The sequence below is a fragment of the Miniopterus natalensis genome, chromosome 18 (genome assembly GCF_054644295.1).
Source record: "Miniopterus natalensis isolate mMinNat1 chromosome 18, mMinNat1.hap1, whole genome shotgun sequence".
In the NCBI taxonomy this organism is placed as follows: Eukaryota; Metazoa; Chordata; class Mammalia; order Chiroptera; family Miniopteridae; genus Miniopterus; species Miniopterus natalensis.
Window position 1 is genome coordinate 27,654,930 of NC_142098.1, and position 241,081 is coordinate 27,896,010.

Sequence of the window (241,081 nt, forward strand, 5' to 3'; positions counted from 1 at the left end):
TCGTTTGATACTTCTGTGCCTGCTCACAACCCCTATGATGAGGCTTGCCATAGGGGACACAAGAACTGCCCTTGAGCAGCTCCAGTCTACAACTGAAGAAAGTTAGTTGCTGAAGTCAGCACAGGGTGCTGAGAAGTCAGGGTCAGCACTTTGTCCTCAAATGCTAGGCTAAGGAGTTTGGACTTGATTCAAAGGGCAGTGAAGAGCCATGGAAGAGTTCTGAGCAAGAGTGACACCTGGAAGGAACTAAGAGTGCAGGACTGCAGGGGTAAGAGGTTCCCCATTTATCTGCACAAAGTCCAGACTTCTTGCTGTGGTCTTTGGAAGACCTGCCACCTTCTCTAGCCTTACTCATCCCTCCCTCTCATATATCAAAACCATTTGTCCCCAAAATGTGATGAGCTAAGAGGAAGTCCTCAGGCAAGATGGCTGGAATTGATAGATAAGTGTTATAGCCACTACCCCAGAGAGGGGTTTGGGTGTCTAAGTGGCCTTAGTTTAAGGTAGGCATGGTGAGAACAGTGGATGGAGCTTTCAGACCTGACTGGGTCCTCCATTCAGTCCCAGGTCTTAGGTAGGTCACTCGGAGACCAGGGTGGGCATCACTGAGGAGTGCAAAAGTGAAAAAGTGAGACCATTTATGGGCCAACATATTCAACCAGGATTTTTGTCAGACACCCTTAGTCATGGAACATGCACCTACCTACCTACTCCCCTGTGAATGACCCTCTCCCCAGTACTTCTCCTGGGCCCTCAGAGTCCCCACACTTCAGCCTCTGTCTTAGTAGCTGGCCTCTACCCATCTCTCGCCATTGCCCAGAAATGAACCTGACCCTGTCAGAGAAGGGGTTTCCCCAGGAAACCACAATGGTAGGCAAAGAGGCTGGAGAACAAAGCCTAACCCCACAGGGGCAGTGGGTCTTAAGACTGAATACCTAGCCCACAGGGTGGTCCTATAAGCTCTGACTGGCTCAGGATGCCTGGGGGGGGGGGGTTGGTCCACTGGGGCCTCTCTGACAGCCCTGTTCCAGTCAGGGTATAAGGAAAGGCAACTGGGACATTTTTATTGAGACCGTTTTTTGTAAGAAAAATCAGAAATTGTACCTAAAGCTTGATGGCTGCGACCAGACTAAGCCTCAGTCTGTCTCCTGGTGGGGTCCCTTTTCTGGGAGCACTGGTCTGGGTGGGTAGTTAGGGCAGGCTCAGAGTGAAGTGACCCCATTAGCTGCATAGTGCTGTACATCACAGGGCTAGCCTACTTATCCTCCAGCCAGCCTCAAGCAGACAGCAAACGGCTGATCGCACTCTTAGAGGTGGGCTCTTGGCCCCAGAGAGGACTAGAAATGACTTGCCCAAAGTCAGATAGCCATGGACTCTTGGAGGCCATTGGTAGTGTGGTATCTTTATCTGTACACAGAAAAGCAGTGTCGGTGCACGGAGGGGTGGCTCCGGGACTGAGGCCTCACAGGCCCAACTCCTAACTCAGGCTAAAAGGACTAGGGGCTGCTGTCTGGCACAGGGTCCTGACCCTGGGGAGATGAGAGGCGCATGGCCTTGGCCCAGAGGGGAATCCCCCCCTTCCCACAGCGCTTAGAAAAGGGGAGGAGAATCAGCATGTTTACAGCTAAGGAAGCAGGAGTGGCACTGGGCAGGGACCTTTGGTCAGAATGCCCCTCCCAGTAAGCGGGGGTGGCCCCACAAGTTGAGTTGTGGTAGCCTTTTGTTTGCTTCTCACACTGCCAGGAGGAAATTAAAGAGAATCTGCCACTTCCTTCCGGCCCAAACGGGATGGTGGGGGTGGGGGGCGGGGCAGTGGCGTGGGCGGGCAATCACAAGGGCCCAATATTGTTGTCATCAGCAGTCTCCGATGTCCTCTGCCCAGAGCAGGGATCTCATAGGTGTGAGCTCCAGACAGCTGGGGCTCAGACCAGCATTCCCAACTTGCCTGAGCAGGTCCAGATGACCCTAATCATTACCCCAGCTTCTATATATCTTCTCTCATCAGGAAAGCCAACCGATGGCCACTGCCTCAGGTTTACCACCAGTAGAATGGTCTTCTTGGGCCTTCCTGGTTCAGCTCAAGTCCATTGAGCACTAAAGGTGATACCCTGTCCCCACCTCCACCCAGACTCATACGGACAAGTAGGAGATAAGCTTTTTACGAAGCTCCAGCTCTTCATAGAGGGTGGAAACAGAATAATTATGCCAGTTCATCCATGTATGAAGATGCCCAAGGCTGAAGCAGCCAGCCGTGGGTAAGGGTAGAGGGTGTCTTTATTGCACTATACCAATATCAGGTTAGGGAGGTGCCACCTGAAAATGCCACTGTTTTCAAAGAAAATACTGAGGTCACTACGAACTTGGTCCTGCTATTCAGACCTACCAAGAGAGATGGGAACTCTGGGCACCCCTTGGCCCATGCTCCAGGCTTATGACCCAGACGAGAGCCTCTTAACATCTGTCAGGCAGGAACAGCAAATTGTCCAATAGCATCTGGTTCATGCTCTGTACCCATAATCATCTTGGGGCCAGGCCCATGATGGGGGCAGGGTGACCAGAGTAGAGACAGTGGTCACCAGCCTTCCAGGGGACTCTCTTTACCACCTCCCAAGGTTACAAAGGGCTTCTTGCACAGCTCCCCAGGTATTGCTGGCTCCTGAGCTCTGGGGCCCCCAGGGTCTTGGTCGGGTGCCTCCCTCTTACGCTTGTGCAAAGAAGGGCTCTCCTCACCCAGCCGACCCTCAGGGAGGCCCTGGCTCCGCAGACAGACGATGGCTGCAGCCTGCTCCGCCAGTTTCTTGGACTTGTCCCTGGGCAGATGAGGCATGGGGCAATAAGGCAGGTAGGCAGGCACACTGGTGGTAGGACTAGAGGCTGGGAGGCCTGACTCTCAATACTCTTGTCACAGATTCTGACAAAACTGAGGAACAGGTCATCACCCAGGGATGCTACTACCCAGGTATACCATCCGCCCTCCCTCCCAGGTCAATGCTACGATCAAGCCCTCCACCCCAAGCCTCATGCCCACTGGTGAGGAAACTCACCACAAGGTGGACTGGTACTTCTGCTCAGCAACAGTGACAACAGAGCAGAAGAGGCGATCCAGGGGGCGTTGAACCTGGTGCAGAGAGAACAGAGGAAACAGGGATAGCTGCATGAGGGCAAGAGGAACCAGCCCTGGAGGCCCACCTGCTGGGGTCGAAGGCAGAGAAAAAAAAGGAAGTCCTTCCCACCTAAGTCAAATGAAAGCTACGTGTTCAACATGCTCCTCCCCAGCAAAAGTGTCTGATGCATCTTCCAGGGAAGAAAGGTGGAAGAAAGGTGGACACACAAACAGACAATGACACTACAGTGTGTTGGAGTTCTGTCATGAACCTAAGCAAAGGGCCATCAGAGCCCTTAGCTGTGCGTGACTATAGAGTCTCCTCCGACTGACATCTGGATGGACCAGGTCCCCAAAATAAGTAGTTCACCAGATGGCAAAGGGGTAAAAGGGGACAAGGACTGGGGCAAAAAAGATCCATCTGGCAGAGAGACCAGGTGATATGGCAGGACAGAAAGCTGAGTGGGTAAGACCTGAAGCAGAAAGGCATGTGTGTGGGGGGGGTTCTCGTGCTCTGAATTGATGAGAACTTGAGCAAGGGAAATAGAGCTCAGGTTTGCTTTGGAAATGTCACTCTGGCAGAGGAGGACACAAAGCCCAGAAGGCACAAACTTAGAGATCAGAAGTCCAGTCCAGAAGAAACTGAGCCACCTAAATAAGACACGGTTATAGGAACCAAAGGAAGTGAAGCAATACTGGCTCAAAGTTTTCACTGAGGGGCCCCATTAGCTGAGGCCTGGTCCAAAAACGCGTCTAACTTTCAGGCTTGAGCATCCTTCCTAAGCCAACTTGGCCCTTTCCAGAGACATCTCCTCTCCCTAAGCAATACCACTGGCAAGGACTGGCCCAAGAAACCCCTTAAGTTTCTAGTTCAGTTTCTAGTCCAGAACTTAGACAATAGACCCACTGTCAAAGGGAAGGCATTATCAGCAACTGGCCCAACCACCAGTAACCACTGTGTGCCTACAGAGGGCAAAGCCAGGCTCCAGCCAAGCAGGAGTCCAGGGTACAAGCTGTGGGTATGCTGGGGGTGATGGCAACAGCTGTGGGAATGCTGTAGGCCTATATGCAGGGCAGGCCACAGCCAGAAACTCACCGTTTCATATGTGGGTTGTGCCAACTTCTCCCTCCGGCACCATTCCAGCAGGTACATCTTGGGGGTGATCTGGGGTGAGTATGCTCTCCTGGGGAAAGGAGGGGAAGGAGTCAGGGCCCACCCACCATCACCACTCCATTTCTCAGCAGGGACCCTACTCAGTTCCTGGTAGGAGCTGTAGGAACTGAGACATAAAGCTGCTGCCTTCAAGACTCCTATACCTATTCCCTGACCTATTTCTGTCCCACCAGCAACTAGGGACCTGCGTTCTGCCTAAAGGGAAGATGGGCTTCAGCACGCTTAGGGAATTGGGGTAGGAAGTGAACTACCATCACTCTGAGCTCCAGTCTGGAAAACATCCTTTGACAGCCAAGAAGGAAGGTCCGGTTTGCCTCTCAAGACAAGATCCGGAGGGAGTGGGAGTGGGAAATGAAGGTGGCCATACAAAGGTCTCAGGGATCTAGCTTAATACACCCTAATTATGTCTGTTGAGTGTCAAAATGATCCGCTGCTGCTTTAGACACAGTGGACTCTGGTTTCAGAGTCAGTCTGCACTATGTTCCAACTTCCTACCAGGAGCTCTCCATGGATGTGACTGCCCAACAGCTGTTCCTATGCCCCTTCTCCCAAGCCCTTGCCAGACAAGACTGGCTCCTGGTCTGGGCCTGGGGACCTGAGAAAAGCTTAGATACCACATTGCAGAGGACAAGGATGAGGGATCCAATCAAAGCTGAGCCAGCCTGAGGCAATAATGGCCTGAGGCTACTTCTGTCTAGAGAGGACACCGAGGGCTGGTGAGGGGCAGTGGGTATGGGCAGGAATTGCTGTTGCTATTGGGGAGCTCCTTGTAGGCAGCTAGTTCCTTGGGGCTAGGGAAAAAGCACAGGCTTTCAGGAATAGTAGGAGACAAGTCCTCTCACCTGAGTTGTGGAAGAGGGTGGGACAGGGAAAATGTGGACGTTAAGTCACCCTTGGAACAATATACACAAACCTGACAGTGCTGCCTGGGCTTTCAGGGACTATGTTCAACAAAGTGCTTTCTTTGGGTGGCTGAAAATTGGTAAGTGTCCAAATCAAAGAGACCTGTGGTCCCCAAGCTTGTTCCTAACTATGTACAGCCTCCAGTTTGCCAGCCGGGTCAGCCCAAGGGCACTGGCCCTGGTCCAGGCTGAGGCCAAATGGAGACCTACCGGTCAAACTTGACAGCCATCTTAATGATACCAGAGGTGTCTTCAGCCAGCTCCCCTGCCTCCTCTGGGGTCCTGGCCAAGAGCTCTGCCCGCCGGGAGTCCAGTTCTCGTGTGGTCTCTTCATAGAAGGCACCAAGGCCAAAGGCCTCACTATGGGAAGACAAGTCAAGTGGGGCAAGCCCCTTAGTGGAGCCAGCATCCAGGGAACTACTGCAGAATCCCAGGGCCCTACTACTGAAATATGCCCCTCCATAAACACCAAAACACCTCCAGGACCTGGCCATCAGAAGGTAGCTTTTACCTACCCCTGAGATCAGTATGGACTAGCAGAAGGACCATGAATATGGGCTCCTGAAAGTGGACACGGGAAGGCACGCAGGGCTGGTGGAAAAGTTCTAAAGGTCACCTCCATCATCTAAGCCCAGCTTCTCTTCCAACGAAGAACATACAGGCAGGTGTCCCCAGCCAGCAGTGAGTAAGCTGACCTACACAGATCAAGCACCAGAGGCATGCAGAGCCTCAGCCTCATGTGGGCCCACGGGAGGAAGAGACGGAGGCCTGACCACTGAGTGGTTCCCTACTTCCTGCCCCAGCCACAAGCAGTTAGGCCTCACCTAAATTGAGGTATCACCCAGAGCTACAGAGTTATACTTGAAAATTATACTCTTGAGCTCACAAGACACCTGGGTCAAGCTGGTTAAGCATAGGGACAGAAGCAACACCACAAGCCCAGGATGAGGAGGGTTTTGGCAAGGCTTTTCTTTCCTAGGAAGCATCTTGAGGGCTGGAGGACACTCACAAAGATGGATTTCTGGGGGTGAGAGTGGTTCAGAAGGGCTGCTTTAGAGGAGGGAGAATACAGACAGCCAACTTGAGGGGAAGAGAGTATTCAGGCCAAAGGTCTAGTACGAACACAGATGTGGAGGTGGGAAAAAGGGTAAATGGGGTCCTAGCCGATTTGATTCAGTGGTTAGAGTGTCAGCCCGCAGAATGAAGGGTCCCAGGCTCAATTCCAGGCAAGGACATGTACCTCGGTTGCAGGCTTGATCCCAGCCCTGGTTGGGGCATGTATGGGAGGCAACCAGTCAGTGTGTCTCTCTCAAATCCATGTTTCTCTCTCTCTTCCCCCCTCCCTTCCTCTCTCTATGGAAAGCAATGGAAAAAATATCCTCAGGTGAGGATTTTTTTAAAAAAGAGTAAATAGGGAGCACACACTAGGGCAAGTTATGATGGGCCCCAAATGTCAACCACCTGAGTAGAAGAGTGAAGGGTGGCCTCTCAGACTGCAGAGTGATGGGTGTGGGTGCAGGGTCAGGCCAGGGGTTCCATTCTGCAACCCCAACTCTTCTGACAATTGGGTCTTGGTGGCATGGTATGTGATAGATCTGTTACCAAGAAAACCCCTTTCTCCCTAGGAATTCCCAAGCTCAGCCCTTACATTCCTCCATCCTACTAGTGCCGTAGTACCCGAGATCAGTCCAGGGACGGAAGGTTCCAAAGCTTTGAAAGTATCCCCTTCTGTGAGGCAAAGCTGCAGCACAACCCCACTCCTGCCTATCCACCTCAAGCTGTGTCCATGGTCCCCTGGTAGAGTCAGCTTAGGGCTCATGGTCAAGCCTGGGCAATGTCTGCAAGGACAGATGGACAGCCCAGTGCCACTCTCACCAAATTTCCCGGGAAGACTGGGCGGCATGGAGCAACTTTCCCTGGGGCGACTCCAGCTGTTCTCGTAGCATCTGGCACAAGCAGTACTTGGTGTTGGTGTAGTGATTGTCATACTGCACAGCCTGGAAGAAGAACCAACATGAGCCCATCTGCTGCCTAGGTGGGCTCTGAGGCCTGAGCTTTGCTCTGATGCAGGAAAAGGGGATCCCAGGGGGCACCAGAGGTGCACAGGATGACACTCAACCAACGGAGCCACTCCAGCCAGGCAGGACAACAAACACTCTTGAAGATCTGCCACAGGTCAGGCTGAGCAGGAATGATAACAGCACCTTTCACTGGTGAGCAAGCTCAGCACAGTTGAACATGTCTCCTCTGCTACAGACTAGCCAGCTGGTCAAAACAGCTAGACAGCTGACCCGGGCCAAAGCAAGCCCCCTTTGCCTTTGGCTAACTCAGGCCACTGGAGAGTATGGTGGTCACCAACCTGCCCAAAAGGATACCCAGAACCAAGGGGATGACAGCTGTAGCAACGAGCAAGGGAAGCTCTAGGACAGAGGCTGCCCAGCTCTGGACACGGGCCTCAGGGCCTCCTATCATCTCCAGTTTCCAGAGCCCTGAGGACATCACCAAGCCATGGCAGCCACAACTGCCCAGGCACTGCCATGGCTTGAAGAAAACATAGGCAGTCTGAGGATCTGAGACAATCCTGACCCTTCCAGGAGGGTGTAAGCCCCAGGATTGAAGAGGAGGGTAGAAGTCTGCTCTGGGTGAGGGCTTAGGCCCACTCACTGAAGAATCTGAGGACCATTCACCATCTCCACCTGTAGACACGCATAGCTGATCAGAGTCCCACAGAGTTCCAGAGTTGTGCCAAAGAAACAGGGCTGGCGGACTTGTCAAAAAAATTCCTTTACAGTGAAATGCCCCTGGCACTACCATCAAGCTCCCAGTGAGAAGAAAAAGCTATTCCCTAAGGAGAGGGTTAATATTCGGCTATTCTCTAAGGAGTTAAAGCATTCTGGGAATTAGCAAGGGAAGAGGTTTTGTTGGATTGGTTTTTGTTGGGTTGGTTTTTGTTGTTTTTTAGTCCTCACCGGAGGATATTTTTTAATTGCTTTTCAGAGAGAAAGAGAGAGAGAGAAACATCGATGTGAGAAAGACACATTGATTGGTTGCCTCCTGCATGCCCTTGGCCAGAATCGAACCTGGGACCCTTCAGTCCACGGGCCGACGCTCTAACCACTGAGCCAAACCAGCTAGGGCAAGAGAAGGGTTTTGAGTGATTCTGACTGATGACAAGGTGAGAAGTCTCTATGGAGATAATCTGTCCTCAGCAACTATAATGGCTTTTCCTGGCTGTGGCTTCTCTGGTGCCAGCCCATTGGCATGGGTGTCTTCAGTGACACAGACCCCATTGTCACTGTGCATGCAAGTGTTTGTATGGGGGTTGAAAAAGAGAAAGAGGCCCCAGAAGCACCCTGGATCCAGAGGTCCTTGCTGTGACCCCACAACTTGGAAGCTTTAGAAGGAGGGAGGTGGTATGCCTCCCCATATTGCAGCCTGGGAGGCCCAGTGCTTCCCAGTGCATGACCACAACTGAAAAGAAAAGGGGCGGGACGAGGGCTGCCGGCAGCTGTGGCTGGGGGCTCACCCAAAGCACTCTCTGCAGGAATGTGGCAGGCAGGGAGAAGTGTTTGTTTCAGAAAAGTACAGAGACGTACGTATCGGATGTACTTCTGCATAACCTCCTCCAGGGGCCGCAGACCCTCCTTGAGGAAGATGGATGGGTTCCACATGGCAGCCCTGGCCACCATCACTGAAGAGGCTGCTGTAGTTTGTCGAAAGTCCTCGATGTCCAAATAATCTTGGATGTGGTCGTGAGATCCTCCACTGAAAGACAACAGGGATGAGGGGGTGTCCCCATCCTTATCCCAGCACTTTCAGAAAAAGGCAACTCCCAGGTCTGTCTCCCATTAACTGTGTGGCTTTGGCTAAGTCCTTCAGTTGTGAGCACTTGTGGAGCCTGGAGATTCTCACACCCCCACCACTGAGGGGTCAGGAGCACCAAGGGAGATAATATAAGAAAGCAGCCTGAAGCATGCCTGGCACTTCTTAGGTATCCCTGAGATTTGACCTTCCTTCCAATTCATCCTAAGCAGTGGCTAAAGCCAGCCCACATTTGAAGACATGGGTCTGTACGTGGATACTGAGATTACAGGAATCCCCTGCCAGGCTGACGCACCTATATGCCCACTAAGGGCTGGGTCAAAACCCTAGAGAGGGAGCAGACATAGTGGTGATTGTGAGAGGAAGGAAGGAGGCCCAGTTTAGTTGCAATTTCCTTTCCTGCCACCATGTAGCCTCAAGGGCCCCCTTGTAAAGTGCTCTGCCTGGGGAAGGCCAGGCCTGGCTACCAGCCCCACCTTCAGCTCTCTCCCTCCCTCCTACCAGTCAGGCATACCTTTTGTCAGGGCTTCAGGGCTTTGGAACTTCCCTGTTCCCATCCTGCCATCAGGTTCTGTGCCATCCTAAGGTGCAGGGCTGATCTGGATTTCCCAATGGCTTACACAGGCCAGCTCCCCAGGAGCAACTGGACACTGACTACTAAGGCTTTGGGCTGGTCATTGGTACCTCACACCTGCCAGTCTAGGTTCCAGGTCCCGTAGCTGCCCAGAATTCCTGTCTGGACTTTGGACTGTGACTGACCTTATGACTCCTGAGCCATACAGGGATGGGCAAAAGTAGGTATACAGTTATTTGTACGGAAAATAATACAATAATTAATAAATAATACAAGAATAAACTCTTTGTTTTGTGTATTTACAGATGTAAACCTACTTTTGCCCACTTTAGCTCTATGTGCTCTGGCTTGGGCCTCCTCACCCTACACTGTGCACACCTAACTCTGGTGTGACAACACCTTCCCCTGGGCCTGCTTCAGTGGCCAACTTCTTGCTCTCCCTGTGCCCTGAATGCCCTGGGCCCCCGCCTACTACACACCTACATCAGCTACTCACCAGAGGCGAAGAAACACAATAGGCACTTGTCTGCCTCATTACCAACTTCATTTTTCATTCCACCCTTTCTTTCTTTTCCCTTAAGGTCAATTTTTAATGCTATCTCATTCCATTTTTATATATGCCCGCTCAAATCCCTTCTGAGGAAAGTGGAACATACAAAAGTCAATGATGAGGAAGGGAGGCTTACTTGGCTATGACAGGAATGGAGATGGTTTCAGCAATGGCTTTGATGGTTTCACAGCTGACAGGGTGTTGAGGTCGCTCCTCCCGCTTCCTTGGAGATAAACAAAAAAGATGAGGCTGAGTGCTGAGTGCCAAAGGCCATGTCACAGTTCACACTGGGTTAATTTGCACTTCATGAAGGTCATGTGGCCATCAAGGACAGGGGTCTAGGTTGTAGTGGATGGCTCTCTATGAGCTATGCTGTGAGGGGCAGGAGCAGCATAGGTCTGTGCTGAGAAGGCAAGTCCAGCTCTTGAAGGCCTGCTGATGAGGCATGGCTGCAGGGGGTTGATATGGGTGGCCTGACTTCCAAGGTCACGCCGCCTTTCCCTGGCTTCTCCTCACCTCAGCCAGAGATGAGAGACGGTGCCATAAGAATGCTACCCCTACTGTCCTGGTTCTGCCCTCCCCAAGGGACTAGGAACAGCTGCTGCTGCTCAGACTGGCCACTCCCACACAGCTGCCTATGCTGAGGCCAAGTCAGGCAGCTGATCCTGGGGAGAGGCACCTGGCACAGGGTAGACCCAGCAGACAGGGCAGGCCACACAGACTATGGTTGTCACAATGAGTCGCAGGAGAGGCAGCACCATAACTTAGGTCCCCTCCTTCCAAGGTCAACTGCAAGTTCTTGTGAATGAGACTGAATCTTAGGGATGCTGAGGTGAGCCCTGTCCTGAGCTATGCTCAGGAACAAGCAAGAGAGGTGATTGACCTTTACCCAGGTCTTGTCTGGGTGTGTCCTCTCTGCTCTACTCCTCAAAAAAAGGGTCAGGGGCCAACCAGCCTCCACTTTCACCTCCCCACACTGCCAGCAGCCAATTCTAGCTATTCTCAATAGCTTTGATGGCCAGAAGTCCCTCCTTAAACTCGCTGAAATCTGCCCTCCTAGTGTTTCCAACTACTGGTAGAAAGGATTTCTACTAGTAATCCTGGAAATTACAGAATGTGGTGCTCAGAGAGGTTAAATATTTTGTCCAATGATACACATCCAACAAGCTGAAGAGATGGGATTTGAAACCAAGCAGTCTGAGCCCAGAGCCTGTTGCCTCAGGGTATAAAATGGGTGTGGCCTTTCACCTTCCCCTACTGGCTTCCATCAATACAGCTCTGCTTTCCTATTTTATATGTTGGAGTTCTGGGTTCCCTTTTCTGAAAATGCTATAAGAGGCATAAGTAGCAAAAAAAAATGGGCTGTTCCTACAAGACTCCTGAATCCAAAAGGAACATCACTCAGAGAAGAGACCACAAAGTCTACTGACCTGGGATTCCATACAAAAGCACAGCCTGGACATAGGAAGTCAGTTTGACTGGGAAACCCAGGGTAGCTTTCAGCAACACCTCAGCTCTGAGCAAAGTGTGCATCAGCTACAGGTACAACGACTGTTTAAAGCAGTAGTGATTGCGTTAGCTGGCAATCCAACAGGGGCAAACCAAAGAGGCAGTGCCTTTAAAAGAACAGCAATCTGTCTGGGCTCATTCGAGGCAGATGCTATTGCTCAACGTAGTGGAAAGAAGATGAGATTCAGAGTCAGAGTTCTAATTCCACCACTTCCTGGCTGCATGATGCAATTTTGAGCAAATCACTCCATCTCTACCATTTATACATCCTGAGGGTAGGGGCGTTGTTTCTTCCTCCTCAGTCTCTGTCTCTAAAGCTCAGTGCAGTGCCCACCGCCAGCAGATGCTCAATGAATGAAATTTTAAAAAAATGCAAGCCCATAAAGGGTTTGACTGCCCCCAGGATGTCAAAGAGCTAGGGAGAGGTAGGCTGCATATGTAGAAGAGAACTTAGTTGTCACCTGGGATCTGGTGAAGGGTCATAAAGATGGCTGAGGACATCCCTGCAAGTCAGTCACTAGTAAGGCAACCACTCACCTCCCATGAACTGCAATGGCGGCAATGCCGGTCCTCTCTATCCGCTTCACAAGGCTCAGGGTATCTTCCAGCTGAGGAAGAGGACCACACAGGTGGTTACTGAAGCCATGGAGGGAGCAGCTGCCAGCTCCTAAAGTGGACTCAGCTCTACCCCCTCCTCCAAACCTAATTCAGCTCCTCAAAAATTACTGACACCCCAAATAAACATCCCCAAAGAAAATGGACCTTCAAATGTAACACACCATCCTTACCGATGGTAGGATGCGAATCTTGCAGGTCACAGGTCTGCGTGTCCCTTTAACAAGAGTGCTGAGGATCTGCAGAGAAAACACAAGAGCACCTGCCTCTTCTGGAACAAACAACCACAATGGCTTGTACTAATTACTTCTGCTAAAGACCTGTGTATCTCAGTGGAAGGGGCATGTCTATGTCCACGTATGTTTCCACATGAATGTCTGTTGCACACATACATATGTAAGCTCCATGAAGGAAGGAACTCACCTTTTTACTACACTAGCCCCTTGCCTGGCACATAGTAGTGTACATATATTTGGTAAATGAATGAACGATGAAACTGTGTATAGAATACAGTGATCCTTTGCCAGGGCAAATATCTGAGCGCTTTAAGAAATACAGAATCCTAGATTCCATCTCATATTTTCCTGAATGAGTCTATAGGAGCAGGGCTTAGGAATATGTGTTTTTAAAGGTTCTGTTCAACACACTCTCTCCTCAATAGGATGCTGAGGCCTAGCCCTGGTTGAGAACACATGGCTCACAGCTTCTTTCCTGCTTGAAGGCAATGCTCCCTCGGTGCTGCTCCGAGATCTGCAGAGTGAGGGAGCAGGAAGGCTTTATAGGTCTTGGGCCCCATCCTCATGTACCCTACTCTTTAGAGGAGTCAGATATACAGGAATGAAACTGGCAAAGGGAAAGACAACATAGTCAACATATTTTAAAATGTTTCTTTTGCATAGTAATTGTAAAAACTTCAAGGAAAGACCAAGAAAGTCATACAGGAAAGCGTCAGGGGGGTAGCAAGACCAGACTCCCTAAGAGTCAGAGATCAAGAGAGATGCAGGTGACAATGCATGTCTGTGGCACTGCTATCTCATTCCCTCACCAGAAATTTAAGGCCAGGCAAGTTGGAGGGAAGGTGATCCCAAGAGCCCTCTTCAAGAACTGGGCTGCTGTCAAGCAGAGCAAAGGGAACATGCAGGCGGCTGCTGCCAGTCTTGGTTCTAGACAGGTGAGGGCAGCAGAGAGCCAGGCTGCAAGAACCAATGGAGGCCTTTTTCTCAGGGAAAGGATGAGGCAGGCCCCTCAAAAGACATCAGACTAAGAAGCTGGGCTGACAGGCTGGAGGACAGATAATGGGTAAAACAAGGCCCGCTGGCCCAAGCAAAACTGCCAGGAAAGAACAGGCCTCGTGTGCTGCCCCGGGAGGCAGACTGGGCCCGAGCACCTACCCTTTAACGGGGGACTGCCAGACCCACTGAGATACACAACAGAAGTTTTCACTCTAGTCCTTTCCCTCAAGCTGACAGCACTCTCTGGAAGGTTCCTTTGCAAGTGCTGTTATGTTTGGTGATTTAAGTAACATCAGCTGGTTTAATCCAATTCTGTTTTGCAGAGCTCCCTTTTGGTGTATTTTATCCAAATAACTCTAAGCACCTTCTTTAGTATTTCTGTTTATTTCATGTGCATGTTCAGGACCAGGAAGGATATTAGTAACCAAAAGCCCTAGCCTCTTGCAAGGGTCACACTGAGAGGAAAGGGCAACTGGAGCCTCTAGCATGAAACTCTCTTCAACCCAGCTCTCCCAGGTCCAAATGATTCCACGTCTCTGTGATGTGAATGTAGGGAAAAGATCCTGCAACAGACCCACATCTGAGCAGATTACAGCACATCTACCCACAGGCGGGCTTGTCTTACAGGACCCACAGGGTGACTCAGGAAAAGCTCCCTTGGTTATTGGAAAGGGGTTAGGGAGAATGGGAGAGCTTAGACTTGGTAATCAATGAAAAGTAAGTTCAAGTCCTGGCCCTGCCAGTTGTTAGCCATGGTCCAAGTACAGTGTGCACAAGGGGGATGCCCTGGGCAGCAGGAGAGGGGGTGCCCAGGGAATCCTGAGAGAGAGAATATTACTGAATTAGAGTCTAAAACTGAGGTTCTTAATCCAGGGAGGATCCACCAGAGTTATCTAGGAAGCTTGTCAAAATACTGATATCCTCTCCCTGCCCCTATCCACCTCAAGGACAGAAAGAATTCTCAACAGATAGCATCCTATCTATTTCCAAAATTGCTCATCACTCCAAACAAGCATCCTTATTTTGAAAAAATTTCTGCCGGTGGCCCTGAGATGTTCCCACAGAGGGAACCATGGGCCTAAAACACCAAGCCTGAGAGGACCCACAAAGCTCTCAGCCCAGTAGCCCAGTTTGAGCCTGAATATACTCCAGCCCACTATTCCCAGGTCCTATTTGGCTTCACTGTGGAAGCCTGGATCCTCCCCTCCCTGAGGCAAACCCCATGCACAGTCCACCCTGGCCCATCTGACCACCCCACCAAAAAGAGAAAGGGCGGAATGAATTGAGCTTCAGAGGTGGGGTGGAACTCTGCTGCCTCACATGTGGAAAGTGCCCAAAGAGGGGCAGTGGAGAGGGCAGAGCCAACAGCATGCGTGGGAGAAGCTGGATGGCGGGAGGGTAACAAAAACACCTGTGTCCACACTTTGTGAAGCGAACACCCCCACTGGGGCCCCTCCCCCAAGGACTGTGATGAGTTTGCCACCCACAGTTGTCCACATCCACTCCATCCTGCAGAGCAGTGTCTGACTACAGGTTCCTAAGTCCAGGTGTCTACTGACCTGTGGCTACACACTTACAAACTATGCCCGACACCTTTAACCTAAGATGCCATCGAGAGGGGATGCTGATGCTGGGGTAGAGGTCATAAGACCATGGCTCTAGACTCAGCTCTGCCTGCTTATTCGCCACATGATCTTGAGCAAATTATTTCTCTCTCTCTGTGCTTTAGTTTTTTTATTCTTGATCAAATGGAGATAACAAATGTCATCCCTGTCTACTTCAAGGGATTTGGAGACCAAATGGAATAAATGCTAGAATAAATGTTGGAAAGTACAATCTGTGAGGATACATTATAGGCACATTATAGATACAGTATATGTACCTGTCTGCACATGGGAAAAATGAAAAGGTAGCTCATAAACACGCTGACCTTCCTATATCCCAGAGACGGTGGGGCTGGAAGAATATACGGGAGACTGCTGACATAGCAGCCAGCACAGATAGTGCCAGCTTTTATTGGTGGGGCTTTATCCCAAGTTGCTATAGCCTGCAGGAGGCACTAGGAGGCTTAAAGCCCAGACAGGGAAGTGCAGATGGAGAATGAAAAGAAGTCAAAGGAGCTAAGATGAGCAACAAGAAGAGAGCTGGTGAACTGAGAGAGGAAAGTAAAAGGTGTATATGGTGTGGCAGAAAATGTCATCCCCACATGCCCTGGCAGCTGACAACACTGGGTGGCAATCGCCAACCTGCCCACAGAGCCCCATAAACCTGGTCACCAGAATCAATGAAGGAAGGGGATCAGAGGAGACTAATTTCAACTTGCCTCGTATGACCCCGCCTGACCTGTTCTCAAAGGCTGGTGGTGGCCTCTATCAGTATTCAGGGGACTCGTACTCATCAAGTCCCTGGGAGGCCAATCCTCCCTCACCCACCCCCACAGCCACTGAGCCTGTCCACAACCCACAGGTAGCCTGGCCTATGCTCTCATGATCTTCTCAGAAGGGAGAGAGGCAATATAGAAGGGGCTCCAAGTGAATCCTCAGCCTCCCACCAACCCCAGCTCTCAGTTGACATATCCCTAGCCCTGGGCTTCTAAGGAACTCCAAGGCTGATGTAAGCTGGCTCAGGGGTGCCTGAACGTGGCAGCATGTCAAAACCACTGGGAAGCCTTTTACACATTTTCCAGACTGCAAGTGGAGTGATGGATTCACTAAATCTGGGGGAGGGGAGTGGGAAGTGTTCCATGTTTAAGGACCTCTGCTTTCACTCATGCAGGACTTACCTTCTCGATCTTGTCAGGATCTGATAGCAGAGCAGCTCCCATTCCTCCCTAAGGAAAAGCACACAAAGGGGCTTCTTACAGCCAGAGGAAGAGGGTGGCCCCTCCCTGTGATAAGGCAATATGATGTACAACTGGTCAGCACCTCAGCACTTGCTCCCAAGCTCTACTGGGGATCAGCAGTTCTCCTAAGCAAGTAGGAAAGCAGCAGTATCCATGTCCACAATACCAGGGATCAGAATCTGATGAATTCTAAGAGTCATCACTCTGATCCCTTAGCAAAAGCCACAGATCTATCTAGAAGTAGGTTCTACAAAAATAACGTTTCCCTACCCAAGACTATTCCCTGCCCAGGGCCTCAGTGTCTTAATAAACTAAACCCCACCATCTGCCAAGCCCTTAAAAAAAAAACAATGAATCATTCTTCCTTTGAAATGAAAGCAAATGCACCTTCTTCCTATCCTACCATCACTTGCAAGCCACTCAGAGGCATGCAACCTGCTCACTTTGTCCAGGCTGTTCTCCTCTGCCAGCATCAATGGCCAATTCTGAGTACCCGGACCAACGTCAAACTCTAAAAAGCCCCAGCTGATGGACACCAACAACCTGTGGAGCCACGTAAATCTTAACATTAGCGACAGCGGGTGTCTCTTGAAGGTGGGCTTACTGGTGATTTTCCTACCCTTTTTTGATCAGGGTTTGATTCCCAATCAGGGCACATGCCCGGGTTGCGGGCTCAATCCCCAGTCGGGGGCGTGCAGGAGGCAGCCGAACAATGACTCTCTCATCATTGATGTTTCTATCTCTCTCCCTCTCCTTTCCTCTCTATGAAATCGATAAAGATATATTTTTTAAAAAATCTGAATCCATTAAGAGTGAGGTGAAGGGGAGAAAAACAAATTCAATAAAATATATGCTGTCAGTAGAGACTGCGTACTAACGAATGCCCACAGTCTGTGCTCATATCTAAGGTCAGTGATTACATGTGTTAAAGGGTGACAGATTAGAAGCAGGGAAAACTGACCCACCACAGACTTGGCCAGCCCGAGCCTGCATGTCAGAGGAAAATGGGAAGGGCAGAAGAGGACTAGCCCTGGCCTACCTTGGCCACATATACAAACCTTAGAGGCTTTAAGGAAGCCCTGGCCACACACCCTGCAATAAGGTTCCCAGGGGCAGCCCTGCAGGAGTCCCTCTGGTGTCTCACACACACCCAACCCCAAGCTGTCCTTGTTATCTGCTCCAAACATGCTTTTCCTCTAGCAGTCCTGTTGACACAGAAGACCAACTGTCCTCCTGGCTGCCAGTCTTTCCTTCCTCTACCCCCACCACGAACACCACTTCCCCACACCCAACCCAATCATTTCCCAGCCAAGTCCTGTCCAATTCTGCTCCAGCTGGGCTTCTCCTCTCTCTATCCTTGGTCTCTCCTGTGGACCCATGACATTCATCTCCTACATCTATATCCCCACCTCTAGCCTTGTTCCACTTCAATCCACAAGACACATGGCTCCCAGATCAGTATTTCTACTCATAGAATGTACTTGGAAGGACACACAAGAAACCAGTAACACTGGTTTCCCCTGGAGAAAGAAACGAAGTTTCTGATCACATGCCTTTCTGTTCACAAAAGGGATATTGAAAAATCCAAGTCCAGCTACTCTAGTCCCAAACAAGATTTTCAATCCTGTTTCCTCTTCATCTCCCACTCTCCAATCCTCTGGTCAAATCAAGGTTCTCTGCCTCTACCTCACGTTGGCATCTAAGCCCCTGCTGTGCCACCCCTTCTGCCTGCAGGGTTCCAAACTTCCTCACCAAGGAGCACATTTCCCTCTAAAATCCCAAGTTTAAGTGCTGCCTGTCCACTCCTTTCTGAGCTATCCTAGCACTCTGGTCTGATCTTCTATTACAAGAGGGAAAAATGTGCATCTCTTATTTTTTTAAAAATGTATGGCTTGGTGTTATTTATGAAAAGACAAAGCCCCGTTCACGTCATTTTTTCTTTTAACACATCATTTAAGACAAATGGGTATAGCCCTAGCCAGTTTTGCTCAGTGGTTAGAGCATCAGCCTGTGGACTGAAGGGTCCCAGTTCGATTCCAGCCAAGGGCACGTACCTCAGTTACAGGCTCAATCCCCGGCCCCGGTTGGCGTGTGTGAGGGAGGCAACCAATCAATGTGTCTCTCTCACATCAATGTTTCTTCCTCTCTCTCTCTCTCTCCCGTCCACTCTCTCTGAAAAGCAATGGAAAAAATATCCTCGGCTGAGGATGAAAAAAATTCAAATTAAAATTAAATTAAAAATAGAACAAATGGACATAAGTGATCTATGTGTGTGTTTAAGTGTATATGTGTATGTATATATGTATACGTATGTGTATATAAAATTTTTGCTGAACCATTTGAGGGTCAAATCACATATATCATAGCCCTTGACCCCTAAATATTTTGCTCTGTATTTTATAATAGGGATATTCTTACAAAACCAAAGAGTTGTTAACTTTATAAACTTTATAAATTTAGTTAATCTACCATGGTCCATATTCCAATTTTGCCCACTGACCTAATAATATCCTCTTGAGCATTTTCCCACCTAGTACGGGATCTAGTCCAGAGTCAGGTACTGTGCTTAGTTGTCATGTCTCATTAGTCCTCTTTAATCTGTACCCTGTATTTTTGAAGAGTATAAAGAACTCAGTTTACCTTGGTGGAATACTCTTTTGGACAGCCCATGTTGACGTCAATACCAGCCACATCGTTTTCTCTGGAAAAAAGAGAAACAGTAGTAAATATTCAACTTGAGGAATGAAGTAGCCCAGCTGGCGTGGCTCAGTGGTTAAGCATTGACCTAGGATCCGGGAGATCGAGGTTCAATTCCTCGTCAGGGCACATGCCCAGGTTGTGGGTTCGATCCCCAGCAGGGGGTGTGCAGGAGGCAGCAGATTAATGACCATTTCTCATCATTGATGTTTCTTTCTCTCTCTCTCTCCCTCTCCCTTCCTCTCTGAAATCAATAAAAAAAATAAAATTTAAATTTAAAAAAAGGTAGAGTCAAAAGCATGGGTCTGTGCTCATGAATTCCTTACCATGTCCCAGGCCCTGAAACATGCCAACCCTCAGAATCAGAAGCTGACAAAAACCTCTCTCTAAAATGTGCAACTGCCTCTCCCAAGCAGAGCTCAAGAGGCATGGCATAATGCGTTCACACTTTTACAAAGAGCTAGTTGTGGAGGACTTTGCTACTTTGGAGTTATATTAGATAACTCAAATTTCAAGTGACAGTCACACAGAACTCGATCCCAGAGTTCCAGTTTTGACTGGGATAGTGAAAGCCACTTGTCCACGCACAAAAGTGACATGAGTGTAAGAGCCCTTGCCCAGAGCACTGATTCTGGTGGAAGTTAGAGCACTGCCTTTGATGGCTGGGTAATGCAATTAGCTCATCTTCTGGTATGTACACGGTTAACAGGCTGTGACTCAGCAGCAACTATTATGTGAGTTGCCTTCTCACCCTTACTATAATTCGTAACAATAGCTAATATTTACTAAAACTTACTACGTGCTACACACTGCAAAGATATTTACGTGCATTATTTCATTTTTCTTTCCTTATAATGCCAGAGGTAGGTAATACTATTGGTCTCACTTTATTGGTCTCAATACTATTGGTTTCCTCGCTTTAGATGAGGAAACTAAGTTCTCAGCAAGGTTACCTAAGGTCACACAGCAAGCAGCAGAGCTAGAATTCCAATCCAGGTCCATCTAACTCCTTAACCACAACATTCTCCTGCCTCTGTTATTAGGAAGCAATAAGTATAACCTATACTTCATGAAACTTAAAACCTCAGGGCTCATACTCATAAGAGTCCTTGGAAAGGGAGCCTCAGGAATAAGCACTAAAAAACAGGCGCCTACACAGAGGTTATTGGGGATCTGGACACAGTGGGTACACGTGAGTCCCAGGCCAGCCCTCAAATGCCACAAACAGAGAAGGAAACCAGATGCAACATAGAAGGCAGTAAACTAGAAGGCAGAAGGGTAGTCACCTCCAACATCACCAGGAACACCGAGGCCTCACAGCCCACAGGAGAGGCAAAGATAGTTCCAAAGAAGGAAGAACTTACACAAGTCTGGCCACAGCAAGGGCTCGCTCTGCATCTGAAGTCCCCTGGGAACACAAAGAGGCTCTATCAACCACCACCCTGACACAGGTACACACACACAGGCAAACACACTCATGCACGACACGCACACACACGTCAGTAAGTGGAGTCCAGCTGGTATCTCTTAAACAACCAGTCCACTAGGCTAGCTCACTGTCAAAGGCCATTTGGACCTAGAGGGCCTAGATAATGTCATCAATGATTACTTTCAAACATACAAAAAAACCTGAAAAAATTGTATAGTGAACAATCATATACCCACCACTTAGATTCTATAATTAACATTTTGCTATATTTGCTTTATCATATGTCTGCCTATTGTTGTCAATTTTTTAAAAATCTAAATCAGGAAATAAAAAGCACTAAGAGCCCGGCCGAGCGTGGCTCAGCGGTTGAGCGTCGACCTGGGATCCAGGCGATCGGGGTTCGATTCCCCGTCAGGGCACATGCGCAGGTTGCGGGCTCAATCAATGAATCTCTCGTCATTGATGTTTCTCTCTCTCTCTCTCCCTCTCCCCTCCTCTCTGAAATCAATAAAGATATACTAAAAAAAAAAAAAAAAGCACTAAGAGATGCCCAAAGTGAGAGAAAAGAGCTACAGAGTCATTATAACCCTAACATAAATATTAACTAATCTTGAGCAAACCTAATTTCTTTCTATAGGAAATATATACACAAAAACAAAGACCATGATCTGAATAACTAATGCTAAGGATTAAAAATATATAGTCATGCCAAACAGATAATTCCTATAATTAAGGAAATTAAATCTGAGACTAGAGATATGTAACAGACTGCTATAGCTTGATTTCCATAAACTATCTTCAAAGTGTAATCATTCATGAGCAGATCTTTGAAAAAGGTTTAATGGGGTCTTCAGGAAGCCGTCACTGTGCATTGAAGCCCAGGCATTGAACAGTGGCCCAGCTCAGGGCATGAGATGGCAATTGCAGGCGATAGGTGAGGCCTGGGATCTCATACCATCTGGAAGACGACCCTGCTCTGTTCTCTTTTGCAGGTGCGGAAGACTACTCGGTCATCGGGGGCGACAAAGTCCACCGTACTGAGCACTTCTGCAAGAAAACACAAACACACAGGCCCACCCACTGAAGAAGCAAGCTCAACCTAGCCTAATCCCTGCAAGAAAACACAGCAAAAGTGTCAGCTTAAAGGGAAAAGGAATGCTAGAAGTATATCATTCTTAGAAGAAATCAGTGTGCACATGGGAGACTTCTGAGGGGCTAATGATGTTCTATTTCCTGACCTGGGTGATGGTTAGTTAGATGGTTGTTTGTTTTACAGCTATTTGTTAAACTGCATGCTTGTGTATTATGCACTTTCTCTCTATGGTTGTTACATTTTGCAATTTTAAAACATTAAAAAAATAATGTGCATGTAGAGCATCTTGTCTGAGCTTCAGATTTTAACTCAATTTTCCAAGACCATGTCACTATGAGCTTTAGCAAAGTTGCTGTTTCTTAGTTACTTATCAAGTGCCAGATGCTGTGAGTGGAGATTTACTATATTACAGTCGATTCTCATTATTTGCAGTTGTGTATTTACAAATATGCCTGCTTGCTAAGATTTCTTTGTAACACAAAATCAATACTCATGGCGCTTTCATTGTCATTCTCAGACATGCATAGAACTACAGAAAATGTCAGTTACCCGATGTACACACGTTCCCGGCTGAGGTCAAACAAGGCAACACTCTTCTTGTTTCAGCTCTATTACTGTAAACAAGTGTATATATGGTGGTATATTTAATGCCACATTTTTGAATTTTTGTTGGTAATCTCACTGTTTTAAATGGCCCCAAGCAGAGAGAAGTGCTGTCTAGTGTCCTACACACAAGAAGGCTGTGATGTGCCTTATGGAGAAAATACATGTGATAGACAAGTTATGTTCAGACATGAAATTATAGTCCTGTTGGCTGTGAGTTCAATGTTAATAAATCAACAGAATATATTAAATTATATGTTTTTAAACAGAAGCACACATAAAACAAGATCATGTATTGATCTGTTAATGAAAATGTGTGCCCAGAGATGTGCAAGAACCTAAACCTACACAGACATACCTCGGAGATATTGCAGGTTCAGTTCCAGACCACAAAAAGTAAACATCGCAATAAGGCAAGTCACACAAATTTTTTGGTTTCCCAGTGCATAAGAAAATTATGTTTACACTATAGTCTGTTTAGTATACAATGGCATTATGTCTAAAAAAATGTAGATATCTTAATTAAAAAACATTTTGTTGCTCAAAAAATTGCTAACCATAATCTGAACTGGTAGAAAAATGGAGCCAATAGATTTACTTGACACAGGGTTGCCATAAACCTTCATTTGTAAAAAACACAATATCTGCAAAGTGCAATAAAATGAGGTATACCTTTATTTCCTCTAGGAGCAATGGTTCAGTATTCACAAACTTGATGTTTGCAGCAACTTTATAGAACATAACAACTGCAAATAATACTCTCATATGACCTTCAGAGCAAAGCTCTACAACAGGTATTACCATAATTAGCTTTCTTTTTTCCCCCCCTCCCCATAATTAGCTTTCAAAGATGACTAACAGCACATGAAAGAGGTCCAAGTGGCAGATGGGAGAATATGTCTACCTCAAGCATTTATTTTGAGAAATAAATGAGATCTTTAATGCAAGTAAAGCACTTCCATAAACAGAAGCTATTATTATCATGGCAGCACTGAACAGATTAGAAGATTAAAAAGATGGAGTAAAGGCAGTGATGTGTTGGGCAAGGTAATCAATACAATCTCCAGCAGCAGACACAGCTCGTGATTGGCCAAGCAAGAAGTCTGAGAGAAGAACCACAAAAACTTAGTGTGGGCCCTGGCCAGGTGGCTCAGTTGGTTGCAGCGTTGTCCTGTACAGCAAAAGGGTTGAGGGTTCGATTCCTCGTCAGGGCACACACCCAGGTTGCAGGTTCAATCCCCGGTCAGGGCGCATACAAGAGGCAACCGATCAATGTTTCTCTCTCACATCAATGTTTCTTTCTCACATCAATGTTTCTCTCTCTCCCTCCTCTTTCCTTTCTCTCTAAAATCAGTTCAGAAAAAAACAAAGCCTCGGGATTAAAAAAATTTTTAACAACAAGAAAAACTTAGTGTGTTCATACTAGAGCTCTATTTATTTATAACAGCAAAATACTGACCCCCCTGTTAAAGCACTGGTGAAATCAATTCTGACATAGCTATCTGTAAGTACTGACATGCGAAAATGTCCTAGTAGAAAAGTAAGCAGCAAAACATGTGTAGCATGATACCAAGGGGCAGAACGGGAGGTACACAAACATGTTATATTTTCATATACATGTTTCACTAAATGTGTAAAAAAATGTATACATTATTCTTCTTTGTGATCACTTTTTCAAGTATGAGATTATGGGGGATTTTCATTTTCTAGGTTATACAGATCTGTAACATTGAATTTTTCATAGCACAAGGAAAATATAAATCTAAAACAAAGACAAAATTGAGTCACAACTTCTAGTGAACTTCTCTTAGGATCTGATGAATATGTAAAACCTCAAAACCATTTCAAAAACCTCAGACAATACCACAACTCTAAACAAAGCAGAATCAGCCTCATCAATAAAATATAAGCAAAACCACAATTCAGCACAACCATTTTCATTTGTAAAGTACTTACATGTACCTTATCTTATTTGATCCTCACTCCAATCCTATGATTTAAGTAAAGCAGGGATTACGATTTTTATTTTACAGGTAAAGAAACTGAGGCAGAGAGGTCATGTGACTTGCCCAAGGTCACACAGCTAGCAAGTAGCACAGCCAGGACCAGTGCCAAAGCCATCCCAACCCCAAGGCTTCTAGGGTCCTTCCTGTACTGTGAAACCTGGCAATTTCTATGCCAGCAAGCCTATGGGTGGAAGGCATTCTTAACCTGTTTCATATCTGGTTTTTGTCAGGGTCTCCGGAGAGCAGAGGATGTTCTCAAGGAAACACATGATCCACAAAATTATACAGCCAGGCCAGAACCCTGGAATGACCCTGCCACCATAGGCTTGGGCCTGACTGGTGACCAGAGCTGCACTCACCATTGACAACTCTCTTGCACTGGAGCATCTTGAGGTCAATCAGCTCCTATGGAGAAATCAGAGGGCACTTGTCAGTCCAGGGAATGTAGACCCTGGGCACCGAGGGAGGACCTTCATTGCACACCTGATGGGGGCCGCTTGGCCTGTCACCCTACTATCAACAACAAATCATGGCTTTGGGGACATATAGTACTGTCCTCCCTGCCCAAGCATGGCAAGCAGGGGCCTGAATGAGCTTCCCTCAAGCTGTTCTTCCCAAAGGCCTTGGAGATATTTGAGGCCTAGAAAGGGTGAGCAGCTCAGAGAGCCAGAGAGAAGATAACAGCCCAGAATCTGGACACGTGGGCCTATTAAGAACATTGCCTTCTCCCTTGATCTTATTTATTAAAAGGTATAGGTCAAACAGGTAAGTGTCCCCTCACAGTTTGAGCCACTGAAGTACCATTGTTCTTATAAAAAGGAATAGAAACACAACATCTGAGGAACTCCTGTGGATGGGGCAGACCTTGGTGGGGGATCAGTCTTACTGCTCCCTCGACTTTTGCTGAGCTGGTTCATCCTTTCTTCACTTCCAGCTACTGAGGGCTTTCCAGGGCTTTTAAGGAGGTGCCTGCATGCCTGGTATGCCCTAAATCCTATACGCAATCCTGTGAGGTGGGTGGTGTGGTTTGACTCTCTAATCCCACAGATGGGCAAACTCATGTGAACCCAATTAAGATCAGGTAGGCAGCTAGCTAAAACAGTATTAATAATCCTGGCCTGCAGAGCAACTCTAAATCCACCAGGGGGCACCAGGCATCACACTGTGTTATGCCCAGTGCTTAGGGAACAGCCAACCACCCGCACCAAACAGCAGCCAGCCTGCCTGCCTGCTGGTCTCCTGCTTCTACTCTGCACAGGGGCTAGGTCTGGGTGGAGGGCCTAGGTCTCCTCCAGCAGAAGCCCCCTTTGTTAATAAACCATATGGACTCTTCCAGAGTATGAGCACATCAGACATTCCAAAGAGTTTTAATCAGTATTCCTCTTCTCCTAACTGGAGCAAAGCCCTAGAGGAAAGAATTGGTCATACATATTAGGAAAAACAAGTTTTGAATAATTAGGAGTGGCCTGGAGATAAGGAAGGCAGAATTCTGAAGCCATCAGATAAATCTTGTACCCATGACTTCCAAAGTACTTGAAAACAACCCTAAGAAATCCAAAGTAGTAGCTGATGAAAGTTCTGGAACCTGGCAGGTCACCTGTTTCCAGCGGTAGCACCGCTCCCACTGCCCAGCTTCCATCACACAGACCAATTTCCCCAGGGCCATAAACACAGAGCGGCTGTCTGACACAGGCCCTGTGCTACAGTGCACTCACTCACTTCTGTCCTGGTGTTTCATTCCACACATCTCCAAGTGAGTAATACAACCCCACTTTCTAGAATCCCAGAAAAATGTTGCCCGCACAGGAAAAGTGAAAGCCAAGGGGTAACATCTTACAAAACTATAGTATAGTATCACAACCGGAATATTGACATTGAGATAGCTAAGACAAAGTATAGTTTCATCACCACAAAGATTCCTTGTGTTGCCCTTTATAGCCACAGTCCCTACCCCACTCTACCCTACCCCAGTGGCTTTTATTTATTTATTTTTTACTTGTTTTGTGTGTTTTTTTAAAATGCAGGCTGTAATTCAGTACATCTGGGGTGGAGCCCGAGAGTCTGTATTTTTTTTTTAATATATCTTTATTGATGTCAGAGAGAGGAAGGGAAAGGGAGAGAGAGAGATAGAAACGTCAATGATGAGAGAGAGTCATCAATGGGCTGCCTCCTGCACGCCCCCCACTGGGGATCAAGCCCACAACCCGGGCATGTGCCCTGACCGGGAACCGAACCGCAATCTCCTGGATCCTAGGTCAGTGCTCAACCACTGAGCCATGCCCGGCTGGGCCCTGGTGGCTTTTAAACATGGAAATATCAGCCTTGGCCAGTGTTGCTCAGTGGTTAGAGCATCAGCCCATGCACTGAAGGATCTCAGGTTAGATTCCTGGTCAAGGGCACATACCTGGGTTGCAGGTTCGATCCCTGGCGCCAGATGGGACGTGTGCGGGAGGCAACCAGTTGATGTGTCTCTCTCACATTGATATTTCTCTCTTCCTTCCTCCCTCCCTCCTTTCTACTTTACCTAAAATCAATAGAAAAATATCGTTGGGTGAGGATTAACTACAAAAAAAAATGGAAATATCAGAAGCATTTGGGCAACCTCTTCTTAAACTTCTCATATCCACTAGGGGGATATATCAGGATTGAGGATTGGGGAGAAGCTGCCTAGACAATTCTGATACATGCCCAATTGAGAACCACTGTTCATACTCCCTCATAATTCAGTATCCTGTAATTCTATTTTTTCTAACAGATGCTTTCTAAACCTGGGTCTGAAGCCCTAATATTCTCCCGAGCAGTCAGCAAGTAGCTGGCCCACTAGCTACCACCACCAGAAAATCCTATGGCTCCCCAAACCAATATCATCCGGCTTCCCTGGCCTGAATCTGGGCCTCTTCCTCCTCTTCCTAACCTTAAGTTCATTCATTCACGTACTGAACGTATATTAAATCCTGTAGGGGCCAGAGCAGTAACCCGACACAATGCTCATCTATTCACCTGGCCCAGGTAACCCGCAATGCCTCCATGTTGCCCAGGCTGATGGCCCTTAGCAGGGCTCACAGAACTCGGAAATGTCATGCATCCTTGTCCATTACCTTCAGTGAGCACCTGTGAAGTCAGTGCCCATTCTGCCAAGCCCCCATACTCCCCACTCCTGACCACTTCCACCCACAGATGGGGAAACAGTGTTTGCAACAAATCTCTCTGGGAAAATCAATAGCCCCTTACCTCACAGTACACAATGTCCGCTCCATAGTCCAGGGCCAGCAGCCTCATTGGAAGAGTCCCTACCCGAACCATGGGGGCTAAGATGAGTTTGTTGTGGTAGCACAGTGAGAGGCTGTTAACAATCATTCCTCCTCTGCTTACCCTGAAGAAAGCGAAAAGTCAGAAATTCAAGTGGAGAAAATCTCCTCTATTATCCAGGGCTGCCTTTCCTTCTTCCTTCCAACACATAGTACCTTGTTTTCCTTTTCTCTGATCATAAAATAGCACATGCTCATTCATCCAAAAATATTTATTAAGTCCCTAGTCTGTGTCAGTCACTATCCTAGTCTTTAGGGATACATGAGAAAATAAGACAGACAATTCCTGCTCTGGTAGAGCTTTCAATCAGATCAGGGAACACAGGCAAAAAAGCAATAAGCATAACAAATAAATGAATTAGTATGTTGGAAATTTGGTACAGTTGGCTCTCTGTACTGCAGGTTTCACACCCATGGATTTAACCAACCAGACTGAAAATAAGCAGGGGGGAGGGGGAGGAGAAAAATCCCAGAAAGTTCCACAACATAAAACTTGAATTTTCCACATGCTGAGCACTATGCTGAATCTACATGAAGTATTGTGTTGACATGCCCTGCTGTAGCCTATATGCAAATATAGGTTATATATAAATACAGTGTTATTTTATATTAGGGACAAGGATTTTGGTATCCATGGGGGTCCTGGAACCAATATCCCACATTTCCCAGATCTAATTCATCATTAACTCCTGCTGAAGTAACCTTCAAAATATAACTTCCACCCATCTGCTTTGCTCCATTCCATTGTCACCACTGCACACCAAGTCAGCCTCCTAAAAGGTTTCCCCAAATCTACTCTTGTCTACTCCGACCCACCGACCCACCATCGTGGCATCTTAAAAAGGCAATTCTGACAATGTCATTTCCCTATTTCTACCCTTCAATGGCTTCCCACTGAGTTTAGGATAAACCCCAAATCATTCTAAAGGCCCATAAAGCCTTGCATGACTGGTCCCTGCCCACTTCTCCAGCCTTACCTTGAGCCCCTCCCCCTCACTCCCTTCTCTGGCAACCCTGGTCTTCTTTTAAAGTCTCCCAACCAAGCTTTCTGTTGCTCTGGGGCCCACGCACTTGCAGTTCTCTGTCTGGAACACTCTCCCTGACTACGGTCCTCTTGAATACCCCCTTTTTGTATATGCTTCCCTACCGGATGATCTAACTTCAGGTCCCTGGTCACATGTTCTCATAATACCTTGAATTTCCTATAGCTCAGTTACAATCCATGTGTCTGTCCATACTTAGTCCTGTGGTCTCTCATTCAGCTCCCAGCTCTTCCTCTAGACCACCAGAAATACAAGCTCCACAAAGATAGGAGCATGGATGCTTAGTTCACCACCAGGTTTCTAGCACTGAGCCAAGTTCCTGGCCCTTAGCAGCTGCTTTAGAAGGTATTACAGAACACTCACCTCCGTGGTGGCTGAGCAGACACCCTCTTATAGGGTGGCTGGTCTGCAAACTCCCTCTGGCACACTGGAAGAGGTGCCTGATAGGCCTTCTTCCAAAAAGGCTCCTCTTAGAGAAGCTAGGCAGCTCCTACCTTTTCCCAGTTACACCCAGTGCTGAGGTGACACCCAAATCATTTTAGTCGCACATTCTCAATCTCTTTGTACCATTCCTTTAAGGGCTGGTGTCCTCTATCACATTTTGATTACTCCCAATTTCTTCCTCAGTAACCTTAACTTCATTTCAGTTGTGTGGATACAACATCCCTCTGGAAGCAGACACCCCACTGCATAGTTCATCGCTTTTCCATCTGGCACATTTCCCAAATACATGAGGACAGTTTTGCTCTCCCTAAACTTTTCTTCTACAGCTTTACCTTCTTGAATCACTCCTTCCTATGTTTATGATTTTCAGGGGCCCCCATGGTTCCTGATCCTAAGGGCATTACAAGCATGGCATCAGTGTACCTGCTACAGATTCTGGGAAAGGGCCAGGGCCAAAGCAAGAGGTAGGCAAATGAGCCTACCTGAAGTGAGAGTATATGTGGTAACCTCAGCCTCTCTTCAGTCTTCATCCTGTAGGCAGGGTTTCTCAACAGCAAACTTGACATTTTGGGCCAGATAATTCTTTTTTGTGGGGGACTATCCTGTGCATTGCATGATGTTTAGCGGCCTCTATCCACTGGACAGATGCCAGCAGCACCTTCCCAGATGTGACAACTAAAAATGTCCTCAGTGTCAAATGGGGGATGAGGGGGTGACAGAAGTAAAATTAATAATGACTGTTCACTGTCACTACTAAAAACTCTCCTCCACTGATTTAACAGTTAATTCTCCAGGAAGTCTACTCATGTATCAAAATGGTATTTGAAATTTTAAAAGTACTTATCTTTTTAATGGTATTTAACGAAACTAAAACACTTTCTCCAGATGTTAAGAACCTCCCAGGAATTAATCCACATTTACCTTATCTCCCACCCCAGGCACTGGGGACTATAGAAAAGATGACACCCATTTTCCATATCTAGTCAAGAAGTATGACTAGTATAAGGTCTTTTGGCAACCTGGACATCTGAATTCAAGTAAAATATTCTGCCTGACCAGGGCTATGTGAGACAGGCCACATACCTGATCACTCCGTAGGGTAGCAGGGCCCTCTTCACTGCTATTCACGTAATTTGAGTATCTGACCAGCAGAGATTAGCGGACCGCAAAAGTGGTGGGTTCAGGATAAGGTGGATGGGGTGACAATGGAGTGGAGTGTGAACCTCAGCTGAAAAGAGAAAACGTGTGAAGGGATGAATCCGCTTGAAATAAAGCCTGAAGACCTTCACGGAGACCAAAAAGGTGAAGGCTACCAGCATGCTCTCTGGGATCTCAGCTGGGCTGGGAAGGTTCAGCCTAGACCTACCAGCCCTGGCCCTTGTGTCTCGGTCCCCGGGCCTGGCCATTCATTTAGACTCTCAATAAACACTTATTACCAAACCTCGAGCGGGGACCACATCTAGAAAAACATTGCCGCACCCTCGGAGTTTATAGGGGGAGACCAGCACTGGAGAAGCCATCACCGGGGTGGTGAGGGCGACAATGGAGAATTGCAGGGATCGGACACCCAATCACCAGAAGTCCTCCGCCCTCCAGGTCCGTAAAGCCAGGGCCCCGTCGCCGCGATTCGTCGGACCCCCAGTCCTGCCTCCATAGCGCGCCCTTCCCCAAGGTTGGTCTAGGTGTGGACGTCGCCAACCCCTGTTCCTACCTACAGACCTCGCTGCTGATGAACTCTACAGATCCTCCCTCCTTCCTCAAGGTTCTCCAATTCCGCGTGCCTTCCTGAGCCCAGCCGGCCACCGTCTGCGAGACCTCGGCGCGCCAGTGACGTCAGTGCCGCGCGCCTCTCCAGCACCAAGGAAAAATGGCTCTAGCGCGGCCGCCGCAGCTTTGGTTGCTCGCAGCTCGGTTGTTTCTGGCGCCTCGACGGAACCTGGCGGTTAGTGGGACCGACGAGCCCCTTCCAGTGGTGCGCATCCCACGGGCTCTACAGCGGCTGCAGGAACGGCGGCAGAGCGGGCGGCGGAGCTCCTCGCGGCCTGTACTGGTGCGACCTGGCCGGTTGCTGATCTCGGCGCGGCGGCCGGAGTTCAACCAGCCGGCGCGCCTCACGCTGGCTCGTTGGGAGAGCGCGCCACTCGCTTCTCGTGGCTGGAAGAACCGACGCGCCCGCTGGGACCACTTCTCCATCGAGCGCGCACAACGCGAGACACCAGCATTGCGGAACTTCTCGTCCGAAGGCACCTTCGCCGATCTAGGCCTGGAGCCACGCGTACTGCGCGCACTGCAGGAGGTTGCTCCCGAAGTCGTTCGGCCCACTACGGTGCAGTCGAGTACCATCCCCTCATTACTTAGCGGCCGCCACATCCTTTGCGCAGCAGAAACTGGCAGTGGCAAGACTCTCAGCTACCTGCTACCCCTGCTTCAACAGCTCTTGGGCCGGCCAGGCCGGGACCCCGGCAGTATCCCTGCTCCCCGAGGTCTGGTCCTTGTGCCTTCGCGAGAATTAGCCGAACAGGTGCGGGCCGTGGCCCAGCCCTTAGGCAGATCCTTGGGACTCCAGGTGCAGGAGTTAGGGGGAGGGCATGGCATGAGTAGGATTAGGCAACAACTGTCCAAACTACCTCCAGCCGATGTACTGGTGGCCACTCCAGGGGCTCTGTGGAAGGCTCTGAAACGTCATCTGATCAACTTGGAGCAGCTCTCCTTCTTGGTACTGGATGAGGCAGACACACTATTGGATGAAAGTTTCCTGGAACTGGTGGACTACATCTTGGAGAAGAGCAATATAGCAGAAGGCCCAGATGACTTAAAAGACCCCTTCAATCCCAAAGCTCAGTTGGTGCTGGTAGGGGCCACATTTCCCAAAGGTGTAGGCCAGCTGCTGAGTAAAGTCTCCAACTCAGACTCTCTAACCACCATCACCAGCTCCAAGCTCCATTGTATTATGCCTCATGTCAAACAGACATTTATGAGGCTGAAGGGAGCAGAGAAGGTATCTGAGTTGGTGCAGATCCTAAAGCAGCGTGACAGAGCAGATAGGACTGGCTCCTCAGGAACTGTTCTGGTGTTCTGTAATAGTTCCAGCACTGTGAACTGGCTAGGATATATTCTGGATGACCACAAAATCCAACACCTAAGGCTGCAGGGACAAATGCCAGCCTCAATGAGGGCAGGTATCTTCCAGAGCTTCCAGAAGGGGTCCCGAGACATACTTCTCTGCACAGACATAGCCTCTCGGGGCCTGGACAGTACCCATGTGGAGCTAGTTGTCAATTATGATTTCCCCCTCACCCTGCAGGACTACATACACAGAGCAGGAAGGGTGGGCCGAGTAGGGAGTGAGGTGCCAGGCACCGTCATCAGCTTCGTTACCCATCCCTGGGATGTGAGCCTCGTTCAGAAGATTGAGCTGGCAGCTCGCCGGAAGAGAAGCCTTCCAGGACTAGGGTCCTCAGAGAACCTTTGCCCCAGTTGACATGAATGTGGTGCCATAACAGATCTTTCCCTATGTGCTGGATGGGTGAGCACACTTGTCAGTAGGACACTCCCGGCTGCCTAATCACCTCCCTGAAGGTCCAGTGAGCTGCTGGCCAGCATTGGAAGGTGAGCTACTGAGCATGGCTCACTGTAGTCTTTCACATGAATTGTGAAAAATAAAGTAGATTTTGGCTTTATATTGTGTCATGATTTCTAACAAAATATGTTTTTATGGGTTCCCTTAATAATAGTTGTCATGGGAACATCATTCATTCGATTGAAAACACACTCCAAAACACACAACAGAGACATTTTAGTTTGTAAACATAGATTTTATTCTCTGCCCCCAAAACATCCTTTAAGCCCCCATGAGAAGAGAAAGGGGATGTGACTAGTAGTAGAGAGAAATTATCTTCCAACAATAATGCCCATGGAATGCTTGTGCACTCAGTGAACTGTCTCTGGGAAGTACTGGCAGAAGAATAAAACACAGACTGAGCCCTAGCCAGTCTTGCTCAGTTGTTAGAGCTTCAGCCCATGGACTGCAGGGTCCCAGGTTTGATTCTCGCCAAGGGCACATACCTCAGTTGCAGGCTCTATCTCAGCCCTTGTCCGGGCTCGTGCAGGAGGCAATCGATTTGTCTCTCTCACATCTTTGTTTCTCTCTCTCCTACTCTCTCTGAAAAGCAATGAAAAAATATCCTCGGGTAAGGATTAAAAAAAAAGCAGACTGGCACAGAAGTATTGCATGGTGAACATTTCCATGCTCTGCCTTCTTTCCCATCTCCTGATGACGGAAGATGAGATAGGATTAAACTATTTCACCAATCTGGCAAAATAAGCATATAGCATCTCTCTGGTTCCAGACTCTGCAACATTATATAAACTTTGCCTGACGTAATGCTCCATAAAACAATTTAAAAATACTTGCACACTGTGCAGCTGGCATGGCTCAGTGGTTGAGGGTTAACCTATAAACCAGGGGTCACTGTTCGATTCCCGGCCCAGGTTGCATAACTGATAAATGACTCTCTTATCATTGATGTTTCTGTCTCTCTCCCTCTCCCTTCCTCTCTCTGAAATCAGTAAAAACTTTAAAAAAAAAAAAAAGCCACCCAGTTTAGATAATACCTTGGTAACTATCCATGGACCACTGTGTCAGAACTGCCCAGGAAGTTTGATAAAAGTGCAGGTGCCTGAGCCTCACTCCAGATCTGGATGCTTTCTGAGGGTTGGCCCAAGAATTCACTTACAGGTATTTTTTTTTTATTGTTTTGTGGAATCTACAGGTGACTCTCAAGCCCTCTTAAGCTGATAAATCATTTGTCTGTGCTATTCTGCCTTTCCCAGAGGCCCAACCATGTCCTGAGAACATATCGGTACCCCCAGTAGATCAGAGGAATGCTCCCAGATGAGTAATCTCTCTGAAACCTTGGAGAATCTGAGTGATCTCATGCTGCCCCGCCTGCCAAGACACCTTCTCCAGAGCCCTTCCCCTCATAATTTACCTCCTACCACTCCCCAAAGGCAGTCATCTTTAATTAGTCCTGACTTAGTCCTAACATGCACCATGCTAACTGAAGCAATTTAGGAGTGAGAGAAGGGGCTATGTTCTCAACCAAGGTTACTCAACTTCTACAATGGTAGCCTAGGCAGTCTACCTCCTGGGCATATTCCCTCTGCAACAACCCACCAAAAAAATGTCCAATCTTTTGCTTATTAACAGTCAGCAACAGGGATCCCCCTCCTAAGGAAGGTTATCTCTCATTGCTAAGAAGTTCTGGGCCACACTGTCAAAAGGTGACCCAAATACAGGCCCGATCATGCTAAGGGCAGGGTTGTCTTATCTCCTCCTCTGAGTAACACCAAATCATCTTTAGTCCTGAAATCTTTAAAGATTTTTTTATTGATTTTTAGAGAGGAAAAGAGAGAAACATCAGTGTGAAAGCGAAACATCAACCAACTGCCTCCTGCATCCCTCCTACCAGGGATCTAGCCTGCAACCCTGGCACTTGCCCTGACCAGGAATCAAACTGGCAATCTTTTGGTGCACAGGACAATGCCCTAGCAACTGAGCCACACCAGCCAGGGCCAAATCCTCTTTTAATAACACCTCTTCACAGTGTTGATCCTGTTTTCCACCTGGGCTGCTTCTGTGCCCATCTCTTGTTCATTTACGGTGGTGGCATTGTCATCATTTTCCTTTTAGAGGGCTAGAGGAGTGTACTGATTGGGTCGTCACTTTGTATTACGTCATTTTCTCATGACGTTGTTTTCAATTTTGTATTAAAATAGGTCCATCACCCTGGCCGGTGTGGCTCAGTTGGTTGAGCATCATCCCATGCACAGAAATGTCACTGGTTTGATTCCCAGTCAGGGCACATACCCAGGTTGCAGGTCTGATCTCCAGCTGGGGTGCATGCAGGAGGCAACCAATCAATGTTTCTCTCTCACACCGATGTTTCTCTCTCTCTCTCTCTCCCCCTTTCTCTCTAAAATCAATAAAAACATGTTTTAAAAATAAAATGGGCCCATCATTCCCACTCTGTGAAGTCATTCGGGGCCCTCACTTTGTCTTGGAATACCATGAACATCTCTCCCAGTGTCACTTTGAAATGTGATGAGCTTGTCCTTACATTTCTATCAGCTATAAATCCAGAGCCCCAACATGAAGCCCTACCATTGGGCAGAACACCTCTCTACCGCCTCTGTAACCTCCTGGTTTTTGGGTCCTCATTTCTAAAAATGTGAGGGTTTTATGAATTAACATTTGAGGCAGGACAAGGTCAAGAGGAGCCTGTCTTTGCTTTTACTCTTCCCAACTGAAATGTCTTCCCTATTCTTTCCACGGGTCCCAATCTCTTGTCCTTCAGGCCCACCACCAAGGAGCCTTCCTTGATTCCCCAGTCCATACAAATCTCTGCATCTCCAGCTGTTGGATACTTAAGGTCAGTGCCGTAAACCTAGCTATTTTAGGTTCATCTTGCTTCTCAAGCTAATTTCAGAATGGAGTTTCTCTTGCCTTCCTGTGGTCCCTAGGGCTGTGCCAGTCCACAGGTATGCTCCACATGGAGTGGCTACTTGACTATGCATGCATGGGGAGGGCCAGGAATGAGGGCACAGGCAGGGCACCCTGGATAGTGATGCCTCACAGTTTCCATGGCAGGGTAACTACAGAAATGTGGTATTCCAGGGAAACCTTTCCTACCAGTACTCTACCAGACACCAATCTGTTTGGTTGCCTGAGAGAGGATTTGCCAGCTCTTATACATTCAGTGTAACTTATCCTGTCCTCTGGGAGTGCAGCACAGCAGGTAGGCCTGGGCTGGGCATCTGCATGGGACGCCCCGGTGTACACGCAACCTCACCTGGCTGCCACATGATCTTTTTAGGCTTGTCCATCACACCTGAGAACTACCCTAGCTATATGTAACACCAGTGGCCTAGGGCCCCCTCAGAGACCCACAGTGTTCCTGATCACTGCTGAGGACAAGTGCAACATCATTCCTGGGCAAGTGTTCAGAAAGGTTATCATCATCAATGTAACCTTTCCCTTTGGGCCACAAGATACTTCCATTTAGGCCCTTTACTGGTGGGTCTCTAAGCAAAAGTCGTTGTCTGGCCGGTGTGTCTCAGTGGTTGACCAGTGTCCTGACAGGACAGTGTACAGCACAAGGTGACTGACCAGCAGCACTGGCTCCCACCTTTCCTCCTACACATGGTCACTACCATGTCACCTACTGAAGGTGGGGAGAAACCCAGATGGTCTGGCATGGGGAGACATACTGCCTGGTTGGTGGCTATTGGGCCTATAAGTATGCTCCTTTGGCCACCCAGCAAAGGTGGAGGCAGAGAAGCCACTCCCCAGATGACTACTCAGGAGACGTCGACCTCTGGAAGAGTTGGACGAAGATTTCACTTGCTCCAGCCCCAAAATTTGGCAATTGGAGCATGGTGGCAAGAAGCTGATGCTCTCCTGGCCAAATCAGACAGGGATTCCTTGGACTTCTCCACTTCCAGCTTCTGCCTCTCTCACCAGGAGAGGCCTTGAATCACCTACATTCATCCATTTTTCCAGATATCCTTTACTGATCACCCACCGGTGCTGACACTTTGCTGGGGTGTGCAGTAAGGGGGCTCGACAAATCTTCAGTTACCTATCACACATGCTGACATAAGCACACAGAAGGGGGAGCAAAGCTTGAATCCCAGGGACTCCCTGGAGGGCCTTCGTGGAACAAGCTCCTGTACCTCAGGGCCCTCTAGCCTGCCCCCAATTGATGGGCAAGGGACAGCATGCAAACCAACCTCAGAACAACAGCCCCAAGCCCTGCGGGCTTAACACCAAAGTCACCAGAACATCTAGTCTCCAGAAGCAGCCCAGTCAGACATGTCAAATCCGTCAGACACCACTTGCAACTCTGTTCTGGGGACCTTGTGTGCTGGTCCTCTGTACTGCCTGAGATCAAGCAGAGCCTGACTGCAAGAGGACCCGATCATCATCCATCTCCATCAAAAAGCAGCCTTGGGAGTTTGGGTGGAGATGCTGGCAAGGATATTAAAGAGAAGGGTGGGGATTAGGGGGAAGGCTGAGTGAAAATGAGACGGCTTCATGGTTATGCACTTCTAGCAAGAGCAATGATTGCAGCCTTTTGAGGAAGGAAAATCTGCAAACTGTTTGCCACTTCAGGAAGGGTAGCCTCAGCTTTGTGATTGGAGGATGTATTCCTATGGGGGAAGAAGTTGTTGTTTCTTGAGAATCTGACTATGTCAGTCACCATGGGAGCAGAACCAGAGCAATATCGAGAAAGCAGCAGGGGTACATGAATCTCCAGGATCAAGGAGCCCTGCATGTGGAAGACCATCACCTAGGCAACACTGGACGTTGAGGAAGCCCCTATCTCCACCCCACCCCTGCATTCTGAACACGTGAGGTAGCTCGTGTGGCTGTCACTTAGGCTGGCTTCTCCCTCCCCTGCATATTCTTACCATACGCTGAAGATTAGTGGGGGTGGGCTGGCTCTGCCCCCAGAGTCAGCTTGGTCTCAGGAGAGGCCTGTTTCTACCACCGTCTCCTTCCTCTTCGGATGTTGGCTTCCCTGCCACTTCTGTCCACTGTCAGCGCCTGGGTAACTTTTGTCATAGTCTCTGCCCCTAAATTGTCCCTGTGTCCAAGTCTGTCCACTGACACTAGAAGCTCCTAGAGGACAAGGCTTGACTAGTGTGTGCTTGTTTCCCCCTACACAGGTCAGGGCACAGAGATGTCCTCGGTGAGGTTAAGGGGAGGACAGGCAACCCTGTTGGCTAAAATCTGCTCGCCACACGGGTGAGTGTGCTCACATGCCCCTGAGTATAAAAGGGCTGGGTGTATGTTCACCTCAAGACCATGGCCAGCAGAGCCAGCCTTCCTAAGGACTGAACTTGAATGTTATAGAAAATCTGGTGCCTGGCTAATCTTCAAAGATGGTGCCCACCTCCTCTGGTTCAACACAGTCTCTCTCTGTTGGATTAGAGTTTCCCCCGAGTCCTGGGATGTTAGACATTTGGTCCCTGAAGGAAAACTAAAAACCCTCAAAAAGCTAAATTCTCCCTTCTCATTCCTTTATCAGCAGCTGCTATTTGTCTGAATCTCCTGCCCTCCTCTTCCCCATTCTTTACAGCCCCCAGCTATCAAGAATGGAACATGTCCTGGCCGGTTTGGCTCAGTGGTTAGAGAGTCAGCCCTCGGACTGAAGGGTCCCAGGTTCAATTCCAGCCAAAGGCACGAGGTATCTACCTCAGCTGCAGGCTCGAACCCCAGCCCCGGTTGGGGCACATGTGGGAGGCAGCCAATCGATGTGTCTCTCTCACATCTATGTCTCTCTCTCTCTCCTTCCACTCTCTCTGAAAAGCAATGGAAATGCCCTCGGGTGAGGATTAAAAAAAAGAAAAAAAAGAGTGGAACAGAGAAGCTATTTTCCCCCAAAACTCACATTTTTGGCGTGGAGAACAGCAGATCCAAGAGTTTCTCCCCCATTCAGTTGCAAGAGTGGGTGTGGGGGCTGCTGACCAGCAATAAGTTGGGGGAGGGAAGGGAGCCCGGTCTGAGTTTGGGTGCACAAGTCACCTAGGGCAGAGCCTTAGGGGACTCACATTTTACAGTGGAGCTGCCTAGAGAAGCCTCAAGCTGTGGTAGGCAGGGAGTAGACTCACCTCCAGTACAGCACCTTTGGTTTGCCCTTCCTCCTGGCCAACAGGCACTGGGAGATATCAAGTGCACAATCCCTCAATTATACCCAAGCTAGGAACCCTTCTCCACCTGGATAGCCCAGGACCTCTAATCCCTCTGGAAGAGTTTTACTCACTTCATTTTTGTGGAGGTTTCTAGGGTCTCCTGTCCTCAGACTTAGGTCACTATCCCTGCACAGGTCACTCCTATCACCCAGGAAAGGTTACAAACATGGAGCAACTCCAGGGGGTGCCAAGGTTCAGAGTAGAAACTTTAGAGATGGAATGAAGGAGTTTGGGCACAGACCCAGAAGCCTCTCAGCTTTTGTGATAACGCACATCCCCTGTGTATGTGTGTGTGAGGGTGTGGGTATGTGGGTGAGGGTTCTTGGAAGAGACAGCTAAGATGAGGGCTTGAGGCTAGGAATGGGGTGGGGCCTGCTGAGCAAAGACTGGAACTTAGCTATCAATGTTTCTGGGAGAGTTAGAGCCAGAACAGCCACAGGATAAAGAGGTTGTAGCCACAAAAAACAAGTGCCAGGCCTTTCCTTAGGACCCATACTTCTGACTTCAACAAGACAGGAGCTTCCACACTGAGGTAGGAGGGGTTCTGGCCAGCAGGTCAGCCTGCAGCTCTGGGAGAAATGTTGCCGGGAATGGGGGCTTTGCTGCTCTGGAAATGACTCATTTCCTTCCAGTCAAATAGCCAACTATCTGCGTTTCTGCTCTGTTGAGTAAATGCTCCCCGACTCTCTCCAGATGGTTGCCCCGTTTACATCCCCAAAGTCCCTCCTTTCACACCCTAGGCAGGTGTAGCAAATCCTAAGGAGAGAGCTCTTTCCTGAGGCTGACTGGGGAAAATGGGACAGGGGGTCTCCTGACAGTTCGTAATTCCTGGCTGGAGTTCCTGGGGGTGGACAGGTAGGCTGGGGAGTAAGGTAGGGAAGGAAAAGGTCAGGGGCAGGGGGCCCCTACCTGAATCCAGAGTCCATAAAGTTAATCCCTCATTTCCAAAGACTATCTCCTCCCCCACACTCAACCCACTGGCCCAGCACAGGAAAACTGGGAGCCCAGAACACTGTGACCGTAAGGACACCTGCGTGTGGTCCAAGGGATGTCCAGGACAGACAGGATATGATATGGTTGGGAGAGGTCACAGGGCCGAGGGCCACTCTCTGGCAGAAGCACTCCAGGCCTTTTCTCTTGAGAGCAAGGCCCGGGTCAGGAGGAAAGAAACTTGGCTCGTCCTGTTGGAGCAGTGGGTGTGGGGAGAGGGGCAGGGAGGGGAGCCTGCCCTGGGAGGCTAGAGGACGCGCCCTGGGGAGGCCAGCCCAGCCAACGGAGGCACCCTCGGTGCTGGAGGCGGGAGGACGGTGCCGCCCCCTGGCGGCAGCACTCCGGCATCGCAGCTCTCTGCTCACCCGTGGCAAGGTCCTGTGACTTCATCCCCGTCTCGCGAGGCCGCGCTGCTGAGTCGCTAGAGTCGACGGTTGGGACCCCACCGTCGCCCTCTGCCTCTCTCAGGCTCTCGAGACCGGACCCTGCCCGCCTGCCCGGACCTGCGCAGCATGTGGCCCGCGGGCCTCGAGTGTCCCCGCATGCTTCCTCGGCAGCCTCTGCTGCGTCTGCTGCTCCTGCTGCTGCTGCTGCTGCTGCCACAGCCGGTAACCCGTGCCCAGACCACGCCAGCCACCCCCAGCGCCCCGACAGCGCTGGGCACCCCCAGCGCCCTTCCCACATCCGGCACCCCCAGTGCCACGACTAGGCCGGAAGCCCCTAGCGACTCTATTGCGCCAGGCACATCTAGTGCCCCCATCTCACCTGGAACCCCCAGCGCCCAGAATCTGCAGAAGCTTGCTCGGTCCCTGATGCAGGACTTCCCACTCGTGGACGGGTGCGTAGGTGCGGTGGGGGTTGGGGGGCAGTGGGGGCTGAGCTCACCCCTAGGCTGGGGAGGGGCTCCTGAGCATGCAGGGCTAGTGAGGAGGTTCCCTCACACCACCCCTGGACGTCCTTTCCCATCATTCATGGAAGCCCTTTCCCCTCCTCTGTCACCCCTACCTGTTGGGGATGCCCTAGCCCAGGCTTCAGAGGGTCCTAGTATACAGTCTGTGACAGTGTGGGGCGGGGAATGCCTGGGCTGGCCCAGGCCTGGCAACAAGTCCTGCCTGATCCTCAGTCCTAAAGGAGTCCACCCATTTGCCCCTCACCTGACCCCATCTTCCAGCCACAACGACATGCCTCTGGTCCTGAGACTGTTTTACTACAACCGGCTACAGGATGTTAACCTGCACAACTTCAGTCATGGCCAGACCAACCTGGACAGGCTTAGAGACGGTCTCGTGGGTGCACAGGTACCACAGGCACACTCAAGGTGCCACTGGCTGCTGGGGAATGTGGGAGAATATGGGGCCCTAGAGATCACAATAAGTTAGTTGCATGGGAACTCAGTTACCTTAGTGACCCAAAAAGTGCCATAATATGGATGCTGGGGGCTGCAGGTGCCATGGTGAACCAGCTTGGTGGGCATCCAAGTACCATGGAACAAGCAGTTTTTTCATTACATGTGATCTCTGGGCCCACCGGGTGCTGTGTGGGCTGTGGAGGCTATGAAAGGAGGCACCCGAAAGCAGCCCCTGCCGAAGCCAATCCCTGGCTTTCTCCCAGTTCTGGTCAGCCTACGTCCCATGCCAGACCCAGGAACGGGATGCCCTGCGCCTCACCCTGGAGCAAATTGACCTCATCCACCGTATGTGTACCTCCTATTCTGAGCTGGAGCTTGTGACCTCGGTTAAAGGTAGGAAGGCTGGTGGGGGTGGTGTTAGGGACTTGAATGAGCTACCCCAGCCCCTGAAAGTGATCCCCTGACCTACCTGCCCCCAGCTCTGAACAGTACCCGGAAGTTGGCCTGCCTCATTGGTGTGGAGGGCGGCCACTCACTGGACAGTAGCCTCTCCGTCTTGCGTACCTTCTATATGCTGGGTGTGCGCTACTTGACACTCACCCACACCTGCAACACACCCTGGTGAGCACAGTGCGGATGGTATGGGCCCACTGAGGCAGAGATCTGGCCCAAGATCCCACTGGGACTCAGACCACACTTTACCCCTGGGATCTGGCACTGTCCCTGGAGTGGGGAGGGGAGCTGGGTTCACAGAGCAAAACTGGACCCCCAGCAGGGTCTTCCTACCGCCAGGGACAGCCCAGCTTGGGTTCCTGCTCTTGCTCTAGAGGGGGGTGTAAGGATAGAGGGTTCAGTAGGGCCTCTAGGCTCTAGTGGCCAAATTATGGCCACCAGTTAGACTGCTTCCTGGCCATCCTACAGGGCAGAGAGCTCAGCTAAGGGCATCCACCCTTTCTACAACAATGTCAGCGGGCTGACCAGCTTTGGTGAGGTGAGAACCCTGATTCCATACTCTGCCCCACATGCATATACACACCCCACCTGTTCCCTACAAATAAATGTACATACATGCCTTCTCCCCAACCTTTCCCTGCAGAAAGTGGTGATGGAAATGAACCGCCTGGGCATGATGGTAGACTTGTCCCATGTCTCAGATGCTGTGGCACGACGGGCCCTGGAAGTGTCACAAGCACCTGTGATCTTCTCCCACTCAGCTGCCCGGGGTGTGTGCAATAATGAACGGAATGTTCCTGATGATATCCTGCAGCTTCTGGTGAGTGACTGCCCTGGCCCTTGAACCTAAAAGCAAGAGGTTCGAACCAGGAGCCCTTGAACCTGAGCCCCAGCTCCCTCAACTTCCTCAAACCCCAGGCTGAACATCGGCCCCACAAACTCAGCCCTGAACTCCTGAACCCATCATAGGTTTCTAGGTGGTAAACACTCCTCTAAATCTTCAAACCCAGTGCCAAGACACCACCCAAACCAGGGCTGAGACTCATCCATTCACACAAACCAGAGAGATGAAGTCTCCTCTGACCTCAAAGCCAGGGCTGAACACCTACTTCAAAGGGGCCCAGTGCGTGAACAGGCAGATCTTTGCGCTGGGTGCGGGGGGGAGGGGGGCAAGCTGAGTGTCCCTTTGTCCACTCATGCAGAAGAAGAATGGTGGCATCGTGATGGTGTCCTTGTCCATGGGGGTGCTGCAGTGCAACCTGCTAGCCAATGTGTCCACTGTGGCAGGTAAGCCCCACCCTGAGCTCTCTAAACAGCTCTGATTTGGACCTGAAGCTTTGTTGGGGAACCCAGAACAGCCAACACATTTGACCCACCCATTGGCATTAGGCATAGCCCCCCAAAACCCTCAAATGGACAGTACACAGCACCTTGGTGCCATGTAGAACTAGAGCCACAGAGTGGATAGTGTGATACTGATGAGTATAAGGGAGGCAGTCAGACATAAAGGGGCTCCCAAAGCACCCTGCCCCTGGCTCTGGCCAAGGGACTGGGCAGGCCCTTAGGTCTCTGTAGTCTTTGTCAGTTATACTCTTTGTCCCTCTTTCATCTTTCACACACATGGAAAGGAGCACCCTTGGGTTCTCAAGGAGACTTGAGGCAGGATGAATCCTGATGTGAAATGGCCCAAACTGGTCACTCTGGGATCTACTCCAAATCTGAAGTACAATCTAGAGACAGCTGAAATTACATCAGGTCAAAACTCAGGGCTCTCAAGTTGGCACACTAGGTGCCAAGACATGAAGTAATTGGCCCCCATGGCCTATAGGCTGCAAGAAGGGGAATCAGCAGAGTCCATTTCTCCACCCCCTTGTCCTGGAAGCCCCACATTTGCTGACTTTCCATCCCCCAGATCACTTTGACCACATCAGGGCAGTCATTGGATCCAGCTTTATCGGCATTGGTGGAGATTATGATGGGACCAACCGGTGAGTACTTCCCTGTGGCTTGTGAGGGACTAGCTGCGCAGCAGTGGGGCCTTCACAGTCTCTATGCCAACCATAGCATGGTCCTCATGGCCTTTAGGCCTTGACCACAACCTCAGGTCTGCTGGCCCATCTGGCATCTCCCCTCCCTGGGTCTGTTTCCTGGACTTTCCTTTCTGTATGTGGCCCACTGGCCCCACTCTAGATCATCATATTTGGCTAAGCCATCAGACAGAGCTCATCTTGCCCAGCATGTGCACCCACCCCCAGTGCCAGCAGACCCACTGCCTCTGAGCAGACTTTTAGCAAGGTCTGGTACTGGTTGACCATCTTTTCTACTTGCAGCTGGGTCTGTGCATGCAGGTGTTCAACCCAGTTCCTAAAAAGCTTTTCTTCTTTTTATATATAGAGGAAAAATTGCATTCAGTGAAAAGCATATATCTTAATAGAAATCAAAGGAGTTTTGACGAATATTCAAGGAAGTTTTGGTTCTGAAAGACGAAGAGTAGGAGTGAATCATTTACCCTCTCCCAGTCTCCATTTCCTGTATCTGACCAGGGCTAGGGTTTAGTAGACCCTAGGCCTATGGTTCTGAGTCAGGACCAAGGAACAGGTCTGGGGCCCAACAGTTGGTTGCCTGGCGGCCATACAGTTTCCCTCAGGGGCTGGAAGATGTATCCACATACCCAGTACTGATAGAGGAGTTGCTGAGTCGTGGCTGGAATGAGGAAGAGCTCCAGGGTGTCCTTCGAGGAAACCTGTTGCGAGTCTTCAGACAGGTGGAACAGGTACGCTGGGCTGGGCAAAAGAGTAGTTCGGGAGTCTGAGCAGGTGTGTTGGGGGAAGCTGGGGGAGCTGCTGACCGCCAACTGCTGCCTCCAGGTACGGGAGGAAAACAAGGGGCAAAGGCCCTTAGAGGATGAGTTCCCGGAGGAGCAGCTGCACAGCTCTTGCCGCTCCTTCCTCCCTCGGCTGCATCATACAGAGTATCTCGCTCCAGACCAGAAACGAACCGAGGCTCCTATGCATTGGACAACCAAGTTGTCACTTAAGAAGTCATTCTCAAAATCATCCCCCCCCATGGCCCCAAGCCTCGCAATTATTTCTGCCTTCCCAGTCGTCCTCCTGTGGCTCTGGTGACCCAGTTCATCCTGTCCAATGTCACTTTGGCAGCTATGGACACTCCACAAAGTTTCCCCTTTGTGCAGGCACAAACATTTCCTGAAAATAAATATTTTTGACTGGAACCAGGTATGAGTGTCCTCTGTGGTGGGTCTGATGGCGGAGGCTCCCAATGCTGGTGGTTGGTAAGGGACCCTGCAGTTCAGCCACCACTTACTCAAGTAAGACCTGCTGATAGCGGCCTGAGGAAACCCAAGTGATCAGGATCAGCACTGGAAAAGGCAGTGGGTGGCTCTGGCTGCATGAGGGTGGACCCTACTCTGGATTCCCTCTGGGTAGCTTACCTCAATTGCCATCCTGACCCACTGACCACTACCTGAGAATCTTTCAGAGAATTTTAGTTCACATTCCCAAGTAGGGAACCTGCCTGGATCACAAATGACCTTTGTTCCTATTTGGACAGAACCCAGAATGTCAGGCCACATAAAGGGCATGGGCCACCAATGGCTGGACTGCCCTGGATATGGGACCACCATCCCCTGTCCCCCAGGGGCATGCTCTCTAAGAGGCACAGGCTACTTAAAGAGAAACATCCATCTTACCCCCAGGCCATTAATAGTAATAGCAACTGCACTAATAATAGGCAAATTAAGAGTTACTACATTAAGAGTTAATAATCACAGCTAATAATAAACATGATAATAAATAATGGCTAATAAAAAAATTAATACTGCCCGGTTGGGCGTGGCTCAGCGGTTGAGCGTCTACCTAAGATCCAGGCTATCAGGGTTCGTATTCCCAGTCAGGGCACATGCCTGGGTTGTGGGTTTGATCTCCAGTCAGGGTTGTGCAGGAGACAGCTGATCGATGACTCTCTTATCATTGATGTTTCTCTCTCTCTCTCTCCCTCTCCTTTCCTCTCTCTGAAATCAATAAAGATATATTTATAAAAAAAATAATAATAATAATTAATACTAATAATCTACGCATATCCCATGACAGAGCAATTTTACCCCATGCTTTCTAGGGTCTTCCATTTCCTCCCCCACAGCATAGTCATCCTGCCCAAACCATAGTCATCCTAGGCCACTGGCCAACCTGGGATGCCCTCTCCACTCCCCTAGCCTGATCCAGGCCCCATCCTTTCAAAGCTCAGCCACTGCTGTGGTGCTTCCACTAATGCCTTACCACCCTGAACAGCCCTCACCAGCACTACCCTCAGTCAGGATAATTATATTATGAAAAAAGATAATATATAATTGACCATGGAGTTGGTAAACTCCTTCCCAAGATGACTACTATTAACTGCCCTTTAATACATATACTCTTCTGGAGTTTTTTGTGCATATTGTTAACATATGTACAGAAGCAAATTTCAGTATTAGATGCTAAAACGAAATGGTCTCCCACAAATTTTTATTGATTTCAGAGAGAGGAACGGAGAGGGAAAGAGAGAGAAACATCAATGATGAGAGTCATTGATCAGCTGCCACCTGCACACCCCCAACTGGGGATTGAGCCCACATCCCGGGCATGTGCCCTGACTGGGAATTGAACCACAGTCTCCTAGATCATAGATCAATGTTCAACTGCTGAGCCATGCTGGCTGGGCTTAAATTCCATTTTTATTACGTATATACAGGGAATCATTTCTCTGTCAGTCAAAACAGATCTAATTCACTATTCTGAGTGGGGACTTAAGAATTTCATGGAATAGTTGACGTGTTGGAGGGTGAGGCACATCCCTGCAACTAAAACCTCACAGGAACCTGCGACTTGTCTGACTAGGTGTGAGATTAGGAACATTCCTGGCCCCTCGCAGTTCCCCAACTGGCCCACTCCCTTAGTCTGTTGGTCACCGCCAGGACCCGCAATAGAGGGATCCGGGGAGGAGGGAGCCCAAGATACGTCGCCAGAGGGCGCCCGCGTCAGAGGCCTGCCTGGCCCATTGGGGTGCTCTCCCAGTTCGGGGTGGGAGGGCCGTGCCGCCCCCTAGCGACCGCGCAGCCCGACGGCATTACGTACTCCTGGGCGTCTTCCTAAGGTCTTGACTCCACCTCACGAGGCCGGGCTGTTGGGTCACCCAAGTCGACGGTTGGGACCCCATCGTCGCCCTCTGCCTCTCTCAGGCTCTCGAGACCAGCCCCTGCCCGCCTGCCCGGACCTGTGCAGCATGCGGATCAGGGGCCTCGAGTGTCCTCGTGTGCTTGGCCAGCGGCCTCTGCTGCGTCTGCTGCTCTTGCTGTTGCTGCTGCTGCAGCCAATAACCTGCACCCAGACCATGACGGGAACCCCCAGCGCCCCAACATCGCAGGGAAGTACCAGCGCCACAACCGTGCCTAGTTTGCCAAGTGCCCTGACAACGCCAGGCAGCCCCAGAGCCCGGAGACTGCGGGAGCGGGCGCAGGCGTTGATGCGGGACTTCCCGCTGGTGGATGGGTGTGTAGATGCGGTGTGGGGGCCGGTGGGGCCCCAACTCATCGCTAGGCAGGGAGCGGGTCCTGAGCATGCAGGGCTAGTGAGGAGGCTCCCTCACACCACCCTTGGATACACTCTCCACCATCACTCATGGGCCCCCTTCTCCCTATTATCCCATTTCTGGTGGAATTCCCCACCCCCAAGCTGAGCTTCTGGAGGTCTCCCATTGTTTGTGTGAGGTGGGAAGGTGGTGTGGGACAGGACAGGCCCTGGCATGATGACATGTTCTGCCTGACCTGGAGGCCATATCTCTACTCTAACCTTTGTCTTGACACCCCCAGCCACAACCATCTGCCCCTGCTCCTGAGACACCTTTTCCACAACAGGCTACAAGATGTTAACCTGCATAACTTCAGTCGTGGCCAGACCAGCCTGGACAAACTTATGGATGGCCTTGTGGGTGCCCAGGTACCACAGGGACACACAGGGTGTCACAGCATGGCTGCTGGGGAATGTGGAGGCCACAGAAACCTGGGTAGGCAGTCCACTGTATGACTGGGTATCAGAGGACATGTGTCATCATGTGGCTCCTGGGGAGTGTGGGGACATTGGAGACTAAGACAGGCTGGCCACGTGGGTTCCTAGGTTCTGTGGAGACACATAGAAAGTGACCAGAAAATCCCTGGTGATTGTGGGATGTTCTGGGACCACCAAAGGACATGATGGATTGGCCTTTGGGCATTCACATAACACATGGACATACAGTATGAAAGGATGATGTTTCATGAGTCCACAGTTTGTCTGCTGGCAGCAAGCTGAATAGTTATCAAGGTGCCATGGGGTCATGTAGTGCCTCACTTGGGCCACTGACTCCAATGAGTACCTTGGGGCTGAGAAGGAGTGGCAGGCCAAGGCCTGGTCTCATTATGGACCCCTGGGCCTACCCCTAGTTCTGGTCAACGCACACCCCTTGCCAGACCCAGGAGCAGGATGCCGTGCGCCTCACACTGGAGCAGATTGACCTTATTCGTCGCATGTGTGCTTCCTACGCTGAACTGGAGCTTGTGACCTCAGCCAAAGGTGGGCTGTGGAATGGGGGCATAATCAGGGGCTTACTCTGGTGCTTCTGGCCCTGGTCCCTGACCATTTTATTATCCACCCTCTTTTAGGGCTGAACAGCACTCAAAAGCTAGCCTGCCTCATTGGCGTGGAGGGTGGCCACTCACTGGACAGCAGCCTCTCTGTACTGCGTAGTTTCTATCTGCTGGGAGTGCGCTACCTGACACTCACCTCCACCTGTAGCACGCCCTGGTGAGTGCAGTGAAATGTAGACCACATGGCAGGGAAACTGCCAGAGAGGTGAAGATCGAGGTGTCCAGAGAGGGAGGCTGGACTGCCAGCAGGTCTCTCTCGCTCCCAGGTAGCAGCTGGTATAAGTCCCTACCCTGTTCTAGAGGTGGGATGGGTGAACAAAGAGAGGGACTGCAGAGTCCCCAGCCTCCGATGGCCAAGGTGTGGCCCACTAGATTGCCCTCCCCTGGCTGTTCTGCAGGGCAGAGAGTTCCACCAAGTTTAAGCACCACTTCTACACCAATGTCAGTGGGTTGACAAGTTTCGGTGAGGTGAGGACTCCTGTTCCCTATCCTAACCCACTCATTCCCTACGAACATGTGCATCCTTCACACACACGCACACAAATAAAAATACTGTCCCTGCAGAAGGTGGTAAGGGAAATGAACCGCCTGGGCATGATGGTGGACTTATCCCATGCGTCATATGCCTTGGTGCAACAAGTGCTGAACGTATCGAAGTCTCCTGTGATCTTCTCCCACTCAGCTGCCAGAGCTGTGTGCGACAATTTGCTGAATGTTCCAGATGACATCCTGCAACTTCTTGTGAGTGGTTACCCCAGCCCTCAAACCCAGGGCTAAGTGTGCTTCATACAAAGATTCTTTTTTTTTAAATCCTCACCCAAGGATATTTTTTTCCATTGATTTTTAGAGAGAGGAAGGGAGGGAGAGAAAGACTCACACATCCATTGGTTGCCTAATTAATGCATGCACCCCAACTGGGGCTGGGGACGGAACCTGTAACCCAGGTACGTGCCCTTGACTGGAAATAGAACCCAAAACCCTTCAGTGCACAGGCTGATGCTATAATCACTGAGCCACACCAGCCAGGGCCATACAAAGCTTTTTGACCCTGAACAAAGCTACCAGCCCAGGCCTCACTTTTGGAGCTAAGGCTGGTTAACCCTCCTGCTCTCTGAAACTGAAGTCGAAATCAGGTCCACCAGGGACCCATAAACCCAGAGGAGACAAAGTGTTTTCCAATCCCTGAAGCCAGGATGGAGCACTTTCCTACCGGGGCCCTCCAGGGCACAGGAGGCAGGCCATCAGGCCAGAAGGGCCAAGCTGAGTATCCATTTGTTTATCCCTGTAGAAAAAGAATGGTGGCATTGTGATGGTGACGCTGTCCATGGGGATTTTACAGTGCAATCTGTTTGCTAATGTGTCCACTGTTGCAGGTGAGCCCCATCTCAACTTCATGTGCAGTTCTAGCTTGGGCTTGTGGCCACCAGGGTTGAGCAATGGGCAGGCCTCCCAACAACCCAAGGGAGTAGATTCAGCCCTTCACTGCCACCCAGATCTGGGCCCAAAATCAATGTTGATGGGTTTGGTCAGGCACCTGCCTCTGCTTCTGAGTCTCACTTTTACTCCCATGTCTCTGGAAAGGACAGGCAGGCAGAGCCCCGACCAGGCTTTCAAAGAACCCAGAGGCAGGGTGGTTCCTGGGCAGGAAAAGGTCCAAAGGGGTGGCTCTAAGGTTCACTCTAGGTCCAGTGTGCAGCCTGTAACCACTTTAAAACTCATAATTGGCCAGGAGCTCCGTGGAGTCAGCTGCCATGGCCTGGAGTACTACGGGCAGAGGAATTGGCCAGGGATGAGCTTCACCAGACCAGGGCTGGTCCAGGGGTCTAACTCCAGCCCAGTGCTTCCACCACTAATCTCCACCCTCTAGATCACTTTGACCACATCAGGGCAGTTATTGGACCTGAGTTCATTGGGATTGGCGGAAATTATGACGGGTCTGGCAGGTGAGTGTTTCCCTGGCGTTTTTCTTGGGCTGGGGTATAGCAAGGAGTTATAGTTCCCCATCCTGTGGTCCTCCCATCTTTCAAGCCTCAATGACAGGCTCTTGTTTTCCAGCCAATCTGACATTTCCCCACTCCCAGGGTCTGTTTCCTGGTCTTTCCCTGTCCCTTCTGTGTGGCCCACTGGACCCACTGCCACTCCAAATCATCACCTTCGTTAAGTACTCCCCTCCCCCATGCAGAGCTCATCTGCCCTGCCAAGCTTCACTCCCAACCCAGCTGGTCTGTTGTGGGCTGATCATCTGCTCAGTGGGTAGGTGCTGCAGAAGCCCAGTCTTCAAGGAATTTCAAAAGTTGCATTTAGTAGCCTGAAGAACATGACCTTCAATTTCCCATATGTGAATGGGGCTCTTGGAACAGTGGACCTAGCTTAGGATCAGGGCCGTGGTCCCACATGTGGCTGGCTGGTGTCTACACAGGTTCCCTCAGGAGCTGGAGAATGTATCCACATACCCCGTTCTGATAGAAGAGTTACTGAGGCATGGCTGGAGTGAGGAAGAGCTTCAGGGTGTCCTTCGTGGAAATCTGCTACGGGTCTTCAGACAAGTGGAACAGGTATTATGCTGGGTTGGGAAAAAGGATGGTTTGCAGGTGAGGGGTGTGCTGGGAGAGTCGCTGACTCCTGACTCCCACCCCCAGGTGAGAGATGAAAACAATGGTCAGAACCCTGCAGAGGATGAGTTTCCAGACAGGCAGGTGGGCAGGTCTTGCCACTCCCACCTACTGTCTCAGCCTCAGCGTGAACACCTGGCCACACATCTGAACATGACCAAGTGGCTAAGCAGTCATATTCTCCAGAATCCCCCCAAAGCCTCCCCACACCTTGTTCTAGGCTTCATGGCTACTGCCACCTTCTCAACCCTCATCCTGTGGCTCTGGTGACCCGGTCAGTTCCCCAGGGGCACCTATCAAAGTCTCACAAAGTCCCCCTCCTAGTCATCCAGGCACCAGCATGTGCTAATAAATATTTTGGGCATGGAACCAGGTGTGAGTGTCCTTCCTCTTTCACATGGGAGGGAGTGAGGGATGGGATCCAGGAGGCTCTTGGGTGGTAAAGGGGTCTCTTGGTCTAGCTCCAGCTGCTCAAGGTGAGTAGTCCCCGTTGGCCTCCAGCTTTGTCTCATCTCAGGAAGACAGAGGCACCTTACCATATTCTATGCTAAAAGCCCACAGAACACAAAGGCATCGAGTTCAGAGTTAACCCCAGCATGGAGTGTGACGGTGGTTATGTTCCCAATCTCTCTTTGAAAGGTTTAAATTTGTTTTTTCAAGAGGCTGATGCCATTTATAGGATAAATAGTAACTTGTTTGGAAATATTGAGAGAAAGCGTATAAAGATTTTTCAGATAAGGTCTTCTGATTTTTGTTGTCATTGTTGTTAAACTAATTTTTTAGTGGAAGGGGAAAATCAAGTCTTAAAAAGAATTTTAAAAACCTTAAAAACAACAAAAAGGAAACTAGTGCCAACTGCTTGGCTTACTACAGACCCTCCATCTTTGGCACTTTCCTCTCCCGATCCATGAGGGTGGGCCAGAGCCAGATCTAAGTACCTTCCATGGGAACTTGAAATTGGGAGAAAGAGAGACTATAGTGCCCCCTATGTTATAAATCGTGTCCATATATGTGTGGGTCTATTTTCAAATTCTGTTCCATTTATTTGGACTATTTGTTTATCATAGTATCGATACCACAATGTCTCAGTTACAGCAACTTTAAAACAAGTCTCAATATCTGGTAGAGTGAGTCTTCCACTTTAAGAGTATTGTATCAGTCAGCATTTGATCAAACAAGCAGATCCATTATGAATAATATAAAATGAGAAATTTATGATAGGGATTAGTCCTTATGCATATGTAGAAACCAGTGGGGAAAAAAATCTATGCAAAGCTGTTTGTTACCTGTGCATCTGGGGTTGGGTCTTAAGTCTGTAGGTCAACCCAGCCAGTAGTTAGGAATGAGAGACGGATGTGAGGCAAAGAGAACAAAGATGAGCTTATAAAGGCTAACTGGGACAACTGGGTATCCATTTAGGGGGAGAGAGAAAAAGAGTATTGACCCTTAGCTCACGCCACACAGAAAACAACACACAAAAGTAAATTGAATATGTTATTGATCCAAACACAAAAGGCAAAATAATAAAACTCCTAGAAGGTAGTGTAGGAAAATAGTATTTGTGACCTCAACATAGGGACACTGGACATAAAAAGCATTAACAACAAAGGACAAGATTGAGAAGTTAAATTACATTGAAATTAATAACTTAGGCTTATCATAATTTACTGCGAAGCAGAGTGAAAAGGCAAGCCACGGGGTGGGAGAAATGTCTAACCCTTGACCAAGGGTTTGTGTGCAGAGACCGACACCCTAAAATAAAAGTGTGCAAGACATTCGAATAGAAACTTTGCAAGAAAGGACGTGCAAAGGGCCAATAAGAATATGAGAAGACAGTCAACCTTATTAGTCACTAAGGAAATGCAAAATAAAACTCATAGTGAAGATAACTAAAATGTAACAGATGAACAATACCAAGTGGTAGCAAAGATGTGGAACAACAGGCATCCTCACACCCTGCTGGTGACAATATAAACAGAAAAACTACTTTGGAAAACGGTTTGACATTATTTACTAAAAAGTTGAACACAAATATCCAAGGACTTAGCAGTTCTTTCCCTAAAGACTCAGCAGAAATGTCTGCGGGAAAAAACATGAATGAACAACCATGTTCAAAGAAGCACTATTTTTAATAATTCCAAACTGAAAATAACCCAACAGTACAGAAACCAACTGTGCTCTATTAACTCCATGGGCTAGCAAATAGCAATGAAAAAGAACAAACTGTAGTTACACACAAAAACTTGCAAGAATCTCACAAAATCATGCTGAGTGAAAGAAGCCAGGCACAAAATAATACATATCATATTCTTCCATTTATAAAAGTACGAATACAGGTAAAACTGATTTCTGCTGTTAAAGTCAGTTTAGGATTATCCCTGGGGGAGGTGATGCCTGGAAGGGGGGCTTAAGGAAGGGCTTCTGGCTGCTGGTAAAGTGCTGTATCTTGATCTGGGTGCTGGGTAGATGGGTGTGCTCATTTTGTGCATGTTCAGCATGTTCTATACACCTACAGTATATAAACTTTTTTGTATGAGTTCTTCGATAAAAAGGTTTTTTTATTTCAGAGAGAGGAAAGGAGAGGGAGAGAGAGAAACATCAGTGATGAGAATCACTGATTGGCTGCCTCCTGCATGACGTTGCTGGGGATCGAGCCCACAGCCTGGGCATGTGCCCTGACCAGGAATCGAACCGTGATCTCCTGGATCATAGGTTGATGCTCAACCACTGAGCCACACCGGATGGGCTGATAAAAAATTTCAAAAACAACAACAGAAAAGATTAAACTTAATATTCAGAGATGCATGCTCAGGTTGTGCCTTTATATAGGAAAATACAGTGATTAATCAACATCAAGGCGTTTAGGGTGGCAAGTGGAGGAGTCATGAAGGAGCTTTGGGGCCTGACAATGTCCATACCTTGACTCAGGTGATGGTTACTTAGATGTTTACTTTGTGATAATACATTGAGCTGTAAAATAGTATGAACCCCCCCCATGCCTCCCCCTTTGCCGTCCTCACTCTCCCCACTCTCCCAGCAACGACTTGAAACACTTTCACTGTTAGTATTTACTGGCATTTCCCCTGTTTCTAAATAATATAGTACATAACTGTCAGCTCTTTAGTTATAAATTTCATGTATTATTTATTGAATCAGACATTTGAAAATTGAGGATTTTTAGCTCTTACTCCCTCCTTTTCCTCCTACCATCCTCTAAACATTAAATTATTTGGTTAATTACATAATGGTTTTTTTTGTTTTTTTTAAAACAGCTTTATTGAGATATAATTCATATACCATACAATTCACCCATTTAAAGTATATAGTGCAGTGGTTATTGTATATTACATTATTTTTAAATTGTCATAAAAATATATAACATAAATTTGCCATTTTAACCATTTTTAATTATACAAATCAGTGGCACTTATTTCATTCACAAATGCTGTACAAACATCACCAGAAGCCCTGGCCAGTTTGCTCAGTGGTTAGCATGTCGGCCCACAGACTGAAGGGTCTCAGGTTCAATTCCAGTCAAGGGCATGTCCCTCAGTTGAAGGCTCAATCCCCAGGCCGGTTGGGGTGCATTGGAGAAGCAACCAATTGAGGTGTCTCTCTCACATCAATGTTTTCCTCTCTCTGTCTCTCCCCCTCCCTTCCACTCTCTCTAAAAAATCAATGGGAAAAATATCCTCAGGTGAGGACTAAGAAAAACCCACAAAAACAAAAAAACGCATCACCACAAAATTTTGTCATTACTCCAAACAAAAAATTTATATTCATTAAGCATAACTATCCATTTGCCCTCGACTCAGCCCCTGATAACCTCTATCCTATTTCAGTCTCTATGAATTTGTCTATTCCAGATAACTTATATAAGGGAAATTTTACATTTGTCCTTTTGCACCTAGCTTACTTCATTTAACATAATGTCTTTAAGGTTCATCCTTGTAGCATATATCAGACTTCATCCCTTTTTATGGATGAATAATAGTCCCTGGTACATATAGATCACAGTTTGTGTTCATAGATCCATTCATTTGTTGATGGAAACTTGGGTTGCTTCCACCTTTTGGCTATACAATGAACACTGGCATACAGTTATCTGTTTGAGTCCCTGCTTTCAATTCCTTTGGGTATATGCTTAGGATGGAATTGCTGGATCATATGCCAATTCTAGGTGTAGCTTTTTGTAAAACCAACAAACTGTTTTCAATAGCAGCTGTACCATTTTACATCCCTGCCCAGCAAAGTACAAGGATTTCAATTTCTCCACAATCTCCCCAGCACTTATCTTCCATTTTTTGTGATAATAGCTGATCTAAAGGGTATGAAATGATATCTCACCACCAATGTCACATTTTGGTTTTGGTTTGCATTTATCTAATGACTAATGATGTTGAGCATCTTTTCCTGTGCTTATTGGCAATTTATTTGTATAACCATAAGCTTCAAGTCAGTGTCCTTTCTCAAATCTCTGAAGTCATTTTCAGACTGGCTTGGGAGGTCATCCTTCTCCCCAGAAAGCCTCATTATGTGAGTAATAACATTTCCATATCCTCTTGGAGTGCATGTAGCCTAATCAGTCATGACATCTGAACCAAATTTTGGGGAGGATGTGTGTATCCTGCTTCTACAGGGTGACCTCAATGCTTTGTCAGGACAACTGTTATTTCATCTAGAGCTAATTTAGCCTGATTTACTAAAGCAATGCCCCATATATGAAAAAGTCCTTCACTCTAGCTGGCAGGAACACAAACTATGTGTGCTCCAGGAATTATTTAGCCAACATCTTTCCAGTGGTTCTTTCTCTGGTCTTATATAAACTTCCTCTTATGTGTGTACAGATCAATCCTCTGGATGACTCAAGAGGCCCTCTGTAGATCTCCAGGCTTCTTTGTATAGCTTCTTCCTTGATGGTATTCTGCCCTGCAAATTCTAGCTGCTTTGGCCTTCCCAAATGCAGGGTTTATTTTTCTCCTCAATTCAGCAAGACCATGACATTCGGAGTTGAAGTTCCCCACCCCTCCTCCCACTCCCACACTATGGCATGGAACTTATCTCTAGGCAATAAGTTAGTAAAATCATAGGGTTCACATCATTTATTTCTCTTTCATCTGTGATCACAGTCCTGTATCACCTATTGTCTAATGTCTGAAAACCATTGTTTTATACAGTTCTATTTAATTTACAAGAAAAGGTAAATTTGGCCCCCATTATGCCATCATGGCTGGAAGCAGAAGTTCTACTGAGGTATTCCTCACAACCAATAATCAATTTTTGTAAATGTCCCAAGTATACTTGACAAAAATATGGAATTTTCCAATTGTTGGATATAGAACTATATACATGTCCATTAGGTCAAGTTCATTAATTGTGTTGTTAAAATTTTTTTATTTCCTAGCTGTGTGTTTTTTCTTGGCCTATTTGTAACCATGACAGTTGTGTTGAAATCTTCTACTGTGATGGTGTATTTATCAGTTTCTCCCTATAGTTCCAGCAATGTCTTTTTTACTGAAGTGAACATACCATAAAATGAATCATTTTAAAATGAATGATTCAGTGGCATTTAGTACATTGACAATGTTGTGCAACCTCTATCTAGTTCCAAAACATTTTAATCACCCTAAAAGGAAATCCTATACCCATTAAGCAGTTACTCACCATCCTCTTGTTCCCCCTAATCACCAATCTGCTTTTTCTCTGTGGATTTACCTATTCTGGGTATTTCTTACAAATGGAATCATACAATATGTGACCTTTTGTGTCTGGCTTCTTACACTTAGTGTAATGTTTTCAAGGTTCATTCATGTGGTACTTTTTCTCCATTTTTATTTTACTCTTTTTCTGGAATTCCTATTACGCTGATATTAGATTTTCTATTTCTATCCTCTATATCTCTTTTCTATCTTTTCTTCCTTTGTTTTTTCTTTCTTCTTTTGGGAAGATTCCTTAATTTGGCCTTTCCAATTTTCTAATTCATCCTCAATTGTAACTTTCTGCTATTAGATCACCTATTGTGTTTTTTGTTTCAAATATTATTGCAGTAACTTTTATACCTGGTCCCATATTTCTTTGATACTTCTCCCATCCAGAGATGGGTTATGTGCCTTCATACTGCCTCTTGAATCTGGGCTTTGTAACTGCTTGACTAGTAAAATACACAGAAGTGATGTTGTGCCTGTTTCCAGGCCTAGGCCTAAAGAAACTGTCAGCGTCTACTCCCTGCTTCTTGGGATGCTTACCCATGGACTGCTGCCACTATGCCATGAGGAAGCCATGCAGCCCATGGACAGGTCCACATACCGAGGACCCAGTGCTCTGAGGGTCCACAGCCCACTGAGTTCTTCGCCTACAGCCAATAACAACTTGCTATTTATGTGAGTGAGTCATTTGGAAGTAAATCCTCTGTCCCCAACTGATGCCATGTAGAGACAAGCTTTACTCAACTTAAAGATTTGTGAGCAAATTAATGTTTTTGTTGATCATTGTTTTAAGCCACTATGTTTGGGGATAATTTATGTATTAATAGATCACTAGAACAATTATATTTTTCATATCTTATATTTCTGTTTATTCTTTTTTATATTTTTTGTTTCATATTGCTAATATTCTCCCTTATCTTTTGTAATATGTTTCTTAGGCTAATCTTGAATTGTTGGTCAGTGTATTCTAATAATTTTCCTGATGGATGTTTTCTTTTGAAATGTCTGTGCTTTTCAAATGTCTTTCTTTTTGCCTGTGAGGTTATTTTTGCTTGTGAGTACCCTGATGGTGCAGGCTACTTGGTCAGTCAATGAATGGATTAGAAGTTGTATCCTAGCCACAGAGTTCCTCAGAGCTAAGGTTGTCAGTTGGGCTTTAGTGACCTATCTCTCCCACACAGCACCTGACCCCACCCCTTGAGGAGAGAGGCAATATCTGATGGCAGGGTAGGAGCAGTGTGAACACTGCTGAGAACATGCATCTGGCCATATTACAAACCCAAAATTACAAATTAACACTCTTGTCTTGTTAAAGGCTTGTACTGCACCTTGGTATGCACCCTGGGGCCAGGGCCTGAGGATAACAAAGTGACAAGACCAAAAAGATCTTGCCCTTGTGAAATCCACAATCTAGTGGGCACAAAAAACATTAATGATTTTTTTACAGAGAGGGGAAGGGAGAGGGAGAAACAGATAGAAACATTGATGAGAAACATCAACATTGATTTGCTGCCTCCTGCATGCCCTACTGGGGATCGAGCCCACAACTAGGGCACGTGCCCTGACCAGGAATCGAACCAGTGACCTCTTGGTGCATGGGTCGATGCTCAACCACTAAGCCACACCAGCTGGGCTGAAAAACATTAATCAAAGATCCCCGCAACGCATTTCTCCCTGCAGTGGATACTACGATGGGAAAGTGCCCCCAGGGGAACACAATCCAGGGAGAGTGAGGTGGGGTGTCAGGATCTGTGTGAGAAGTTTTCTGGGGAAGAGGTGGTGCTCCAGGCTGAGACCTCCATATAGAGGAGTTTGGTAAGTGAGGGTGGGGGCAGAGTCGAAAGGCATTCTGTCAGAGTGAACAACAAATGATTTGCAGAAACTCCCTGAGTTTAAGGAAGTGAAAAACCCAGAAGGGCTGAGGCTGGGCTGGAGGATGGCGAGAGGTGCAGCTAAAGAGGCTGGAGGGGCCAGATGGAGCAGGGTCTTGTGGGCCAAGAGAGAGCTTGGGCTTTCTCTTCAGAAGAAGTGGCTCTACCTTGAGCAAGGAGTCCATTTGGAAGGCTGCTACTGTGGGCAGCTGAAGGCAGCATGAGGGACAGGAAGTCAAGTGGACAAGCCCTGGCTGGGGTGACTGTGGGGTAGGGACCAGAATGGGGGTCAGCTCAGAGCTCCTTCTGCAAGGCCCAGGGACTGATTACCGATTCTACCCTAGAGCTGGAGGCTGGGAAGAGGAGGCATTCAGGGCGCAGTCAGAAGTTGGTTGGGAAGATACCACTGATTCTCATGTTCTAAAGCCCTGTGAACCATAAAGGCGAGAAAAATGGACAAGTAAGACGGGCTCTGGGGTTTTCTGAAAGAGAAATAGCTGAAAGGATGCCTGGAAAGATAAAGATGTTAAAGTCAACTGTATATATAAGTTATCTGAAGCTATATAGTAGAAAGTGAAAGAAAAGTTAAGAATAAGTAAACTATTTGGGTAAAGAATCCCCAGGAAGTGAGACAGCAAAAGACTGTGGCTAAAGAACCGAAAGTAGCCTCCCAAAGGCGCAAAGGGGACAGGGCTAGGGGGATGTGTCTCCTTCCTCTGGAGGAGGCAGTAGGCTCTGGGGAAGGGACCGGAATCCCCAGATGCCTCCACCAGGGAGAGACTGTAGTGAGGTCATGCAGGGAAGGGATGGACCTTCACAGGGATTGGGTTTGCAGGGATTGGGTTTCCAAGGACTGGGAGGAGAGGTGGGAGGCAGAGGATGAGGAAATGGATAGGGGGTACTGAGGAATGGTGGGAGTCCCTGGGCAGGACTGGGAGGACCTCTGCGATCCTGGATCCGTCCTGCCAATTCTTCCCCGTCTCTGAGTAACAGAAATGTCGCTGAGAGTTTACTAGGCACAAAGCGCAGAGGCAGTGCACCCCGCGCCCCACCTCACATTGCCCTCAGGCATCCCCCAGGGGTGGAAGCGCACTTCCTCTTTTGACAAGTACCGCACCGGGGCTCAGAGAGGGCGGTTCCTCACTCAAGGTCACACAGCAATCAGGCCCTCCCCAGGGCTTGAAGCTACTAGAAATCCTGTCTCCAGAGGGGCTTCACTCCTCAGGGGCCCCCTAGGGGAGGAGCTGGCCCAGCACCTCCAGCTCCCCGCCCCCGAGGGGCGGCCCGGGGGACGGGCGGAGGAAGTGAGCGCAGCGGGGAGGAATGTGAGCGGGCGGGGTGCGCGGGCCTGGAGCGGCGGGGACAGCTGGGCAGGCAGCCGGGGCAGCGGGTGAGGCAAGGCCGAAGGCGTGCGATGCCTCACTTCACCGTGGTGCCGGTGGACGGGCAGCGGCGCGGCGACTATGACAACCTCGAGGGGCTCAGTTGGGTGGACTACGGGGAGCGCGCCGAGCGGGATGACTCTGACGGTGAGGGCGCACCCGGATGGGGCCTCGGCGGGGACAAGGGAGGGGAGTGGAGTGGACCACGCGAGGCCCGCGCTCACGCAGACACCTGGCCGGATCACGCACACGTCGATGCGGGCCTAACTTTTCTTAGTTTGCGCGGCAGCCACCAGTCCCTAGCTCCGCGAGCGCAGACACTATTTTCCTGGGCCCCGGCGCGCCCTCCCCACCCGAGCTCCTCCCTAGTCAGCCGCGGGCGGGGGCTGCAGACGTGGCGGACTAAAGAGGCTAGGCCTTCGGGGCCTCTAGGCGCGGGAATAGCGGCGAGCCTCCATCTCTGGCCCTTCCCGGTTGGGAGCATAGCCGCTGCCCGGACCCCAACCCTTTCACCTGTGAACCGCCTCCAGGCTCTTCTCGCTTCGCCTACCCATTTGTTCTTTAGCGCTTCTGACACTAAGACTCCCCTCCCTTCCCCCATCCCTGTGCCTCCCTGAATTTCAGCCTGCAGGAGTGTGTGCCTGCTGAGGGAGTCTGTTCATATCTGCCTGTGAGCGCACTGGGGTCGATCCCTGCTTAGACCTGTAGGTACAGGGGCATCTGAGGAGCACTCACACGGAACCAGTCTTTTCTAGGGTGCTTTATGTGAATTAACTCGCTTAATGCAACCAATTTCCCCCTTGGGATAGGTCCTGTTACTCACACTTAAGAGGGAGTGACAGACGGAGCAGTTATATAATTTGCACCGGGGATTCAAACCCAGAGTTGGAGACTCCAGCACCCTCTTAGCCTAGGTATCAGAACTGGGCCTGAAGGAGAGCCTCTCCTCCCTTCTCCCAGGCGCCCGCCTCTCCCCATGCCCCTTTCTCCATTTCCTTCCAGGAGGCCCCCTTGGAGTATAAACACTGCTGAGAACACGTGTTTGCATGTATAGTGACATATGCATGTTTGCAGGCGTGTAGCTGTGTGATATCACAGGGTGAAGGTGGTGTCAGGGTAGCACATTCTCAGGGCCACTTTCCTGCAGGGATGCCAGTGATGAGAATGGTGATATCACTGATAGCAAATACCTGTGTCTGTGATTGACCATGATGGAGACATGCAGAGAACATGTGTGTTGGTGACATGTCAGGTGATGTGATTTATTTTTTTTTAATCCTCAGAGAGGATATTTTTTTCATTGCTTTTCAAAAGGAGGGGAGAAAAAAACATAGATGTGAGGGACATCGATTGGTTGCCTTCCCCACTGCCCCTAAACCGGGGCTGGGATGGAGCTTGCAACCGAGGTACTCGCTCTGGGCCGGAATCAAATCCGAGACCCTTAAGTCTGAGGGCTGATGCACTAACCACTGAGCCAAACCGACTAGGGCAGGTGATGTGATCTTCACCTAGCTCTGATCTGTCTGTGATGGTGACATGACTGAGGTGATCTGTACCTGATGTGGGTGGTGGCTATATGTGAGCCACCTGATTGTTGTGTGGGAAGATGGCACAGAGCAGTGGCATGAGCTGCTGGACATCATGGGATGTTATAGGCTTGACAACCATGTTCATGCACACACCCCAGCCCCTAGTCTTGTTCCAGTGGTCAGAGCAGGAGCCAGCATCCCTGTCCCCTTTAGCTCTGGGAGGCTTTCTCTCCCAAAGACTGGGCTGGGCTGCATGTCTGGGATCAGCCTGGACCAGTGGGCAGACAAAGCTGAGCCTAGCCTCTGGCCCCGCCTTGGCCTCTCACATGGTGACTGGAGGGACCTGGAGCCACATTGGCTGAGTCCTGCCAGGTCCCTCTAGGCTGCGCCAGCTCCTCCCACATCAGCCCTCCTCCTCTTACTCCTTTTCAGCCAGACCTTGGCTGTGTCTGCGGTATGGGGGACACTTTGCGCCCTGGTGAGTGATTATGACCCCTCTTGGTGGGGACTACAAAGGGTTGGGGGCACGAAAACAGTGAGCCTCAGGTCCATCTCATGGGGTACCTCCAGCCTGGTACTTGAATCTCTTAAGGGCCATACCTCTGCTCCAAGGAGTATGTGTAGAGGTTATAGTACCCCTGGCAAATGCCTGTGAACAGAGGGATCAGGAGTATCACCTGGATACCCAACTGCAGCTGGTGCATTCACAGCTGCAGCTAGGAATACACATATATGTGTACTTCACAGGCAGCCCCCAGGCCCAGGCCATGCTCTGGTTCACCCAGGATTCCAGGTGGTATCTGAGCAGCTTCAGCCTGGCGGGCATGCCCAGACCTGCCGTGGAATTTTTGGAATAGCTGAGGGCAGTACAGACACCCAGACACTGCTTAGAGCACCCCCTGACATACACATACACACATATTCCCACAGTCCCATGGGAGCTGTCCTTAAATGAGGCTTTGGGGAACTCCAAGAAATGCCTGCTGGGTGTCTAGCACCAGATGTCCTTTTTCTGATGCACCTGGGCAGTTAGAAGAGTGGGTGTTACTATTTCTACTTAATAGAAGAGGAAGCCAAATCAGCACAGAGAGGGTAAGCAAGTTGCCCTGGGTCACAGAGAGGGAGGGTCAGTAATCCAAGCCAGCCTGCCAGCCATCTGAGCACCAGGAGCCCTGGGTATGTGCACCCTGGCCAAACTGCAAACCCCAGACACTCTTCTCTAGTTAAAAGCTTGTACTCCACCTTGGAGTGCATCCTGGGATGAACCGGGGCCTAGCATAGGATTAGGGAACCTGCAGCTCAGCTCCTACCGGACTCTGGTGGATCCTGGGACCCAAGTTTAGCCCTTCTTACTGGGTGACTTGCCTCTGAATCTCTGAGCCTTATTTTCCTTGCTTCTAAAAGGGAATAAATGATATCTACTGGAGGGTTGCTGTGAGGACTAGAGGCAACCCTTGGAAGGACTCTGAGGCACCCTGGAGTCATGGCTGAAGGGACAATGGATCTGCTGGGTCTTGGAGGACCATCCATAGCCAGTTTTGGGGAACTGCTTTGTGCCCATCTCTGTGTTTTCTGGATACTAGATCTGTCTCCTCAGAGAAACAAGGCAACAATGGTAGGGCAGACTGTAGTGAGTGGTTAGAATAATTTATAATTTATTTCAAACCTACCTCATAAAAGGATAAGAGGTATGTCATGCCCTCCTTGCAGGCTTTGCCCCTTGGTGTCTTCCCAAAGGACTTACCCTCAGAAAAACCATGCAGAGGAATGGGGTAAGGACTCTTGGATGACACAGTTGGTGACTGCATCTAAAGAATAGATTTAGCTTGGATATTCCTGGCAGCCAAAGCAGAAAGGGAAAAAAGATGAGCTCTATAGCTGCCATATTTTGACAAAATTAAGCATCTGACTTATTCAGGGGAGACACTTTTTGTCACAAAACTCCAACAGTATTTTTCAGAGGTTTCTCACAGAAGGACCATCAGTGTAATAGGCAATGTTACTGGGTTTTCAGATTTTTCTTGTGGTTCCTTATCCTGATTCTGAACAAGCATCAAATATCATAGGGTGTCTAAGGAGCTATGTGACCCCAGAAGGTTTTAACATGGCTTGGTGGGCTGGTTTGACCTCCTGCTGCCTTGGTCAATTGTGCCATTGGCATTGGCCTACACACGGCCTTGTAGCTTGTGGGACTGAACTGCTTGGCTCACTTAGATAATCCAGGTTCCTAGATGAGGTGATGTACTGCTTTCACATTCTGTTAGAAGGAAGAGTGGACTTTGCCCCCAAAATTGCCATCAGCTTTACCTGTCAGTCTTCTTGAGTAATAAAGAATCCACAGTGCAGTGCCTGCTGAGTAATTGTTGGCTTAGAGAAGGCAAGTTAAGTCTCATACCAATGGATGTATCAGATGGCGGAGGGTGCATCATTCAGCACTCTTAGCTGTAAACAAGAGAAGTGAAATTATAGGCTATTTAACCAGAAAAGGTTGGCAGGTAGCCCTTACAAAACCAGGGATCGCCAGTGAATGGCCCAAATACCCCACCAGTCTGGGTCAGTGACGACACTTCCGTTGCCGCCCCCATCACCAGACACCAGGCCAGCACTGCTGCCAGTCATTGCAACAACAACCTGGCTTCTTTGAACCAAGATGTCAGCTTCCCATTTGCTGTGAGGCCTCCAGCTACTGTCGCAGCTACCAGACTGTCTGGAGGGAGAGAAACAAACAAAAACAACCACTTAGCAACCAGAAAAGGAATACTGGGTGCCTTCTGCCTGCTTGATGGGAAGTTGGGCACGTCACCTACCGTGACTCACAAGGGACAGTTTGGAAAACAGGGAAAAGTGCTAATACTGGGTGGCCAGAAAAATCAGCCAAACTTTGAGAGTTGAGGCAGGCTTATTTTAAAAAAGTGCATCTGGTTCTTTCCTGCGAGGTTTCCTTGGAGCTGAGGCACTGTCTCACCAGCCTGGGGGAAGGTGGACTGGAGGCCACGCACCTGGTCTGGGCAAGCAGCCGGGATCTGGGGGCAAGGAGGCCAACAAGCGGCTCCTGCCAGCGGTCCCTTCTCAGTCCAACACCCACCCAGCGCCGCTTTCCAATGCGACCCTCGGCAGCATCTTGAGCCACTTCCGCTCTCTGGACAGCCTCCTGCTTGCCCCTCCTCCCAGCATGCCCCTGGCTACCCGCGCGGTGCATGGTGGGGCAGCTAGCTGGAGGTCTCTGACGATGGCGGCCGAAGGTGCCCTGTGTGGCTTCATCTACCTGGAGGGCAGCACTTGGGCGGGCCCTGAGGACACCGAGGCCCTGGCGCCCGCCTCACTGGGTATTCCAATGGGAGTGGGGGGTTTGAGGGCGAGCAAATGCCGGACCACGCCCCTTGCAGAGGCTCCGCCCCTCGGTGTTAGCACGTGCGACAGCTAGTGCGTCTGGGGCCTTCACACAGGTTCCCTATGCCAAAGGAAGCGACGCGCTGCAATTTGGTCATTGGCCACTCTGCCAATACTGGTTCTTCAAGGAGACTGGTGGGATTTGATGGGGAAACTGAGGCCCAACCTGCTAACACTGACTCCCGAAGTGCTCCACAGAAATGATGTTTTGTGGGCTGGCCTGCTGGGGAGCGAGCAGTGCTGGCTGAGGACTCAGGAGGCGGCCCTGACTGGGATTCTCTCCTCTCTCCACAGGACATGGCAACCACAGAGAGAGCAGCCCTTTCCTTTGTCCCTTGGACGCTTCCAGAGGAAACGAATACTATGACAGGAACCTGGCACTGTTTGAGGTAGCTGAGGAGCCATTCTGGGCCACAGGCGTGGTAGGCAGATGGGTGGGCAGGGGTCTATAGGAAGCCAAGCCTTCGCTAAGCGGGCAGGTTGGACACTTGTGCCTCTTTGTTATGTCTTGGCTCCTCCTCCAGTCTCCTCTTGTCTGCCTCGTCTTCTTGGCAACCAGGCTGTGATTCCCTTGGCCCTTTGAAATGAAACTGCTTTCCTGGAGGCCACTCACAACCCCACCTCGTTACCACCTCCAGGGTTATCCACCTTTGACTTCCATGCAGCCCTAGACACCTCTCAAGATTTCTCACCTCAGGATTTCCTTTCTTCCCTTCACTCTAAGACTTCTCACAGTCCATGATTCTTTTCTCTCCTGTGAACTCTTCCTCGTCCTTGGTTGGCTCTTCCAGCCCTGTGCCCCTCAAGTTCACTGAAGCCTGGCCCTTCTCACTGAATCTACCCTCTTCACATCTACGCCTCAGTGGACACCTCTCCGGAAACTCCCAATTTTGTGCTTCTGAATTTGAATTTTATCCTTTTCAGACCCAAACTCAGAAGTTGGATCTGGATCCAGGGCATGGTTTAGGCCCCTAAACTCTGACCCACACATTCAGCTGCCCCCATGGAAGTTTCATAGATGCCTTAATCTCCACATGCCTCAAAAGACCTGTATCTTCACTTCTCACTCCAAACCAGTTTCTCCTTGTGCATAGGGTCAGAAGGGAGCTGGCAGACAGGGAAAGACTAAATGTGGGCATAGGTAGGTGGAGGCATGGTGTGGAGAAGCTACAGGAGCAGGGAAAGCCTACACCCAGTTGGAGGTTGTGACCTCTGGGAAGCCTCCTGATTTAGAAAGGCAGCAAGTTTCTGCAACAAAGACCTTGACCTGGCCCCGCCTGAGAATGGGCTAGGGGACCAGGATCCCACCTTGGGGAATGAAAGGGTTGGGGGGAGATGGACCATCTAGAAGGATCAGAGTGTGAGCAAATAAGAGACTCTGCTTGTCCCAGACATCCCTCTTTTGACTTCCTTAGAGTAGCTTTTTATGGGAGAATTGAGGGCAGATGTGAGTCCCAGAGGCCCACTCATAGCTGGGAGGTGGCCAGGCAGAACAGGCAGGATGAAGTGTACCATTCGCCTGTCTGCCAGCCATGCCTTGCCCTGCCTTCTCCCCTGAGGCAGGTAGATTTCACAAATGGGTTGGTAGTGACTGTAGCCAAGTTGGGGCAGAGAGAAGCAGCTGCCGGGCTGAGCCTTTGAGTGTTGAATGCTGGGGTGTGGCGCCCACACCTGCCCAGTTGGCTGGCTTGGGCTTCCCCAGGCAAGAGCTGGGATCAGGCCCAGGCCTGCCTCAGGGCTTGGCAAGGGGCCAGAGGCCAGGCTGCTGGCTACACATTGGTAGCCTGGTGCCAGCTGGGCCCATTGCCAGACTGCGCTGTGGCTCTGTTTACAGGAAGAGCTGGACATCCGCCCAAAGGTATCATCTCTTCTGGGCAAGCTCGTCAGCTACACCAACCTCACACAGGGTGCCAAGGAGCATGAGGAGGCTGAAAGTGGGGAGGGTACTCGCCGGAGAACAGCCAAGGTAAGCTAGTCAAGGACAGCAGAGGTGCCTCTCCTGGGAAGACAGGCTCAATGTCACGGAATTGGCAAATTCCCCACATGGTTGTGAGCATCCCAGGGAAAGTGGGTGCCAGGTGTGGTGAGCATGGAGGATGGACACTGAGTGCCTTGGATTTAAGGAGGCTTCAAGGGGTGGGCTAAGGAGGTAGAGGGACAGGGGGGCCCTCACAAATGACAGCGAGAGTGACAGCTGCCTTTATTCAGCCCTTTCTGTGTGAGGCATCATGCCAAGCAGTGCGCCTGGGTTCTTGTAGATCATCTCACAGCAAAGCTGTGAAGCAGGTCCTATTATATCCCCATTTTACAGATTAAAAAATGAGTGTCAGGAGTATGAAGTAACTTTCCTAAGATGACTGAGCTAGACAAGATCAGTGTAACACTGGGAGACACATTTATGGATTTATTGTGAGATATGTGACTATTAAAAGGTCAGATCACTGGCATCCCATCAAGATGGATAAGGGTGTTACCTTTGGAACCAGGAACATGGTTGTCCCTTGGGGCTGTGTGACCTAGAACAAGTAACCAGACCTTTCTGCCCCTCACTATGTGGCTTCATTGGCACACCACTCCAGCAGCCCTTGGGTTCCTTGAGCACCTGGGTGGGGAGTGATAGGAGCATAAAACTGCCTCTTGGGGCTCCCTGTTCCCCTTCCTGGTCCATATCCAGGCCTGTGTCCTTTCAGCTCTTCTTTCTCCTCAGGATGACTTTGCATATCTTTGCTTAGCTCCCTTGTATGAGGAGGCTCAGTCTAACTGAGGGCTGGGGGTAAGGAGCCCTCCCTTTCCACCTACTGATTCCCTGAGGTTTGGGAAGTGGCTGTGGTTTGGAAGGAGCTTGGCACTAGCTGTAGTATTCTTGCTGGAGGTCAGCACAAGCAGAAAGAGCTCTTGGTTGGGATAAGCCCGGTCCCCAGCCTCAGACTTGCTTGAGTTTTGGGCCTTGTTGGAGTGGGCCAAGGAGAGATGGTAGACCAGGCTGATATGCACCCCTCACCTTGCCTCTCTGGGAGGAAAATCAGCCCACACTTCAGAGAGGTCAGCTGAGATATTGAGGTCACACAGACCTGACCCCCACTGTATCCTGCTTGTTGTGATTTTGTTGGCATTTCTGGACTGCAGATAGCAGAGAACCCTGTCTCTGGCTCTCCCTATTCGGCCCTGCATAGAGTTCTCAGCTTCTGAGGGTTGCCTGCAGTGGGTAATAGGATCCTTGGGTTAGTGCCTCTTCCCTGTCCCTTAAGGCCAAGTCCAGGGAGCTGGCGGTTGGCAGTAAAAAGGTCCCTAAGAAAGGCTAGTGCATATCTCAACAAGTGTCAGAAGGAAGCCTGGAAGCAGGGCCATAGTTCCTTGGCCTTATGAGGAGCCTGTGAGGATGCTGGGGTCCAGCCTTAGCTTACCTACCCAGCTCACCTGGCCCTAGTTAAGGATATGAGAGGATGCCTCTGTGTCCCAGTTCCAAGTTTTTCCATGGAGGAAAGAGGAACCTGGCCAAGTCTACAGTGAATTAGTAGGAAGCTAAGGAGCTGGGGCCACTAAGCTATGATCCTTACCCAGGGTGGGTCTGAGCGGGGCCTTAGAAAAGTAAGGCTTACAGCAGGAAGGGCGGGCCTCTAATCAGACCATGCCAAGATCCTAGGAAGCCTCTCCATAGCAGCCACTCCACTCTGGCTCCGGCCTTGTGACCTTCTGAGGCTGCCAGAGGTTATTTGGAGATGCAGAAAGCATTTCTGGCCCTGCCCTTTCCCACACTGCTTTTTCCAGAGTGACTCAGCCTAGAATTGGGGTGGGGCTAGGAGCTGCCACTATTGCAGTGGGTGGTCCAGGGCCTCTGAAAAGGGCTGTCAGAGCCCAGGTGAGGTGTATCTGTCACCTACAGGATAATTTTTTAAATTTTTTTAGAGGAGGTGGGGAGAGAGGGGTAGAGTTGGGTGGAGAGACATAGATGTGAGATGTCTCCCGTACACTTCCCCCCACAGGGATCAAACCCTTGACCTTCCCGTGCATGGGACAGTGCTCCAACCAACTGACCCACATTGGCCAGGGCTGTGCAGGACAATTTTGGGAACTATTTATTCTTATTTGGGCCCTCCTGAGGTCCTTTAGGCTGCACATAGATCCTGCCCCAGACCTGGACCCTTCAGAAGAATTCCTGAGGACACATAGTTCTCTTTCCCACTCTAGCTCTAGGACAGCAGGCTTTGCTGGGGCTCTGGTGGAAGCTCTTAAGGCCCCACTACCCTGGGCTGCACTCATAAGGACTCAGTTCTTCAAGAAGGCACCTGCCCTGCCTCTGTGCTTCAGCCTCTGCCCTGGCCCCCTGGCTGGCCCCTACTCTGCCCTTAGTTGAGGAATCCTGCCTACATATGCCCATTAGACTTTCTTCACCTGCCCTTCAACTTTGAGACTTAACTCTATGCAGGATTTTCCCAACACATTATCCTAGGGGCCTTCCAAGGCACCACTTACTAGGCACCACTTACCTTTTGGGTACCTGCAGGGCCTACTGGTGATACAATAAACTGACAAAAAGGGATGGGGTTTACCTTGTGTTCCAAGCCAAGAAGTGTGGCCCACTGGTGGATTATAGGATAGATGGTGCAGAGGATTTTTGGCAGGGATGATGAGACTGGACTTGGTTTCCTGAGACCTGCCCTGGCAGCAGAGTGGGCTGGAGTGTGGAGAGGTTGATAGGCACAGGAGAGCACTATCCAGGTGCCCCAAGTGTAGTGCCTTTAGGCTGCACATAGTCCCTGTTAAAGGGACTAAGGCTGAGGCAAGGCAGGTTGATCTAGGCGCAGCTTGAGAGGCAGACTGGATAGGACTTAGTGTCCACCTGGACTGGAGTTGGGGGCGGGAGAGAGGGAGGCCAGGGGCAACTTCTTAGATTCTGGCTTGGGTGACATGGGGCCTGGGTGAGAAGGTAGGGGTCCAAGACAGACCTCTCGTTCCAGAAGTTTAACAGAAGAGAGGAAGGGAAGGGGCAGTACCTTGAGGGGGGGTGAAGCTCAAAAGCTCACACATGGCGTTTTAAAAAGAATCAGGTTTTATATCTTCCCAGTCCCAAACTGTCTTTATATATAAAAGCCAACATAGATATCCTAGCTGTCACCCCACCCCTGTGCTCCCCAGAACTCCACTCAGGATGCCCCTGTCCAACTTGTTCTCTATAAAACACCCTGGGGACTGCTGAGTGATTGGGGTTGGCCTTCCATGGTGCATCTGGGCCTCTCTGATGCTCTATGGCTCCCCCTCCCCTCTTGCTCCATAGGCGCCCAGCATGGGCACTCTCATGGGGGTGTACCTACCCTGTCTGCAGAATATCTTCGGGGTGATCCTCTTCCTGCGGCTGACTTGGATGGTGGGCACGGCCGGTGTGCTACAGGCCCTCCTCATTGTGCTCATCTGCTGCTGCTGTGTGAGTATCCTAGCTGGGGCAGAGGCCATGGCTGCCCACAGAGCCTGCCTAGCTGAACTGCTCATCTAGGCCCTCCTTCCTACAGACCTTGCTGACGGCCATCTCCATGAGCGCCATCGCCACCAATGGAGTGGTTCCAGGTGGGTGAGCACCCCACCCTTGGCCTGTTGGGGGTAATGGGTCCAGAATCCACCTTGACATACCGGAAACCTTCATTGTTCCCGTTCCCAAAGCAGTTCTTTGGTGGGATCTGAATCCATGACAGTTGCATCATTTAGGAGCATCCTTCGCAGAGTTTGAGATACGTTGTGTTTTGTTTGTTTGTTTGTTTGTTTGTTTGTTTTTAAATGGGTCTGGGGGTGAAGACTAAAGGGTCCTGGGTTTGATTCTGGCCAATGGCACCTACCTCAGTTACAGGCTGGATCCCTGGCCATGGTCGGGACGTGTTTGGGAGGCAACCAATCAATGTGTCTCTCTCACTTTGATGTTTCTCTCTCTCTCTTCCTTCCTTCCACTCTCTCCAAAAAGCAATGAAAAAAAATATCCTCGGGGGAGGATTAAAAAAAATAAAATAAAAGGGGCTGGGACTGACAAAGAAGGTGATGGCATGCACCTGGTGGCCCACGCCACGGATTACAGGGTAGACAGTGCAGAGGGCTTTCAGCAGGGATGATGAAATTGGACTTGGTTTTCAGAGACCCTGTTTATTTATTTAATCAATCATCTATTTATATCAGTATGGACTCCGGATAGTTATTTTATTCTTTGGATCATAATCCAGTACTTCATTATTTTGTTTCTCAAACTATTCCACTTTGGGTGTTTAGCCACTCAGGTTGGCTTCTGTGTCTGTGTCTGGATCCTTTTTTTTTTTTAATCCTCAACCAAGGATATGTTTTTTAAATTGATTTTAGAGAAAGAGGAAAGGAGAGAGAGAGAAAAGAACATCAGTTGCTTCTCATACACAGCCTGAGCAGGGATTGAACCTGCAACCTAGGTATGTGCCCTGCTGGGGAATCAAACCCGCAACCTTTTGGTGTATGGAACAACGCTCCAAACAACTGAGCCACCTAGCCAGGGCTATGTCTGGATCCTTTTTTTTTTTTTTTTTTTTAAATAACAGTTTTATTAGTATTAGGATAAAATGGGGGCGCAATATATGTTTACCCCTAAAAGGGTTTGAAAGTGCATAAGAATGTAGAAAGGAAAATTGAAAGTACCCATAATCCCACCATCCTGAACTCATAACTATTAGCCTTTTGGTGCATGGTCTTAGAGTCTTGTAAAGTATTGATATATTGTTTTCCCCATACTGTGTGTGTGTGTATGTGTGTATTTCCCAAATGTTGGGGAAAGTTTGTTTTAGTAGGAGTTATAGGATGTTATCTAATTTATGTGATTATTTTCCTATTCTTGGGTTCTACCTTTCCACTGTTGTATTATTGTGAACAGCCTTGCACACAAATCTCTGTTCACACCCCTGGCAGTTCCCTTAAGAGAGGGTCCTGAAGGTGGAATTACAGCATGAAAGGGATTAACCTTTTAAAGTTTCTTGATTCCTGTTTCCAAGTTATTCACCAGAGATCTTTTATCGGGAGCAAATTCAACTAGCAACATGAGATCACTCTTGTCCCCCGTACCCTTGCTGGCCCTGGGGCCCAGTGTTGACTCTGCCAGTCTTGTCAAGGGTGTTAGACTCTGATGGAAACACAGACTTAGGGCAGGAGGGTCAGCCATGGGCACTTACTCAATGGCAGGCCCTGTGCTTGGCCCTAAGGACAAAGAACTAGACAAGACACTGTCCCTGCCACAGTCTCGAGGGGTCAGACTAACAGACACAGCCCTCAGGAGGGGTGAGGTGTGCTGAGATAGGACACACCCAGCCAGAGGAGGCTGTGGGGACTGGCCTAAGTATAGGGAGTTGGGGGACAGTGGGCCACTTAGGCACTGCTGAACCTATAACTGCCCTAGCAAAATAGCCATTTCACTGTTCTGTGCTGGGTGTTGGAGTCACAGGGCAGGATCCAACTTCAGCCTGGCCACTTACTAACCCTGAAGCCTTAGGCAAATCTCCCAGCCCTTCTGCTCATCTGTAAATGGTAAAATTCATTCCTGTCCCTCTGGGTGGTTGTGAGGGGTGGTCGGGAAGGAGACCCCTTGAAGAAGAACCAGCCTTGACCTATGTACACTTTCTTTGTTGTAGCTGGGGGCTCCTATTTCATGATCTCCCGCTCACTGGGGCCAGAATTTGGAGGTGCTGTGGGCCTGTGCTTCTACCTGGGAACAACATTTGCTGCGGCCATGTACATCCTGGGAGCCATTGAGATCTTGCTGGTGAGTCATGCTAAGCCCTGGCCAACTCTGATCTTGTCTTAACAGCCCCTTTCCCATAGGCTCAGGCTGCCCCTGCTCCCTCACCTCTGGCGAGGGTCTGGGGCTTATAATATGGGAGCCTCCTTGAGGGAAGAAGATCTTTGCTCAAGCCAGTCTTCCCTTCAACCCCTTGCCGTTTGGGCTAGGCAGGGAAGGGGCCTGGCCTGGCTCCCTTCACCTTGGCCCTGGATGTTCCATCCACCAGGGCCCCATTTCAGCAGTGGCAGGTGATCTGTAAACTATTGCATTTAACTCAGTGACAGATCTTGGTGATGTAGAGCCTGCTGCCTGGACATGTGTGGGCTCTGGCCAGGTCTGTCTCCCCCAGGTCTCTGTGCCAAGGCCCTTCAGATCTACCTTATCCTTGTCCTTAAATCAGGGTAAGCAGCCACAGAACCCTGTCTGGAGGTCAGTGCCCCCTCCATGAGCCCCAAGTATGTTCCCCACTCCCCATTGAACTTGCCCTAGCTTGTGGGAGAAGAGGTAGAGGGGCCATGGCAATCACAGGGCAACAAATGCCCACCCCTGGGAATCCAGACAGTAGGAGATATTTAGAGGAACTGCCTGGCAATTCCCATCTCCAGGTCCTCTGCCTGTAGTGTGGACCCAGCTCATAAACCTTTTGGGGTTTTTTGTTGTTGTTATTTTATATATATTTCCCACATTCCTACATTTATTATTTGAGTTCTTTCTGTAACGAAAATTTGTCCTTTTCCCCATTTATTTATTTATTCTATCATGTATTTATATCACTTTGGACTCCTGGATATTTATTTTATTCTTGGCTCATGATCCAGTACTATCATTATTTATTTTGTTGCTCAAACTTCACTTCGGCTGTTTAGCTATTCGAGTTGATGCCTGTGTCTGGGTCCTTTTTAAATAACAGCTTTAATTAAGATATAATTCACATGCTATACAATTCACTAGCCATTTAAAGTATAAATTTTAAAGGTTTTTAGTATAGTCACAGAACTGTGCAACCATCACCAATCAATTTTAGAACATTTCATCACTCCAGAAAACCAATACTTAGTAGTAGTCACTCTCTATTCCCCCCCAGCCCTAGAGAATCATGAATCTGTTTTCTGTCTTTAATCAGATTTACCTATTCTGGACATTTCATGTAAATGGAATTATACAATATGTGATCTTTTGTAACTGGCTTTTTCTGGATACTTTTTAACAACAACAAAAAAAACAAAATGATGTGATTCACTCTCCAAATAGGAAAACTGAACCTTCTATATCTGTCTCTTGTTTCAGACCTACATTGCCCCACCAGCTGCAATTTTTTACCCAACGGGCACTCATGACTCATCAAGTGCCACCTTGAACAACATGCGAGTGTATGGGACAATTTTTTTAACCTTCATGACCCTGGTGGTGTTTGTTGGAGTCAAGTATGTGAACAAATTTGCCTCACTCTTCCTGGCCTGTGTGATCATCTCCATCCTCTCCATCTATGCTGGGGGCATCAAGTCTATTTTTGACCCCCCTGTGTTTCCGTAAGTAATCTGGGAATATATCTAGGCATTGCACTGACACTTCTCCCAAGTAGATGGCCTTTGATGCCCTGAGTCCTAGAGTCTGCAGGGTGGAAACAGGTTGGGACCTCCAACTGAGCTGGTGATGATTCTTCCCCCTCCCCGCAGAGTGTGCATGCTGGGCAACAGGACCCTGTCCCGGGACCAGTTTGACATCTGTGCCAAGACGGCCATGATGGATAATGAGACAGTGGCCACTCGGCTTTGGAGCCTCTTCTGCCACAGCTCCAACCTTACCACTGACTCTTGTGACCCCTACTTCCTGCTCAACAATGTGACCGAGATCCCTGGCATCCCAGGTGCAGCTGCCGGCTTGCTCCAGGGTGCGTCCTCACTCCTGTCCTCCTGCTCCTGACCCACAGGCCGAGCTGGGGGCAGGGAATGAGCATGGAAGGAAAGTGGATCACAGAGCCATCCTTGTGTGGCCAGCTGAGGAATGGGGGGCAGGTCTGGCTGCCTTCCAGGCCCAGCAGTGTCCTCTCAGCCTGGCTCCTGGCAGCTAGGTTTCGGGTGAACAGAGCCTGTTTGGCCAGTGTCCCAGGCCTGCAGCAGCCCCCAGAAAGTTCTGGCAGCCCCTCTCTCCCCAGCCACAGCCCTGACACTGCCTGGATTATTCTCCCAGGAGCCATAAAGGGCTTCTGTCTAGGAGGCAGGCAGTGACAAGGCTCTGGCTTCAGCACCCTTTGCCTGTCAGACTTCTAGCCAGACAGCCCCTTCCCTGTAGCTGATGCTGCCCTGAACCCCCAGAGCCTCTCACATCTGCAGCCTCTGGTTGGGCTGCCCTAAACTGCCCCTGGGAAGTAGGTGAGGCTGCTGTGGTGATGCTACTGCCCCTGCAGAGAACCTGTGGAGCACCTACCTAGAGAAGGGTGAGGTCGTGGAGAAGCATGGGCTGCCCTCCACAGATGCCCTTGGCCTGAAGGAGAACCTGGCCCTGTACGTGGTGGCTGACATTGCCACATCCTTCACCGTGCTGGTCGGCATCTTCTTCCCCTCTGTGACAGGTAAGCCCTTCTTCCCCACCCTCCCAGCCCTGCCCTCTCTCCTTGGGAGCCCCTGAGGGAATCTCATTGTTTTTGAAGGCATCATGGCTGGCTCAAATCGTTCTGGTGACCTCCGAGATGCCCAGAAGTCCATCCCAGTGGGGACCATTCTGGCCATTGTTACCACCTCTCTTGTGTGTATCCTTTCCCAGGCCTGGGGCAGGCAAGGGGAAGGGGGGCAAGAGGCACTTGCCTTCGTATATCACCAGCTGGCATGCACAGACCATCACACGTGCATGCGTACTTACATACCTTCCCCCTCACACACATCACACACTCGAGTGTGTGCACAGCATGAAACCCTCAGCTGTAGGTGCTCAGCTGAGTCTCCTGGCTAAGGTTAGGGCAAGGGGCACATGGGTCCTATGTGAGAATGAGTGGGGGCAGCAGTGTCAGTGGAGGCCCAGCTTTCCTTGACGCAACCGCAGACTTCAGCAGTGTGGTTCTCTTTGGCGCCTGCATCGAGGGCGTGGTTCTCCGGGACAAGTGAGTGAGCTGGGTCCCTCCCCATGGCAGTGGGCTTAGCTCTTGTCTACTTTGACACCAGCCCCCCTCAAACACATGGTCCCACACATGTCCTCAGGCTGCTGGTTGCCAATGGTAGTGTGTGCCACTAGGTAGGTTAGGCCCCACGAGGACTTTTGCTTCTTAGAGAATGGTGACATGGGATCAGGGCTGGGACGAGGAGAAAGGACAGGGGCTGGTGGACTGGACTTCAGTGCTGAGGGGCCAGAGTTCTGCCCACAGTAGCCATCCTTCCTGACCCCTGACATCCCTCACTCTGGGCAGCCCCATCCAGGGTTTGGGGGGCTCCTTGCATGTAGTATGGCCTAAGCCTGGCCCCTGCAGGTATGGTGATGGTGTCAGCAGAAACCTGGTGGTGGGCACATTGGCCTGGCCTTCGCCCTGGGTCATTGTCATTGGCTCCTTCTTCTCAACTTGTGGCGCCGGCCTGCAGAGCCTCACTGGGGCACCACGCCTGTTGCAGGCCATCGCCAAGGACAACATCATCCCCTTCCTCCGGGTGAGCCCTTTTGCACTCCCCCACAGCGGGGTTCTCCTGGCTCCTCACACTGGTGGAGGGCAGGGTATACAGATGCATTATATCCCGCTGGGGCCCATAGTGACCCAAGGCCACAAAGTCATCATGAAGAATTGCTGAGAGCTGCCCTGGCTCTGGCTCTGCCCTGCTGCTCGCAGAGTGGCTTGAACCCAGAATCCTCATGGCCAATCTATAGCTCATTCAGAGCAGAGAGGCCTGGAGAGGTAGTGGGCAGAGAAACTTGTGGAACTTACTGGGAAAAGCATGGGTGTGGCCTGAGGATGCTAGAGGCCAGGCTGTGGCTTGTTACTCAAGGTGTAGAATGGGGATAATGGGACCAGCTTCTTCCCTTGCTGATTCCACTGACCCTGGTGTGTGCAGGTATTTGGCCATGGGAAGGCAAATGGTGAACCAACATGGGCACTCCTCCTGACGGCACTCATCGCTGAGCTGGGCATCCTCATTGCCTCCCTCGACATGGTGGCCCCCATTCTATCCATGTGAGCTGGGGTCCAGGGCAGGGCAAGGGGCTGGTCTTGGGAAAGGTTCCTTGAACCCTTCAGCACCCCTGAACCAGGGGCCCCAGCAGCTCCCTGTGACCTTGTCTGGCGTTGAGGGTACAGCTGGACACGTTGGGTTGTATGGGCAGATGTTTGCCCGGCCAGAGCTCAGCCTACCCCTGCATTCAAGAGTGAGCCTGACGCTTCTGCAGAAGAGACCAATGGGTCCTACACCCTCTGTGGGAGCCTCCCAGAGAAGGCAAATGGCTACCTTCCACTCCTGGACTGGGCATGCACCCAGTCCCTGGCACCTTGATTAAGCCACCACTGCCCCATCCATGGGTTTTCAAAGTTGTTTGCTTTTAAAGTTTTGTAATCAACTGGGCATTTGAGTCTGCCAGTGCCCTACAGGAGGTGGTCAGCATGTGGCAATTTCCAGGGGTCCCTGAGGCAGAGTTCACGTGGTTGCCTTGTTTACTACTGCCATTGTTGGGGCTCGCACTTTCTCTCCTCAATATCTTGTTCCGCTGCCAATGCCCCCTCTTGCTTGTTTGCTTATGATGGGACTACCCTTCACTGCCCCACTCAGCCTGTAGGTCTACCAGGTCCCCTTTCCCTCTGAAGCAGCCACACCCACACCCCCACCCCGGCGACAGGCCATAATGATCTTTTGCTCCTCCCCACCCACTTCAACATACCTCCACCCAGTACTGCCCAGCTCCACCCACACATAGTGCACACCTGAATCTGATCTTCCCACAGTTGTCTTGGGTGGTGACCCCTCACTACCTAAACCAGAGGATATATCTCAGCCTTTATCATGTGGCTCTTCCTGGCAGCCCTGATGGGACTGACCACTCCCACTCATAGGGAGTCCCTGCTCCTTGACATGCCCTCTCTGGTAAGTCCTGAGTTTTTGTCTGCGCTTCTCCAGCCAGCTGGAGAAGGTAGAGGTTGGTGCCCCTCCCCTCAGCCCTCTGCTCCTCAGCTGTCTTCCTGGAGGGTTCACACAGTAGACCTCGCCCATGTCCCAGTCTCCTACATCTACACAGTATCCCTCAAGTGTCTCTAACTCAGTGTCTTCAAAATGGCACTTTTCCCTACCTTCTCTTCCCCACATTCATGACAGCCCCTAATCCAACTGGTCACCCAGGCCAGGGGCCTGATGTTGTCTAGCTGTCTCCAGACACTGAGCACTCCTTGGCACTGTCCTTTTTCATAGCTCTGCACTCGCCTTTCCCCCTGCCTGCTTCCCCTTTCCCACCTCCTCTGCCTGTGAACAGTTGCCCATCCTCTAAGCCCTGGCTCTGAGGACACCTATGCAGTAGTCCCATCTGCCTCAGGCATAGGAATGGGTGCTATGAGGCTGTAAAGACCTGGCTAGCCCATGCACCGCAGGGATATCAGGTACCTGGCTGCCAAGGAGGCTGTTCTGTACCAACCAGCCCCTGTGACGCAGGTTCTTTCTGATGTGCTACCTGTTTGTGAACCTGGCCTGTGCTGTGCAAACGCTCCTGAGGACCCCCAACTGGCGACCCCGGTTCAAGTACTATCATTGGTGAGCACCACCTGGATCCCTGAACCAAGTCTTCTGACGTAAGAGCTCTGGGGAAGCCAGGAGACCCATTCAGGATGGGGTTTGAGTTCCCTGGGCTTCACTTATTGGTGAGAAATTGAGGGGCTGGGGAGCTTGGTCTGGGGCCATATTGGTCTTTCCCTGATTCTGACCCTTTCCCATTCTCTGGTGCAGGGCACTGTCTTTCCTGGGCATGAGCCTCTGCCTGGCCCTTATGTTTGTCTCCTCCTGGTACTATGCCCTGGTCGCCATGCTCATTGCGGGCATGATCTACAAGTACATTGAGTACCAAGGGTGAGTGAGGGGATGCCACCTGGTTGGGAAGAGTGGGGTGATCTGTATGTTGCATTGTGGGAAGCTGAGCTATCCTTTGCTAGGCACCATAGGTATTGGGGCTGGGGGGCTGAAACTCAGGGCCTGGCACCCCTCCATCTCACATACACCTGGACAGAATCCCCTGGGTGGGACCAGGGGCTCACCAGCTTATGGTGGCCTCTGTAGGGCTGAGAAGGAATGGGGTGACGGGATCCGAGGTCTGTCCCTGAGTGCTGCCCGCTATGCACTGTTGCGGCTAGAGGAGGGGCCTCCTCACACCAAGAACTGGCGGTGAGTTCACACCCAGACTGGCAAAGGCCATTCTAGGTTCTCGGGGTGCTGTGAGGGTGGGACAGTCAAGAGGTGCTGGCTCCCCCTCCCTGGTCCATGTTCCCCATCCTGGGGTTGCTAGGGGTGCTATCCTGCTTATTGAGCCCTTGGATCTCTGCTCCCCAAACCTGCGGGAGCCTGTGAGCTGAGAAGGGAAGAAGAAAAGGGGTTTCTTGGAAACTTCTGGCCCTGGTCTCAGGCTGCCTCCCCGCCTGGCTACTGCAGGCCTCAGCTGCTAGTGCTACTAAAGCTAGACGAGGACCTTCACGTGAAGTACCCACGGCTCCTCACCTTCGCCTCCCAGCTGAAGGCCGGCAAGGGCCTGACCATCGTTGGTTCTGTCATCCAGGGAAGCTTCTTGGAGAGCTTTGGCGAGGCCCAGGCCGCTGAGCAGGTGCCTGCTACAGGGGGCAGGGAGCTGAGCCAGACTACAGGTGTCTGGACTGCAGCTGGCACATAGGGGAGGGGACCAATTCTGGACAGCCAGGTGGACAGTAGTGCTGCCACCTATAAGCAAGGGTGGGTATGGCTGTCCCATCCTGAAAACATGGCCTCTGGGTGGGCAGCTTGCCTCCTCCCCTTCCCTGCCCCCAGCAGAGGGGATGCTGATGGCCTTGGCTTCTGAGCCTCATGTGTTCCCCACAGACAATCAAGAACATGATGGAGATTGAGAAAGTAAAGGGTTTCTGCCAGGTGGTGGTAGCCAACAAGGTTCGTGAGGGACTGGCCCACCTCATCCAGTCTTGTGGCCTGGGTGGCATGAGGCATAACTCCGTGGTGCTGGGCTGGCCCTATGGCTGGCGACAGAGTGAGGACCCACGCGCCTGGAAGACCTTCATTGGTGCGTGAGGGGCCAGGGCCTGGGCTCAGCCACAAGGGATGGGGGTCGAGGCTCAAGTGAGAACAGGGCTGCAGGCTGGCAGTCAGCAGTGTCCCTCCTCCCCAGACACCGTGCGCTGCACCACAGCTGCCCACCTGGCCCTACTTGTGCCCAAGAACATCGCCTTCTACCCCAGCAACCATGAGCGCTACCTGGAGGGCCACATTGACGTGTGGTGGATTGTGCACGATGGCGGCATGCTTATGCTTTTACCCTTCCTGCTGCGCCAGCACAAGGTGGGCCAGGGGGTGGGCCTAGGTGAGAGGGGCTGGGCCCTTGGATAGGTGGGGAGTAACTGAAACACCCAACTACTACATTGCCATAGGTTTGGAGAAAGTGCCGGATGCGCATCTTCACAGTGGCCCAGATGGATGACAATAGCATCCAGATGAAGAAGGATCTGGCCGTCTTCCTGTACCACCTGCGCCTTGAGGCAGAGGTGGAGGTGGTGGAGATGGTGAGCCATCCACCCCAATGTGGCTCTGTGGATAGCCTGCCCCTCAACAGCCCAGTCCTCACAGCCTACCCTTTCCCCAGCACAATAGCGACATCTCTGCATATACGTATGAGCGGACACTGATGATGGAGCAGCGGTCCCAGATGCTGCGGCAGATGAGGCTGACCAAGACTGAGCGGGAGCGAGAAGTCAGTGGCGTTGGTTCAGGGCATGGGCAGGTGGCAGGGTCAGGCCTTTGGAGACACCATCAGATGGGGCATCAGAATGACTTACCCCAGCCCCACTCATGTCAGTGCCCATGTCCCTGCAGCCAGGTGGTCATGTTGAGCCAGCGAGGTCCTCTTTTCCCATGACATTGAGGCTGCCTCCTCTGATTTTCTTCAGGCTCAGCTGGTCAAGGACCGGCACTCAGTCCTAAGGCTGGAGAGCCTGTACTCAGATGAGGAGGATGAGTCTGCAGCTGGGGCTGACAAGATCCAGATGACATGGACACGAGATAAGTACACGGCAGCTGAGCCCTGGGACCCCAGCCACACCCCTGACAACTTCCGAGAACTGGTGCATATTAAGCCGTGAGTACAACAAAAACAGACCCAGCCACATTGGGGCCAGTGGATGGAGGGTGGATAAGATCTGTGGATGGGCCAGGGGTGGGGCCCATGATCAACTCCATTACCTGCAGGGATCAGTCCAATGTGCGGCGCATGCACACTGCCGTGAAGCTCAATGAAGTCATTGTCACACGCTCCCATGATGCGCGCCTGGTCCTACTGAACATGCCTGGCCCACCCAAGAACAGTGAGGGTGATGAGAACTGTATCCTTTTGTGGAGAGGCTGGCAGCGGGGAGGTGGACAACATGTGAGGTTACTCTGGGTGCCAGGTTATACCGGTTCTGATTGATGGCACACTTCCCTGGGTACCCCTTGGTCCTGGTGCTGCTTCTTTAACCTGATGACCTATAGACATGGAGTTCCTGGAGGTGCTGACCGAGGGTCTCGAGCGGGTGCTGTTGGTTCGTGGCGGTGGCCGTGAAGTCATCACCATCTACTCCTGAGCCTGATACAGACTTGTGGCCTACAGTGGAGGTGTTCAGGGTAACACCCCCTCCAGCACCACCCATCTGCCAGTCCTGCTTTGCCTGGCCCAACCCTGGACCCAGCTTTGGAGATTGGGCCTGGGCCTGGCAATGGAGATGGATCCAGGGTCCTATAGGACCCTGAGAGGTTTGGGGACTTTCTCCCTTTCAGCACCCCGGGAGGCCTGGAGAAGACTGGTAGGGCTGACATTGGATTTGGAGACAGCCAGCCCAGGAATGCTATTTATTGAATATTTATTGTTGGGATGTCACCATCAGAGAGAAGGGGAAGGGTGACAAAGGAGGGGGTCCTATCCAGCTCGCCTGCAGGAAGACCTGGCTCAGACTACTGTGGGCAGGGACCCCCACCAAGCCGAGCCTAATGGAGCCAGCCAGCTGAGTCCTAACTTTTTTCAATAAAACATTGTGTACTTCTGGGCCTCCTGCTGCCCAGGCTCTGTTTCCCCTGGCGCCAAGGGAAGAAGGCGGAACTGAACCCAGGCCCAGAGCCGGCTCCAGCTCTAAGGCTGTGCCCCTTTCCCCACAGTTTCTGGCCATTGCCATTGGCCAGACTGTCCCTCCCACTAGCCCAGGGGCCCCTCCCACCCCCACTCCAGATAAGGCCAGCCCAAGATTGCTTCACTGGGCAATAGGCACTAGGGCTGGAATGGGGCTGCCCGGCTCCCCATGGCAGTGGGTGCTGCTGCTGCTGGGGCTGCTGCTCCCCCCTGCTGCCCCTTTCTGGCTCCTCAATGTGCTGTTCCCCCCGCAAACCACGCCCAAGGCTGAGCTCAGTAACCACACACGGCCCGTCATCCTCGGTAAGCCCCCGCCAGGCCCCTGATGCACCAGGCAAGACCTTGGGGAGCCTAGGCCTCAGCCCCAGGTAGTAAACCCTGCCAAGGCCCTTCTGCCCCTGCATTAGCTCTGATACCTGCCTCAGTGTTCGGAGGGGCCAAAGGCTTGTCCTGCAGAGAAGTCAACCCCTTCCCCCCACTACACTGTTCCAGTGTCTCCTGAGTTATCTACCTCAGGTGGGTGGAGTGGGGGGCGGGGGTGTGCCTGAGGGCTTGGCCAGGGCATTACAAGCCCTGCCGCTCCTTCCTCAGCCCCCACTCCAATGAGGACAAGATGCTGTACTCAGGAGAGCAGGAGAGGCCCATCAAGGCCTGCCTCCTATTCCTAGGCCCAGCCCCCACCGCCCCATACCTGTTTGTTCTCACCTTGGACTTTGGTGGTAATGGAAAGCCAGGCTAGGTGTTTGCATTGCGAGGGCAGAGGTTAGTGGCCCTGGCCTCTGCACTTTTCCTGCCTGAGGGGAGCCTGGGCTTTGCACTGCTCAGGGGACAGGGTGGGTATGGGGACGTGATTAGAAAGAGTGTGTCCTTAATCTCTGGGAGTTGCGGGGGGATGAAGGCTGGTTACTGCAGGGTATGTGTGTGGGGGGGGGTTGTTAGGCTGGGGTGGGGATCATGGGGGAAATCCAAGGAATCTAGAGTGAAGGCTAGTGCCCGCAGTGCCTGGCTGCATGGGGAATCAGCTGGAAGCCAAGCTGGATAAACCAGATGTGGTGAACTGGATGTGCTACCGCAAGACAGAGGACTTCTTCACCATCTGGCTGGATCTCAATATGTTCCTACCCCTTGGAGTAGACTGCTGGATCGATAACACCAGGTATCTGCCATCCCTTCTGCTCCAGCTCCCTCACCCTGCCCCTTGGTTGCTGACCTGCTGAATGGCTCATTGCCCCCAGGGTTGTCTACAACCGCAGCTCTGGGCGTGTGTCCAATGCCCCTGGTGTACAGATCCGTGTCCCCGGCTTTGGGAGGACCTACTCTGTTGAGTACTTGGACAAAAACAAGCTGGCAGGTGTGTGTACTGGGGGAAAGGGTGGGACTCCAGGCTGTGGTGGGCCTGCAGGAGCCATGGCCAGAGCCCCAGTGTTGCTGCCTCCCCAACAGGTTACATGAACACCCTGGTGCAGAATCTGGTCAACAATGGCTATGTGAGGGATGAGACGGTGCGGGCCGCCCCCTATGACTGGCGGCTGGAACCCAGTAGGTGTCTCTAAAGATGATGGGCTCATGGTAGGGCAGGTGGCCCCTAACCCCCAGTGCCCTGTCTCCATTCACACCCTTCTCCCTCCACAGGCCAGCAGGAGGAGTACCACCAGAAGCTCTCTGGGCTGGTAGAAGAGATGCATGCTATTTATGGAAAGCCTGTCTTCCTCATTGGGCACAGCCTTGGCTGCCTGCAGCTGCTCTATTTCTTGCTGCGCCAACCCCAGTCTTGGAAGGATCGCTTCATTGATGGCTTTATCTCTCTTGGGGCTCCCTGGGGTGGCTCCGTCAAGCCCATGCTGGTCTTGGCCTCAGGTGAGAGGGCCTCTGGTCACCTGCATCCTTTGGGGGGATGGAGGGGTGGAATGAAGCTGACCGTGGACCTGCCCTCACTCCTGCTTCTGCTCACAATGCCAGGCTAAGGATATTGTCTACAACCCTGGGGCATGGCCCTGGTCATTGGCCCCCCCAAGAGCAGTGATCCTGCCTGGAAATTAGAGTGGCCTCTGCCAGAAACTTAGTGTTGACAAAGGGAAAGTTTAACAGAAAATGAACCCAAGCAATCTGACTCACTGTCACAGGTTTGTTCCTGTGGCCTCAGGTCCTGCCCACCTAGTTTTCAGCTGCCTTCTGCTTCCAGGAACCCCTTTGCCCAGGGATCTGCCCTACTGAAGACAGATTTGCTAAAGCCAGGGCCGGACCCTAGGAGCCCCTCCTGGAGGAGTGGCACAGCTACCACCTGTTGAGCACACACAGTCTGCTGGGCCCAGCCAAACTTGGTCTTCCCTGTAGGGGCTCACAGTCAGGTGAGGGAGACCGTCCTCAGACTACATCAGTTAGTATCAAATACAGACAGGGTCTCATTTCAGCCTTCTCAGAACACAGTTCTGACCCCTGTGCAGCATAGACTACAGGGCCAGCAGAAATGCCTGAGAACTGCCAGCATCATCCCTACCTCCACCTTTCGCACATACACATCCATCATCAGGAAAACCCTCTCTGCCCTCCTTTGAGCCCTACAGCTCTCAGAGGTATCAGGGCTTCTCATTTAATAAGCATACATTAAGCACCTCCTGAATGCTGCTAGGCTTGTTCTGGACTAACTTGGACTCTAGTCTGGCTTGGCGTCAATGTTTGGATTTCGGTGGGACAAAATTGAGCATCCAGCTGAGCTTGGGCTGGGAAGCAAGTTGTGGGCCAGGGGCAGCCAGGCCTGGCTCCCTGCCTACTTTGCTCCATGTCCACAGGTGACAACCAGGGCATCCCAATCATGTCCAGCATCAGGCTAAAACAGAAGCAGCGCACAACAACAACGTCCCCCTGGATGTTTCCCGCCAACCGGGTATGGCCTGAGGACCATGTGTTCATTTCCACACCCAGCTTCAACTACACAGGCCGTGACTTTCAGCGCTTCTTTGCAGACCTATACTTTGAGGAAGGCTGGTACATGTGGCTACAGTCGCGTGACCTGCTGGCAGGACTCCCAGCACCTGGTGTAGAAGTATACTGTCTATATGGCGTGGGTCTGCCCACACCCCACACCTACATCTTTGACCATGGCTTCCCCTATACAGACCCTGTGGGTGTGCTCTCTGAGGACGGCGATGACACTGTGGCCACACGCAGCAGTGAGCTCTGTGCCCAATGGAAAGGCCTCCAGCCACAGCCTGTGCACCTGCTGCCTCTGCACAGGATAGAGCACCTCAACATGGTCTTCAGCAACCAGACACTGGAGCACATCAATGCCATCCTGCTGGGTACCTACCGAAGTAGCACCTCTGTACCCACAGCTGCCAGCCCAGGGCCCCTGCCCCCTGAATAAAGATCACCCTTTGCTGCTATAAGCCTTGATATGTGTGTAGTGGGTTGAGGGGGAGGTATTAGAGTTTATACACCAGGATTCATTCAGCAGCAGCTGCAGGCCCGGTGCTTTGTGGAGAATAGGGCAAGAGGGGCTTTGCTAAAACCTAGGATTGAACTAGCCACCCACCTTGAGATGTACAGCTTCCTAGTCTCCTGCATGAACTATTAAGGCAGCCTGTCTTTGTGCCTGCCTCTCTGGGCGTGGGAACTGGGGGCAGTTGCACACACAGCTGTCGGATGGGGGCACATGGAGCCAAGGGTTTGGGATGGGTAAGATCTGAGCTGTTCCAGCTTTCAAAAGGGCAGGCTAGACCCCACCTCTAGCTAGGGCCTTTTGGATGCAGGTGGGTGACAGAAGTACAAGAGATTAGAATCTGGGGGAGTGACAGCCACTAATCAATCATTTCACTAATGATGGTTTAAATAGTGAAATTATTTCTCTAATGAAGGTAAGTAGTCTGAGATAAAAGTTTAGGGAGCACAGGGGGCTGAGGACTGTAGGCTTCCTAGAGGAGGCATTGCCTCTGCTGAGACAAGAGGGATGAGAAGGGTGAAGCGAGCCACTATAAAGACGAGTTTGAGCCTAAGAGCAGTGTGCAGGTGCTGAAGGGTTTAATTAGGAGTGTACCAGATTTCATCTCCGAAAGGTAGAGCTGTAGTGAAGGTGGGCCAGGAAGTATGGGGAAGGCAGGGAGGACAGTGTAGTAGCCAGAAGAGGATGCTAGCTGAGACTAAGGCAGTAGTTAGGTGAAAGATGTGGATAAAGGGTCGTTTGGGAGGTGAATTAAGGCTTGGCCATGGGTAGAGCCCAGCGTACCTCCAGGCCACTAGATGGGCAGCCACCGGGCCCCTCTTGAGAGAGGAAAAAGAACCGCCTGAGATAGGGAAGATGAAAGGACCAGCAGTGTCGCCATCACCATGCAGAGGATTGAGCCTCTGTGTTGAGGTTTCTGGGTAGAAAGCGAATGAAAGACAAGCAGGAGGTAAAGGGACAAAAAACAGGCAGAAGTTGGGTGAAGGAGAGTGACAAAGGACAAAAACGTCATGCCTGATGCTGTTGGGAGGACTGTAATAATGCAGACTGAGACCTGGCAAAAAGGTCCAACAGCCTTAGTATGTTGGGACTTGAGGTTAGAGATGGGATCAGAGGCAGAAAGAGGAGCTCAGACTGGAAGGGGGAGGAGGAGCTTAACAATGGCCAGAAGGAAGGAATTTGTCCCTTTGTGCAGAAAACCTAGGAGCAGCCTGGAGAGCTAGGCTAGGTACTTCACCCTCTTCCCAAACTGCTTAGGACCAGAGGTGAAAGTGAAAGAGGAGATGCAAAACAGGCCAGCGTCCTCTAAAGGTGAAAGCGAAAGCAGGAAGCATTAGACTTGGAGCCCTGCAGAGAATAGGCTTCCGCTTTTCTAGCTCTGCTGGTCCCACTCCTCTAGCCATTGACCCCCAATCCCTGGACTCCCCTGTCCCAAGATGCTGCAAACAAAGCTAGAGCCCCGAGGGGGCTTCTCCTTCGAGAACTGCCAGAGGTGAGGTGGGGCGTGGTTGGTCCCAAGCTGCCCATGCTCCCTGTAAGGCGTTCCGGGAGCGGGAGTCCCAAGGGCCTTTATTGCTGGTGGCGGAGGGCGAGACAGGGGCGGCCGGAGATTGCCTGTCGTGGGCGACTTGGGTTCCCAGGTTTACTCCGGGAGGTGAGGGAGACTGGGACGGAATTGGGGAATGTGAAGGGGGTCCCAGAAGAACCGAAGCATGGGCCACTCCCTTCCGTTTCCAGAAACGCATCCTTGGAACGCGCCCTCCCGGGGCTCCGGGTCCCTCATGCACGCAAGACCGGGACCACCATCGCGGGCCTTGTGTTCCGAGTGAGCATGGGGTTGGGACTGGGAGGCTTAGAGAGGCAGCTGGGGATCTGGGAGGCACTAAGCCAACAGCCCCTTTCCTCCCTCCTCAGGACGGGGTCATCCTGGGCGCAGATAAGCGGGCCACTAATGATTCAGTTGTGGCAGACAAGAACTGCGACAAGATCCACTTCATCGCGCCCAAAATCTAGTGAGAATTCCCGGCCCCGTTCTCCCCTCGTTCCCATCCCCCGTCCCCACACATCCTAACCCTGTCCACACCAACCCTCCCTTCGCCCTCAGCTGCTGTGGGGCTGGAGTAGCCGCGGACACCCAGATGACCACGCAGATGGCGGCGTCCAACATGGAGCTACACGCGCTGTCCACTGGCCGCGAGCCCCGCGTGGCCACTGTCACCCGCATTCTGCGCCAGACGCTCTTCCGGTGCTGGGGCAAGGCTAAGGCGACCCTGGGGAGGGGCCATTGCGAGGTGGGCGGGGTTGAGGAGGTGGGCGGGGGGGGTAATGGGCGGGGCTGCAAGGTCCCAGGATACGGAAGAGGCTGGCCTGTGGAGTCAGGCAAAAGGATGGAGCGAAGTCAGTCCAGAGGCTCCGCATCAAGGGAAGGGGCGGGGCTCGGATCCTGGAGCAGCTTTGTGGGCAGTGGGGCCTGGGTCCCGGTGTGTGGGAATAACCGCGCGCGCACTCCTTGCTAAGGTACCGGGGCCACGTCGGTGCGTCGCTGGTCGTGGGCGGCATAGACCCAACAGGACCGCAGCTCTACAGTGTGCACCCTCACGGCTCCTACAGTCGTCTGCTTTTCACGGCCCTGGGTGAGCGGCTCTGCCGGGTCCTCACGAACCCCACCCCTGCGACCCTGGCCTCACGTTTGCCGCCCTGGTTTACCTTAGATGCCCCTTCTGCCCGCAGGCTCTGGCCAGGACGCGGCCCTGGCGGTGCTGGAGGACCGGTTTCAGCCAAACATGACGGTGAGCGACACCTGACCCCCACTACGCGGTCGTTGGTGGGAAGTGCACCCGGGAGCTAGGGGAGCGCAGAGGGACCCTGGCCTGGTCTGGAGGTCGGGGAAGGCTTCTCAGAGGTGACGACTGAGTGGAGACAATAGGGACCAGTGAGGGTAGAGGAGTGCTATTTTCCAAAAGACCACCTTCAGTGCCAAAGTTTTGGACTGCCAGGAGAAGTCAAAGCTCAGAGAGGACCGTTTGGAGCTGAGGGAGGAAACAGCAGGTGGGGTTTGGAGTCTGGATTTTGTTTGGGTTGGGATGGAAGTAGATGACGTATGTTTCAGGTGCCTAAGACCCTGAAAGAGAAAGGCAGTAACCTGGTGGATTAGGGGCCAAGACCACATTGGTTGGGTGGATAGGCCACTGGAATCAGAGCCATGTGTGAAAGTGACCCAGAGAAGTTTGTGAAAGTGACTCAGTGGGCAGTGGAAACAATGCGGTCTCTGGAGACAGAGGCAGACACCAGGGAAGGGGAGCTTGGGGTGGAGATATGGGTGCAGGGGGAGAGAGGAGTTTGGGTGTGAGCAAATGGTTAAGTCATCTGAGCTTAAAGATTAATAAAGTCCCCAGGCTGTATCCCAAGTGTGATACCAGAACAGTCTCTCAGACCTCATACACACATCACCACAGCTGGAGGCCGCACAGGAGCTGCTGGTGGAAGCCATCACTGCAGGAATCCTGGGTGACTTAGGCTCCGGGGGCAGTGTTGATGCATGTGTGATCACAGCGACCGGCGCCAAGATGCTTCGAAAACTGAGCTCGCCCACAAAGCCCATCGAGAGGTGGGAGCAAGGGAGAAGGGGGACCACAGGGAGGATGGGCTGTAGCAGGGAAGGTTGGGGGCTGTAAGAGAACAGGCCACATGATGGGCCCATATTGAGAAGCCATTTTTCCTCCATCCCAGGCCCAGCCAGTACCTCTATGCCCCTGGGACTACAGCTGTCCTGTCAGAGACAGTGGTGCCACTGTCCCTGGAACTGGTGGAGGAAACCGTGCAGACCATGGAGATGGAGTGAAGTAGGCTGAGGCTTAGAGCTTGGAACAATGGGGAATAAACACAGAAAATACAAACACCTGAACAGATGGCTATGTTGTTCTTGGGTAGAGGATGTGAGCAGCTAGCAGGGCTCTGTGGCTAAGGTATCCCTGCAGAGGCCACTCCCTCCTACGGCTCCAGTGTCTGATCTAAGAGGTGCCCTTCACCCATCACCATAGGCATCTACCGCCCTCCAGAACCTCAGCCCTGGCAAGCACTGAAGGCTCAAGGTGGAAAGCCCCCTCCCGACTCTACACCATAGAGGTCCCCCTACCACACCTTGCTCTTGCCCTCTAGTCCACTGGGGACTGTTGTAAAACCTGAAAGGCCCCAGGTACTGCCCCCACTTAGAGCCTTTGCCTCACTCATCAGTAGCCCAGGACAAAGCCCGTATCTCTCAGTCAAGCCCCCTTCCCCACCAGATGCCACTGAGGGCTGACAGAGGAGCTGCTCCCCGATTCCAATGGCAAGTTCTCAGAGCACTCAATTCCTGTTACACCTTTAGCTGTGAAACCCCTCCAATAACCAGGCAAACCTGAGGTGCTAACATGAAGCTGGGCTGTGAGTAGGGGGATTCACTCCCAAGTTTTCTGGGCTGACAGGGGTTACATGTGGGGACATGACACATTTATCCAACAAATCTTTGCTGGGCTCTTACTGAGTGCCAAGCCCAGGTGCTGGTAGCAGCATCCTGCCCTCAGAATGGCTGAGCTCCACTGGAGCTTTGCAACTGCCCAACCTCTGAGGAGGGTCTACTCTAGGCTGGAAATCTCTGGGCCCCTGATTATGCTTTTCTCCCAAAGCATTTTATTAGGAGTATTTTAAAACGTAAAACTTGAAGAATTGTACACTAACACCTATTATCCACCCCAGACTTTACAATTAGTATTTTGTTAGATCTGCTTTATCACATATCTATTCATCCCTCTACTCAACCATTAACTCGTTTTTTTTAACTGATGTGTTCTTGAAGTAATTAAAACCCGCACACCCCTAGGAGGCCAGCCAACTTACCCATTGCGACTTTGCACACAGGACCTCTTCTCTCCCTTGATTCAAGCTCGACAGCACAGAGGCAGTAGACACCAGGGGCTTGCCTACATGATCCCCAAGGCGTGGAGGTTAGAGATTCGATGACTGTCACCCTTCTACTAGCATCCTCTGTACAAGGTTGGGCAGTCACTGAGGGGGCATACGTTGCCCTCCTGTGCACCAGTCCCCTCCCAGGCATAATGTCATTAGAGTGCAGTCATCAGAGCCAGACAGATGAAGGTCTGGGTCCAACCACACCATGTGCTGTTGGGAGAGGCACCATCTGTGTGAGCAAACTGTGACTCCTAAAATGAGGAATCATTAAAATAATACCTATTAGGATTCACAACCTGCTAGAACTGTCCTGGCCACATCACCCTGGCCCTCCACAGTAGAACTGGTACAGTTGGACATTCCCTCCACCAGTCAGGAACACCCCTGGGTACTGAGCAGGCTTCTCTAAGTCTGGTGGCCTTGAAAGGCCTGGGAGACTTCCCTGATCCAGGCCACCAGGCGGTCACCATAGACCTAATTTAACCATAAGTCCTTAGGACCCAGTGCTCAGCACTTGAGATGTAAAGTGGTTCAGGTAGTCAATCAGAGGCCAGGTTTTAGGGGGTGGAGGAGCTGAGAAGCTCACAGCTGGGCTCTTTCTGATAGTCCAGGCTTGTATTGAGGACCTTGGCCTAGAGAGACCCTGTTCTAGAATAGAGCGTGGGACAGGGCTGTGCCCATACAGCTGGCCTGGCCTCATGCCTGGGACTTTAGCCCAAGGACAAGGAGACCCATAAAGCCAGGCCCAGTTCTCAGCCTCATGCCTGCCACAATGATGCTGCTCAGCCTGACCCTTACCCTGATCCTGCTCGGCTCCTCCTGGGGTGAGTAAACCTGGACCTGCCCCGGCTCCAGCCCAGGCTTCCTGCCCAAGGGCTCAGGGAGAGGGCCAGGCAGGCTGGAAGGGAAGCAGGTGGACAGAGTGGATAAAGGAAAAAGGATGTTCCAAGGCTGTGATGAAGCAAGAGGTGGACAGGAGCTTGGGGCAGGCCCAGGAGCCAGGGAAGGTTTAGAAACCTGAGAAGTGAAAATTGGACATGTAGTTTAGGAAGAGCCTTCTGGCTGCATGAAGGACCATGGAGAGGGTAGAGAGGCCAACAGATTATCCCAGGAGTCAGGAAGACAAGTGGCCTGGACTGGAGGATGGGGATGGAGTTGAGGAACAGTGGGGAATAGATTGGAGATGGAGAGCGAACATTTGGGGGCTGGTTAGATGGGAATAACCAAAAATGTACAGGGGCCCAGGAGCTCAGGGTAAGAAGGGGTAGTGATGGGCCCTCTCGATTTAGACCCCTCTGGGGTGCAGAGCTGGAGGCATCTGGAAGGAGGAGGGGGAAAGAGGTTGGCTGGGGTGTGGGAAGCAGGTCCTCACTAGCCCAATGGCCAGGCTGCGGCATTCCTGCCATCAAACCCGCACTGAGCTTCAACCAGAGAATTGTCAACGGGGAGAATGCAGTGCCAGGCTCCTGGCCCTGGCAGGTGTCCCTGCAGGTACATGCACCCTGGGGGTGGGGGCAGGGTCCCAGGTGCTTCATGCCTAGGCAAACCCTGAGTTCCCCCTCCCACTTCTGACCCCTGAACCCAGGACAAGAGCGGCTTCCACTTCTGCGGTGGTTCCCTCATCAGCCCATCCTGGGTGGTAACTGCTGCGCACTGCAATGTCGTGTGAGTGCTTCCACTCCACCTGCCCCATCCCAACCCTCCTCTCCCCACTTCCTTTCTCTAGACGCCCCTCTCTTGTTGCTCTGCCCTCCCTGTGGCTGTTTAACCCCATTCTCATTGCAGCCCTGGCCGTCACTTTGTCATCCTGGGCGAGTATGACCGATCATCCAGCTCTGAGCCTTTGCAAGTTATGTCCATCTCACGGGTTAGTACCTGAGCTGCAGACATAAGAAAGAAGAGTGGGCAGTACCAGTGGGTGGGCTCTTGGGGTGGGGAGTTAAGGGTATGCCCTGGCTTAGCCCTCTCAGCACCTATGAACCTTGGGGACCTGTGCTCACCTCTTCTACATGGCCCTGCTTGGCTCCACAGGCCATCACACATCCATACTGGAACCCCACCACCTTCAACAATGACTTGACACTACTGAAGCTTGCCTCTCCAGCCAAGTACACAACACGCATCTCACCAGTTTGCCTGGCTTCCCCAAATGAAGTGTTGCCTACAGGCCTCACGTGTGTCACCACTGGCTGGGGCCGCCTCAGTGGCACAAGTAGGAACTTGGGCCAAAGATCTAGGTGGGAGAACTAGGGTGGGGACAAGTCATCTGGGACCTAACCACCCCCTTCTGGCACAGGCAATGTGACCCCAGCACGCCTGCAGCAGGTGGCCCTGCCCCTGGTCACTGTGAGACAGTGCCAGCAGTATTGGGGCTCACGTATCACCGACTCCATGATCTGTGCAGGTGGCTCAGGGGCCTCCTCGTGTCAGGTGAGCACCAACACCCTGTCCTGTCCTCTGGTACCCTGCCCCCATGCCCCTATACTGACTTCTCCCCTCTCCTTCCCTCAGGGTGACTCCGGAGGCCCTCTTGTCTGCCAGAAGGGGAACACGTGGGTGCTTACAGGCATTGTCTCCTGGGGCACCAGCAACTGCAATGTGCGTGCACCTGCCATGTACACTCGGGTGAGCAAGTTCAGCACCTGGATCAACCAGGTCATAGCCCAAAGCTGAGCCTACCCACAAGCCACTCCCCTCTTAATCCAATAAAGACCCCGGACTCTGTCCTCTTGTGTCATCTTGTCTGTCCTCCTGGCTCAGGGGGTGTCTATCCCTACATGGACTTTGTCTTCTGGCATGGCAGGTGTTCAGGAGTCAGGATCTCCCTAGAGTAGCCATGCCCAGGCTGTGCCCCCCCACCCCTCCTCCTCCTGGGTGACCCCTTGGTGCACAGCAAGGAGCCTGGGCTGTCAGAATGGGCAGCCTTCCCTGAGGAGGGCAGCCTGTTTATTGAGTACAGAGGATACATTTACAAACTGAGTACACAAAATAAATAACTGCACATTCTCCACCCACGGTCCATGGCATGAAGGCCCAGGTGGGCCTGTCAAAGACCCAAGTCTGCAAACTCCCTCTGTCCTATCTTCAGGACCAGGCCTATCCTGGGCAAGAGAGGAAATAATTTCCTAGGGCTTCAGGCCCCCAGGGGCACTTGGGAAAGTCCGGGGAGTTCTGAGGCCATAGGGCTTGGACTCGCATCTGCCTTATGCCAGGGGCACTGGGGGCAGAAAGAGGGGTTGTATAAGGCACAATTGACTTGGCCCAGAGTGATCTCTTTGGCTTGGTATCCCACTAGAGGTGGCACGTGCAGAAAGAGGAGGGCCTGGCCCAAGGCTACCACTGGGAGGAACTGAGTGAGGGCCAAACCCTCCCTGCTGGCAGGAGCCCTGCAGTCTAGCTAAGGCTAAAGCTGGGCCCTGGCTCTTCCTACCCAGATAGCAGCTGTGGATTGAGGGGGCTTGGGTTCCAGCCCAGTTTGTGGTGGGGGAAGGCACCATGACTAACACGGAGATGGTCTGGCTCAGACCTCTGGGAAAGCAGCCACCTAATTCCACTCACCTTCCACAGGAGCTCCCTCCAGCCTGAGATTCAGTGGGGACCAGACTGGAAGGGTAATGCTGTGAAAGGAAGTGGGGACAGGCTAGACTGGGCAAGGCCAGCTGTGAGGCCAGTGCCGCAGGTGCTCAGGGTTCGGAGGCAGATCACACAGTTTGGCTAAGTTCCAGGGGAAGCTACACAGAAGCTCGGCAGAAGGGGAGAGTAGAGCAGACCGGAAACCTTCCCTCAATGCAACAGCTCCTTCCCACTTCCTCCTGGAGGATGAAGGGTGAGCACTGTGGTCATTCCTAGGATGTCTATGCTCATGCCAGACACTAGATGGCACCTTCCTGCAGCTGCAGAGGAGGGAGCAGCGGAGCCTGAAGGGAAAGGACAATGGGAAGTGCCAAGCGTAGAACCAGGGCTGGCACAGGGACTCTCCCTGGGAAGCCCCTGCCCTTTGCCTTGGCCCAGGTGCCTCCATCCCCCAGGTAGCAGCAGTGGGGCTCCCTTTAATGCCCCACAGTTGGGAAGGAGGCACCTGGAGAATAGAATAAGCATCCAAGGGGGAGAGAGAGGGGATGGTAGGCTCTGCAAAGGAGGCACTGAGAGCAGTGGGCTGGTGGTGGGCAAGAACTCTCTCACAGTCAGAGAGAGGCTGAAGCCTGGAGCAAGCCTGCTACCAATAGGGCCACACAGTCCAGAAGGACCAAGCCATGGCCCTACCACAAGAGATCCTGGCATGTCCTAGGGCCAGGAATGGTCCTTGGAGTCTCCATGAAGGAAGACAGATCTTGACTGAGAGGTGGGGGGATGTTTAGATTTAGCCAGGGACTGAGAGTCCACCCAAGGCACAAGCTTTGTGCGTACCTGGGACTCTCACTGGAGCATAATCATGAGGATCAGGATGCCATGGAATGTGGGGGGCCAGGCAGGAAGGTTTGGTGGAGGAAAGGGGGCGGTTCCAGAAATAACTGTCCCAAAGAGTCCTGGAACCACAGGACACCCTCTACCTGGGACTGCAAGCCCCTTTGGTCTGGCCAAGAGCCAAGGGCAAGGAGTGAAGGAAACTGAAAGCCAGGTCCTACGCTTTCCCCAACTTGTACCAGAGCAATTACCCACCAAAAGGAACATCAGTGTCAGGCCAGGCTCCCAGTTCAGGGGGCTCCCTCCATTCTGTTACACCAGGCCCAAGGTGAGGATGAGGGCTTCTGAAGGGACAGAGAAGGGGCCAGGGCCATTCACCTACCACTGACCATACAGGCCTATCTCCAGAGAGGGCATTGGGCCCTAATGGCACAGCAGTGTGTGACAGGCTGGGACCATGCCATGTTTCTACCACTGCCAGGCAGCTCAGCCATTGTACTGCTGCTGGTAGCGCAGGTTGAGCTCCCGCAGCTCCCGCTCCCGCACTCGGCGTGACTTGTTGGAGCGTGTAGAGCGGCTGGAACGTGTAGATTGGGCAGATTTGGTGCTCTGGCAGCGTGAGGAGGCGCGTTTGAGGAGGTTCTGGGAGATGGAGCGGTGCAGATTCTTCATGGACGAAGAAGCTGCCATGCTCACCACCCATGGGTGCCTCAGGGCCTGCAGTGCAGTCATACGGGCGCCAGGGTCCACTGTCAGCAGGCGGTCAATGAAGTCCTTGGCCAGGTTGGATACACTGGGCCAGGGCTAGAGGCCAAGGACAAGCATTAGAGTGAGAACACTCAACACAGCTTTCCCCATCCCAACAATGCCACCACTACAGCACTTAGACTTGTCCAGCGTATGCACTCTCCCCTCTTTATCTGGCTCCTCCCATGTAGAACATTCTGGGCCTCCCTTCCCTAAGGAGAAGGACCTGCCCTGCTCCCTAAGGAGCAAACTTCTAAGGTTCCCTGGACTCAAAGCCTGACTCAGGGAAGTGGGCCCTGTGAAGACCCCTGCATTACCCCTGGACCACTATAACTCAGAGGGATTTAAAGAGAATGACCCAAACCTTCCTCCCTATCCTGAGCCAGACTTTTTTATTTTTTTCAAGAAAGCAAGTCCACTTTTATTTATTTATTTTTCAATAAGTTTAAATTCTTGAGGGGTACAGCATTACACAGATTCTGTGTCCAACTCCCTTAGCTGGAAGGTCGCTTTGGAATTTGGCATGAACAGTGCCACTGTTTCCATGAGCATGAGTTACCTTTCCCCAGATTACTCTGGTTTTGTTTGGTTTGCCACCAGGAGTCACTGTGTTCTTTGTCTTGTACACATAGCACATCTCTTGCCTAGAGAGAATTCAGTTTCTTCTTGAATATAAACACCTTTAATTTTAAAAAGAGCTGTGTGTTCCCCCTTGTTTCAAAGACCCTGATTATAGCCAGCAAAAGTGGCCTTGGACCACAGCCTTCCGAACAAGTTTTTCATTTTAGAAGTCCCGTTCCCAGCAGGTCTTGACAGGCTCTAAAAGCCACACTTAAGTTCTAATCCCTGGATGCCCACACCAGGGCACTTAGAGGCAAACTTCCTAGTCCTTAAAGAGAGAGTCCACCCTCCCTCCAACTGGCAAAGTGGTGGTGGGCTACCATAACAGGCCCTGCACCAAACATCATTTTCCCAGCCATGGGGAGAAAAGGAAACAATTCAAGACAATTATATTTCTCCATCTGCTGGGAGGAGAGGGAGTTCCTGCAGGGAGAGTCTGGACACCCTGGGCCCTCAAGTCCCTGTGCTGGAGGGTAGATACAACACTGCTCCAAGTCCCAGCATCTCCAGGGGCACTTTGGCATAGGCTCTGATGCTCCCCAAAGGGTGGGAAGCTAGGACCTTTGCTGAGCCTGTGGCAGATGGCCATCACCCTCCTTCCTGCCAGGTGAGATCTGCCTATTCCAACAATGCCCTTCCCCTTGGAGAACCCCTGAACATACTCTCTAGGGGGTACAGGAAAATCTGGGAACCCACATTTGAGGCAGCTCCATGCCCATTCAGCAGACTCAATTAAACAGTGACTATCTCTGCCCCCAGCTGGGCTCCCTTGACTTCCAACTCCTCCCCCATGCCCTTCTCCACTACTGTACAGGAGTGGGGCAGGGAGAACACTTATCCAGAGTCCTGAAGAAGGAGTGGGGCTACTTGCAGTTACTACCTTTATTTGCCCTTTGGAAGGCAAATCTCAACCTTTACTGAGCTTAAAGGAAGAAAGCAAGACAGAGAGACCACATTTCTAAACAGCCACCTAACAGAGTCCTCCTCAACAATGGGCCAGCTCCCAGAGTTTCCTGGGAGATAGATACTGGCCCTCAGGAGAAGGGTGAGCAGTCAGGGCCTCAGGAACATGCAGCCCAGGGAGGCCCATAAATACCTTGCTGTCTGAGAGCAGCGAGAGGGTGCAGGAAGCAATGGCCCTCCTGCACAGGCAGCCTAGTCCACATTTCCCTATAGGCCTCCAATACTGAGGCCAACATGAAGGGTGACTGGACTGTACAGTTGTTGCCACAGTAGCTTTTGGCTCATACTTCAAGAAAGCCCCCCATGACTTGCTGTTGCCACCTAAACACAAGGAGCCAATGTGAGGGACCAGCCAATCCAAACTGGAGACACTCACTGCAGCCCGTCACTCATTTAAGCGATACAAAGAAACAGGCACAATATGGTCACTGATGGACAAAGCAAATCTAGAGCTGAACAGGTTGGGTCATGGGAATACCAGTGCTACTCAGCCATCTTTCATGGTCTCCAAGAAAAGGAGAAATCACTGGGGAACACAATGTAGCTCAACTTAGCCTGTTGGTGGGACAGCCCAAGATACAGCTGGCAACCTAGGCTAGCCAAACAGAGCTAGCACATGGATTCTGCGCCTGCCCCTTGGTCCAGCCAAGAGAGAAGAGGGTCAACTCCTCTGCCGATGAGAGAATAAATAGCTGCAAAGCTGGACTCAAAAGCCAAGAACTTGAACATGGATTGGAGACCGCTCCACTTTACATCTACACCCAGCCAAAGCAAGGCCCCCTGCAGCTCCAAAGCAGTCGATGCAATCTCAGCCACCCTGTGGGCTTAAGCATCTCCATCTCCAGAGTGGCACAGGCACATGCCAGGCATCAACCCCTGCTGCTCGTCATGTGGCCAGCCGTTAGTGCCAAAGTGAGTCAGATTGATCCTACTCCCCCAAACACTCGCCTCTCCAATTACTTGTGTACATGAGGCTATGTGCAGAATGCTGATGGACTCATCTGAGGGTCAGCCCAGCCCTCTCTGGCAGGACCCAGAGTTCCCCATTTTTGAGGAATTGTGAGCAGCTGGGCCAGGTGGGTCCCCTGAGCCAATAGGACTCAAGTCATGCTAACCTGAGAACAAGGCTGTGCCAATGGCACCCAGCCTAACCCTCACACACTGAGGAACTTGCAGTGGAAAGTCAGGCAAGTGGAACACAGGAAGGTGGTCCTCACCCAGCCCACTGACAGCAGGGTAGGGCTCAGGCTTACTTGTAGATAGGGGCACCTGGGAGCCCTGCTGAAGTCTCCAACAGGGCTCCGAAAGGAAAACCAAAGCTTTCCACACTCCATGGCCATTCTTCCAGCCCTAAGTCCAATTCAGCACCTCCTAAGAAAGTGTTCAACACCTACAGACCAACTCACCTCCTTCCTCAACATGTCTGGGCCCTGGAAACACATGAGTATGTCTGTCAGCCTATGACTGACTGGCTGGGAAGTATTCTGGGCATATGAAAAGAAAAATTATTTAACAGTCATACCCTTGGGTTTCCACAGCTCTGTTGGCTCTGGGTAAAGAACAGAACTCTCACCTAGTATACTTGAGCCCAGATCAGGGACACACATGAGCCTCAGGTGGCTGACAGAAGGGATAGGTACTACCTAGTCAGTCTCCCAGAGGCTTCCACCCATTTCTGGGCTGACATGGAGCACGGAGCATGGAAGAAAATGTTAAAATGTCAGTCTGCCTTGCCTCCAGACACTCAGGTCTCCCTCTGCTGTGGGATCAGAGGACAGCTGTAACACCCAGGATGATAGCCGACACCCTCCTTTCCACAAGTCTCTCATCATGAGCTGTGTGGGTAGAGGATGGGCTGTCCTGAGGATAAAGAGAGGCTGTGGGAGGAAGGGCATGACATCCACCCTGGCTCTGACCGTCAAGTTAGCTGCCCTTCTTCCTTGTCCATAGCCTCCAGAGTCCTTGACCCCTTGCAGTTAGGGTAGCTACTACTGATACTGTCAAGGCAGAGAAGCTAATGGGCTAGAGGAGGGACCTCTCCCGTGGGCACTTCCTTACCGTTACCTTCCTTATCCCCCTGTTCTTGCTGGAGTCCAACTCTCCCTTCAGAGGGAGGCATCAAATCACACAGGACTTTCCACTCCAGCTCTACTCCCCAGCCCTTTTAACCTGCTCTACCTTTCATGTCACAAGGGCGTGGCAAGAACATTACCCAAGCCACTACCAGTGGTCTCACCTGGCGCTCAAGGGCTAAGGGAACAAAGAATGGAGCCAGCTTCCTGGCCTTGGCTGTAGAGAAAGAAGGAAGCTGCTTCTTTCCAGCAGCAAACCCAGCTCACAGGGATTGCCCTAGATACCCTCTGGCAGGCAGGTCTGACCACTCCCGAGTTAGGGGTGAAAAACATCTGGTGTCTCATCCAGATGGCATCTGGGTGACAGATTAAAGTGTTAGGCTGCAAGCCCAGCAACATGGGTTCTAGTTCTGCCTTTTCTATGTGACCTTAGAGAAATCACAGCCTCCTAGCTTTTAATATGAAGGAGCTGAATGCAAAGAATTCTAAGTCTCATCTAGTTTCTAAAGTCCTGGATTTTAAGAAGATGGACCCCCATCTTTTTCCTCACTTGGCTGTGTGTGAGGAAAAGAAGCATGGCATCTAACATTTAAGCCGATTTGACCTCTTGACCTGTATGGGTTCCTTTCCAGCCCATGATGACTCTGGGGAAGGTTCCCTGGCAGAGAAGGCAGCCCCACCAAAGGGCTGCTAGAAGAAGGAAGGGAAGAAAGAAGACTGGGCTTTGCTCCCATGACTAAGATCTTCCCTCAGCTTTTCTCAAAATGTATTTTCAGACCCAGCATTCGCACCCTCAGAGGCCTCCTTCCTGTACTTACGTGGGTCTAAATGAGAGCAGAGAAAAGGGCACAGAGAAAATTCTGGGAAATGGAGCTTCAGGTTTACTCAGGAGAACAGAACTATTAGTATGAACAAGAACAGCACACACTGATGTTGCCCACGAAGAAGTGTTGGGAAAACTTCAGTAGAATTAGGCACTCTCTAGTAGCGGAGCCAGCATCCTCTCCTCTGGTCAAGACACTCACCATCCTGGTACCTGGGCTTCCAGACCAGACAGAATCCACCCCCCTGGGACCCAGCAGGGAGTGGGTGGGGGCCAAGCAGCAGAAAAGAGAAGGACGTTGGGGAAGAGAGCCTGAGAGGAGAAAAAAAGGGGCAATAATAGAGTTTTAAAAAGAGGCAGAGACTGAAGATATAGCCTCCACCTGCCCAGAGTCCAAGAAGTGAAGGACAGGGACAGAAAGGGGACAAAGTACAACTCAAGAGTCAGGAAAGGTGCTGTGTGCTCGATGTGGAATCAGAGGGATGCTGGCAACCTGTGCCAGCAACCGAGTAATGACTGCTTTTAACAATGTCCTGGAACAGCCCTGGAAGGTTCTAGATTTCAGAGACAGCTGCACCGTGGTTTCTTCTATCTCCACCCATGGGTTCTTCTGAGGGAGGTGGTTTCTAGGACCCAATCAGGCTTTTTTTTTTTTAACTTCTAATTCTAATTTAATTAGAATTCTAATTTCTGAGACAATTTGAAAACCTGATGGCTGTTAGCAAAGGAGTCACATTGTGGCCTCTGTCCCCAGAAGTCTGTGTCCCTGGAACGCTGGTAGACTGAATTGGGCTCAGGGCAGACACTTGGTCAGTACAGGGTAGATGAGTGAAGAGATAAAAGTGCCAGCTTTCTGGCCAGACCACAATGGCCAGGCCACACTGGAGTGATGCTCAAGTCTAGGCCAGGCCACACTGGAGTGGTGCTCAAGTCTAGGCCAGGCCACACTGGAGTGGTGCTCAAGTCTAGGCCAGGCCACACTGGAGTGGTGCTCAAGTCTAGGCACCACACTTGCACCAGGAGACAGACACTCTGAGGTCAGGCATGCATGCATGAGGAGAGTGACCTTGTGGCTGAGGATGGAGAGCCTGGAGAGGTACAGCTAGTGGGGGGTGGTTGGACCAGTGGCTTCCACCTCAGTGGGGGCAAGAGGGGAATGAATATTGGAGGCGATCAGCAAATTTGAAGAGGTCAGAATGTGGGAAGGACAACAGCCCCAGCAGCTCCCAGAGGAACACGAGGGCCTAGAAGTAACAGGGCCTTTGAGAGGGCAGAGCTATCCAGGTGGAAACAGACAATAAGAGAGAGAGAGGGAGGGGACAGATGGTATACCAGTAACCACTCTGAACACAACCCACAATACATCCCTTTTGTTGAAAAGGCCTCGGTGGGGGCCAGGGGAGGGAAACAGCAGTGATGAAAAGCAGCTCTGACCCTGGGTTAATGAGATGCTATAGGTGGTCAAAGCAAGGTGTTTTAGTAGGAATGGCTGAATGCAGCAATATAGAGAGATGGGCACCTATTTCTACCACAACAGAAGTTGTACTACTCTCTGGGGCGGTGCAACCAGGGCAATAGAGGCAGAGGGGTGCCTAGAAGACAGGGCTCCAGGGAGCCAAGTGGTGGTCCAGAGATGGCACATGAGGGGGATGCTGCCCCTCTTCACTCAAAGCCTGTCTCCTGCCCCCACTAGGACAGAGCTGTTCCTGCCTTCCTCCAAGAAGTCTCAAACAAAGAGGAGGTCTTCAACCACAGTGACCAATGAGGGTCCATGGCCCACACCCAGTAACCAAACCATGCCACCTCCCAGTAACCAGAAAGGAATCTGGAGCTTTGGTGAGGTATGGATGGCCCTTGTCGAGGAATCCTTTCTAAACAGGTATGGGGGCACTGCTCATCCTCTTGGGACCCTTGCATAGAGCCAGCTTCAGTATCCAGTACTTGATACCCAGTAACCACCAACAAGCGGGCAGGAAATAAGGGCTTAGTGATGACTCTGAGCAACAAATTCTAAATCAATCTGTAATTTTCTGTACTGTCAGCTATTCAGACACAAGAAAGCTATCCTCTGACTCTGGGAGCAGGGGGCAGTGAGAAAAGAATGGGGAGCTGATGGTCAATCACAGCCCCATATATACTGGAAGTGGGAACATGAGGCAATTATGGGCATCCAGAAAAATCCAACCATGAGCCAGGAAACATGCCACCTGCCTCCCTGCATTCTGTCTGCTACCTAAACACACATCCAGTCTCTGCTTTCCCACGTCCCCCAGCAGTCCTCCCCTTGGCTCTGGGGCAAGGTCCTATCCCCTTACCCAGGTGTTCCCTGTCAGAGCATGTGAACCAGGCCTCACAACCAGCCCCACACGCACTGAACCCCTTCACCTAAAGGGCACCAACACATGCCACATCCTCTCCACTTCATTTTATCTTCAACACCCCAGAGCAGTCACTTTAAGAAGTGGGGAAGAACTGAGATGGGAACATAAATGTCAACTCTAGCTCTGGGCACCCATCCTCCTGCAGGGCTATCAGAATTATGAGATGGCTCAACTAACTGCCCTTGGACCCCAAGTAGACGGTCAGCCCATTGCCAAGAAACCCACCCCTGTGAAGCCACCTCCCACTAACACTTATCCCCCAGGTAGTGGCAGATCAGACCTGCAAGTGGGTTTCCTCTCCCACTATGATTCTGTCCTCTGCCGGGCAGCACTCGCTCTCCTGAATGAAGCTCTGTGAAAACCTTAGCACTCACTCTCCTGAATGAAGCTTTGTGAAAATCTTTGCCCAGTCCCATCTATTCCTGGTGTAGTCACCCGGGCTCGCCTACAGCTCAGAAACTGCCCAAGCAGAGGAGGGTGACAATTAAAGGTTGCTAAACACAGGGAGGCAGCAAAGCTGCTGATGGCATCTCTCTGCCATCAATCCTCCAAGAGCCTCTTCATCTGTCCTTGCTCTAGGAATAGAACTCTTGACAAAAGCAATAACATTAGACCATAAGCATCACATTTCATGTCAAGTGAATCACAGAATACAAACAGAACGGTAACAGTCCTATCATATGGATGTAGAGATGATGACTCACTTTCTCTGTCACTCCTTTACAAACAGCTGCTCCAGTCCCTCTAGGGCCTTCCATTACAGGAAGCTCGCTCTCGCAAGGTGGCTCTTTGTGTCTTCAGACTGATCACACAGTCACACAGGGCTTCTTCACATCTGACCATTGTGTCTACCCATCACTTCCATTGTGACTCAAACTTGGCCCTCTCCACTCCAGCTCCTCCAGTCACCGGGTAAGTATTCAAATTTCTCCTCTCAAAATCATCTGTCATAGCCTTCTCCTTCCCAGCACTCCCTCCTCTTCCAAGAATCCTTTGTTTGCCTCTAAGTAGGTCTGGCCAGCACCCTCCTAAGCACATCGCCAGCAGACTCCCCAGTTCTTCCTGGAGTCCAGCCCCCAGAAGAGAGAACTCCCAGCCACCATGGGCAGCCTGATCTGCCTGCCAGCCAGTAACTTTTGGGTCCCTTCTGAGGCATCACCAACAACCACTGGTACTTCCCTCAAAGGAGCCAGGAGAAAGTATTGAGAGCATATGTACTGTTACACACACTATCCTCAAGGGCCTCATAAGCCAGGGAGGAGAGAGATGTCCACAGACAACAGCCTGAGAAAGTACAGAGACAGACAACCTGCGGAGGCATGTGTCAGGGACAGAAGACTGCAGGGATGGGAAAGCTAAGACCTCTGAAACCAAGATGGCCTGGATTTAAACCCTAGGCCTGACACCCTCTAACTGGGAGAGCATGGACAAGGTACTTACCCTTACTAGCCTCAATTTCCTCATCTATAAAATGGGGAAATGGGGGGATTAAACTGTCTGTTGTAGAGATTAGAGATGTTGGGTGTAGGGTCCTCAGCCCTGTGCCTGGTACTTAGCATGCACTACATGATGGCAGTGGTCAGCATTATTTGGAAATGAAGCAATGTTTGAATTGGACCTCTTCTAAGGCTGACATTGGGAGCAGAGGGGAAAGCATGAGCAAAAGCTTAGTGTAGGGAGTGAGTGCCTTGGGTCTATGATGTACAGGGAATAGGGTGAGAGATGAGGCCAGAGTTGGGGCTAGAGTATCTAGACTGTCAGGATCATGGTGGGTAGGGTACTGAAGAGGGCCGACTTGGTGTGCTTCCCTCTGCTACTGGGCCCCACCTAGTGATGTCAAGGTAGGACCCTACATACTCTCCGGGCCAGAGGGCAACTTGAGTTCTTTCTCAATCTGCCCTCACAAGCTGATGAGCCTGCAGAGCCACAGGAGGGTTCTACCCCCAAACTCCTTTTCTTCCTAAATGATGTCTTACACGTACCACATGGAACCCAATCTCTGGGATCCCTAATCTGGCCCAAATACCACCAGGAGGCCAAGCTGGGATTACTCCAACAGCCCTCAGTTAGCTATGCTGCATTCCCCCTTTACTATCAAGAACCCAGAGGGCTCCCTCCCACTTAAAGCTTCTGATCTCCAAGTAGCCTCCCCAAGTAGCCTCCAGCACTACAGAGCTCCTGACACCAAACATCAGGCCTGCCCCACCTTTGTCAACCTCTGCTCCATACTCCCAAACAATCTCCTGTTTATTGTGAAGCACAGTTAGCAATGTCCCCTTCTCTGAGCCTCCTCCTCCTCTAAGCTTATGTCCTGCAGGAAGTCCTCTATTCAAGTCCACAGAAACCACTGAGCCTAACGGGGCTGCAAGGACAGAGCCCTTGGGGAACAAGCCCACCGGATAGGGCCTAGTATACACGAGATACCACTATGAGGGGGCAAACAGCAGGAAAAGTGTCCCTAAAAAGGCACTAAGTACCATGGGACTTACTGTCAGGTGAAGAATGCACACCGCCAAACCTTGCTGAGCTCAAAGTGGGCAATACTTTATTTGAACAAGGAGTTAGACTGAAGCACTCCCCTCAACATGCCATGTTCTCAGACAGGTTTTCTTGCAGGGCCTTACTCGTTCATAAGGGCAAATTACTATCACACAATATAAGACAGATGGCTGGGCCTGGCCGGTGTGGTTCAGTGGTTGAGCATTGACCCATGAGCCACTAAGTCACTGGTTCAATTCCTAGTCAGGGCACATGCCCAGGTGTGGGCTTGATCCCCAGTAGGGGGTGTGCAGGAGGCAGCTGATCGATGTTTCTGTCTCTCCCTCTCCCATCTTCTCTCTCTAAAAATCAATTAAAAAAACATATTAAAAGAAAAAAGGCAGATGGCTGTATTGAGGAAGAAGTTGAAGGCAGGGGCAGGGCCCAGCCCTAAGAAAAGGGGCCAGGCCAGCCACATAACCTGAGCCCCACAGCCCATGTTCCAGATTGCCCAGGCCCAGTGGCTCTATGCCAAGGCCCACCACGCTGGCGTATGCCTGACAACAAGAGTGCATTCTGTGGACATTTCCTATTTCTCATCCTTTCCCCCCAAGCAATCTCAAGCCCCATGGGGATGGAGAACAGACCTTCATTTCTCTCTATCTTCCCCAGGTGTACTTATGGGTAGGAAATAAGCAGCAGAACAGAAAGACAGATACTGGTCTCCAGCTCAGAGAGCCTGATCTAATGATGAGGACTCCTCACCCTGGAAACATCCCAAACAAATCCCTCCCAATCCAGAGCTCTCTGTCAGAAGGTGGTGGAATCTCTTTTGAGGGTCAGCCAAACTCCTGGAAACAGACAGGTGTTGTCAGGACTGGCCAGGGATGCAACTCTGGAACTGGAAACCTGATTAAAGGTAGTAGGGCCAGAGGCTGGGCAGTGTCCCCCTAAACACTGGAAGCCCCAGGTTCATGCCCTGTGATTCCAACAGAGCAGGAAGTAGAATCTCAGGACCCCGTCTTGTGGCTGCAGTAGGAACAGGAAGCCTCAGTCCATTCCGCACCCCATCCATTTGTCATTCTGCCCCCTCAGATAATCAATAGCCAGTTAGCAAGACTCCACAAGCTCCAATTAGATAAATTGCCTGTTCAACAACTGCCAGAGTCAGGAACTCTTGGGAAAACCTACAGACTTTTCTAAAGAGTCCTTCCTTTGTCAGCATCTCTTCAGAAACCTCCCTCTCTCCCATAGCTAAGGTTGCTACTCCCTCTGCCAGCCAGACCCTCAACAACCTGGCACCACACAGAGCTCCAGAGGCTAAAGCTCCAAGAGCACAGCAAACCAGGCACAGCCTAAACACAACACTGCCTCTGTGAGGTGGATTCTGGGTCTTCAGACCCATGATGAAACAAGGCCCAGAGACTGAGCAAAACAATGTCCTCTGTGACTACTCCGTTGCAGCCTGGGCTTCCCAGCCAGTCAGCGCTTGTTTTGTTGAATGCATTTGGAGCAGAGAAGAAAACATGGAAAACTTTAGGGAAAAGCTGGAGAATGTTCCAGTTTCTCCTTTGCTGGCACAGAGGTAACCTGAAGAGGAAGGTCTACCCTGAGACATGTAACCTGAATCCCCAGAGAATGCCAGCCCCCATGCCCACAGGAGGGAAGTCCTTGACTGACCACATGACCATGTCTGGAAGCTGACAGGGAGGATGATGGAGCACAGGACCTCAAGTGCTGAAGGCAAAGTAGCATGAGGCTTTTGGGTGACTCCTGCAGGAAATGGGGCTCTGGGTCAATTGGCTGGGTCAGAGAGGGCCTAGTCCAAAATCTCTGGGAGGAAAGCTGGGCTGCCAAAGGGATCTGGTCCCAGACCTCCCTCTCCTCCATGCGGGTTATTCAAGAGGCAAGGACAGCTCCTCAGCAAGCCCAGGCCTGAGGGGAACACTGGAGGGAACACTCTGCAGGAGGCACTTGGGGATGGATCCTTACTGCCTTGGCAGAATCCTGTCGTCCTACAAAGCTCACCTTACTTCCTACATAAAGATATAAAACACATTCTTTTCTTCACAGCCTCCCTGAGCACCCCATTATACTCCAGCCTGCAGCGCTGTTTCCAGGGGTCAGCCTCATTTCCTACCCAGCAGCATCCTGCCTAACAACCGACCAGCTCTTAGTTTTCCTGCACCTTCCTTCAACTCCCAGCAGTGCTGAAACCTAATGGATTTTTTCAGGTATCAGTGGATCCAAAAACACAAACTGATAGCCAGTTGTCTGAACCTGGCCTACAGATTAGCATTGTTGGCACACAAGGTACTACCTAAATATGTGAACTAGATTCCAACATTTTAAGATCAGATTTTTCTGATTCTTTCAAAAGTTGGAATATCTGAAAGTATGGAGTCCTCACTGCTGCGGGGCAAAGCTGGGCAGAGATGAGCAGCAGCTGCTCCTTTAGACAGGCCATGGTCGCTCTAGCTTGCCCCAGTCCAGACAGAGCAGATACTATGAAGGCCCTGCCCCACATCCTATCAGCCCATCTGAGCTCACCTACAGCTGTGGTGCTCCTGTGTGTGCTAACAGCTTCCCATTGCCAGGGCCTGCAGCTCTTTGCTTCTTTGCCTGATGACTTTCTCTGGCACTAGTTGGCATTCAGGACAGACCAGAAATGCTAGGGATTTAAAGCCCCCAAAGAAATTCTTGACTCATCAGGAGTCAATGGATTAAAAACCATACACTTCCCTGCCCCTCAAGGGTACAATTTTGAGACACCCTCCACATGATTATTCACAGGGTCCCCAGTGGGACTGAGTTCCAGTGGCCCACAGTGGTAGTCTATTGGCTTTTTCCCTTTCTGCCTCTTTTCCCCCACCCTTTACTTGTGCTTACTGGAATCACATCCCAATTAAACTATCTGCTCCCAAGTCCTTGTCTCAGGGTTCATTTTGGGAGGAACCCTAACTCACACATCCTACTAGTCTCATTTCATCATTTTTACATCACCTGCCCAGCCCCACCAGCATGGCCATCAGAGCACATCCCTCTGATGGAAAGCTGTAGAACAGAACCCAACACCCATGGGCCTCCCAACATCTTTGAGACAGGGCAGACTCACCTCCCCCGAGTAACTGTACTTGCCCCTGAGGATCTGCCGGTACAGCCGGGTGCGGTTGTCGTCTTCAAAGGGCATGGTGCCACTGAGCAGGATGTAAGCAATTACACCTAGTGCCCACATGTCCACTGAGTTGGTGTAGGGCTTTCGAACCAGTACTTCAGGGGCAATGTACTCAGGTGTGCCACAAGTGGTCTTCATCAGGCAGTCATCACCCTTCTTGCGAGCACTGGCCAGGCCAAAGTCGGTGATGATGATCTTGGAGTCAGTGCCTGGGTGGTAGTAGAGCAGATTCTCAGGCTTGAGGTCTCGGTGTGTGATGCCCAGTGCATGCAGATACCGGACACCATCCAGCACCATCTGCAGCACCCGCGTGGCGTCGCGCTCAGTGAAAGAACCCTTGGCAATGATGCGGTCAAAGAGCTCTCCACCAGTGGCCAGCTCCATCACCATGTACACACGCTCCTGAGTCTCAAACACCTCCACCAGCTGGATGATGTTGGCGTGGCGCACCCGGCGCAGCACACGCAGCTCTGACTCACACACTTCCCGCCCCTCCCGGTATTTGGTCTCAATCATCTTGATGGCATATGGTTGCCGGGTTGCCCGGTGCTCCACACGTACCACTCGGCTGAAGCTGCCTCGGCCAATCAGGGCTTTGATGTCATACTTGGCCGTCACACGTGGGTCGAACTTGGCCCTGTACTTAGCCACCCTGGCCCTGCGTGGTGGTTCTGAAGGAGGCTCTGTGTGGCCGGGAGTGGGGGCACCAGGACAGGGGTTTGCACACTGACTGGCTGCTGGGAGCCCAGCTTTGAGAGGGCCAACACTGTCCACCTCCGTGATGAAGTGCTTATACACATCAGTCTTAGTGCCACTGAAGGGCTCCACCTTCTTGACCAGATCCAGCTGGACATCCTTGGGCGGCTCAGGAAGGACCTTGCTTGTCCCACAGCCCATCACGGACACGGGGGCATCCTCTCCAGCGAGGCTGGCAGGACCTGCTCTGCAGGCAGTGCCCCGTCTACACCTATGCAGACAGAAGAGAGGACAACTCAGCATAGCTGGGGACACCTCTAAAAGAATACCAGCCATCCACCTCCCCTCTCCTTCTGTCCCTCAACCCTAGCCTGAAGACATGACTCTAATATGGTTCCCTGGAAGGGAGGATGGCTTTGGTCCATGAGTGCTCAGAGCCTGGGCTCAATGGAGGATCTAGATGAAAGACCAGATCTGAGCATCATGGTCTTCACTTACATCTCCCTGGATCTGATTCTCACATTGCTCTTCAACCCTGAGAGAGGGCAGGAACATGCACCAGGCTCAGCTGTTATTGCCCCCACCTTCCTCCCTACTCTGCCTGAGTTCCTTATCCTAGTTGAAGTTCTATGTTTTTTTCATGTTAAAGTCTTTCCTCCTGTTACTCTGACTCATCTTTCCTGAAACGGGGGTGTAGAGTGTTGGAGTCCTACTCTCCCAACACTATCACCTACCAGGGCTCAGAAAGCTGTTACTCCTAGGCCTCCTTTGTGTGTATCTTTCCTGGCCCTCTTGCCTTCTGCAGGCATGATCCCCCTGCAACACTGCCCTGGGTCTATGCCCTAACCTCACTCTTTGCTGGACAGCTTCCACTACTTTGTAAATGCACCATCTTTGCCCTGACAGTATAATTAATACCGTTTCAGGGTCTCTCACTTCCCTAGTCACCACATAGATGGTTAAAATGCCATGTAAGTCCCAGAGCTAGCTGAAATCAATCCCAGTGAACTTGGGACCACAAGCCTTAGCACAGTGCCACCAGGTAGCCACTAAACTAGGCATCATTCAAGAGGCAGAGTGAGCTTTGAGCTCAGAAAGGATACCAGCAGCTTCATCCAGATGTGACTCAGGCTGTGGATCAGGTGCTCTGCTTCCTTGAGATGAGGATCAGGAGCCTTCCCCATTTGTTTCCCAGACACAGATGTTCCGATCTCTTAATACCCTGTTGCTGGTGTGACCCTGGACTAGGTGAAGTGTGGAAGTATGGCTTTCCAGAGGTCACTTCAACTCAGGCTGCCCTTCTCTAAGTCTCTGCCCTTCTCTGAGTCTTTTACCCAAGGGCAAAAGAAGAGAGCTGAGAATTTCCTATTAATTATGACATACAGAATTGAGGATAAAATGATTTATTAAATCATTTTATTAAACATTTATTAAATATCTACTAGAGATACAGAAATGAATAAGACATCCAGTGTAGGTTACATTTCAACATATACACACACAAAAACACCCAAGCAAAACACAGTCAATAAACATAGTGTAAATGAAAAGCATAAAAACATAATTTCAATATAGCATGGTAAGTACGAGGCTTGGGAAACAATAGTAGATATATGTAGAATGACGCTGGGATTAGGGAAAGCTTCCTGAAGGAGGTGACCTCCACCATGAATTTGAGGTAAGAATGAGTCGGGTGAAGAAAGTTGGGAATGGTGTTTCAGGCACAGAGAATAATGCATTTGAAGGCCCAGAGGCCCAGAGTAGCAGCCTGTGCATGGATACAGGCAGTCTGGTGATGTGAAAACAGGCCTGTGGGGGGGCTGGAGTTTTGGAAGGAAGGCAGGAACCAGGTTGTTGAGAGCAGAACAAGTTACAGTGAGGAGTCAGGACCTTCCTGGGAGGTGAGGGGAAGCTACTACAGGGTTTACAAAGAAAGAAAGGGTGCTCAACTTGTGTTCAGGAGGAAGCGTGAGGTTGAACTGGAAAAGGGTCAAAGTGGACTAAAAGGGCCAGTGAAGGGGGGTGACCCAGAGAGTAGGGTGGAATGGAGAGATGTCAGCAAGAGAACTGATAGGGATTGGAAGCTGGACATAATGAGTGAAAGGGTGGAGTGAGGACTGCACTCCAGCCCCTCACTCAGGTTCCTGGGTAAAAAGGTAAGGAGTAGAGCAAAAGGACAGGTTTAGGAAGCAGTGGGAAGAGGTCAGTTTTGGATGTCTTGCAGTGCATGAGGACTATCCATGTGACATTTACTGCAGGCCACTGGATATAGAATCTAACATTTGAAAAGAGCTGGTCAGCCCTAGCCAGTCTGGCTCAGTGGTTACAGCATCAGCCTGAGGACTGAAGGGTCCTGGGTTTAATTCCAGCCAAGGGCACATACCTTGGTTACAGGCTTAATCCCTGGCCCGGGTCAGGGCACGTGCAGTAGGCAACCAATCAATGTGTCTCTCTCACATGGATGTTTCTCCCTCCCTCTCTCTCTTCTACTCTCTCTAAAAAGCAATGGAAGAAATATCCTCAGGTGAGTATTAAAAAAAGAAAGAAAAAGAAAAAGAAAAAGAGCCCAGCTGGGAGTGGCTCAGCGGTTGAGCGTCTACCCAGGATCCAGGCGATCGGGGTTGGATTCCCGGTCGGGGCACATGCCCAGGGTGCAGGCTCGATCCCCAGTCGGGGGCGTGCGGGAGGCAGCTGATCAGTGACTCTCTCATCATTGATGTTTCTATCTCTCTAACCCTCTCCTTTCCTCTCTCTGAAATCAATAAAGATAAATTTTTAAAAAAAGAAAAGAAAAAGAAAAGGGCTGGTCAGGGTTAGAGATTCCATTGCTGCCTCAAGGGTGGTGTTTAGGGCTAAGAGACAACATCTATACCCAACCCCACCTCTTGCAAAGCTAGCAAAATATCTCATCAAAGGCAACAGAGAGACACCCAGGCAGGTTTTGCTGCAGCACCTTGGGAGGTCAGAGAAAACACACAGAGACCATCAGATTCCAGTGAGTCAAGGGCCTGAATGTGAGGTGGTGATACTGACTGATGTAGCCAACTCTTTCAAGGAATAAGCTCATCTCTGAAACATACCTAAAACCTTGATTACCAATCTATCAGATAAAAAGGAGGAATTTGGAGACTACAGATAAAAGGCTCCAGTTTTAATCAGTATGTTAAACCTGTATGTTTTAATCAATATGACTCTCAATAGAATGAGGTTTATCTTTCCTCACATGAGAGGAAGATTCCCCCATCAAAACAAGGCTCTTCAGGATTTGCTACAGTACTCACCCAAATGCCCAGGGGATCCCAAACAGAAGTTTAGGAAATGATGTTTAAACAAAGGCATTTAGAAACAAGGTTCCCTATATATCCTAAGGAACCCAAAACACCAATCAGAAAGAACTTATGCATCCTTATGATCATAGCACAATTTACAATAGCTAAGATCTGGAAACAGCCCAAGTGCCCATCAGTAGATGAGTGGATAAAAAAGCTGTGGTACATTTACACTATGGAATACTATGCAGCTATAGAAAAGAAGGATCTCTTATCCTTTGGGATAGCATGGATGGAACTGGAAAGCATTATGCTAAGCAAAACAAGCCAGTCAGAGAAAGACAAGTATCACATGACCTCACTCATATGTGGAATATAATGAACAAAACAGATCCAGGGACACAGAAGCATGGAACAGACTGACGAATCTCAGAGGGAAGGCAAGGGTGAGGGAGTGGGTGGAGGAGAGATTAATCAAAGAACTTATATGCATAAATGCATAACCCATGGACACAGAAAACAGTATGGGGAAGACCTGGGGGTGGGGCGGATGTGGGGTGGAGGGGATCAAGGGCGGGGACATCTGTAATACTTTAAACAATAAAGATAAATGTTAAAAATAAATAAATAAATATAGAAAATCCAAAAAAAAGGAAACAAGTCCTTGTCACAGAGTCCAAAGATTAGAACTATGGACTTTGTAAATTTGCAAACTCATCTTATCCTTCAGGGAAAACACAAGACTTCAATGCAGTAAAGGGCTACAGCTCAGGAAAAGAATAGCTCTTGGGCCAGGATTCCTGAGGCAGAACACAAGTCCCTGATCCCCAAGACCACAAGGTAAGCAACATCTACCACCATTTGGAGGAAAGACAAACTGCATGAGTAACCCAGCAAAGCCACTCAGATGTCAATTCTTCCTGGTAAGGAGGCAGAATCCTAGATCCACCAAATAAATAACTATCTCCAGGCATATACACTGGCTCTTTTTGTTTAAATGTGTATACCTAGTCTGGTCCTGATGAGAAAAACTAAAGTTTGCAAAAGAAAAGGCCTGACTTTTCACTTTTAAACAAACAAAACATGCATAAGGATCTCAAGTCAGCAGTGAGAGAACCAAGGATTATCCCTCTCTGACCTTCCTTCTTCCTTCCTGGGACACAATTTCTCTCACATTTGTTTTTGTTTTCTTTTTAACGTATTTTTAAAATATATTTTTATTGATTTCAGAGAGAGGAAGGGAGAGGGAGAGAGAGATAGAAACATCAATGATGAGAGTCATTGATCGGCTGCCTCCTGCACATCCCCTGCTGAGGGTTGATCCCGCAACCCGGGCATGTGCCCTGACCAGGAATCGAGCCGCAATCTCCCGGATTATACGTTGATGCTCACCGCTGAGCCATGCCAGCCGGGTTCACATTTGTTCTTATTAGAAACTCTTCAGGCCCTGGCCAGGTAGCTCAGTTGGTTACAGCCTCCAAGGTTGTGGGTTCAATCCCCAGTCAGGGCACATACAAGAATCAACCAGGGAATGCATAAATAAGTGGAACAAGTCTCTCTCTCTCTCTCCCTTCCTCTCCCTCTTTAAAATCAATCAATAAATAAAAAAACTCTTGCCCTAGCCAGTTTGGCTCAGTGGTTAGAGCATTGGCCCTCAGGCTGAAGGGTCTCAGGTTCAATTCTGGTCAAGGGCACATGCCTCAGTTGCAGGCTCGATCCCCAGCCCTGGTCAGGGTAGAAACTTGTCTGAAGCCACTCAAACAGTGATGGCCAAGCATGGACCCAAGTCTCCTGGTTCTCTGTCCAGAGCTCTGTCCATTATGCAGGAAAGACTGCAGGAATATCAAAGCTGGGCTTCACCAGGTCAAGGCCTCAATCCTTCCTCACACCACTCAGCTGGTGAATCAACAAACCTTTTCTGAAGGGCCTGTCTTCTGAAATGTCCATTCCAAGTACAGTCTGGGTCACAGTGCTCACTGTTGTACTCTTGACTGCTTCTGATCACTAGAGCTGTCAGCCCCTTGAGGGAAGGGGCCACTTCTCAAACTCTCTGACACCCAGCAAAGTACTGAGCTCAGTCAGAGCAGGCACTCAATGTTTGTTAACAATAAATAAAGGTGGTCTGGCTCTTGGGTTTCCATTTGCTATGAAGCAACAACCCCAGAGCTTCAGAAATTTCAAGTGGCAGAAAGAGGCCAAATTGATGGTTAAACCAGAGCTAGGCTCTCTGGGAGCTTGTGTAAATGTCCTCAACAACAAAGGAAGCCAGAACTCTCAGGTCTATTTAGTCTTATACAGATTGTTATCTTATCTCCAAAGTAAGTTTGTCTACAAGCTGCCAGACCTGACCCCATGGGCCTAGAGGCAAGAGGCAAGGATGAATTCTGAAACACAGAAGCCAGGTCTGTGAATGTCTCCCAGACAGGGGCCCACAGGACCCAGCCCTCTCTAATAACATTCCCTAAGATAGTTCTTCACAGCAAAGCTTCATAACCTTTCGCCTGCAAAGATTTCTATATTCTGCTCCCATGTTTTGAAAGACTGTCTATCCAAATGAAGTAGGCAGTAATCACTGAGTAATCCCAGAAATAAGTAACTGCTAAACAGCACATCTAACCATCATGAGGCAAGCAGAGATATACCAGGCAAAGCAGCCTGTCACTTTAGACATAAACCCCCGAACAAGGACCTATGCAACTTTACGGGGAACTACATGATTCTGCTTTCTGAAACAGGAAAACTGACATTGGACTAGCAATTTCACATTCAGAAATAACACTATGAAACCGCTTGCACAAGTATGCAAATATATATATTGGTACAAGAAAGTTTATGGCAGCATTCTTTATAATAAGGGAAAAATGGAAACAACCCAAATAACGATCAGGAAGGGAATAAATTAAAATATATTCATACAATGGAATGAGCTGTAGCTTTTGAAAAGAATGAGGTAAATCCATATATATTGACAAAGAAAGATACCAGTTACTTAACTTTATTGAGTGGCTTCATGCCAGGACCCACATCTATGATGTATTAAGTAGTTTAAAATAGTATGTAAAGCATATGTCCAATGAGGGATTTTTATTTATTTTTTATTATTTTTAATCCTCACCTGAGGATATTTTTTTCATTGCTTTTTCAGAGAGTGAAAGGGGGGGAGGGAGGGAGAGAAGGAGGGAGGGAGAGAGGGAGGGAGAAACATTGATGTGAGAGAGACATATCAATTGGTTGCCTCCTGCATGCGCTCCGACTGGGGCCAGAGACTGAGCCTACAACTGAGGTACGTGCCCTTGCCCAGAATGGAACCCAGGACCCTTCAGTCCGCAGGCCGATACTCTAACCATTGAACTAAATTGGTTGGTTAGGGCCAAGAGGGATTTTTAAAAGTTGGACATATACACAGAAAAAAATATCCTGGAAGGGTAGGAAAGAAACTGTTGACAATAATTGCCTCTAGGGTGTGGAATGTGAGGAGAACAGGCAGAAGGATGAAAGGAAGGGGGACTTTTACTTCTCACTTTATATATTTCTGTGCTATTGCTATATTTTTTAATCATCACCACATATTACATTTCTTAAAGTTAACAAAAGTATATATTGTAAAGATGTATAGACTAATACATGCATAAGTTTTAAAAGCTGAAGGAAGCCTAGCCGGGCATGGCCCAGCAGTTAAGCATAGACCTCAGATCCAGGAGATTGCAGTTCGGTCCAGTCAGGGCACATGCCCAGGTTGCAGGCTCCATCCCCAGCAGGGGGGAGCAGGAGGCAGCTGATCTATGACTTTCATCATTGATGTTTCTCTCTCTCTCCCTCTCCCTTCCTCTCTCTGAAATCAATAAAGATATACTTAAAAAAAAAAAAAAAAAGCTGAAGGAATATACACCAAATCATTAGCGTTTGTGTCTAAAGACACTGTACATTAATCACTCTTATAATGTTTTAAGTATTATTTCATAATAAAAATTGTTATGACTTCCTTTTAGAATATAGTTACTTGGGAAACTCACTTCTTAAGGACACGGTAATAACTGGTGGGCCCGGCCCGGTGTGGCTCAGCGGTTGAGCATCGACCTAGGATCCAGGAGATCTCGGTTTGATTCCCTATCAGGGCACATGCCTGATTTGTGGGCTCGATCCCCAGCAGGGGGCGTGCAGGAGGCAGCCAATCAGTGACTCTCATCACTGTTTCTATCTCTCTCCCTGAAATCAATAAAAATATATATTTTTAAAAATAATAAATAATTGGTGGGCAGACTCCTGCCTTAAGACTGAGAGAGGGAGAGAAGTTCAAACATTGTGTCCTCCTTATTTTATTGTGACCCCAACTCCACCTAAGACATCCCACCTACTGCCCATCCCATCGTCAGAAACACAGATTGTGGGAATGTACCTGGGGTTCTCCTTCCAACATCCTAAAGTTCAACCCACAAAAATTTACTGAGCTCCTGTGAGCCAGGAACTTTGCCAGGGACTGTGACAGACAAAACGAAGGTAGCCATAATCTATGCTCTCAAGGAACTTACAGCCCAGATGGTTCCACATCAAGAGTCCCTAATCCATTACCCTTATAATGCCCTGCAAGGCCACTTAAAGGCTGGCAGCCTGGAAGGGGTTCCTCTGAGGTCATTTTCTCCCAGCAAATGAAAACACCACATTTTTCTACTTTAGCATCACATTAGACACCATGGCAACAGAGAGCTGTACCAAGAATTAGCTCAGTGATGACCTAGCCAACACAAATCAGCTTAATACTCACTGAGTAAGATTCTTGGAAGGAAAAGAAGTTCGAATAAGTAAGTCTCTCTCCAGCTCTCAACAAACAGAACTGCTTCCCTCCTTCCAGGGCTGTATTTCTTTAATTTTTCTCTGTGTACCCTGGGGTCAATGGAGACAGATGCTCCCAACTATCTCCAAACTTAAGGGTCAATGTTTTAGAACAGCTATAGTCCATTCACATCAATTGGGAAGTTCTGAAGAGGACTGAAGTTGCCCACATAACATGCTCACACTTATAAAGTAAAACAGAAGGCCAAACAAAAGTCTCATCCATATATGTGACAAAGAACCCCAGTATCTAGTTCAGATTCCACAGACACTAAGATCTACAGGGGTATTCCATTCTAGGTGAAAGGCAACTCTAGCTCAGTGTTGGAGGCAAACAGATTTCCTGAAAGCTGCACATTCTCTAGCCCATTAATACAACTTAACAAGTGCAAGAACAGCAATTAGATCTGGACAATGTGCTTATTTACCAAAGCCACCCTCTAGTGAGTCAGCTTTCTGAATCTCTCCTAAGGGAATGGCCAACTACAACTGTCCTGAGTAGAAGCAGTTTGTCAGAACTTTCCCCAAAGACCAGAAAAGACCTTGAGGAAGTCACATAACACAAGGCAGCTTCCTACAGGAGGCTCAGTCTGAAGAGCAAACAGGCTTAGTAAGATGAAATCTCCTTTTAACACGGGGCACGTTCTGGGAAAAACAGCCATTAGTAAACACAGTGGCTGCCATTTGCTGAGTTCCAACTGTGCTAAATATCTTATATGCACTCTCACTTCTCTCTGCAACCACATAAAGTTGGCATGATTATTCCTATTTTGGAATGAGCAAACTAGAACTCAGAGAGCCTCGAGATCTCATAAAAGCCAAGAGCTGACTCCCAGTCTTTCTGACTCCAAAGCTCATATGTCTAACCATCAAATCCTACTGTTTCCCCAAGGTACGGGCAATGAGACTGCAATGGAAGGCCATGAGGCACAGCTAGCCCTTTCCACTAGACAAAGAAGAAGACATAACAGTTTCCTGGGGGCAATGACAAAGATCTTCAACCAGAAAGCACAGTAAAGTCACCTAGAGAGTTTTTTCAAAATATATATCCAGATTCCAGGTCTTCTGAATCAGTCTCAGAGAATGAGACTCTTGAATTTGTATCCTGAAAAACTACTTTAGACCATCAAGGCTGACAAGGCTGCACCACCTATGACATTCATATGCATGCATGTGCAAACTCAAAATACACGTTACCTGTACTCATCTCAGACCCTGGGCCCTGATAGGTGCTCAGTGATACAGCTGAATCAGTGTCCATTCTAAACCAGCAAACTATCCCAGTGGATTTAGCTCCTACTTTATGCCAGGGAGAGCCAGACATTTGGATGCAGATACACAGTCCCCAAACTCACCATCATGTGACACAATATGATCTATTTATCAACAGCAGTCACATGAATACAAGCACAGAGTCATCAATGGTTATATGTGAAGCAAGGGAGGCTTTTCCAAGGAAATGAAATCTAAGGTGAATTTTAAAGGACAGATGTAAATTTTCCGTACTGGTGGGTGGAGGGGAAAGAATATTACAGAGAAAATTGCGTATCTAAAGCACAAGAGTATTAAACCACAGAGCTAACAGAAGGCTCACACGCCCTAACAACAAAATATGTAAACAGAAGGCAGCAATGCCCAGGTGTTGACTTCAGAGTTAGGCCTCTCAGATTATGAAGAACTCTATATGCCTTCCTAAAAGGCTTAGCCTTTATCCTGTAGGCACTAAGAAACCAGTTTTCGGTAGTCAAGGACTTATTCAGCTGAGAATTATCACTTCAGCAGCTTCATTTAGTGGGAGTGAGCATGAACAGTTGGACTTCTCTTTATAAGCAGAGGGATGACTGGCTTGAGGGACAGGCGACCTGGCTGGACTCAGGCCTGCTTTTTCCCCAGAGTGAATAAGGAAGCGAGCGACCAGCTCCCCGCCAGCCCCTGGCGTTCAGTCGCAAAGGAGGGGTGTGGAGTAGGTGCTGGACACGAGAAGGGAGTGAGGACAACCGGGTTAGTTCACCATGACCGACGCCGGCTGGCTGAACAGCAGGCAGGGCAGCTGACCACGTCTACCAGGCCCACGAGGCCCCAGAGATGGGCTACCCAGCGCAGCAGCACGTTTCAAGGCCACTCCGGCCTAGGACACCGGAGACCCCGAGCAGCCATCGCCTGGCCTGCTCCCCAGCCCCGTAGGCCCCGGCACACCTGGCACGGGCCGAAGGCTCGGGTCTGGGAAAGGACAGGCCCAGTGCGCCAAGAGGCGACCGTGGCCGTAGCTCGTCAGCCCCTCCCGCCCGTTGGGCCGTAGCCCTGGGCCGGGCCGCCTCACCTCGCGGGGGCGGCGGGCTCTTCGGCGTCTTGGTGGCAGTGCCGACCCTCTCGGGGCCGCGGCCACGGCCGCCGCCGCCATCCTCAGGCGTTAGCGTCGTGGCGTCATCACTGAGTGCGCTTGACGCCAAAACAAACCCGGACGCTTACGGGGCGGGGCGGGGGCGGACGCTCCGGAGGGCCGGGCTACGCGGTTGGGGGCACTCCAAGCGTGGCCTGCCAATCAAGCCTTCGGGGCGGGGACGAGCTGGGGGGGCGGGTCTAATTGTTGCTCTATGTAGTTCCACCGTTGGCTGCGGGAGGAATCTGTTACAGAAAAAGCAGGTACACCTGAAACTAATATAAAATAATATTTAATGTCAACTACAGCTAAAAAATTAAAGTAAAAAGATTAATTTTTTAAAAAAAGAAAAAGGAGTATCTGCGTAGGGAGAAAGTTTCAAGTTTCCGGTTAGAGGAGAGGGTGCTCTGTCGTACAAGGTTGGGGACGTAATGCGTTTCAGCAGGTTACTGGAAGTGCCTTTGGAACTCCCCAAAGGATCGATTTAAATTTTATTACCAAATCTATGTTTTGAAAACTGCAGTTAAAATAATTCAGGCACTTAGATATGTTAAATTTGGCCTTCATCTCAGAGGAGTTGAAAATGGTTAACTTGAGGATTGGTGGTCTTGGGCCAATTCAGGAGTATCATACTTTTTGTTTTCATTTTTATTGTTGTTGTTGACTTTAAGTGTATCCTAAGACTGAAAACCAAGTAGATTTAAAAAAAAACACAACTTGTTATTATTCACAACGACTTCTCTATAGGGTCAGAATCCTCTCACTACTTTACAGACAACCCAAATTGCAGGGGAGGAGAGGGGAGGAATAGATGCTTCAGGTGATGAGGATTGTAACCTCCATCCACCTTCCTCATTTCAGTCTGTGCATTTATTCAACAAGTCTTTATTGAATGAACACTTAATCCGCACATGGAACTATCTTTAATGGACTATATAAGCCAGCAATTTTCAACTGGTGTGCCGCAAGAATTTTTGAAACATACTATGCCTGACTAGTTAGTTGGTCAAGGGCACTGACCGTTTTTCCCTTAGCTTGTCAAGTAAAAAAGTGACAGCCAGCCGGGCAGGCATGGTTCAGCAGTTGAGCATCAACCTATGATCCAGGAGATCGAGGTTTGATTCCTGGTCAGGGCACCTGCCAGGGTTGCTGACTCAATCCCCACCAGGAGGGCATGCAGGAGGCAGCAGATCGATGACTCTCTCATCATTGATGTTTCTATCTCTCTTTCCCTCTCCCTTCCTCTCTCTGAAATTAATCAAGATATATTTTTATTTTTATTTATTTATTTTTTAAGATATATATATATTTTTAATGGCAGCCAACACAATAGCTGTCCAGAGTGAATGAATCAGAATTATACCAATGTTTTTGGTCAGATTGTCAAAAAAAATTTTTTTTGGTGTGCTGCAGAATTTTAGTAATTAGTTTATATGTGCCATGATATGAAAAAGGTTGAAAATCACTGTTATAAGCTAATGCTATACTTTAAACCTAAAAATAAATTAACACCAATAAACATCAGTTTGTCTGATTTATTTAGTAGGGAATTATAAACAGCTTTATTTAAAAAATAAAATAAAATTTTATAAATTGCTTCCAAAAGTCTAGTGTAATGAGTAGGGGCATGGACTTTGGGGCCAAACAAACCTGGGATCATATCCTAGCTCGACACTTCAACAGCTGTGTGACCTTAGGCAAGACATTTCCCATTCTTAAGCTTCATTTTTCTTTTCTTTTTATTTTTTTGTTTGTTTGTTTCTTGAGAGAGATAGAAATATCAATTTGTTGTTCCACTTATTCATGCATTCATTTGCTGATTCTTGTATGTGCCCTGGCCAGGCATCGAACCCACAATCTTGGTATATCCGGGCCATGCTTCAACTAACTGAGCTGCCCAGCCAGGGCTATCCTTATTTTTATCTGTGTAATGAGGATCGTAATCCTAACCCCACAGGGTTATTGTGAGGGTTAAGAGCAACATAGAAAATCTGGGTTAATGGGGCTTAGAAATCCACACAACACTCCTATTTGACAGATATTCAGCAAGTTAATTCAACAAATATTTATTGAGCCAGGTCGGCATGGCTCAGTGGTTGAGTATCAACCAATGATCTAGGAGATTGCAGTTTTATTCGGGGTCAGGGCACATGCCGGAGTTGCAGGCTCGATCCCCAGCAGGGGGTGCAGAAGGCAGCTGATCAGTGACATTCTCTTATCATTGATGTTTCTATCTCTCTCTCCCTCTCCCTTCCTCTCTCTCTGAAATCAATAAAAATATATTTTAAAAATATATTTATTGAGCCCTTGCTATGGGCAGGTGCTGACCTTGGCTCTGGTAAAGAACACCAAGCCCTGAGAAGAAGTATGTTGATGCAGAGGGGTCTGGGCTCAGGACATCCAGCTGCCAGTTTGTCCCCTGAACAATAAACTGTTCCATATCTGCAGAGCTTCAAATGTAAGAAACACCACCCCCATGATGCTCTGGCCTGGGCAGCTGTGTCTAGGACCCAGTCAGTGTGGCTATCAGCTTACCCCTCTCCTCCAGCTTTGGGATAAAATACACAAAGCTCTTAAACCCCTGGCCAGAGAACAGATTTTCTCCCCACCTTCAACCCCATACACACACTGCAGGTTACTCAGTTCCAGGCAAGAGCAAGGATTTAGGGAGCAAATACCAGGGGAAAGTAGGTCACAGCAGGAGGATGGTAATCCCCTCCATGGCTGGCCAGAGCAGTCAGCCCCTGCTACTTGAAGCAGGCTGCTCTTGGCCACCCACCAAGAATGGCTCTGGGAAGATTTTTGGGGTCTGGAGCTCCAGCACCATCCATCCCCACAATATGTCCAGGCTGAGGGGGCTGCCCCAAGATAATACAGCCTCCACACTGAGGTTATTCTCAGTCAAGCTCTTGCTGACTGTAACTCTTCCTATGCTGGATTTAGAGATTCTATCCTTCATTCCATACCTCCCACAAGTACACTCTTTTACCCAGCCCTAGATTGGGTGCTAGAGACACAAAGAAGATCCTTGGGAGTACACAGATGGAAATTCTGACCCGGAACCAGACAGTAATAAGCCAGTGCTCTCAGTACAGAGATAGAAGAGAGCCCACGAGCTGTGTCGACCTGTAGGAGGCTGCTGATTCAGCTTGGAGTCAGGGTTAGGGAATATTTCCTGGAGGAGGTGATACTGAACAAGAAAGGCATTCACCAGGAGAAAATGGGGAAGGGTATTCCAAGCAGAGAAAAAAATGTACAAAGACCCAGGGAATAAAAGTGTGGCCTTTCCTTCTGGAAAATTCTGGTGGTCAAAGGGGGGCAGATCTGGGAGGGGTTTTTTCTGAACTTTCTCCTTCAGATGACAGAAGATGAGTAATGCTGGTTGGCAGAGAGAAGTGGGGATAAAAGTACAGGCAAATGAAGCACAGGAGCAAAGATAGGGCAGAGAGGGAGTTTAATGGAAGCATCTGACCTAATTGGGATGGGAGGATGTTTGGGAAGCATGGATTAAAATAGGGCTCCTACACATGTGGGTGGAGGTCTCTAGAAGCACTTATCATCCTGGAGCCTCTGCAAGGGTCCTATCAGGCTTGATTCTGTCCTGGGGGCATAGCCTCCCAGCATGGGCTTTAGTGTAAATCTGGCCTGCCTAGATCTGGGTTCCCATTCCTCTCTACCTGCCTCCCAACTGATTCCTTTGGGACCCTCTTGTAAAGCCCTCTCCAACACAGCCCCACCTCTCCCCCCACTTATAAGTCTCCATCCTTACCTCCTATCGCTCCTGTCATGCTCCTTCTCTGAAGCCTCCCCTGACCCCAGGGGCTGGATAGGTAAATCACTCCTCTCCTCTGTGCTGCTACAGAGGGGAGTTGGAGTAGACTGAATAAACTGTGGGCAGAGCTGGCTTATGTAGGCCTCCTAGACAACGAGAAAGGAGCTTAACAGCAGGATCAGTTTTTCAGTATAGAAAATGGAGAATCAAGGGGAGGGAGTGAGAGTAGAAGCCAGTGAGGAGGCCATGGCAGTACCCACTGTGGGGTGGTGGCTTGGAATAGGGTCCTGGTGCTGGTGGTAGGAGACTAAACAAAAGAGGATCTCACCCTCTCTGAGACTCCTCCTTCCCTCAGGATTTGCCCATGCTGAATCTTGCTCTTCCTCTCCTCCAGGATGAACAGGGGCACCTCACACCACACCCCCATTCCATGCTTCCAGAATGCTTTCTCGTATTGTTTTGACTTCACGCTGCATACCTCTTCTCAAAGGACAAGCTTGTGGAGAGCAGAGGCCAGGAGAACCCTCATTGTGACCCCCGTTTCAGCAGCTCCAGGTCACCTCAGGGACCTAAATGTAGAGTCCAACAGGGGCTCCCCACCTTCTGGAATAGCATCCCCTCAAATAGGACCCCAGAGAGGGAGAGGACAGTGCACTTAGTCTGAACCTGGAGGTGGGGGGTGGCCATAGTGGGGAGTAGAGTGAGACACTCTACCACCTTATGGGGCCCCTAGGGGCCAGGAAGGGTTAGGAATACCAACCTGGGAAGACAAATCACTAGAGGTCTTAGAATCTGCACATAATGGAAAGCTCAGCACTGCCCCTGGGAAATGAGTGTTTGTAAGGAGAAAGATGGAGTCCCCTGTGGCAGCCTTGGACCCTGCCCATTCTGTCTTGGGATCAGCTTCTGGAGGGCTCCACCTCAGTCAAGAAATGAGCAGCCAGAAGAAAGGAAGGAGCTTTAATGAAAGCTGAATGCACCTTACAGAGCTTTGAGGCAGCCACCAGAACAGTGGTGGCAGCAGGGGCACTGCTACCTGACCCCAATGGCTAGGCCAGAGGCCCCAGAAGGCAAACAAATGCCAGAGCAGCAGCCAGCAGCAGGGGTGCAGGGGCTGTTGCTGTTGCTGTTGCCCTCAGTGTCTCCTGGTTGGTCTCGGGGCCTGCACCAGGCTCCCAGAGGTGCACAGGGGTACCACACAGAGTGTGCAAGTTATCTGGGTGCGGAGTCCGGCGAGCTTCTTGCTGTAGTAACTTCCACACAGCAACCGCCTCCTTTGGGCAGCCTGACAGGACTTGAGAGGCACAGATGTGGAAGTCATTCCAAGACCTATTAAGGGAATGGGGTTAGGGGAATTAGGTGGGACAAGGAGAAAGAGATTCAGGCATGTAGGGTAGCAGGGGTCAGGCTGCTACCTTCGCATCTCCTCTTACCTGCAGACAGTCTCCAGCTTGCCTCCGTGGCCCATGTTGTCCCCGAAGCGGATGAGACACTCCCCAAAGCCCTGGTATATGTTGTCACAGCCACCTGGGCCCACAGCAGCTGCCTCTAGGGAAGATACAAGGACTGGGGGTGGGGGTGGAAAATAGTTGATAGGATGAGCTGGTTCACCTCCCAACCCCCAGGGGCTTGTTTACCCTGGCATGCTCTGGGGATATGACTCAGCGCGAAAGAGACCCCAGGGAAATAAGGGGTATGTCTGGAAATCATCTGCCTGGGCTCTGTTCTAGGTGGGACCAAAGAACAGAGTAAGTGTGGAAGAGGGGGGGGGTAGGTATCTTCATGTCCCAAGGGTCAGTTCTTTCTCTGAGCTTCTGGGGCTTCTGTAGTCCCAAGTCAGGTGAAGTTGGCCCAAGTGAAGGAGCCAGGACAGGGTCCAGAGCCACACTCGTCTCCCACCCCCACCCCAGCATCATCCTCCCTCTCTACAGTCTAGACAAACTTTGCTTGGCCTTCCCACTCCACACCAAAACAGGTATTTTCGGATAGGTAGAGCAGGATAGAGGGTGTCAGGATTCAGATCATATCCTAACAGAGGACCTCAGGGAATCCCAAGGCTGGTCTAGCAGTCTCACCAAAGGCCATGTCTTCCCTTTATCAGAATGGGGGTGTGATATTTTGAGGTCCTTTTCCCACTACCGGGGCTCCGGTCACACCCCTCACTTTTGGTTCTGAAGCCACTGGTATACATTATCCCCTCCCTGGAGCCCTTGCACCTCCTTGCCGCCCTGGCTCCCAGAGCTCAGGAAGGTTGTTCCCCAGCTCTCACATACCCTAAATGCAGCCTGATGAGAGGGTATAAGGCCCAGGCCAGTCCAGTACCCCTGCACTCACCCAGTGGTAGTAACAGCAGCAACAGCCCCACCGCACAGGGTAGTCGCTGGCAGTGGCAACAGCAGCAACAGAGCATCATCCCGGTTGGGAGCGTAGTGGCAGAGCTAGCAGCTTGGAGTGCAGCCCTTTAGCCCAGCCCCCGGAAGGAAGGACTGTGATTGGATGGGAGCTAGCTAGGGGCGAGGCTTCAAAGCCAGCAGGCAGCCCCACCACATTGCAAAGCAAATCAGTACATTTAAGTTAGCAAAGGAGAGGAACAGTAGAGAGAAGAGTCCAGGGGATCAATGCCTGCTGAGCTGATCCAGGGACCTCAACCCAGAGATGGAGAGGGGAGATCTAGGAATGCAGTTGTGCAATGAGGGTGGGTATCCAGGCCCCTAGAGTGGGTTGGCCTTGACAGCTCCACACAGGGAGAAGACAGAGGCCAGGGAACAGAGGTCAGTTATCAAAGACACACCAAAAGCACACATACTCCATTTTATTCCAAAAACATTTAATTGAATTTCTTAATGTTTTCCAAAAACAAAAAGATCCAAAACAGAGGTAAAAAGGAACATGGAAAATTCAACTCAAGTGGTGTCACAATCTCAGGGGGGAGGCATCATGCTCCAGGTATGGCAGGACTCAAGAAGGCACAATACCCACCCTGGGCCCAGCCTAAACCTGCTGGCTACCATAACCTGTAGACCACAGCCAGTGCTCACCCTCTCAAACACCCCAGAAGTGGAAGTCTGAGCAGGTAAAGGGCAGACATGACCCTGCTTTGGCCTAGGCCTGTCTACTGGCCTTCAGTGCCACCCCACTCCTGGGCAAGGCAGGCTTAGCTAAGGGAGGCTGGGGGTCACAAGGCCATGCAGCATGAGGCTGAGACGCCGGGCTGCTTTGCCAAGTGAATTGTGTGGTTCGGCCTGCAGGAACTGGAAGAGCTTCTGGCGCACCTGGGCCATGACTGAGCCCATGTGGTCCCGAGTGATAGGGTCACTGTGGTCCAGATGCATCACAGCCTCTTCTAGGTAGCTGGGGATAGAGAAAAGGTACAGGCTACAGGTGGGCTCCAGCATGGGAGCGCCCCCTGGTGGCAATGAGGCCCAGAGGGAAGACTGACAAGGGAGTCCTCCAAGCCTGAGATGGGTAGGGGCAAAGGGAATTGGTGGAATTAGGGAGGGAGTCAAGCTAGAGTGGGAGTCTGCTTTGAACTGCTCCCCCACCTCTACCCCAGCCCATCTCCTGGTCCAACTGCGCCCACTCACCTGAGCTTGAGGTCAGTTCGAGTGCCAAGGTCAGAGGCCAACTGCTGGATGAGGGAAAGGAGCACGGGCTGGGATAGTGGGCAAGGTGGCTTCCCAAAAACCTGGCCTGGGTCCACAGTTTCACACACGTAGAGCACCAGGTTCAGGTCAGCAGCTGTCAGGGCCTGGGTAGAGAATAGCATTTAGTGTGTGGGCCTTGTCAGGAGACACCTGAGCCTTAGCTGGCCCTAATGCCTGGCATACCTGCTGGAAGGCCTGATTGAGGTGGCCTTGCTGTAGCAGCTGCAGGATATGGGCTTGCTGGGCCTGGCAGTCGAGGTGGGCAGCAGGGACAGGTGTGCCAGCAGCTGAGCGCATGGCCTGCATGATGCTAGAGGTGACGGCGGCCTGCTGCTCCTTGAGTGCCACACTCACCTCACCTTTAACAATGCGCTGCACCTGTGCTAAAATGGACTCCTGCAGGCTGCAAAGGGAAATGAGGGAGATGAAGTAGACAAGAAGTCTGGTCTGGCCCTTTCCAAACCTACTACCTTGCCCAGTGCCCTACCCACACACCTGCCCACAGCCACATGCAGCTGGTGCTGCACCTCAGCCCGAACACTACTGGACACAGTGGCCGCCATCTGCTCAGTGGCACCCTGCAGTGTGCTGACTAGGCCCCGCAGCTGAGCCAACACAGGCTCCCGGGCCTCCTGCTCTCGCACCTTCCGGCTCTTCATGTGGCTCTCTAGCTGTTGCAAGTCTGAAAGGTGACCATGGGGGCCATGAGAGGGATGGTCGGGGAAAAGAGGACAGACCCTCCACCTTGGAGCCTGACTCCACTCACATTCCTGTGTGCCCAGTCGGAAGCTATCATTGATCTGCTGGAACATGGCTTGGCAGCTCTTCTCAAAGGCGGGCAGCACCACACTCTGGAAGGCTTCACGGTAGGCGGCCTGCATTGGCCCCTGTAATGTGTCTGCAGCTGCTCGGGCGATGGCATCTGTCAAGTTCTGGGGGTAGAGGGAGGGGCCGGACCGAGCCGAAAGCCTGAGCCCAAACTGGCCTGACCGCCCACCAACCACCAACAACCAACCTCCCTCATCTCTGGCCCTATAGCACCTTGGACTTCAGCAGCTTGGAGATATTCTCTTTCATGCTTCCCTCCACAGCTGTGAGCTTGGTGGCCACTGAGGTGTTCAGTTGGCCTGCCACAGGCTCCAGACTCCTAGAGACACCTGGGGCAGGGTAAGGAAGGAGAGGTGGAGCCATGAGAAGAAGTTTGACAGGTAGGGGGCCCCACTCCCACCCAGTCCATCCAGAAGTCTCCATGCAAAACTCACATGGAGGCACTGTCTTCTTGATCTCATCCCGTATGCTACGCTCCAGTCGCCCAGCTACAGCTGAAGATAGTGCCTGGGACAGCTGTTGTGTCAGCTGTTCCTGAAGCTGCCCACCCCGTTGCTGTCCCTCGGCCAGTGCCCGCTCCAGCCGCCGCTCTGTATTGTAGCTAAGGAACAGGCCTGGAGCAGGTCCCATTTCCCTTCTTGGTCCCAGAATGCTGCAGCTACCCCTACCCCTCTTCCACTGCCCAAAAGGATACGCTCCTGTTCATGCCGAGACTCGAGGGCACGTTCTACATGGCCTGTGACGGTGCTCTGCAGGCCTTCGAGTTGGGTGCACAGACGCTGCAGCAGCTCTTCTTGGCTGTGCCGCAGTTCCGCCAGCTCTCTCTGCTGTTGCCAAATTAATGCTGGCCAGTCCTCAGGGGGCTCTGCCACCTGCCAGTAGCACCAACAGTCACATGATGCCTGCCCTACCTGTCCTCACACACTAGACTAGGGAATGGTCCAGGGCTCTTCCCCACCCTCAGAGAGGAGTCCTAGAAGTAGGAAGGGTGTTTGCTCACTCACCTGGTGCTCCGTGAGCCGGGATCCCACGGATGAATCCCTGCCATAGGCGAGAAGCACCTCAGACCAAGTCATGAAGGCAGCCTGGGGACCACCCCTCTCCCTGGCTACAGGACCCCTCCTACCCATCATCCTTTTTGCCCTTCCTCTTGAGCTTGGGGGAGGACCGAGGGGATCCCTTAGTCTTCCAGTCCTTGGCAGGCAGCCGTGGAGTGGAAACTTTGGTGCCAAAGCCCCCTGCAGCAGAGGCAAGGCTGGCCACCTCATCATCATGGTCACTGAAAAGGAGAAAGGCATAAGCACCTACCACTTGCTTGCCCACCCTTGTGAAAGGGTGTGGGGTGGCATCTACCTATGTTCAGCACTGGTGTCTTGGCTGTCATGTTGCTGTAGCAAGTGATAAGGTGGTCGGTGGAAGGCCAGGCTCTTGTGTTTTTCCTGAAGGCCATTCCTGGGGCTGGGAGAAGAGGCCAACTCAGCAGTGTATAACTCCATCTGAAGCCCCTACCATCAGTACACTTTCCCCGTCCTAAGCTCCTCACCTTTCTGCAAGGCTGCTGCAGGTCTCCCGAGTAATGTCTGGTGCAGTAGGCCAGACCTGACTGTCAGGGGCTGTGGCCTCCTGGGTCAAGGCCACCTCCAGGAGGGAAGGGGTACTATGCCGATCCCCGTCCCCAGGGCCTCCATCCAGGCTAAGCTGGGGACCAAGCTCAGGCCCTGGCCGGGGCCGTGGAGACAGCAGGTGTAGTGCTGAGGCAGCTGAGGCCATACTGTTTGGCTCAAGGTCCTCAGCATCAGAGGCGCCAAAGCCACGGGACAGGGCCTCAGATGCGATCTCAGGGATATCCTGGGACAGGGCAGTGGAAGCTGAGGAAATAACATCAGGGGAGCGGGTTCGGCTGGGGGAAGCCTGGGGTAGCCCCAAGGGCTCCACTTCTTGCAGCTCCAGGGACAGTGTAGAGGCAGCAGTAGATACCTGAGGTGGGCCAAAATGGGGACTTAGGTAGAGTGAAATAGGGGAAGGGGAAACACAGAAATGAGACACTGGGGTTTGTGGTGATGAGAGATGGGACAGTGGGGAAGGAGGATGCAGTCAAAAATAGCCACAGCTCAGGAGAGGGGGTGGGAATGGATAGGCTGAGGAGCTGCCCTCCAAGGAACATGGGAGGCTGAGATGACCTCAAGGGAAACATTGACCATCTGAGGCAGAACAGGATAAGCAGACAGGGTGCTACAGAAGACTGCCGCCAACCTTCCTGCTGCTATACACCCGCTAACCTGCATTTCACACACACGCACCTGCCCAGGCCCTTTGGGAGTCAATTTGTCAGCTGGACCTGGGAGCAGGCTGGGCAGAAGGCTGCGTGGGCTTGTCTGCAGGCTGCTGCTGCTGCTGTTGCTCATTGTGAGACTGCCATCCAGCTGCAACTTGGGGCTCAAGGTCAGCTCTTCAGGTGGCCTGGTGGCAGGAAGGCTGAGGTATAAGCAGCCAGAGCTTGGCATCACCTGGCATCAGCCCTTGCCACCCCACAACTCTGACCCTCACTTCACCTGGGCAAGGAGGGGTCCACAGCTGAGGTACTGCTCATGGCAGATACAGCTGTAAGAGAGGAGCTGCTGCTGCTGCTGCTGCTGCTGCTACTGCTGCTGCTATTACTAGGGGATGCAGCAATCTGGGGAGATGCAGAGAGTAACAGCTATGGCCTTTGGGTAGGGATTCCCAGGCCCCCCTACCCTGGGCCTCAAGCCTCAGCTCCAGCATACCTGTTGCAAGGAGGTGCTAGGTGTCATGAAGGCATCAGGTGTCATCAGCTTGGGCTTGGTCTCACTGCTCAGACTAAGGAAGTCAGCAGGTGCAGGTAGCTCCACGATGCGTCGGAGATCAGGCTGGGAACCGTGAGTAGCTGAACCCAGGCCCTCAGAGCCCAGTTCAGGCCGAGATTCTCCAAATGCTGTGGGGAAATCTTCCACTTTAGTCAGATCTCAGACCCTGGCCAGTCTAATCTGCTTCCCTCTCACCCCTCACTCACCAAAGTCCTCATGGGCAGTGTGGGTGGGGAGCGGGGCCACCACATCAGGGTTCAGCTGTGGCTGGAAGCGGATCTGCACATCTTGCAATGCCCTTCAGAAAGAAAAGAATAGGAGAGGGCTCAAAGGGCCAGAGTCAGTAGGGCAGGGAAGGGCACAGACAGGGCACACTCACTTAGTATGCACACAAAAGAGCTTGATGAGCACACCGGCCGCAGACTCCATGGCACCAGCTCCGTGGGTCCCATCTGTAAGGACAGTGTGAACAACTAAACCCCTGGCCCTCTGTGCCTCAGCACTCGCTACATACCAACATATATCCTCAACCCTGAGCAGCTTACCAGCCCCAAGGCTGTCATTCTCTTCCTCAGCAGGCAGCACCTCAGTGTGCCGCAGCCGGCAGCGACTCACAACCTGGATACCGAAGCTCAGTACAGGATGGGTGAGTAAGAACTCAGAGATGGAACTGAAGCAAGCACGGCCTTCCTCCTGGTTCTGCAGCAGCTCCATCACGTAAAGGACCTGCACAGGCAGCACATTCATGGCTGAGCTCTGAGGCTGTGAGGGCTGTGGATGTGCCACATATCCCTGCCTGTCCCAATGATACCAACTCTGCCCAGGGTACCCCCAAGGCAGTGTACCTTCCGTTGTACATCACTGAGAATCAGGTATTCTGCTGAGAGGTCCAGGCAAACTTTGAGGCTAGGGGGAACACTCACTGAGCTGAAGATATCTGGGGAGAAGCTGGGAGGCCACAAGGTAGGATGAATGAGACTTAAGAGAGTGGAAAGAACCCACATCCCCAACCCTGCTACCCCTGTCTGGCTCTCCAGCCTATGCTTACCGAATGGTCTGCAGGCAGGTCCAGGACACTGTGCACCACATCTTTAGCTCCTGATTCTGGTCAGCACCAGTAATGAGGAACCTCCAGAAAGGGACACTGGAAGGCAATAAGGCACTGAGTGACTGGCTGGGAGCCCAAGGTCCAGCCCACCACCCACCTGCCTGCCCACTCACTCACTCAGGGTCCTGTTTCTTGTGGTTGTCACAAAATAGGAGGCAGGAGAGGGGCCGCCCATCATGAGGCTTCAACTCATGCAGACACCTGCAAGCAGGCAGATGAGGGGCCTGAGTGGGTGATCTAGTCCACTATCTGGGGGTTCCTGGTCCCTCAGGTCCTGCCTTACCTTGGCTCATCCTGCCCTTCAATGTAGATCTGCCAGAACTTGACGAAGCCATCATGGCTTGCTGTAGCCAGGACAGTCCCATCAGGTGAGAGGGCCCCTTCACTCAGGTACTGGCAAGAACCCAAAGAGCCTTGCTTTACCACCTTACTAGAGGTGGGAGCAAGCCCATCTCAGATGAGAATGACAGTAAGCTGGGCTGACCCACAGTGGATCCTTACGTTTGTGTGAAACACTGAATCAAAGGGGGGCCATAAAGAAGACCAGACCCATGGGGTGTGGCTATATTAGGTGTGAGCTCCAAAGGTAAAGGTCACTTTGTGATCCAAGTCCCCATGCGCAGAATACCAGTAAAGCTATCTGAGCAGCTATGGGTATGAGGAATAGACAAGGGACATAAGAAAAGGAGAAGAGCACGGGAGGCAGGCAGTTGCAGGCTTACTGTGCTGTGGCCTTTTACCATGATGAAGCCCTGCTTGATTTGGCTGACATCCACAGGCCAGGTGCTGTGGTTGGAGCGGAGCATGTCCAGGTTCCACACCTCAGCCTGGAGGGAACAGGGAGGTGCGTGTTCAGCCCATGCCCACACCATGGCTGCTCTGTCCCCTCCTTCCCCAATGCTCAGCCTCCTCACCCGGTCCTCATGCAACAGGGCCACCATTGGGCTTCCCTCCTCACAGCAGTCTTCACTCTCCTCAGGAATGAAGGGGCACCAGATGATCCTACGGAAGTGGTTCAGTGGTGTGCCCTCTGGCTGCCGGATATGGACCAAAATCTCTTCTCTGAGCAGGGCGTTAAGGGCTAGACAGGTGGATGATGAGTGTGTCTGGCAGCCCCAGCTCTGCCCACCTTTTTTCAGTCCCCGTCCCGTCCCGTCCCGTCCCGTCCCGTCCCATCCCATCCCATCCCATCCCATCCCATCCCATCCCATCCCATCCCAGGGAAAGGATACTGAATTTTGCCATTAACCAGAGCCAAGTGCCACACAAACAGGTTGCCTGCCTCATCCAGGCAGGCCAGCTGTGGGGAGTTGACGTGTGCGAAGGCCAGGTCAGCGACACTGCCTGTGAAGCCCTTGAGCAGGGTCCGCTCCGAAGTACTGACACTGATCACCCGCACCATTGCTGAGCCATTGTTGGCAGCTGGAATCAGGACAGTGGTTGGCCATGAGTGAGTATCTAAGCCCAGGCAGCAGCAGAGAAGCCCTGCCCTTGCCTGCCTCACTGCCACCACCAATCTTTAAGCTTGGTTTTTCCACTTGGTTCCCCAAGGCCTGGCAGAGACAAGCTTTCCATTGTATCCCTAAGGTCTGAGTGGGCTGAGTGGCCTTACACTGATCTGCATCTCTGGGGCTTCTAGCAAAACACCCCCCTCCCCTCCCCTGACGCAGCTCACCCCGAATGGCATAGGCCAAGAAGGAGTTGGACACAGCAATCAGGTTGCCATAGTAGTATTTCTGCTCCCAGTCATACTTGGCAACAGGCTGGATTTTCACCTGAGAACCAAGAGTGAGGAAGGTCATAGAAACTGAAGGCTTGGGCAGCTTTCCCAGAGCTTAGGTGGTTCCCAGCATCCCTGGTGACAGTAGAGGCCACATGTGCAAGCCCAGCCACCCAATCACAACTCCGGGGGCCATATTCCCACAGAGACTAGGTAGTCTGGCTTCCTAAGATGGGGCATACTACCTGCCTGTTAAGGTGGTCCCCATAGGAACTGGCAACACGGGAGTGGGGAAGAAGAGACTGTGTCTCCAACCACCATACAAGCCACAACATCCTGGTACTCACCTTGTTGCTTCCCCGTGCCTTGCTTGAGATGCTAGAGTCACTGCTGGCCACAATCTCCACCTCCTTGGCCAAAATCCCAATGCAGGTAGAGCTGTCATCTCCTGAGAGGCAGCTGGGGAGAGGGGTGCCCAAGCTTGACTTGTTCACCCAAAGTCTCAATGGGCAGGGTTGGAATGTGGAGAGGATACAGCCACCATGGGGAAGGTATCCAATCTCAGATGTACAGTTCTGGGTCCACCAGTCCCCAGACCTGTAGCTCCCCTTGCTCACCTCCCTCCTTGGGAATGCTAAATCAGGCACCTAAACTGCAGATCCAGGCCAAGCCCTTGAGCTTGTCCTCACCCCCCATTCTAAGTGCTCCATCCCAGGGCATCTAGTGGGGGAGCAGCAAAGGCTGCTGGCCTTTCTCTCCCCTCATCTCATGTCTTCAGCTAACAGATACCCCAAAGACTGCTTCACCACCACTGTCATCTCCCAGGTACTCACATGACCTGCTTCTCCTGCAGGTTAATAGATGGCTTGGACCGGAGACCAGGCTTGTTTGCTGAAGTACCATCCCCTGAGCAGAGGGGGTCTGGGACCAGGAGCCCATTGAGGTCACCATTGTAGGTGTTAGATGGCCGCTGGCTCTCTGCACTGGGGCCTGGAGATAGAGAGGGCCACTATCATGAGGTTGTTCCACCTGCCTACTGGCCTCTCCTTCTGCAGAGCCTCTCTCCAGAACCATTAGATACTCTAGGAACACTCAACTGAGGCATGTCTATGGGAAGGAAGGCCCTTTGTTCATTTCTCATTCCATAACACTGATGGTAAACCCAATGTATACCAGGACAAAGGATGAGCTTGAGGCTCTTCTACCTGGGAGTGGGTTGCAAGCTATCAAGGATCCTCTGAGGCCAATTAATACTCAGGCTTGGATCAGTCAGCACAGAGGGACACTGTGTATTTGAGGGAGGGCATGGGAAGGGTAAGGACAGACTTCATAGGAGAGTTGCTAACATAGCCAGTGTAGCTAGAACACACAAACATGGGAAGGATGAAGGGAAAACAAGGCTGCAGAGGTCTCGGGTAGGAAGCTGGGGTGCTTAATTCTCCCTGTGGCAATGAGAGCCACAAAAGTTTTAAAAGGGAAGGTGACATGGTCAGCACTGGCCAGAGGGCTGATTGCTCTAAGGCAGCATGGCATGCAGGATAGTTGAGAATCTGGATGAGGGAGACCAGGGCCTAGACCAAGGTAATGGCAGGGGTTGAAAGGAGAAGAAAGGATGGGCTCCTAAGGCATGGAAGGACACTGATAAGATGTGGAAGTATGAAAGAAAGGAGCCTGCCCCACAGAGAAATGTCTCAGAAGAAGCTACCTTGGGTGGGTAATCTCAGGATGAATGGACATGAAGGAGCTGGATGGACAAAGAAGAGAGAAACTATGGGGTAGCATGTGGAGTCAGGAAAAACAACATTTTAGTTATTTGCCATTCACTGAGTTTCAAGCACCCTCATAGGCTCAGACACCACTCCAAAACTCCCAGGTGGCAAGGAGACTAGGGCTCCACATTCTGAATCACATCAAGTTCCTAGTCACAAAACAGTCTGGGGTATGACATGGTCTTCCAGTGACAAGACAGAGCTCCTTGGCAAACAGGAGAATCAAGTATCAGTCAACAAACAAGGAGTTCAGAAAAAAGTCTCCAGGTCACTTCACTTGAATCAGAGCTTCACTTGGACCTTAGCCGCTCGGGGGGTAAGCTGACCACTCTCCCTCCCACTACCATGACAAACAAACAAACTGCACAAGGTTGGCCACAAGGTTGGCCATAACGGGCTCTACCAAATCTTTGTGGAGTCTAGTCTACATAGCAGCTGATGAGCATGAGAGGCCCAAACCAAGCTCATGAGTAAAGGGAGCACACTCCAGGCCTGGGGAAAAGGGCTGTGATTTCAGGCAGCAGATGGATTTTCTCAGGGAATAGGGGGTAGTTAACCCTACCCAGAGTGAGCACCAGTGCCTGCTTCCAGTGGCAGCCAGTTTTGGGCCTCCCAGCAGGTTTAAGAACAGGGTCTGAGGAAACACCAGCTCTCAGCTCTAGACACTGCACACCTAAACCAACATCACAAGTCGGTCTTTCAACCAGTACAACTTCACAGGTCCTTGAGCCAGCCAGGAAACTTTGGTACCTTTGCACATGCTATTTCCTCTTTGTTAATGCCTTCCTGACATTCAAACTCCAGTTCATATGACAAGACCTACCCTAAACATTGTCTCCTCTCTCAGACCTGTTCTCAGGCACTCTCCAGTCTCCACCTCACCCACCCTATACCCATTAAAATATCAAAACACTCCTCTCTTTCAATGTCAACAGCATTATATTACAACTTCCTTAGGCTCCTTGAGGGCAGGAGCATCTCTGAGGTATTACTGCAAGCCCAAATAAAGTTTAAACGAATGGAAATAAACTAGGGCTTGCATATGTTTGTAGCCTAATCCAATCAGAGCCATGCAGTCTGTGATTTGCCTTAATCCCGAAGAGGACTCGGAATTGGGCGTGGTCACTTTCCTCCAGAAAATTATTTCAGAAAGCATGCCTGGAGTCTGTATTTTAGAGGGAAAGGCAAGTTTCGAGGGCGGGGGGGCGGGGGGGGAATACGGAGCTCCTCAGCACAGCGCCTAGATCTAGACACAGAACCCGGCGTACAGAGCACGGACTAGGCCTCTGAAGTATGGTAAATGGGTTGAGAGCCCAGATCAGTGCCAGAAACACTAGAGACCTTGAGGCCAGGACACCAGGGGGACCCTGCGGATTAAGAGAAGGATCCTCACCTTCACCCGAGACACTGAAGGACGAGGCAAAACAGCCGGGCGCCTGAATAGGGAGGGATCGCAACAGGGGTCTGCGAACCTTAGGGAACATGCTCACGGGTTTACCGCTCCAACCATCGTCTGCCCTCACCAGCCAGGAGGATGCAGAGCCCGCTGGGAGAGGCCTGCAGGCCCTGGGGGCCACCCTGGCCCGAGCTGCCTCTCTGCCCGCTCGGCGAGAGCCCACCCCCACTGTCCCGGCTCACCTCCCGCGGGCCGGTCCAGCTTGAGGATGTCCCGTAGGTGCTGCGTGGCGTCCTCGATGTCGATGCTCGCGCAGGAGGCCATGGGCCCTGCGGCAGGCGCCCTGTACGCGCCGCGTTCGTTTCGCTGCCGCCACTCACTAGCCAAGCACAGCCGCGCCGGGACTAGACACGGCACGCCGGTCACTACAATCCGTCTACCTGCCGCCCACAAACCACTGCAGCACCAAGTCCCTGAGCCCCTCCAAGCCCAACTGCCTCCACTTCCGGCCAACCGGGCCTCAGCCCCCGGAACCTGCACAGACCGGAGAAGAAAGGTTCCGGGCTGAAGGCGGACACCTCGCTCTTCCTAGAGCGCGTCTCCCTCCGCTACCCAACCCATGCCCGCAGGGTCCGGTGAATTTCGCAGCGTTGGAGCAGAGCAAATGTCCACGAACTGGACCGCCCAAAGCTCTACTGGCCTCAGGATATCCCGCCCAGTCCATGCCCATTCCCAAGGCATGCGCTCATGATGGGCCTAGGACCCGGTCAATTCCACCACCCAGGCCGTTCTCAGAAGCCTCCAAGAACAAGCTGAATTGGCAGGAACCTGTTTCCCCTTTAGGAAATAGGTCGGTGTAACCCAGTGCCTGAGGGGACCCACAATCTCAGGAGGTCCAGGAATTGCAAGGTCACGAGAGATATAGCCCCCCCCCCCCCCCAAAATCACATTGTTCCCTAATAGCCCCCCAGCATCCCGTTGCCCAATCTGGTATCCTTAGGCAGGAAGAAAGAAGCCACAGTTTACAAACACCTCTTTATTGCAGACATTTCAGGCACAGGTACATGGAAGAAGCTGTATTGCAGATTTTATACAGGGTGGTTTAAGAGGCAGCAAGCCCCTACCTCTTTCCCCAACCCCTCAAATACACAGTAGCCCAGATATCAGTCCCACTGAAATCTCCCGAATATGCTCTCCTCTCAAACAGCACATCATCCGGCTCTACCCAGTGTAGCCAGGCAACCTCTGGGCATGAGGGAGTCCTGGGCCTCCATCCATAGTAGAGGAAAAGGGGGGTACAGGTCAGGCATAGTTGTGATGTCCTCAGCAATCCTAGAGTCCCTAACAGGGCACCAACGGAAGTCTTGGGTTTGGTTCTAGTCTGTGATTGCTACCTTCCCACCAGAGTTTACACCACCAGGTCTCAGGGCTAGATTTGCCATGGGCAAGGCCTCTGTCCCCAAAACTAAGCATAAATTGCCCCAATAGCTAAGACTTCCTGGGACTTGAAGACAGTGAGCTGTGTGGTGAGGAAGGGAATAGGAGGCCTAAAGGTGCTTTGCAGAGGGGTCTGAGGGGTGAGAAATCCTAGAGCACAAATCCCTCAAACTCAGATTTCATAGCTCTGAGTCTATACTCCAACCAACCAGGCCTGGATCTGTGCTCATTGGAGGCTGGCTGTTCTGGGCACTTGCTTTTGAGCCGTGTTATCTAAAGCAGATGGTACAGGATCTGAACTGCCCTCTTCTTGGCTTGCGGTTTGTGGGGCAACCAGGATATGATCCTAACCCTTCTGGGGATAAAACAGGCCCCTCTCCCTCAAACTTGCTCAGAGGGCCTGAAGAAATGGGCCGTTTTTGCCAAGACCTCTCCATGTTCAGTGGGATTATGGGTCACCTGTCCTGTTACTAGAGCCCTGCCCCTGCCCCTGCCCCGTGTAGAGGTCACAGGAGGTGTCAGAACTGACTGCAGAGGCTTCAGTGCAAGGGAAGCTTCAGGACAGACATGAGCTCTCCCTATCTGCAGCTCACTTTCCCAAGACCAGAGGGGCTGAGGAGGGCAACACTCTGCCCTATAGGGCTTCTGAGAGAAGCTAGCTGGGAGTGCTGCTTCAGCAGTTTTCTCCTTGCAATAGGTATTGCTGAGTTGGGGTAGAGGTGGGAGGGTGAGACATGAGAGAGCCAATGGGGCAGGGTAGTTATTGATGCCCAGCCAACTATTAAACTAATTAAAACAATTTAAACTGTTAAGAAAATTTTTGTGGTTTTATTGTATCATGAGGCATTGAAACATCTGAACAAATCAATATCTGGGCGGTGAGGCAGCTGCTTTCTCCTTCACTTCTTTGGGTTACTAGAGCAACTTGTCAGTAGATTAAAAAAAAAAAAAGAAAACCTTTTGCATTACTTAAGTCTTTCCAAGGCATGCGCTGGTACAACACAAACTTCTCCTGTCAGATGTAACTAGTCTAGTGTCCAAACATCATGCACAATACCTAGGCAGCAGCAGTGCACTGCGCCCACTCCCACTTCAGCCCTGCTCATTTGTGTATGATATTTGGAGCATCTGGAGGAGTGCGAATAGTATTGGGAAGAGGAGGGAGGAGGAAACAGCATGAGTGCCTGGCTGGGAGGAGGTCAGCCGAAGTTGTGCAGGGCAAGCCTGAACATGTCATTGGTGCAAACCCAGGCATCGTTGATGTTCTTTAATAGAAACATCTGGTGGAACCCCATGATGGGGTCTTCATCAGCCTGTAAAGAGAGAAAAATGATTCAGTAAGGGGGCCAGGGAACAGGAAGGGAGTTCAGTGGTAGGGTAACAGAGCAAAGAATGCCAACTCTGGGATCAGGTCCTACTGTCTTGAACTCAGATCCCAGCAGAGCCAAGGAATACTTGTGAATGTGAATTGATTTAATGTATGAAACACTGCACTGGGCACATAGGGGCCTATAGATGGCAGTTCATACTGCTATTTGCACTTATACTGCAGAACAATTTACCAGTTAGCTACAGCAAAAGAGCAGAGAACCTACCTGTCTCTAAGCCCGTGCCTCTGGGCACAAGTGATCAATTTGAAAGACTTCTGCGGTGCTCACCTCATAACTTACAGTATCTAAAAACTAAACACTCTTACACTAGTTAATCCAATCAGAACCAACTGCTAATACTGTGGCCAAATCTATGAGAAAAGGTTTAAAACTGAGTTCACAACTGTGATCACAGCTCTACAGGGGAAAAACATAAAGCATCGCCATCAGTGATCCATGAAAACAGAAAAGCAAAAGACCTCCAGCCAAACTGCGAAAGACCAGAGTGAGGTAGCAGCCCAGCTAATCAGTGTTGTCTCTAACATCACTGGTTTTTCTAGGAATTATTATCAGCAAAGAGGCAAATCAGTCTTTTGAGGGCTCGGAGTTAGACAGAAACAGGAGAAAGAAGCTGAAGCCATGTGGGAAAGGGCACTGCTTACTGAGCCCAGCCTGGGAAAGTGGGCACTGATCCCTCTGGAGAGAACACCTCACTCCCAAGGGGCCATTTGAGCATAGCCTCTGGGCAGGGCATCTTGGACAGGCAGGAGAAACTAATAGGAAAGTCCAGGCTAGAAGTCAGGTCCCTCTGAGTCCACTGCTGAGCCTTGGGGGTCCCTCTTTCAACCTTTGTATTAGACTCAGAAAGTCCTGCCTAGCCTAGGGATAGGGCCTTTTATTCTGAGCCCCATCATGACACAGTTCCAGGAGGCTGGGACCTTGTCAAGGGGCAGCCAATTTGTTCTGCTTTGGGAAGGAAAGGCTTTTTAGAAACAAAGAATCTGGCTTCAGTCTGCTAAAGCACAATAGGTAGGAGATTCTGGGAGAGTTTGGGGGGAGGGGGTGCTGAGGGGCCACAGGAAAACTTTGTAGATGACAGGTCTTGAGAAGAAGGGGAAAATACAGGGAGAAGCAGGAGTTCCAGAAATCTGCTATGCTCAGTAGCTCAGGGAGTAGCAGCGTGGACTCCAGTAGGGGACTGCTACTCAGCACCCAGCTGGCCTGTCCAGGGTCAATTGCCTACAAAAGGTGAACCTCCACGTTGGGGTAGTATGAAGGCCCAGTGGCTTGGCACTGCAGCCCCATCCCGTTCCTATACCTTTTGTCCCTTTTCCAAAAAGGCTCTAAACCAGTGAAACTTCTAAACCACTAGAAAGTTCTAAAGCCCTAGAACTTTCTGCAATAACAGGAATGTTCTATGTCTGTGCTGTCCAATAGGCAGCCACAAGTGACTGTGTACTTGAAATATGGCTAGTGTAACTACATTTTATTTCATTTTAATAAATGTAATTTTTAAAATTACCACATGTGGCCCTGGCTGGCGTGGCTCAGTTGGTTGGGTGCCCTCTCATGTAACAAAAGGTTGCTTGTTTGATTCCCAGACAGGGTACATGCCCAGGTTGCGGGCTCAATCCCCGGTAGGGGGTGTGCAGGAAGCAGCCGACTTATGTTTTGCTCTCACATTGATGTTTTTCTCTCTCTCTCTCCTTTCCTCTAAAAATCAATAAAAAATCTTTAAATAAATAAAAAAATTACCACATGTGGCTGGTTGCTATTGTATTGAATGAACTACACAGCTTTAGATAATCACTTGTCTGGGTGTCCCTTGATAAGCGGGTCACATAACAGGAAAGCAGGGGCGCGAGGCTCTTCTCTGTCTGCCCGCTTCTCCCTAGCAGCACTATTACCTTAAGCTGGCCCACAACCATGCTGATGATGCAGCTATCTGGCGTGGGCTGATGGTCCTGCGCCGTGATGCTGTGCTGGATTTTCTGGAACGGAAGGCTCTGAAAGAGAAAGAGTGGGTGGTGAGTTGCGGCCAGCAGGGAAGCAGATGCCTGCAGTCTTACCCTGGCCCTTACTTACAGACAACTTCTCCACAATGGCAGCTTTCCCCTGGAATTGTTGTCCTTCCCACGTAAGGCATGAAGCGTCAATCTGAAAACCAGAAAACCTCAGGTCAGGGTCTCAGAGCACCAAAAGTATCTCTGAGGGCCTGAAAAGACCCCTAAAAATAATCTTTCTTAGGGAATGAGTCCACGCCTCAGCTTCCCTGTCTGTAAAGAAGGGAACTGAGGGCAGCTTCCAAACTTTACACTGTTAACAACTTCTTTAATTATACCCTGTTGTCCCAGAGTTCAGGCTCTAAAAACTAACAAAATATAGGCCCTGGCCAGTGTGACTCGGTTGGTTGAGTGTCATGCCATGCACCAAAGGGTCACTGGTTCGATTCCCGGGAAGGGCACATAGAAGAATCAACCAATGAATGCATAAATAAGTGGAATAACAAATTGATATCTCTCTCTCCCTTCTCTCTCTCTAAAATAATCAATCAATAAATAAAAAATTTAAGGAAATAAAAACTAACAAAATATAAACTTATTAAATAAGTCTGTTTTGAAGTTTTTATTCAAGAAGTCATATGACCCCCGATATGCAGGAGCTCCAGGCTGGCCATGTGGCCAAGGCTCAGCCAAAAGCGATCCTGCTGTGTGGTCAATCTGCACCAGTCCCAGAAGTCATCAGAAATAACTTGGAAACATTCTACATTCCAAGTTATTTAGAGCCTAGGTTGTGTTCCACTGAGGTCTTTCTATGGGGCTCCCAAAGGGTCAGGGAGAGATGGAAGCTGACAAGACCTCCAAAGGCAACCCACTAGCTTCACCTCTCCCTTCCAGATCTTCTCTGCCACAGCTCTCAGGGGCAGAACTCAAAAGGGCCTCTGCTACTTACTGGCTATGACATTAAGCAAGTTAGTTATTTTTCTGAATCTCAGTTTCCTGATATTCAAAGGGGATATGTGCTGTGGATTATATGAAATGACATACATAAAGTGTTCTTTTAGAACTTTGCTAACTCTTCTCTGGGTCAGGGGGGCTTTAATTTTTTTTTTTTTTAATTAATATATCTTTATTGATTTCAGAGGGGAGGGGAGAGGGAGATAGAAACGTCAATGATGAGAGAGTCACTGATTGGCTGCCTTCTGCACACCCCCCCCCCCCCCCCGCCCCGGGATCAAGCCCACAACCCGGGCATGTGCTCTGACCGGGAATCGAACCTTGATCTCCTGGATCATAGGTTGATGCTCAAGTGCTGAGCCACGTCGGCTGGGCAGGCCTACTTTAACTGATGTTAAGAAGCAACAAGGTGTCCTGACCAGGTAGCTCATTTAGTTAGAGTGTCGTCCCGATATGTCAAGGTTGCGAGTTCCATCTCTGGTCAAAGCACATTCAAGAATCAACCAATGAGTGCATAAATAAGTAGAACAACAAATCAATGTTTCTCTTTCTCTCCCCTTTCTCCTCTCTCTCTAAAATCAATAAAGATTACTTAAATAAATAATTAAATACCCACACATAAAGACGCAACAAGGCAAAAGTGGCAGGATCCCACAGTCAAACCAGTTCAAGTTTTTAATTTAAATTCTTGATCTATGATAATGACAATCAAATAATACTTGCACTAGATTTGGCCCTCCACTGGTAAGACCCCTTTCTTTTCCCCAAAACATCTGAATGAACCCTGACTTTTTGGAGGGAGACACAGAGGAGTTTGCCACAGTCCAGTCAGGCTCTGAAGCTATGCTGGATGACTACTATCACTCTTAACCTGGGCAGACCAGCTAGGCATGGTCTGATCAATCATGTTTCTTTGACCAAGTCTTGGGGAGAGTCAAATACAAGTAGCTCTTGGTATATATGAACACCACTAAAATAGCACCGAACAATGCCTGCACAGAAGGGTTTCTCAAAGGACATACTAGTCTCTCTGGGCTAACCCCATTTGTTTCCCAGGAGCATTCAGGGGCTTTTGGCCTCCAAAAGGAAGCCAGATCTGGGGCCTCCAGGAGAGCTAAGCTTTGCACTGATGATGCTCATGGCTGCTGCCTCCAGAGAACGCCGTGAGCCCTAGCCTCTGCCTGCTGCCACCTGATCTAGAACACTGGCACTTCCAGAACCATGGATGGCCAGTCCAGAACACCCTGCCCAGGGTACCAGAATCCCTACTCTTGTGGAACATGACAGAAGGGAATGTGTAAACCAGGAAGTTGGACCAGACCTCAGGCCCCCTATCCCATGGGCAGCTCAGATAGAAGGGTGCAGCCAAATCTAGTGAGGGCTGCCAGAACTAGAGAACTGGATGAAGCGGCCCAACACCGGAACTAATCCCCTGGTGTCTCATTCAGGTCCTAGAGCTGGAGACTTACGTAAATTGCGCCTAGTTGGGTTCTGTCATTATCAAATAACTGGTAGTAATGCTGAATGAAGCTGGATCCAATCTGCTCCCAAATTGGCTTGTCTCCCATTCTGGAGCGTCACCCAGCCTTGTTGAGACCTGCAAGACCAGCAAGACAGGGAGGGAAGCATTGGTACTGCCAGACCAGGATGTAGTCAACTGCTGTCTCTTCACTGACCTCCACCCCTCCCTGGCCTCCTTTGCTGAGGTCTATTCACATAGGGAAAATGGAGAGACCCCAGGGAACTGGTAGGAGATTTCTCCCAATACAGGCCAGTGGAGGGAGCTGAGAGGTGGACCAGACTCAGCTCCTCTTTTAAGGAGCTCTGGTTGATGAAACAGAGAGGTGCCAGGGTCATGGAGCACACAGGATGGGTACTAAGGGTGGAGCTAGGACAAAGGAAGGTCAGAGCAGGTCCTTCAGTGCCCAATGAGGGGATGGACCTTTAAGGAGGAGCTAAGCACTCCTAAAAGCTTTTCATTTAATCCTCTCAACAACCTGCAAAGCAAGAGTTATTGCTATTCTACCCACCTTGCAGGCCAGCAACTACTGATGTCTGTGTGCAAAGTGTCTTCCGGTACAGTACTCAGGCTCCCTCGTCCTGCTGAAACTCAGACCTCAGTGCCTCAACACTGCCCCAGCGCTTTACTGGCAGATGGAGGAAGATGGGGAGTCTCTTCTAGGCCCCATTTGCCACAAAAACAGCAAATGATTCCCCTTAGTCTTAAGGGAGCAGTTTACATATTTGAGGCCAGGTAATGCCTAGCCCTTTCTGGGACATTTCTTCATTGATGGGGGTGACCTCTACCCACTTCAGAGCTAGTACAAGTTCAGAGGATCACAAAGTAATAGATGAGGGATGTGGGGAGGGGAAATGGAGGCTATGAGGGGAAAACATTTCATCACCTCAAATCTCCTATCCCTTAGCACTCCCTCTGTTGGGAATGGCTGACCCTCTCTAATTTCTGAGGCAAAAGGGAAGTGCACTCCTAGCTATAGACACCACAACCTCAAGGGTGTTAAATGAGAGATTCACTCTGGTTTTGTTAGGCCCCCCAGAGTAAGGAAGTCCACATCTCACTGCAGTATCCTATGACAGTAGACCCATGTGTTGTTCCGCAGTTGTCTCGCTTTGGAGGAGCCCAGCCCCCCTCTCCTGATAACAGGACTCTGAACCAAAGCAGTGAGAAGGTGGGTTCAACCTTGGCAGACAATCATTAACAGTGGCAGGAGTTGATGCAAGTCACTACCTTTCCTAAGGCCTCAGGCGCCTCCTCCTCCTTAAAATGCAGATGGAACCCAGTGGTTGTGAAGCCTTGCTAAGCGAACCTGGCCAAGCCCTCAGCTCAACATGGTAAGTGCTAGTCCCTTTGACCTCACTCAAGGCCAAAGGAGCCAGTGGGGAGGGATAGTGTAGGGGGACAGTAGCTTATCTTCAATCTAGCCAACACTCTGGTGACCAACACTCCAGCCAATGAAGGGCCAGGAAGCTGAGCCAGCTTTATTTTAGGTCCCCTAGGAGGTGGTAGCGCTAAAAATAGCAGCTCAGTGCTGGGATGACTAAGAAATGTCCAGGAAAGTCTAAAATAAGCAGGGGAGAGAACTTATACCGGGCCACGCCTGTTACACAGGAACACAAGGTATGTCCCAGTTCACACTCTGCCAAGAAACAAATCAACAAGTGGGAAAGGCACAGGGCCAATAGCTAGTCTCAGCTGTGTTGTCTGGGTCACATTTCTAAGGGGTACCCACACATAAACTTGGATTACTTGAGGCAGGGCACAGCCCCTCATATCTCTGCCCCTTCTACCCTAGTATTCACTATGCTTAGCTCACTCACTGCAGCCTGACCCCACTGTATCTTACCCACAAGATGCCTTGCCCAGTCCCTGAGAGCTCTGGGGCAGGGGGATAGCTGAAGGAATGGATGAGGGCCATCTCTCCTGCCCTCAGCAAGGCTGGACAACCCTCAGGTAAGACCTTGGAGAATGAGTATGCTAATCAGAAGAAACAGCATAAGCAAGTATCTGGGGGAAGGAAAAGAGATAAGGGCAAGAAACTGGGAAGCAGGAGATGGAGGGTAAGAGGAACTAAGGTTAGCAGCCGATCCAAAGACAAGTGCAAAGGAAGCGTGTGGGTGTTTTTTCCTTTTTCAATATTGTTCTTAATGACGTGACAACTTGGTAATACAAAAACTACTTGGCAGAAGTAGTGATAGAGTGAAGAGGGTGGAGAGATAAAGGGACGGAAGAGCTCTTTGGTCTGGTGGGGCAAGACAGGACAGAGGGACCTCTCCTGAGGAAAAGGACAGCTCAGGGTCTTCCAGAAAGTGGGAGAAGAAACCTTTGGAACTATGTGGATCAAGGCCTTTGCTTTTACAGTGCCAAGCAGGGTTCCTGAAGCCAATACCAATGCTGGAGGTCTGCTTGACCTTGATTTGTTTTCATGTAATGATCACAATAGCCATGTGGTCAGAGTCCACTGTCAACCCGCTTAACAGGTGGGAAAACAGGTTCAGCGATGTGTGGAGTCTTGCTCCAAGTTCATTCAGTACATCAGTGATGACACTGGGTCCTCTGGTTGAGGCCAGTGGTTTCTTTCTGCTACCTTTGTATCCCTGAGCTCTAAACCACAAAGCTGGCCATGTGCCTCCCCTATAGCACCACCCTCGCCTTTGGGTTAAAGGCCAAACCCCCAAACTCCACAGGTGGCCATCCATACAGGTCCCTGACTCTCCAGCCATTCTTTCCCACCTCAATCCAGCTCTACACAAATACACCAGAGCTCACCAAGTGCTTGCCCATCGTGTTGTCTTCCCTCCCCTCACTGCCTGGTCAGTCCCTGTTCTTCCTTCAAGTCACTGTTCAGATTCCCACATATTTAGGGAAGACTCCTTCCCAGACTCAAATGCTGAACTCCAACTCCATGGGCAAACCCATATCAACATACTCAAGGTCCACTCCACCTAAATACTGTAGCTCTGGGCTGTGAGGGTTCTTGCGACACCCCCAATCTTCCACCACAGAGCATGGCCCAGCAAACTACAGGACTTATATAGTTTCTGATCCTAAATCTTCCACCAAGTTTTCAATTCAAGGCCGGGAGGCAGCATTCCTAAGTCCAGAAAAGGAAGCTGGGTGCAGAGCCCCCTCTTATCCCCATGCAACAGTGGGAAGGGGTCTGGGCCAGGCTGAGGGGTTATTCCCCAGGATGGTCAGCAAGCCCTAACCTTGTTTCTAATAGTTATTGTAGAAAGAACAGCCTGGAAAGAAACAAAATGTCAAGGCTCAGAGGAAGCCTCACATCAGATTGGGGACTGACCTTCACGATGGCTTCTCCTACAGCTCTTCCAAGAGGGCTGCTGACCACTCCATCTCCTGCTTCACCCAAAAAGTCCACAGGCTGACTGAGGCCAGGCTCCTCAAGGACCAGAAATGACCTCGATGACCTCTCGCCCACTGAGCATCAGTCTTCACTGACCCTTAGGTCTCCGTGGGTGCAAAGACCCTCTAAGAATGTCTCAAAGGCACTCTCCCAATAAATTTGCACAGCAGCAGGATGCCTCAGCCTTGTGAATAATTTCAGGTTGTTTACACTCCCTGATGTTCAGTCATAGACCCCAGATTAAAACCACTGGCCCAGGCGATCCCTTTAGGCAACAAAAAATTCCATTTCTATTATCAAATTCTGGGTCAGTTTCCAGGGACGAAACTTGAAATAGCTGTGTCCAGCTGATAACATCTCATTTTCACTAAATGGGTATTAGGTATAGAAATATGCTTAGGGCTTTACATGCATTTATCCCTAACACTCTGAGTCAGCACCCATGTTAGAGATGAGCAAAATGAGGCTCAGTGAGATTAGCTAACTTCAGCTTGCTCAAGGTCACTAACCTTATAGATGGTAGAACTGGATGGAACCAGTGGACTCCAGAGCCAGGACTCCCAGCCACAATTGGTCTGAAGATAAAAATGAATAGCACATAGGACTGAAGCCCTGATCTCTGACCTTGGCTTTCTCATTCAGGGGGAAAACAGGCCTGAACCAGGACTTCTGCCTCCAAACAAAGGCATCAGGGAGATTTCCACACTAAACAATAGGTGTTTTCATGGGGGATGATGTCAGTTTTCCCAAACCTTCAAAGTCATAAACCTGTTCTACCATCTCAGCAAAGCAGAGAGACCCTGGCCTAGCTGAACCAGGGGCAGGAGAGTGATGGGAAAGAGGACATCACTAACTTCAGACTGATACACAGAAAGATGCTCAGATGTCTGAAGGCCCATCACCGAGGCCTGCAAAGAATGTCAGATGTGCTGAGCTCATAGTGGGGTCCTTGAAATCGAGATCCTCCCACCTACTTTCTGCCAAACAGGTCTGAAGCACACAGGCTGGGTAGGACTCCTTCAACAAGTGGGACTGACAGCCAACCGCGGCTTATACCTTTAGGGCCCAGAGCATAGGCTTGCATTTTAGGGGGAGAGGGGAAATGAAGTGTACTGCCACCAGACAGAAAGACACTGCAGGGTGCCTATTCTTCAGAAACAAACTGCCCCCCTGATCTCATGGTGAGGGGTGCTGTGTATCTTGTCCTATGGCCCTCTAAAGATTTCCCTTCCCATTCTCCACTGACAAAGCCTGAATCACTTATCCTGTCTCTAAGGCCTTGGGTGACCTGCCCTCCCAGTTCTCCAACCTTGTCTCCTGCCACCGACTTTCCCAACCCCCAACCCCACCCTTTATAGCCACTTGGCATTTTCTTGTTTCTCGAACATGCTGAGCCTGTTCTCACCCTAGGGCTTTGTAACTGTTGATCCTTCTACCTGGATCACTCTTCTTCCTCCCTAAATCTTCATGTGCCTGGCTCCTTGTCACCTGTGTGTCAACTCAAATGTCACTTCTTTATAGACACCTTCCCTGACCACTCGGTCTAAAATAGGTGCTCTGGTACTCATTTCATCACCCTGTATTATCTTCTTAGAACTTGTCACTGAATGAGATTGTCACACTTATATACAGGGTGGAGCAAAAGTAGATTTACAGTTGTTTGCACGGAAAATAGTAACCAATAATAATACAATAATAAACTGTGTCCCACATACTCACAAACCATAGAACTACTTTTGCCCCATCTGTATTTGTTTATGGTCTGTATCCCCAACCAGGGCATCCCTGTTCCCATGGTGCCTGGCTCGACCCTCAATAACTATTTAAGTCCATGAATGTGTAGGAGGCAGGGCTGAGGTCAACCCTTCCTCTCTGGAGGAGGAGTTCTAGACAAACCCTGCTCAATTTAAGTGGCCAAGTGACCCACTTCCCCTCCACCTACATCTTCTGTCCAAGTTGTCAGGAAACAACCCTTTGTCAACCACTCAGCCATCTGCCTGCCTGAGGCGTGTGGCAAGTGGGGCTTGGCCCTAACTTCCTCTTCTCACTCCCAAGTTCCTGGTCAGTCACCTGAGGGACAGCTGTGACTAGACAGGAGGCATACAACCCCATGCTCAAAGGCCTGGACTCTTGCCTGCTCCTCCTCCTCTCTCTCATAGTGTCTCCTCATCAGTAAGCATGGGGATATTAGGAGTAATCAACTGAGGGTATAAAGCAGGACTCAGCTGTAAAGAGTCATTGTCAGGTCCTGGCTAGTGTGACTCAGCTGGTTGAGCATGGTCTCATGCCCCGAGAGGTCTTGGGTTCAATTCCTGGTCAGGGCACATGCCCAGGTTGAGGGCTCAATCCCCAGTGAGGGGCGTGGAGGAGGCAGCCTCTCACTGGTGTTTCTCTCATCAATGCTTCTCTCTCTCCCTCTCTCTCTCAAATTAAAACGTATTAAAAAAAAAAAAGTCACTGTCAGGTCCTAGGTGAACATTACTTCGAGAGCTAAGAAGAATCCTCAACCTAGGACCAGCAACTGCCTCGTCACCACTTCCCTGCCTGAAGTCTAGAGAGAAATTAGCCAGGGTCTGATGCCCGAATAGCTGGCCAGGACTGAACCCTTTTAAGGGCAGACCCCTGAGGTCTAGATGCCCGTAGCATCCTGATGGCCTTTTCCTCTTCTGCCTAGAGGGTGGGCTCCTTCAGGCTGCCCTGGCTAACCCAGAAGCTGAATTCTGAGACCTGCATTCTGGTCTCTGCTCTGCACTTACTCAGTCCCTGAGTACCCCCAATTTCTCAGGCGGCTCAGAAATCTCTAGGGCCCCTGTCTTAGCCAGCTTCCATCTATGAACTTGCTGGTTAGGTACACATAGACTTGGCTCTCCCAGTGCAGCCTGAAGCCCTTAAGTGACCACCCTCACTGTCTGCCACCACCATGCCTGGCCACTACCACTGTGACGCTCTATGACTGATATGAGCAGGGTAATAAAAGGATGGACATGGAGTCCCAAGAGTGGTAGACGGAATGCCTCCTGTTAGCCAAACAGTTATGTGTTTCATTGTTTGAGCTTCACAAGCCTGTAGAGCTGGTATGATTATTATTGCTCTGTAGATGAAGAAACCAAGAGGTTAAGAAAAAAATTCAAGGCTACACAAGGCCACTGGCATAGCCAGCATTAAAATGTCCACAAATCTGCCTGTACTGGAACAGCTGAGAGCCAATGTCAAAGAGCAAAAAGCATATAGGTGGCAAAATGAGGTGCTGAGGAACAGAGCCCAGGTCTTTTCTCCCCTGAAATAAGCAAGCTCCACGCCCCTAAGGACAGAAAGCCTCTGAATGCTTGCTTAGCTGGTCAAAGCAGGTCTATACCACAGGAACAAGTGAGAACTTGCATTCTTCTCGGCCTAAAACTACCTCTGCAAGTGGAACCAATGTCTCTATACACAGACATCCTTCCAGGGGGCAGGAGTTTCTGCCAATGGTGAGACCCAGTATCTCTGGTGGCCTATCTGGGGCTTTAAGGAAGAAACACTCCAGAATTTCCCCAGTTTACTGAGGCAAACAGCCTTCAATTCCTAGGCACCTTGGAAACATCCTTCTCCTGAAGGAGGTTCTCTAGGTAGCCCCCTCTCCAGCCTGGAGCTTAGGGAGTTGGCACAGAGCAGGTAGCAGCAACAAATAAAGTATAAGGCCCAGGGCAGTCACAGGAAGTTCTCTGTCAGCCAGCAATGGGAGGCCTGGGGCTGGTGAGCAGAGCTTCCCCTGGTGCTCTTGCGTCCCTTTTCCCTGGCCACTGCGACAATTCCCTAGTCATAGCCAGACCCGAACAAAGAATTCTTTCCAGGAAGACACATTCCAGCTGATAGGATGAGAAGAGGGAAGGTGTCACCCAGACCTGATGATCAGGGTGCTGACCAGAATATCACACAGGCCTGGAAGTCATTCCAGGGATAACCCACACGCTGCCAACTCCCTCAAGGAGGGAGTCAAGGATTCCTGCCACATACAGTCAAAGCGAGAGAGTCACAGAATCTCAATGCTGGGGAAGGGGTAGCCAATTTAAATTCAATTTGAAATACACAAACATCCTCAAATGGCCCACCAGAAAATATTAAGGGAAAAAAAAAAAAGCCGATAAAGAGGTTCAGCTCAACCCCAGCCCACAGAAATCCTGCCCAACTTTCATTTCAATGTCCATCCTGTGGAAAGCTTTTTGGACCCACCCCTCTCTCTCTGAAAGGACTGTTCTCTTTCATTCTGGGGAGGATGCCTCTGTGTCTCACTCTGGGAAGATGTCCTGATAGGTACCACCTTAATAAAAGTGACCTGAGAAGGTCTCAGTTGGAAGGGACAGAAACCACAAACCCAGATTCCAGGCAGGGAATAATAGGAAGGGCACACACCACAAAATGCTGGTGAAACTCCCAGGCACTGGGAGAATATCGAGCAGAGATCTCTGAGAGATGGAGGAAGTGCAAGCTATAGAAGACAGAAGTTAGATTCAACAGCCATAGCAATTTAAAGTAGTGACAGCCTTGCTCAAGAGACCCCAGACCTTCCTGGGCCCACCATTCGGAGGTACATCTTGCTCTATGTACTGAAGGAGTGGGCTCACCAACAGCCTTTCTTCTTTGGTGCTCTAATCATTCAGAAGCCCCCTCTTCTATGCAGGGCCAAGAGCCCCTGTAGGTCCCTTCAACTTAACCCTCAGCACCTAACAGCAACATTACCCGTCTCCTCTACTACTATGACCTCCCTTCCCCAGCACCAGGACTGCGTAGGATTCATTTTTCTATCTCCAGCCTCAGCCCAGAGCCTGACAAACAGAAAGGGCCCAAAGAATGGTTGCAGAATAAAATTGGCCATTGGTGAGAAAGGAGGGAAAAAAAAACAATTTCAAGAAAGATACTAATGCCTCAGTAAGGGAATCCTAGAATTTTTTCATATAAGGTGACTTCCAATTCTAAGACTTGAGAATTTTCCATCTCTTACATCATTCATCCCATCCCAATGCACCAACTATAAAGACAAGAGAATAAAGCAAGACATGGCTCAGGGTGGAGAGGTGGGCTCCATGTCACTAAGGAACCTAGTTTTGAGCTGCATGAGAATCCAGTCATCCTCACACCCTGCCCCATGCTTACACAGCCACATCCCAATTGCACTGTGCCAGGCCCCACTTTCCAAATCAGCCAACAAGAATAGAAGGTGCAGAATGATTATGGAGAACCTCAGGGTTCTTCTCTTATCTCTGAGACCAAGATGGCTTGCCAAGTTCCAGAAAGATCAAGGGCTTCTGGGGGATCAGGATGCCTAGCAATGGTGTGCTGACTCCAGACACGGAAGTTACAAGGAACAAACAGGACTGGAATGAGAGGGAGGGACCCAAATTCCTCCAATTCCCATGTAACCTTGGAGAAGGAACAGTATCTTTTTGACCTTGCAGAAAACCCTTGTGATCAAGCTACCCAGGGCCCTGGAAATGTGCAAAACTAATCCATAGCCTTAAGCCTAGCTCACCTGAAACCTATGTCCTAGAAATAACTAATCCATACAATCTAGAGAGTCGTGAAACAATTGCTTCTAGCACTAAGACATTCCACCACACCGATTCTATGTGTGCCTGGTGGGCAGTCCCTCCTTGTTGTCCACTTCCACTGGCAAATCAAGCCTCTCCAGAGCCTGCTGAATAAACCTGACTTCCATGTGCTGGGATGCGGACTAGAAGGGTCAAGTTCAGAGAGAACTCTAACCCTTGCCTGTCCTCCCTAACCAGGGAGAATGATTAGAAAGAGCAATTCAACGCAGGAAACTTCCAAGGCTAAAGCTCAATGATCAAAATAAAATCACTCGAGGAAATACTCAAGGAGGGGAGAAAAGTCCAGAGGTGGAGGCTTTCTGCATCATGGGCCTAACTCAACTCTTCTAAGAGACCTGCTTGCTACTAAGGCCAAGTCTGCAGAAGTTTAGCTGCATTTTTAGTCCCTGCAAGAGCCATGGCTCAGAAGCCACACTGGGTCAGAGAAATGAAGGCCTGACAAACTGTCTTTCCAAAATCCCACGGTCTTCTCTGGACAGGTCCCTTATATCATCACTCAATCAGAAGTGGCTTTAGAAAGTCTGTCAGAGGACTAACTCAACGGCTAGATACTCCCATTTCTCCCAGAACTCAATGGGATCGCTGGAGCCATCATTAAGGGCAACTTCCTAAGGTACAACCAACTTACTGCCTGTTCATAGTTAAATCCAGCTGCTGGGAAGTGAGCAAGCTAGTGAGGGAAGCCTGACTTTCTGCAGTTTTCAGCTCTAGTTCTGCTACCCAGGCTTCAGAAGAGCCCCACAGCCCAAATGTGCTTCACCCTCAATGTTGCTTCCAGTCCAGCCTCTTGTTTGGCACTGGGTTCATGGATCTCAGGCCTGAATTCTACTCTGCCCTCCACTGAATCCCACCTTATCACCACCATTTTTATGGAATCATCCTCCTCTGTGGGAGGAGGGCACATAACTCTGGGAGGGACAGGTATGAGGATTAGGCTGTGCTGAAGTGGCCTAAAAACTGTGCTGGAAGTTCACACATCCAACCTCACCTCCTTGGCTTCCTTCCTCCACCAACACGCTGGCCAACCCACTACAGCTGGGGACTGGTCACTGAGAGAGAGAAGGGCGGAGGCTGAGCCATCCAGCCTGGAGCTGCCTCATCACATCAGGCCAGATCCTTCAAGGTTGGTCGGTGGTGAAGTCCCACGTGGAATACCCTCCAGCTCCGGATTACCTGACCCTCCCCTCCATGCAGGAGAACTTGCCGATGAGTTCCAAAGAGTTGGGGCGGGGAGGGGGGGGGGGCTTCGTGGACTCCCAGCGAGCTTGTGGACAGGTATCCTACATCCTAGCCAGACTATGGTCGGGAACCGGATAAGAGTCCTAAGCCCGGACTGCGGCAGGCGGGCGCCCTTACCCAGTGCTGACTCCGGAGTGGGCCGGGGGACGCTTGCCCATCCCCGGATCCTTCGCAGGCGGGTAGCAGGACGATGGGCTGGGGTCGACCCATTGGCCTGCCTGCAGAGCTTGCGTGACTCGGGCAGGCCGGGTTAGGCCAGACGGGGCGGGGCCCGGAGAGCCCCATCCGAATGGTCTGGACAAGAGAAAAAGGCCCGATCCTAGCGCAGTCCGGAGCTGCCGCCATGTGCACTCTACGGCCTGGATAAACGCCTGGCTGGCTGTTTCCCCCCGCCGCCGCCTCAGAGGACCGGCGGGAGGCGGAGCCGCGCGCGACACATGGCCCGGGCCCCGCGCGGCTTCGGGCCGCCGGGAGGGGGGGAGGGAGGAGGGGAGGGGCCGCCCCGGGACTCGCAGCGGAGGCTCCAGGCGGCCGGGAGAGCGGCTCTTGCGTCCCAGCCCCCGCCCCGGCACGCTACCCCGGACACTCACCCGAGGGGCTGGCACGATGGCGGCAGCGGCGGCGGCAACCCAGCGCGGTCTGCGACCGACTGTCCCTTCCCCCCTACCTTCCCTCACCACCCTGTTGCACTCTGGGAAACGCAGTCCCCGCAGCGCTTCTTCCTGGCATAGGTGCTCCAGGAGAAAACTACAGTTCCCGGCGTGCTGTGTGCCGAGGCCCAGACGGCCCGCAGCGCGGGAGGTGAGGCTAAGCCCGGGAGGGAGGCTGCCGGGGCGAGCCCCTGAGAATTGTGGTCTAGCGGAAGCCTCTGGAACACCAGAGGTTGGCGCCAGGCAAGGGTCAGAGCTGTAGTCGCCAGGTCCCAGCTGGTCCGGCCCCACCCAAGCTGAACAGCCATCTGGGGTTGGCCCCGCCTCCGTGGGATCCCAGCCTGACCCCAGGCTGGCCCAGCCGCCCCTCCCTGGGCCCCTGAGCTGTTTCCGCACGGGAACCACCCTCCTGTTCGGTGCTCCGAGAGGTGCTTAAGACCAGCCCCGGGCGGAACCCATAGCTTCTGCTGTCCCAACACTCCTGCGCCCTGCCCATCGCTGTTCCGGCCCAAAGCTGCTTTCGAGCAGGCGAGACTTTCCTTGGGTTGCAGACTCAAATGTTCCTCAAGTGGGGCTCAGCTGCAGACAAGATTTCTCTTAGACTTGTGCAACTGCAGTCTCCAAAACATTCTAAGTTTTTTTGCAACAGGCGAGGCAGCTAAGTGTTTCATTTTTATTAATGAGAAAAGAGAACTGGCTCACCCCAAAGTTTCCCCGTGATTTAAATGACCAAATTGCCCTTTCCTTTCAACACCTATTTTAGTTGTTTCCTGGGTAACGCAAACATTGAAGTAAATTCTGCCTCTAGGTCAGGCGGGTTGGTGGAAAAGTCCTACAGCTAACCCAGGGGTGGGGGTGGGGGCACAAGTAAGGGAAATAGCTACAAGGCTTCTGACAGCTCCATGCCTTCCCTTCAGGCCAGAGATCTCCCAGTACTCCTGTTCTTCCAGAAGAATTTTGCACCTTCACAGACCCCACCCCACCCTCCTAGTGATGGCTGGTTAAGACCAAGCCAAGCTTATTAAATCCCAGGTCTGTAATACTTTGCCTCATGCTTCTCTTACTATTCAGCCAGTGAGAACTCTACACTGTCCTGCTTGTGCATCTGGGACCTCCCTTGCTCTGAGCTGTCCTCCCCACAAGAAGCAAAAACACTGGATAAGTTGTGTACACAAAACCTCCAGACACCAAAGTCCTGGCCAGAGTCTGGCCCTCACTTTACTGGGAGTGCTGCTGAAGTTCATGTGAGCCAATGCAGAAACAGTGTTTAGTCCCTTCAACAAACTGGAGCTAAAGGATACACTAAAGAGCATGGCCTGAGCCTGGGAAAGCCCTCACTCCTAGTGAAAGAGAGTGGGGACATATGAGAGACTGGCCCAGTTGCTGCAGGCAAAGGGCTTCAGTTCCAGCTGACGTCGAAGGGCACTATGGTGCTTCCACCACCTCATGACTAGCCAGAAGCCTAGAAATGCAGAGTTACGGCCCAACCAGACACATGCACAACCTATGCCCCACTCTCCCTCCCCACCAAAGACTTGTTTCTCAAGTCAGTGCCAAGGAGAAGAGCAGAGACTGAGGAACATTTTAGAGTCCTTTCAGTTCGCAGCCACAGGGAAGTCTCCAGGCAAGCGACTTTTTCCATAAGTAAAAGATTATGTTTTATGGAGCACAAGAATTGTCCTTTTGTGCCCAACACCCATAGTAAACAGGGCTAGCTTTAAAGGCATTTACTTCTCCCCATGGGATTTGAGCAAAATTACTTGGAGCTATAGATAAAAACATCATCTCACCCCTATAATATCCAATCTTAAGAAAGATGAAAACAGCAAAGAGAATGAGTCAAGGGGTGACAAATTCCAACTCCTACTCCTTAAAGCCTTCTATAGATCCAGCTCCTTCATACTGAGTACCAAGGCCAAAGGTGTTTACACAAGAGTCCTTGTGCCCGCAGGAGCCATGGCTGGTGCTAACTGTGGTCTTCATTGATTTGGGTAATTACATGCCCATGTGTATCAGACACTGTACCAGGCCTAAGGGATATAATTATGAGCAAAATTCAACCCTAGCTGAACACTCAGGAATTCAAAACCCTCAGAGAAGTAGGTTGTCACAATTCAGTTTAGTTCTCAGTTGCTCCTCCCTGTTGAAAGGACACAAGCTGCTAACCGATGGACAAACTGGGACCATTTGGTGCAGTTTCCAAACTGGCAGGAGCTGAGCCAGGTAATCTGTGAGGACCTTAAGAGGCCAGGGTCCAGGTGCTTAGGTCTCCTTTATGGAGAGACCATCTCTGCTCCCAGGGTCAGCGTGGTCCTTTAGACCTAAGGCCAAGGCCTATTTCCCCATGTTTCAGGGCCACTTAGCTGTGTCCTTATAAAAATAAAATGGCGAAACCCAAATAAAAACCTTACCTTCTGTTTAATTCATTTTGCCAAACAAACACAGTGAAAACTTTAGTCTGACTAATTGTACAGAAAATAGAATTTGTAACCAGTAGCAAACATAACAAGATAAACCTAAGTCCCTGGCAAGCTGGATCTCCATCAGCATGTCACCTAGATCTCCTTGTAGATGGCCTCCTGGGGAGGGAGGTCCTAGGAGGCAGAGGCACAGATCTGCCAGTCCCCATCAGAATCTCAGGCAGCACCTGGGAAAGGAAGCATGTAAAGGAGAACTGATGTCACTTGGCTCCCTTATCACTACACACAGAATTGCTGTTTCTGATTGCTGGCAAACCTCAAGGTGTTGTCTTCCCAAACCCATAGTTCTTGGGCATCCCACCTGCATCCCTAAAGGGTAAGTTTCAAGTTCAGTGGTTCCTAAGCCTCTGCTTAACCAGAACCCACAACATTAACGGGGAGGGGGGGAAGGGGAGGGGGGAGAGGAAGTCACTAATTGCTGGTATCACCAGTGCAGAGTCCTAGGTCCCAAACTTCAGGAGGAAACAAGAGGGTGCCAGGTCACCAGCAACAGTCCAGCTGCCCTAAGTCTCAGTACAGTCAACCAGTGCCCCAGGAGTATAGGGGAGTTTGCAATGGTGGCCTGCAGGCCTCCTAGGCTGGCAGGGGCCGGGCAGTCCCACAGGCCACAAGGGGACCCATTCACATTCCGTGCTTCTTGCGGATGACAGACATGGCCAGCAGCCGATCCTTCTCGCGGAGCTCTTCGCGCAGCTTGGCCTCGGTGAGACGCAGGTGGCGAATGCTGCCCTTCATCTCTTTCATCTTCACCTCCATCAGCGCCAGGATGTCCCGCTGCTCGTTCAGCTTGCGCAGGAGCTCCTCCTCCGTGGTGCCTGACGACAACGAGTACGAATGGTCGGAGCCAGTATCAGGGAAGCCCTCTTCCCCCACTACCACCAACTGGGGGCCCATAGCACACTCAGCGGCCTCTAGCCCTGCGGTGGCAGCCTCTAGCTCCGACGCAGCAGCTGCGGCGGCTGCGCCCTCTGCGGCCGCGAACTCCACTTGCACCGTCAGATCGATGGGCTTCACATCTTCTCCGGTGGGAGTAGTGGGTGCCGGCGGCACGGATCCAGGAGCCTGGCTGCTGTCGACAGCTGCCTGAAGAGTGAGGAGCACAGCCGCAGAGGCAGACACCAGGTTCGGCTGCAGCTGGGTCTGGGCAGTGGAGGCTGACGACGACGGCGGCGGCGGCGGCGGCTGCTGCTGCTGCTGCTGTTGCTGCTGTTGTTGTTGTTGTTGCTGCTGCTGCTGCTGCCTGCGTCGAGCGGCTGCAGCCCCCGTGGGTCTGCGTGCTACTTTGCGCTCGTTAACGCCGCGCAGCGGGAAGATGGTGGGGACACGCACCGTGTAGGTTTTGCGGCCGCCCTGGAAGTGGACGCTGCAGAGACGGTGACCCGTGGTGGGCTGGAAGGTGGAGAAGCATCCACTAACGCCAGCACGAGAAACGTTCTTGAGCCAGAGGCGCCGCAGCTCAGCGTCCTTGGGAAACGTGTAGAAATGCAGAGCCTTGTCCCGATGCGAGTTGTTGTAGCAGCCCGGCACGCAGCACGTAAAGCCAGGCATGGCTGCGCCGCGCGGCCCGGCCCACCGGCCTCCTGAACTCTTCGACGGCCCGGTCGTCTGCCGCCGCCCGCCCCTCGACGGGCGGCGCCGCGCGAGGCCCTGGATGGCTTCCCACTACTGCCGTCCGGCGCGGCCGGCTGGACCGGCGCCCAGTGCCCAGAATACGCTTCTCACCGGCCCGCGCCGCGCCGCCCGCCAGGCCGCCCGCCTGCGCTCGGGAGTCGGCCCCGGGGACGCCGCGAAGGACCGCCTGGGAAGGAGGACTACGCCCCCCACAATGCACCGCGCCAGAGGCCTCTCACTTCCGGAGTGGGGACAAGTTTATTCCGGCTACTTTCCAGGGAACCGCCACGGCCCACGCAGAGCAGATCTTTTCCCAACCTGGCTCAGTCCGGGTGGACTAAAGAGGAGTATTTGGCTGGAACGTTGTCGCCTGGACCTCTCTTTAAAAAGACCCAAAATCCTGCTGAGGGTAGGACGGCGCGCGCTCCTCCGGTGCGCAAGCGCCTTGAGCATATGCCCATGGAAAGAAACTACAAGTCCCGCAATGCCTTGTGCCGAACTCGGCGGCTGCGGCGTGGCGCGCCGCCTAAAGGAGGGTGGAGTTACTGCGGCCCAGGATTCAGGTGAGGTGGTGCTGCTTGCCGAAGGCGAAGGCGGCGGCATTCCTGCGGGAGTAGGGTAGGAAGACCTGGGCCTCAGCACCCTTAAAGACCTTAGGTTCCTTTTTCTTTTCGTTGGAGATTCTCTCCCGACTCAGCCGATTCTTGCATTGACTCACTAATTGACCGAAACACAGTGACCAGTAGGCGCCTACTGTGTGCCGGGCACAGGGCTGGGACTTGGGAACCTTGCAGGAACCAGACTGACATGGCTCGACTACCTAGAGGGATGAGGGCCCGACTTGGGAACCTTGCAGGAACCAGACTGACATGGCTCGACTACCTAGAGGGATGAATGCACGCGAATAAATGTCTAATCACAGAAATAAATGCTCCACGGGAATGAATTGGACAGAGGACAAAATGGGAAGTGGAGGCCCAGGAAAAAAGAAACACGTGGAAAAGTTCGGGGGGGGGGGGGGGGGGAGCTAGTTCTTGCCCCGGGGAACCAGGCCATAAGGCAGGAAAGAGCTAAGATCAGATCTTAAAGCCTCGGAAGGTGGCGGCCGGGGTAGCAGAAGCCACTGAAAGATACCAAATTGGGCCATATTAAAAGATTTGGGATTTTATTCTGCAGGCGACTGAGAGCTGTTGAAGGGTATTAAAGAAAAGGATGGGTAGGATTTGTACTGTAACAAGAAACTTCCCTCCTCCCTCGACTTTTATGGAGAAAATGTTCTAAAGGGCAAGAGAAGCTGTGGAAAACCAGGCAGGAGGCCAGGAGTATTACCTGCAAGCTAGTCCTCCTTTGCTGAGTCCTCCCTTGTCCTATTTCTTGCTCTTCTTTGCCTCCTCATTTGTTTCTCTCTCAATTACAGATCATGGGTATGAAATCAAAGCCTAGTATATATTATTTATAATTGTTTGCTATAAAAACAAAATAGATTGGACATTTAAAAGCTTGCAAAAGAAAATAATATTCCAAGTTAACATTATTATTATTAGTTTGTTGTTCTTTATCATAAAAGGGATCCATACTTAAAATGTTGTAGGGAAATACAGGACAATGGAGGGGGAGGGTTTTACAGACCCATTACAAGAGAATGTTCCATCCCTCCTGGCCTATGCAGCTGATGTCCACAGCTAGAATCCTCCAAATTCAGAAATACCTTTTCTGGTATATGTAGCCCATAGTGAAAGATGTACATTCATTTGGGTGAATCATTATACAATGATAAAAATTACGAATACACACTTTGTTATGATTAAATGTTTATAAAATGTGTGCAGTAGAGATAAAATTCAGTAAAAGCTCATTGTATACGTTACGTATTTTAATTGTCATACGGTTACTGATGTGATTCTACTCCTACCTGTCTCAATACCTACCTTGCTAAAAAAATATTGATGAGAGGGCAAATTGATATAATTTCCTTATGCACAGAACATTGAAGTTTATGCTGGATAAAACTCTACCTTCTAGTACATAAAATCACCTCTAATTTACACTTAATCCTCTCTACTCAAAACATATCTGGAATGCATGGCTTTCTCCCCACCCCATTATCCTGCCCACCCTTTATCTTGTCACTTCTGGAGAAAGGCAAGACCGTGTCACATGTCTCCCTACTTCCAATCTTGCCTCCCCTACATTGTTATTCCTGCGGCTGCCAAAGAAAATATGATTATGTAATGCCTCTGCTTAAATTCTTCCAGTCGCCTATGGTATTTAGAATAATGCCCAAACTCCTTTACAGAGCCTGTGAGACCTCACGTGGTCCGGCCTTTGCCAATCTCTCCTTCCTCCTTCCCTCACTTCATGAGCCCAGTGTTTTTTTTAAACAAGTAGTAAATAAAAAGTTTAGTCAATTATGTAGGTACATAGAATAATACCATGCAAAAGTAAGTTTGTGTCTCACTGTTTTGAAAAGATTTTTGTGTTTTTTCCATATTATCCAGTTCAAGACTTTATAATAAATAACAAAATAGAAATAAGTAAATATTGCCCTTAGGTGCTTCATGGTGACCATGGAAATGTGCCTGCAAAGGGCTAGCAAATTCAATGAGATAGCAGAGGTCAGATCTAACGGACAAGAAATATTGATACGCTTACCTCTGCAGTTCTCTTATTTTGAGAAGCAAGAATCTAGTTTTTTTCCTTTATTTTTTTCTCTTTTAACTTTTTTTTAAATTTTTTTAAAAAAATATATCTTTATGGATTTCAGAGAAAGGGAAGGAGAGGGAGAGAGACAGAAACATCAATGATAAGAGAGTTGTTGATCGAGCCCACAACCCAGGCATGTGCCCTGACTGGGAATCGAACCCTGATCACCTGGATCCCAGGTAGGGGCTCAACCGCTGAGCCACGCCCAGCCAGGCTATTTTTTTCTCTTTTAAAAATATGTGTTTATTTCAAAGAGAGGAAGACAGTTAGAAACATCAGTAATGAGTCATTGACTGCCTCCTGCAAGCCTCCTACTGGGGATCCAGCCTGCAACCCTTGGCATGTGCCCTGACCCGGAATAGAACTGTGATCTGATTCATGGGTCCACACTCAACCACTGAGCCACACCACTGGACTCTGCTTTATTTTTAGACAGAAGCACAAATATATCCATGCCTGTCTGAGTAACTGATACTTTACACCTGATCTAGGAACATAAGGAGAACAACATGGGAGACTCAGAACTCAAGTTCTACATCAGTTCCCATGAAAATTTATGAAGGGGAGGGGGCTGTCAAGGTGAAAAATGTAGTAATAGAGTCTCCAGCATCAACAGAACTTTTGTGGGCACGTTTGGGGATCATAACATCTCTGATGGGTCACAAACAGCCCACTAGCCTCTGAGCCTGCAAACTGGTCTCTTTTGATAGATAATGAGCCTACAGACAGAGTGGTCTTTACAAATGCAAATCTGACCAAATTACATATAGGATGATTTTATTTTTCCTCCCCCCAAGTGTTTCTCCTTACCTTCGGAGAGGGAGATGGGAATGAGAGATATTCTAATAATAGTGACCACTATTTATTGATGGCCTGACTTAGTATATGTCAGATCCTGAGTTAAACATTATATTATTGAATCTCTTAAAGCCTGTTATTAGGTGGGTATCATCCTCAACTTACAGATGAGGAAACCAGCCTTCGACTGGCCGCACACACTTGTCCAGGATCGCTCCCAGGTAAACCTGCCTCCAAATTCAGAGTTTGCAGCCACCGTAGTACACGCCCCGCGCCGGGCGCTGGGGCTGGAACTGCAATTCCCGTGGAGCTGTGCGGCAGCCTCGCGAGAATAGGCTTAAACTCGGCGGCGGGAAGGCCGCAGCTCCGGCTCCCCCAGCAGTTGGGAGGCGGACGGCTGAGGCGATGGCGGACAGCTACGTCTCTGACAGCGAGCCTACGACACGTACGCTGCTGCGGCGCGTGCTGGATGCAGAGGTCCCGCGCACCCCGCGGCGACCCCGGAGTACTCGGGCTGGGTATGTGAGGGCGCTGCCCGAGCACCTGGGCAACCGGAGGGCACTGGCGGGTGGGGTCTCGGCGTGACCCAGCGCTGACCCAGTTTGGAGAAGGAAACTGAGAGTTGCGGAGCCCAAGGCTCCGAGAACAGGTGCTACTCCCTTATCTGGGCTTGGGTCAGCTGTTTGTGCCCTCACCCCGGGGACTTCAGGCCACCAGGAGTTCAACTATGCCCGCGTTTTAGATGGTCCGCCCCTGGAAGTGAAGGATAGGCGCTCAGAATCCGGCCTTCTGCCCAGTTCTCTAGGCCACTTTCCCCCAAACCAGCCTAGGGTGTGTCAAAACATCTGCCCTGAACTACCTCCCAGGTGGTCCCTCCTTTCCCTGCACATTCAGTCCTACTGTCCTTGTAGCGCCCAGCTGGAAGATGGGAAGGGAGCTGGGGAGCACAGCCTTGGTAGAAGACGGGAGGCAGGAACTGGAAAGGTTCTTTGCTAGGGAACAGGAATTTGGCCTGACTTGGTGGGAGTGTCAGCGGGTGAAGGCTGTGGTGAGCTCATGGTGCAGAGGGTGTGGTAGTTGGCATCTGCCAGACTGCGGCAGTGCAGTTCCTTTATAGGCAATGGAAAGCCATTCATTACAGGTTTTAGAGCTATGTTGATGAGGTGGGAGCTGTACCCTGGGAACATTTATGTGGTTCTGGAATCTGAGAGGGATTTGGACTAGAGAGACTAGGGCTAGAATGACCCATGTGGAGGTTGCTGTCAGACCCTGATGAGTACTTAAAAGGTTTAAAAATATTTAAGTCTCTTTCTTAGATTGTTATTTTAATGGCTGGAATGGATACACTTCCAATTACTCCTCTTGTCTGTGTGGCTAATCCCTACTTCTGCCAAAGTCACCTCTGTGACTTCCTCAGCCCCTCTCTCTAACTGGGTCATTGTTTTCTCTCTCATCCCATACCTCTTCAGCTCCCTTTCATCCATAACACTAGTGACATAGAGCTGGGAACAGGCTGTGGGAAGGACAAGTGGTTTCTGGGTCCCTGGCCCTGAGGGAAAAAGTCTTCAGGCCAAGATCCCTGATAAAGACACATCCCTGCATCCTCTAGTTCCCCCTCACTACATAATTCTCAGAGCCACCGATCTTTATACAGTGCCCAGAGAACCCTGGTTGAAACGCCTTTCTCTATGAGGTTGAGGAGCCAAACAAAGACAACTGCCAGGCGGCATTCACATAGAGCCAGGGTAAGTGCCCATTCCACTCACCACTATAGGGCTCTGGCTGCCTCCAGGGACCCCTAAGTTCTAGCTCTGTTCTTGAGCCCACCATGAGGGAATCTCAAGGCAAAGGAACAGACTGTTTGCTTGGTGCTTTTGCCTAAAGTCTATTGGCAGATTGGCCCACATCCAAACCAGTGAACATCTGAAGGAACAAACACCCCGGACTCTGCTTGAGAATATCCTACTAACTGGTAAGTGAGCACTGGTCTGCTGGTCAGAGTTACACACCAGTCCCATGGTATCCCCTTATTCAGGGCAGCTTGCCCTGCTAGCCCCACCCCTTCTTATTATTTTTACAGCCCCAGAATCTTCCATGGTTATGCCAGAGTCAGTGGTGAAGCCAGTGCCAGTACTGCAGATGGTCCAGTTCTCTAGCCAGGAAAGCAGTCCGGGCAGGTGCATAGTGAATCCCCACCTTGGAGCTGGGCTGTTAGGCAGCTCTGATCAGGCGGCTTCTTTGGGGGTCCTAAAAGCTATATTTGGGCTTCCTGGCCTGTCTGAGATTAGCTCCATACTTATAGCCTGGAGCTGCAACTTCCTGAGCTCGAACCTCCCACAACCCTGGCTCCAAGTCAGCTGGCTTCTGGCAAGAGGAAGCAGAGGCTGAGATTGTCAGAGTTTCAGCAAGGAATGGACCAGGGGCTGCCTGTCCCCCAAGGTGAGGCCCTGGACAACACCTATGGCCACCCTCTCTCCCCTGTTTTCTGTAGAGGCTTAGGAGGCCTGAGAGAGGGCTATCATGAGCCTGGTAACTTATATTTCCTTCTTTTAGGTCCTCTTGCAGAGTCTCATGGGAATGCTGGTGCCTCCTCCCTCACCAGGTGCTATTCCCTTTTCTGGGGGTTGGTGGAGGAGAGGCTTGGGGGAGAGGGTGTTGACTAGAATGGATTCTGGCCATACTGCTCCCTGCGTTTTAGCCTTACTGCATGGTAGCTGTGTTCTAAAAGATGAGAGCACCAGGGCAGATGGAGAAATCAGGGGTGGGGGGCTAGGCCTCAGGTAGCTGACTTTCCTTTGTGCCTCCTCTCTCCCACTAGCTCCCTCAACCTGACCTTTGCCACACCTCTCCTGACACAATCAGTGCAGAGGCCTGGTTTGGCCCGCAGACCTCCAACACGCCGAGCTGTAGATGTGGGTGCATTTTTGCAGGATCTGCAAGATACTTCTGCGGCCTTGGCTCTTCCAGGTAAGGTTGAGATTTCCTTCTTTCAGCCTGTGGGGAAAGCTCTCTCCCCATGACAGGAGGTGCTGCTGAGTCCAGGGTTGCTCCCCTCTTCATTGGGTCAAGGACAGTGAACAAGCCTGACCAGCAGGTCTATAAGGAGTTTCTGCTTTCTTTCCATAAGGTTTTCTTATCTTGGTGGGACCTAGTCTTAGTCCCTCAGGGTCTTACAGGACCCCATATCCTTGAGCTACAAGGCTGAGGATAGGAAATGGGTGGTTAGAGTTTGTTGAGAGGTTGAAAGGGGCAAAGTTTCAGGATAGCTGGCCATTCAAGCTGACCTGGGAATCTGATTCCAGAAGACAAGTTCACTAGGGTAAGAGGAGGGTTCCAAGCAGAGGGAGCAGAGGGAGAAGTAGAGAGTGGAGGCATGGATGAGCAGTTTGTGCGGGGCAAGCAGTGGAGCCTGGGAATGCCAGGCTAAGGAGCAGGAAGGTAAGCAGAGAGTTGTATTACAGAGATAAGGCTTAGAGTGCTGTGTAATCTTCTGTCTCTGAAGGCTGCTTGGGATAGACTTATGGGCCCCCCCTTATGGCCAGGCCCTAGTGACTGGATAGCAGCAGGTGGTCAGGAATATACTGAGTGCCATCTGGCCCTTGATCTTCAGGTGACAGGACCCCTGTTGCTACCCTGCCAACGGACACAGTATTGGAGGACACCCAGCCTTTCTCCCAGCCTTTGATTGGCCGTTCCCCCAGTATGCATCACTCCCTCCCCTGTCCCTCTCTCTCTGCTGAAAGGACTGTCAGCCGCAGGACACGGAGCAGTGGGCCTGGGATGCAGAAGAACAACAGTGAGTATGTGGGGCAGGTGACCTAGAGACAAGCCAAGCTTGGGCAAGAGTTGGCACTGGTTGTTTTCCCTCCTTGGGTCCATATGTGTGCCCCTCAGTCCCATGGCTGTTGGTCTCTCCTCCATCCATGTGTAGAGTCAGTGTTACACCAGGAGACTCTAAACCAATACTTGGGGCTGCCTCTGGCCTTCTTCTCTTAATATGCTAGGCTGGGTTTTACTATTACATCTTTACCCTTTTCAGAGTTACAGCCTTGGCCTACTACTTCTCTAGCCTGTATTCTCTCCCCTTGATTCAGGTCCTGGGAAACCAGCCCAGCTTCTGGCAGGAAAGGCAGAGGAGGTTGATGCCTTTACTAATGGCTTCCCAAACACCAGCAATAGTATCTCTGGAGAAGATGGACTAGAGCCCTTACAGGGTGGAGTTGGTGAGGAGGTAGAGGAACTAATGGAAGAAAGTTTAAGCGTGAGTGAAGTGAAAGAGGCAGCAGGAGCACAAGGATCTGCCAGAGCAGAAGAGCCTGAGACACACACACAAGTGATAGAAGCAGAGGGATCCTGGGGCACTACCGAGGCCAAGGAGCCAGAAGTATCTTCAGGAGATAAGGACATTGCAGGTAGGACAGGTAAAGGGCCCAGTGCTGGGATCAGGGGGTGAGTGGGTAGGTGACAGTTGTGTTCAGTCCATGGCCTTGGAGGAGGGCCTTATCTGGGTTGTATTTCTGAGCACAGGTAGTGTTGGGCCAGGGAGACTGAGGTACGCCTTGCTTGGCTGGCTAGAGCTAGATGGGGCCCTTGATGAACAGGACAAAGAGGCTGTAGGCCTTCAGGGTTGTGTGAGATGTTAGGTATGAGCTCCTGGTAACCCTGCCTTTTCTCTACAGCAAGTCCAGAGTTGGCCTCCAGCACCCCGGAGTTTCCTCAGGCCAGGCAACTTGAGTTCCTTGAGCCAGCCCCACCAACGAGCACTGCAGTGTAAGATCCCATGACCTTGTTCCACATGGGCCCCTTGGGAAGGGGCAGGCACTGTGGTTGGCATTGGGCACCACAGGGTTATCCCTCTTCCTACAGGTATGCAGATGATTACCCTCCAGAGCACCCTTAGGTGGGCTGGGTGGGGCTCACCACCACCACATCTGTTTTCCTGGTGCCTGCTTCCAGGGGCTTAGAGAGCCTGGGTAGGGGAAGTGGCTAGGTCAGTATGTAGTCAGAAAAGGTTTCATGAAGGAGGATTAGCAGAATCAGACAGGCAGCAATGGGCTGAGGGGAGGGAATGTCCATGCCGAGGCCTAAGGGTCATGGACCTAAGCAAGTACCAGATTGTTTGATGAGGCTAGACAGGGACATTGGGTCCAGACTGTGGAGCATCAGGGCCACAAGGAGAAACCAGGCCTCTATGTGGCCCCTTGTCCCCCTCCCCCTCCCCCCACCCTCAGCAGATAGTTGGAGCTGTTGGTCCAGGCTGACCAAGGAACACAAGGGCCCCTTGGCCCTTGCAGGAGCCAGCAAGATCTATCTTTGATTAGGGGCCTCTTCAGGCAGCAGCTCTTTTCTACCCCCAGCTTATCTTCAGAGCCTCTGGAGCCTCTATCAGCCAGGCTTCCTCCCAGGGTCCAAACTGCTGGCCCCAGACTCCGTCAAGATCCCTATAAGACTGGACTGAGCCACTATGCTAAGCTCTTCAGCTTCTATGCTAAAATGCCCATGGAGAAGAAGGCTCTTGAGATGGTGGAGAAGTGGTGAGTCCTGGACCCTCAGGTGGTGAGAGGAGCCCCTCACATCATGAACAGTCTATTCAATCTGTTCTACCCCCACCTTCTTGATAGCCTGGACAAGTATTTCCAGCGTCTTTGTGATGACCTGGATGTATTTGCTGCTCATGCTGGCCGCAAGACTGTGAGGCTAGAGGACCTGGAGCTGCTGATGCGAAGGTAAGTGGACGGAAGCAGGGAGGTTCTATGTGTGGGAATGCTGGCGCTGATTCTGTCTGTCTCTGTCTTCTGCTGTAGGCAGGGCCTGGTCAATGACCAAATCTCCCTTCACGTGCTTGTGGAGCGGCACCTGCCCCTGGAGTACCGGCAGCTCCTCATCCCTTGTGCTTTCAGTGGCAATGCTGTCTTCCCTGCCCAGTAGTGGTCAGACTTCGACACCTGCCCTGTCCCCTTGGCCCCACATACTGTTCCAGGTCTCCTTACCACACCCCATCATCAATAAAGTATCACGCCCAGCAGGTGTAGCCCAGAGGTTGAGCATCGACCTATGATCCAGGTGATCACATTTCAATTCCCTGTCAGGACACGTGTCCCGGTTGCAGGCTCGATCCCCAGTAGGGGGCGTGCAGGAGGCAGCTGTTCAGTGATTCTCTCTCATCATTGATGTTTTTATCTGTCTCTGTCTCTCCCTTCTTCTCTTTGAAAACCAATAAAAACATATTAATAAGTATCACAAACAGAATATGCTGTGTTTTGATACATGTCCTGGGGCCAGTCAGGCAGGGACCAGCCCTCTCCCCTTGACTCCCCAGCATAAACCTGGAGAATAGCTTGAGTTCAGACAAACAATTTTATACTAAAAGGCCGGGGTAGCTGCCCATAGTGGCCCTAGCTTACAGGCTCCTGCTCCCGAGGTCCCTTACGCCTTAAGTCGATCATATGAAGCCGCTCCAGTACAGTCTGGAGCTGTAACACAATGTCTTCTTCCTTCTCCTCACCATCCTCTGGGGGTTCTGTCACAGGGAGCTGGAAGGCCTGGCTCAAATAGCTGTTCAGGGTCTGGTTGTCCAGGCTGGGATCAATGATCATCAGGGCCTCATGTACCTGGGGTAGGGTCACTTCATCAGAGCTGCCCCACAGGAAAATAGAGAGATAGATAAGCCTTGATACCTCCCTCCAACACCCCAGACCCCAAGGTGCCTTCTGCTAGGCTTGCTGCCCAGCAGCAAGCTCAGTACACAGGGACTTGAGATGCCACCCTGTGGCCCAGCCTGTGGGACTTGCCTATGGCTACATGGGCTTGAGGGCCCCAGGGTCACTCACAGTTCCAGGCCCAGCTCCTGCTTTAGCTCCTTTAAGTACTCATCCTTTTCATCCATGTACTGTTCCCACAGCTTTTGCACAAAGGGCATACTCTGGCCCTCCGCATCCTGGGAGGGGCCATAAGACAGGGTGATAGTACATGGGCTAGCGTCTAGCAGAGACTAGGGCAGGGCTGGGCAAGTTCCTGGTCCCCCATCAACCACCCACCTCCATAAACAATGAGCGGTAGTTCAGCAAGTCTGCATTGCTGCTGTTGGTGTGCCAGCCCCCTGCCTCCATCAGCTCCTGAATTTTCTCTTCCTTCTTCAAGGGGAAGTTGCTCTTCAGAACAGTGCTGTGAGGAAACACAAGGGCCTGGCTGAGGCCTGCCTACCCATTTCCTTACACCCTTTTGCCAGCCCACTACTGCTCAAAAGTAGCCAGTACTGAGGCTGTGGCCCTTCCCACCAGGCTCCCTTTCCCCTGTACATCTGGGAGCCTGGCCAGAGGGAATATCAGGCAGGAGTTTGAGGTGGCCTGGCAGCCTCTCACCTTAACTGCTCCATGGTTAGTAGCCCCTCATTTTGACTGTCAACATTTGTCATCTCCTTCAGCAGCTGTGTTACTGTCTCCTTCTGCTTGATGTACACATTTTCACTCCTCTGCAAGGAGGAAAGCACTGACTAACTTGCTGCCTCTTGGAGGGGTAGAGACAGAGCTGGCCTCTGCTGGGGACAAAGGGCGGAGGGCCATACCCAAGTTCACCTTCTCCGTCAAGATTGCATAGAACTGACTCATGATCTCGTTGGAGCGGAAGAGCTTAATATTTTCAAAAATGGTGTAAGCCCAGGCCATGGCATCAGTAGGACCAAAGCGACGCTCCAGGAAATTTAAGAAGAAATCTGGAAAATTCTCTTTCTGCAGTGTGGGGGAAAGACTGCTTCATTAGTCATCCCACAGTTGGTTGGCCCTCCACCCTGCTCCCTAGCACCTTGTGGGAATCCCCCCCCATCCCCCGCATAGCTCTAGAGGGCACACCTGGCCAGATGGCTGGTGAGATCTGACCTGCTCCTCAGCAAGACGTTCCTTCCAGGCATCCTTGAGGAGGTTTACCACATCCTTCTTGGTTGGCTTCTTGTTCTCCACCATGCCATCAAACCGAAGGAAAGAGGGGACGGATTCCTCATAGCCCTAGAAGGGAGAGTATCAGCTCATCACTGAATCCTCAAGCAAGGCAGAGCCCCAGAGGGTTCCCCCAGAACCTCAAGTCTTCTTAGCGGCAAGGCCTAGCCATTCTGGCTGGCCGCAGGCCTCCCAAGCCCAGGGAATCCCCTACCAGACCAGGGAAGAAGTCTTTCTCCCGGAGCAGCCCCTCGCCAATCTCCTCCAGGAGCACATCCACCAGCTGGTCACTGTTCTTGCCCTTGGCCAGCATGTGCCAGCGATCTGGGCCCCCAGCCACCACTTCTGCAGGTGGAGAGAGGAAGCTGAAGTCCAGACTGCACACTTGAGCAGTCCTTGCAGCCCCAATTACCTTCAGTGGCCATCATAACCTTTACACTTGATCCAGTCAGGCCGTGGTGTGGAGGTGCGCTGGATCTCCTGCAGCTCAGAATAAAACTGGTCCCGCTCCTTCAGCGTGCTCATGTGCAACTGCAGTAGTATCTCATGCTCCTTTCGGACCTCTTCATAGTCATCTCTCAGGCTTTCCAGCTGTGGGCAAGGTAATTGGTCCTTGCTGCCCACCTGCATGACCCTGCCCTACCCTGCCTGGCCTGCCTGCCCACCAGCACCTGCTCCTGAAGATCCTTGTTGGTCTTCTCCTGCATTTCAAAGTCCCTCCTGGGCACCACATCTCCAAAGTTGGCCTTCATGGTGTTGAGTTCCATCTGTGTGCGGGCCAGGTCTTGCCGGGCCATCTTCAGAGCCAGTGTTAACTTCATGGGGTCCTCCCCCCAGATGCCTGCCAGGGGGCCTGGCAGCTCGAATCACCCTGGCTCTGGGGCTTATAGCCCAGGGCAGGGTTAGAGTGTCCCTTGGGGTGTATCTCAGGTCCTTTTGCTCTCCCTGCTTGGGAACCCCTAGGTCTTTCCCACGTTGCTATCAGCCTATGGCTGAGAACTTTAGAGAAGCCCAGGACAAGGGGTACCAGGTCTGTCCTGCCCTTAGGGAGTCTAGGCTGCTTCAGCTGCCAGAAATTGTTTCCTACTTAAGCAGTGAGTCTATGATTCTCAGCTCAGAAGATCCACAGACCCAGGTGGCAGCAGGAACATCTCTCATCAGGAATGGGCACAAAATGAGCAGATATTAGGAGAGTTGAATGAATGGGAGTAATGAGAGCAACTTCTCTGCAGCACCTCCTCCAGAGAGAAACCTACCTCGGACTTACCTGGGGACTGGGCTAGCGACATGTCTTCCCGCTGGTACCGTAGCTCATTCAGGTCTGCGATGAGGATCTTGCGGGCATCTCGTTCAGTGAGGTAGCGTAGATATTCCTCAGCCAAGTTCTTCCTCAGTTTAGTCACCTGTTGGGGAAGTGGCTGCATGGTCAGGGGCTAAGTCACCACAGGGGATGCGATGCATGCTGGGTGGCCCCGTCACAGCCTGGGAACAAGAAAGCTAGAGGAAGAGGGAAACTGGCCATTCTTGAGAATCAGCAAAGTGCCAATGTGTGGAGAAAGTATGGCAGCAAGGAGCAGAACTCTGCTGGCATTTGGGGCCACACTGAGCCATTGCTGAGCCAAGGCTGAGTGTGGAAGTAGCAGGGGCTCTGGGGAGGTGGTGGCTCAGTATGTTAGTCCAGGCAGAAGTGTGGAGGGAGTCACCTCAATGCCCAAGGCCTAGGGTCACTCCTGGGATGGGAGTGGCAGGGATTCAGGGAGTTGGTTACTGTACTGTTCCCTTTTACCTCACTCTGCAACGAGATCTTCTCCTCATTCTTTTTGTCAATGAGTTTTAGCAAATTCATCTTCTCTTTCTTCAGCACGGAGATTTCAGATCTCTCTTCAGCCCTCATGGCCAAGATCCTTTCGTTGCAGTCCTCATTCACCGTGACAAGCTTGGCCTTCAGGGGTTCCAGAGCCCGAATCTTCTCCCTCTGGTGGGCTAAGCAGGGACAAGTGGGAGAGACCCTTTGGGGCCCTGGAGAACAGCCAGGAGAAACTGATTCTAAGGTCATAGTGAGTGGCTATGTCCCTTGCAAACTCCAGGAGTCTACTCATGCCTTGGTCAAAGCATGGCCCCTATTTAAGGCCTTTCTGCACTTGCTTTTAAACCAGGGGCAGAGCCCAGCCAGGCGTGGCTCAGCAGTTGAGCGTCGACCTAGGATCCAGGAGATCGGGGTTCCATGCCCGGTTGTGGGCTCGATCGATGACTCTCTCATCATTGATGTTTCTATCTCTCTCTCTCCCTCTCCTTTCCTCTCTCTGAAATCAATAAAGATATATAAAAAAAATAAAAAGTTTAAAAATAATAATAAAAATAAAAATAAATAAACCAGGGGCAGAGCCCAGCCAGGCATGGCTCAGCAGTTGAGTGTCAACCTAGGATCCAGGAGATTGTGGTTTAATTCCCAGTTAGGACACATGCCCGGGCTGCAGGCTCGATCTCCAGTGGGGGGCGTGCAGGAGGCAGCCAATCAATGACTCATCCTTGATGTTTTTCTCTCTCCCTCTCCCTTCTTCTCTGGAATCAATAAAGATATATTTTTAAAAAATTTAAATCAGGGGCAGAGTCCAGATGATGACTGGAGTCTCACCTATGTCCTTTCCCCCACGGCCTTTAGTCCTGCAGCTGCACCATGCCTGGCACCTGGGAGGGGGGGGTCCTTCTTCCCAGAGGTACTCCCTCCCTTCTGGGATCACTCTCAATGGAAAAGATGCTCTATTTCCTACAGATACTGCCTCATCATGCTTCCCAAGTATAGGAGGTGGTCAGGTTCCCTGGGGTGCCCCAGCGGAAACAAAAAGGATAAGCAGGGCTTGGTGACCTTAAGGCTGTTAGCTGCCCCAGCGCTGCTGCAGAGCCCCGAAAGGTGAGGGTAGGATCCTCTCTACCTCTTCCAGTCTGGGCCCAGACAGGGAGGCTGCAGTCTTACCCAGCATCACCTCATATGCATTCTTGATGGAGGATAGCAATGGCTTGTACGTTTTGAAGTCCTCTATGAAGAACTCGAAGATCTCTCTGTAAGGCTGGCAAGAAAAGGGAACCTGTCACCTGACCTATAGCTGCTACCCTCAGTGGGACCTGAGTTTTTCTTTACTTGGCTTAGAAGTATTCTAGCACATTGTTTGCGGGTAGTTTTTATTGCGCGCTCTACTACCAGTCAACGTAAAACATATAAATACGTTTCCCACATACAATGTGCTAGCATGAAGCTGCCAGGCAACCTACATTCAAATAAATGGCCCAGGCACCACCAGAGTCTCTCATAGTGCCAGGGAGCTGAGGGGTAGCTCTGTTCCTTTCAACTGCTCTCCAGAGGTCTCTCTTGGTGCTGTCTGAGGCTTGGCAGATGACCTAAGTCAGGGCCTCCCCCACTCTATACTGGAGCCCCCTCTCTGGCTCTCCAGGCAGCCAGCCAGCCTCCATGCACAGTGCCTCAGTTGGCCTCCCACCAGAACCCACCTGCCCACCCCCATCTTACAGTCCTGTAGGGGCAGGAGGAGGTAGAAGGCTCTGGCCTTGCATTCTTACCTCCAAGTGGAGGTGTGGTCTCCTGTCCCATTTAGACACACAAGAAGGGTTTGGAGGCAGCATTGTATACTGCAATGAGCATGGGCTCCCAAATCAGCCCTGAGCCTGAATCCCAGCCCCACCACTTCATAACCATATGCCTCCTCCAAGTGTATGCTTCTTTGTTGGGAAGTACTTTTAGCCTGTGAGCTTTTCTGTAAAGCCCCATCCAGGACCTGGCACTCAGATGGTGCTTAGCAAATGCTTTTGTCAGTGACAAGTGAGAAATGAGGGATTCCCCATCATCCTCCCTGTTTTAATAGGGATTTGGTGATTCCCTCCCTAATGTGTACCAGAATCCCAGTTGCATCTAGATTTCTCTCTGTTTGTTTTTTTTTCAGTCGTCACCCAAGGATATTTTTTCCATTGCTTTTCAGAGAGTGGAAGAGAGAGAGAGAGAGAGAGAGAGAGAGAGAGAGAGAGAGAGAGAGAGAGAGAGAGAAACATTGATGTGAGAGAGACACATTGATTCATTGATTGGTTGCCTCCCGCACCCGCCCTGACCACTGGGGCTGGGGATTGAGTCCACAACCGTGGTACATGCACTTGGTCAGAATTGAACCCAGGACTCTTCTGTCCACGGGCCCACGCTCTAACTACTGAGCCGAACTAGCTAGGGCTAGATTTCTTTCTCTTTATGTGTCTGGGCTAAGTTCCTGGAGCTTGGGGCTGTTGTCACAGTAATAGTGGACACCGTAGGACCACTGCTTGCCCAATTGCCAGGATTCAGGCTCCATTCACTGATATCCAGTGACCCAAGCTGGGCACTAGGGATCACAGCTGAAAAGACTGCAGACAGCACCCAGTCCACCTGGCTCAGTTGAAACTCAAGACTCAGAAGTTTTGGTTCCATACTGGCAGCCTTTCCTGCTCACTGGCTTGGGCATAGAACATGTTTCTCTTACCAGAAAAGGGAACCCGAAAGAGCTGGGAGAGGCTGGTTTCTCCTGAAGGTCAGAAGTGTTCAGTCCTAGTGAGTAAGGTTTCTTCCCGCCCCTCCCTCTGTCCTCCCTACAGTAATTTTGGGACTCTGACCTGCAGCCTCAGCTCCTGAGCAGGATTTGTGTTCAGGTCCAGCAGAAGGAGCTCCTTGCGTAGGTAGTTCTCTAGCTGCTCCAGATACTTTGGCTTCGCAGTGCCCAGGGGATGCTGCTGCCAGCTACTGCAGGGGGTGTTGGGCTGTTGTAATGGATACCCTATGTGGCTCTTGCACCCCTGCTCTGGGGCAACACCCCCAGCCCTGCACTATCTCTGAGCCCCATGTGGGGTCTGTACCAGCCTGTCCACCACCCAGCTGACCCTGGCTTACCCTGCTCTCTTCCAGTAGTCATCTGAACAGGGCTTTCGATTATGCAGAATGGTCTGGCCACTGGTGTATGTGGGCCACGGGGACAGGTGGCCACCAATGGAGGACTGACAAGAAGACTGCAGGAAGGGACAGGTGGTGTTACCATGGCAACATTGCTCCCCTTCCTGGTGCTGCTTTCCACCCTCCTCCCTCCACTTGTGATTCCCCCCCAACATCTCTTAATATAGTTCGTACTTATGATGATGGGCTGCAGAATTAGAGAGGGCTTAAGTTAAACCCCAGGTCTCCTTTATTAGCTGTGTGACCACAGGCTTAACTTCTCTGAGCCTCTGTTTCTGCATCTGTAAAATGGGGATGGCTGTAGTTCCCATCTTACTGCATTGATATGAGGATACAATGAGAAAGCATAAAGGATGGGTTACCCGGCCCAGGCACCTTCTAGGAACTCAGCAAAGGTGAGCTATTCTCTTCTGTGGGTATGTCAGTTTGTTTTGGATACCTACGCTATGAAAACAGATGTGAGTACTGGTCAGGACCAGCCCAGGCCCCCATAACACAGCTAAGAGACAGAGATAGAAGAGGGCAGGCCCAGCCTCAGGCCTGGACTGACACAAACAAGACTGTCGAGATGGCAGCAGGGTGAGCTGTGGGCCCTGGGAGGAGACTGGGCTCTACCCTCTGGGGAAGGAGACCGGGAAGGTGGTAGGAGTGCCCTGAAGGAATGGGATCTCATTTTGAACCTTAAGCAGGAGTAGGGAGTGGAAGCAGTAGTATGTATGGGCTTTTTTTTTTAAACCTCTTCATGAAATACACAAAACAGAGGAGGAAAAAAATGACTCTGACTCAGAGAAGCCCATTTCTAGAGCTCATTCAGTCATCTGCTTGTTCATCAAACATTTCTCGGTCCATAGTGCATGCCAGCCCCTGCTGGGATCTAGGAACATGAGGGAAAATGAGGGTGTGATTGGACTGGGGTGACAAAGGAACTGCTAATCACAAGTCAGCAGGTAGTGACTAAAGCCAAAGCATGGGCCCAGGGGTGGCTGGTTATTTTAGAGGAGGAGGTGATGGTGTTAGTAATGTTCAATAAAACTTGAATGAGTGCATGGGAGGAGCTGAGGTCACTCTGGGAGAGGGGGTGGGGGTGGGGGTGGTGGACACAAAAACTGCCTGGATAGCACCAACACTTCAGGGAAACAGCAGGAATTTAGAGCAGGCTGGCTGCGGCAGCCAGTGCAGAGAGGGACAGAGATGGAGCAGCAGCTTTATGCACAAGGGCAGCCCTCAAAGCCTTCCTATGACTGTGACAAAATTAGAAAACTCCTAAGTGCCTAAAAATAGAAAATTGTTATGTAGCCATGAAATGTTTACAAAGAGGTAAAACATGGAACAATATACTAAGGCAATAGCTCTAAAAGTTAAGTAAAGCCTGAAATTAGGAGAAAAAACAGGTAAAATGAAAGACCAGAAAAGATGGAGGAAATAATCCAAAAGGTTATCAGCAATTATTATTCTCTAATGATAGGTCCATGGGTCCTTATTTGTCTATAACTCTACATCTTCTTTTCTACAATGTACATAAATTACTTTCAAACATAAAAGAAAGCCTGGCCAGCATGGCTCAGAGGTTGAGCATTGACCTATGTATGATCGAGGGGATCAAGGTTCGATTCCCAGTCAGGGCACATGCCTAGGTTGTGGGCTCGATCCCCAGTAAGGGGCGTGCAGGAAGCAGCCGATCAATGACTCATCATTGATGTTTCTATCTCTCTCTCTCCCTCTGCCTGAAATCAATAAAGATATATTTAAATATATATATTATCAAATATAAAAGAAAATTGAATTATTGAATTCAATACTGAATTTAATATTAAAGCCTCCTCTGTGGCCCTAAGCCCAGCCTCCAGGTTCTTCTGGGATGTAAGGGCCAGGCCTACCTTCCATGCCCTACATATCCAGGTTCTAGAAGTCCTTCCAGGCTAATGGTAACCGGCTCCTGGCTCTCCTCAGTGTGGAAATGCCAAAGTCTCCTTGACTCTTCTTTGCATTCTGTTAGTTCTACTTGTTTAATCTCAATCTTGGGATCATTCATTCTTTCCCTAAATATTTTTGGGAATTATATAGTAAGCCATGTTGCTAGATCCCAGGGAGGACTCCAGAGTCTTGTGGGGGTCTGGATTGATCTAGCTCTATCTCCAGAATTGAAGGTATGGTATGTCTCACTCTTCACAGTCTTAAGTAGTACTCAGGAAATAATGCGGAATAAATATATAGGGGAGCACAATAATTTAGCATGGATAAAAGACATAAAAAAACCAAAAATGTTGCTCATTGGGTATATCTGTTTACACATGCTTTCCCTGGGTCAAAAATGCTCTATCCTAACTACTCATCCTTAACATCCCAGGGATTCTCCTTGATACTCTTCCTGCCTGACACCCACACTTCCTCGTCATCACACCCCCATCTTCTTTCAGAAACAGAGACTATGTCTGTTTTGTTTACCACTGTATCCCCAGTGCCTGGCACATAGTGAGAATCAACACGTATTTGCTGACTAAATGAAAATGGGGGAAAAAAGAGATGAAACAATTGTAGTAAGGAATTTAAATCCCTCCTATCAGAATAAGCTACATCAAACAGAAAAAGGTAAGACACTAATGCTGAGAGAAATGTAATTGATGGCAGAAGAACAGATTTATAACATACATTAAATGGAAATAAAGAAGAACAATCTTTTAATATACACACAAAAAAATTATAGGCCACAGAGAAGGTCTTAACACATTTTAAAACCAGAAACTATATACAGTTGACCTTTGAACAATGGTCACCAACCTCTATGCAGTCAAAAACCCACATATAACTTTTGACTCCCCCAAAACTTAACTACTAAGAGCCTTACTGATAACATAAACAGTTGATTAACACATATTTTATGTTCTTCTATTATGTGATGTATTCTTTTTTTTCTTTTTTTTTTAATGTCTTTATTGATTTCAGAGAGAGGAAGGGAGAGGGAGAGAGAGAAACATCAGTGATGAGAGAGTCATTGATTGGCTGCCTCCTGCATGCCCTCCCACTAGGGATAGAGCCCACAACCCAGGCATGTGCCCTGACCAGGAATCGAACCTCGATCTCCTGGATCAACCTCTGGGCCACGCTGGCTGGGCTGTAATGTATTCTTACAATAAAGTAAGCTAGAGAAAAAAAAAGTTAAGAAAATCAAAGGTTTGTCTGAGTTTTTTCAAATTGATGCAAATCTCCAAAAATTTTTCCAATATATTTATTGAAAAAAAATCTACATATAAGTGGACCTGTGCACTTCTAACTCATGTTATTCAAGGGTCAACTGTACTTTGCATTTGCTGACACAATGCAATGAAAATAGAAACAGACAATATACATATACCTCTAAAAAATTTGACCAGTTAGAAATTTTAAAATAAATTCATATTTTTCCTGACCCATTTATTACTTAAAATAAAAATATAGCCCTAGCAGGTCTGGCTCAGTGGTTAGAGCGTTGACCTGCAGACTGAAGGGTCCCAGGTTTAATCCCAGCCAAGGGTACCTACCTTGGTTATAGGCTCGATCCCCAGCCCTGGTTGGGACAACCGGTCTATGTGTCTCTCTCACATTGATGTTTCTCTCTCCCTCTCCCTCCTCCTCCCTCTCTCTGTCTCTGTCTCTGTCTCTCTCTCTCTCCCCCCCTTCCACTCTCCCTGAAAAGCAATGGAAAAAATATGCTCAGGTGAGGATTAAAAAATAAACATCAGTTCTTAATAAAAAAATACAAAGTGTTATAAAAATATTGAAATTACATGTTCAAAATGTTTGGGATATGATCAGAGAAGCACTCACAGGTATTTATTTTAATTGCTTAAAATCCTTTTGCTATTAAGAAAGAAAGCCTTGCCCAGCCGGAGTGGCTCAGTTGGTTGAGCATCATCCTATGCGCCAAAAGGTTGCCAGTTCAATTCCCAGTCAGGGCACATACCTGGATTGCAGGTTTGATCTGTGTTTGGGGCACCTACAGAAGGCAACTGATAAATGTTTCCCTCTCACATCAATAATTCTCTCTCTCTCTTCCTCCCTTCCTCTGTCTAACCAAGTCCTCAGATGAAGATTTAAAAAATAAATAAAGTTGAAAAGAAAAGAAAGAAAGCCTTAAGCTTGTGGTTGCTTGAAAAGGAACTATAATACATTTTGTTAAAACAGGAAACAAAAGTAGACATAGACAAACTGGAAAAATGAGAGAAGCCAAACTTAAAAATCAATCCAGAAAAAGCTTTTTTGAAAGACTATCAAAATTGATGTGATTCTTACAAAAGTGCAAAGTTACCCTGGAAGACACCAGGGTAGTTCTCAAAGAAACGCCTAACCCTGGTGAGTTAAAAAGGTTTTCACATTTTCAGAGGCCAGTCTTCGTGTTCTGACATTTCTGCCAGGAGAAAACGTGGCCACCCTACTTTGATTCCTGGGCATGTGCTGCTTCCTGGCCTGGTTATTAACAGCTGGGAAGGCCTCCAAAGCTGGTAGCTGGGAGGAGAGGTTCCGGGTGCTTCATTCTCTCTGCTTCCCCCTGCAGGTGAAAAGCGGGAAGGGCGGCCCGGGAGTGGAGGGGAACAATGCCCCCTGGTGGTTAAGCGCAGAGTAGCAGCCGCAGTGCAGAAGATAGGGAACGAAAGAGCGGGACCCCCCAGGTCCAGTGAGGAGGTGGGAGCTGAGGGGGAACTGGGAGTGGGTGTCCCAAGTCACTGGGTCTTGTGGGGCCGTGGCTGTACTTGGTCTCCCCACAGAATCCATACTACCCCCCTTTACCTCCCGGGAGTCACGGTCCCCATGTTGGGAGTCCCCAACCTCACAAAGTGTGTGGTCCATGTGTCCCCAAATCCTCCACACAAGACATACTCACAGGAGGAAAACCACCACACAGTCCACAGTACTCTGCTGTGAGCTGGAGTTATAAGTTTGCTCAAAGGTTTTTTTTCATATGTGACATTTGGACAACTGCTGTTTACTGATTAAAGAACAATCTTATGATCATATCAACAAAGCCCTAAATTACTTAATAAGACAGCATTCATTTTTATATAAAAACTTTAAAAAACAAAAATGGAGGGAGAAACTTTCCTGAGGCTGGTAAAGAGTCTCTACTTCCAACCCAGAGCCCAAAAAGCAATGGAGGAGCATCCCTTTACTCCTGCCTTCACACACCTCCTTGTAGCATTTATGGAACACATAAGCCAACCACTCAAATACCCAGCCCTGAAGGACCTTGGCAGATCTGGTGGGACCATCCCTGCACCTGGCACAGAGCCTGGCACATGGCAGGCTGGATGAAGAAATGAGGTCCACTCCAGAATGCAGAACTGCAGGTAAAGGGTTTCCACGGGCACAGGCTGAGCCTCTCTCTCTGCTGAGGAGTCTGAGATGAGGTGTGGCAAGTGTGCACTTTCTCACCCCAGACCTGGTGACCCTGGCGTCTGTGAGCTACACTCCCCTGATGGGAGAGGCCATTTGATGGCGCATGTTTCAGATGGGTGGTGTTTTTAGATTGCAGAGAGGGAAGCAGATAATATCTGGGGTCTGATATTTGGGGTTCCAACAGGATATCATCACTAACCAGTGTCTTCCGTTTCTGAGAAAGCTTGCGTTTCTGGGTATTACTGGTTTCTGCTAGGAAGGGCACATCTATGGTCACTCCTGAAGGCTGCAGGTGTGTTCTGCATAGAGAAGGGGAAGAAAGTGGTGGGTGACAAAGCCCTGAGGGGGGAGAGTACTTCCACCCTTCCCAGATCTACAAGACATGACCTTCTCTGACCTCAGAGTCAGGCTCTGGGTCTTCCAAGTGCTGCCTCCAGATTCCCAGATGTTGCCAACAGACTCCTGGCCCTGGGCCCAAACCGCTTTCCTACATTCCCAGAAACCTTCTCATCACCAGAGTCTCACCAACTCCTGCAGTGGTAGGACACCCTCACCATGAACCCATGGAACCCTGTGGGCCTATACTTTCATTCAGTGTTAAGCTGTGGCTGAGATGACAGTTTCATGTATGTGACTGGCATACCCTGGGGGTGTAATATCAAAGGCAGGTGCTATAGGACAAGAAGTACAGGGTCTGGGGTCGAAAAGCCAGGGTGGGAGTCTCGATCCTCCACTTACTGGCTGATAGGGCCTGGGATCTGACATCTGCAGTTCCAACAGAACCCCCCATAGGCAAGTCATTTAACCTCTCTAAGCCTAGTTTCCTGAAAAGGAAACGGAGACAAGCCTTGCTTTTCTTATCTCACAAAGTTGCTGTGAAGTTTAAATAAGAGCAAAAGAGATATGCAAAAATAGTCTGTAAGCAGCAAGGAGCTTTATAGATGTTAATTATGACAGCAGGATGGGAGAAAAGTAAATCCTAAGGAGGTGTTTAACTCCGAGGCCTCTTGGGAGAGACCATCCTTGCTCAAGCTAGGAAGGCATTTGGGGGTTAACAGGGAGGGCAGCAGTAAGCAGCAGATCTAGGTGAAACAAAAGGAGGAAGTAATTCCAGCAATCCATGGTGGTGGTGGGGTGATTTATGTAACCAGATAGGCTTGTGTCTTCATTCCTCTTGCTAGCTGGTGACCTTGGGCGTGTGGTTTAACCTCTGAAACTCAGTGGCTTTGTCCATAAGAGTAAGACTAGGGCTATTCAAACTCCAGGCAAGTTGAAAGCAGTAACATGAATCCAGTTGGGAAACCATGCCCCAGGCTTTCTCAGTCCTACTCTGTGGAGCAGTGACACCCCAAACTCTAGTCCTCTGTTGCCTCTAAAGCAAACAAGTGTGTGCAAACCATGTCGAATAAGCAGCTGGTGTGGAAAAGGAAGGGTTTTTGCCCAGATGTTCATGGGTTTGAGACAGGATTCAGCAGATCAACCCCACTGCTCACTGGGTTAAATCAATATCTTCCTGTCGAGACTAATCAATTATCCAAACTCTATTCTTGCCCCTGTTGGAGTTACCACATAAAAGCAAGGTAAGCAAGAAAATTATGGGGAACTCTCCAAATCCTGATAAGTTGCCAAGTGGAAAAGCTCAGTATATAACAGATGTTTTGAATGTCAAAGGAGACAACGGTCAAAAGGAGACTTGCAGATAATAATTTTAAAAACACCTGGTAGAGACTATATCCAAAAAGCTTAAGATGCTCCTTCAGTATTTTATTGAATTTATTGGGGGTGACATTGCTTAGTAAAATTATATAGGTTTCAGGGGTACAATTCTATAATACATCATCTGTATATTGTATTATATGTTCACCACCCCAAGCTCCTTTAGTATTATATTAAATATTTTATACTAATTCTCAGGTGAAACAGGAAACAGACATCTATGTTTCTACTTCAAAGGGAGAGAAAACAGAGTTGTTTTACTAATGGTAGGCAGTGGGTTTGTCAGGGGGTAACTATGTCCTGGTATTGAGTGAACTCAAGTGCTGAGTTCCATCCACCAAGCCACTGTGCCCAGGATGTGAGGACAAAAGGAGAGAACCAGTGGGGAGGAGAAACCTGCCCCAGGGAAATGTACAATTCAAAGGTCCCTTTTAGAGGGTCCTGCTAACATACCTATAGTGCTAAGGTCTGGCCTATCCTTCATCACCCTGACTCTGCTCTAAGAGGAGCTGGAGGACACCCTACACTGTACCTCTAAGGCAAACAGTGAACCTGGCTCAATGTACATTATTAAATGTTGGTGAATGAAGAATATGGATAGGAAGGAATGATGTTTTGTACTGCCTCCAAATTCAGCCTCAGCAATTGCATTATGCTTCCTTTTTTTTTTAACCCTCACCCAAGGGTATTTTTTCCATTGCTTCTCAGAGAAAGTGGGAGAGAGAAAGAGAGAGAGACATTGATGTGAGAGAGACACATCAATTTGTTGACTCCTGCACACCCCCCACCAGGGCTGGGGATCGAGCCAGAAACTGAGGCAGGTGCCCTTGGCCGGAATCAAACCCGGGAACCTTCAGTTCGCAGGTGGATGCTCTAACCACTGAGAAAATCAGCTAGGGGTACATTATGCTTCCTTCTTAAAATGAATGGGACTCTCTGCCTCTATTTCATGTCCGTTTCAAACATGGCTGCAGTTTCCGAAATCATTTGTAGCTAGCTAACACCACTCAAGCCTACTGTCTGGTTCTTGTAGATTCATTTAGCTTTGGATCAAATAATCAAATTGACATTTAATTTCCTGACTTTTGTAGGTTTTCTCTGTCAAGGCAGCAGACCTTGAAGGATTAGAGTTTAGTTGAGATCAGGGGTTTTGCTTTGGTAACGAGAAGGGAGAAACTACATTCATTCAACATTTACCAAATGCTTATTATATGCAAAAGCTGTTATGAGAGCATCAACTATTCTGCCTACATGTTCCCAAGAATGTTTGTGATGTGGGCTTGGCTTCATCATCCTCATATTTGAGATATAGAAGCAGAGGCCTGGGACTTTAAGGGCCTTCTCCCTAAAACTAGAAAAGTATTTACCAAAATCTTTGTTTTAATCCGCATACTTAGTGGTTTTCCTGGCTAACAGCTTGTTATATTTTTCAGTGCTCAGAGGTTACACCTCTGAATACAGGTAGGAGCTACCCTGAGGATGTGGAATGTGCCTGGTCTCCTTGTAGTCAGCCACCAATTTGACAAGCATCTTTGTCATAAGAGGGTGGGTAAAGAGGCAATTTATGCAAGAGTTCAGTTCAGTCTCACACGGCTGGATTCAAATCCTACCTCTACCACTTACAAACTTGTAAAACACGTGATCTCTCCAGGCTTCTATTTCCTCACTTGTAAAGTGGTCACATTACTATCTCATAGGGTTGTGTTAAATGTGATATGTAAAGCACTTGTCACATAATATACACTCAATACAAACAAGCTGGCTGTTACTAATGATGAAGTGCGTCTGTCTTTTTGCTAGCGAGTAATGTCACTGGAACAAGTCATTGGGCTTCAGTTTCTGCACCACGGACCCCATGGGACTGGAGCCCCAGACCAATGGACAGAGGCGGGAAGTACCGAGGTCCGGATCAGGTACCATTTCTTTTTCTGTACTCAAGTCCTCCTCTATGCCCTCTGCCCGGCCAGCGCCTACCTCGACGTGGTCGCGAAGCTGAAGCTCGGTGGCTTAGGGCAGGCCATGTCCCTCCGACAGCCGAGCCTCCCGCGCCAGCAGCGCAGGAAGCTGTGATAGTGTACAACCCGTCACCATGGCGACCAGGCCCCAGCAGCCAGCGGCGCGGGCGGGGTCAGGGTTGTGCCACGCCCTCGCGCCTGGTGCTGGCGACTCGGAGGAAGGCCAAGTAGCGAAAGTGGACTCAGACCCAGGAGCGGGATCTCCTGAGTATCAATCACTACAGCCGATTTAACCCTAGCTACCAGAACCAAGGCAGGGGGACGAACAGAGGCCATGGGGGAGGGAGCTGAACCGAGAGGCCAGAGCCGCGTTGCAAAAGGGAATTGTAGTTCTCAGTCATCCAAAGTTTCGGCCAAACTGGCTTATGGCTGAACAGCTTTGTACTACATTTCCCAAAGTTCCGGCTGGCCCGAGTTGGTCCGCCTCTGTGGCGCTCAGCATTGTGGGATATAGAGTTCGAAATATAGCGAGGCGTGGCCGTGTCCAAAGAGAGGTGCCGGACTCGGACTCGGTTTCCCTGCGGCCCCGGTAGACTTGCCGGTCATTGGCTGAGCGGGGCGGATCTGGTCCCGCTCCTCCCCGCCTCCAGTGACACAATAGCAGCTCCCTCCAAGATGGCGGCGGCTACGGCGGACCCGGGAGCTGGGAGCCCGCAGGCTGGAGACTCCTCGGGCGGGGGAGCTGGGGGCGGGCTGCCGTCCCCAGGGGAGCAGGAGCTGAGCCGGCGCCTGCAGCGCCTGTACCCCGCGGTCAACCAGCACGAGACGCCGCTGCCGCGCTCCTGGAGCCCCAAGGACAAGTATAACTACATCGGCCTCTCCCAGGGCAACCTCCGCGTCCACTACAAAGGTATTAGTCTGTTTGGCCGCGGGGGGAAAATGCCAGAGCGTCTGTGGGGCGGCTGTGCTGCCCAGCCCCTACCCCATCACGTCCATTCCCCGGCCCTGTGCTCCGAGTTAGGCCTTAGCCCCTGCGGGTGTCCTGGGTGGTGGGGCTGACCAGGCCGAGGGTCGAGTCCTAGTCTGCTCTGCCCTGAGACACCCGATGTCAAGAGAACTGCAACAGGTGTGACCAGACCCAGTGCTGGGTTGGAACCTCCACCTGAGGGCCTTCCTGCTTGTCCTGGGATAGCTCCAACTCCATCTGGGTCCTTCTTCACCACTGCTTAGTTTCAGCAGAGTCTGAAGAAAGGGGAGGTCACATCTGTTCCAATAGCCAGAGGCCCGTGGGCTTGCTCCTAGACTCCCACACTGACCCTGGGGTTCTGTACTAAAGTTTGGGGGGGTGTCCTCCAGGGCTGCCTCCTCATCCCCTGGCCTCCCAGGTGGGCTGCCTGCATTCTGGAGAGACTAGACTGCCGGCAGCAGTGGGGAATCTCATGTATCCACATTGCCTGTACCCTCCTTTGGTTTGCACCGGAGACAGAGTCTCAGGCAGGGTTGCTGTTCTCAGGAGGAGGTGAGCCAAAGGTAGGAGGTTTGTTTGCTCAGTTGTCTAATTATTCCTTAGACTATGTAAGGGCTTCCTCTGGCCATGGAGGAGTGAAGTTGCCGTGGAGCAGAAAAGAATGAGGTTCCCATTTGCATTTCCTTGTGCCGATATTTATTCCTTGCCCTCTCTAACTAGGTCATGGCAAAAATCACAAAGATGCAGCCTCAGTGCGTGCCACCCACCCCATACCTGCTGCCTGTGGCATTTATTACTTTGAAGTGAAGATTGTCAGCAAAGGAAGAGATGGGTAAGCCCCTCCTTACCACCTTCTTTCCCCCAACACCAAACTATTCCCTGTGGTCAGAGTTTGAGGTCTCCTGGGTGACACTTGTGAATATTGTGAGCTGCTGAGCCACATGGGTCTGGGCTGCTGAGGGTTGAATAGTAGGCTGCTTCTGTTACCTGACTGTGGGCATGGCCTGGGCTAAGCATCAGCCCTTGATGGCAAGTAGGTGCATTGCAGGCAGAAGAGGGGACTTCTCTTTAGTAATGTTGTAATGAGATATCTCACAGGCCAGGGAAACAAGTAACAAGTTTACATTAACAATTCAGCGTTCAGAATGGGGTTCCCCCTACTGAAGTGTGGTGTTTGTGATCCTCCTCTCACATTCTTGCTGCATTCAAGGTTCCTTTTTATGGCACTTAGTCATGTAGAGGCCCCAGTAGCCTTCAAAGGGATAATAGAGTCTCCACAGTATTCATCAAAGCTGTGGCAGCTATTGGCCTGTCATCTCAGGGTAAACAGCATGCACATGGTCAGAATCAGGTAACTTTATGCTGCTCATAAACTTGTTTTTCTGTCCAGGGACTTGAACACCAGTTGAACCAGCTTTAGGAAGGCCCTCATTAAAGTCAGCATTAGGGAGGTTCCCTATTTTATGGTGATCTAAGCAGAGAGAGGAAATCAAAGGGAAGATTTTTCTTTTCTTTTTTTCTTTTTTCTTCTCCCAGTCTCCCTTTTCCCAATGATTGTGACAAATCAGGTGTCTGAGTTATGAAATAACATGATTGCAGCTGTCTTGGAAAGGCTTTCCTCATCAGACCTTAGGTCTGGTGTGGGAAGTTTGCCAACACCTCTCGTGACCTTTGTGCCAACACTGAGTGTGTGTTTTTGAATATTCAGAATACTTTTTCTCTCCTAGGAAGTGTCCCCTTGTGGTGCCAAAGGGCTATACTGGGGGCAAGACTGCCAGAGTCAGAGCTTTGCCTGCTTTCTCAGTAATGATGTAACGTCCTTGCCTGAGAGGGTTGTGTGATCATGGGTAGACTGTGGGGCTTTCCGCATCTGTACTGTGGGGAACTAGGCCAGCATCTAAGCTGCTTTTAACCCCAGAATTCTGTTATTTGGAATTCTGATCATGGCAAGGTAGTGTATCTTTTGCTGTTAATCCTTACCCGAGGATATTTTTCCCATTGATTTTTAGAGAGAGAGTGGAAAGGTGGGGGAGAAACATTGATATGAGACACATTGATTGGTTGCCTCCCCCACACACCCCAACTGGTGTTGGGGCTTAAACCTCCAACCTAGGTGTGTGCCCTTGACCAGGAATTGAACCCATGACCCCTTGGTGCACTGGCTGACGCTCTAACCAGTGAGCCACACCAGCCAGGGCAAGCTATTGTATTTTTTACTTTTATCCCCATCTAGTGCATTTACAAATATGGAACATATTATTGGAGGGCTTTAAAGCTTCTATTTTCCCTTCACACTCTCTGATAAAAGCACATATATTTAATGTGCTTGAACTAGTGTGAATGAGAATGGCTTTTTAAAACAAACACTGCAAAAAACAGAGTATAGACTGAAATGTTGGTGCTGGAGTCTCATATTGCCAGAGAAACCAGGGGGCTTTTTAAAAAACTTATAGGGAGGAAAATGGATTGTTTTCTCTGTAAGCCTTATCATAGAAAGCAGCTGAGTTAGTGAGAAAATAGAACAGTTTTTCAGAAGGGGAATGTTGAAACGTAGAGACCTAGATTCCTTCACCTGACTTTTAACATTTCAGTTGTAAGTGGATCTTGCTGGAAAGGCCCTGTGTCTTGTTAGATTGCCTTACTTAGGTGTTGCTGTAAAACTGAAGAAAGTTGGGCATCTTCTCCCAGCTTCTGTTTCCAGCATTTTTACATGTGGTAACTATAGCCAATGAGCTGACCTGGAAACCTCAGTTTTAAAAAGGCCCCAGGTCATGTATGCCTTGGTAGCCTTCTTCAGTTGACCACTCTCAAATTGCAAATATATGAATATCCCATGGCCTCTATAGAATCCCTGAAAGCCTTCTTGTGGCTAGGGTGTAGCTAGTGGTTGGTATGGGCCAGGCGTGGTTTCAAGGAGACCAAGGGCAGTTACAGAACAGACAAAATTATCAGCTTGTTTCCTGTCAGTGTTGGAGGTGTGTTTCTGACCCGGGTTTGGTCCATGACCCAGGTGTTAGCTGGTTGTGTAGCTTTTTTGTATTATCTAGTTGATCCTCACAGTGTCCTGGAAAGTGTCTGGAGCAGATGATGATGTACCTATTTTGTGGGTGAGCCCTGAGCCCCTGGGATGTTTGGTGACCTGCCCTGGCTGCAGGGCTTAGGGTGTGTAGTAGAGTAGCCTAACTTGTCAGATGTCCTCGCCTGATCCCAGACACGTGTCTCCATGCTGCTGCTGCCTTTCCTCATTGCATTCCTTCCCTGGGTAGAGTGATAGAATGTCCAGTTGGATTCTTAGGGGATCACAGTGTTCTTAGGGGACAGAACTAAAAGGTGCTTAGTGCTGAGTGGCGCCAGACAGGTGTGACATGCTCTGAACTGGGCTTGATTGACTTACCATCTTATTGAATCTATAAACTTGTTTTTCTGTAGATTTGAGTATGGACCTTTTTTGTAAAAGGTGTTTATGAACCCAGTTGTCAGTGTCATTATTTTCCAGAAAGGCTTTTGTTCTATGATGTCTTTTGTAGAAAAACACATTAAGTACACTAAGCTCATCAAATTAGAAAGGTTTCGTAGAAAATTTCTTCATACCTACTGTGTGCCAGGCCTATGCTAGGTGCAGGGAGAACAAAGGTAAAGCCAGCACAGGCCAGCCTTGTTCTCAGGGAGCCTGTGGCCTACTCAGTAGAGTGGACTGAAAGGCTCTCTGTAAGAGGAGGCAGGGCCTGGGCATGGTTTTGAGGGACGAGTATGAGTTTCCCAGCAGGTGAGAACTTTTGGACCTAAAATGAGTCAGGTCACTAACTAGCTTGATGTCAGGTTGCTGGGCTTTCTGGGTACTCCCCAAATATAAGAGAGAGTGGAGAATGAGAGACTGTGTTTGAGCTGAGAGCTTGGCACAGACTGATGGGATTCTAATTTGATGAGCTTAATGTATTTAGTGTGTTTTTCTACAAAAGACATCGTAGACTGCTTTTTGCTGAGTCACCAGAGCTGGGAACCCCAGGAGCAGGTCTGGTGGGGCGAGGAGACATCAGAGCTCTGCCAGTGGTGCCAGGAGATAAGGACATCTGGGTTGATCTTGTTAGGAAGCCAAGGAGGCCCTGAAGCTGAGGGTCCCTGGGGGAAATGACTCGCTCAGTCAGAGTTCCTGGACCTGTGGGTGTCCCCAGCAGTTAGTGATGACACATGGAGGGAGTGGCTCGCCAGGCTGACAGATGCTCCATGGTGACCCTCAAAATAGACTGTAACATCATCCCAGTGGTGGTAGCCTTCTGACATGTGATGGGTGGCTCTACCCAAGAACAGCAGGCCTGGGCTAGAGCGCTAGATGGAGTTGTGGGGGCTCTCCTCTGCAGCTGGTGCCCAGGCCCTGAGCAGGGGCCTCCGGCCACAGCCAGCCTGCCTTTGCTTGCACTTGCAGCTAACTTCCTTTGACCAGGCAGCAGTGCGTTCATCCATTAATTCTACACACCACAGTGAGGCACCCATTGTTTTGTACCAGTCCTGCTCCTGGGCCTCAGGAGCACAGGCATGAGGCCTATCCAGAGAGGAGGCAGATATGCTTGTGCGCTTGAACTCGCAAAGTGGTGTAGAAAAGGCCATTCATGGTATGTGCTATACCCAGGGGTGACCCAGAGGTTGGACTTCCTCTTGCACCTGAGAATTTGGGGAAAGCTTCATAGAACAGTGATGATGCTAAATCTGGAAAGATGAGTTAGAGGGTTCCAGGTGAACAAAGTGAGAAGCAGATGCTTCAGGCAGAAGGAACAGTGCATAAAAAAATGTGGAACACAGGCCATGAGTAGGCAGGGGCCAGATTGGAAATACCTTCTGTGCTGTGGCCAAGGAGCATGGGCTTTATCCTGAGTGCAGCAGCAGTGTATGAGGACTTTGGATCTGTTCACACTTTTTTAAAAAAAATATATTTTTATTGATTTCAGAGAGAGAAAGGGGGAGGGAGAGAGATAAAAACATCAATGATGAGAGAGAATCACCGATCGGCTGCCTCCTGCACATCCCCCCACCCTGCTGGGGATCGGCCTACAACCTGGGCATGTGTCCTTGACCAGAAATCAAACTGGCAATGTTTTGGTGCGTGGATCAACACCCAGCTGAGCCACACCGTCCAGGGCTACCTATAGGTAATTTTAACTATAAAAGAATACATAAGATCTTTCAACACCTGACACAGTATATATTTTAAAAATAGACAACAGAGGATGGAGAGATGTAAGTTTAAACAAATACAGATGATTGTCATTATGTATGTTGTGTCATTTGAGGCCAGTGCAGAAAACAGAACCATTCCAGATATTTTAAGCAGAAAGTGGTTTAATACATGGAATTTGATGCTTTCAGAATCATTGGAACTTAGAATTTCCTTGTAATGGTGGGCTAGGTTATTTGAATAAGACCTTCTGCTGAAAATAATGAAAGGTGGTAAGTTACACACTAGAAAACTCAAGGCAAATTTCTGGATGAAGACCTGTAACTAGAGAGTTAAGGGAAATATCTGAGTACCTAAGAGCATTTACCATCTCCTCACACAGCTATGCTCCAGCTCTGTAATTACACAGGGCCAGAGAGGTAGAGGATAGGGGCCAGAGCTTACTGGAAATGGGATCTGGTGGGAACCCTTTCACATTAAGCTGGTGTACCAACTGGCTACACCCTCTGGTTAAGGCATTATATTTGGTTTTTGAATGTGGCAACCTCTGGAAAGTCAAGGCTTGGTACTTGAGATTCTGTCTGCCCTTTAGGGAAAGAGCCAGAACCCAGGGTGTGTGAGTAGCCTGCCTAGGGCCACCCAAGAGGGCTGTTCTGCCCCTTTCTGTCTGTGGGCTCTCTGGGTGTTTTGACAGTGCTGGTGGCAGTGGGCGCATGAGGGTCTTCTGACCCACATTCAGCAGAACGACCTTCTTTCCTGCAAGCACATCCTGCCTCAAAGCCCCTTTGCCTTCAGGCCTCTTCTTCCTCGGATGGTGCTCATGCTGGGTTCATTCATCTCTATAATGCCCCTCCTCTCATTGTGGACCTGCCCAGAGTTGGGCTTAGTGGGTTATTGGATGGCTTCCTAGCAGAGGGGTAGGGTGGGGGTGAGGCCATCTTTTGGTGTATGAGAGATGCTCCAACCAGCTAAGCCACCCTGGACTTCTTTTTTCTGGCCCTGATGTGAGGCCAGAATACTCTGGTGCTTTCCACTGTGCTCTATGCCAAGGCCTACTTGTCCCATCTGGAAAAGCCAGATGAGGCTCATGCTGGCACACAGAGCCAGAAGGGTGTTCTTGGTGACTCTTTGTGTGTGTGTATATGGTAAAATATATGTGACGTAAAATATGCCATTTTAACCATTTTTAAGTGGTTCATTCACTGGTTTTAATTACATTCACAATGTTGTGCAACAATCACCACTGTCTATTTCCAAAACTTTTCCATCACCCCAAACACAAACTCTGTACCCATTAAGCAATAACTCCCCATCCCCCCCAGCCCCTGATAACCTTTTATTTACTTTCCATCTCTTTGAATTTGCCTAGATAATTCATATAAGTGGAATCAAACAATATTTGTCCTTTTATGTCTGGCTTTTTTTTTTTTTAATCCTCACCTGAGGATAGTTTTTCCATTGCTTTTCAGACAGTGGGAGAGAGAGAGGGAGGGAGGGAGGGAGGGAGGGAGGGAGGGAAGGATATAGATGTGAGAGAGACACATCGATTGGTCGCCTTGTGCACATGCCCTGTCTGGGGCGGGGGATTTAGCCTGCAAGTGAGGTACATGCCCTTGGCTGGAATTGAACCTGGGACTCTTCAGTCCAAGGGCCGACCCTGTAACCACTGAGCCAAACCGGCTAGGGCTATGTCTGGCTTTTTATTTCACTTAGCATTAGGTTTTCAAGGTTTATTGATGTGGCTTGTATCAGAATTTCATTCCTTCTTATGGAAGTATATATATACCACATTTTGCTCATCCATTTACCTGTTGATGAACACTTGTTTTTTTGCCATCTTTTGGCTCTGTGAATAGTGCTGTGATGAACATTGCCATACAGGTATCTGTTTGAGTCCCTCTTTTCTATTCTTTTGGGTGTACACTTAAGAGTGGAATTGCTCGATCCTTCTGTGTTTAACTTTGTGAGAAACCACCTATTTTTCATAGTGGCTACACCATTTTAAATCACCAGCAATGTACAGAGGTTCCAATTTCTCCACATCCACACCAATACTTGTTATTTTTTTATCTTTACCTGAGAATATGTTCTTACTGATTTTACAGAGGAAGGGGGAGAGAAGGGGAGAGCGAGAGAGGAACACACACTAATTTGTTGTTCCACTTATTTATGCTGTTACTGGTTGCTGCTTGTATGTGCCCTGACCAGAGATCAAACCCGCAACCTTGGTATATCGGGATGATGCTCTAACCAACTGAGCTACCTGGCCAGGGCCTGTATGTTCTTTTTTTTAAAAATATCTTTCTGGTAACTTTGATTGCTGTTGCAGGGTCTACCCCATCTTGGGCTAGCACCTGGGTATAGCACATTTGCAACAGTACACAGACATTATTCTGCTAAGAATTGAAATCTCTAGGTCAGAGCTGAGAAGGAGCCCAGGAGCACATTAGTCCAATCTTTCTTCTTCTGATAGGGAACCTGAGATGTGGGGTGAAATCCAAGACCCACAGTACTGAATTAGGCTGCAGTGTCTGAGACCAGGCTTCAGAGTCTGGGGTGTCGTCCCTAGACCCCTGCTGTAAAGTATTGCTGTCACTTTAAAACTCTTCAGGTGCTTCTCTTCAGGAGGCAGGAAGGGAATGTCAGACTGTGGCTAAAGACATTTCTTTTGTGGAGTGCTCCAGGCTATCTCTCAGAACAGGATGGGGGAATTACAGCAAAGGAACGGGCTCCTCCCCCTAGGCCTTGTATATCTCTGGAGGATGTGAGCATCTAGAGGTCCAGTTTCTAAGGTCTTGTTCTCTGTCTACCACCCAGGCTTGCCTGGATTGTGGAAAAATTTTTAGTCAGTTGGAGCTGTGTTGATCCTGTGTCATTGTAGCAGGGTCCCCTGAGTGTGTGCTCTGTGTTGTGCTTGGGATGCTCCAGGTGCCGTGTGAACTGGAGCCCCAGCTCTTCTTCTGAGCAGGGATTTTGACCATTTCCTGCTGCTTCTGAAGGTGTTCTCTTCAGCCCTCCTGTCAAGGCTCAAGGAACTGGGTGTACTGAGGACCTGACCACAAAGGCCAGGTACTTCGGTGTGTCCCTTTGGCTCTGAAATGGGTGGGAGCCAGCCACCTCATTATGTGACCATCAGCTGACTCTTGAAATGGTTTTTCTATGACTATCAAAGTAATTTGTGTTAATTGTAGAAAATTTGTAAAACCAAAGAGAAAAGAAGAATCCAAGCTGATGAGTGTGTTCGCATCTCCACGTGACTGCAGTGGTTTCAGCAAAACAGTTGCTTTTGTGGGAGAAGCAGCACCGCAGGTGGAGGGTAGCATTTGCCTTAGAAGCCACCAGTTCATTCTCAATGCAGGTTATTGGCCAGGGCCCCAGTTCAGCCCCGCTGCTTGCAGTGGATGGTGAGAGCCAAGCCTCAGGGTGGACCATGCTGTTTGGTCAGCCAAGGGCTCCTCCACCACACTGCTCTCTAGTGGATCTCAAACCAGCTTGGCCTGAGCAGCACCTGCTTGCTGCCCTCTTTTCTCTTGAGCCCAACAGAGAGGCAGAGTCACTCTTCTAGCTCTAGCATGCATTGTGCTTTTGGCAGTGAAGGCTCGAAGTTGAGAAGGTAGAGGCCAACTCACGGCCTCACTGCCACGAAGAGCTCATCCGTTGTCCCTCTCCACTTACTGGCTCTCACTTCTCTGACGAACGGTATTTCTTCTCCATTTTGCTGCATTTTGTGAGAGTGTAAATAATTTTCTCCGTAAGTTCCTCAGATATATCCTGCTGCTTGAAAAGAGAGCCCTGCCCTAGCCGGGTAGCTCAGTTGGTTAGAGCATTGTCTTGATACGCCAAAGTTGTGAGTTTGATCCCCAGTGAGGGCACATAGAAGAATCAACCAATGAATGCATAAATAAGTGGACAACAGATTGATGTTTTGCGCTCTCTGCCCCTTCCTCTCTCTCTAAAATTAAGAGAAAAGAAAGAAAAGAAAAAAAGAGCCCTGGTGGAGATGTGAAGTGTAGGGAATTTTAGCTCTGTCTATTCCAGTTACCTGCTTGGAGGTGAGTGCCCTTCTGCCTCACTCCCAGGTGTCCAAGGCAGCTTTATGTTAGGTTAGTGGTCCTTAGCACCACCTCACCTGTTACCAAGAAGGAAGCAAATGCTCACCTCCTTTTAGCTCAGCAACCCCAAATAAATAGGCATTTGTTTTTATTTTTTATTTTACTTTATTTATTTATAGTTTGTTGATTTTAGAGAGAGGAAGGTAGAGGGAGAGAGAGGAACATCAATGTGGGAGACAAACATTGATCACTGCCTCCTGCACGCCCCCTACCAGGAATTGAGCCCACAACCCGGACGTGTCTTGACTGGGAATCGAACTGACAACAGTTCGGTGTGTGGGACGACCCCCAACCAACTGAACCATACCCTCCAGGGCAACAGGCATTTGTTTTTAGATGTCCCAAGATCCAGGCCTTTGAGAATGGCCTGCTTTCCTTTATTAGGTTCCAATGCTAAAAGAACCCCCAGTGCATGCACTAATAGTGATCCACCAGCCACCCTCCCTGCTCTGTGTCAGGGTGCATGGTGAACTCAGAGGCAGAGGTTAGATTTGAATCTGGATCTGTCTGATGTATTTGCTGTGATGCAGGTGTGTTTCCTGTTCAGATGTTTGTGCATAGTGTAAATGCCAGAGCTAGAGTGTAGCTGGAGAAAGGCTACTACTTACCAACTGACAGGCTAAGCACTTGGGCTCCAGAGTTTCTATGTGGGTCTCAGAGAATTGCCCTTTCTTTGGTGAATGGTTATGTTGGGCAATGTCCTGGGCAGCTTCTGCTCCACCCGGTAAGTTCACCATGTTCTAAAGAGTACTTGTCCCTTTCCATCCCCACTGCTCCTGGCCTTGTCCAGCCCTGTCATCTTCCAGTGGATGATTTTGGTAGCCTCCAGTTTTGCCTCTTGGATCCGTTTTCCAAATACCAGCTCTTTGATCAGCTGCGTCCTTTCTAAACCATTTTTGGAGCTTCCCATTGATCTTCCATGAAGTTCGAACTCCTTAAGGTAGTATGTAGGCTGGCTGTTTCCTGCTTCAGCTTTGGCTCTGTTTAGGTCTGCCCAGGCTGTGACCCAGCTACACTGAACTTCTCTCAGTTCCTTGATCGTGGGGCTGCTTTCTTGCTTTGATGTCTCAGCACATTCTGTTGCTTCTCCAGGGAACACACTCCTCTTTTTCCTCTCATCTCCTTTACCAGGTCTTGGCTCAGCCTTCATATCCTCTGGGAATCCCCGGGTGAGTGGGCCCTGATTCTCTTGCCTGCCCCTGACTTGACACTGGCAACTGTTGGAGGGCAGGGACTCCCCTATCCTGTGTCTCCAGCACCGTACTGGGCACAGAGGATCTTTGTGGAATGGGTGAATGATTGAAAGGGTCTCCATTAAGAGAAAGTTATCACACCTGTTTTTATTGAATTACTCAACTTTAGCAAGGACCCAACAGCTCCCAACAGCCCATTTATTTTCAAGTGCCACCAGAGATCAACAGAGGAGAGATAGTGTCAGGGTGGCTTCCTAACATCATTCTTCCTGCTCCGTAGATGCAGAAGTACTACTGTATGTGTCCAGGAGAACATTTTTGGGTATGAGGCTTTCATTATGCCCTCTCCTTACTGTTTCGTTTCATTCCTGGCAGCCACTGGAGAGCAGGGACCACATTGGTCTAGAACTTAGCAAAGTACTACACATTACCCCTTGTTGTTGAGAGGGAACGTCAGGTCTGCTTAGATTTTTCTTGAGTGGATGGAGAAGTGAACTTCACTCTGCCTGTGTGTCACTAGCTTTGTGGTTGTAAGTCATTTAATCTCACAGTGCTAAGGTCAAGTGGCAGCAAGAGGGGAGAATAGTACTAGGGGTGTTGTAGCTGAGCTCAGGGCTCACTTATCTGTCACATAGCTGTGGTTTGTCCTCATACCAGCTAGAAACTGAGGTTCCCATTGAAATGAGGCTGGGAGAGAGCCTGTGACTTTGGTGATACGGTTCTTCACCAGCCCACAAGTGGATGAACCTTGGGTTTGTTGAATGTCCATATGTGCCCAGCACTGCTGTGTCTCTGTGCTTTTTCTCTCAGGGCAGGGAGCTTCTTCCTATAGCCCCTGCATCCTGAGGTGAGTGGCAGGCATTGCCACTGTCTTGTCCACTGTGGTATAAGACATAGGGTTAGAACCTGTAAACTTAGGCTCCATCTCTTATGCTCAGATGTTTGGGTTTGGGGATTGATCTTTGGGGGATATCAGAACTGAATAAGCACATATCCAGGAGCTGGGTTTTTGTTGGTTTTGACCAGAGATGACACCTTTGAAAGACAGGGCAGGTAAAGGTATTGTCCCCCTACATCCTAAATCCCCAGTTTTGAAGAGGAAAAAAGACTTTATGTAATAGCAGATGTTATAGTTGATGATGTGGACTTGAACCTTATTTTTAAAACAGTAGTATTGATATGTATTTATTTTATTGTGGTAAAGTATACATAACATAAAATTTACCATTTTAGCCATATTTTTTTGAATTTTTATAAGAGTTTGAGCTAAACTGACGACAATTGCCAGGAAGCAAGATCTCAAATGCTCTGCCCATTAGCCATTTTTAAGTGTACAGTTCAGTGGCATTAAGTACATTCACATTGCCATGTGACCATAAAGTTATACCTCAGCCCTCTTTTGTTTGGCGTTTTCTGTATTCTGAGCTCCTCAGCCACCTTTTGACAATCATACGTGGTTAATATCAGGCATCATGTGTGGGTTTCTACTATTTTACTCTTAGAAGATGATGACTTGTTTTTCTTATTTCTAAGTTCTTGGGGAAATACTTCACTATTTCTTTGTACACTACAAACATTTAGACTGAAAAAAACCCACCCTGTTCATTAGCTTTTTTGGCCGTCCCTCTCCTGAATGTCACTAAGATATCTTTGACAGAATTGCCCGGCATGGGCCCCACCTTGCTGTGGGTGGCTTAGTTGCTTAGGCACCTGGGGTGGGAAGAGAGAGAGAGCAGGTCCCAGGGTCCTTATACACCACCATCCCCCAGCTTTGGATGGTTGGGGAGGCCAGCGGTGACACATGGGGCAAGGGTAATGAGTTTTGAGATGCCGGAGAAGAAGCTGTGTGTGAGGGGTCTTGACGATCTTGTAGAGATCCTGCCTGGCTGTACTTTTTCCATGTCCTGGTCCTTGCTGCAGAGTGGCTTTTCCCTGTGGGACTGATCTTGCATTGCTCTGCCAAGAAGACCTTTACTAGATTGAGCTACTTTAGGTTCTTCTTGGGAATAGATTCAGCTTCCTCAGCTGGAGCCAGAAACTATGGGACTGGAAGCAGTGATTTCAGGAAACTTTCCTTTGAAACTGAAGCTAGTGGTTCCTGGTTACAGATACTACCTCCTAATTCTTCAGCTTCTTAAGACATTGAGATGATTTCCCTGGGAAAATCAAAATGTAAAGGTTCTCCAAGAACCATTAGTATGTTAAAAGCCTCTACATTTATTGCTTTTCTTGTTTTTCTGTTTTTTACCAAGAATTATTTGAGGAGGGAAATGCATAATGATTTGCTAACCAAACTTTTGTGTGTGTGCTTTTTTGAAGGTACATGGGAATAGGACTTTCAGCTCAAGGTGTCAACATGAACAGACTTCCTGGTGAGTCATTGGTTAAGAGAACATTTGTTCTGCTCTCCTGCTCCATTCTGTAATGAGAGTCATGGCGGCAGCCAAGAGGCTGGAGAGGACTTTGCAAGCCAAGCCATTGGGTAGAGGGTTCTAAAAGGTGGCATTGGGCCAGGATGGTGTGATCTTCCAATCCAACAGTTAATTGGCAAGTGATTGTCATTCATGGAATTTGAACTGTATGCAGTCAAAACCAAGTGACCTGAGCTTATTCTCAGTGGGTACACGCCTCGGTAGCCTTCACTCCCATTGGCCTTTGCTTGACTGGCCTGGGACTCAGGCATATATGGGGAGTAACACTGCTGCCAACACTGGCTCCTTTTTTACTTCACCATGGTAAAGTTCAAAGTCTTTATGTGGCTTCCCACATTGGACATGGTTGAGGCAATTTCTTAATAAATAGGATGTGCACGAGACTTGGATTGAGAGCAGCCTCAGATTTGTAGAATGCTCTGGGCCCTGCAGATGGGACTCCTCTACATCCCAGGCACTCTTTCAGCTGTTTTTTGCCCAGTGGTTCCTGCCCAGTCTTGGGCTGAGCACAGTTGAGGGGAGAGAAGCCCTTACCAGAAGCTGGTGGGTTCCAGAAGATGGTCCTAAGTCTGTTTGTCTCTTGAGTGGCAGAAGTAACATGGTGCAAACTGCCCTCACACTGTCATGGAGAAAGGCAAAGTCCCTGTGCTTTTTTCCTGGTCATCTCTACCCTTTGTGACACAATGAAGGCAACTGGCTTTTTCCAAAGAGGGAACAGCACTTAACCTTATGTCTTTTCCAGTGTGTTTAATATCAATCACAGATTTTTTTTCCAGTGGACTAATTTAAAATACTTGAAGTCCGGATTTGCTTAGGAGTCAATTAATTGTCAGAAACATGACTTTTGTTTTTTTACTTTGATCTGAGTGAAAACTGGCCTTTTGTTATTAATCAGAATGTGTGTGGCATGTTTGGCCTCTATGTAGCATGTGGCTGTGATCTTTGGTATATAAGCCCCTGGCCTCAGCTGACTGGATGTGTCTACAGTGTCCATACCCTGCCTTTTCATGAACAAGGAGGTTAGGAAAATAATTTCTCATCAAGGGTAAACTGATTCTTAATCTTTCTCTTGCTCTAAATATGCTCTTTGAACTTTTGCACGCTTGGTAAGGGAGGAAAGAGGCTTTTATAGGCTTATTGTACAAAATTTATCATTTGTTGTTGGGTAGCACTTGAAGCAACCCTGAACATCAGTTAAATAATTTCTTTGTTAGTCTTCATAAAGGAATAGTATGCAGCCATAAATAATGAGGAGGTTCTTTAGGTACTGACTTGGAGTAATCTCTAGGATGTATTGTTAAGTGAAAAAATATAAAGTGTGCATAGAACAGTGTATAATATGCTACCAAGTGAAAAAAAGAGGGAAAGCAAACATATCTGTGTTTGCTTGTACATGCATAGACAGGATATCTTTGTAAAGCTACAGAAAAAATTGTAATATTGGCTATCTTTTGGGAAGGGACAGTGTGGCTAGGGACAGCACTGGAAAGGAAATTTTTCACTTTTGAAGGTTTCAGATTTTCTTTCTTGTGAATATATTTTCTGTTTAAAAAATATAAGTGAAATTAAGACAATAAACAAAAACAAATGCCCCCGCATCAAGAAGCCCTCATACTTGTCTTTCAGGTGGTCTTGGAATGCAGCCCTTTATCACGTGCTAGATTTGGTATTTGCATTCCACTTGCTCACCCTTCTTTAGTAAGAGAAGTGTGTCTGCTTGACCCATGGATTTGGGATCCATGGAGTGGAGCAGATGATGTGGGAGGTATGAATCAGGGTGACCTGAATCTCTGAGATGGAGCCATATGGAGCCAGCCTAGTCTGTTTGCCTTGGTTATGAGATGGGGCTCTGGGATGGTCAACAGCCAGCTGCTGGTCATGTGCTTTGACATTGTTTATGTAAAATTGTAGGGAAATCCATTTGGCCCTTGGAAGTCACACCCTGTCCAGGTATAGGGGGTAGGCCTGCAGGGAGAAGGAGCTTGGAGACAATGGATGAGGTGTTTGACACAGGAGAGTTGGCAACTTTTTTACATCCTCAGAGGTGCATCTTTTTTTTGGCAAGAGAAAAGGACCCCCTCAGTATTCTGTGGATATTGCACCTGTCTTCATTTTCACTCTGTCTGCCAGCTCCTGAGGGTTTTTCTTCTTGCCATATCTGATCATCTCCCTGATTTTTCTTTAAGGTGGAAAGCATGAATCAGATTGCATCTAGATAGGGATTCTCCCTAGGAAGGACAGATGCCTCTGGCTTTCCCAGGATACAAGGGCGGGCTGAGTGGCTGGACAGACCTAGTACAGGACAGATGTAGGGATAGAGGGGAAGCCGTCTCTTAGGAATGAGGGTGGGCCTGCCACTGTTCATCCTAATGTTGGATTGGGAAGATCAGAATACCCTTGGTGCTTTCCATCTTCTGGGCTCACTTTATTTTTATTTTTTAATAAAAATTTTATTGATTGATTGGTTTTAGAGAGAGGAACAGAGAGAGAGATTGAGAGGTTTGTTGTCCCACTTATTTACGCATTCATTGGTTGATTCTTGTAGGTGCCCTGACTAGGGATCAAACCTGCAACCTTGGCATGTTGGGACCATGCTCTAATCAACTGAGCTGCCCAGTCAGGACTCACTTTTTTAAAAAAAATTGGTGCTCAGGAGCATATATTTTCCAAAACAGAAAGTATCATCATTCATAGACAGTGGGACCTGAAACTACTTGCATGTATTTCAGTGGGGAGAGGAGATGGAGGATGATAGCAGCTAAAGCCTTCCTGCCATTTGCTTCTGATTTCCAAGAGGCCCTTGGTTGAGATGAAGGCTATTTGGAGTGATTGGCTGTATGGTTGGTGGAAGGTTAGTGATAGTGGTGGCCTAGGCAGGGTCTAGAATTTGAGATTTTGTTGTTAACCTTAGATGAGATGTTTGAGGGTTGATGTATCTTCTTGATAGATACAGGTGTGTTTGTGGAGGGTGGTGGGTGGTTGGAGTGATTGCTTCAGCTTCACAGTAGTGTTTCAGACTGGCATGAGGGGTGATAGAAGTTTGCCAGGTGGTTCTGGACGATGGTACAGTAAGGCCTGCAATTGAATCCATTTAAGTTGTCTAGTGCAATAGGAAGGCTTCCTGGGGACAGTCAGGATGAGCCAGTTGAAAGAGTCTTGTGTCCCACGTCAAGGGGCTTGGACTTCTTTATGTAAGCAGTAGGGGCTGCAGGAATGTTTTGAGAATAGACTAGATGTGATCAGATTTGCTAATAAGCATCTGATTCAGAAGTGCACTAGTAGGAGGAGGCCTTCCAGAGGGGTCGATGCTGGGCTGGGGCTCCTGGGCAGAGAACTGGAAGAGCTCGGGCATATCAGGGAACTTCAGGAGGTGGTTAAAGAAAAGATTCCCTTTCCTTGTCCTGAAATATTTAATTGGAAGCATTTAATCAGAAGTGGGCAGTTAAATTTATAAATGCCTATGGGTGTGTGAATATTGAGATAACTCAATATATCTGGTTTAGTTAAAAAGAATTCTATTAGATCATTGGGAGGAGTTCCTTATTTTCATGGTTGTATAGGTAGATAGCTTTCTATTTACAAGCTTAGAAAAATTTATCAGTGGATCCGTCAGGACCAGTTGGTCTTTTGGAGAGGACACTGGGGTATACAAGTTTTTAGAAGGCTTTTCCTTCTTCTTTTGTTAGCTTGTTCAAATAATTTGTTTCTTGTGGCATCACTTCCAGTATATTCTGCTTTGGTAATATGATTCTCTTATTAATATTATCAAAACCTAAAAATAAACCATCTTCATTGATCTTTTAGTTTAATTGAATCAATTGTGTCAATTTTTAAAAAGAGAATGCTTACTCTTAATCTCTTGCTTTTTTAATTTTAAAATTGAGGTATAATTAACATACCACACAATTCACCCCTTTAAAACTGCACAATTCATTAGTTTTAGTATAGTCACAAAGTTGTGCTACTATCACCACTGTTAATTCCAGAACATTAAAATATATATATATATATATTTTTAATGATTTCAGAGAGAGGAAGGAAGGAAGAGAGAGGTAGAAACATCAATGATGAGAGAGTTGTCATTGGTCAGTTGCCTCCTGCACGCCCCCAACAGGGGATCGAACCGGCAACCCAGGCATGTGCCCTGACTGGGAATCAAATACGATCTTCTAGATCATAGGTTGATGCTCAACAGCTGAGCCTTGCCCGGCCGGGCATTCCAGAACATTTAAAAAAAAATAATCCTCACCTAAGAATATGTTTATTGATTTTAGAGAGAGAGAAAGGGAGAGAGGGTGAGAAACATCGATGTGAGAGAAAAACATCGACAGGTTGCCCCCCGTATGGGTTTGAATCTGTAACCTAAGTATGTGCCCTGACCAAGAATCAAACCTGCAGCCTTTTTGGTGTATGGGATGATGCTCCAACCAACTGAGCCCCGTGGCCAGGGAAATTCCAGAACATTTTTATCACCCGAAAGAGAAACTCCATAGCCATTAGCAGTCATTCCTAGACTCTCCCTCTCTAGCCCCTGGAAACTACTAATAGAAACTACTTTCTATCTTCATGGATTCTCCTGTTCTGGACATTTTATATCAATGGAATTATATAATCTGTGGCCTTTTGTGACAGGCTTCTTTTACTTAACATAAAAGTTTCATCTAAGTTATAGTATGTGTCAGAACCTCATTCCTTCTTATGACCAAATAATATTCTGTTGCGTGGATATATCACATTTTGCTTATCCATGCATCTGTTGATGGATATTTGCATTGTTTCCACCTTTTTGCTCTTATGATTGGTGCTGCTACAAACATTTGTGTACAAGTTTTTGTGTAGGCATATGTTTTTATTTTTCTTGACTATATGCCTAGTAGTGGAATTGTTGGGTCATATGCTAACACTGTTTAATTGCTTGAGGAACTGCCAGACTGTTTTCCACAGCAGCTGTCCCATTTTACATTCCCACTAGCAGCATATAAGGGTTCTCCATATCCTTGTCAACACTTGGGATTATCTGACTTTTTTATTGTAGCCGTCCTAGTGGGTGGAAAGTGGTATCTCATTGTGGTTTTCATTTCATTTCCCTAATGACCTATGTGCTTTTCATGTGCTTATTTATCATTTGTGTATTTTCCTTGGAGAAATGTCTATGAATGTCTTGTACCTATTTTTTAACTGGGTTATCTTTTTATTTTTGAGTGGTAAAAGTTCTTTATATATTCAGGATGCAAGTTTTTTATCAGTTATATGATTTTCTATTCTTTCCCCCTATTCTGTAGGTTGTCTTTTCACTTTTTTGATATCCTTTGAAGCATAAGTTTTTTGTTTGTTTTTTTAATCCTTATCCAAGGATATGTTTTTTATTGATTTTATAGAGAGAGGAAGGGAGAGAGAGAGAGAGAGAGAGAGAGAGAGAGGAACATTGGTGTGAGAGAGAAACATTGATCGGCTCCCTCTTATTGCCCTGATGAGGAATCAAACCTATAACCTAGGTATGTACCCTGACCAGGAATCGAACCCTCAGCCTTTTGGTGTATGGGACGAGGCTTCAACCAACTGAGCCACCCAGCCAGGGTGAAGCACAAAAGTTTTTAATTTTATGAAGTCCAGTTTGTTTTATATATATTTAAAATAACACAGTGTGGTACAGGTGCAAAGATACATATATATTGTGGATCCCTTGCAATGCCATATGAATTTTAGAATTAGCTTGTCAATTCCTATAAAGAAATCAGCTGGGATTTTCACAAGGATTGCATTGAATCTGTTGATCAGTTTGGGATGTATTGCCATCTTAACAATATTAAATCTTTCGATCCATGAGCATGGAATGTTTTTCCATTTGCTTAGATCATCTTTAATTTCTTTCACTAATATTTTGTAGCTTTCAGAGCATAAGTTTTGCATTTCTTTTGTTAAATTCTTTCCTTTTTTATTCTTTTTGATGCTACCGTGAATGTAGTTGTTTTCTTCATTTCGTTTTTAGGTTTTTTTGTTGCAAGTGTAGAAAATATAATTAATTTTTATATGTTTATCTTGTATTTTAATTCTTTATGTTGCTGGTTTCAGTTTGCTAGTATTTTGTTGAGGATTTCTGCTTCTACTTTTATTTTCTTTGTCCTTCTTTCCTTTGGTTTATTACTTTATTTCCCCCCATACTCTTGAGTATAGTTATGTCATCATATTTTTAATTTTCTTACTAATAAAGGTAGGTGTCTTGTTAGAGACATATTTTCTAAGTACCTCTACTTCTCACAAGTTTTGATATGCTCTTTTCCTTTTAAAGTATTTATTACTTTTTTTTTTTTTTCTCTTGGTTAATCCTCACTGGAGAACATTTTCCCATTGATTATTTTAGAGAGAATAGGAGGGAGGGAGGGAAACATCTATGTGAGAGAGACACATCAACTGGTTGCCTTCTATATGCACCCCAGCTGCAACCCAGGTACATGCTATTGACCGGAAATCGAACCCACAACCCTTCGGTCTGCAGAGTAATGCTCTAACTACTGAACCACACCAACTGGGCTACATTCTTTATTCTTAATTTTATTCCTAACCCTGGTTACATTCAAGAGAGTAGAGTTCTCTGTAATTTTCACTTGATTGGGCACTATTTAATTATATGTTTAATTGGCTGAGCCTGACTTTATGTCATCATAATCTGTAATATAATGTGGGCTGACTTTTTAAAAATGATTGTACTGGTTTATCTCCAGCACAATCAGTTTTGCGAAATATGTAGGTACAGAGTTTGTTTCTCATCTGTCATATAATTTTTATACATTTGTTTTTTTCTTATTCATTAATATATCTATATATTTTATAGGTTTTTTTTACCAGGGAACAAAAGTAATTTGAAATTGATGTGTTGAACCAAGGGCATTGCATTGGAGTGTTTGAGTAGCTGTGGGCCTGATGGCTAGCACCGGGTGGGGGAGATGGTGGGGTGTGTTAGGGAGAACCACTGAGGGGTTTAAGTAGGGGTATAACCTACTGAGGTTGGAGGGGGCAGGAGCAGGTGCAAGGAAGCCAGTTAGGAGTCTGTCTCAGTGGCCCAGAAGAGCAAGGTCGTATCTTGGAGTAGAATGATGGAGAGGAGAGGACAGGATTGAGTCCTGTGGGCGGTAATTCAGCTGGGCTTGGTGTTTCAGAGTAGTGGGTGAATGGACTGTAAGCCCCTGGTGGTATGCTTCCAGATTTTTGCTGATAATTTGTTTCATGAATGTTTTTTATTAATAAAATGGCTGCGTGATGGCTATTTTAGAGGCCAAGTCTCAGTGTCATTAAAAGGAAGTGGGAGAGCTTAAGTTGAGCAACCCTTGCTTGAGTCAGCCCAAGAAAAGGGATTAATTTAGGAAGTCCAGCATTGGCCTACCCAGCTGATGCTGTCAAGAAGTACCTGGCCTTTGGCTCTTAGTCCTGCCTTTTATGAGTCCTTGAAAGAAGTTTGTGAGGAAGGAGAGGCCCAAGTGTAGAACTGAAGCCACTTTTCTTACAGTTCTTGATCTGGTTGAGTGAAACCAATAAGAACAGATGATGGCCTGGCCTGAGAGAGTCTCTGCCTCTTTCTGTCTGAAGCAAGTTCTTAACCATGGGGGATAACTTTCCTCTCTCTCTCTCTTCCTCCCTCCTCTCCTTTCCTCCTCTAGCCTGGGCAACTCGTTTCTCTGGTTTCTTTTGGGTCTTGTTCCTGATTAGAAATGACAGTAGCTGAGTGAAGTGGGTGTGGAGAAGGCAGAGGCAGTTCTCACCTTTCTTGAGGGATCCAGAAGACTCTAGTTTGGCCTATGAATGGTTGGGTGTGCTTTGCCAGGCCCTGCAAGTGCAGTTAAAGGGCAGCCGGTGGGCCCTTCAGGCAACTCACTCCTCTATCTCTGAGCAGGTCACACCTCCAGACACCTCAGTGCTTTGTGAGCCAACTTGCCCCAAACTGAGGTTATCTTCCTGCAAAAATCAGACCTTCATGCGTTCCTCATCTCTGCTGAAAGTCACCATCAATCCTGGTCCCCAGGTGGCCTCCTCAGAGTAATCTTCATGCCCTCCCTTACCTTCATCCCATGGTTCTGCCACTCCCCAAGCGTCTCTTTAATCTGCCCCCCTTCTCTATTCCTGCTGTCATTGCCTGTCCATTGGGCTGTCTCCTTAGCCTCCTGATTGATCACTCTACCTGAGGCCTCTGCTCTCCACTTCCTGTGTACACTCTGCCCCTTGCCTGCTTTGTGCCTCTGATCACTCTGCCCAGAGGACATAGAAACTGGTCTCTGCTCAGTTTCTTCTGCCCTCCACAGACACCACATACCAGCATTTCTGTGTGGAGCCCCAAACATGTGCAAATATTTCTTACTTTACCCCTTAGGGTGTCCTTCCTGCTTGTGACCCTCTGTGCAACCTTGCCCGACCCCTTTAGCCCTGATCATATCTCCATGATGACACTTGTCACTTGCCTCATATGACGTTTTTACATTTATCCAGCCATGTCCTTGCTCGCTTGTTGGGACTTGGACCACATCTTTTGAATTTTCTTAGTGGAGGAGGGGAGAGAAACATCAATGTGAGAGAGACACATTAATCGGTTGCCTCCTGCATGCGCCCCGACCTGGGGTCGGGGATCGAACCTGCAACCCAGGTATGTGCCCTTGACCAGGAATCAAGCTCGCAACCCTTCATTGTATAGGCCAACACTCCAACCACTGAGCCACATTGGCCAGGGATAGACTACATCTTTTTATCATCAGTATCCCAGAAAGAACACAGATACACTTGGGTTGTGGGAAACAGCCATTCCTGTGTTTTGCTGTGCTCAATGTAATTTCTTTAGCAAGCCAAGTGTGGTGGAACCAGTCTTGAGTCAGGTCCCCGCTGGGCCTTGGGCCAGAATACTTCATTTGAAGCTCAGCCTTCCTTCACTGCCTTAACGATTGTGGTGCTGATTGCCTGTGAGGTCTCTGTCACTGCCTTCTCCCTGCAGGAGGAATGACTATTTCCCATTTTCTGTATGTCAAGGCTCATTGTCACTGAATCAACTACTGGCTCACATTTGATCACAGGAGGAAACAGGTCTCTAGGACCATTGGAGCAGTATTGCACAGTGGTTAAGAACATGGACTCTGGAGCCATACTGTCTGCATTTGTGTCATGGCAGTTGTGTTACCTGGAGCAAGTTACTTAACTTCTTTGTGCCTCAGTTTTCTCATTTTATTTTATTTATTTTTTTAATCCCCACCCGAGGATATTTTTTCCGTTGCTTTTCAGATAGAGTGGAAGGGTGAGAGAGTGAGTGAGAGAGAGAGAGACATTGATGTGAGAGAGACACATCAATTGATTGCCTCCTGCACATTACCTGACTGGATCCGGAGATCTAACCTGCAACCAAGGTACATGCCCTTGGCTGGAATTGAACCCGGGACCCTTCAGTCCTTGGGCCAATGCTCTAACCACTAAGCCAAACCAGCCAGGGCTCAGTTTCCTCATTTTAAATGGAAGTGATACTAGTACCTAACTCATATATGGGATGGTTAAGAGGATTAAGTGAATTAATTCCTATAAAGTGATTGTAAGAGTGCCTGATACAAAGGGTACATAAATGTTAGCTATTGTTGTTACTGAGAAAGATATTTTTTTCCTATCAGACGAAGAAAGTACCTATACATTGAAGTTTCTTTTATGAATGTTTGTATATCAAAGTGGAGTTAGCTGTTTTTTCTACCTAAGGGAGGAATTACCTATACATCTAAGGTTCTTTTATGAATGTTTTGTATATCAGAGTGGAGTTAGCTGTAATCAAAACTACATTTTCTCTCCAGTGCTTACATTTTGGGTTTCAGTAGACATTTAGCTGGAGTTGAATTATGGAGGAACAGACAGCGCAGCAACCAAAGTCATGATGTTGATGTTTCAGTGTTTTCTTGTACTGGGCTCAGCAGCAGCCCTCTAGGGCTGTCAGGGGCAGAGGGCTGCTGTGGTGGTCCCAGGGCAGAAGGTAACAGAGAGTGCCTCTCATATGGGGCTGTGGTGCTCAGACTTTCCTCGGAGCAAACAGGCATGTCTTAACTTGCACAGTCAGAGGTTTCTGTTGGAAGATGTGGAAGTTTTATTGTTTACATTTCGTAAGGTGTTTTTGGCCTCCTTAAGCATGAAACCAAGGAACAGGTGTGGCCCAGAGCAAGAATGTCAGAACTTTTGGCTAAATGACTTGGAAGCAGGGCCGGATGACCTGCAGGCAGGTGAGTGTACCTGCAGCCCCACCCACCTATCGGTGAGCTGGCCGTGAACAGCAGGGGCTGGAATCCTTGGATTGGGGAAGCAGGGAGAAAAAGCCAGGGGTGCGCCTGGCTGGCGGGGCTCAGTGGTTGAGCATTGACCTATGATCCAGGAGTTTGAGGTTCAGTTCCCGTCAGGGCACATGCCCGGGTTGCGGGCTTGATCCAGTCGGGGGTATGCAGGAGGCAGCCAATCAGTGAGTCTCTCATCACTGATGTTTTTCTCTCTCTCCCTTTCCCTTCCTCTCTCTGAAATCAATAAAGATATATTCTTTAAAAACACAACAAAAAACGAATAAGTCAGGGGTGTGGATAGAGAATAGGGTTTTGGCTTCTCCTAAGCTTGGGTGCTTTGAAGGGGGCAAGGGTAGAACAGATCTTCCTTCTGGTCTATACCTCACAGAGAGCAAGGAAGACTCGGGGTGTGGTGATAGGCGGCCCCATCTGCATCACAGCTGGGTAGCTGTTAACTTCCTCCTTTGCTGTTTCTGTGGAGGAGGCAGCTGTTCTCTTGGTGTGGCATGTATTACTTTAATTACTACAGCCCCTCAAAGGGGAACCCAGGCCCACTGAGGTATACTTTCCTTGAACTTTTGGAAAAGAAGCAGCTGTAAGAACTACAGCTTGGTATTAGGAGTGAAGGGCATAGCCTCTGAAGCAGATGGCAGCCACGCCTTGGGGTGGGGTTGGGGCAAAAGGACTCTGCCTTCTTTCCACAGTATGGTTGTGTTCAAGTGAGCATCTTTTCCTTCCCCTGGAGCTTTTTTATCAAGCTTGCTCTGAGTGGGCTATTAAGAGCATTTGTGTTTGTGTCCTGATCCCTGTGGCAGACCCTAGGAGGCCTGATCCCTGTGGCAGGCCCTGCTTCTACTGGGTGGGACACATTCTGCAAAGAGCTGATATTTCACATCTGCACGTGCCGCAGGAGAGCAACAGCAGATAGCAGAGATCAGGGTAGAACAGTGGAGGTCTGTGCCAGGTTCACGAAGGCACAGACTCGCCCCTGTTGGTGGTGTGGCAGGCACTGACAATAAACAACAGGGTGTTGTTGTTCCCTGTCCTTTCTCCCTATCCTTGTTGGTTACAGCACATGCATTATAAGGTGTCTCAATAGCAGGTAGCTTTGTGTGGTGGATGTCTTAGAGATTACTAGCACATAGGTGGGTTTCCTGTAATCTGGAAATGCTACTTTTGTCTATACCTGCCAAACAGGTCCTGCTTCTGTCCCACTCCATGTAGGCTAGGTACCCTTGTTGCTTACAGTTGATGTGTCCTCACTGTGTCCACCATTAACTACTACCTCTCTTGGAGCATCTTTCATTCCAGAATCTATAGTGCTTCACAGGGTCTTCCTTGGGGTTGCTCAGTCCCAGTCTCCATCAAGGAAGCCATGCTTCTTTCCAGCTGGGTGGGTTGAGTCATCAGGGCTCCACTGGACATCCAGGCGAACCTCCTCCTGAGCGTCCTTGGAATGATTGTAGGTGTCGTATAAACCTCCCAAGTGAGTGCCAGTGTGGTAGAGGCAAAAAACCAACTGGTGATGGCCCTGCGGTTCAAGCCTGTAGGAGTCTCAAGCAGCCCTGCCTTGAAAGGGAGCAGCCAGGAGATTCTCTGAAGCCACTGGGCAGCTGCCGAGGAACAGGGCGCTGGGAAGATAGGTTGGGGTTTGGGTGCCTGGTGCTGCCTTTCTCAATCTGTTATTCCTCTGTCGGAGATGTCCTTGGGAAAAGAACTGGATGGGGTCAATACCCAGAGGCCTCGTATCTCTGGCAACAGGTTCTATCTACTGGGCAGTCCAGAACAGAGGGTGGTTTGGCACTTGGGCCCAAGGGCCAGGTAACTGGTCAAAGCCCTTGGTGGTTCATGTGGTGATTAATGGTGCCAGTGCTGCAGGACCTGCCATGGCCCCTGCTGCAGAACTTGTTTTATGTAGGAGGCCCTCCTGCCTCCCTGCTGCTCCTCCCTGGGCCAGTAGCGCCCTTGGCCCTATGACCAGCTGAGCCCATGTTCCTTTCCCTTGGGCTGCTTCCCTCACCTACAAGGAGACCACAACATACCAGGGCTGCCTGAAAGCCTTTTGAAATGGGGCAACTCAGTCAGATCTGGTAATTACTATTCCTGGACTTGGGGGTTTCTTATCCTATTTTCTTCTTCCAAACATCATCTCCCACCTCTCTGTAGCACAGAGGTAAAAATTCTGGCTTTAAGACTATTTTTCAGGGAATGTTAAGTCCTTTGAGATAAGAGGTTTCATCGACAGCAGAGGGGCCAGTTCCGAAACCCGAGTTTGTCAGTCTCTGAAAACAGAGATTCTCAAGTGTCCTGCAGTGTGGCTGGAGGCTGGGGCCACATCAGGGTGGAGCTGAGTAGGGACCAGTTACTGCTCAACCCCTTGCCTTCCTAGTTCCAGGCAGAGGGAGACTGTATCTAGGGTCCTGGAAACATAGAATATTACTCCTGGGCCTCCTTTTGGCAAGTGTTTTGAGCACGCCTATCTCTCAGGATCCGGCAGTGTGTGCAAAGTCACAGGCTCCTATATTACCAGGGGTTACCTGTTCACTGACTTTCCCCAGAGGTTCACAAGGAGCTCAGTGTAAATAAGGAAAAGCCAAACCCAGCCACAGAGAGATATAGCAACGCGTGGAAGCTGAGGTTACAACACCTCAGTTTTGTGGGACAGTGCCCCACCCCTTTCCTTAGCCTAATTGAGCATGGATGACAGACCCAGCCTGTCCTATGGGAAGCAGAGGTGTAGCCCTGCCAGATGTGCCAGATGCCATATGAGCCGTTTCCTAGCCAGACCCAGGTAGCTGTTCCTTTTGGGGCAGGGTAGGAATGTGATTTGTGGAAGGCCTCTTTATATACAGGTGCTGGTGTGTAGCCTCTCGCCCTGCCCAGGTTTCAAGTTGACACCTGGCTCTGTCTCAGAGTAGGGCCTGGGTACCCCTATGAGGGCAGGCTCCACCTAGTGTCAGCCCCTGGTGTCACCAACTACCTGCCACCAGCCTTTTTCTCCTGCCCTTTCTACTGTGACCTCTGTGCTGAGCACCATGAAGAGAAGGACCCAGGGAATCCCCTGCTCCTTTGTCCTAGAGCTGCCAGAGGCATCTTCTTACGGTTGTGTTAATCCTGTTCCTTGGTACCATGGCTTGGGGTAACAGCCATATGAGTTCTGTGACAAGCCTTCTCTGATGTGACCCCACAGCATTTGCTGAATGAAACACTCTTTTGCTTTCCCATTATCCATTGTTGAGCTATTTCAGGCATTGCTCCTGTCATATTTTTAAAGATACTTGAGGTTATGGGAAAAGCATCTGTTCTCACGGATTTCTGAGGAGGGGTAGTTGTGAGTGAGTGACCATCCTTGAGAAGCAGCTCTGCCAGGAGGTCCTCCATGGCATTTGCACGCTCACCACAACAACTGCAGGCTCAGAAAGCACCCTGGGCAAGCTAACCTAGCTCCTTTCCTCCATAGCCAGCCTCAAGAGTAACATTCTGAGAGCTACTGAGCATGGCTCTTGAGCTCTACCAGGTGCTGGAGCGTCAGGTGGCCTCCCCAGGAAACTGGGAATAAACAGGAGTGGAACAGGCCTGGGGCTGCTGTTGGTGGGCTGTTAGGAGAGTGGATGGAGTACCTTCACCCCTGCCTGCTCTTTTAGGGAAGGAGGGAGCAGGAAGTCTGAAGCACCCAGGCTTGGACACAAGCTAGTGGTAGAGATGGAGAGGGAAGGAAAACTCACAGGTGCATACCTCCTGTGGGCTGGTGTTCCATGTCCATTCTTATTTAATCCTCTTACCAACCTGAAAGAGAAGTTTAGCCTGGGGAACTTAGAGGGCCTAAGAAGTGACAAAACAGGAATTCAAACCCAAGTCTCTCTGACCTCAAAGTCCAGTGATGACCGGGACATGTTTATTTGGGAGAGATGGCTGGTTTGGAGGCATGGGGGTCAGCTGTTAGGCTATCTTTGTGAACAAAACATGGACTGGACTCTGTCCTGGTCAGTCTTGGGCCAGGACCAGAAACTATTGGGCAGACACAGCCCCAGCCCCCTCCCAGGGTTCTGTGCTAATGTGCTGCTGATGTGGAAATCTTTCCACTTGGCAGTAGGAGTCCTCTTTATTTCTAGTTGCCCTGGGACTGAAGCTCTTGACATGTCCTGGCAGATGGGAGTGACACGGGGTGGGCTTCTGGAGTAATCATGCTGGAGTCCCTGGCACCTCCATGGGGAGTTTCCCACCTCTAGGGCACTGTAACTGGGGGTGGCATCTAGGAGTGCCAAGATGATAAACCATTTCCTCAGCCACCCCCACACTTCTATGACTGGGACTTCCTCTCTGAGTGATGCTGGAAGGGGAAGTTGGTGATGCCAGAGCATCTGAACTGGGCACCTGGGGCCTCCTGCCTCTGGCCTGAATGTGGCGTGGCTTCTTCTTGCATCACTGTCATCTGATGTGGCAGGAGATAGGCTTTTCTGCGTGGGTGTCAGGCCAGATACCCATTGGTTATTTCTGGGAGTGACAGGGCTTACTCTCTTTGAAGAGGGAAGAATGGTTAGTAGGGTGGCACTCTCTGTCAGAGTGTTGTCCCCATCATGCAGCCCTAGACATCATCTGATCCAGAACCACTTGGACCTGACTCTCTACAGGGCCTGACTCAGGCAGCCGTGTCCCCTTGTTTTCTTCTGGCCCTCACATCCCAGTGTCCCCTGGGATAGCTGGCTCTGGCCCTGTTGTGAGGGTGACAGTTTTCATTCCTGGGCACATCATTCTAGCCTCACATGAGGCCCATCCATAAAGGGGTGACTACACATGCTGCCAGGGCCCATGCTTAGAAAGTTGCTGACTTTGGCTCCAGTGTAGGAGTGGGAGGTAGGAAGGGAGGTCCAGTTCTGAAGCAAAGAGTGGTGGGGCTGGAAGGGAGGCTTGTCCAGGCAGAGATATGGGAGTGACCTTAGTTGCTGGACCCTCTTAACAGAAAGGAGGACTCAGAACATGGATTCTTCTAGAGCTGGTAGGGATATTTGTGTCATCTGTCCTATTTCATAAATGAGGAAACTGAGACCTAGAGAAGTTAAATGACTTACCCAGGGGTAGAGCCAGGTCCACAGCCTGGCTGTAGGCCTCTTTCCAGGGCCCAGAAGTAGCTTCGCCATTAGTCTGTATAAGTAGAGGCATGATGCAGGCAGACAGCTCTAATTTTTTTTTTTTCTTAAAAAAAAAAAAAATTCCTTACAATCAAGCCCAGGATTGCCCACAGTTGGTGTGTCACCATGTGGTCAGACACATTGACAATCTTGTGCTTCCGGTTTCCTGCCAGCCCTTGGCCACATTTCCCTTTTCATTTCAACAAACATTTCATGAGCACCTACTACTGTGGGTCAGCTGTGATGCAAGGTGAACAAAAGATGTGGTCCCTTTTGTTGAGAACTTTGGTTGCTTTAGGGGAGAGAAACCCGTTTCTAATCAGCTTGTTTTGCCGTACCTCAGGCAGGGCAAACAGAGGAGCCAGGCCTCTCTCTGTGTGTTTCTATCTCTTGCCTCTATTTTCTGTATATTAGCTTTAGTCAAACTGGCTTTCTACGTGAGGTTGGAATGATGGCAGCTTTGAGATCCACTCTCATTCTAGTTCTCTTGTGGAAAAATTCCAGGAAGATCTCTGATTGGTCCAGCTTGGGTCAGCCTGGCCCAAGGGGAGGAGGGGTTACTAGGATTAGTAGTCCCCACTGAAGCTACAAGATGGGTACACGGGAAGAGCTGCTACTTTTTTTTTTTAATCCTCTTTTTTTTTTTTTTTTTGGTTAATCCTTACCCGAGGATATTTTTTCCATTGATTTTTTTTAGAGAGTGGAAGGGAGGGAGGAAGGGGGAGAGAGAGAGAGAAACATCAATGTGAGAGAGGCACATCAGTTGGTTGCCTCCTGAACACATCCTGACCAGGTTTGGGGATCGAACCTACAACCCAGGTATGTGCCCTTTACAGGGAATCAAACCCATGACCCTTGGGTTCACAGGCTGACACACGAACCACTGAACCACACCAGCTAGGGCAGGAGCTACTTCTTAAGAGAAGGTGAGTGCTATCTCCCAAAGAAGCAGGACTGGCAGACAAATCCTAGCACTCCTTGTTCCCCTCCCCTGCTGTTTGTGCTTGTGGCCTTGGAGGAGGGGTATTGGGAGGCTTTGTGCCCAGTCCCTTCTTAAAGTCGACAGAACCCAGCCAGACATTGATAGGGAGTGATTTGGTCTGGTCAGCCAAGCTTGGGGTCCAGAAACTTTGTAGGGGTTCCTGAAGTTTTTTCTGATTGAGCCCATCTTGAGGAGCCTATGCTGTTCTACTTTTAGAGCATCGTCCTCTCCTCTGTGTTTGGATTGGGGCCACCACCCTCACCTACTGTGGTTACCTACTTGGTGCTCCCTCAGTGGAAGGAGAATTGAGTTTCTGAATAGTGTTATCTCTGAGACCTAGGCTTCACGCAGCCTCTCAGTGACTCGGTTTCCTCACCTCTCAGATGGGGATTATCAAACCTACTGATTGGTTTGGAGACTCAGAATGTTTCTCACAAGTAGACACTTGTGGCCCGTTGACAGTGATGTCTAATTGCTACCCTCTCATTTTGTAGAAAAGGGAACCAAGGTCTGAGGAGGTGACTGCCCAGGGCCTGTCATCTTGGAGGGATAATACTGTGGCCAGGACCAGACTGCAGCAGCCTTTCAAGCCACACTTGCTGCCCTGGCACTTAGGGCTACAGTGTCTTTTTCTAAAAGACTAAACCCCCTCTTTAGAACCCTAGCCTGAGACTGACAACAACACACTGGCTACAAAATGTGCAACGGTTTTTCTCCTGTCTGCTCAATTCCTAAGAGTAGCAGTGGTAGGACCAGCTTCTCAAGGCCTGGGGAAAAGATTTGTCGAGGGTGGGGTGGCTGAATTAATTTAGAGTAACTCCATGCCCTTTAACATCTCATCTATTTTGGGCTTCTGATGCCTTTCTCTTGTGTTTGTTTTGACCTTTCTAGTCCTTGACTAGCCTGAATTTTACTCCCAAAGGGAAAACAGAAAGCCATTGTGTCAGGACAACTCAGTAGGAAAATCTTCCAGTGACTTCATTTTAAGTTTTCTGTCCACCACTGTTTGTTTAGTGAATGTTCCCCATCATATCCTTGCTGCATTTGGGATGAGCTACAGTCATCTTACCTGCCATGGATAGCCACCTGCAGCTTGGCTGTCTAATAAGACATCTCAAACTTAATGTGTCCAAAAGGCCTGCTCCTTCTGCCCATCTTCCCTGTCTCTTAGTAAATGGTACTAACGTCCACCTATTTGCCCAGGACAAAAACCTGAGAGGTCATACTCGTTTCCTCTGATACCTCATACCGTCGGCACCCTCATCCAATGAGTCCTGTTGACTCTGCTCTGAGTCTTTCCTAAGTGTCACTCAGCTTTGGCCCCTTTGGCTGCCTTTCTGTTTCTCAGACATGCTGAGCTCTTTCTCTTTGGCCCAAAAGTTCTTCCTTCTAATTTCCTTATCAAGCAGACCTCTGCTCTGGGGTCATCACTCACTAAGCTAACCTGAGTACTCTATCCCGGTCAGTCCCCACCCTGATCAGTCCCCATCTCCACTCCTGTTTCTAGCCCATCATCTGGGCTTTGTTTCCTTCAGAGCCCATTTTATCTACCAGTTGTTTTGTTATTTGCTTATTGGTTTTCTTATATATTGTGTCTTCTCTGCATCCTCCACACCACCCACAGCCCCTCTTGTCAACGCCATGGAGTACGCCTGGAGTTGATGATGCTTGTCCTTTCCGCAGGATGGGAATTTAGCACAGTGGCCCTAAACCAAGCTGCTGCCATAGCCGCTGTTACTAAATGAGGTGTATAAACGTGTTAAAGATATTCTGTTTTTAACCCCAAGCTGCCTTTCACACACATGCATACACACCTATATACACATACAGATTCTTAATTGTGTTTGGAAAAATACTGGTTATCAAATGTTAGCTTCAATTGAAGATACATTACAGCTCTGATTTTCTTGGAAAAGCTTTTAGCTTCATAGTACTGTGAGGAGACAAGGAGTTGAGGTGTTGCTTCTCTGCACAAATCTTTCCAGATGCTCAATAACTTTTATAGCCATGGGAACTGTATTAGTATCCTATGACTGTTGTAACAGTAGTAGTGGCTTATAGTTCTGGAGGGCAGAAGTCCTAAAATCAAGGTGTCAGCAGGATGGTATTCTTTCTGAAGTCTTCAGGGAAGAATCTGTTTTGTTGCCTTTTCTAGCTTCTAGAATCCACCTACAGTCCTTGACTCATGGCCCCATCCACCACCTTCAAAGCCAGAAATGTAACATCTTCCAGTTTCTCTGCTTCTCTCATCACATCGCCTTTTCCGACTTGACCTTCCTGAATGCCTCTTACAAGGATCCCTGTGATTTCATTGTGCCCCCCCATTCAGGATAACCTCCCCATTTCAAGAGTGTTAATTTACTCTTATGTAAAATCTTTTTCTTTTTTTTTTAACCATATTCGCAGTTCTGGGGATTAGGACAGGAACATCTTTGGGAGACCTTATTCATTGTACCACAGGGACTGAATTTTTTTCCTTTGGGTACATCTATGTAATAGATAAATTATTTGGGAATTGAAAAAAGAAAAACAGGAAAATGTATCTATTTTCTAGCCAAATTGAGGTGATGGTGAATCCTGAATTGACTCTAAATAACTATTTTGTGGCCTGGCCAGGCGTGTCTCAGCGGTTGAGCATTGACCTAGGATCCAGGAGATTGAGGTTCAGTTCCTGGTCAGGGCACATGCCTGGGCTGCGGACTGGATCCCCAATGACTCTCTCATCATTGATGTTTCTGTCTGTCTCTCCCTCTCCTTTCCTCTCTCTGAAATCAATAAAGATATATTTAAAACGAACACACACAAAACCCCCACACAAAATAGTTATTTAAATCTTTTTTTTTTTTTTAATATATCTTTATTGATTTCACAGAGAGGAAAGGAGAGGGAGAGAGAGAGAGAGAGAGAGAGAGAAACATCAATGATGAGAGAGTCATTGATCGGCTGCCTCCTGCATGCCCCCGACTGGGGATCGAGCCCACAACCCGACATGTGAATCGAACCCTGATCGCCTGGATCCCAGGTCGACGCTCAACCGCTGAGCCACATCCAGCCGGGCTGGGGTTTTTTTAATTGAACTCTTCAGTTTTTAAAAAATTTAAATCCATATTTATAACTTGAATTAAAAATCTAAAATTTCTGTGGTAGTTTTGTCAAAATAATTAGATATAGTTTATTTTTTAAGGAAAATGTTCAAAGTACTTCAATATTTATTTTAGATCTTTGAAAGTGTAAACATCTGTTTTTTTGGTGGATGTTACTGATCTTCCCATACACGGAGACAAAAATACCTTTCAGATTTCCTTGAGTCACTGACTAGGAAATGGTTCTTTCAGGTTGTTGCACTAGCTGTGATAAATCAAATGGCCACATTATTATTAGGTTTTCTTGAGTACCTACTGCTTCCGTCTGAGAAAGCTACAAAAAGAAAACCTTCTAGCTCATGTCTTCTACCTTCTAGATGGTAAAATCTGTACAACAGATTTGCCACGGAGGATAATCCTTTGCAGTTCCCACCCTGGCCACTAGGTCTGGGGTTGGGTGGAGGTATGTGTCCTGGTCTGCTGGCTCTGGCTGCTTGGTGAGGCAGGAGGGTGGGTGTGCCGTGCCCTGGAGAGCAGAAACTTCAACTGCCACCTTGAGATATGAGTCTTCATTCAGTGCCTGTGTGTTCCTCTAGGGCTGGGATCTGGGCCTTCCTTCATTGCTGGCCTGCAGGGCCCCTGCCTCACTGAAGACAGAGATCCTACGTCCACAGCCCCCCAAGACCAATGCATCTGACTACTCTTCTGGTGATGGGGGAAGGGGTTGGGGATGGTTTCACTGCTAGAGTTGTTACCACCCCAAATGAGACAGTACCTGTGGCAAGAAGGATTTGGGCTTTGGAACTTAAAGATTTAGGTTCAAGTCCCAGCTCTGGCACTTCGCAGCTCTGTGTGCCGGTGAGCAAGCCCCCCAGTCTCTTGGTGAGGTGGAGGTGGCAGTACTTGTGCCAAACACACAGGGTTATCCCAGTGCTTTTCTAAAGGGTTGCCACATTATGGTCAGTTACTGTGTCGCATGTGGGAAGTTCCCATGTTCCATCTGAGGGATCCAGGAAGGGAAGGAAGGGAGGACTACTGTGACTGGTGTGGATATGGATTGTGAGTCATGGGAAGCTGGTGGGCATGCCCAGGGCTGCGAAGCTCAGTTTGAGCCAAACCTGGAGGGATGATTGTCATTTTGGTCCTCACTGCTGTCCAGCTGGCTGTTCTTCATCTATGGCCTTCTCTAGACCAGAGGAGCTGCTGCTACTGCAGCTGCTGCTGCCAGGAGCCATAGTGTCTCCTGTGTTGAAGCCTGAGGAGTGGCCTTGCCTGTCAGCCTGCCTGTCTGGGGGAAATGGGCATTGCTGTGCCCCAGAGAGTCATTTCCTGAGATCAAATGATTTGTGTACCTGCCAGCAATAGTAAGGCCCTTCCCAGTCCTGGACATAAGGAGCTTAGAAGTTGGGTTGATGCCCACAGCAGCACCATGTCCCCTGAGCCAAGGCAGTCCCAGTGTCTCTGGGGAATTGGGAAGGTGAGAACAGAGCCTGGCTCCAGGTCCAGGCCTTGGGCCTTGGGCCTTTAAAGCCAGTCCTGAGCAGTTCTCATGGTAGTTTCCTTGTAATGTGGTGGGAAGATGCCTGGAGGGGAACAGCAGAGTTTTGGGCCCTGACCTGTAGTGAGAGCCATTCAACTGTGACCTGTTTCCCACTATGGGCTCTGGGGGGGAACCTTTGCTTAACCAGAGGGTTCCTGGCTGAAGACATGAGGGCTTAAGGTACACAAGGCTTGGGGTGGAGGCTGTGATTATGAGGAGCAGCTTGCCCTTGAGCCCACTGGTTTAAATGCAGGGCAGAGTTTTGGCTCCAAGGTCTGGTCAGCTCCACCACTCCAGTCATGCTGTCTGTCTCCCATGCCAACCCCTGGGCCTGTCACCCATCTGTTCTCACCCCACACCTTTGCTTAGAACCTGCCCACAACTCTTGTCTTCAGCCTTAGCTTTTCCTACCCATGCTACTTGGGAGGGGCAGGATATCATAAAGCATGTTCACCTGGGCTTGCTGCTCAGACACCAGAAGGCAGCAGAGGCTGGGAAAGTTACGTGGAGGGCCTACCTTGGGGAGTAGACCTGCCTGCCAGCCCCTCAGCTTGCCTACCCTGTTTGGGTCCTGGACTTGCCATGGCCCTGTGAAAATATTTACATTTCTGTTCCTTAGCCAAGCAGGCAGGCAGGCCCCTCTGCAGCTCACACTCTCCTATACTATCTGCATTCATGCCTTTACCTGTATATCTCCCTCCTGGAATGACCTCCTTCACTCTTGCCCCTGTATAAAACCTTGGTACACATTAGCGGTCTCATTTCTGCTCTCACCATTTTTATTCAGCATTGTATTGGAGTTCCTGGTCAGGACAGTAAGTCAGGAAAAAGAAATGAAAGGCATGCAGAGTGGAAAGGAAGAAATAGAACTGTCTTTATTCTCAGACAATATATTAAAATATTCTGAAGAATCTTCATAAAAGCTACCAGAACTAATTGGTGAGTTTAACAAGGTTGCAGGACATCAGGTGAATATATAAAATATCAAATATATGTGTGTGTGTTTAACAGTGTTATTGAGATAAAATTTACATATCATAAAATGCACCCATTTAAAATGTACAACGATTCAGTGGTTTTTAGCATGTTTACAGAGTTGTGCAAACTATCAAAATCTAATTTTAGAACATTTCCATTACTCCAGAAAGAAATCTTGACCCCATTTCCCCATCTCAAAAAATCATTATAGTTTGTTATAATAGCAAGGAACAATTGGAAATTAAAATGAAGTGCTTAGAGATAAATTTGTCAAAACATTGTTGAGCGAAATTAAAGACCTAAATAAGTGGAGAGATATGCCATGTTCATTGGTTGGAATACTCAGGATTATTAAACTATCTATTCTCCAAATTGACCTATAGATTCAGCATAATCCCAATCAAAATTCCAGTAGGCCTTTGAAAGACATTGTTAAGAAAATGAAAAAACAAGCCATAGACTGGGAGAAAATATTTACAGAACACACAAAAGAATTTATATCCAAGATATATTTAGACCCTTTATAGCTCAGTAAGGTACACAACCCAATTTTTAAAAAGGATTAGAGGCCCTAGTGCGTTGGCCAGCAGACTGAAGGGTTCTGGACTTGATTCCAGCCAAGGGCACATACCCTCAGTTGCAGGCTCAATCCCCTGGAGGCAACCAATCAGTGCATCTCTCTCACATAGATGTTTCTCTCTCTCCGCCTTCCACTCTCTCTGAAAAGCAATGGAAAAAATATCCTCGGGTGAGAATGAAAAAAGGATTAAAGATTTGAACAAACAGTTCAATCATTTTCTAATAAACCAGTGGTAAATGAGTATATGAAAAGATGCTCAACCTCTTTGGTCATTGGGGAAATGCAAATTAAAGCCAAAATGATATTAAAACAACTACATCCCTACTAAAATGGCTAAAAGAAACAGAAAAGAATAAAGACAATTGACAATATCAAGTGCTGGTGAAAATGTGGAACTCATACATTGCTGGTGGGAATACAAACCAGTACAGCCACTTTGGAAAACAGTTTGGCAGTTTGTTACCAAGTTAAACATATACTTATCTCATAACCCAGCAGTACCACTTCTAAGTATTTACCCAAGAGAAATGAAAACATATGTCTATACAAACACCTGTATGTAAATATTTATTGGTTTTATTCATAATAGCCCAAAATTGGAAATGACTCAAATGTCATCAACTAGTAAATGGATAGATGAACTGTGGTATATCCATATAATGGAGTACTACTCAGCAGTAAAGAGAAACAAAATACTTGTACATCTAACAATGTGGATGAATCCATCCTGCGATTCCATTTATATGACATCTGGAAAAGGCAAGGCCATAGGAACAAATCAGGGTTGGGGATAGGTGGAGGGGGATTGACTGCAAAGAGGCATGAGGAAACTTTTTGGAGTGATGGAAATGTTCTATATCTTTATTGTGGTGGTGGTAACATGTTAACATCTGTTAAAATTTGTTTAAACCTAATTGAACTGTCAGTTAAAATGGGAGAATCTATTACATGTAAATTATACTTCAGTTAAAAAAATTTTTTTTCATCACTTGGCCTTTTGGCTGAAATTTTTTTTAAAAACCCACCATGATACACCTCAGAGTTTGTTTCAAGCCCCTTCTCCTTGAGGTTTCCCCGACCCATCTTCTTGTTGCATGGATTTCTAGTAAGTCCCTTCCAGGTCACTCGGTTTTGGTTCCTGCTGACCACAGCTTGGGCTTCTTCAATAGGGCTGCCTCAGCTCCTCAGGGGTAGTGAGCTACTGGACTCACTGCTCATTTGGCACAGCCAGACCCTGTCCACAGCCAGCTCTGTGAGAGGCTGAGAATGCTGACTGAGGTGGTAGCAGGCTGGGGAGAGGAGTTCAGACCTGGGTGGGCTTCTTTGGCTGTCTTGCTTCTCTCAAGTACCTCTACTCAGCTGTGGCTGCTCTCTTCCCCCACAGGTTGGGATAAACATTCCTATGGTTACCATGGCGATGATGGGCATTCCTTCTGCTCCTCGGGGACTGGCCAGCCCTATGGTCCTACATTCACCACAGGAGACGTGATTGGCTGCTGCGTCAACCTCATCAACAGCACATGCTTCTACACCAAAAATGGCCACAGCCTTGGTGCGTACATAGGGGACCTTGGTGCGTTTGCTCTATGGAGTCACTTTCGTTGGTGAGAGGCCCAGGGCCAAGGCAGTGTTACAGATCCTCTGCTGAGCTCTGTGAGGTGAAGGGAGAGTAGCATGGGCACTCTCTTTGTTAATTCATCCATTTAGGATCATTATGGAGCCCAGGGTCAGTGCTGAGAGACCAGCATTGTCATAGTCATGCTCCTGGCCTGTGTGATACTTGTTGGAGCAGGGTTTGGGGTTGGTGAGAAGTTTGAGGATCCCAAATACATATCTGAGTGGTAGTGGTTTGCATGCCCGTGGCCTGGGCCCAGACTTTGGCGTGCCCTTCTGACACTCAGGGTCATGGTTGCTATGAAGCAATACTGAGGGCTGTTCTAGTACAGGAGGTAAACAGACAGGCTGGAGTCAGATGGGGCCAGGTCTCTTTCGACCTGTCTATGGTTAATACAGACCAACCTGGACAGACTTATATTAAAAAGGTCCCTTTGGTGAAACTGAGAAGGATGGACTGACTGGAGTAAAGGCCACCGGAAGTGTAAGGTGGCCTGAGGCAAGGCAGTGGTGATGCGTGAAGGAAGTGGGGTGGCCCCTGCAGGATTTAGTTACAGATAGGGTGCCTTAGCAAGAAGGGAAGATGGGAAGGTGGCTGGGTTAGTGGCGCTATCAACTGGGATTAGGAACCCAGGAGGAGCAGCAGTCAGTGGAGGGTGATGGGGCCCTGAAGGATCCCATGGAAGAGCAATCCTGTACCTGTGTAGAAATTTAGGATTAGAACCTGAGAGAGGGGGAGACTGGCTATTCTGATGACTTGCCCTACTAGGACTGACTGTATTTGGCTCTTGAGTAAGAGGAGCCCTTGGCCAGAGCGGTCCTGAGTGGTTCTTAACTGCTGGGTCTTCCTTCCTGGGTTTGCAGAGGTCTCTCATTTGGCAGAACCATACCAGCCAGGCTGGCCATGGGCCTTGCCAGGAAAAGAAGTTGGGCATTTTACTTGGAACACAACTCCTAGGAGACCCACTTCCCCTGGCTTGAGGGGTAGTTAAAAGGGAGCCGCCACTCCCCACAGCCCTTCTGTGGCTTCTCCAGGAGGTGAGCCCAGGCAGAATCAAGGGACCTATTGGAAATGGGGTTTGCTAATGGCTGGACTGAGTGATCAGGAGCCCGCATTCCTCAGCAAAGCAGTTGGATGCCACAGCCCAGAGTGAGTATCCACAGCATAGCACATACACTCCATAGCTGACTCAGGTGCACGTCAGAGAAACTCTCCTCTGAGCCATGGTCACCTAGCTGCAGTTGCTGGTATCCAGCTAGTGAGGAGCTAGCAGACTGAGGGCTCTGCCAAGGTCTCAAGATGCTTGAGTGGGGCTCTAAACTCCCTACTTTGTTCTCTGACTCCAGCTATTTCCTGGCTCTTGGTTTTTCTGCTGTCAGAGTTCCAGGGGCCACTGCTGTGGATTCTTATTCTTTACCCAAGCTGCCCTTCACCTGCTGCTCAGTTCCTTCTTCTCTGGATCCCTGCCCCCTTCACATTCCTCCAGCTTGTCCACACCTTGGTCAGAATACCTGCTGTGGGACCCACAGTTTGAGGCATATCCTGCTGTCACCTGTGCATCCGCACCTCCCTCTTCTGGGCCTTAAATGTGTACTAGGGCCCATGAGCTCTATGTCAGTCAGGTCCCTAGGTCCATAAAGAGCTCATGGCCACCTTAATGTCAGTCCAAACCCTCACACTGTTTTTAAAAAGTCATCTTCCTAGTGCATGCTTTTTATTGACCCCAAGCAAGACCTCGCACATCTTGTAATTAAACTTCACTTAGGAGTGTATTGCCTACTTTTTCAGCCTGTCAGGATCTCCTGTGGTCTTGTGTTTGTTCTATCTCAAATATTTGGTGTTCTTTTCAGCATTGCATTAAACCTAAAATTTGATAAATTTATTTGTGTGTGTTTTTATTAAGATATAAAAAATATTGGAAGAGAACAAGGTTGAGATTTCAACCTTTTAGCCTATAGCTTGTTCAGGTGGACACCAACCATTTCAGAAACACTTCGTTATGTTATTTTGAAACTCATGTTTTTCTCTTGTCCACAAGGATAATGCTGAGACTTTATTAAAAATTGGATATCACCTGTCCCCTGCATTTTCTTGATCATGAAATTTAATAGAAAGGAAATGAACTTGGAGTAGATAGTCTACTTGGTGACTTTTCTAATGACCTTGTTTCCTTTTCAAAAGCCAGCTTATCAATAAATGTGCTTCAGAATCTCACGTAGGATCAGTGAGCCATCACTGCTTTCTAACCTCAGAACCTTTACCCCTTTTGAGAAGAATGATGTTTCCTGGCCTCCCCCCATTTACTTCATTTACTCTGTTGTCCCCTGTCACAGCACTCACCCTATATGGCATTGATCAGTTGTCTGTAATTATTAGTTACATGCCATTTCTCTTGCTGGAATTGGCAGCACTTTTAGGGCCAGACTTGCAGCTGGTTTCCTAGTGCCTATCACAAGGCCTGGCTCCTGGGAGGTCTCAGAAGATACTTGACAGAAGGATAAATGAGCAGGTTAATGGAGACAGGAGACTGATGGCTCATCCACAAGTGGTCCGTGTACTTGCAGTCATTTTTATCTAGCTCTGTGCTCTCTCACAGGTTCTTTATACCCTCAGCCTCAGTGACCCCTGACCTATGTCTCTTTAGCTCAGAACATTTCTCATCAGCAAGTTTGAGTGTCGTGTTTGCATCCTGGATCTTTGCCTGGGCCTTCTTCCTGTGGGCCAACCCAGATCTGTTCATCACAGTGGCCTTGCAGAGCCTCCCAGAGACCTGCAGGGGTGGGGGGAGCAGTATTGCCCTTGTCCAGTGCAATAGGGGGTGGGGTAGCCTCTTTTCTCATCCTCCTGGAAGCACCTCAAGGTCTTATCCTTCCTGAGTGCCATTATGAGATAGAGCTGGGTAAGCTTAGGTTGGTCATCCCCTGCCCAGAAGTGTGGCAGTTGCCTCACCCAGTGGCACAACTGTAGCCAACTTGTAGCCACACCTCACAGTTTATGAAGCAGCTTTCACACAGTATCTCAGTTTCTCTCTTGAGGTGTCAGGATTAGTGTTACCCCCTTTTTTCAGAGGGCTCAGAGAAGTTGGGTAACTTGCCAAATTGCAGGTAACTGATGGAGCCTGGACTTCCCCTTCTTCCAGGGTTCTGTGGGCTTCCTCTATGAGCTGGGGGTACAGCAATAGCAGCCTGGCCATACTGAGATCCATGAGAGCAGCTCCCATGCAGACCTGGAGGGTGGATGTTGCGGTCTCCTCATGGGTGCAGAGGGGCTCCTAGATTTCATTTTCCCAGCTCTATGACTGCTTATCTGCATGTGGGGCTCAGAAGTGGCCTGAGGTAGGCAGATCATGGAGTTTATGAGCTTCCTTCATTGCGGAGCAAAGTATCCCAGCAAAGAATGTAAACAATCTCTCTGTGCTTTATTTTTTCATGTGTAAACTTGTGTTCCTATACACCTTTCAAGGTTGTTCTGAGGATTAAATGGTTTCTTTTTTCTTTTTTTAGAAATATTTTTATTGAATTTTAGAGAGGAAAGGAGAGGGAGAGAAAGAAACATCAATGTGAGAGCAAAGCATCGATCAGCTGCCTCCTGCATGCCCCCTACCGGGGATTAAGCCTGCAACCTGGGCTTGTGCACTGACTGGGAATTGAACTGGCAACCTTTTGGTGCACAGAACAACAGCCAAACAACTGAGCCATACTAGCCAGGGCTAAATGACTTCTTGTTAGACACTGAGCCCAGTGCCCAGTACAGAGGAAGCATGTGGTATGCACTGGCTAGCTGGCAGGATTCGCTCCAGGTTTACTGGGAGACCTGTGGTCAGACCCCTCACCTCTTCTTCTGTCTTGTGGGGTTTTAGTTTCTTTTCTGAGTGGGGTTGGGAGAACAGACTGGGACCTCTAAGGAGCCGGTGGTTGAAAACCTTTCAGGCCAAAAGCTCAGGAGTTTCTAGAAGATATAAGAATTTATAAAATGGGAAGGCTGTGAGCCCTTGGGACAGTCTCCTTTGGCCCTTTCGTTTCTCAGCCTGCAGCACATGAGTGCTCTGGTGAATATTCTGAGGCCTCTCTCTTGCTCAGACCTGCTTATGTATTTGAGGGCCTGCTCCCCTCCACCTTCACTTCTGATTTAGGCTGAGTTCCCTGGAAGCACAACCTCTTCTCTTGGCAGGAGGGTTCAGAGGGTACACAGGCCAGTGTTAACCTGGGCTTTGTCACCTTGGAAGTTCTGAGGACTGGATGGGTATGCGCTGGAAATGAGCAGCCGCTACCGTCACTGTCTCCACTGCTTAGAGATAGATGTTGGAGTGTCAGACTTAGAATGAATCCAGCCCCACCACTTCTAGTTTTATGACTATTGGCAAATCATTTAACCTCTGAGGTTTACTTTCCTCATCTGTAAAACGAGGATAAGAAAGCCTGCTTCCCAGAGTTGGTATGAGCATCAGATGAGGTAAGAATGGAAAAGGGCTGGCATATATAGTAGGTCTCCATAAATACATGTTGGATTAAGAGAAGGCTCAGGCCTGGAAAGATATCAGGGGTAGATCATTTGGGTTTTAGTCCTTCCTACCTGACTTTTCCTGAGAGAATGGAAGAGTTGTGGACATATATACATATTTTTAATATGTTTTTATTGACTTTAGAGAGAGGAAGGGAGGGGGAGGGAGAGAGAGAAATATCAATCCCTCCAGTACGCACCCCGACCAGGGATAGAACCCACAACCTGGGTATGTGCTCTGACCGGGAATCGTACCAGCGACCTTTTAGTGCATGGGATGACACTCAACTAACTGAGCCACACTGGCCACGGCAACATATTTAAATATCTGACTTCCCTTCCGGCCAGGCCATCTAGCAAAAAGAAGGCCAGTGTCTAAAACTAACTCTAGCATATGGTTGGCCTCCACCATAGGATAGATGTGACCAGCCCCTCCCAAGCTATTGTGATGAACCGTCTTTGAGCTGATGACTGTTTCTTTTCCTCCACAGGTATAGCCTTCACAGATCTCCCGGTAAGTACTACTATTGGGTCTCCTTCTTTGGGCTTTTGGGGGCTGACTGGGATGGGGATGGTGGTACCTGCAAGTGTAGGGTGTGGAGTCTGGCCCTTTCCCCAACCAGGAATGTGTGCTGTGCTGTCTACTTGAGGGTACCAGTAGGGGGTACCTGCTTGCCTTTCTCCAGTAGTGAGGCCTGGTCTTCTGCTATGACTCTTAGCAGTTGCAGTGATTTGTGGCCTTTCTAAAGACAGCTGGGGGTTTGGGGGAGATGAGGGTAGCCCCATGGCTCAGCTGGTCTCGGCCACTTCTGTGACCTGTAGCCAGTGGACTGGGTACAGAGTATAGAGAATTGTTCCTGAACTATTAGATCCCTGTACATTCCTATCAGAGAATCCTGAGGAAAGCCAGTGCCCTAGGGGACTGAACCTGCTACCATGCAGGGAACCCTGAGCCAGAGAGGTGAGCTTTGTGGCGTCTTCTCTTCTTGGAAAAGGGTGAGGTTTCCTGCTGGCTTAGTTCAGGGCTCATCCCCACCTCCTGAACCCCTTTTTAATAGTCATCACAGGCCTCCTCATGCAGACCTCCACCCAGAATGCTGGGAGCCTGGTGCCCTGCTTTCTTTGCCCTGCCCAGGTTCTGGAAGGAGGAAAGGTTTGCTGACTCTGGTGACTGCTTTGGGATCCTGGGCACTCCTGTGATGCCCAAGGAAGTATCCTTGTGATCTGCAGGGCCTTCTGAAGCCCAGACTGCAGCACCAAGGATCAGAATCCTCATCTATGGATTAGAATCCTTCTCTCCTACCTGGAGGCCTCAGAAAGGGGCTTTGGTCCTAGGTAAAGTGAACAGACACAGGAGAGAATTCTGACCTTGGCTGGGGAAGATTCTAGCTATGGAGATGGGACATGAAACAGCCAGATGTGAATGTTGGCAGTATGTCCACAAGAGCTAGAAAGTGAGTGGATGCAGGGAAGGCTTGCTGGAGGAGGTGGGCTTTGCCTGTGGCATGGAAGGTAGGAGGGGAAAGGAAGGAGGCAAGGGGTCTTGTAGGTTCAGAACTCATGGTGAGCTGAACTCAGTGTGCAGTAAAGGCAAGTGATACTCAGGAATGACACATGGCCTGAGGATAGAAGGCAGAAGAGAGGACTGGGGGCCCAGTGACAATGGGGAGGAGGCTGGTGAGACCTGAAACAGCCAGACATGAATGTGGGTTGTAGCAGTGGGGAGCCACAGGGGGCACTGAGTGAGGGAGTGACTGGGAAAAAGCTGGTCATGGCAGGGGATAGATGGGAAGCAGGGAGCCCCACACCCACAGAAGGACATGCCCAAACCTCACTGGCCGGAAGATCCTCTTAGTGAGCCTCTGACAGGAAGGGCAGTGGCCTCTCTTTACCCTTTGCCAGCATTAGGGGGTCTGAACCACCTAACTCCTTTTGCCATGCTCTTCTCCTCCCCTGCTTTCCTGCCTCCCCCTATCTCTTCCTGCCCCCTCATATACCCCTTTTTTTGTGGCAAAGGGATCCTTGGTCCCGGATCTTTCTGAGAAGAGCTATTATCTCCCCTGCAGCAGGTCTTCACAGGCACACCTTCAGGGTCATGGACCCCAGCCTGCCTTTCTGTGCCCTGGCTGAGTCCTGAAGAGACTTTGGAGAACACCATAGCCTCTGAAGCAGAGAAGGAGACTCCGTGTTGAGCCTCGATTGCTTTTCTTTTGCTTTTTTCCCTCAAGTTTTGGGGACAAATGTCTGGTAGGGAGGTGGGCAGAATGTGGCTTAGCCCTGCCTCCTCCAGCCTTGCTGCAGTTCTCTCAAAGCCAGAGCAAGCACTGTGGGAGCCAGTGCCTTCCCCTCTGCACAGGAGAGTACCCCACTGCCCTCAGGGCCTGACTGACATTTCATTCTCCTCCTCAGGCCAACCTCTACCCCACCGTAGGCCTGCAGACACCCGGGGAGATTGTGGACGCCAACTTTGGGCAGCAGCCCTTCCTGTTTGACATTGAGGACTACATGCGGGAGTGGCGTGCCAAGGTCCAGGGCACTGTCCACTGCTTCCCCATCAGTGCCCGGCTTGGCGAGTGGCAGGCGGTGCTACAGAAGTGAGTGCCCTGCTCCTGCCCTTACCCAGCCCTGCCCCATCCCAGGGGCCTCACTGTCCTGTAGGCCCCTGTACTACTTTTATAAACTCCAGTGGGTAGCGTTCCTTCTGGAAAGCTCTCCCAGTTGACTCTGCCTACTGCTCTTCTGCTTTCTCTTATCTGATGGATGGCTCCTGCTCAGTTGTCCAGATCTGCTGTTAATTAAACCTTTGCACCCCACCCCACCTAACTGGATCTGATGGCTCTATATATATCACCAGCAGGGCTGTTTTCCCTCCCCAGGTCATTTTGCAGAGGATATCCTAGGACGCCGTCTGGTTTCTTCCTCCTTAGACTTTATTTTTGCCATAGGGAGTATCTATCATGCTATAATTCTTGTCTGAGGTCACCTCTCAGGGTCAGTGTCCAGCTAAGTCCCACACATCCATGGCAGTGGTGGCAGGAAGAGAGTCCTTCCTTGGACCAGCCTAGCTAGCCCTTTGCTGATTAATTCCCAGACTGTCCTGGAGGCCAGTCTTGCTGAGAATCCCAAGGGAGATCAAGTTTGGGTCTCTCTTCCACTTACCAGTTGCAGACCTGAGTGAAGCAATGACCAGTACCCACTCTGCCAGGAGGAAGGTTAGCTTGTTAGCTTGGCTCCCAAGGATAGGCCGTAAAGGGCTATGCTTCTACTAGCCCTAGTCCCTTGGTTGGGTGTACCATGGGTTCTCTGTGTAGCTTTCCTTTCTTGAGGGATTAAAATTGAGCCAGGCCCCAGGGAGAGCTGAGGCAGGGATGAGGTGGCCAGACCATTCTCAGGAAGATTAGCACTGCTAGGTCTTGTTCCTAGCCCCCAGAGCTAACGAGGGTCAACACAGTGCCAGTCCCTGCAGCAGACTTGCTGGGATGGGCAAGGGAGAGCTGGAGCTGCCCCAGCTGTGTTGGCCCTGTACTCTCAGCTTACAGGGCCTGGGCTCAGCATGTGGATGTATTTGTTTACATGTGTGTATCTGGGTGCCTGTGTGTGTTCATATGTTGTATTTTCCAAAACCTGCATATAACTTACGATCGTTTTATGAATATTGTTAATGGCTATATATCTTAGAGACAGATTTGCCACAAACTCCTTACCTGGCTTCCCTTGGTGGGAGGTTCAGGTTATTTCCTCTCTTTTGCTTATTGAGTTTTTTCTTAATTAAGATTGTTTTCTTGCCCGGCCGGCGTGGCTCAGCGGTTGAGCATCGACCTATGATCCAGGAGATTGCGGTTCAATTCCCAGTCAGGACACATGCCTGGGTTGTGGGCTCGATTCCCTGCAGGGGACATGCAGGAGGCTGTCAGTCAGTGACTCTCTGTCATCACTGATGTGTCTCTCTCTCTCTCCCGCTCTCCCTTCCTGTCTCTGAAATCAATGAAAATATATTTTTTAAAAAATTATTTTCTTGGTTTCCTTTAAAGAAGTGGAATTATTGGATCAAAGGAATTGGACATTTTAGTGGCATCTGATGTGCATATGGACTCATTTGAACCACGTGTTGTCAAAAGTTTAGCCTTGTGTTTATAATAATATCATTATAAGAACTATTACTTAGAGTATAGTATTAAAATATATAATTTCATAAGAGACTGTATTTATTGACTTCTTATTTTGTGCTGGGCACTTTATGTGTATCATCTCATTGACTCCCTGAAAACAAGGGGACACAGCTGAACTTCTTTGCCTTCCTCATGACAGCCCTTCAGACATTGTGTCTGGCAATTATAATAAAGCCATTAGACACATGCACACACCAAGGCATTCACTCCTATACATATCAGATGTGAGGGCTCCTCCTTATGCACACACACATGCTACTGCTCAGCCAGTTTTGGGTTGGATGAAATGACCACTGGGCCTCGGGCTTGTCAGGACTATTTCCCAAAGATTGTGTTGGCCATGTTGTTGCTGATATCTTGGCTTCCAGGCCCCTGATTTGTGAGGTATCGGGAGTAACTTGGTTCATGAGTTGGCTCTGCATGACCCTCTAGAGCCAGCACTCCTGAGGGCCAGGTTTGCCTGGTGAGCAAGAATACTCCTGCCAGGCATGTAGGGCAGCCCACAGGGGAGCTCTTTTTTCTGTAAAAGGTACACACGTGGCATGTATTCTCCCTGGCTGCGCAGCTGCCAGACTGCTTGGCTGGCTGCCTTTCCAGGAAGCCTTCAGAGAAACTATTGACCATCTCTAGACTTGCTGCAGTTCACAGGAGGCAGCCGCTTCTGTAAGAAGATGGTATGCGCCTCTGTGTATACTTTTGTTACCATACTTGCCCACTTGTGGGCAGCATATCCCAGAGAAACTGCAGGCACTCCTCTAAGCTTTGAGGGCTGATGTGACAAACCCCCCCCCCCCCCCAGGCCCCAGCCTGACTACATAAGCACTGGGGAAAGTTTTCATTTTGTTTTAACCCCTTTAATCTCATTCTGTGGAAGTTGCACCTCTAAGATGTGTTTAGGGAAGACCTAACAGGGAAATTGTCTGTCCCATCAAGTAGTCAGTGAGAAATGCAGTTCTTTTATATATATATATTTTAAAAGATTTTTAAAGTACAGTTTACATTCAATATTGTTTCGTATAATTTTTGGTGTACATTATAGTGGTTAGGCAATTGTATACTTTGCAAAGTCTTCCCCCCAATATTTTAAGTACCCACCTGACACCATACATAGTTATTACAGTATTATTGACTTTATTCCCTATGCTGTACTTCACATCCCTGTGACTATTCGGTAACTCTAAGAAATGCAATTCTTGAGTGTCACCTGAGCATTTTCTTTCTTCTAGCATGGTCTCATCTTACCTGGTGCATCATGGGTATTGTGCCACAGCTACTGCTTTTGCCCGAATGACTGAAACCCCGATTCAGGAAGAGCAAGCGTCCATAAAGAACAGACAAAGTAAGGTTGATTCATCTCTCCCTTCTCCCTCCCTCCCTTGTCCCTAACTCTGCTGTCTGGCTCATGCCAGCCTTGGGTAACCTGTCAGGAATCCATTCAGCTCTGGTCCTCACTACCACGAAACCAACCCAGAGCCCCAACCCAGCCCTAGCCCTGCTTTTGTCTCTCCTTCAAGACAGCACTACCCAGATGGACAGTCTAGCAGCATGGGAATATCTCGCTCTACTGGCCTGGCATGGCTGGATTGCACTCCTACCTTGTGTCCTTCCCACTGAATGCTGGATTCTACTCAGCATCTTGTTCATGGTCTTCTGACAAGAGTGTGTTTGCATCTTAGACCGATGCCCTGCCTTTTACACCATTTACTCAACTTTAGTAGTTCTGCCTTCTTCTGGCCATAGAGAGGACTGAAGTAATCAGACAGTGTGAAGGCTGATGCTCAGTGGCTGCTATGGTAGCACCTCTCTGTGCTCCCCACTTCTGGTCCTGCCCTTTGCAGACAACCAAAGGAAGTAGCCAATGGAAACTTTCTCAGTGTTCATACTGGCCTGTGTAGTATGTTTCTTTTTTGGAAAGATGGTATTGGGAAAGAGAAACAGAGCCCAGAAAAGAGATAGGAAGAGAAGAAAAGAGTGAGGGAGAATAGATGTGTATGGACATGTGGTCTGTGTATGCCTGCTTGCGTCTCTCTGAGCCTGTTGTCTCTGTGTATGTGCATGTGTCTGTGTCTCCCAGAGAAGCTACACCCAGCCAGACAGATGGAAAGGGATTCCGACTTGGGATCTATGAGTGAGAGCCTCAGACCCAGAAGTCGCTCCAGCAAGATGCTGATGGCCTAAGAGGTGTCAATGTCAGAGATGCCAATATCAGGAGGATGATCTCCTCTCCTGGCAGGGAACACGCTGCAGCCCCTGAAGACTTCCAAGACATGGGCTCTGGCCCAGAAACCAGTGCCCTCTGCTTGCCACTCCCCTGTGAGGCCTGACAGGAGAGAAATCTGAAGAGGAGACCCTAGGGTCTCCTGGGCTCGTATCCTCACATCATGCTCCCACACCCAGAGCCCCTCCCCCAACCCAGGTCCCTGGTGACCTGTACTCCATAGGAGTAAGCCTCCAAACTCACCCTCCTGCCTCTGGGATGAGAGTCCCTGCTCTGTTTTTCCCTCTTATTCTTTGAGGACTCCCCAACACTTGGCAGAAACCAGGGTCTGTTGTGGGGCTGGGTGGCCAGTTTCTTTCTTCAGCCTCTTCTGTGACCATCTCAACTGGGCATGCCACTCTGAACCAACCTACCTGGCTGTCAGCTGGTCTGTGCTCAGGGCTGGCAGTGTGCAGGCACGCGGCTATGAGGAAGGTGTACAGCCCCTCACTCACTGCTGTGTTCTTGCTCCCTGCAGAGATCCAGAAGTTGGTGCTGGAGGGCCGTGTGGGTGAGGCCATTGAGACCACACAGCGCTTCTACCCAGGGCTGCTAGAGCACAACCCCAACCTGCTCTTCATGCTCAAGTAAGTTTTGGCACCTACCAGGTCCTCCATAGCCCAGTCCTTCTCAGCTGGTGGTGGGAACATACAACCCGGACCAAGCCCAGAGCAGTGCCGCTCCGCTCCCTCTGCAGGTGCCGACAGTTTGTGGAGATGGTGAATGGGACTGACAGTGAGGTCCGCAGCTTGAGCTCCCGAAGCCCCAAGTCCCAGGACAGCTACCCTGGCTCCCCCAGCCTCAGCCCCCGACACGGCCCCAGTAGTTCCCACATGCACAACACAGGTCAGCCACTCTCCAGAGGGCTCTGGGAAGTACTGGTGTGGAGAAGAAAGGCCACTTACATACCTTTCCCTGGGCCGGGCTTAGGGTTCACTGCTGGATTTGGGGGAAGGGAAATGGGACCCCTGTAGCTATTCCCAGGACCCCGCCTGATGGCACGTTGCCCCTCCTCTTCTGACTGTGCCTCGGCTTACAGGTGCAGATAGTCCCAGCTGCAGCAATGGCGTCGCATCCACTAAGAGCAAACAGAACCACAGTAAATACCCTGCGCCCAGCTCCTCCTCCTCGTCCTCGTCATCCTCGTCATCCTCCTCATCCCCGTCCTCCATCAATTATTCTGAGTCCAACTCAACAGATTCCACCAAGTCCCAGCCCCACAGCAGCACCAGTAACCAGGAGACCAGGTGCCTGTCTTCCTCGGCTGCTTTCTCCTGCCTTCTGCTCTGAGCCCCCTGCGCCCACTGCAGCCTGCCTTTTGAGTCCCGCCCCCTGCACGTCATCCTCTGCCTCCATCCCAGGGCTGTGCCTGGAGTAGTAGCTGCTGACCCGCCAGCCATTGGCCTTGGTTCTCGCCCTCCCAGTGGTTCAGCTGCCACTTTATGCTGTCCTCTCTTTATCCAGAGTTACCAACACTTCCAGGCTGAGAATGTCTCTTCCACCGAGACCAGGCCTTAAAACCCCCAAAGTCTATACTGACGGAGCTTTTACTGGGCTTGGCTTGTGGTCACCCAGGCTGGGCAGGCAAAGGTTTTAGGCTGCAGACCACGGGTGGCTTTCAACAACCTCCAGGTGTGCTGGGTCCCAGAGAGATGCCTGTTGGAGCTCACAGGATCCTGTCATTTTGGGGTGGGGGGATGTTTAGGAGTGTGCCAACTCGGAAGAGGATCAGGAAGGGGAAGGTCACAGAGGCAGCATTGGGACAAGAGTGAGAATCAGATGACACACCTCTTGAGATAGTAGGTATCTCAGTAGGGGCCAAGAGTTGGAGGCTGGGAAGCCAGAGGTGTCCTTTCATGCTCCTAGGGGCCCTCAGTTTACCAGCAGCAAGCTGTGGCTAAAGCCTGAATGGAGGCCCAACCAAGCTGCTACAACCACATCCTCTTGTCCAACCCCCACCTCAACTCTTCTCCACAGCGACAGTGAGATGGAGATGGAGGCAGAACATTACCCCAATGGTGTGCTGGAGAGCATGTCCACACCCATCGTCAATGGTGCCTACAAACATGAGGACCTGCAAACAGATGAGTCCAGCATGGGTGAGGACCGCGCCCCAGCTTGGTGTTCCATGGGTGGCAACACTCAGTCCGGATGCCCCTTCCCTCTGGGAGGGCATTGGGACAGGCAGGTTTTCGCAGCTTGAGAGGCTCTAGCTAGACCTGGTCCACTGCCTCCTTAGCCAGTCATGAATGGGTGCTTGAAGCGGGAAGGCGCTATCCTGCTGCCAAGGCCAGGGCCCCTGCATTTGAGGCTAGAGTGAGTTGGTGAGAGTGAGCACTGTTATGAGCCCTCAAGCATCTGTACAGGGTGGGAAGAGGGAAAGCTTTTGAGCCATCTGACTCCCAGAACGTGCTAGGTGGACTAAGAGCACTTCAACTCTGGATGGTCTGCCTGCTCCTCCTAGCCCTCACTTGCCTCTGGCAGAAGCTGTAGCCCCTCACCCCCGAGGTCCTTCTTGCCATGTTCTCTTTGGTGTCCCCTCAAGTCCTCCCTTTCTCTCTTCACCCCTCCTGACGTGTTCTCTGCTGGACTCTGGGTGCAGATGATGGGCATCCTCGGCGGCAGCTCTGTGGGGGCAACCAGGCTGCCACGGAAAGGATAATCCTGTTTGGCCGTGAGTTGCAGGCACTGAGTGAGCAGCTTGGCAGGGAGTATGGCAAGAATTTGGCCCACACGGAGATGCTGCAGGTACAGAACAAGCCGGCCCCTCATACAGAGAGGGCCCCCATTTGGTAATGGGGCGTGATCACTCTGGGAGGGTCTTCAGGACAGCAGCACCAGGACAGAGTGGGCTCCAGTCAAGTTTGCACAACCCTCCCTGACCCAGCAGTGGGATGTGTTGTACCCTCACTAGGCACCACATAGCACCCTGTCCTCCGGAGCCACGGAGGTATGTGTGTAGTGTGTGCCACAATCCTCTCAAGAGTGCCCTGTCCCTTAGGATGCCTTTAGCCTGCTGGCATACTCAGACCCCTGGAGCTGCCCAGTTGGTCAGCAGCTTGACCCCATCCAGAGGGAGCCTGTGTGTGCTGCCCTCAACAGCGCCATTTTAGGTAAGTGGATCTAACAAAAATAGAAGCTTGCAAATGAGTGCATGGGGTTGCCCCCTCCCTTCTCTCCCTAGGAACTGCTGATAGTTTATCCAAATCAGAGCAGTGAGCTCTGTCCAGGAGCTCTGGTGGCCCACAGGACTCTTGCGCTCCAGTGGCTGAACCTAAATCCTGACCTCCCTTTGCCCAACTGAGTTATCTGGCTAGATTGTGATGGGCCCTAGGTTGTGACCATGGGCCGAGGCCAGCTCATTGCTCTGAAGAAAGCTAAGGTCCTCAGGTTTTCAGCATGGCTACAGGGGCCATGGTCTGGTGGCTGGGACACTCATGCAGAGACACATGAACACTCTGCTCCAAGAGATTTTGTTCACTTCTCCCCCACCTTCTGTTCCCAAGGGAACTTTTACCTGGGCCCAAGCCCTGGGCAGGGCAGTGACTAGGCCTTGTCTCTCTTCCACAGAGTCTCAGAACCTGCCAAAGCAGCCCCCTCTGATGCTCGCCCTGGGCCAGGCATCTGAATGTCTACGGCTCATGGCCCGAGCGGGCCTAGGATCTTGCTCCTTTGCCAGAGTCGACGACTACTTGCACTAGTTGACCATGCTGGCTGGCCCCACCTGGCCCTCCCTCAGCTCCAGGGCTGGAGCAGCTCGGCCCTCCGTAGGCACCTGGCGCAGGGACCTGGAAGCCATGGGCAGAGCCCACTCCTCCTGCCTGGCCTCCTCACCTTATTTTCCTTTCCTTTCCTCTTTCCTTCCTTTTCCCACCCTCAATTCCCGCCTCCCCTCACTGTTCACGTGCAGCGGCCTGTGACACAGTATTGGCTGGTTACTGTCTTGTAGCGCCTTCTACTTTGAAAGGGGGGTTTGTTTTGAGGAGAGGTTGGAGTTTTTTAATCTTTACTTTTTCCTCCTGACTGAGCCACCAGTATTTATCTCTGGAGAGTTTGTGCTGAGCTGGTTTCTGCTAATTTAGTGATGAAGCCTATCCAAGTTGGTGATAGCTTATTATTTTCATAAGTAAAAAAATGAGATTATATATATATATATATATATATAAATATATATATTAAAAAAGACACAGTATTTATCGTAGTGTTAGTGGTCCAGCACCTCTTGGGTGAGGCTGTCCAGACACCATATGTTTTCGAGTCCAACTCATTAAAAAAGAATCATCTCTGTAACCTCAGCCAAGTGATTTATATTTCAGGCTTCCTTTTGTTGAGCTACAGGCCCAGCTGCAGCCTAGGGAAGCCCAATAGGTTGGTGGGGGGGGGGGGCACATTTAGTGGGGAAGGAAGGCTAAGCTGGTTTGCAGATTCCAAGAGGTGGGTCCCCAGGCTCATGAGAGTCAGACTGAGAAGAGAACTGTAGGGCCGGGGGGTCCAGAAAAGAGAGGATTTGACCCAGGGCCTCACAGCAAAGCAACGGAGTAGTGTCCTTGGCCAGCACGCTATCTACCATTCTGCCCTGCCTTTCACTGCCTGCCTTGCACCTCCCTCCCCTTTTCAACATCCTGCCTTCACTTGTTAAGATGGCCAAATAAGTCATTTACTCTAAATTGATTGTCTGGAAACTACCTGCCTTCGACCTGAGAGCTGCTGTGTATCAGGCTGCAGGGAGGAAGTCTCCATTCCCAGGACAGAGGCCCTTGAGTACAGGGGCTGCCTTCTTCCTGCCTGGATCTCCACTGGCTCTGCACAGCTCTGATGGAATCGATGCTTTCTTTTGAGAAGCCAGGACCTTGTGGAGGCAGATTCTTGGGCTGCCGGTCGCTGGAGTGGATGGAACCCTTGAACTCCTAGGCTAGGCCTCACTGCAGCTGTGCTGTTTGACCCCAGCCACTCTTAGGAAAGACTGTTATGAGTATTTGCTGGCCAGAGGAAGGGACCTCATTGGCTTAACAAATGCCCTACCAGCCCTGTCAGATGGATCCTTACAGCTGGTGGGAGCAAAAACAGCCCTGGTACTGCCATCAGGAAATCAGGAGAGGAAGGGCTAAGATGGTTTCCAGGACTTGGGTGGGCCATCTGTGGTGAGGACCGACAGCCCAGGAAGAAGAAAGGGAGGCGGTCTACTCAAAGGAGCACCAGGAGGAACTGGGATTTCCCCACCTGCTTCACAGTGGGAGGGAGCACACAAGCAGCCCCTGCAAAGGAACAAGGTCAAAAGTTGGATTTCCAGTCCCTACCTGGATCTGTCATGGGAAAGCTTCTGCTCTTTGTCAGTGGACACAGGGATGGTTGGGATGGCCTGAGATATTCAGTGCCCACCCATTTCTGGGCCTACAGCTGAACAACAAGAGAAATGATTGAATTGGACCAGCTGCTGGTGATGGGGTCAGGACTCCTGCCCTGTGCTGTCTTAAAAAGTTCTGCTTTGAGACATGATCCTGTAGGCTGCTGTTTCTTCTTGGTCCTCACCAAGGCAGCTGGCAGCCCACAGCCCATAGCCTATCAGGGAGTTTTCCTGTCTATAAAGGAAATTCATCCTTTGCAGGGCTGAGGATGCTTGACTCCCAAACCCAGAGGTTGGAAATCAGTCTGTTAAAATGGCCAGAGCCAAGCAGGTATTGGAATTAAAACCAGAGGCTTTTGCAGCTGGAATGGGGTACAGAGTACATCTGCTCCACCAATCCTCTTCTTTTACAGATAAGGAAACAGGTCCAGGAGGTTAAGTGACTTGGCCAAAGTCACATAGCAGATTTGTGCCAGAGTTGGGACTAACCTGTGGGTTGGATAACACTAGTCCTAAAGCTGAATGGCAGGCAAGGGGTTAGGCTCAGCAGTGTTAGGGAGTCCTCCAACAGTGTCTGAGCAGCTGGTACTTTCAGGGGTATGTCAGGGATGGGGATAGGTGCCTGGGCTTGGGTTGTGGAGCATCTGAGAGAGGGCCCAGGAGGGCTCGGGACAGCTGTGTGCTGCGTGGGGTTGAGTGTCCGCCTGGCTTGCACTCAGTATCCATGGCCATCTCCCCATTTTCTGTGCCTTATCTCACTGTTTCAGCTGAGTCCAAGTTGTTTACTCTGTTCCTCTCCAGAGGGGCTCTCTGTCCCAGTTGGACAGCTTACTTTGGGACATAAGCCTTTGCCCCACAAGCCGTGGAGAGGACCAAAACCAAGCTGCTTGAGCCCACTGTCTTGCTAATAGTCCAGGCCTGCCTGCCAGCCAGAGGAGCCCCTTATGCATACCCAGCCCTATCAGCCTGCTTCCAGGAGCTGAGTGGGGAAGGCAGCTGGGAGGATCCCTGGTGAAGAACTGGACTTGACCCAAAGGGTCAGGAGGAAGACAGCCCTGTTGGGGTTGTCCAGTTCTGGGAGAGCAGTCTTCCTTAGTTACCTTTTCCCTTTGCGCCACCAAATGATTGCTCCTTCAGTGGATGTGAATTGGCAGACCACACAAAGAAAGCCAGAACCCTGATCCTCGCCTGCATGGGACTGTGGCTGGGTGCAGGCCTTCAAAAATGGGACACCAAGAGATTGAGAAGTGGGGACTGCCTGGCTACCCAGCTCCTTCCTACCCCTTAAGCAAGCACAAAGAAGATGAGGCAGAGAACTGTCAGAGCTGAAAGTTCCTATGGTTGCTCACAACTCAGGTATGCACGCTGTTGGCAGCTGAGCAGCAGAGCCCTACTTGACCACCAGTCCTGTGCACCCAGACCTGTGGCCAGATTGTGGACTCTAGTTGCCTGAGGTGCCGCCTTTTTGCATAGGGTTTTCCTCCATTAGTAACTACAGCTGACACAGACGTCCTCCACATTGTGCACACTGGTTCTGCCTTTGTCCTCGCAAGTTGATACTTGGCATTAGCATGAAACTTGTGGGTGTGGGAGGGTTTAGAGAGAATTCTAACACAAAACATCCTATTAAATTGTACTTGAGAAATGAAAAAACTCCTGTTGTATTTTGACAGAATTATTTTTATTAAAATACACATCCATGAGCAGTCAGGCGTGTGTGGTCTCTGTTTGAGTCTTACTGGGGCTGGCACCCCTTGTGTGGCATACAGTGTCCTAGAGGGTTTGGCCTCTTTTCAGCCCACATCTCAGGTGCCTACGTCCCTGGTGCCTCAAGGACTCTCAAGAATGGGTGTTTTCAAGATCCCAGAGAGGATGGGTACTTCAGCTTTAATTCTCTCCCAAAACAGCTTTCATCTGAGAGAGAGAAAAAGCAAATTCAACTTCAGAAAGTTGGGCCACAGGACCTCGTATCCTCTAAGATTTTAATACATTCCAAATATGTTTACCACAAACACGAGGTAGTAAGTAAAATAGAGCTCTTCTGAGGGGTATTGCAGTTAGCTTCCTGTGAAACAGGAGAAAGAGTTGTGCCCCAAATCCTAGTTCGGTTTACTAACTGGGTAACCCTGGAAAATTAACTTTCTCAGCTTCAGTTTCCCCATCCTTAAAATATGGTTAATTCTTCTACCCCGTGGTGAGAAGATTCTAGCAGGCATAGGGCATCCTTGGCACATAGGGATGCAGTACAGGTGACCAACTGCCCTGCCTCCATGAGGATGCTCCTTAGTGTTATTGGCCTGCTCCAGCCTCATTCTACTTCCTCTGCTCCCAGAGTATCAGGGTTTGATGCAAAAGAGGCATACAGTAGCTTATGCTGAACTGGAAACATTGGGGGCAAAAAAATGAACTATAAGGCTACTGCAGTAGGCCAGACACGAGAACAGGTTTGAGAAAAGTACTAAAGTACAAATGTCCTGATTCCATAAGTAAAGCTAGAGTAGATTAATTTCCCTCTAGACTAGTGGTACTCAACCTGGACCGTTTTTGCCCCAAAGGGGATATTTGGCAATGTCTTGAGATATTTTTGGTAGTCACAGCTGGAGTTGGGTGCTACTGGTATCTAGTGGGGAGCATTCAGGGATGCCGATAAACATCCTACAATGTACAGACAGATCCCCCACAACAAAGAATTATCAGGCCCAGAATGTCAACAGTGCTGCTGTTGAGAAATCCTGCTCTAGAGTGAAATTTTGAACAATGACTAAGACAAATAGATCAAACATAAGCACACTTTGATTCTGCTTCCTTTGTGCCTGGCTGTTCAGAACCCAGGGGAAGGAATAAAGGCATAAAATCCCATCAGAAAAAGAGGTTTTGAGGTTACAATTTTTCATCACTGGAAGCCTTCCATGCTCACACAGCTAGCGACAGTGGTGGGAAGTCCTGTCACTTTACCAAAGCAGGGATAGCCCTGCTGGTCAGCTGGTCTCAGTGGGAACAACTGCCTCAGTTTAACTGACATGCTCTATCTTTAAAGGCCGCTCTGGAAAGAGGAC

At 49.8% G+C, this 241,081-nt stretch overlaps 16 protein-coding genes and 1 pseudogene across 29 annotated transcripts; 9 read left to right on the forward strand and 8 right to left on the reverse strand.

Moving 5' to 3' along the window:
- Window positions 1–1,466: 1,466 nt before the first annotated feature.
- Window positions 1,467–30,092, reverse strand: DUS2 (dihydrouridine synthase 2). 4 transcript variants are annotated; one of them, XM_016200762.2, is made up of 16 exons: window positions 30,030–30,092; window positions 27,383–27,524; window positions 24,511–24,556; window positions 21,405–21,496; window positions 20,385–20,428; window positions 18,964–19,024; window positions 16,264–16,311; window positions 12,423–12,488; window positions 12,172–12,242; window positions 10,262–10,348; window positions 8,776–8,944; window positions 7,055–7,176; window positions 5,390–5,539; window positions 4,200–4,287; window positions 3,045–3,118; window positions 1,470–2,810 (listed from the first exon to the last, which is right to left on the reverse strand). In XM_016200762.2, the coding sequence occupies exons 2-16, from the start codon at window positions 27,506–27,508 to the stop codon at window positions 2,573–2,575; spliced, it is 1,482 nt and encodes a 493-aa protein (XP_016056248.2). In that variant the 5' UTR covers window positions 27,509–27,524; window positions 30,030–30,092; the 3' UTR covers window positions 1,470–2,572. The 4 variants fall into 4 exon arrangements, with proteins under 4 accessions (XP_016056249.2, XP_016056247.2, XP_016056248.2 ...); XM_087827524.1 differs by lacking the exon at window positions 30,030–30,092 and having other exon boundaries at window positions 27,383–28,344; XM_016200761.2 differs by lacking the exons at window positions 24,511–24,556; window positions 27,383–27,524; window positions 30,030–30,092 and adding an exon at window positions 22,092–24,501 and having other exon boundaries at window positions 1,469–2,810.
- Window positions 30,093–30,807: 715 nt separating this feature from the next.
- On the forward strand, window positions 30,808–32,626 carry DDX28 (DEAD-box helicase 28). The gene is given in 2 exon segments (XM_016200753.2): window positions 30,808–32,401; window positions 32,404–32,626. Coding segments are annotated over 2 exon segments (1,617 nt in total). The 5' UTR covers window positions 30,808–30,813; the 3' UTR covers window positions 32,433–32,626.
- A 7,545-nt stretch (window positions 32,627–40,171) lies between these two features.
- On the forward strand, window positions 40,172–44,618 carry LOC107527859 (dipeptidase 2-like). The gene is made up of 10 exons (XM_016200725.2): window positions 40,172–40,530; window positions 40,864–40,990; window positions 41,304–41,433; window positions 41,520–41,661; window positions 41,962–42,031; window positions 42,137–42,313; window positions 42,696–42,780; window positions 43,406–43,481; window positions 44,131–44,266; window positions 44,361–44,618. Exons 1-10 carry the CDS (start codon window positions 40,205–40,207, stop codon window positions 44,616–44,618), a joined length of 1,527 nt encoding a protein of 508 aa, XP_016056211.2. The 5' UTR covers window positions 40,172–40,204.
- A 2,122-nt stretch (window positions 44,619–46,740) lies between these two features.
- DPEP3 (dipeptidase 3) lies at window positions 46,741–51,054 on the forward strand. The gene is made up of 10 exons (XM_016200724.2): window positions 46,741–47,039; window positions 47,360–47,486; window positions 47,969–48,098; window positions 48,188–48,329; window positions 48,571–48,640; window positions 48,737–48,913; window positions 49,461–49,545; window positions 50,040–50,115; window positions 50,592–50,727; window positions 50,812–51,054. Exons 1-10 carry the CDS (start codon window positions 46,774–46,776, stop codon window positions 51,052–51,054), a joined length of 1,452 nt encoding a protein of 483 aa, XP_016056210.2. The 5' UTR covers window positions 46,741–46,773.
- An 8,699-nt stretch (window positions 51,055–59,753) lies between these two features.
- On the forward strand, window positions 59,754–81,218 carry SLC12A4 (solute carrier family 12 member 4). Of its 4 annotated transcripts, none has more exons than XM_016200748.2 (24): window positions 59,754–59,889; window positions 64,956–65,050; window positions 66,496–66,627; window positions 69,937–70,083; window positions 70,169–70,223; window positions 72,287–72,417; window positions 73,723–73,964; window positions 74,112–74,326; window positions 74,843–75,007; window positions 75,086–75,184; window positions 75,475–75,532; window positions 75,896–76,070; window positions 76,470–76,588; window positions 78,048–78,146; window positions 78,339–78,458; window positions 78,666–78,770; window positions 79,035–79,203; window positions 79,455–79,650; window positions 79,756–79,925; window positions 80,015–80,146; window positions 80,227–80,334; window positions 80,531–80,718; window positions 80,829–80,962; window positions 81,111–81,218. In XM_016200748.2, exons 1-24 carry the CDS (start codon window positions 59,775–59,777, stop codon window positions 81,200–81,202), a joined length of 3,261 nt encoding a protein of 1,086 aa, XP_016056234.1. In that variant the 5' UTR covers window positions 59,754–59,774; the 3' UTR covers window positions 81,203–81,218. The 4 variants fall into 4 exon arrangements, with proteins under 4 accessions (XP_016056234.1, XP_016056235.1, XP_016056236.1 ...); XM_016200749.2 differs by having other exon boundaries at window positions 59,763–59,889; window positions 69,985–70,083; XM_016200751.2 differs by lacking the exon at window positions 59,754–59,889 and adding an exon at window positions 64,259–64,597.
- A 672-nt stretch (window positions 81,219–81,890) lies between these two features.
- LCAT (lecithin-cholesterol acyltransferase) lies at window positions 81,891–85,121 on the forward strand. The gene is made up of 6 exons (XM_016200752.2): window positions 81,891–82,044; window positions 82,741–82,897; window positions 82,977–83,092; window positions 83,185–83,280; window positions 83,374–83,598; window positions 84,531–85,121. The coding sequence occupies exons 1-6, from the start codon at window positions 81,891–81,893 to the stop codon at window positions 85,103–85,105; spliced, it is 1,323 nt and encodes a 440-aa protein (XP_016056238.1). The 3' UTR covers window positions 85,106–85,121.
- Window positions 85,122–86,309: 1,188 nt separating this feature from the next.
- On the forward strand, window positions 86,310–89,025 carry PSMB10 (proteasome 20S subunit beta 10). Its single transcript, XM_016200746.2, has 8 exons — window positions 86,310–86,672; window positions 86,918–87,005; window positions 87,095–87,192; window positions 87,285–87,425; window positions 87,698–87,813; window positions 87,911–87,969; window positions 88,636–88,787; window positions 88,910–89,025. The coding sequence occupies exons 1-8, from the start codon at window positions 86,617–86,619 to the stop codon at window positions 89,019–89,021; spliced, it is 822 nt and encodes a 273-aa protein (XP_016056232.2). The 5' UTR covers window positions 86,310–86,616; the 3' UTR covers window positions 89,022–89,025.
- A 1,855-nt stretch (window positions 89,026–90,880) lies between these two features.
- Window positions 90,881–92,935, forward strand: CTRL (chymotrypsin like). Its single transcript, XM_016200747.2, has 7 exons — window positions 90,881–90,951; window positions 91,515–91,618; window positions 91,713–91,792; window positions 91,913–91,994; window positions 92,159–92,339; window positions 92,424–92,557; window positions 92,639–92,935. The coding sequence occupies exons 1-7, from the start codon at window positions 90,888–90,890 to the stop codon at window positions 92,798–92,800; spliced, it is 807 nt and encodes a 268-aa protein (XP_016056233.1). The 5' UTR covers window positions 90,881–90,887; the 3' UTR covers window positions 92,801–92,935.
- Window positions 92,936–93,034: 99 nt separating this feature from the next.
- On the reverse strand, window positions 93,035–118,988 carry PSKH1 (protein serine kinase H1). The gene is made up of 3 exons (XM_016200744.2): window positions 118,907–118,988; window positions 107,732–108,758; window positions 93,035–95,335 (listed from the first exon to the last, which is right to left on the reverse strand). The coding sequence occupies exons 2-3, from the start codon at window positions 108,686–108,688 to the stop codon at window positions 95,018–95,020; spliced, it is 1,275 nt and encodes a 424-aa protein (XP_016056230.1). The 5' UTR covers window positions 108,689–108,758; window positions 118,907–118,988; the 3' UTR covers window positions 93,035–95,017.
- Window positions 95,550–97,550, reverse strand: LOC107527877 (large ribosomal subunit protein eL33 pseudogene; annotated as a pseudogene).
- A 4,799-nt stretch (window positions 118,989–123,787) lies between the features above and the next one.
- On the reverse strand, window positions 123,788–125,430 carry NRN1L (neuritin 1 like). The gene is made up of 3 exons (XM_016200743.2): window positions 125,073–125,430; window positions 124,172–124,304; window positions 123,788–124,067 (listed from the first exon to the last, which is right to left on the reverse strand). The coding sequence occupies exons 1-3, from the start codon at window positions 125,149–125,151 to the stop codon at window positions 123,788–123,790; spliced, it is 492 nt and encodes a 163-aa protein (XP_016056229.2). The 5' UTR covers window positions 125,152–125,430.
- Window positions 125,431–125,548: 118 nt separating this feature from the next.
- Window positions 125,549–136,505, reverse strand: EDC4 (enhancer of mRNA decapping 4). 2 transcript variants are annotated; one of them, XM_016200742.2, is made up of 29 exons: window positions 136,271–136,505; window positions 133,697–133,853; window positions 133,211–133,322; window positions 132,819–132,918; window positions 132,376–132,565; window positions 132,058–132,205; window positions 131,866–131,970; window positions 131,427–131,536; window positions 131,261–131,344; window positions 131,084–131,179; window positions 130,881–130,983; window positions 130,581–130,761; window positions 130,415–130,487; window positions 130,242–130,333; window positions 129,976–130,163; window positions 129,763–129,884; window positions 129,511–129,670; window positions 128,754–129,187; window positions 128,564–128,668; window positions 128,337–128,489; window positions 128,215–128,251; window positions 127,905–128,082; window positions 127,645–127,800; window positions 127,424–127,539; window positions 127,149–127,314; window positions 126,878–127,064; window positions 126,566–126,785; window positions 126,323–126,486; window positions 125,549–126,089 (listed from the first exon to the last, which is right to left on the reverse strand). In XM_016200742.2, exons 1-29 carry the CDS (start codon window positions 136,350–136,352, stop codon window positions 125,897–125,899), a joined length of 4,212 nt encoding a protein of 1,403 aa, XP_016056228.2. In that variant the 5' UTR covers window positions 136,353–136,505; the 3' UTR covers window positions 125,549–125,896. The 2 variants fall into 2 exon arrangements, with proteins under 2 accessions (XP_016056228.2, XP_087683654.1); XM_087827528.1 differs by having other exon boundaries at window positions 130,415–130,761.
- Window positions 136,506–138,273: 1,768 nt separating this feature from the next.
- Window positions 138,274–154,152, reverse strand: NUTF2 (nuclear transport factor 2). Of its 6 annotated transcripts, none has more exons than XM_016200739.2 (5): window positions 154,090–154,152; window positions 143,262–143,389; window positions 140,921–140,992; window positions 140,743–140,841; window positions 138,274–138,778 (listed from the first exon to the last, which is right to left on the reverse strand). In XM_016200739.2, the coding sequence occupies exons 2-5, from the start codon at window positions 143,358–143,360 to the stop codon at window positions 138,665–138,667; spliced, it is 384 nt and encodes a 127-aa protein (XP_016056225.1). In that variant the 5' UTR covers window positions 143,361–143,389; window positions 154,090–154,152; the 3' UTR covers window positions 138,274–138,664. The 6 variants fall into 6 exon arrangements, with proteins under 6 accessions (XP_016056225.1, XP_016056223.1, XP_016056224.1 ...); XM_016200737.2 differs by lacking the exon at window positions 154,090–154,152 and adding an exon at window positions 153,617–153,953; XM_016200738.2 differs by lacking the exon at window positions 154,090–154,152 and adding an exon at window positions 143,823–144,560.
- A 2,396-nt stretch (window positions 154,153–156,548) lies between these two features.
- THAP11 (THAP domain containing 11) lies at window positions 156,549–158,357 on the reverse strand. The gene has a single exon (XM_016200735.2). It carries the CDS (start codon window positions 158,175–158,177, stop codon window positions 157,251–157,253), a length of 927 nt encoding a protein of 308 aa, XP_016056221.2. The 5' UTR covers window positions 158,178–158,357; the 3' UTR covers window positions 156,549–157,250.
- Window positions 158,358–162,112: 3,755 nt separating this feature from the next.
- CENPT (centromere protein T) lies at window positions 162,113–167,990 on the forward strand. Its single transcript, XM_087827534.1, has 12 exons — window positions 162,113–162,259; window positions 163,396–163,486; window positions 163,626–163,713; window positions 163,822–163,918; window positions 164,044–164,343; window positions 164,560–164,708; window positions 165,352–165,537; window positions 165,836–166,153; window positions 166,421–166,511; window positions 167,099–167,275; window positions 167,363–167,467; window positions 167,546–167,990. The coding sequence occupies exons 1-12, from the start codon at window positions 162,147–162,149 to the stop codon at window positions 167,667–167,669; spliced, it is 1,839 nt and encodes a 612-aa protein (XP_087683660.1). The 5' UTR covers window positions 162,113–162,146; the 3' UTR covers window positions 167,670–167,990.
- On the reverse strand, window positions 167,816–183,760 carry TSNAXIP1 (translin associated factor X interacting protein 1). The gene is made up of 16 exons (XM_016200730.2): window positions 183,714–183,760; window positions 180,223–180,322; window positions 174,594–174,709; window positions 174,320–174,446; window positions 172,647–172,740; window positions 171,459–171,655; window positions 170,940–171,075; window positions 170,344–170,513; window positions 170,104–170,263; window positions 169,887–170,017; window positions 169,616–169,741; window positions 169,316–169,468; window positions 169,103–169,212; window positions 168,779–168,905; window positions 168,572–168,678; window positions 167,816–168,377 (listed from the first exon to the last, which is right to left on the reverse strand). The coding sequence occupies exons 1-16, from the start codon at window positions 183,758–183,760 to the stop codon at window positions 168,137–168,139; spliced, it is 2,142 nt and encodes a 713-aa protein (XP_016056216.1). The 3' UTR covers window positions 167,816–168,136.
- Window positions 183,761–184,354: 594 nt separating this feature from the next.
- Window positions 184,355–240,159, forward strand: RANBP10 (RAN binding protein 10). 2 transcript variants are annotated; one of them, XM_087827537.1, is made up of 14 exons: window positions 184,355–184,604; window positions 185,382–185,493; window positions 197,456–197,508; window positions 221,525–221,692; window positions 226,747–226,769; window positions 228,665–228,849; window positions 231,651–231,763; window positions 233,160–233,268; window positions 233,379–233,527; window positions 233,721–233,928; window positions 234,659–234,780; window positions 235,284–235,429; window positions 235,683–235,794; window positions 236,252–240,159. In XM_087827537.1, the coding sequence occupies exons 1-14, from the start codon at window positions 184,370–184,372 to the stop codon at window positions 236,380–236,382; spliced, it is 1,866 nt and encodes a 621-aa protein (XP_087683663.1). In that variant the 5' UTR covers window positions 184,355–184,369; the 3' UTR covers window positions 236,383–240,159. The 2 variants fall into 2 exon arrangements, with proteins under 2 accessions (XP_087683663.1, XP_087683662.1); XM_087827536.1 differs by lacking the exon at window positions 235,284–235,429 and having other exon boundaries at window positions 184,370–184,604; window positions 235,694–235,794; window positions 236,252–236,336.
- Window positions 240,160–241,081: the final 922 nt, after the last annotated feature.

Excerpts from the sequence above, each read along its gene's own strand:
- LCAT (XM_016200752.2), top strand. The coding sequence starts at position 81,891 with ATGGGGCTGCCCGGCTCCCCATGGCAGTGGGTGCTGCTGCTGCTGGGG. Across the intron at positions 82,898-82,976 it reads TGCTGGATCGATAACACCAG|GGTTGTCTACAACCGCAGCT; the intron begins GTATCTGCCATC and ends CATTGCCCCCAG. Across the intron at positions 83,093-83,184 it reads GGACAAAAACAAGCTGGCAG|GTTACATGAACACCCTGGTG; the intron begins GTGTGTGTACTG and ends CCTCCCCAACAG.
- PSMB10 (XM_016200746.2), top strand. The coding sequence starts at position 86,617 with ATGCTGCAAACAAAGCTAGAGCCCCGAGGGGGCTTCTCCTTCGAGAAC. Across the intron at positions 87,006-87,094 it reads TCGCGGGCCTTGTGTTCCGA|GACGGGGTCATCCTGGGCGC; the intron begins GTGAGCATGGGG and ends CTCCCTCCTCAG. Across the intron at positions 87,426-87,697 it reads CTGCGCCAGACGCTCTTCCG|GTACCGGGGCCACGTCGGTG; the intron begins GTGCTGGGGCAA and ends CTCCTTGCTAAG.
- CTRL (XM_016200747.2), top strand. The coding sequence starts at position 90,888 with ATGCCTGCCACAATGATGCTGCTCAGCCTGACCCTTACCCTGATCCTG. Across the intron at positions 91,619-91,712 it reads CCTGGCAGGTGTCCCTGCAG|GACAAGAGCGGCTTCCACTT; the intron begins GTACATGCACCC and ends CCCTGAACCCAG. Across the intron at positions 91,793-91,912 it reads GCTGCGCACTGCAATGTCGT|CCCTGGCCGTCACTTTGTCA; the intron begins GTGAGTGCTTCC and ends TTCTCATTGCAG.
- SLC12A4 (XM_016200751.2), top strand. The coding sequence starts at position 64,444 with ATGCCCCTGGCTACCCGCGCGGTGCATGGTGGGGCAGCTAGCTGGAGG. Across the intron at positions 70,224-72,286 it reads CACCAATGGAGTGGTTCCAG|CTGGGGGCTCCTATTTCATG; the intron begins GTGGGTGAGCAC and ends TCTTTGTTGTAG. Across the intron at positions 78,459-78,665 it reads AAGTACATTGAGTACCAAGG|GGCTGAGAAGGAATGGGGTG; the intron begins GTGAGTGAGGGG and ends TGGCCTCTGTAG.
- NUTF2 (XM_087827530.1), bottom strand. The coding sequence starts at position 142,223 with ATGAGCTACCTGGTCAGGACACCTTGTTGCTTCTTAACATCAGTTAAA. Across the intron at positions 140,842-140,920 it reads CCATTGTGGAGAAGTTGTCT|AGCCTTCCGTTCCAGAAAAT; the intron begins GTAAGTAAGGGC and ends TTTCTCTTTCAG. Across the intron at positions 138,779-140,742 it reads TGGTTGTGGGCCAGCTTAAG|GCTGATGAAGACCCCATCAT; the intron begins GTAATAGTGCTG and ends CTCTCTTTACAG.
- DUS2 (XM_016200761.2), bottom strand. The coding sequence starts at position 22,311 with ATGTATTTTCTCCATAAGGCACATCACAGCCTTCTTGTGTGTAGGACA. Across the intron at positions 16,312-18,963 it reads CAAAAGAGTATTCCACCAAG|GGAGGAATGGGAGCTGCTCT; the intron begins GTAAACTGAGTT and ends GCTTTTCCTTAG. Across the intron at positions 3,119-4,199 it reads CACAACCCACATATGAAACG|GTTCAACGCCCCCTGGATCG; the intron begins GTGAGTTTCTGG and ends TCTCTGCACCAG.
- THAP11 (XM_016200735.2), bottom strand. The coding sequence starts at position 158,177 with ATGCCTGGCTTTACGTGCTGCGTGCCGGGCTGCTACAACAACTCGCAT.
- LOC107527859 (XM_016200725.2), top strand. The coding sequence starts at position 40,205 with ATGTGGCCCGCGGGCCTCGAGTGTCCCCGCATGCTTCCTCGGCAGCCT. Across the intron at positions 41,662-41,961 it reads CACACCTGCAACACACCCTG|GGCAGAGAGCTCAGCTAAGG; the intron begins GTGAGCACAGTG and ends GCCATCCTACAG. Across the intron at positions 42,032-42,136 it reads GGCTGACCAGCTTTGGTGAG|AAAGTGGTGATGGAAATGAA; the intron begins GTGAGAACCCTG and ends CTTTCCCTGCAG.
- CENPT (XM_087827534.1), top strand. The coding sequence starts at position 162,147 with ATGGCGGACAGCTACGTCTCTGACAGCGAGCCTACGACACGTACGCTG. Across the intron at positions 162,260-163,395 it reads CCCCGGAGTACTCGGGCTGG|TGCCCAGAGAACCCTGGTTG; the intron begins GTATGTGAGGGC and ends ATCTTTATACAG. Across the intron at positions 164,709-165,351 it reads TGCGGCCTTGGCTCTTCCAG|GTGACAGGACCCCTGTTGCT; the intron begins GTAAGGTTGAGA and ends CTTGATCTTCAG.
- DPEP3 (XM_016200724.2), top strand. The coding sequence starts at position 46,774 with ATGCGGATCAGGGGCCTCGAGTGTCCTCGTGTGCTTGGCCAGCGGCCT. Across the intron at positions 50,116-50,591 it reads AATTATGACGGGTCTGGCAG|GTTCCCTCAGGAGCTGGAGA; the intron begins GTGAGTGTTTCC and ends GTGTCTACACAG. Across the intron at positions 50,728-50,811 it reads TCTTCAGACAAGTGGAACAG|GTGAGAGATGAAAACAATGG; the intron begins GTATTATGCTGG and ends TCCCACCCCCAG.
- EDC4 (XM_087827528.1), bottom strand. The coding sequence starts at position 136,352 with ATGGCCTCCTGCGCGAGCATCGACATCGAGGACGCCACGCAGCACCTA. Across the intron at positions 130,762-130,880 it reads TCAGTGATGTACAACGGAAG|GTCCTTTACGTGATGGAGCT; the intron begins GTACACTGCCTT and ends CTGCCTGTGCAG. Across the intron at positions 128,083-128,214 it reads CCCGGCTCACGGAGCACCAG|GTGGCAGAGCCCCCTGAGGA; the intron begins GTGAGTGAGCAA and ends TGCTACTGGCAG.
- NRN1L (XM_016200743.2), bottom strand. The coding sequence starts at position 125,151 with ATGATGCTCTGTTGCTGCTGTTGCCACTGCCAGCGACTACCCTGTGCG. Across the intron at positions 124,305-125,072 it reads GCTGCTGTTACTACCACTGG|TCCTTGTATCTTCCCTAGAG; the intron begins GTGAGTGCAGGG and ends CCCCACCCCCAG. Across the intron at positions 124,068-124,171 it reads AAGCTGGAGACTGTCTGCAG|GTCTTGGAATGACTTCCACA; the intron begins GTAAGAGGAGAT and ends TTCCCTTAATAG.
- TSNAXIP1 (XM_016200730.2), bottom strand. The coding sequence starts at position 183,760 with ATGGCCTGCCCTAAGCCACCGAGCTTCAGCTTCGCGACCACGTCGAG. Across the intron at positions 171,656-172,646 it reads TGCATATGAGGTGATGCTGG|CCCACCAGAGGGAGAAGATT; the intron begins GTAAGACTGCAG and ends GTCCCTGCTTAG. Across the intron at positions 169,213-169,315 it reads ATGCAATCTTGACGGAGAAG|AGGAGTGAAAATGTGTACAT; the intron begins GTGAACTTGGGT and ends TCCTCCTTGCAG.
- PSKH1 (XM_016200744.2), bottom strand. The coding sequence starts at position 108,688 with ATGGGCTGTGGGACAAGCAAGGTCCTTCCTGAGCCGCCCAAGGATGTC. Across the intron at positions 95,336-107,731 it reads AGTACAGTTACTCGGGGGAG|CCCTGGCCCAGTGTATCCAA; the intron begins GTGAGTCTGCCC and ends CTTGGCCTCTAG.
- RANBP10 (XM_087827537.1), top strand. The coding sequence starts at position 184,370 with ATGGCGGCGGCTACGGCGGACCCGGGAGCTGGGAGCCCGCAGGCTGGA. Across the intron at positions 233,528-233,720 it reads TTCCCACATGCACAACACAG|GTGCAGATAGTCCCAGCTGC; the intron begins GTCAGCCACTCT and ends CTCGGCTTACAG. Across the intron at positions 234,781-235,283 it reads AACAGATGAGTCCAGCATGG|ATGATGGGCATCCTCGGCGG; the intron begins GTGAGGACCGCG and ends CTCTGGGTGCAG.